This window comes from Chaetodon trifascialis, chromosome 16 (genome assembly GCF_039877785.1).
Source record: "Chaetodon trifascialis isolate fChaTrf1 chromosome 16, fChaTrf1.hap1, whole genome shotgun sequence".
NCBI classification, from domain to species: domain Eukaryota; kingdom Metazoa; phylum Chordata; class Actinopteri; order Chaetodontiformes; family Chaetodontidae; genus Chaetodon; species Chaetodon trifascialis.
The window spans coordinates 25,609,935-25,898,292 of NC_092071.1; the positions used below are offsets into that span (position 1 = coordinate 25,609,935).

Consider the following 288,358-nt stretch of genomic DNA (forward strand, 5'->3'; position numbering starts at 1 on the left):
TGCTGTTCCATAGGCATGAGCAAAATACTGAACTAAAACCAGATAAATGAGTGACAGTAAGTTTGGCAGTTAATTCTATAAAGCAACAGAACAAGACTAGAACTTTTTGGGCCTCCTGACCAGTGGTTATGTCTGGAGGATGAAGAATGAAGAATACCTTGATAGGAGGTGAAGCATGGCTATGGCCAGGTGATGCTCAAGGGCTATTTTGCTCCCTCTGGTGCTGTAAATCAGTAAAAGGCGAGATTGATTTATTGAAATATTTGGAAATTTGAGGAGAAAACATCATGCCTTCCATAGAAATCAATTGAACTGTAATGTTAGTCAACTGGAGCCTATTGTCCTTTAGAAATGGACTGATATTTGTCAGGAATGCTAGCTGATATCTGACTACCCATAATCTTAACACAAGATTCTAACAATGAGAAATGTGCTTTTATCAGTACAAAAGACACCTGTTGTGAAGGGTTGCCAATACTTTTGACCATGCAGTTTTCATTTCACGCAGCATTTTGGTGGTATTTTGTGTTGAATTTGGGGAAACCAATGGTTGTTTTAGTTGTTTTAAGGTATTGAAAAGATCCTGGTTTGGTTATTTTGTCAAAAAACCTCCAAAAGTGTGCAACTTTTGCTAGAAAATCAACACTTCCAGAGGGGTGCCAATACTTTCATCCATGACTGTATGTGTACATTTGGACAGATTATAAAAAAATGTGAATGCCAAAGAATCCTGCTGCCATAAAAAAAAAAACTACTGTCGATAGTAGTCTTATGAGAAGGCTAACTACTGACATAACATGGATTGTATTGCACTTAAGAAATGCTATTGCATCTGAGAACATACAATTGAGAAATACTAGGTTGATGTACATGCACAATATATACAGTTTATAAAAATACGGTTACCAATATGGATAATAAATTGTGTTATTCACAGCTGAGAGAAATATACAACCAGGTGAAATGGATAAATGTGAGCATACATTAGCATTGATAACAGTAGTGCAAAACAAAAAGCTGGTTTTTTATGTAGAATTGAGAAAGACAGCATCAACACAGTGCTACATTACATGATTCTGGAGTTAAACAGTCTGGCAGATCTAGGAATGAAGGACCTGTTGTTTCTTACAGACTGGATACAGCAATCTATTACTGAAGGACCTGCTTAAGCCCCCTACCGTCTCATGCAGGGGGTGGGATGGGTTGTCCATGATCAATGTAAAAAAACAAAACTACTCTGATCTCCTTCAGAAGCCTCCTCTCTCCTCGCTCCTCGTCTCCTTCAGGTGCATTTAAGCAATTGGAAGATCCTTCATCATGGCGGATGGGAAACGACGAAGGAGAGAGGAGACGAGGAGGCACAATTAAACGTAATGAAAAGCACCCGTTGAATTGTGCCTCCTCGTCTCCTCTCTCCTTCGTCGACCCGGAAGTTGTTTCCCCTCCGCCATGATGAAGGATCTTCCAATTGCTTAAATGCACCTGAAGTCTTTTATTATTTAAGGGGCGTGTCGTATGTGGCACACGTTTGAATCATGTCGGGAGCAGGTCTTCACAAATGTAATCTTGATTCTTGTTTCAACTGTGTCCTTTTAACAATTGTATCTGTCACCAAGAAATTTAATTGAAACCTCATCAATAGCAATCGGGAGTAGAACAGTCTGACTGCAGATCTGACCATAATATCACGTTTTACAGCTTTTACAGCTGTGCAAACGTCATCAGTGATTGACGTCGCTTCGGACTGACGCTGTGGAGCGAGGATTTTTCATTTCGGAGTTTCATTTCCTCCGTCCTCACGTCCCTTCCTCGCATCCCTCTTTCATGTCCTCGCTGGGCGGAGCTAAGACGCGAGGAGAGGAAGCGAGTGGAGGAGACGAGGAGACCAATTTATGGAATGAAAAGCACCCCAGAGTGAGGATACACCGGTGTAGCCTACGCGGAAGTCTTTTATTATTTAAGGGGCGTGTCGTATGTGGCACACGTTTGAATCATGGCGGGAGCAGGTCTTCACAAATGTAATCTTGATTCTTGTTTCAACTGTGTCCTTTTAACAATTGTATCTGTCACCAAGAAATTGTGGAGCGAGGATTTTTCATTTCGGAGTTTCGTTTCCTCCATCATCACGTCCCTTCCTCGCATCCCTCTTTCATGTCCTCGCTGGGCGGAGCTAAGACGCGAGGAGAGGAAGCGAGTGGAGGAGACGAGGAGTCCAATTTATGGAATGAAAAGCACCCAGTGTAATGAAAAGCACCCATAAAGAGTAGACGCCGCATTGACCACTACTGCCTATCAGCGCTGACGAGCCGTGGGGCCGCCGTCTTGGACCAGTCACCCATCAGCGCATTTAATCCATTGTAACTCTCTGAATACTAAACTGATTTTCACGTGTTTTTTTGGTTTTTTTTTGCTGCAAAGGTCATACATGTAGATATGATACAGGAGAAATGGTTCGGCGTATTTTAGTATTCATATGGGATTGGCAGTAATAGAATATTCTGATGTAGCCTAGTGTAGCAGAACCGGCCTTTAACTGACCCCTTCTTTCCCTCCTTTTCTGGTGATACTCAAGGGAAATGGAGGTGTAAACCCGCCAACTAATTGAATTGTAGACCATCTGGTTTACCTATAATGCAATCTGATTTCGAAGAGAGACAAGATGTCTGGACAAGAGACATCTCCTCCATGTTTTCTTTTCAGGGAAGCCAGGGACACAGACACCTCAACATCAAAGGTGGCCTTCTCCTCACCTTCTCCTCACTATGTTTCTCATGGCAATGCTAATTCTCTCCTGATAGCCCCAAGAGTGATCAAGACAATAAAACCGTCTGGAGAGACAAACGCCAGGCTCCAGAGGAACATCCACAAACGTCAGCAAATGCTGATGGGTCGTAAACCGGACATCCATTGAAGCAACTTGTGTATGCTTGTGTGATTTTCCTCAACACTCCAAGATAACCAGATTTTATGTTAAACTTAACTTTTCATGTTTTCAACTTGCAGGACTCGTTGTACGCATAATATTGATGTTTTCCCAGTATCTCTGACCTGAAGTATGACCAAGTTGTGATTTTAACGGTTTTATAAAAGTTTGTCTGAATTGTCACCACAAAACCATACTGCCATCCAGAGTTTCCTAACCATCAGATTGAATATGCTTGACATGGCACATTTATCGATAAGTAACCGTAATCGTGATAATCATTTTTGGCAAATATAGCCTGCCTTCTTTATTCCTGTATCTTTATTTGTGTATTAGTTATACATTGAATCATTATACATGTTGAGATGAAACTGTACCATGATTACCATTTAATGTTGCCACCCAACCATAGTAAGTGTCTAATGCATGCTGTGAACAATATTGAAATGTCATTGAAATTTTGTCATTGAAATTATATGTGATTGACCATAGTGAGAAGCAGATGAGCCCCTCGTATGAATCATTGATTAGTTCAGCTCCTTGAGGCGATCGCGCGTCACAGACCGTCTCACGTGATTCGATGGCCTGCCCTTTCGACACGCCCCGGAGCGACCTTTAAAAACTGCGTGTAGTGCGCGTTACTCAGTTTAAGTTTTTTTTTTAGTCTAAGTTTAGTTTTAGTCTTAGTTTAAGTTTTGTTTTAGTTTTAGTCTTGTCTCGTTGTAGTTGGTCTTTTTGTTAGTTGGTTTTTAGTTCTGTTCCTTTGTTTCTTTTCACGTCTAGTGACTCTCAGCTGAGTTCTTTTCCTTACTTTTGTCTTAAGTTTTGCACAGTCGTTTTGCTCCTTAAGTTTTCGTCTTTGAGCTACTCCAAGCCATTCCGAGTAGCGTAAATTATCTTCAGAAGACGTATTCTTATAATTTGCCGTAAACTTCAAAGTTAACTTTCTCTTTAGCTAAACGTTTTGTTTTTAACATCAGTAAACTTAGGCAAGTAATACTAATTTTGTCGCCTTCTTCGACCGGCCATCGAAGAGACTCTTAATTTGTACTATCAGTCTAAAATAGTCCGTCACGTACTCAACCGAACCAAACCCTGCGGCAAGCTGTTGATCCTTGGTCCGGTTCACAACCATCCGGAGCAGTCCCTCATCTGTAACCGACACCGCCGAATCAGTTCCAGAGACGCCCCGTTCAGCACCAGCTCGTCATCTTGGGGCCGTGGGCCTTCCACCAGAACGCCAAGCAGATCGAGCCACGGACGAACATCTGGAACGTCTTCGAGCCAGTTCGGAGCAGAGGAACGGGACGCCAGCAACCAAGTAGGCACGCTAAGCGGGTTTGAATAAGAGTTGGTCCGTGAGGTTAAGAGTAGGTCAATTCATCCAAATTCTCTCCATTAATCGTTAATTCCCTTAACTCTGCGTTCGCGTCCCCATTATTCCCTTTCGACTGCCTCTCACTATCGCCAATTTATTTACCATTGTTTTGCCATAAGTTTCTTGTGTGTTCTGTCATATCACCTCCCATCTTCTGTGTTATTATTCATGGTACATTACCCATTATCCACAATTCTGCTTAATAAATGATATTTTGATTTAAGTCCTGGTTAGACGGTGTCCTTTTGAACTGAATATCTACGATCCCTGTATCCAGAATTTACACTTCAGGTTATCAGACTGGTTTACTGTTAGTCCATTCGTTAGTATTTATCAGCGTTATAGCAGTTAATTTCTGCAGTCCTTCTTAGCTGAGGAAGGTGGTACCCCGACATTTTATCAACGAATGCAACATCAAATTAAGGTAGTACACACTACACTAGACTGTAAACACACACATTACACGCGCACGCGTGCGCTGATTACAAATATGTCAGCCTCCTCACTGTGCGACGGAAACTCAGCAAGTGAGCAGCCAAAAAGTAGCAGAAAAAAACTTTGCTGAATCATAAAGTATGTCTTACCTTTGCTGTTTTGTGATCAAAAGTTATATTCCAGCTAATATCTCCTATGATTCTGCGTTAGTTTGAGATCAATCACGAAGGTCCTGGTTGTTTACATAAAGAGGAGGGGGTTTCTAGAGTGGAGGGAGCGCTCTTCATGCGATATACTATCTTTGGGGTTACTTCCTTATGGATTGTCATTGGTGTTACTATGGTGAATTTGGATGCTGCCCCTCGATTCTCTTAACTCTGAAACAATGGAAAGCGTTTGTACACAATGATTAAGACTGAGCCCGTTGACATGGCACCCATAAGAATTGGAATGCTTCACTCTCTGCTACTCTCCTGACACTAATCTGCCCAACTGCTGCACTTTGTATCTGCAATTATATATTTTGTCTTTAAACAGTATCCCCATACAGCCTTCTCCATGTCCCATGTGCAGCATGAAACTTTCATTTCATGTGGTTTTGAATCATCAACTGCCAAGTGACTCTGTTGGTGTACCAAACACCGATTGCTCCATCTCCAGCTGATCTTTGACAATGCCTCTAATGTACCCTTCACTGGTGTTCTACCTCATTCCATCTGCAGCTGCCATTTGATCACACCCTGCCTTACAATGATGTTATACTCTGTGTGATTATGATTTTGTTATGTTGCTCTGTGTAGTTGTTGGTGTTTTAATTTTCTCTCTGTGTCTGCAGTGGAGGTGTGGCCTGGCGGTGCTGCGAGCAGATGGTGCACCTGATTCCACTGATTCTCCTCCTGTTTTAAGCAGCGAGTCAGCACGTTGCCACATTGTCAAAGCTTCTTGCCTAGACTTTCCAGTCACCTTTTCCTGTGATCATAGCCCTCTAGTTATCTTTGTCTCGTATTCCTTGTCGCCTGCATGCGGATCTTGTCTTTATTTGTTATTTACCATAGTGTAGCTTCCTAGTTTTGGTTTTCTTCCTTAGTAGTGGGCTTTGTTCCTTCCCGCTTGTCACAGTGCAGTTGATGCTTGATTTTTTCCTTGATTTGTTGATTTTGTGTTTTCTCATATTGTGGGTTGTTAGTCGGGTTTTTGTAAGTTGTAGTTTATTTGTTTGTTTTTGTTAAATAAACCATGTGTTAAACGGCTCCCTGTGTTCTAGTGCTGATTATCTGCCTCTGGGGTTCATCAAAAGATCCACTGATTTACAAATCATAACAAATGACTCCTTGCAGTATTAGGCAACAGTGCTACATACAGCTGCAGTCAACTTAAATACAATACATAGCCAATGAAACAGCATAGTATCACACCAAAGCCATATTAATAGATTGCATAAAGCAAAAATCAAAAAGATGCGTCAAATATTGTAAGTTTATTGTGAGATGGAAGATCAAATTGCATAGACATAAAAAATGAGGAATAAAATCATAAAATCCATGAAACCATATGCAGTGCCTCCTTACTTATGAGACATTACATAACTGGGGATTGGCCTACTTGTTTGTTGAGTGGTATTATAGAAGTTGGGTGGAAAGAAAGCTCAAAATTTGCTTGCTGTGGAAAATCTACCTGACGGTAATAATTCATATTGGAATATGTATCATAGAATGTGTGAACAGTGAACTGAGTGCATGTGTTACAGTTTATTTCGTAGTAACACAATTACACCTCGCTATTTGAAATACACAGTGTGCACCAAATGCTATATTAATCCATTGGACTGATCACCTTCCCCACGGCTCTCTCCTTGTCTCTAGTGTTGTATATGTCGCCTCCTGCAGGTAGTAAGTGGGTGCACATTTGCCAGGTTGCCTTGATAGCATCCCACTAATGAGTGTGGGGTCAAGAATGCTCCATTCTCCACCTTGGATGGCTTCCTCTTCTTTCACCAGCACTCTGCAAATCCCCGGAAACCCCTGGACACTGATATGTGCCAATAAGTTTTTTCTCTGTAATTCTTAAATAAAAGGGTTTCAGGGAATTGTAGACACAGCTGAATTTATTTATCATCTATGTTAATGGAGTGCTCAAAATATTAGGAACGCTTGTCAATGTAATGCACTCCAGTACACCAGCACCATCCATCACAACCTCAGTAATAAGAATAATTATCACCTTTCTGACAATGTCAACAACTGAAAATGTTTTTCTTTTCAAGAGCCTAGTAAAAGTAGAATGTATGACAGGGTTGTTGTATTGGATTGCATTAGACTACACAGGTGTCTAAACAGTGAATAGTGTAAGTAATTCTAAATAGTGCATGTTGGATGCAGTGTATATTGTGTAATATTGTCTATTTGTTGTTTGATAACAGTCAGACCAATGTTAAATTTATGGCTGCCCCATAAAAGATTGGGTGATTTAGTCCACAATTGTAGTGGACTTAGTAGTGAATTGGCAGTATTTGTTTGTTAAACTGTGGACTGAATGTTGTGTGTCCAAAGTTGTATGTCTTACTGAACTCTCTGAATTCTGCTGAGGTGAACTGGGTGCCATCATCAGTTACCAGCTCCAATGGGATCCCCTACCTGACGAACATGCTTTTCAGGCGAGTGATAACTTGTTGACTGCTGATGGTTGGCAGATATGCAATCTCAATATCCACAACAACAAGATATTGTTTACCATCTTGTTCACAAATGTCTGTTGCTTTTTTCTGCCATGGACCTTGTGGCAGTGGTGTGGTTATGGCTTTCTTTTCTGAGTAGGTTTGTTTCTCAGGCAAAACCCACATGTTTTAACCAGTTCATTAATGTCTCTGCCAATCCCTGGCCACCACACCATCATGTTTGCTCTCCTGCAAATGGCAGGAGACCATGTTTGCTCTCCTGCCCCGGTGACCTTCATGAATCTGAGAGAGCACTGTCTCCCACAGTGAGAGGGGAACAACAATGCTGTCATCATACAGAAGGAGTCCCTCGACTTCTGATAGATGAGCTCTGGCGATATGAAACTTCTGCAATGTGTGTGGTATTTGTGTTACCTCTGCAGGCCAGCCTATGTTGATGTAGTGAGCCACAGTTTGAAGGTCTGCATCCTGGCTTGTAGCCTCTCTGGTTGTATCCAGCCGATCAGCTGTTATTGGTCTATTTGATATCACTGCCTGTACATAAGCTTTGATGTCATGCTCTGTGTCAGACACACAATTGTCTCGCAGAGGGTTGCGTGACAAAGTGTCAGCCACGACAAGCTGTTTTCCTGGAACGTGCGCAGCTTCAGCATTGAACTTCATCAGTCTCATTAACAGTCGCTGACATCTCACAGGTGCTTTGTCGAGGTCGTATGAGTTAATCAGTGGAATGAGTGGTTTATGGTCAGTTTGCAAGCAAAACTTTTCCATGCCTTGTAGATACCTCGCAAACCGCTCACATGCCCAGACACTGGCGAGGCATTCCTTTTCGATCTGTGAGTAGCGTCGCTCAGTCTCTGTCAATGTTCGCGAGCAGAAGGCAACCGGCCGGAGCCCGTCTCCCTGTTCCTGGTACAAGGCTGCCCCCAGGCCATAACTACTGGCATCAGCATTCACCACAGTTGGTTTGTTTGTGTCATAGTATGCCAAGACTGGCGCTGTGGTCAACATAATCTTCACCTGTTTGAATGCCTCCTCTTGCACATCGCCCCAGCTCCACACAGCATCATTTCTCTGCAGACTGTTGATTGGGTGCGTGACAGATAAAAGGTCTGGGAGAAATCTTCCCAGATAGTTGATCATCCCAATCCTCTGGCATAGCTCTGCCACATTAGTGGGGCTAGGCAGCTCTGTGATGACTCTGACCTTTTCTGGGTTGGGCTTGATCCCGTCCTTTCCAATGATGTGTCCAAAATACTGAATTTCAGTTTTTCCAAACTGACACTTGTCCTTGTTCAGTTTCAGTCCCGAAGCTCTAATAGTCTGCATAACTGTGCTGAGGTTTTGGTCATGGCCCTCTTTATCCTTACCAAAGACCAGGATATCATCCATCACCACCACTGTGCCTGGATGATGTCTCAGGAGAGTGCTCATCTTTTGCTGAAATATTTCCGGGGCAGATGTAATTTCAAACGGAAGCCTCTGGAAACAGAATCGTCCCACGGGTGTGATGAAAGTTGTTAGTTTTCTGCTTTCCGTGTCAAGCGGTATTCGCCAAAACCCGCTTGAGGCATCAACAGTAGAGAAAACTGTCGTGCCCGAGAATTGTGGTGCAATGTCCTCCAGTGTGAGCAAAATAAACCTCTCATGTTTCACTGCTTTGTTGAGTTTTGTTAAGTCCACACATATTCTTGGTTTCACCATAGGCGCACACCAGTCAGTAGCCTCCTTTACCTCCTCGATGATGCCAAGTGACTGCATTTGTTTTAGTTCCTCTTCCACTTGAGGCAGGATGGGAAAAGGAATACGCCGTGGTGTAGTGATGCTGTAGGGCTGGGCATCAGGCTTGAGCACTATTTTCACAGGATCACAGTTCAAAAGTCCAATGTCTCCAAAAACATCCTCATATGTCTTAAGTCTCTCCACTCTGTGCACTCAAATGTCAGGAGAGGGACAAAAAACAGACCAGAACTTTTGGATGGATCATATCTCAAATGTTGAAGAAATGCAACTGCATAACATTGAAGTGAGTCCTGCAGTCAACTTCCCAGCAGTCCTGTTGTTGATGATGGGAAGTCCTGTAGTTGATTTAGACCTTATAGAACTTAAAAACACTGGGGAAATCAGTAGCTCTGTTGTAGAACTGTATATCAAAGATAATTATGGTGATAGGGTAATAGTGTATACGGATGCATCAACAGCAGAAAATAATGAAGTGGGTGCAGCATTTGCTATATCCAGGTATAAGATAAGCAGAAGGGAAAGGCTAAATGACAATCTAGCTGTATATACAGGAGAGTTAGTAGCAATTCTCACTGCACTTTCTTGGGTAGAGAATAATTGGCCAAAGAGGGTAGTAGTTGCATCAGATTCCTCCTCTGCATTGCTAAGAATCCAGGATGGGTCTTCAAAGTCCAGACAAGACATTATAGTGGATATTTTGCAGTTGGTGCATCGATTGCAATGCTCTGGGGTTAATGTTGCCTTTGGGTGGGTGCCAGCTCATAGGCTATTATAACATCCAAAGGTATGTGGGCAATGTTAGAAGTACATATAGGAGGATATGACACAGGAGGAGGATATGATATCTAGAATGAGATTTGGTCACACTGGTCTAAATAATACATTGGTTTTAATTAAAAAACATGGTAATGGCTACTGTAGTGAGTGTGGACGTCAGACATTAGAGACATTACAGCATGTGTTAGAGTCATGTATTCAGTATAATCAGGCAAGGCAACAATTAATACAGCAACTTCAAGGAGAGGGAGTTCCTTTAAGGACTAGAGACATACTGCAGAAGAATTCTTGTGAATTATGTTTTAAATTTTTATTTTTATTTTTTGGGAGAACTGGGTCAAGCAAGGTAGGAGTGTCCAGATCCACACTCCATTTCAGAAGGTGACGGTAATGCACCAAACGTTGCTTGCCAACCACCAAATAAATACAAGAAGAAGAAGAAGAAGGAGAAGGAGAAGAAGGACATGACAAGAGTGTTTGTTTTTGATGTGGGAAGAGAAGTGGAGAAAAGAGGCTGCTTGCTGTTGCATTGTTATGAAATTGTATTTTAAACATTTTTATGTCTTGTCGCCCCATTAGTCCACTTTTCTTCCCGCATCAAAGACAGGACTAGAGCACTTCCGTTGTGTTGCTTGGGAATGCAGCGCTTCCCTTGCATTTATTTTCGAAGTTTGAGTGCTTTGTCAAAAGCACGATAAGATTTCATTGAAAGGGAAGCCTTTTTGGAATTCATGATTCAAGAATATTAACTGGTGTAATGGTTGTCCTCTTTTCAATTCTGTATTTTGAACAAAGTCAGAGAAATTTACTTTAAAATTCCACATAACATTTAAGAATTATTTTTAGAACACAGTTGGTTATAGTTGAATTTAGTCATTGTTCATGTTTATAGTTTTTAGTTTTTTTTCTTTTTCGCTCCAACTTAATACAATGACCTATTTTCTATTTAACAAATATATTTCAATTACTTTGGGCTTGAATAATACAAGTTATATATTAAAAAAAAACTATATTTTGTTTTGTTTTGTTCTATTAAATATTGTATTAAAATATTTGTATATGTTCTATTTGTGAGTACAGGGTGCTTCAGCTTGCATTTCTTTGTGCAAGCATGTGTTGTAAAATGACAAATATATTATCTTAGTTCCTTGACTACATCTACATAAATGTTTTTGTATGCTGCTTGAAATTTTGTTTAGATAAAAACAATTCAACAAAGTGTTTATGAGACTTTTCCATTGTTTCGTTTCCTGTACTGCGTAAGGAGGCTACTGGGTCAAGCTTTGTAAATAAAGTTGTTTTTTTTTTTTTTTTTTTTTTTTTTTTTTTTTTCTTTCCCTTTCTCGATGCAGCCAGTCTGCAAAAAGAGAGCTGCAATATGGCGCGCACAGAGGCTCTCTTCTCACACAGCTGCCCAATCGGCTATCCTCATTCCTGACAGCTGGCCAATCACAGAGCTCGCATCGGGCTGACAACTATTCAACATGGAGACAACAGTTGAAAAGCTAGAGGCAATGGTAAGAACAGTGTGAAACTATTTTATTTTCTGTTACACTCGTTCTAAAATTTCTCACGTCTTTGTCGAAAGACCGCAAAGACAATCATCAGCTCAATAATGATCGATGAGTTATTTATACGGGATGCCTATTACAGTGAGAGCAGTCAGATCATGGCTTTCCCTTTATATAAATAACGTTACACAATTCAAATTCCTTTGCGCAAGAGGGCCTTTTTGCGTACCGTTAAAACATAAAATATTGCAACACTGCTTATATTTAATCCAACTATAAGTATAACAGCGACTATCGAGTTCCAGCGGAAGGCCAGTTCAGATGTATGCTTTCTAAAGCAGCATTGCACTGCTTGAAGTATTTCCGTAAAATAGCATGATAACATGCCAGCAGTCAGTCACCATAGCTGGCTACAGTTCAGCGTGTAGATAGAAGGCACTTTTGTCAGTGTGGTTAAGTTTGAGATATTAGTACAACTCAAATATCTTTCAGTGTTGTCTTCAGTGAATTGCCAACTAGGAACGTGAATTCTCAGCTGATAAAGAGAGTGCCAGATGGCTCTATAAAACTGGTAAAACATGTTTGATCATTTTATCTCGAATTCGGCTAACTAGCTTCTTTCAAAGCTTTCACCAGATTCTCACTTGCCATGGCTTAAATCCATAGTATACTGATTATGAGCTCATTTTTAGTCTGTATTGTGTTCACACCAGAAACGTGACAACAATGATTTCATGTTGTAGGTTGTCAGGCACATCATCTGGTTCCACATTAAACCTCATATGAAATATGTTCAGTTTTTTTTTTGTTTACGTTTCATGTCCTCGAACCTCTCACCAAATGCCTGAAGGAATTTCCATACTCACCAGCATATTCAGATGTCTTTGCACGCTGTTGTTCTTGCAATGTAGGAAAATGCACAGTGTTACCCCTTTCTAATTGCACTTGTCACAGCTTTAATTTCACTTCAGATTATTTCACTTTGAAAGTAGAGAGCTGAGAAACTGGTTGGAGCTTGAGGTTAAGCTCTGAGATGTACTTAGTACAGCCACTTGCTATCACTAAGTTTCAACATCAGGTTTACCCTTAATTTTTATGAAGAAATAGAAAAAAAGAGACACTTTGGAGTTGGTCCATGGCAGCAGCATGACACTTATTCATAATTTCTTGCCTGAGTAATGCTGTCTCATTCAGAATGCATGAAAGATGCTTGTCCAGCATCCAAAAACAAAAGAGCGTTAACTTTTTCCAAGTCTATTTGTCTTTGCTGTTGTCATACATTTAGAGCTGTAATGATGTTTGAGATTAATCTTGTTCATCACTGAGATGTCGCCACAAACTAACTTAGACACATTGACTTGCCTTTTATATCAATAAAGAAATTATTGTCATTATCTCTCAGAAAATGCAACATTCTGCATCTATTTACAGTTTGTTGACGCTGTGCATTTACTTGCGCATATTTAATTTTAGAGTTTTATGACAACATTAGCTAATTAGTACTAACCACAGCTGAGTCTGATGGGTATGTCATTAGTTTTGCAGTATAGGCTGCACTGAAATTTTAACCTGATGAGGGAACTAGATGAAAAGTTAATGGGTCACCAGAGTTATCAGAGTTTATCCTGAGAGAGACATGAATGTCTAAACCAAATGTCATGTCAGCAAAAATGAAACTCATGGTGTCACAAAAGTTAGTTTGTGAGAATCCATCTAGTCGATGCAGAGAAATTTGTCTGTATCACTGAAAGCCTTGACCTGCTGGTTGTGCTAAAGCAAAAGTCAGATATTAAAGAGATAGATATTAAACTTTACATATAGAATATATTTCATAACATATGACACATTCTCAACTCACTGAGCAACAAGTCCGGCCTTTGGCTAAGCTAGTCCAGTGCCCATTTTATATTGTACTTCTGGTGAAATGGCATTGGCTAGAAACAAGTGAGGAAAATGCTTCAGCTGTTGGCAGGTGCTCTGACTTCATTGCACTACTGTATCAGACAGCTAGCAGTGCAATAGTATTGTCAAAGCATCTGAAAACTGCAGAGACCAGCTACACTGACATCAACTCAAATGTGCACAATAGATGGATCAAGGCATGGTCTGATGTTCGAGGTGAGAGAGCGCACTACGCTCAGGTTGAATGTAATTGTAAATAGTGTGAAAAATAAATAGTGTAAAGTTTGAGTCATTGAAAACAGATACATACATCAGTGTGTCTCTGTATTAATTACTAACTTACTCCATCTGAGCATATCCTGTAGTCCACATGGTAATATGATCAGGCTCATTCAAAACTGCTTTAAACAATAACTGAATATAAGCCTGATTAGTGAAACAGACCTTTTTTAGCTAATCGCCTTTAACACATTAAATATCTAGTCATATTTGTAATCTTGTTAACTGATATTTTGGTCAGGGTTTAGGAATAATTTTGCTCATTTTATACAGTTTTATTTACACAAAGTTGTTATACAGCTGCTTTTGTTTAGAATATATTACTTATATTACTAGATTTTTTTTTCCATTTAACTTGTGTTAAATGGAAAAAGAAGAATTGGTACTAGTACTGAAACTTGGGATACAAGTCAACACTAGTATTGACAAATTTCAGACAAAAAACAGACCTACTGGGCAGAAAAAAACAGGGCAAATTTGTCAATGTACTATCAAAGGGTAAAGCTGTGTGTCTTTGCAGTTCCTGAAGTCAGAGGCAGACCTGGAATACATTGAGAAGCGGCTGAAGCTGGACTTCATCAACAGCACTGCCGAGAATGGATGTCCCACTGAGGTGGTAACTGAACTATGACAGCTGTTATTTCAATTCAATTTTCAATTCAATTCAGTTTTATTTGTATAGCGCCAAATCACAACAGAAGTTGTCTCAGGACACTTTCCATATAGAGCTGGTACAGACCAAGCTCTTTATCTACAGAGAACCAACAATTCCCCCATGAGCAAGCACTTGGCGACAGTGGAGAGGAAAAACTTCCTTTTAACAGGCAGAAACCTCGGGCAGAACCAGGCTCTGGGTGGGCGGACATCTGCCTCGACCGGTTGGGTGAGAGAGGGAGAGCAAGAGAGGGAGAGTGAGACAGACACAGACAGACAGACAGAGACAGAGAGAGGCAGACAGAAATGCAGTCAGAGAGAGAGAGAGAGACAGAGAGACAGACATGCAATCACAGTAACAGTGACAGTGGATGTAATAATAGCAGTAGCAGTTGCAGTGGATGTCAGGCAGGGCCGAGGCAGGAGACGCAGCTGCAATCCACAATCCAGATTCAGCCACTGTGGAACCTGCAAGAGGACCAAGCACAGAGACTCCGGGGAAGGAGCTAAGTTAGTAACACGCCGTGGTAGGACATGAAAGATTCTCCATCTGCACACGTGCAGATTTCTCCTGATATTTTCACACAGCTAAAGACAGGACCAATTCAACACCAGTTTACAGGACTTTAAATAGCTACAGTAGCAATACAAGATATCAGTTATTGGATGGGCAATATTTATTGGCCAGTATTTGACTGTTACTGCTAAATCACTGCCAATGGCCACTAACCTTCAATATACCACACAACTTGACAAGGCAGGTTTTATCGTTTGTGTTTTGAAACACATATGTTTGTGTAATTCTCCATTTCTCTCCCTAAGAAATTTTGATTCTTGTACAACCCTGTTGACAAAAAAGTTGGGAAAACATAAATAGAAACAGAATGTGATGCTTTGCAAAATATTTGAAGTCCATATTTAATGTAAAATAGCTCAAAGACAACATATTAAATGTTGAAACAGAAATGTTATTGTTTTTTGAAAATTATATCCTCATTTAGAATTTGATGCCAGCAACAGGTTTAAAAAGTCTGGACAGTGGTAACAAAATACTGGAAAGGTTGTGAAATGCAAAAAGAAAACACCTGGTGGAGCATCTTACAATTGGTTAGGTTGGGTTAGGTTAGGTTAAGTGGTAACAGGTTAGTAACATGATTGAGCAGAAAAAGAGCGTCTGAGAGAGGCTGAGTCTTTCTGAAGTAAAGATGGGGAGGAGTTCAACACCCTGTGATAGACTGTGCTGGCAAATAGTGCAACAGTTTCAAAATAATGATTTTCAATGTAAAAATTGCAAAGAATGTGCAGATTTTGTTGTCTACAGTACATAATGTCATTAAAAGATTCAGAGAATCTGATGATCTTTGCACATTCAGCTTGGACTTATTCAGCCTGGACTTATTTCTGAAAACAGACTGAACAGAAAAAAAAAAACTTGTGTATAGGGCTGGGCGATAAAACGATGATATGTCTCGCGATAGACACGTAATCAATATCAATAAAAAATTTGATCGTTTGATAAAACATTCGATAATTTATTTCTTTGTCGGAAGAAACCAGAAGTTACGAAGCAAAGTTGGTTGCATGAACAAAGGCACTCACTTTCAGGTAACCAAGCAACGTAGTGAGTAATCACTGATCAGTGGGAGTGACACGCTAACACGCCAATCATGTTACAGTATCCCGTTCGGTTGCGCCATCTCATTGTCTCGTGTTTGATTCTTCGCGAGGAGTGAGATGAGAAATACAAATACAGTGCTGCAGCGAGCAAAGAAATTGTTGATAAAACAGGGAAAGTCAGCTTGCCAGTATGGCAGTTTTTTGGATTTTATAAGTCGGACTGTAGTCAGACCAATGTGGTCTGTAACTTACAGTGGGTACGGAAAGTATTCAGACCCCCTTAAATTTTTCACTCTTTGTTATGTTGCAGCCATTTCCTAAAATCATTTAAGTTCATTTTTTTCCCCATTAATATACACACAGCACCCCATATTGACAGAAAAACACCGAATTGTTGACATTTTTGCAGATTTACTAAAAAAGAAAAACTGAAATATCACATGGTCATATGTATTCAGACCCTCCGTTGAGCTTGATCTTGAATGGCCACCAGCCAGAGCCTTGACATGAACCCACATTTGAGCACCTTCTGGAGAGACCTGAAAATGGCTGCAGTCCAACCAACGCTTCACCATCCTTGCAGATCCTCTCCAGTTCTGTCAGGTTTGATGGTGAACGTTGGTGGACAGCCATTTTCAGGTCTCTCCAGAGGTGCTCAATTGGGTTCGTGTCAGGGCTCTGGCTGGGCCATTCAAGAACAGTCACGGAGTTGTTCTGAAGCCACTCCATTATTTTAGCTGTGTGTATTTCAGTTTTTCTTTTTTAATAAATCTGCGAAAATGTCAACAATTCTGTGTTTTTCTGTCAGTATGGGGTGCTGTGTGTACATTAGGGCTGGGCAATATGGCTGAAAACTCTATTGCGATATAAGTGTTATATATTGGTCGATATCGATAATTATTGATATTTTTTATGAGCCATTTAAAATAAGGACCAGGAGAAAAATACATTAAATTTAAACATTTTTATTTTAAATTTAACCTTCCTCTGATTATAATCCCCTCAGCTATCAAGGTAGAAAGGAAATGTCAACACAACCATGGAAAACACTCAAATAATAAATGTAAAAAAAGTGTAAAAATGTAAACAGAGAGAAACCTGAGAACTTTTTTTCTACAGGTTTAGTGCAGAAAGTTCACAAGCTGATTCACCCTCTGGTGAATAAAATGTTTTCAAATATGTGCAGTGTTTTGTAAACATAGCAGAAACTGAGGTAGTCTTGACATCTGTAACATACAAACAAATAAACATGATAGACAGTACAGTAACACTGACTGAACTATAAAACCAGCCTAGACATATGAGCAACTTTTGTCACTCTTCTTACTCTAAACATACATGAACTATTCAATTATATTTTTATTGCAAGTGTGTTTAAGAAAAAAAAAAAGAACGTGTAAGAGATGTTTATAACCTGGCTTCTCCACAGTGCTCAGTGGAAGCATGTCTTTAGCTATATGATATGCCACTGCCTCTGTTACGTCTTTGTGCCTTTTAGATGATTTGTCATCAGGCACTGAAGCGGATACCTCTGCATGGTGGTCAGCTGCTTGTGCGGTGGTGCTGCGGTTGGTGGACGTTGTCTAATTCGGCTGTGCTCCAAAGAGTGAGCGCGGCTAAGGTGGTTAAATAAGTTTGTGGTATTACCAGTCTTGGTGGGGGCGAAAGTCTTGCATAAGTTACAGACCACATTGGTCTGACTACGGTCCGACTTATAAAATCCAAAAAAAGTCCATACTGGCGAGCTGACTTTCTCTCACAACTTCAGGTTTCTTCCGACGAAGAAAAAAAAAATTATCGAATGCTTTATCGAACGCATTTTATATTGATATTGATGACGTGTCTATCGCGAGACATATCGCTATCGTTTTCAAAAAAAATGAACTTAAATGATTTTAGCAAATGGCTGCAATATAACAGAGTGACAAATTTAAGGGGGTCTGAATACTTTCTGTACCCACTGTATGCAAGACTGTTCAATTTCAATTTCAATTTTATTTGTATAGCGCCAAATCACAACAGAAGTTGTCTCCATATAGAGCTGGTACAGACCAAGCTCTTTTATCTACAGAAAACCAACAATTCCCCCATGAGCAAGCACTTGGCGACAGTGGCGAGGAAAAACTTCCTTTTAACAGGCAGAAACCTCGGGCAGAACCAGACTCTGGGTGGGCGGCCATCTGCCTCGACCGGTTGGGTGAGAGAGGGAGAGTGAGACAGACAGACAGACAGACAGACAGACAGACAGTCAGAGAGAGAGAGACAGAGAGAGACAGACATGCAATCACAGTAACAGTGACAGTGGATGTAATAATAGTAGTTGCAGTTGCAGTGGATGTCAGGCAGGGCCAAGGCAGGAGACGCAGCTGCAATCCACAATCCAGATTCAGCCACTGTGGAACCTGCAAGACGACAAAACACAGAGACTCCGGGGAAGGAGCTAAGTTAGTAACACGCCGTGGTAGGACATGAAAGCATGCAGATGGAGAGGGACAGAAGGACAGAGGAGCTCGGTGTATCTTTGGAGGTCCCCCGACAGTCTAATCCTATAGCAGCATAACTAGGGGGTGGTCCAGGACAAGCCTGAGCCAGCCCTAACTATAAGCTTTATCAAAAAGGAAAGTTTTAAGCCTACTCTTAAATGTAGAGACAGTTTCTGCCTCCCGGACAAAGACTGGAAGATGGTTCCACAGGAGAGGAGCTTGATAGCTAAATGCTCTGACTCCTGTTCTGCTTTTTGAGACTTTAGGAACCATAAGTAGACCTGCATTCTGGGAACGCAGTGTTCGAGTGGGGCAATAAGGTACTATGAGCTCTTTAAGATAAGAAGGTGCCTGGCCATTTATGGCTTTGTAAGTAATAAGGAGAATTTTAAATTCTACTACTAAACTTTACAGGGAGCCAGTGCAGAGCGGCTAGTATTGGAGAAATATGATCTCTCTTCCTGGTTTTTGTCAGAACACGTGCTGCAGCGTTCTGGAGCAACTGATGAATATTCAGCAACGAATTTGGGCAGCCTGATAGTAAAGAATTGCAATAATCCAGCCTGGAACTTACGAATGCATGGAGTAGTTTTTCTGCATCATTTTGAGACAAAATATGCCTGATTTTTGCAATATTACGTAGGTGAAAAAAGGCTGTCCTTGAAATTTGTTTTACATGGGAGTGAAAGGATATGTCTTGGTCAAAGATAACTCCCAAATTCTTTACAGTGGTCCTGGAGGCCAGCGCAATGCCATCCATAACTGCTATGTCATCAGAAAGTGACTTTCTAAGATGTTTAGGGCCTACTACTATAACTTCAGTTTTGTCTGAGTTTAGCATCAAAAAATTGCAGGTCATCCAGGTCTTTATGTCATGAAGACATGCTTGTACTCTAGTTAACTGACTGGTTTCTTCCGGCTTCATTGATAAATATAGCTGGGCATCATCTGCATAGCAATGAAAATTTATTGAGTGCTTCCTGATAATCTTACCTAAAGGAAGCATATATAAGGTGAGTAGAATTGGTCCAAGCACAGAACCCTGCGGAACTCCATAGCTGACTTTAGTGAGCACAGAGGAGTCGTCATTAACGTGTACAAACTGAGAGCGATCTGACAAGAAGGATTTAAACCAGCTTAACGCGGTTCCCTTAATGCCAATGAAGTGTTCCAGTGTCTGCAATAGGATGCCATGGTCAATGGTGTCAAATGCAGCACTAAGATCTAATAAGACTAGTACAGAGACAAATCCTTTATCAGATGCAATTAGAAGGTCATTTGTAACTTAACCAGTGCTGTCTCTGTGCTATGATGTACTCTAAATCCTGACTGGAAATCCTCAAATAAACTATTATTGTTTAGAAAGTCGCACAGCTGATTGGCAACTGCTTTCTCAAGAGTTTTTGAGAGAAAGGGAAGGTTGGATATCGGTCTATAGTTGGCTAAAACCCCTGGATCAAGAGTAGGCTTTTTAAGGAGCGTTTTTATCACAGCTACTTTAAAGGACTGTGGTACGTAGCCTGTTGATAAAGACAGATTGATCATGTCTAATACTGAAGAGTCAATTAGAGGTAATACTTCTTTAAACAGCTTAGTCGGGATTGGATCTAAAATACAGGTTGATGATTTTGATGATGAAATTATTGAAATTAGTTGGTGAAGGTCGACAGGAGTAAAACAGTCTAAAACTGCGACAGACTGAGTAACAGTTTCTATGGTTTCTGTATTTGAAGACAAAACAGTACCTGTTGACGGCAGGAGCCGATGAATTCTGTCTCTGTTAGAATTTTATCATTAAAGAAGCTCATGAAGTCATTACTGCTCAGAGCTAAAGGAATACATGGTTCAACAGAATTATGGCTCTCTGTCAGCCTGGCTACAGTGCTGAAGAGAAACCTGGGATTGTTCTTATTTTCCTCTATTAGTGCAGAGTAGTAGGCTGCCCTGGCACTGCGGAGGGCTTTCCTGTATATTTTAAGACTGTCTTGCCAGGCGGACCGAAATTCTTCCAAATTGATAGAACGCCATTTCCTTTCTATTTTCCGTGAAGTTTGCTTTAATTTGCGGGTTTGAGGAGTATACCATGGAGCTAACCTCCTCTGTTTAATCATCTTCTTTTTTAGGGGAGCAACAGAGTCAAGTGTCATACGCAATGAACCTGTAGCACGATCAATCAGGTAGTCAATCTGGGAGGGACTAACGTTAGCATAGGAATCCTTTGTTGTATTGAAACATAGCATTGGATTAAATACTGATGGGATCATATCCTTAAATTTAGCTACAGCACTATCAGACAGGAGTCTGGTATAAGAATTTTTGCCTACTGGATGGTAGTCTGGTAATATGAATTCAAAAGTTATTAAATGATGGTCCGATAAAAGAGGATTCTGTGAGGAGACTGTTAAGTCTTCGATTTCAATGCCATATGTCAGAACAAGGTCGAGGGTGTGGTTAAAACAGTGAGTCGGTTCATGTACATTCTGATGGAAGCCAACCGAGTCTAATACTGAAATAAACGCAGTGCTAAGGCTGTCATTATCAAGGTCGACATGTACATTAAAGTCACCTACAATAATTACTTTATCTGCTTTAAGGACTAAGCTTGATAGAAACTCCGAGAACTCAGCTATAAATTCGGAGTAAGGACCAGGAGAGCGGTATACTATAACAAATAAAACTGGCTGCACTGTTTTCCATTTTTCATGAGAAAGAGTGAGAACACGGCTTTCAAATGAGTTATAGTCGAGTTTAGGTTTAGGGTTGATCAAAAGGCTTGAGTCAAAAATGGCTGCAACTCCACCTCCTCTGCCGCTGCCTCGAGGAATGTGAGTATTAATATGGCTCGGAGGAGTAGCTTCATTTAGGCTCACAAACTCTTCAGGACACAGCCAGGTTTCAGTCAGACAAAATAAATCAATATTATGGTCTGATATTAACTCATTTACTAGAACAGCTTTAGAGGACAGAGATCTGATGTTAAGGAGTCCACATTTAATTCTCCTATCTTGTTGTACTATTGCAGAGGTTGTTTTCATTTTAATTAGATTCTTATGTTTAACTCCTCTTCTCTGTACTTTTGGTTTACTTAGTTTACGTGGTCGGGGGGGGCAGACACAGTCTCTATGGAGTGTTGGGTGGGTAACTGCTCTAATGGAGGCGCAGAGAAGCGTGTAGGACTGCAGCTCTGCCTCCTGGTCTCAACTCTGAGTCGTCAGGGGTGAGGTTCATAAATAAAATTGGTCAGATTTCTAGAGATGAGAGCTGCTCCCTCCAAAGTGGGATGGATGCCGTCTCTCCTAATCAGACCAGGTCTTCCCCAGAAAGTCTGCCAATTATCAATTGGGGACAACAGTCAGTTTCCTTGACTGTTGTCCCCACCAAGACCGGTAATACCACAGACTTGTTTAAGCACCTTAGCCGCACTCACCCTTTGGAGCACAGCCGTATTTCGCCAATGTCCGACAACATCTGCAACCACAGCACCACAGCACCACAGCACAAGCAGAAGACTACCGTGCATAGGTGCTCTACTTCAGTGCCTTATGACAAATCCTCTAAAAGGCACAAAGACATAACGGAGGCAGTGGCATATAGCTAAAGACATGCTTCCGCTGAGCACTGTGGAGAAGCCAGGTTATTTTCAATTAAAGTTTTCAATTTCAGTGTTTTGCAATTCATCACATTCTGTTTTTATTTACATTTTACAGTGTCCCAATTTTCGAAACAGGATTGTAATAATTTTAATAGATGAAGTAACATAATGCCACACAAGAGAAAAGATTACAATAAATTACTGGATAACTGTTAATAGAACAAACAACAAAACAAAAATCAAGGCACATCAAAGGAGCTAATGCAAGTAAAATCAAGCCTCATAAAATTTCCTTGCAATTAGAGATCCTAAAGAGGCAATGCCCATCATTAATTTTAACTGTTCAGCAAAATCCTAAGAGAGACCTTCTCCCAATAAAAACACCTGGGGAGATTCTGGAAATAGTACTGATATTCAATTTTCTTCATTTATTTGGAACTTCCTTAGAAACAAAAACAACTGCCTCACATAAGACAACACTTAAGTTAAAAACAAAAGACTCAAAACAGTAAAACTAACTAACAATAGAAGTGCTTTATCACCACCAGCTATTGCTCTCACATCATGTGAGAATGTGGTAAACAGTCCTGCTGCCCGACTCGTGACTTTGCTGGATGCTATGAATGACATGCGTAAATATGACTTCCATGGTGGAAATGATATTACCACATTTCTACCGGTGGATAAATTTTTTCAGTTGCACGGTATAGACTGTCATCATGATGGACGCTGTGCCTGCAGGACAACCCGGTGGTGATGCTGGAGAAACTGAGAGCCATCAAAGCCAAACACACCGTGTTGTGCTCTCAGGTGAAGGCGATTGCAACTGTACAGAAGGAGTCAATAGACTCCATCAGAAACAACCTAAGCAATGTCATGGAACTGATCCAACACTTCCAACAGACCACTGATGTGGAGGTACCCTCACAAACACTGCACTTACTGTTTAAATACCACCTTATGTACTCATACTGTAGGCAGAGGAGAGCGTTGTGGGAAGTTTGTCATATTCTAAAGTTTTTGTGAAAGTCAGACAGTTAGATAGTCTTTCACTACAGCTACAATGCCAGTTTTGATTCCTAATGGAGTTGTGATGGTGTCAGAGTTGAATGGTCCCAGATACTAGATAGAGCTTGTCAAAATAAGTTCTGGGACATATGCCCTTTCCAGACATGCACTTCGATAGATAATGCGTTGGCAAATTGACATATCTGGATCATATCTGAATAAGCACATGAGTCACTTTTACATCAAATTTCCAACAACATTCCAACCAGGTCAGACCTAAGGCCTTTTCAGTGCTGGAATACACAACATAATCAGTCTACCTAATTTTTCAACTTCAGATTCATGTCACCTTCTTACAATGTGAATGCAAAGGCTACAGCATGTGAGCAAGTAGGGATCAAATGAGAGTCACAACCTGAGAGGAGTCCCTCTCATGCTCACAATGGTCATTAATTAAGTACTATAGGCCTTTCACATAATTATGCATGGGACATAGGTCTGGTGTTTGTTTTGGTCTTGGAAATGTGTCAAAATTAGCATGAGAGGAAATTATCTCTTTGGTGAAACAGCCCCCCCAAGTATCAGATATTGGACAACCATTGTTAAATTCATCATGGTACTGTCATGTCTGAATTAAGACATTGCGATCATTTACATAAATGAGGTCTAATGGCTTTTGGCTTTCGCTTTAAAGCCAGCAATGTTACAGATTCTGTGTGTGAAGAGAACTAAAAACCCAAATTTTACATGATCTTACTACATAAAAAATATGACATGGCATGTCATGGCATGTCATTATACACAAATATACTGTGTATTGTGCTCTGGTTGCAAACTATTGATGATGTCTTGCAGGTTCAGCCACTGACAGAGCTAGTGCAAGAGTCAGCAGAGTTCCTGGATACAGCAGCTTTCATTGATACCAAAACAGAGGTAAGACCCAGTCAGCTGCCAGAAACCTTTGTGTATTGCTAACTATTGCACCAAATGCCACATTTCCACTAGCGCGGCTCGACTCTACTCTACCCGGTTGTTTTGTGTTTCCATTAGGGATAGTACCTGGTACCCGATACTATTTTTAGTACCTGCTCTGGCGAGGTTCCAAGCGAGTAGAAGCGATACTATATGTGTGACGTCAACAGCCTGGCGGCCACTGATTGGCCAGAGAGTGTCGTCACTGGTCTGCGACGTCCAACACCCGAAAAACAATCCCGCCCCCTCCATTGTAACGCCGGGCAACAGCAACCGCTGCCTTTTCTGACCCGAAGCCTTTTCTGGGTTTCTTCTCTTGCTTTGTGTGTGACAAAAAGCCACAAACTGAGCAGCAAATACATCGCCTCAATGTCCTCAATTGTTTGTTGGCTCTGTTTTTACAAATTGTACAATTGTACAAATTGACGTCATGGCAGTTTCGCACAGCCGTGGTATGACGACCCCACCTACGTTGAGGAGGTACTATGAAGTACTCAATTGTAATGGAAACTTGACCAAACCAAGTAGAGTAGAGTAGAACCGAGTCAAGTAGAGCTGGAACTGTGTAATGGAAATGCGCCAAAAGTCAGCACTTCCTTGGCATCTTCACAGCAAAAGTTAAACTTCATGATGTGATTTATTTACAGTACATCTTCAGTATGCAACAGAACAACAACTTCACAGCTCTGATAGCATGGCAAAGCACAACAGATCAGAGATTGGCAAGGCTACTGTATTTAAGATGAAGGCCACATCAGTAATACAGGAGTGAAACCAAACATGCTTCTTCCTCACTGCATTTTCTAACCTTTATTTACTGAGGGAAGGTTCATTAAAGAGGAATGTTGTATTTCTGGAACACTCAACATGTTTATGACCATGTGTTAAGCCCATTTATGGTGATGAAGCAGGTCAGCTGAGGGTGGAGATTCATGTTAAGATATTATATTATGAAACCAGTCTGAGTATAAGTTTTCCAACAGTGAGTCGAGTGAAAAATGTGACTACCATGGCTGCTTACATAAAGTCCAAGGTTTTTTGAGCTTCTCCTGGGTTATCTCAAACTAAGGTATATTAAATTATAAAAATGACATACTGTATATTCACAAATAGTGGACCATTTCTTTTGTAGTTACCTGAACTACAGAAAAAGAGTAGTATCAAACCCTCTTTTATAGATATAGTGAGCCAAAGTCATGATGTCAGGTCCAGGGAGGCCTCTATTTCTCTAGCCTTTAGTAATCAATACAGTCTCTCATTGTGCTGTGCATCAGGGTTTCGGTGCAAGTCTACATGGCGTGGAAAATTTCAATGTTCCGAACAAATGGGTATTTTTCTTGTCTTTATGGACCATATTTTCCTATGTTTCTGAGTCTAAGTGACTAATGGGGACACCGATTTTTGAATTGTTTTAGAATAGGCTGCAGTGTAATTCCCCATGTGTTTATGCACCATACATTTACGTCCAGTAAAAGTGCTTCTTTTTGCCACCGACAGGCTCAAGTTGTTTTTCAAAGTGTATGACAACATTAAGGAAATCATTCCATTTTGTTAAACAGTCAGATCTGTTTTGTCTAATCAGAAACAGCCACTATATTGTTCTTGGCAAAACCACCAGACAAAACCATTTTAGCATTGTAAAACACACTTCATTCTAACTCAACAGAAACTAAATAATAATATTAATAAAAATAATAAAGGTCCAGTGCATAGGATTTAGGTTGGAGATTGCAACCAAGTGAATACACGTCTCCCTCCAAGATGGTGGCCACAAAAACTCGTTCTCTAGAGTCAGTGTTTGGTTTGTCTGTTCTGGGCTACTGTAGAAACATGGTGGTGCAACATGGCGGACTCTGTGGAAGAGGACCCGCTCTATCTAGGGATATAAAGAGCTCATCCTAAGGTCATAAAAATGCAATGATTCTTATTGTCATGTGATTATACATTAATGAAAACATTGTTATGAAAATTATATTCCATTTCTGCCATATTCTGCCAATAGATTTGCCTAAATCTTGCACACTGGTCCTTTAATTCACCAAATTGAGAGATGAGCGAGAGAGAGGGCAGAAATCAAAGAAGCAGTGGGAAAGCAGGGAGTAGAGCCAGAATACAAAACATCAGACTTGGCAATTATGTCACTGGACATCAACACTTCAACAGATTTCCCCAGTTAAAAAAAAAGTAATTACTGGATAACAGAAACCCTGCATTGCACTATGAACACATTATTCTCTAATTTAAATGTATACATTAATGAAATGATAATAACTTTAACAGACTAGTATTTCTGATGCCGACTAGTAGGGTAGCAACTTTTAATTAACTCGTTGACTAATCGTGCTTATCCAAAGCTAAAACATAAATATTGAACAAAAAATAATATTAGATTGTTTTTCAAAAAACATACTGCCCTTACTGAAGCAAATGAAGTGAACCACACAACACACTGTTGAGAAATGCTCTGTTCCGTGGCTAGATTTTTAGTTATTAGTGATGTAGCAGAACTAGCCTCTAACTGACCTTCTCTTACCCTCTCTGACTTCTCATGAGAAACGGAGTTGGAAACCAGTCTAACTGATTGAACTATAGACCATCTAGAATGCTCATAATGAAGTGTGATTTTGAAGAGAAACAGGATGTCCCATGTCAATGCTAATGGTCCCCCAATAGCCCTAAGGAAGTAAAGCCGGCTGGGAAGAACAAAGGCCAGGCTTCAACTGAATCCCCAAACCGAGTCTGCTGATGGGTTGCAAAGTAGCCAACCTTAAAATGAACTGTTTGTAAGCCAGAGGACTTTGTTTCTTGGTATACCTGACAATTGCATCTCTGTACAACTCAACAATGGACATATTCACATGGCTAAACCCATGATCTATATGATGCCCATGTTCTCTCATGTCCCATGACAAGCTGTGAATCTAACTTTGTTTTAAGATTTGCCTGAGGCTCTGCAATGGAGCCTTCCTATTATCTAAGGGTTCGTAGGGTTTGAAGTTGACTGTGCTTTATAAGACCTTTATTAAGGAACAATCATAAGGATGATAATCATTTTGGCAAATATCGTCTGCATTTCTTTATTTCGTAATTTCTTTATCTTTATTTCCTTCTTTATCTCTTTCTATTTCTTTTATTGTTGTATTAGTTATACATTGAATCATTATTCATGTTGGGATGAAACTGTACCAGGATGTAGTGTGTACTACCTTAATTTGATGTTGCATTCGTTGATAAAATGTCGGGGCACCACCTTCCTCAGCTAAGAAGGACTGCAGAAATTAACTGCTATAACGCTGACAAATACTAACGAATGAACTAACAGTAAACCAGTCTGATAACCTGAAGTGTAAATTCTGGATACAGGGATCGTAAATATTCAGTTCAAAAGGACACCGTCTAACCAGGACTTAAATCAAAATATCATTTATTAAGCAGAATTGTGGATAATGGGTAATGTACCATGAACAATAAGACAGAAGATGGGAGGTGATATGACAGAACACACAAGAAACTTATGGCAACACAAGGGTAAATAAATTGGCGATAGTGAGAGGCAGTCTAAAAGGAATAATGGGGACGCGAACGCAGAGTTAAGGGAAAGAACGATTAATGGAGAGAATTTGGACGAATTGACCTAATCTTAACCTCACGGACCAACTCTTATTCAAACCCACTTAGCGTGCCTACTTGGTTGCTGGCGTCCCATTGTGCTCTGCTCCGAACTGGCTCGAAGACGTTCCAGATGTTCGTCCGCGGCTCGATCTACTTGGTGGTCTAGTGGAAGGCCCAGACCTCCAAGATGACAAACTGGTGCTGAACGGGGCGTCTCTGGAACTGGTTCGGCGGTCGGTTACAGATGATGGACTGCTCCGGATGGTTGTGAATCGGACCAAGGATCAACAGCTGGCCGCAGGGTTTGGTTCGGTTGAGTCCATGACGGATTATTTTAGACTGATAGTACAAATTAAGAGTCTCTTCGATGGCCGGTTGAAGAAGGCTACAAAATTAGTATTACTTGCCTAAATTCACTAATGAAAACAAAACAAAACGTTGGGCTAAAGAGGAAGTTAACTTTGAAGTTTACGGCAAATTATAAGAATACGTCTTCTGAAGATTATTTACGCTACCCGGAATGGCTTGGAGTAGCTCGAAGACGAAAACTTAAGGAGCAAAACGACTGTGCAAAACTTAAGACAAAAGCAAAGAAAAGAACTCAGCTGAGAGTAACTAGACGTGAAAAGAAAACAAAGGAACAGGACTAAAACCAACTAACAGAAACAAAAATCTACTGAAAATCTACTAATCTACTAAAAGGCTACTACCGTATCGCGCACTACACGCAGTTTTTAAAGGTCGCTCCGGGGCGTGTCGAAAGGCAGGCCATCGAATCACGTGAGACTCTTTGTGACGCGCGGTGTAATCTTGCCTCCTGGAGCTGAACTAATCAAAGAATCATACGAGGGGCTCATCTGCTTCTCACTATGGTCAATCACATATAATTTCAATGACCAATTTTCAATGGCATTTCAACATTGTTCACAGCATGCATTAGACACTTTCTATGGTTGGGTGAAAACATTAAATGATAATCATGGTACAGTTTTATCCCAACAGGTATAATAACTCAATGAATAACTAATACAAAAATAAAGGTAGGAATAAAGAGAGGCAGATTATATTTGTCAAAAATTGATTATCACGATAACGGTTACTTATTGATAAATGTACCAAGTCAAGCATATTCGATCTGATGGTTAGGAAACTCTGGATGGCAGTATAGTTTGTGGTGACAATTCATACAACTTTTATAAAACCGTTAAAATCACAACTTGGTCATACTTCGGGTCAGAGATACGGGAAAAACATCAATATTATGCGTACCCCGAGTCCTGTAAGTTGAAAACATGAAAAGTTAAGTTTGACATAAAATCTGGTTATCTTGGAGTGTTGAGGAAAACACACAAACGTGAGTCACTAGTTGCTTCAAGGGATGTCCGGTTTACGACCATCAGCATTTGCTGATGTTCGCGGATTCCTCAGAGGCCTGCCATTTGTCTCTTCAGGCAGCCTTGTTGCATGGAGTCCTCGGGCTATTGGGGAAGTAATTAGCATAGCGTGGGACATCCTGATTTAGAGATTGGCGTTGACCTTTTGGCTTTCTTTCTTCAGTGTGTGAGTAAAGTAGTTTACTGAACCAGACTTCCTGTCTCTCTTCGAAATCAGATTGCATTATAGGTAAACCAGACGGTCTATAATTCAATCGGTTGGCGGGTTTACACCTCCATTTCCCTTGAGTATCACCAGAAAAGGAGGGAAAGAAGGGGTCAGTTAAAGGCCGGTTCTGCTACAAGGATTATCATTTAATGTTGTCACCCAACCATAGGAAGTGCCTGATGCATGCTGTGAACAATGTTGAAATGTCATTGAAAATTTGTTATTGAAATTATATGTGATTGACCATAGTGAGAAGCAGATGAGCCCCTTGTGTGACTCATGGATTAATTCAGCTCCTTGAGGCTATTGCGCGTCACAGAGCGTCTCACATGTTCGACGGCCTGCCCATTAGACACGCCTCTGGAGCGAGGTTTAAATGTCTGCAGCCGCAGCATGAATTCAGTGCGTGCGCTCGTTACTCAGTGTGCTCGTTACTCACAGTGCGCGCGTTACTCAGAGTGCGCGTTACTCCGTCTTGTCTTAGGTTATGTTTAGTTTTGTCTTTTTGTTTTGCACAGTCGTTTTTGCTCTTTAAGTTTTTCCCGTCTTCGAGCTACTCAAAAGCCATACCGAGTAGCGTGATTCATTTTTCAGAAGACGTGTTTCTATAATTTGCCGCAAGTTTTCAAGTTAACCTTTTTATTTAGCCAAACGTTTTGTTTTTAACATCAGTAAATTTAGTCAAATAATAATAATTTTGTAGCCTTTTTTGACCGACCATCGAAGAGACTCTTAATTTGTACTATCAGTCCAAAATAATCCGTCACGGACTCAACCGAACCAAACCCTGCAGCCAGTTGTTGATCCTTGGTCCAGATAACAACCGTCCGGAGCCGTCCCTCATCTGTAACCGACACTCTAGAACCAGTTCCAGAGACGTCACCGTCCAATATCAGCTCCCCACCTTGGTGCGCTTGGCCTTCACCAGACCACTGAGTAGATCGAGTTAAGGACGACCATCTGGGCATCTTCGAGTTCGTTCGGAGCAGAGCACAACGGGACGCCATCAGTCAAGTAGGCATGCTAAGCGGGTTTGAATAAGAGTTGGTCCGTGAGGTTAAGATACTGCTAATTTATACAAATTCTCTCAACTACTCGTTAATTCCCTAACTTTACGTTTGCGCCCATTATCCCCTTTCAACTACCTCTCACTATCGCCAATTTAATTACCATTATGTTGCCATAAGTTTCTTGTGTGTTTTGTCATATCATCTCCCATCTTCTGTCTTATTATTCATGATACATCACTCATTATCCATAATTCTGCTTAATAAATGATATTTTGATATAAGTCCTGGTTAGACGGTGTCCTTTTGAACTGAATATATACGATCCCTGTATCCAGAGTTTACACTTCAGATTATCAGACTGGTTTACTGTTAGTTCATTCGTTAGTATTTATCAGCGTTATAGCAGTTAAGTTCTGCAGTCCTTCTTAGCTGAGGAAGGTGGTGCCCCGTTATTTTATCAACGAATGCAACATCAAATTAAGGTAGTCCCCTAGTAACACTACAGTGATGTTACAAATGCAAATAGAATTTTGAATGAGGTTTTCGTACCTTTGGAGCAGAACTCAGTAGTTCCCATTTCACTTCAGCTCTCGATACTTTGTTGCATTCTAGTAAGATGTCTTGTTCACTTAACACAAATTCTGTTTCCATTCTCTAAATGATTCTAGCTGTTTCACTGTAATATTCTTTAGTAGTTACCTGACACAGTCAGTTAACACCTGATGTTTGCAGGCTGTTGATTATTTCTGCTGTTGTTGTAGCTGAACTTACAAAATGTTTTCTTTCAGGTGCCTCCTGCTGTAGGAGGTTCTGGCCAAGAGCAGCCATTGAATCAATCTGTTACCTTCAAGTCCTCCACTCCGGATCTGCTCTGTATTCGCCCTTAAAGCAGTATGAAGCCAAACGATTAGTACGTATGTACAATGCTAGCCTAAGAGTTTTCCAGTTGTTGTTGTTGTGGGGACATTTCTCTCAAGTTAATCCAGTCTTCACTTTTTGGTGGGAGTAGATAAGGACTTTTGTGCTGGTTCTTGTAGCCAGCAACAGTTAATGTTACCAACATTGTCGTGTTATCAGAGTGGCTGTTATAGTGAGGAAAATAGTAGGTACTTTATGTACCTCCAGCCCTATGAGTATGTGTGTAGCCCTCTACCTGCATGTAATCATAGCAACAGTGAAGCACAATTTTTTTAGAAATATAGTAAAACATTTGCCACAGTAATGACAGTACAGTGAAATCCATGGCATGGCATGGCATTTGACAGCAGTGACTCTGACAAAACCAGTATCCCACCCGATACCAGTTTTCCAGCCTGCAATATTTAAATAACTGTTGGATGGATTGCAATGAAATTTTGCTGATATGTTCATGTTCTCCTCTGGGTGAATTAATAACTGTGCTGATCATTGGGTCAAAGTTGTAATTTGTTTATGACAAATCCAAATCTTAAATCCAGGGTTTGATCAGTATTTTACAGAGGTCCATAATAATTTCCTAGAACAGGGCTTCTCAAATTTTCGAACCTGATCGTCCTCTCTCATAGTTCAACCATTCTATAGATACTCATGAAGAAACACTAACCTTTGTCTCTTAGGTGGAAGAAGCATCACTTCTGTTTATTAACTGGTGTCTCGAGCCTCAAAATTAGTAATTTGGTTTGCTTCCTCAGCTTGATTTTTTTTTTTTGTTCAGATCAGGACTCATTCATTGGGAGTTGAACTGTGGGTTTTGTATTGAGCACTGACTGCTTACTTTGTGGAGGTCTGAAAGCATTTTCTCTGTGTCTAGTTAAGTATCTATTTATTATGGATTTTCAACTCAGAAAAATAAAATCTATTTTGTAATTAAGTGAACAATTTTAAAAAAATTAATGGCTCATTAGGCCTCAATTAATGTTTATTTTTATTTTTATTTTTATTTAGAAGTCCGCCCCCCCAGTGTCAGCATAGAAAATTTCTGGCCCTTGGACATATGTAGTGGAGGACCCATGCAGTAATGAGTTATGTGTGAGTGTTGTGTTGTTGCTGCTGAGTTCTCACATTAACGTTAAACTGGAGAATTTGCTATCAGCTCTTAAACCTCAGATACAGAACATGTGTCCTTTTCTCTAGCACACACAACACACATTTCTACAATTAGTGTAAATGTAGTTGGAGGAATATGTGTGTCAGAAATACATATAGACCAACTGTCTGAGCCTTGTCAGCCTCAGATTTTGCACTTGCCCAATCACAAGAGATGTGATTGGGCAAGTTAATTAATTGCTTAAATGTTATTTTGTTGTTGCCAGTTGTTTCAGACCTCTGACCTACAGTAAATATCAGATATGGACCTTTGAGAGGTAATTTTGAGAACCCTGTAATTTGGTAGTAATTATAGGGATAATAGAAACAATGTTGAAATAGTTATTGAAGTTAATCATAGGGAAATGGACATTCTGTGCAACTTGAAATGAATTCAGATTCTAATAAACTGAAATAGTCTTTGCAACACTGTTTGAGCTGTTTATGTCCTTCACTGACAAACCAGCGAATAAAAAAAAATGACCCGCATATGACCTGAATAAGTGAAACCCATGTATTATTTGCTCTTATTTTTCTGTTTCAAAACCAAATTGGAAAAACAAAACAAAAACACGGTGGCTCCTTCATGACCAAAAATGTAGGGAAGCACAGTGAAGAATTGTTTTGTTTTCCAACCGCCTAGACCAGCACTGTGGAAAACAAGAGCTGCCTGTCACGAGGCAATGGATTGGTTCCAAACACTGAGTAGTTCACCGCTGAACCCAATTCATTTTCAGTGACTGCCAAGCACGCTTGCTCATAAGTTGATGAAATGACTACATTTTTGACATTTTATCGCATTAGCTAACCTCTCATGAGTGTAGTGAATTTTATGTTTCAGTAACAGTTAGCAACTCTTGACAGGCCACCATAACAAGATGTCAGCTTTATGACATTTACCTCACATTAATTGCAGTTATTGTCATTCTGTTGACATACCAATTTTATCTTTGGTTCATAGATTGTTGTTAAAGTGACCATATTAGCACACATTATTACAATGAATGGTACCTAGCTCAACTAGATAACATGGCTAGCTTGTATCTAGGAAGATTGTTCCTTGGTTAATTCAGTCATCATTTGTTAGACTGTGAGTTATGGGTGATAAGATTAGCAGCATAAATGTAGATGATCACAATAAAAATGTGTAAGATCAGCAGCATAAATGTGGATAATCACAGTAAAAAAAAGAGTATAACTAGACAACTAATTACTAATACATTATTCATTTGAAGAACTGACATGAAACTATGGAAGGCTGATTTTGATGATCTGGTAAGCCAGTTATCTACAAAGGATCCAAAAAGCAGCAAGGTATGTAAGTGTCACAAACACCTCTGTATCCTCCAAAATAATCATAGTGTTGAATCAAAGTCTCTAAGCAGCAAAAAACTGAATATTATAATGTGTATCAAAGGAGGATTTATTGCATGACTGTTATGCCAGGATCAGAAGACAGGGCACATACACACACCATTCACAACTAGGGGCAATTTAGAGTCAACCTAATGAGCATGTTTTTGGTCTGTGGAAGGAAGCCAGAGTGCCTGGAGAGAACCCACGCATGCACAGGAAGAACATGCAAACTTCACACCGAAAGGCCCGACCCAGGAATCGAACCTGCGACCTTCTTGCTGTGAGGCACGCGCACTACCTGCTGCGCCACCGTGCAGCCCGGAAGCACTTAATCAGCCTGGCGAGGAGTTGCCAATGCTGTTAAATCTTTAGCCCTTGTCCTAATTGCAGGAATATGCTTATCATTACTCCAGTAGCATATCATTAGCTATCTACTAATTCCAGATCTAACCTTAAAGTAGTCTGTTTAATGGAGCCAACATAGCCAAGCCTGCTCCTTGTAGATTAAATGACTATGGACTATGGAAACATTCACTATACGTGAAACTCGCTGTACCTGTCATAATTGTTTTCCGCATTCTACCCAGTAGATGTATAAATAATGACAGAATGGGCCAAAGTTTACACCACCTCATGCATTTATTGACAGTGATGGATTTAAGATGCAAGTCACAAATCTCTTGTGACTAATAACAGTGAAAATATTCATTGTATTTCACTGAAAATATGGCTTGTAGACTTGTGAGAATGTCACAGGAAGATGTCATACTGGTGATTTCAACTTTTTTCCAGCTAGAAAGAAGCACATGCACTGCTGCTTAGGGAACATTTTGAATGTTCAAATCCTGTGAAAGGTGGATCACCAGTGTGAGATTTTTCTCACATCCATCAGTCTCTTGTGTCAAAAGAAATGTATGCACCTGAAACTAGAATATCCTTTGTTAAATAGGGCAAGTGAACTGTGGAGTTGGAATTGTGGCCCGACTTAGCAGAACAGGTATTAATTCAATTATATGAATTAATACCTGTTAAATTATATGAATTAATACCTGTTCTGCTCTTCTGTTCTTCTCTACAATCCTGTTTCCAAAAAAAGTTGTGACACTATGTAAAACGTAAATAGAAACAGAATGTGAAGATTTGCAAAAAATACTGAAACCCCATATTAAATTGAAAATAGCACAAGACAACATTTTGAAACTGAGAAATTTCATCTCATTTATGAGCTCAGGACTCAGAACGCAGTGTCATTTCTTGATCTGGTTTATATACAGTTTCTTCTTTGCCTGGTAGAGTTTCATCTTGCATTTGTGGATGCGTCAAGTAAATGCCCCAACGGTGTATTAAAAGCTGTCTTCCATTCATTTCCTTTACGAAAATGCTCCAGATGGTAAGCAATTCTCAAATCAAGCTTAGAGAAGACCGTCACCCCCTGGAGGGGGTCGCACGCAGATGACAGCAGTGGCAAGGGGTTTTTGTTCTGGATGGTGATGTTGCTTAACCCACAGAAATCAATACAGACGGAGTGATTTATCTGTGTGAGACAGTGTAACCAGAGGGTCAATAATGAAGTAGGAGGCAGACTCAGAAGGCTCAGCTGAAGATCCCCATGGCTGGACATTTTATTTGCAGGTGCTTCCAGGAAAGTGCAAAATTAAAGTGCAATTAACTCTTTACAGTTAAACTCACAAAATAACAGTACAAGCCTTGGTAGCTGCTGTGCATAACCTTCTCTCTCTGGCCTCTACAGACAACTCCCTTTATCCTTCCTTCTCCCTCCATTAGAGGTAACAGGCCCCTATCAGCCTCTCTTCAGGGTGAGCAAACAAACTATCCAAGACCCAGGACATAACACACACATCAGACAATTTCTCCTTGAAACTCACATTTTCCACGAGACTCAAATACACAACCCAATGCACAATTCTCGGCCATACCCACCAGAAATCTTTAATTATCTCAATAATATCGGCAGCTTCTCTCCTCTGACATGGTAACATCCCTGACCTCGCTGATGATGTCACCAACTCTATGAAAGGCCTGGAACTGCTGGGTGGCTCCCTTTCCCACCATGGTTTGTTGCACCTGGTAAGACTCGCTTAACTGAATAATCTAATTCCCTGTTCACTGAACTTGAAAAGAAAAGAGAAGTATCAATAAATGCCCATTTGCGGCTAACTTCACTCTGCTTGTGTCCTGCTTCCAATTCCCCAACCATCTGACCATGGTTTGCCTGTTCCCCGCCTCTTTCTACACTGTCCCAGTGCCTCACCTTACCTAGAGTGTATTCCACTAACATGTACCTGAACACAATAGTTGTCAAAGTGGTAGTGTCCAGTGCAGGTAACAATTGGGTGTTGTTGTCTCGTTGTCGCACTTTGCCGCTTGAAAGCAAAACTAAAGTATGAATGGACACTTTGGTCATTATGATCATGAATCATGATTACTCAAGCAATTTGTGGGTGAACTATTTCTGCTTATATTCGTTATTTATTATAGGTGATCTGATAGAGGCACTGCAGGTCTTCTGCAAACACAATGTGAAATAAAAGCTAGATTAAAAGATGAACGGCATAGCATGTAGAAAATACATGCATATGCATTCAGGTCACTCATCTTAAATTGTTACACAGAATGAATTATTGTTTAAAACATGATTATGTCTCTCAAAAACTGAGAAATATACTCTATATATGTACAAACACACACACACAGACACACACACACACACACACACACACACACACACACACACACACACACACACATATTTTTATATATATACTACCATTTAAAAATTTGGGGTCACCCAGACAATTTCATGTTTTCCATGAAAACTCACACTTTTATCTTTTATTCATCAAGTGAATTGCAAAATGAATAGAAAGTATAGTCAAGGCATTGACAAGGTTAGGAATATTGATTTTTATTTGAAATAATAATTTTGTCCCGGCAATCGGCTGGCGACCGGTTCAGGGTGTACCCCACCTCTCGCCCATTGTAGCTGGGATAGGCTCCAGCCCCCCGCAACCCCGAAAGGGATAGGTGGTATAGATAATGGATGGATGGATGGATGGATGGATAATAATTTTGTCCTCTGTACTTGAACTTTGCTTTCATCAAAGAATTCTCCGCTCGACTCAGTAGAAATCAGAAAAATCAGAAAAAAGTTTATTGCCAAGTACGATTTTACACAAACGAGGAATTTGTTTTGGTGAAGTTAGTGCTTGACACATCAAGTAAAAATAAGCTATTAAAGAAGTAAAAAAAATAATATAACAATATAAATATATATACAAGTCTGTTTTTGTTTTTTCTGTTTTTTTCTGGAAAAACAGTCTGTTTTTTCAGAAAGAAGTCCAAGCTGAGAGTTAATGTAACGCATAGAGTTATGGCAATGTCAATGTGACAAGATGAGGCAGAGGTGTGTGTGAAGAGTGTTGGGGGGGTTCTGGGCCTTGTTGATAAGGCTGACAGCAGATGGGAAAAAACTGTTCTTGTGGCGTGAGGTTTTGGTCCTGATGGACCGCAGCCTCCTGCCAGAGGGGAGTGTCTCAAAGAGTTTGTGTCCGGGGTGAGAGGGATCAGCCACCCTCAGGGTCCTGGAGGCGTACAATCTCCCATCTCTTCCCACCCTGAAGAGATGGGAGATTGCAGTTGATCACCTTCTCTGCAGACCTAATGACACGCTGCAGTCTGCCCTTGTCCTAGGCGGTGGCAGCAGAGTGGGAGAGAGACGGAAAAAACTGCAGATTTTGTCTCTTTCCACACTCCACAGTCCACACGCATGATTTTTTCCAAGTTTGTAGACAAATTTGTTCTGTCTCTCACAATGTGCTCAAAAACTCTGAGGGGCTTACAGAATTTGAATTGGCAGCCTCCAAATGCGGCCACGTCTGTCTCTGCTCCCCATTGACTCCAATGCAAAGATTTTCTGAGAAAAGCAGAACGGACCCCCGTTTTAAACTCGCAAGCGTCTGCGAAATATCGACTTCAGAAACACCGAAATCCCACCGAACCGTTCGGGAAGTCCTGATAACGATGACGGTCTGTGTTTTGTTCTGATAGGAGCTACCGTTTTGTCAGCAAAGGCCCAAATGTCAGACCAATGCAGAGGCAGACAATCACTTTCTCTCCATCTGAATGCATAAGTGTCTGCTGCCCTGATAGCAGGTGTCTGTGGGTGCTTTTCATTACATAGGGTGCTTTTCATTCCATAAATTGGTCTCCTCATCTCTTCCACTCGCTTCCTCTCCTCGCGTCTTAGCTCCGCCCAGCGAGGACATGAAAGAGGGATGCGAGGAAGGGACGTGAGGACGGAGGAAACAAAACTCCGAAATGAAAAATCCTCGCTCCACAGCGTCAGTCCGAAGCGACGTCAATTACTGATGATGTTTGCACAGCTGTAAAAGCTGTAAAACGTGATATTATGGTCAGATCTGCAGTCAGACTGTTCTACTCCTGATTGCTATTGATGAGGTTTCAATTATATGCCATTAGAGGCATAACAGAGGACGGGTGTATGGTAGATTAAACCAACAGCCTTGTAGCCTTGCTTTAAAAAACCGTAATATACCAAGAATTTTCATTAATTTCTTGGTGACACATACAATTGTTAAATGGACACAGTTGAAACAAGAATCAAGATTACATTTGTGAAGACCTGCTCCCGCCATGATCCAAACGTGTGCCACATACGACACGCCCCTTAAATAATAAAAGACTTCCGCGTAGGCTACACCGGTGTATCCTCACTCTGATGTCCTTCAGAAGCCTCCTCTCTCCTCGTCTCCTTCAGGTGCATTTAAGCAATTGGAAGATCCTTCATCATGGCGGAGGAGAAACGACTTCCGGGTCGACGAAGGAGAGAGGAAACGAGGAGGCACAATTCAACGTAATGAAAAGCACCCAGAGTGTACACCTGTCTGAGTGGATGACATCATGGATCAGGCCACCTCAAATTGCTGTAGCAACCTCTGAGCCTCAGTACTTCTGTGAGCACTACTCTCCCACATACACACACATACATAGCTTCAGCTGCAGCTATGCAGTGGCTTGCTAACCAGCGAGAACCTAGCCTACTACTGGTGAGTTCTGTGTTAGTGAGGTAATGAGTGATGTTGGCCTGTTAGCATTAGCCATAATGCTAACATGCTAATGCTAATATGAGGTCCTATGAACTTGTTGGTGCGTGGAGGTTTGACTGTTGATGTGGGGTTGTTGTGCTAACATGCTAATGATTAGCATGCTAATGCTAATATGCTAACCTATGTTAAAATGGTTCTTGAAGGCATTCTAATGGTGGTTCAGATGTTTTTAATGTGTTATTGACATGCTAATGTTAGCATGCTAATGCTAACATGCTAACATACGTTAAAATGATTGGTAAAGGCATTCTAATGGTGTTTCAGACCTTCTCAATGTGTTTTTTGACATGCTAATGTCAGCTTAGCATTGTCGCCGATGCTGAAATTGGGTCCTATGAACGGGTTTGACTTTTGATATCGGGTTGCCGTGTTAATATGATAGCACTAGGCACGCGCACGGCCCGGCGTTTGCGCACTGTATCACTCTCCAAATTTCCCGCCGAGGGGAATTTGTCTAGTTGTTCTTGTTTTTCTTTTCCCCTCCAGTGTGTGTTATATTTATGAATATGGTTTTGGCAGGATCAGCAACATTCATAACCTCATCAAGATATCAGATGATGTTATCGATGGCAAAAAAAACTATGTCTGTGAACAATTCCGGAATTAAGATCACTAGTTGGAATGTTAGGGGGCTTAGAAAATTGATTAAACTGAAACAATTTATAAATAGGTTGAAACATCGTCTAAAATTGTTTTTTTTAGAGAAATCCATTTGATGGCCTCTGACATACCTTGTCTGAAAAAAAGATGGCCTGGCCAAGTGATTTATTCTTCTTATAATAATTATGCTCAAGGTGTTGCTATCCTTGTACACAAGTCAGTTCCATTTCAGATTATTCAAACTATTCAAGATCAAAATGGCAGATATGTGATCGCACAAGGAAGCATTATGTCACGTAAAGTTAACCTAATTAATATTTATGATCCTAACGAAGGCATGCCGTCTTTCTTTGAAAAATTACTGCTGACTGTGTCCACCTTAGAAGGTCTCCATATTTTTGGGGGGGACTTTAATTGTACGTTAGACCCAGTAATGGATCGGCTTAGTGGAACTGATACCTCGCACGTACAGACAAGGAAAAAGCTGACTGAATTCATAAAAGATCTAAGACTAGTCAACATATGGAGGAAACAAAACCCAAACAAAAAAGAATTTTCCTGTCACTCTTCTACTTATAAAACGTACTCACGTATTGATTATTTCCTAATATCTGTTGAACTGATTATTAATGTCACAAACTGCTGGTATGACAGCAGAGTGATTAGTGATCATGCAGCTGCTTCAGTGGAAATAAGCTTAGACATATTTGCTCAGCATTCTCCAAGATGGAGGTTGCAAGTATACTGGCTACAATATCCATTCTTTCATAAATTCATAGGAACCTGCATAGATAATTATCTCTACTATACACAGACGAAACGTGTGTCTGGGCACCTCTTTCGAGGTCCCCTGACAGTCTAATCCTATAGCAGCATAACTAGGGGCTGGTCCAGGACAAGCCTGAGCCAGCCCTAACTATAAGCTTTATCAAAAAGGAAAGTTTTAAGCCACTCTTAAATGTAGAGACAGTGTCTGCCTCCCGGACAAAGACTGGAAGATGGTTCCACAGGAGAGGAGCTTGATAGCTAAATGCTCTGACTCCTGTTCTGCTTTTTGAGACTTTAGGAACCAGACCTGCATTCTGGGAACGCAGTGTTCGAGTGGGGTAATAAGGTATTATGAGCTCTTTAAGATAAGAAGGGGCCTGGCCATTTATGGTTTTGTAAGTAAGGAGGAGAATTTGAAATTCTATTCTGAACTTTACAGGGAGCCAGTGCAGAGTGCCGAGTATTTGAGAAATATGATCTCTCTTCCTGGTTTTTGTCAGAACACATGCTGCAGCGTTCTGGAGCAACTGGAGAATATTCAGCAACGAATTTGGGCAGCCTGATAGTAAGGAATTGCAATGATCCAGCCTGGAAGTTACGAATGCATGGACTAGTTTTTCTGCATCATTTTGAGACAGAATATGCCTGATTTTTGCAATATTACATAGGTGAAAAAAGGCAGTCCTTGAAATTTGTTTTACATGGGAGTGAAAGGACATGTCCTGGTCAAAGATAACTCCCAGATTCTTTACAGTGGTGCTGGAGGCCAGCGCAATGCCATGCCAACTGCTACGTCATCAGAAAATTACTTTCTAAGATGTTTAGGGCCTACTACTATAACTTCAGTTTTGTCTGAGTTTAGCATCAGAAAATTGCAGGTCATCCAGGTCTTTATGTCCTGAAGACATGCTTGTAGTCTAGTTAACTGACTGGTTTCTTCTGGCTTCATTGATAAATATAGCTGGTTATCATCTGCATAGCAATGAAAATTTAAAATTGCTAGTGCTGCCTGATAATCTTACCTAAAGGAAGCATATATAAGGTGAATAGAATTGGTCCAAGCACAGAACCCTGTGGAACTCCAAAGCTGACTTTAGCGGGCACAGAGGAGTCGTCATTAATGTGTACAAACTGAGAGCGATCTGACGTAGGAAGAAGTAGGATTTAAACCAGCGCAGTTCCCTTAATGCCAATTAAGTGTTCCAGTCTCTGCAATAGGATACCATGGTCAATGGTGTCAAATGCAGCACTTAGATCCAATAAGACTAGTACGGAGACAAATTCTTTATCAGATGCAATTAGAAGGTCATTTGTAACTTTAACCAGTGCTGTCTCTGTGCTATGATGCACTCTAAATCCTAAACTTTAGCAATAGAACCCCTCGCGATCACAGTTAGGACACATAGGAATATATCTGGCATTAGGATTTGGGACATAGAGCATCATATGGCATTGTATGCTGATTAGGGCTGTCAGTTTAACGCGTTAATTAGATTAATTAATTACGCTGCAAATTAACGCGCTATAAAAATTAACGCAATCAATCATGAGTGCCAAGTCAATGCGCAAGCATTTTAAATTTGGCCCTTTGAGTGACCCGTAGGCTGCAGTGAGGTCGCATCCTACCTGCGCCACTAGTCAAAAGCAGGGTGACAACAGACATGGATGCGACACCGGAGAGCGAGGCAAGCCTACTTGGACCTTTGAATGGCAAGTTTATTTATAAAAAGAACAAAGACAGGACTATTAACAAGAACGCAGTGATTTGTACCTTGTGTATAAAAGAATTTTCCTATCACTGTAGCAGCTCCAGCCCGAATTATCATTTAAACGCTAAACATGTAGTTGCTGCTAGTGCCGCTAGTGCTACCGTGAGCTCACTCCGCCAACCCACACTTGCTGAGTTAGGAAAACGAATGAGCAAAGCCACGACAGAAAAACTGACAAACTCAATCGCAAAGTGGGTTGCTGCTGATTGCAGGCCGATTTCAATCGTGGAAGACAAAGGCCTAAAAGAGGCGTTTCAGATAGCGTCATCTGACTCTAATTTCCAGCTACCATCGAGAACTACAGTGATGAAAAGAATTCACCAGCTGTAATGTGAATGTCAGTGAATTGTAATGTCCTAGAATTCAAATTCTTTATTTGGGGACCTTTAGCAGATATGAGATTAAAATGCGATTAATTAGATTAATTAATTACAAATCCTGTAATTAATTAGATTAATTTTTTTAATCGCCTGACAGCACTAATGCTGATGATATAATTTTTTATAACAAACCTGAGGAACAGTATACCAAATTTGATTACTTGAAAACTTCGGCGAGTTCTTTGGATACAGAATAAACAGAATAAATGAAGTCGGTATTGCTATTTCTATATGAAGAAGAAAGACTCAACCCCAAAATAAATACACCATTTATGGCCACGCAAGATGGATTTAAATTTCTGGGCATTAAGATTGCCCCAAAACTTGGCGACATTGTCCCCATAAACTATAACCCCCTGGTAGAAGCAGTGGAAGAGAAGTTGGACCAATGGTCTAAATTGCCGATATCAATGATTGGTCGCATAACTCTTATTAAAATGTCTATTATACCCAAATTTATATATCTTTTTCAAGCCCTCCTGCTTCCATTACCAAATAACTTTTATAAAAAAAATTGATAGTATATTTAACCAGTTCATTTGGAACAACAGAAAAGGTAGACTCCGGCTAAAGTTATTATTTTTACCTTATGACAGGGGATGACTTCGGGTCCCGAACCTTACATGGTATTGCTGGGGTACCCAATTAAGTTCTGCAATGTACTACTTTTTTTCAATCCACACCACCTGTTTGGGTAAATATTGAACAAAAATCGGTGTCAGATTTGCCTATAAAGCAGTATTTATATTCCTCAGATATCAAGACGCTGAAACCCACAGACAAGAAACCCTTTTGTAAAAAATACAATATCAGTATGGTATGCAGCGCATAACTTTGTTGATGAAACAATAACTTTGTCACAACTTACTCCTAGGGCTGCACCACTGCGCAGCAGGTAGTGTACGTGCCTCACAGCAACAAAGTTGCCGGTTTGATTCCCGGGTTGGGCCTTTCTGTGTGAAGTTTGCATGTTCTTCCCGTGCATGCATGGGTTTTCTCCGGGTACTCCAGCTTCCTCCCACAGACCAAAAACACGTTCATCAGGTTAATTGGTGACTGTAAAATTGCCCCTAGGTGTGAGTGTGAATGGTTGTGTGTTTGTGCCCTGCGATTGACTGGTGACCGGTCCAGGGTGTACCCCGCCTCTCGCCCGTTAACGGCTGGGATAGGCTCCAGCAACCGGTATAGAAAATGGAAGGAGGGAATTTACTCCTATCTGGGACAACAGACAATCCAAACCTGGTAAATTGGATGGGGGATTCAAATTATGGGCAAAGAAAGGAATTTGGATGGTTTTGGACTCTCTCTGTCCTCTAAAGCTGTTTTATTAGACCATAATATTGATTTATTTTGTCTGACTGAAACCTGGCTGTGTCCTGAAGAGTATGTGAGCCTAAATGAAGCTACTCCTCCGAGCCATTTTAATAATCACATTCCTTGAGGCAGTGGCAGAGGAGGTGGAGTTGCAGCCATTTTTGCGTCAAGCCTTTTAATCAACCCTGAACCTAAATTGGACTATAACTCATTTGAAAGCCTTGTTCTCACTCTTTCTCATGAAAAATGGAAAACAGTGCAGCCAGTTTTATTTGTTATAGTATACCGCTTTCCTGGTCCTTACTCCGAATTTATAGCTGAGTTCTCGGAGTTTCTATCAGGTTTAGTCCTTAAAGCAGATAAAGTAATTATTGTAGGTGACTTTAATGTACATGTCGACGTTGATAATGACAGCCTTAGCACTGCGTTTATCTCAGTATTAGACTCGGTTGGCTTCCATCAGAATGTACATGAACCAACTCACTGTTTTAACCACACCCTTGACCTTGTTCTGGCATATGGCATTGTAATCGAAGACTTAATAGTCTCCTCAAAGAATCCTCTTTCATCGGACCATCGTTTAATAACTTTTGAATTCATATTACCAGACTACCAGCCAGTAGGCAAAAATTCTTATACCAGACTCCTGTCTGATAGTGCTGTAGCTAAATTTAAGGATATGATCCCATCAGCATTTAATTCAATGACATGTCTCAATACAACAGAGGATTCCTATGCTAACGTTTGTGGTGGAAATTCTTGTGAGCTGAAGGAGGGAGTTCACCAGGAGACTTCAGATGTGTTATGCAGAGGTATTTATTGCAGGTTTGATGCATCAAGGAGAAGTTGACGAGCAACACAATGTCCACAAGTGAACCAAGGTAGTGCCACACCAAATTCTGAAGATGTCCGATCTAATGGGGTGTATTAATACCCCCAATGTCAAATGTTTTTCCCTTCTATTCCTTGAAGTATTTCCCTATTATGGATATTCTGTACCCTCCTTCTACATTTTCTGGTACTCTATTGGATAGTCAAAGCCCAAACAATAGCTCATGCCATACTTACGTATGCCCTGACATCCATCCCTCTAACTGAGGACACTTTTGACCTAATTCTCTTAAAATGTCTCCTCACATTCCTCCTTGAATTGGTCTGATATCAGTCTATACAGTTTATCTGCAAGACCTTGGCTACCTCACGAGGAGAGACTTCCTATCTACTGTCTGCTAGAATGGCCTCCAAATATTATGTTAATGTGTCTCTGTCTGAGGCCTCTGTGTTGTCCAACCCTGAGACTTTTGGGCGCCTTACCACAGAAGGCCTGTGATAGAAAAATCCCTCACAACGTTAGTCCCTCCCAGATTTGACTACCTGGTGCAACAGGTTCATTGTGTATAACGCTTGACTCTGTTGCTCCCCTAAAAAAGAAGATAATTAAACAGAGGAGGTTAGCTCCATGGTATACTCCTCAAACCCGCAAATTAAAACAAACCTCCATAAGCCATAATTCTGTTGAACCATGTATTCCTTTAGCTCTGAACAGTAGTGACTTCATGAGCTTCTTTAATGATAAAAATTCTAACTATTAGAGACAGAATTCATCGGCTCCTGCCATCAACAGGTACTGTTTTGTCTTCAAACACAGAAACCGTAGAAACTGTTAATCAGCCTGTCGCAGTTTTAGACTGCTTTACTCCTGTTGACCTTCACCAACTAATTTCAATAATTTCATCATCAAAATCATCAACCTGTATTTTAGACCCCATCCCGACTAAGCTGTTTAAAGAAGTATTACCTTTAATTGACTCTTCAGTATTAGACATGATCAATCTGTCTTTATCAACAGGCTACGTACCACAGTCCTTTAAAGTAGCTGTGATAAAACCACTACTTAAAAAGCCTACTTTTGATCCAGGGGCTTTAGCTAACTATAGACCGATATCCAACCTTTCTCTCAAAAACTCTTGAGAAAGCAGTTGCCAATCAGCTGTGCGACTTTCTAAACAATAATAGTTTATTTGAGGATTTCTAGTCAGGATTTAGAGTGCATCATAGCACAGAGACAGCACTGGTTAAGTTACAAATGACCTTCTAATTGCATCTGATAAAGGATTTGTCTCTGTACTAGTCTTATTGGATCTTAGTGCTGCATTTGACACCATTGACCATGGTATCCTATTGCAGAGACTGGAACACTTCATTGGCATTAAGGGAACTGCGCTAACCTGGTTTAAATCCTATTTGTCAGATCGCTCTCAGTTTGTACACGTTAATGTGCTCGCTAAAGTCAGTTATGGAGTTCCGCAGGGTTCTGTGCTTGGACCAATTCTATTCACCTTATATATGCTTCCTTTAGGTAAGATTATCAGGAAGCACTCAATAAATTTTCATTGCTATGCAGATGATACCCAGCTATATTTATCAATGAAGCCAGAAGAAACCAGTCAGTTAACAAGACTACAAGCATGTCTTCAGGACATAAAGACCTGGATGACCTGCAATTTTCTGATGCTAAACTCAGACAAAACTGAAGTTATAGTAGTAGGCCCTAAACATCTTAGAAAGTCACTTTCTGATGACGTAGCAGTTATGGATGGCATTGCGCTGGCCTCCAGCACCACTGTAAAGAATCTGGGAGTTATCTTTGACCAGGACATGTCCTTTCACTCCCATGTAAAACAGATTTCAAGGACTGCCTTTTTTCACCTACGTAATATTGCAAAAATCAGGCATATTTTGTCTCAAAATGATGCAGAAAAACTAGTCCATGCATTCGTAACTTCCAGGCTGGATCATTGCAATTCCTTACTATCAGGCTGCCCAAATTCGTTGCTGAATATTCTCCAGTTGCTCCAGAACGCTGCAGCACGTGTTCTGACAACAACCAGGAAGAGAGATCCATCCATCCATTATCTATACCGCCTATCCCTTTCGGGGTTGCGGGGGGCTGGAGCCTATCCCAGCTACAATGGGCAAGAGGCAGGGTACACCCTGAACCGGTCGCCAGCCGATTGCAGGGCCACATGCAAGGACAAACAAACATTCACACTCACACTCACACCTACGGACAATTTAGAGTCATCAATTAACCTAATGAGCATGTTTTTGGTCTGTGGGAGGAAGCCGGAGTACCTGGAGAGAACGGAATGCATGCACGGGAAGAACATGCAAACTTCACACAGAAAGGCCCCGCCTGACCCGGGGATCGAACCGGCAACCTTCTTGCTGTGAGGCATGCGCACTACCTACTGCGCCACCGTGCAGCCCGGAAGAGAGATCATATTTCTCAAATACTCGCCACTCTGCACTGGCTCCCTGTAAAGTTTAGAATAGAATTTCAAATTCTCCTCATTACTTACAAAGCCATAAATGGCCAGGCACCTTCTTATCTTAAAGAGCTCATAGTACCTTTTTACCCCACTCGAACACTGCGTTCCCAGAATGCAGGTCTGGTTCCTAAAGTCTCAAAAAGCAGAACAGGAGTCAGAGCATTTAGCTATCAAGCTCCTCTCCTGTGGAACCATTTTCCAGTCTTTGTCCGGGAGGCAGACACTGTCTCTACATTTAAGAGTGTTAGCTTAAAACTTTCCATTTTGATAAAGCTTATAGTTAGGTCCTGGACCAGCCCCTAGTTATGCTGCTATAGGATTAGACTGACTGGGGACCTCCAAAGATACACCAAGCTCCCTCTCCATCTGCACACTTTCATGTCCTACCACGGCGTGTTACTAACTTAGCTCCTTCCCCAGAGTCTCTGTGCTTTGTCGTCTCGCAGGTTCCCATGGACAGTGGCTGAATCTGGATTGTGGATTGCAGCTGCATCTCCTGCCTTGGCCCTGCCTGACATCCACTGCAAATGCTACTACTGTTATTACATCCACTGTCACTGTTACTGTGACTGCATGTCTGTCTGTCTGTCTGTCTGTCTGTCTGTCTCTCTCTCTCTCTGACTGCATTTCTGTCTATCTCTCTCTGTCTGTCTCTCTCACTCTCTCTCTCTTGCTCTCCCTCTCTAACCCAAACGGTCGAGGCAGATGGCCGCCCACCCAGAGCCTGGTTCTGCCTGAGGTTTCTGCCTGTTAAAAGGAAGTTTTTCCTTGCCACTGTTGCCAAGTGCTTACTCATGGGGGAATTGTTGGGTCTCTGTAGATAAAAGAGCTCAGTCTGTACCAGCTTTGTATCGAAAGTGTCCTGAGACAACTTTTGTTGTGATTTGGCGCTATACAAATAAAATTGAATTAAAATTGGATCAGCATCAGATAAATTAAATGGTGGTGGTTAATGAGGGTTTTCATAACCCCTGTTAAACTTCACCATATCTCCCCTAACCTCCCTGATGTTTGTGTGAAATGCCTGACTGAAAGGGGAACTTTGATTCACTGCTTATGGAAATGCTCTAAGATTCGGGAATTTTGGGAAAATGTAGTTAAATGTTTATCATGGATGGTTAAGTGTAATGTTCCTTTGATGCCAACAATCTGTATACTTGGAATATACCCCAAAGACTTTATTAGAACAACAAAACAATCGAAGATGATTGACTTTGGACTTCTCCATGCAAGAAGAGTGATTGCACCATACTCGAAAAAACGTAGAATCACCATCACTGGCAATATGGAAGAGGGAGCTGATGACTTATTTCGGACTACAGAGATTGACATACATTGTTAAAGGTAAACAGGTGGAGCTTGCTTGTATTTGGGAATCATTTATGTCCTTCTTGACCAATGAAACGGATAACACTGACTGAAAAACAAGTTATGTAATGATTCTGCCTATTATTCAACTTTATTTAACTTAATTTTATTTTATTTTATTTTATTTTATTTTATTTTAGTTTAGTTTAGTTAAGTTTATTTTAGTTTGTTCCAGCTTATTCTTACTTATTTATTTTATTTTACCCCATTAGTTTGACGTCTGTTGTTACAGTCCATTTTATTTATTCCCCCCCCCCTTTCTTTTTGTCTGTGTGAATGTGTGGCTGTTTGAGGGGATATATATATATTAGGGCTGTCAGTTTAACGCGTTAATTAGATTAATTAATTACGCTGCAAATTAACGCGCTATAAAAATTAACGCAATTAATCATGAGTGCCAAGTCAATGCGCAAGCATTTTAAATTTGGCCCTTTGAGTGACCCGTAGGCTGCAGTGGCAGGTCGCATCCTACCTGCGCCACTAGTCAAAAGCAGGGTGACAACAGACATGGATGCGACACCGGAGAGCGAGGCAAGCCTACTTGGACCTTTGAACGGCAAGTTTATTTATAAAAAGAACAAAGACAGGACTATTAACAAGAACGCAGTGATTTGTACCTTGTGTAAAAAAGAATTTTCCTATCACTGTAGCAGCTCCAGCCTGAATTATCATTTAAACGCTAAACATGTAGTTGCTGCTAGTGCCGCTAGTGCTACCGTGAGCTCACTCCGCCAACCCACACTTGCTGAGTTAGGAAAACGAATGAGCAAAGCCACGACAGAAAAACTGACAAACTCAATCGCAAAGTGGGTTGCTGCTGATTGCAGGCCGATTTCAATCGTGGAAGACGAGGGCCTAAAAGAGGCATTTCAGATAGCGTCATCTGACTCTAATTCCCAGCAACTGTCGAGAACTACAGTGATGAAAAGAATTCACCAGCTGTAATGTGAATGTCAGTGAATTCAAATTCTTTATTTGGGGACCTTTAGCAGATATGAGATTAAAATGCGATTAATTAGATAAATTAATTAGATTAATTTTTTTAATCGCCTGACAGCACTAATATATATGAAAATGTTTGTACATTCGACATTAAGTTTAATCTGCACTTGAAACTTCAATAAATATATTGTTAAAAAAAAAAAAAAGTTTGTTCTCCTTGTGTCTCAGGATGTCTCAACCTGCCAAGTTTGCCCAGCTCCAGTCCATCACCTGAAAACGTGCTGTCTCTCCTCATCCCTTAACAGAACAAACTGGCCAATATGGACTTTGCAGACACAGATTCTGAAAATCACAAAATGCACAATGCTTTGTCACTACATGGAGCTCAAATTGGTAAACATGAGCAAATACTACAGTAGCTCTCAGAAAATAGCTGCACCATGTGAGGACAACTTGTTCAACTGACTCAACAAATATCTAATTTATTCACCCAGCCCTCTTCCCAGACTCCCTCTGCCAGCTTGGCTCCCGAGGGCTCAAAAGAGGTTGAGATCCCTATTCCCCTAACACACGTAAGAACCGTGTTTAAAAGGACTTATCACCCAGTCCAAGTATGCAATGTAATACACGTGACTTTTTGTCATATTATAACTTAAAACTATGGTTGAATCTAAGATGTTGTTACTGTAATGAAATAATATAATGAAATTATAGGAATAAAAGTGATAGAATCAAGTATAAGTTAATGAAAACAATTTATGATCTTTGGTGAGGAATCAAGGCAGTCATGTCATTTTCCACTAAGTAACACCCAAATGAGAAAGTCATGTACACACCTAAATGGGAAAGTCACATAGACTGTGACTAGTGGGCTGTATCAAACCATGCCAGGGGCCAAAAGCTTTGTGGAAGATTACCAGAAAAGGACATGCACACATAAAAGTTGCATGTGCACCAATCTAACAGTTTGGTGTGCAAAAGGACATGTGAAATAGGGAGGAGGGATTAAGAGAGAAGGGTATAACATAGCGATATAAGGAGAGAATGGGGTTCTTCTTCCTTTGTCTCTTCAACCTCAAGCCAACTCAAGAGAAGGAATATGTAAGCTTCTTCGTTTCCACGCTCTTCTGGATGATTAATGATTTAGTTACAGCTTTTTATATTGATATTCATATCATATCTATATATTTATATTGATTTTCAATTATTATTCACTGAGAAATTTAAGATTATAATAATTTAAAACAGATCTATCTATCTATCTATCTATCTATCTATCTATCTATCTATCTATCTATCTATCTATCTATCTATCTATCTATAGAACTTTTTTTAGAACTTTATTGTCATTGTAGTCACAATGAAATATCATTTCAGCAGCATCTCTCTCAGCATGAATCATAAATAAACAACATATCACATCACACGTATGCATCCAAAGCAGGACTAACAGTAACATATATATATATATATATATATATATATATACACACAGATACTAAAAACGTGCTGATGCTGAAGCTCAGATAAAGTGCATTTAAAAAAATGTGCTGATGCACGATACCCATATAGAATGCATTAAGGGGGAGGTTTCACACATTTGACAGCTTGTGGGTAAAAACTATTAAGTAGTCTGTTGGTACGTGCCCCCAGTGCTCTGTATCTCCTTCTAGAAGGGAGGGGGGCTGAACAGTTGGTGTCCAGGGTGTGTGGGGTCTTTGAAGATGGAGCTGGCTTTCCTGTGGAGCCAGCCATCATAAATCTCAGACAGAGGGGGCAATGTGGTCCCTATTATCCTCTCTGCTGTCCTCACTACCCGCTGTAGAGTTTTCCTGTCCTCTGCCGTGCAGCTAGCAAACCACACAGTGCAGCAGTAGGACAGGAGGCTTTCAACAGTGGCCCTGTAAAAGCTGACCAGCAGATTTTGAGGGAGCTGGGACTGCTTCAGCTTCGGCTGATGTGCGCTGACCAGGTGAGATCAGCTGTGATGTGTATTCCCAGGTACTTGAAACAGTCCACCCTCTCCACTCTCTCCCCATTGATGTCCAGCTCAGAGTGCTCAGTTCGTTTGGATTTTCGGAAGTCTATTATAATTTCTTTGGTTTTTGAGGTGTTCAAGTTGAAATTATTATTGTAACACCACTGCGTCAAGTGCTGGATCTCGTCTCTGTAGGCTGCCTCGTTTTTGTGGATCAGTCCTACGACGGCCGTGTCATCAGCAAATTTAACAATGGTGTTTGTGGGGTGGATGGGTTTGCAGTCGTGAGTGAAGAGAGAGTAGAGGAAGGGGCTGAGAACACACCCCTGAGGTGTTCCGGTGCTTAGGGTCAGAGTGGACGAGGTGTGGGGTCCCATCCTGACCCTCTGTGGCCTGTTCCGGAGGAAGTCCAGTACCCATGTGCACAGAGAGCTGCCGAGACCCAGATTGCTCAGTTTTGTAACCAGTTTGTGTGGAATTATGGTGTTAAATGCCGAGCTGAAGTCAACAAACAGCATTCTAACATATGCATTGCTATTGTCCAGGTGTGTAAGTGCAGTGTACAGAGCTGTTATAACTGCATCATCAGTGGATCTGTTTGACTGGTATGCAAACTGGTGCTGGTCAAAAACAGTAGGTATGGCAGTTTTAATTTGTGAGAGAACTAGTCTCTCAAAACACTTGGTGATTATTGGTGCAAGTGCAACTGGGCGGTAGTCATTCAGGCAGCTCACCATGCTTTTCTTGGGTACTGGGACGATTGTAGTGGACTTGAAGCACGTAGGGACAGCACACTGCAGCAACGAGAGGTTGAAGATGGTGGTGAACACTCCTGCCAGCTGGTCAGCACAGACCTTAAGGATGCGTCCAGAGACCCCATCTGGCCCTGCTGCCTTCCTGATGTTGAGTCCGTTCAGAGCAGCTCTGACCTGGTGTTAATGGAGCTGTATCTGGCGGTCCTCAGTTGGTAAATCTGGCTGACAGTTGGTCTCTGCATTCTGCTGATCAAATCGAGCAAAGAACTGGTTCAGGGTGTTAGGGAGGGAGCTATCCATGGGATCTGGGGCTGCTCTGCTGGTTTTACATCCAGTGAGGGTTTTTATCCCCACTTTGTGAAGTTCACCACTTTGTAGTCACAATCACACACACACACACACACACACACACACACACACACACACACACACACACATATATATATATCAAATCCTGCGTAACCCTGGTTACAAGTAGCTATAAACACAGGTGTAACACATATGTTACATTTCAGAACTTCTTCACAGAAACTGCAATCATATCATACCATGCAGCTACAATGCCAGCACAAGGCATCATCTGGGCTTTGAGTTGAAAAGGTTGATTATGTCATTATTATTTTAAGGGTCAAATGTTTTCTTTCAAAAGACAAAAGTTCTTCAGGCAGTTCCAGTCAACGTGGATGATCTCAGGCATGTCTGGAACAGGTTTGTTGCAGATGAAAAAAATGGAGCAGTTGTTGATCACTTGCTGCTATTACCAGCCTATTAAGAGGAATGAGGAGTCAGCAGTCAATGGTGGTATCTGTAAAATTGAGCAGTCAAAAAATAGCTTCAAACCTAAGTTTGTGGGGGTTCAGGGTTTTTTTTTTTTTTTGGTATTGTTCTATTGTGTTTTCTGGTGTCTCATTATCTCTTTATTTTGTGCAGGTTTGGAGGTGTGGCGGGCAGGTGTGTTTTATGGCAGCGCAGCTGATCTGCAATTAGCATGAGTTCTTAAGCTTCGCGTTTTCTTGCCTCTGCTTGTCAGGTCGTTTTGGTATTCCTGGTAATCTTGTTAACCTTGGTATCCTGTATTCTGCTCGTGATCCCTGTTTTCTGTGTCATTGCTCCTGGTGAGGTTTGTGCTGCCACGCAGCTCCTGTTTTTTCCTATGCCTTCCAAAGTTGTGTACTATTTTGTTTTTGGGGCTCTCTTTGTTTGCTTGTGATTTTTGTGTTTTTTTTTTCTCCTGTGGAGAGATTTTGGTTTATTGCTCTTTTTCTTGCTTAAAAAAAACATTTAACGGCCACCTGTGTTTTTGTCATCTGTGCCTTGGCATTAGAGTCATTTTTTGGTAAAGTGGTCTCCAGACCTAACAAAGTTACCGCAAATACAATGGGTCACATGAGCACATGGTCAGAAATATGCACAAAAACTATTAGACTGATGATTCTGGTAGTACAAGAGATCAGCTGGGGGCAGCTGCGCTGACAGATACATACACACGCACACATGACCAATCACAGGATCATCCCCAGGCTTATGTCTGGCACAAGCAAGGATATTGTGAAGTTCACCACTTTGTGAAAAACTGCATGGGCAAATAATCCAACAACATTTCTAAACACACAATCGCAAGGAATTCAGGGATTTCACCATCCTATAACCTATTTCATTAAAGATTCAGAAGATCTGTAGAAATCTCTGCACATAAGGGGCAAGGCCAAAAGCATCACTGAATGACCTTTGATCCCTCAGGCAGCACAGCATATGTTGTCCTCTGTAATTGTGTGGTGCAATCACTTAATGTCTGATGTTATTGGTATTCCTGCTGATTAAAAGTTAATTTATATTTCTTCTTCTTTTTCAACCACAGTGCCCTCCTTGTGGCTTGTATATATCATTCTCTGGTACTGTTACACTTACTCTTTTGTAAGAGATATGTGATATATGTCTGAGGAAGAATACATCATATTTGCACCTAAAAAAATTGCAGAAATCTGCGCAACAATGACCTCTCGTGTCATTTCCTTTTAGTATTTTGATAAATTAATTCAGTCTTGGATTTCTCCAACTGGAATAATCTTGTACTCAGTACATCTAGTCTGAGATCAGCTGTGTAGTGTGTGCAATGACAGCAATCTCTATAGTCTGGGCAGTCTTGTAGACTGCACCTGGTTAGGACTGGATATGACTTGCTGAGAAGCCACTCATTCGCCTAATGCAAGTCATATGTGTTTATGAAAGGGATCAGGGCTTGTGGTACATTTGTTATATTGCTGTAGACCTGGAGTAGACCTGCACCCAGTCCGATGCTGCTGGCTACTGTGAAGACACTGGTGGTCTTACTGACATGGTAGTAATTGGCAAAAGATTTTCTTTTACAGGTTCAATTGATTTGCATGAAAGCTGTACCATCTACTAACAAGACAAACATACAGCTTTAGGTTGTCAAGAACAAGAAAAGGATGCAGGCCTTATCCGATACCCAATACCCAAACGAACTTGACCAACTTTCTGCCATTGCTCAAGTTGTTCCTTGCATTATTGCTGGCTTGACTGTGTGGCTGGGCTGGTCAGGTCTGCTCGGTTCCTCTTCTTCTTCATACATGGAGCTTGCTTCAGTTCATTTTGGTTAACAAATGGGCAGAGACAGAAATGAAATAAAATACTTCAGTGATAACGATTGTTGTTCATTGCCCATCATGGTCTCAACAAAAGGTTGCTTTATGCATTCATCTGCTTGACTGACAACCAATCAAAAATGCCCAATGAAAACTTATGACTATGACATGAACACAACCATAAAAACAACCATGAGGCCAGATTCATGCAGTCTCTTCTGAACATTTGATGCTGAGATGTGTCTGCTCTTTGAACTCTGTAAAGCATTTATGTGGACTCTAATCTCAGGTCCCCTTAATTGGTGATTTCTGAGGCTGGTAAATGTAAGGAATGGACAAGGCTCTGAACACTTGAGAGCACCCAAGATTTTGGTACACCATGGGTGAGCTAAAATCTGGAGGTTTCACTCCTGGGGTGCAAGACAAAATGTCTTTGATCTGAACTACAGTAAGGCCTCCTGACACATATCAGGCCATACCCATTTAACACTGTGCAGTGTCCAATTACAGGGAACATGAGAGGACACAGGATTCTTCTCAATCAGTTGCCTGCATGCTAATTTAACAGTTGCTGATGCACAAACACTGAAATAGCCATGCTTTTAAATGCTCCCCAGAAATTACTATCAGAATTGAAATGCAACCATGCAACAAAGGCACACTGCACAAACTAACCTTGATCACGGTACAAATAACCAGGGATCTAAATTTTACTCTTGGCTAACATACATATAAACACTGAAATAAAAGCCTGATGTCGTGGTATATCCCATGCATGCTCTGTCTTTTCTGAGCAGGCTAATGAGAGGTGGATTTCTGTGTAATGGCAAAGGCAGTCTTCTGTCAACTCATATAATCCTCTCACAAAAGCCTCCGCAGACTCACTTGTCCACTGTGAGTGCTGATGAAAATGTGCCTGTTAGTGAGTAACATTTCTGTGTGGTACCAAGTTTTCATTAACCTTACCAACCAAATGGTGCCATTAACATAAACTGGGTTCAACACTTTCACTGACTGGGGTTCTTGGTTACTGGGTCTTTTGACATGATATCATGAGAAAAGACTGCACACTGACATGAATGTCTTAACACTACATTAGTCTTAAGTAACTCTACGGTAAAATGGCAGTGCCTCTTGCTCAATCAGACATCTCAATTATAGTCAAAACAACTTCCTCTTTATGTGTTGTTCCAGAGATTATGCAGTTCTATATTTCAGACACCAAGCTGTCCAGGAATGGCACTAGCAGTAGCATTAACATACCTCTTAACTCAAGATCAACTGCCAAGTGTCCAAATACATATAGTGCACAGAAATTGAAAGTCAATCATATGGCATGTGCACCGTTGCTCGAAATAGCGACATTTCCGACAGCCCTTAAAGGCAGCAGTTAGACCGAAAGTCTGCTCAATTTCACAAAAGCGCCTTTGTCATTTTTATGTTTTACTGCTCCTTCTTATTCGTTTATCATTCTATACTTTTTCTGAGTTTATGAGATGGACCACAAAACCGACATTATTTCCTAATAAATGGGATAAACGGACCCATGTCACATGTGTCAGATCTCTTTCAGTCTTACAAAGACCTCTTTAAAATCTGTTTAAAGCTAGCATCCAAAATGAGAGTTTTTGAGGTGTGAATATGGTGAAAATTGACCATAGAAGACATTATTTTAGTTTGAATTTAGGCTATTATTTTGTGCTTAACTTAGTGCTCGTACTTAAAGTATAATTTAGTCTTGTGTTTGTTGCTTTTGTTGGCCGATCTGTTATGCATATGTTTTAGTTGGATCTACTCGATTAAAAACAGACAAGGGAGGAGTAAGGATTTTTTTTTTTTTAAAGAAAAGGGGGAAAAAAAAAACCCTTTCCCTGTTGTTTCCATTAGTTGGAGGAGGCCGAGCAGCGGAGCGGAGCGGGGAGGCTGGACATTTCTCCCAGACTGCAAACTGGGTAGGAACTTCCTTCCACTTATCCTGATCCGCTTCTTTTTCGGTTAAACGTGAAATTTACGGGGCAGGACGAAAATTTTTACTTGCGATCGAGCTCCAATTCCTGGAGAGAGGATCAAATCGTGCGATGAGACTCACGATTGACCGGCGGTAGCGAGTATCATTATTGAAGAGTGATATTTTGCATCCAGAAGAGCCGCTTCAGTCCCGGGGGAAAGTAGAAAAAATGAAGACACTGACATTTCACTGAGTTGAAGGACTGGGGAAGTATACGGAAGAAGCTCGACTGAAAGGTAAAAATACGTTTATTGTTCGGAAACTAAAGTTTCGCCACTTTTGCTTATTTCTATAGTGAACACTTTGGAGATTAATAACCGGATGCCCAAGAGAAAACTCTTTGTTCTGGTGGTAATGCTCTAGTCTGAAGGCAACCAGAACACGAAAGTTGTTACAGAAGATGTTTTGTTTGTTTGTTTGTTTTTTCAGTGTGTTTTATACAGTTCTCAGGTCACTCTGGTTTCATTCAGTTTCATTTCGTGATGTGTGCTGTGAATTAATGGCCCCAAGTGACTTAAATATTTTCTGCAAATACTGAAGCTTAAATAATGTGACTTGTTGGTCGGTGTATCCTTCACTGCATGCCTGTTTTATCAGAAGGGCTTCTGTTGGCTGCTTTTTCAGCTTTGGATTTTGGATTTTGTGAGGCCATACTAGGGGTCCTTTAAGTGGTTGCAAGGGTTCCTCAGGCACATGGAAAAACATTTAAATTGTTCTCTTGCTAGAGTTGCAGACACAAGGTTTTAGTTTGACTGTTCACATACTTGTTTATTATGCTAGAGATTTCTATCACAGTGTTTACAGGGTTCACAGTCACATGATTTTATTCAACAGGCCGATTAACAGTGATTTGGTCTATAAGCACTGCAACATGTTGCAACATTTTTTTTGAATTATAAGTGGTATTTTTCTGTCAGTGCTCTGTAAGACAGCAAACTGACTGGAGTTTATTTACTGCTCTGGTCAGGTTATAATGTTAATAACAGAAGTTATGCTATATAACAGTGTCATAATATGCGGAGTTTTCTCTTTTGCACTTTGTCTTATTTCTTGGAAACAGAGAGACACATCAGACTATGAATGTGTGACAGGCAGTGTGTGTTAATAGCAGTACAGTATATTTTTCTAATAAGCACAGTATATTCATCCTTTAGCCAGCTGTAACATCAAGGATGTTTCTCCATGTTGATCCAGCCTGTGTGTGGCATCTGGTGATGTAACTTCTTCTGAATTTTAAATTAAAAACCATGGCACATGACCTTCACACATCATTGATTGCTGTTTATGGAAAGACATTCTCTATTCAGCTTTTCAAAATTCAGATTTAAGGAGCTGGCCCTTTTCATCTTGATGCTGCCAAAGTAAAGAGTTGCTCTCTTTCCCAATCGCTTCCACTTTGTTATAATACCACTGACATTGACTGTGGAATATTTAGGAGCAAGGAAATTTCATGACTGGACTTGTTTCATAGGTGGCATCCTATCACAGTACCACGCTGGAATTCACTGAGCTCCTGAGAGTGACCCATTCTTTCACAAATGTTTGCAGAAACAGTCTGCATGCCTTGGTACTTGATTTTATAAACCTGTGGCCATGGAAGTGACTGGAATACCTGATTTCAATTATTTGGATGGGTGAGTGAATACTTTTGGCAACATAGTGTAGTTTCGAAGAACTATACCAGGGATTTTGCATGTGCCATCTTACCAACTACAATCAGCATACATGTTCCATTGCTGGGGACCATTTTCCGAAGTTTAAGTTTTTACCAATGGGTAGCTGAACTAGTATGAGTGCTTGAGAGCTTTTCTGCAAGGGTTACTACTAATGGCTGACCGCTATTGGCTTGTTGATTAACATTCTGTTGGTCAACTGATTGATTCATCAGCTCCTGAGCAGCATCTGTAGGATTCATATATATGTCCTCTGCTGTGTTTGTTTCATGCAAACTGAAGAAGACGTTCATCTCTGTAAGTGTCCGCTTGGCGAGCGGAATGAGGCACCACGCAGTGCCCTGTCCCTCTCAGAGCTTCTACAGCCCCAGCAGACCACTGCATAGAAAACTGCAGATGCCACCACAGAGTCATAAAACATACATACTCCAAAGGACCTCAGTCTTCTTAGTAGATGCAGACAACTTTGGCCCCTCCTGTACAGGGCATCTGTGTTATTTGTCCAGTCCAGTTTGTTGCTGAGGTGAACACTTAGGTATTTGTAATCCCCCATGATCTCAATGTCCAAGATGGATGTTCACCGGTGTAGTCTGTGGTACCTTCCTTTGGAAATCAATCACCATCTCCTTCGTCTTGCTGGCATTTATGTACAGGTGGTTCAGTCTACACCAGTCGACGAAGTTGGTTACAACCTCCCTGTATTGCAGTTTGGGCAGCTGTCGCTATTGTGTCTGGAGTCTGATGTGTAGATGGTGAAAAGGAAAGCGGAGAGCACTGTCCCCTGTGGAGCCCTCATTCTGCAAACTACCACATTGGACAGTTGTGAAGCCTCACATACTGTGGTCTGTTGGTGAGGTAATCGATGGCCCACGCAGTCAAGTGGAGCAGTATTATGCTGCAGAACCACACCTTCAAGGATTTAATAAAATTATGATACAGGAGTTGAAAAGTAACTAAATTGATAATTTTTTGTGAAGGGTTTCACAACCATATGGTTGGTTGCTACAAGTCTTTATAATCTTATTGCATTTATTCCTTTGTTGTAGATGACTGTGACAATTTAGAATGAAAACCCCCTACAGTTTTAGAGACAGAGGGGCCCACTGGGTTTGATTCAGAGCCTAGAAATTCCTCTCACTGCCCAGCTTCTCTGTGATATAAACAGTTCTGACTCTACTTTCACCACTTTCTTCCAGCTTATGCCTCTCTCCTTCTTGTATTCCTGTTCCTCTGCTTCTCCATTTCTCTGACTTCCTGTCATCTGCTCTGGCCACATTCAGACTTGAATTATCCTGACAAACATCCAGTGAAGGCTGGTATGGTAATATACACTTCCCATCATGTATGTACTCAACAGTAGCATCCCCTAAAATCAAGAATCACTGAAACCATTCAATTCAGTTTTATTTATATTGTGCCAAATCACAACAAACGTTGTATCCCAGGACACTTTCCACATAGAGCCGGTTTTGACCAGACTCTTAAATGTACAGAGACCCAACAACTCCCCCATTAGCAAGCACTTGGTGATTGGTGGTTGGAAAAAACATCCTTTTAACAGGAAGAAACCTCATGGAGAACTAGACTGTGGGTGGGCAGCCATCTGTCTTGACTGGTGGAGGGAGGGGAGAGAGAAAGAGGTATATCTATATCTATATCTGTATAGATCAGAATCTGAATCAGATATACTTTATTGATCCCCTGGGGAAATTGTTTTTTTTTTTACAGGTGCTTCTTAAAAGAATAGAAGAAATAGAAGAGATGAAGAAGAGATAGAAGAGATATAGAGGAGAAAGAAGAGATAAACATGTAGTGCAATTAAAAGAAAAAAAAAGTTTGAGTCTGTTGGCGTTCGCCATACTCAGCCTGCTGCCCCAGCATGCAACAGCATCGAGAATAGCACTAGCCACCATAACCTCATAGAAAATTCTGAGCATAGTCCGGCAGATGTTGGATGGATACAGGGGTCACCGGTGCCTTGGTTCTCCTCAGGTCCACTCCCAGTTCCTTAGCCTTTGTCACGTTTAGTTGCAGATGGTTCTACTCACACCATGTGACAAAGTTCTCCACAGCAGCCCTGTACTCATCCTCATCACCCTTACTGATAGAGGAGGAAGGGAGAGAGAACAGTCTCCTGCGGGGCCCCAGTGTTGCTGACCACCCTGTCTGACACACAGTGTTGCAGGTGCACGTACTGTGGTCTGCCACGGTCAGGTAGTCCACAATCCAGAACACTAGGGGGCGTCCACCTGCATTGCTGTCAGCTTGTCACCCAGTAGAGTCCAGGTGAGCGTAGACATGGTTGAGCAGGTAGATTATGGCGTCCTCATCTCCACTCCTCAACCCCAACTCTACTATATATATATATATATATATATATATATATATATATATATATATATACAGACACACACACACAGGAAAAGACAATTCAAGCCCAAATGCAGACTAAACAAAAGGTGGAGCAGTTCAATATATTTCATAACAAAAGGCAAACCAATCAAAGACTTAAAGGTAGCTGTGCGGCTGGTGCGCGTCAAAATCAAAAACAGAGAGTCCATAAGGCAATCAAAATTCACAAAAACTGGAGCAGAGTCCAAATATCAAAAACAAAAGCAAGGTCTAGAGGAAAAATCAGGCAGAGGTCCAACAAACCGGTAATCCAGGAAAACACTCACATACTGACAGGAACTTGAACCACGTACAAGGGATGAACTGACAAAGACAAAGGGGAACACACAGGCTTAAATAGACAGGGGAACTAATGAGCACTGGTGAAACAAATCAAACAATCACAAGGATAGAAAAACACGCAAAGTAAAGCAAAATGTGACACATGAGGAAAACCTTAAAAATAAAACCTGAAATAACAAAACTAGACTGTATCATATCATACCCCCGACTGAGACTGGAAGATGGTTCCACCGGAGGAACTTGATAACTGAAGGCTCTGGCTCCCATTCAGCTTTTGGAGAGTTTTGGAGTATTCTAGTGGTGTAATAAGGTACATTGAGCTCTTTAAGAGTGTTACACCCAGGTAGTGCTTGACCATTTAGGGCTTTGTAGATAAGGAGAAGAATTTTGAATTCTGTTCTGGATTCTAGAGGGAGCCAATGCAGAGTGGCTAATATGGGAGGCGCTAATATGATTGCCATAAGTCTGATATGCTGTGTAGGGACTGGGTGGGGCATGTGTTCTTCAGTGCTGCTTCTAGTCAAAGCAAAGCGAAGCAAAGCAAAGCAAAAGCAGTTCAGACGGTCAAAGGGGTTGGTCCAGAATTTTAATCATTGTGGACCCAGGATAGCAAAAAACTTGCTGACCAGTTATGCTGCTGCATTCAGGATGAGTTGCAGTGGTCAGATGGCACATGCAGGCACACCAGCCAGGAGCAACTTTCAGTAGGTTGCGTACAAGATGACAAGACCTTGAACCAGAACTTGGATGAGAATGGACATATCCTGATGTTCTGGAGGATGAATCTGCTGGAGTGGGTTGACATAGCAATGTTGGCAGTGAAAGACAGCTGGTCATTCAGTGTTACACCCAGGTTCCTTGCAGGTTGAGCTGGGAATACTGCAGAGTTCTCAATGTTAATGGAGAGGTCATGGAAGGAAAATGCCTTCCCTGAAAGGAAGAGCGCCTTTTTCTTGTCAAGATTGAGTTTCATGTGGTTTACAGAAGTGTCAAACACGCATGCAGACATTTGTGCTTCCAATTTAAACGTAGTAAAGAAAAATGATGTGTTGGCAGAAACTCAGGGACAGTCAGTGATACTGGCTAATATATGCCCTCTAAATGCACTGGCAGGTGGTGATAAAATGTTTTGGGAGGGCGCAGGTGGGCCTGATGGAGGTCAACAAAGGTCAAACAATCTAAGGTACCTCACAAGTCAGATAAAACACACAAATCAGTCATAGCATAGTTTATACTTAATCATTGAATAATGTTGCTCAAACTGGCAAGAACACATAAATCTTAAACATGACTAACTATACAAATCTTTAAGAAACATGAACACTTATTAACATGAAATGGGCATTGAGACAATGCTTGCCTGAACATTGTAGCACCAGCAGCACAAACAGCCAAAAACTTTGCCCGTCTTTCCTTCAAGTTGGCAAATTTCTCTATTACTCTCTGATTGGAGCTTTTTCTCCATGGACAGTGTGGCCAATGCATTTAACCTCTCCCGGGTCATTTCTGAGAAATGACGTCTGAATCCGGGACGTCTGAATGCAACCACGACTCTGTGAAAGTCATTGGGCTGAATAGTCAGTATTCCCATTGAGTCCTGACCAGTGCGACAAGCTTGTCTGTCTTATTTGCCTAGGACCTCACATTCCCCGTGATGATCACCAGAATGGACGGTCTGTATCTCAGTGCCTTCACCCTCCGTTTGGCTCTGGCTCTGCAGCCCAGACGTCGTCTTGTCAGCTCGTCTGGCACGACAGTCCTCTCTCCGGACAGCACCGTGGGTTCACACAGCGCGATCAGCTACTCACGTGTGTAGACAATGCCCCCACTCCCCTCTGTATGGCCTTCCGTGACAAAGAGTGTAAAAAGTAACAAGGCCACCAAAAATGTTGTAAAACTGCACACAAACATCGCAACACAGTTTCCAAAAATGCAGTAAGAAAACAGAAAATAAAAGAAACATAGAAAAACACACTAAATGAACAAAAGTTGAACGAAAACGACGGAGCTACTCCAACAGGCTGTCACCTCACACAGTGCCATCTTGCGCCATCAGAGGGAATAGGAAAGTTGAAATAAGGGTGCAAGAGAAAAGGGATATTGATCAGAAAAATGCAATTATTTACATTCCTTAAAACATTCAGCCCAACTAAATGGTTTGATTTTAAGGGCAGATGTAGCCTGCAGGTGAGGCAAAAATTGTTGCTGGGTGTAGCTGAAGATGAACGTGTTCAGTAAAATAGTAGAAAAGTACAACATGGCAATACCCAAGTGCTGAATGTGAGGCATGACATTTCCTGAGAAAGAGAAAGTAGAAAGTAACTGAACTTTTCCCAGACAATGATTTTTTATTGTCTGGGCTGCATCATTAATTACATATGTGGCAAAACAGGATCTTCATTCGTCAGATTATGTAAAATTTCAGGAGCTTTCTTGTTGAACCTGATTTATGTCTCTTCTTTTGGTCAGTTCAATAACTGAGGTTGGATTCCTGTCAGTGTCTACTTGCTCGTTCCACCACTTTATATGTCAAAAAAGCAGTCTCTCTTGATTGCAGGATTCATCCTGCATCATCCTGAAAGTCCTGAAAAACACATTTTATTTAAATCTATTGCTGATACAGTCACTGCTGCACATGACAATATTGTTTACAATGTCAGTGTGATGAGCTAATCTTTACAAAAATTTACTGAATTAAGTTGAACTATGAATAGATTTTAAAATTTTGTCCATTGTGGCCCATCTGATGCTGGAGTTGTGAGGCAGATACAGGAGGACGCCTGTTTTTTTTTTTTTTTTTTTTTTTTTATGAAACAAGGTGTTCAGTTAAGAGCTTGGTCTTTAGTCTTTTTCTAAAGATCGAGAGGGACTCTGCAGAACGAATAGAGTTTGGTAACTCGTTCCACCACTTGGGAACCACAGAAGAAACAAGTCTAGCTAGAGACTTGGGGCCTTTTGGAGGTGGCAGCACCAGGCACCGTTCCTGGGCAGAGCGTAGTGAGCGGGAGGGAGCATAAACCTAAATGAGGGAGTTCAGGTAGGTCAGAGCGGTTTTGGTGGCAATTTTGTTGGCAAGCATCAAGAATTTATACATGATGCGGGCAGAAACTGGGAGCCAGTGGAGGGATATGAACAGCTGAGTCACATGTGCTCATTTGGGCTGGTTAGGGTAGCACGGTGGCACAAGTGGTAACACTGTCGCCTCACAGCTAGAAGGTCCCCGGTTCGAATCCCGCTGTGGCGTGTCCTCCACCATGCCTTGGTGCCTACTGCTCGAGGAAAAAGGGGCCTTTCTGTGTGGAGTTTGCATGTTCTCCCCGTGTTCACCCGGGGTTTCCTCCGTAATAACCCCCACTAAAAACATGCAAGAAGATCACCACCTGACCGATGGTGACGGAGAAGTACTGGTCTGGGCTGCAGCTGACAGCCCACCGCTCCTGGTCTGCCGCGGAGGATCGACAGATCGAGGATGGGTCAAATGTGGAAAAAACTAATTTCACGGAAAGCATGGCATGTAGTACAACTAACACCTTGTGTGATGTGATTAATAAAGTACGTTTCTTCTTCTTCTTCTTTTTAAATACCAGGCGAGCTGCCGCATTCTATATCATCTGCAAGGGTTTTAATGAGCATGTTGCCAATAGTCGAGGCGTGATGGGTTAGGTTTAGGTTAGATTTAGGGTTAGTTTACTTACTTTTCATTTAAGTTGTTGTCAGATGTGTCCTTTTGAGCTGAAAATAGACGATCACTGTGTCGAGAGCTTACGTTTCATTCAGATGATGAGACTGATCTATCATTAATTCATTAATTATTACTAAATCAACATTAAAAAAAGAATAAATAAAATCCTACAGAGCTGAGGAAGGAGTGAACATTAAATGCAAAAGTTTAATGACCTAATTCCCCTACACCTGCCAGTAAGGAATTACAATAGTCGGGGTGTGATAGTACCAGCGCTTACACTAGGAGTTGTGTTGAATGCTCAGACAGGTAGGATCTGATCTTCCTGATCTTGTACAGGGCAAATTGGCATGATTTGCCACATGCTCTTTAAAAGTTAGTTGGTCATCAATCATGACACCCAAGCTTCTGGCAGATTTTGCGGAAGTGAGCAGAGCTGAGTCAAGCTGTTGTTGTATAGAGGGACTGACTTGGATGCTCGGTCTTTGACAGGTTAAGTTGAAGGTGTTGCTCCTTCATCCATGCCGAGATATTGGTGAGGCATGCCAATATCCGTGCCGAGACAGTGGGGTCGTCTGGCGAGAATGAAAGTAGGAGCTGGGTATCGTCAGCATATGAATGGTATGAGAAGCCATGTGAGTGATAACCATGATTGCATGACATTCGAATGAGGAGCAGGTGCTTAGTGGAGTAAAATTGGTGCGCCCGTGTCATCTCCACGTCCATCAGGACAAGGTGTATGGGAGAAAGTGGAATCAGTTGACTCCGCAGCTGGTGTGGCTGTCTTTTCTGGACTGATCCAGTGTTCAGGGCTAGCACCTGAATTTGATATAGATTTGCAAATGTTTGGATAAATTCCGTTTTGTTTACAGCAGAGTGGCAATTCCATAGGCCAAAAGAAAAAGCAGAGGGAGTAGCTGAGGTGTCTCTGAGCGAGTAGTGGTTCTCCGGATTGCGCTGCCCAATAGAGTTGGGCGGTATCCAAATTTTGATACCGTCAAACTTTCCCCACATTTTCCCTGGGTCTACGGTATTACCGTGACTAATTAAAAATCACTTTGCAGGGCAGCGTGACATGCGCGCAGTTCAAACTGTCAATGCTCATGCGAAGAAGCACCAGTCCTAACTTGTAGCATACCAGAATGAGGGGGAGAAACTCAGTTAAAAGCTTCTACCAAGCATTGTCACCCAAACAAGACATAATTCATACCCCAAGAAATTATATGCACATTTAACGACAAACACGGAAACTGCATATGAGCGCCTGGACATATCTGTGTTAAAACATCTGTAAAACTGCTCAGGTTAATTTTTTTAGTACGTAATTTTGCACAGTCACCTTTTTCTCGAGTAAAAATTCAACCAGATACATTGAACGGAGTGGACTTAATTTTTGTTATGACAATGCTACAATTATGTTAGACCCTGATAGACCTATATGCGCAGCATTTTTTTAATGACGGAAATGAAACCGTTGCTATTTTTAGATACCGCGGGATACCTTATTAACGGATTACCACCCAACCCTATTGCCCAATGCATTTTTTTTGCATGCCCTGGAGGACTGGAATACATTGGTAGCACATGGTGTGTGTGCAGGAAGGCAGCGGGAGTAGTGTAAGAGTAGTGGTGGTCACCTGTGTCCTTGCAAGTAGACTCAAAGGTCTTTCACCCTAGAAAGGCCGATTTACAAGGGCTGATGCTACAGCACAGCCTATGTGGAGAGAAGAGCAAGCACAGAAGTGTCTTGGACCCCTTCTCTTTTCAGTATACACCACCGCACTTGGTGCGGTCATCTGCTTACATGGCGTCTCATACCAGTAATGTGTGGATGATACCCAGCTCCTACTTTAGTTGCAGTCTCGGCACGGATATTGGCATACCTCGCCAATATCTCAGCATATATGAAGGAATGCCACCTTCAGCCTAACCTGTCAAAGGCTGATCTCCTTGCCATCCCAGCTGGTCCCTCTATAAAACAGTATCTGGCTTGACCCAGCTCTGCTCATTCCCACGAAATCTGCCAGAAACTTGGATATCATGATTGATTACCAACTAACTTTTAAAGAGCATGTGGCCTCTGTTGCTCTGTCATGCCGATTTGCCCTGTAGAAGATCTGGAAGATCAAACCCTACCATTCAACACAACTCCTGGTGTAAGCGCTGCTACTATCACACCCTGATTATTGTAATTCCTTACTGGCAGGTGTAGGGGAATTAAGTCATTAAACTTTTGTGTTTAATGTTTTCACTCCTTCCTCAGCTCATTAGGATTTTATTTATTCTTTTTTTAATGTTTGATTTAGTAATTTACTTTAGCTCAAAAGGACACATCTGACAACAACTTAAATGAAAAGTATTATTTATTTGGCACAATAAATGAGAATGGATAATGAATGATCTGACAAATAATATGGTTTACATGATGCCACACAAACAACTGGATGAAGAAGCTATAGCAAAATAATAAAAGGAATGATTTAGGCAATAGTGAGAAGTAGTTTTGAGGAAAAATTAGGACGCAAATGTAGTGTTAATTTTTTGAATGAGTGACTCGCCGAGTCTAATGACAATTGAGATTGTTATAGCCTACGACACCAACTCTTGATTCAAAGCAGCATGGAAAATGCCCACTTCTGCCAGCAGTGCTCTGACGATGGCTTGTCCCGAAAGCGAGTGCCTTTGTTGATGCAACCAACCTCGCTTCGCACCTTCTGGTTTCTTCCGACGAAGAAAAAAAAATTAGCGAATGTTTTATTGAACGCAGTTTTTATTGATATTGATTACTTGTCTATCGCGAGACATATCGTTATCGTTTTAGCGCCCAGCCGTAGTGGGAACATCCAAAGTTGCATGAAACATATTGTTTGCATTATCCTGATGTGGTCGAAAAGAAAGCACACAGACACAAAAAAACAGTTTGTTACAGGAATGCCTGATTTGCAACTTGCCAGTGTTATCTGAGTCTGGGGACCTCTCAAGACCAGTTGATTGTCCATTCAGATGGTTTTAACGCCTTCATCTGGTGTGGAGCTGGAAGAAAGAACTAGCATCTCCATGAAAACAGTTAAACTGATAGGGAACCCTTTGTAGCTGAAATTTCTGTCCACCCCGGCCCTCCTGAAGGAATGCAGGTGGGAAAGGTGAGATAAAGCTTAGATAGAGGTCTCTTGTTCTCCTACACAGGGCTCCCATCATGCTTGCTAAAACCCTTGCAGATGATCCAGAATGCAGCAGCGCATCTGGTCTTCAACAAGCCCAAAAGAGCATGTGACGCTGTTCATATCCCTCCACTGGCTCCCAATTGCTGCCCGCACCCAGTATAAGTCCTTGATGTTTGCCTACAAAACCGCCACCAAAGCCGCACCAACCTACCTGAACTCCCTCATTCAGGTTTATGCTCCCTCCCGCTCACTACACTCTGCCTGGGAACGGCGCCTGGTTTCCAACTCAAAAAGGCCGTAAGTCTCTATTTAGACCTTTTCCTTCTTTGGTTCCCCATTAGTGTTAGAGTTACCAAACTCCATTTGTTCTGCAGAGTCTCTCTCAATCTTTAGGAAAAGGCTAAATACCAAACTTTTTACTGAACACCTTCTTTGATAAAAAAAAAAAAAGCTCTCTATTCACTGTATGCACTCTAAGCATTACCGCATAGCACCTTAGTGCACCTTAGCACCTATGTCCAATTGGACCAGAAATTAGCTTTATGGCACTTACTCTTGTTGTTCTCTCCTGTCCAGAACCTCGCTTGTGATGTATGAAAATCTCATATGTATCGCTTTGGATAAAAGTGTCTGCCAAATGACAAATTGTAATTGTAACATGGCCATGTTGGTGTGCCTGACCTCAAAAAAGGCATAGTGAAGATTTTAAGAAGAGTATGAAACAAGTCACTTTCTCCCAATTAATAACAACATTTAAAAGGGGATGTCACTTCCTTGTCCATTATTGAATTACTTATTACTTATAACAGATCTTTTGAAAATCTATCACCAAGCCTGAAGCAAATTCCTTACATTAGTACAGCAGTGCAACCTCGGCATCTTTGACTACTTTATGTTTACAGATGATAGTGTATATGTAGGAGCTGCAGGTCATATGTCTGTTACATTTTTTCCTGTGATGTCTGAATCAGCTGTCTGTGTCATCATGCAAAGATATAGTCTCAAGCACGTGTCTAGGCACTACAGTTGACTCACATCTTTTTGATTCCTTCATGTCTCCTGTATGTTTTTTACTGCAGAGTTTTGATACCTGCACTATTTTTCTGTATTTTTTGGCACAGGATGTCTTCCCTCTGAAATTAAGCGATTGCAAAGAGAGTATCTCCTTAAGGAAGTCCTCCACAGTGTAAAATAGCTGAGAGGATGGTTATATTTTGCCTTCATTTTATCTTTTCATAATTATAGAAAAGAAGAAGAAAAACATTCCCCAGCAGTCCACCCTGCTATTGTTAAAGTCACAAGCTGGGAAAGCTGTTACACAAGCATGCAGGTATGAAGGAGTGGCTCAGTGCTGCATTGTTGCCAGATCAACAGATCCACCTGTTTCTACCTTCCAGCCCCACCTGTTGGAGTGAGGGAAAGGGGGGGGGGGGAGTTAAGAGAGGTGCACCACCACAAACAGGCACAAAGCAGGTAGATATTTGTAAAACAGACAAATGTTGGATTGCCTCCAGGCTTTCCACTCATTTTGAGGAAACCACACAGGTAGGTACATTTTAAAAACCATTAAGAGCCTGTTTTCCCTAGTGATTCTAAAAGGGAGCAACAGGATAGAAGCTGAATTCATGTTTATGCTCTGAAGAAAAAAAACAGGGTGGAAGATGTCATTTAGTTTTGCGGTTATCTAAGGTGTTCGTGGGAAAACAGTGAAAAAGCACAATTCAGTGGTTTGGGAAAATTGTTTCCATACAGCCACAGAATACACAGATACATTTAACTGGACAGAATACATCAAACTCAACTAATACATACATGAATCTAACAACAGTCACTACCAGCACATTTTCAAACTTAACGTATGCACACATGCAAACTCAGGCACATTACAGTCTTGACATTCTATTCAGTTTTATGATGGCAGACGGGACAAATCTCCTGCTGAACTTTCTTCCATGCCAGTGACCTGTAATGGCTTCCAGATGTGGGTTGAGGTGGTGACTGGGGTCAAGTGCTATGGTGTGTGCTCTGCTGCTTGATTTCAGTATACTCACTTTGTCTTGTGTATCTTGTATCTTGTATATCTTGTATATTTCCCCTTTCTGTTGAAAAATGACTACAATGAATATCTAAAACTCTGAGAAGTGTAGGTTGTGAAAAAAAGCCCTATGTTAAATGTTCGTTTCAAGGTATCCTCCCAGGTAAACTTCCATTCATATCATATCAATAATTAAAGATAATCAACTTCATAGTTTTATTGTCCTTGTTGGCTGCTTAGAACTCCTGTACCATAACTGCATCAATAGACATATTGTGCTTGACTGCACCTCTAGTACTGGCTTTCATGAGTTTACCTGAAATGACAGCTGACATCATCTAACATTTGTGCTGTCCTTGTCCCCTCCCCTCAAACCCCTCCTTTCCATCCCTAAAACCCAACCGGTCAAGGCAGATGACCGCCCACCCAGAGCCTGGTTCTGCCTGAGGTTTCTGCCTGTTAAAAGGAAGTTTTTCCTCACCACTGTCGCCAAGTGCTTGCTCATGAGGGAATTGTTGGGTCTCTGTAGATAAAAGAGCTCGGTCTGTACCAGCTCTGTATGGAAAGCATCCTGAGACAACTTTTGTTGTGATTTGGCACTATACAAATAAAATTGAATTGAATTGAACTGAATTAAAATGGTGAAAGAAAGTAAAAAACAAAACAAAACCTGACAGCATTAAAACGAACAAACAAACAAACAAAAAACTGCCACTGAAAAATGACAAAAATCATTTCAAGACACATCAGAATACCAATACCGCATGCACATACCATCAAATAGTTTTTAATGTCTGGGTTTTATTTTTCAGTTGAACTTATGTAATGCTTCGGCTACTGGATGTCCTGGTTAATTACACTCAAGCATTCGGGTTAATGCTTGCAGAAATTTTGCCTAACCCAGATTTGATTTAGTAGACGCAGTGCACAAGTTCACACTAGATAAGGCCCAATCTGCCACAGATATAGACATGTCCACAGGTGGCCATACTCCAGTTTACTGCCCCATAAGTTGATATCATAACTTTATGGATAGAGTGTGGTGTCAAAAAAGAGTCAAGAAATATATAGTAAGGGATAGAGGGGAAATTGGGATAATAGGAGTGAGTAAAGCTCCTGATTTGTAAATTTAAAAGTGATTATGTTGGAGAGAGAATGTATACAACAATTGTTGAAATGACAGAAATGTATTGTTGATGTGTAAATGTTAATTGCCATATGAGGAAAGTTTTTGTTCCCTATGTTGTTCTGTTGCCAGTATTGTAGTAAATAGCACAATTTAGAGAAATATACAACTTCGAAACTGCACCAGATGAAAAGGATAATGTGAGCCTTGAAAACAGTAGTGCACAACAAAGTGGGCTTATGATGTAGAATTGAGAAAGACAGCATCAACACAGTGCTACATTACATGATGCTGGAGTTAAACAATCTGACAGATGTTGTATTGAAGGACCTGCAGAAGCATTCTTTCTTATAGACTGGATGCAGGAGTCTGTTACTGAAGGAGCTGCTTAAGCCCTCTGCTGTATGCAGGGGGTGGCATGGGTTGTCCATGATTGATGTCAGCCTGGCTAACATCCTCCTCTCACCCACCTCCTTGATGGTGTCCAGAGGGCAGTGAAGGACAGAGCCTTCTGACCAGTTTAAGTCTTCTCCTGTCCCTCTCAGAGCTTCCACAGCTCCAGTAGACCACTGCATAGAAAACTGCTGATGTCATAAAAAGTTTTTAACAGTTTCTCCAAAGGACCTCAGTCTTCTGAGCAGGTGGAGATGACTTTCGCCCTTCCTGTATGGGACATCTCTGTTGTTAGTCCAGTCTAGTTTGTTGTTGAGGTGAACACCCACGTATTTGTAATCCCCCATGATCTCAATGTCCGCGCCCTGGATGTCCACTGGAAGCTGTCCCTATTACCACCAACAAAGGGGTCTTGGCTTGATAATCTGTGCTGAGTGGGCTCATGAGGTGTTTCAGTCACTGTTCTCCTTGTTTCAGCTTGCTCTTCACAGAGAATGTGGTTAAAATGTTCTTATCTTTGTTTTTACACTCACACAGTTCTTTTTTTTTTTTTTTACACTTCCATTTACTGAAGTTATCATTGTAATTGGTTGGCTGAAGGGGTTTGGCTAGTGGCCACCTTTTTAGTTTAGCTTCTAGACTGTGGTCAGGAAGCATTTTGGAAAGAGATATTTTGTTTTAGTCTGGGCCAATGTCAATACCTTTTAACAGGCAGAACCAGGCTCTGGGCCGGCGGCTATCTGCCTCGATCAGTTGGGTGAGAGAGAGAGTGAGAGACAGGCAGAGAGAGACAAACATAAATGCAATCACACTAACAGTGACAATGGATGTAGTAATAATAGAAGTATGGCTAATACTAGCTAAAGAGTGCAATTAGAGAAGGAGAGAAGAACATAGGAGCTCAGTGGATCTTTGGAGGTCCACCGATGTCTATTCCTATAGCAGCATAACTATTGGCTGGTCCAAGGCAAGGTTGAGCCACCTAACTGTAAGATTTATCAGATTTATCATGTAGACTTCTAGACCTATAGCTTATATAGTATATATTAGGGCTGGGCGATATGGCTGAAAACTCTATTGCGATATAAGTGTTATATATTGGTCAATATCGAAAATTATTGATATTTTTTAAGGCCTATTTAAAATAAGGACCAGGAAAAAAATACATTCATTTAAACATTTTTATTTTAAATTGAACCTTCCTCTGATTATAATCCCCTAAGAATGTAAATGTAAACCTAAGAACTTGTTTTCTGCAGGTTTAGTGCAGGAAGTTCACAAGCTGATTCACCTTCTGGTGAATAAAATGTTTTCAAATATGTGCAGTGTTTTGTAAACATAGCAGAAACTGAGGTAGACTTGACATCTGTAACATACAAACAAACAAACATGATAGACAGTACAGTAAGACTGACTGAACTATAAAACAGGCTTAGAAATATGAACAACTTTAGTCACTCTTCTTACTCTAAACATACATGAACTATTCAATTATATTTTTATTGCAAGTGTGTTTTTGTTTTTTTTTTAAAAAAAGCATGTGTAAAAGATGTTTATAACCTGGCTTCTCTACAGTGCTCAGTGAAGCATGTCTTTAGCTATATGATATGCTGCTGCCTCTGTTATGTCTTCGTGCCTTTTAGATGATTTGTCATCAGGCACTGAAGCAGATACCTCTGCATGGTGGTCTGCTGCTTGTGCGGTGGTGCTGTGGTTGGCGGACGTTGGCGAATACGGCTGCGCTCCAAAGAGTGAGCGCGGCTAAGGTGGTTGAACAAGTTTGTGGTGCTACCGGTCTTGGTGGGGACGACAGTCTTTCGTAAGTTACAGACCACATTGGTCTGACTACGGTCCGACTTATAAAATCCAAAAAACTCCATACTGGCGAGCTGACTTTCCCTGTTTTATCAACAATTTCTTGGCTCGCTGCAGCGCTTTCTGTTTCTCATCTCACTCCTCGCGAAGCATCAAACGCGAGACAACGAGATGGCGCAACCGAACTTGATAATGTTACGTGATTGGTGTGTTAGCGTGTCTCTCTCACTGATTAGCGATTACTCCCTACGTTGCTCGGTTACCTGAGAGCGAGTGGCTTTGTTCATGCAACCAACCTCGCTTCGCAACTTCAGGTTTCTTCCGACGAAGAAAAAAAATTATCGAATGTTTTATCGAACGCATTTTTTATTGATATTGATATCGCCCAGCCGTAGTATATATTATATTATTATCTTAGGCACTAGGAATATTTCAGCCTAGCCTTGTGGAAGACTCTCGCCATGTGCAATTGGTGCATGGGCAGAGTGCATGCAGGTAGGTCGGTAAATAGGTAGTACCTGCCTACAGACAGTTAAGAACTCTAGTTATTTTATTCAGGCCAAATGAAATGATTGGAGGGGTGCATTACAGCCATAGTAACTGGCTGTTGTTACCATGACAGCAACAGATTTTTCCTTATTTTTGTCAGCATTTCGCTGCTGCCCGATGACAAACATGTATATCCAAAAAGTATATTTTTCAGGAGAATGAAAAAACACTTTTTCTCAGAAAGCAAATTTCAAAATATCCTTCGAACTCTATAAATACACGCATTTAATGCCATAAATGAAAAATCTGTCTTTACACAGTCATCAGTGAACAGTTTACTACTTTCAGAAATGGGACAAATCCAATTTATTGTTTTTCATACTATTTATATTTTATTTTGCACTTGATTTATGTGTGAATGAGCTTGGTATGCATCTATAGCCTACATATAATGCATCTTATAGACCAATATTGAAAGATATATTTTTCTATTATTTTCTAAAGTATGATTGAGAGTGAATAATAGGGAAATGATGTTGTGCAGAAATAAAATGGCACTGGCTTGATGAAGATGTTAACCCGTCGTCTGTCTCTCTACTGATCCACAGTGATCCACAGATTCATAGTGCTGTTTAGCCTGTGTATCAGCTGGAGCTTGTTACATATGGTAAAATACCTGATTGCTCTGAGGTTGTGCACTGTTGGTTGTCCAGCCTTTCTTCCTGGCCAGACGGACTTGCAGATGTTCACTTGGCTGAAGTCTGTGAAAAAGCTGTGGTCCACATACTTCACCTGGTACAGCCTGGGATTGGAGCGAGCTCCACAGATCACTGCCACACACTCAGAATACAGACGTCTCTAATCTGCAGTCTTCTCTCTATCACTAAGCGCAGAATCGCACTCCATTTGCGTGTGACCCTTTTGAGACACTTTTGTGTCACTGGCTTCAGTTTTTCAGGAGCAAACTTCAGGAGAGCATTGCATGAGAGCAGGTTTCAGTTCTGGTAACCACATCCATCACTCCAAAGAATTTACTCTTCATAATAGGGGTTGGCTAAGAGAGAGTGAGTGCATAAGAGTGCATGAAGCAAACTCATTGGCAGAGAGACCAGCTTCACCCTCATGCCACAGGTAATTTGCTACATCATGTGTTGCCATGTTAAAGATTATAAAGTTATGGACATAGAGCTTGGTCTTATAAAAGAAGGCAGAGGCTTGCAGCTTGGGGCGGAGCAGGAGCCCCTATAGATCCATGTATGCCATCACAGTCTTCTCACCTGCCTCATCTTTTTCCTTTTGCTTCATAGCTTGTGCATTGTCTTTTTTCATGCAGTGCTTCTCCTATGTGGCAACTTTGATGTTCCTAGCCTTGAATGCACAGCAGGTATCACACTGGTCTCCCTTTGGGTGAAAAAGAGACAGATTTAAGTTGTTGAAAATATTCGAAATCAGCATGTCTATACTGTGTGTGAAGGTGAATGATGGACTTGAACATGCGCTCTCGGTACATCTTCGATGAAGAGGACCTGCAATAGTGTGATGGAACTTTTGGAATGTCCAGAAGGAAGGCCTCCAAGAAGTCCTGTTCCTCTGCCGTCACCCTCACTCTCTTCTCTTCTCAGGACTTTCCCCTCTTCTTCCTACCCACTTCAAAAAACACCACTGCTTTATACAAAGTGTTAACAGCAGCATGCCTTGGCACACTTGGATTCTTCTACCATCTGCAACAAGGTGACAAAATATGGAAGCTGACTTCCTGGATACATCTGCTTCTGTCTGCCAACACTTTACACTGCTCACCTCAACCAAACACTTAACAAAATAATTGACTGCAGACTGGCACGGCATCCCCATTTGTCTTGCCTCTTTCAACACTGGCTTCTTCCTCCCAAGGTAAAACGGACCCCTCATTCTTCTCCTCTTCTGGATGTTCCCCTTCCAGGTTTCTGGATTTGCACTCCTCAGACAAGCCTCGCCACATGAGTCATCTTCAACTCCTTCTCCCTCTGATGAAAGAAAAACAAAAATATTCTATCAGCAGATGTTCTCACACTCTCAGTGTCTCAGTGTACACATACATCTGTGTGTGCATGCGTGTGTGAGAGAGTGAGAGTGTGTCAGTGTGCTTGTGCCAGGGAGAAAGTACGTGTGCAAAAATGCAGCAGTCACTCACAACACAGCACAACACAACACAACACAGCACAACACAACACAACACAACACAACCCAACACAACACAACACAACACAACACAACACAACACAACACAACACAACACAACACAACACAACAATACAACATCAAATGCATCATACATACTTTTTGTGTGCGTCAGAGTGTCTACGTTGATTAGTGCTGTTTCACCATTACTTACTAAAATGCTTTTGACTGCATTAATGAAAATTTCATAAAATAAAGCTTTAATAATACTACTCCTACGCACAGAAAAATAAAGGTTCCAACTGGAACTGAAAATGGTTCTTCAGAGTGATTCCATAGAAGAACCTTATTTGGATCCAGAAAGAACCTTTTACACTAAGGTTCTTTAAAGAACCATTTATTCTAATGGTTCAATAAAGAGGGCTGCACGGTGGCGCAGCAGGTAGTGCGCGTGCCTCACAGCAAGAAGGTTGCCGGTTCGATCCCCGGGCCAGGCGGGGCCTTTCTGTGTGAAGTTTGCATGTTCTTCCATTGCATGCGTGGGTTCTCTCCAGGTACTCCGGCTTCCTCCCACAGACCAAAAACACGCTCATTAGGTTAATTGATGACTCTAAATTGTCCGTAGGTGTGAGTGTGAGTGTGAATGTTTGTTTGTCCTTACATGTGGCCCTGCAATCGGCTGGCGACCGGTTCAGGGTGTACCCCGCCTCTCGCCCATTGTAGCTGGGATAGGCTCCAGCCCCCTGCAACCCCGAAAGGGATAGGCGGTATAGATAATGGATGGATGGATGGGTTCAATAAAGAACCATTAAAGGTGCCTCAAAGAACCATCACAGAATGGTGATGATCGGTATACAACCAGAAACGTTTCTGGTTGTATGCCGATCTTTAAATGCCGATCTTTAAAAGAACACAAAATAAAAATGTTTTCTGCTTTTCTATTAGCCAGAAATGGATTAATTGACATTACTTTAAAAACAACACTGAGCTGTAAATGGTTTTCTTACTGCATTTAAAGTTTTGATATATGTATATTTACCTCAACACGATGTCAATATATTATGTGAGGATCGACATGATATCAGTATGTGAGGATCTTGTTTGCCACTCTCTCTCAATCCTCCTTTAAGCCAATTTCAATATAATTGTTTTAGAAATCTTTCCACCTTGACACCACAACTATAATGAAGACAGTGCTGAATAGCCTAATTTAGATTGTTAGATTGTTTCTATAGTGCTTTTATGTAGGCTTTTATGTAGGCTATAATGTACAGTTGCACAACATATACTGTACCCCCCCCCAAAAAAAACAGACAGTATGGTTTCTATTAAGTCAACTCATTACCCATCATTAAATAATTCAAATAGGAATCAAGAACCTTTTAAAATTCCAAAGAACCATATGAGGAATCTGAAGAACCATTCACCAAATAAAATGGTTCTTTAGTAGGTGATGGTTCTTCGAAGAACCATAGACCATTTTAAAGAACCATTCAAGAACCATTATTTTTCTGTGTGTAATAATAATAATGATAACAATATCTACCTTTATTTTCAGATTCATCTTGGGACAACAGCATCAGGAGAGTGGTCACTCTCAAGAGAATCTTGAAAAGATAAAGAAGAACACTTTTAGTTTAGAAGCTGCATCCATTGCTCTAGCTGACTTAATAAGTAAGTTAAGTATCACCTTTGTGTTTTCTTAAACTCTTAAACTCACTTTTTCAAAGACACCCACAAAATCGAATGGCATAACACTTATCATGTTCTGTACAAACATGGTAAAAATAATGATATTAATACCTACCTTCATTTTCAGATTCATGAGGGACATAAGCAAGACAGTCTGCCTGCTCACTTTCAAGTGAAAGTTGAAAAGATCTTCCTCACTGCTGACCCTTTCCTCTGCCTCAAGTGTCTTATCATATTTCACATTCACAAAACACATAGCTCTTCTATAGAGAGAGACATATCTATCCTGGAACAGAGAAAACAGCGCAAAGAGTCAATACAACTTAAGGTACTCGACAATTATCTCATGTTTATACTTTACTTCAAGTCGTATCTTACACACAAAGCTGTCGATGAGAAACTTACTTCAAACTTTCAGCAAACAGGAAGAGGGAGAAAGGGTGGAGCCTTGAGTGTTTTGTTATACACGACTGACAGCCAATAGAGATATTTGTTATATTGACGATGTAATAAGACATCTTCTCATGGTCAAGTAGATGCCTAGAATTGACAGTAGATGGAAGAGAATGTGTGCAATCACCAAAAGTGGAGATACATTTTTTTTATCAAGCACGGTTTTATTTATTTATTGCTGTTAGGATTCAATGAGAATTACATCAAATATAACATAAAATGCTTTTTAAATTCATGACTCTGTCTAGCTTTAAGTAGTCATACAACAAAATCAGTCAGTTTTGCACCCTCTGCTCCCTTTGGCATACCCACTGTTTGAAAGTCATTCCTTCAAGATTTGCCATCCATGCCTTCACATGTAGTGTGCTGATTCTAACCTCCAGTGCAGTTATACAATAGCTGTGATCATGCTCCAGCCCCAATCTTATTGTTCCTGACACCTCAAATTTGTGCTGTAGCAATTCAACTGATTTTCTCATCTCTTCTTAAACAGATGAAATTTCAGAGCGTAGGAAAGAGAGATCATCATGGACTGCAGCATCCTGACAATAATTATGTCACTACTGTTGTGTATAGTACTGTTGTCACTGATTTTCTTATACATACTGTTTTGTTTTTTTTTTGACAAAATGACAAAACGTTTATGTTACCCATAGTTCCATATACAGTGTGTGTGTGTGCTCCAGGAAATGAATGTAAGTCTATGTAATGTCCCCACAAGTGATAAAAACACAACGTGTGTGTGTGTGGGGGGGGGGGGGGGGGGGGGGGATATGTGTGTGTGTATTTGCTCTGCTATGAGGTCTTGTGTTTTATGTGTGTTTCAATTCCTATAAATGGACTAAACGGTTCCACTTACCTGTTCTAGGCACTTCCTGTATATTAAAAGAAGGGTGGCTGTGGATCAGGGGGTAGAGTGGTCATCCACTTATCAGAAGGTCAGTGGATTGGTCCCTGAAGTCGTAGATTGACTTCCCAGTCAAAAAATTGAGTGGGGAATTTAGAGTAGGCAAAAAGTGCCTCCTGGAACGGCTCCTCCAACTTCTCAGATTTATTTTAAAGCCTGACATTACATCAGTTCCAAATCAATGCTTGCTTAGCTTCTTCCTTTCTTTTGTTGTGTGTTCAGTGCTGGAAACAAACTTTACGTTTGTTCTAATACTAATCGAACTAATAGAACTTTATTATAGAACGTTATTATTTAAAATTTGAGAATGCATTGCAACTTGTAATGATCTCTCCTTTCATCCTGCTGCTCTGTAGTTACTTTAGTTAAGTTCTCAGTAATTTTCCCATATTGAATTTCTTCTATTTTGTTCTATTTGGCAGTAAAAATTGATTATCCAGCACCTCTATATCTTGGATCACTTTTAGGACCTGCTGAGCCTGCAGCAAGACAAGAACCAGGAGTTGAACCACCTGCCACCATCAGGCTATCACTACCTCACATGGGACCACCTCCACCGAAAACAGTATCATCAGCCCCTTTTCCTGCTCACCCTCACCAAACCCTGCGTGTATCTCAGTGTGCCAGCCTCAGCATCACAACATGAGCAGTTGTTGCCACTAAAGCCCCCAGGAGAGCGCATTGAGAACAGCCACACAGGTAGGTGAGAAAACTGCTGCTGCTGGTTTGATTGACAGATGGTCATTCTGTTTTGTGCAGCACACAGGAGAGGACAGATGCTGTTATTCGAGTTGTCTAACATCAATGATTAATTTATGCTTTCATTCAGTGAGTATAGATGACAAATGACATCACTAACACAACAGTATCTAACCTCCATGAATGAACTGGTGTCAGTCTTCTAACTCATACAAATTAATTTATTATTTAATTTACGTTTAATAATATTTTAATGACAATTCCAAATTTTACCAGTTGTTGATGTCAAGGGAATTATTCATGATACGGTTACATAAAAACTAGTGCTGTCAATTGATTAAAATATTTAATCGCAATTAATCTCATGAATGTCATAGTTAACTCGTGATTTATCGCAAATTAATCGCACATTAATTATCATTTTAATACTCTTATCAACATCGAAAGGTGGATAGCCTTGCTTTGTGCAAATGTTTTTTATTGAAAACAACAACATGTAATTCACACTAACATTCTCACTTTGAGCAGTCATTCACATTTGAAGCAAAATCTCACACAATTTAACACTGTCAATAAACAGATGACAAAAAAAAAAATACTTTGTTACAAAAAAGCCCCTTCAACAGCCCTTTCTGCTACGGTGATAATTCAGTTCACACCAACAATACACACAGATAAATTTGGTCTTGTCAGTTGAGCCATCTGGCAACTTTTTGAAACTAAACTGGCAGCTTACTCTTTTACAGCTAGCAAGCAGGTAAGACCAAACACGTGTGTGGGGCATGCCTATTGTTTTGTTTCCAGTTTACAATCAGATCCTGTAGTTTTTCTAACATTACTAGTAGTGCTGTCAGGCGATTAAAAAAATTAATCTAATTAATTACAGGATTTGTAATTAATTAATCTAATTAATCGCATTTTAATCTCATATCTGCTAAAGGTCCCCAAATAAAGAATTTGAATTCTAGGACATTACAATTCACTGACATTCACATTACAGCTGGTGAATTCTTTTCATCACTGTAGTTCTCGACGGTAGCTGGAAATTAGAGTCAGATGACGCTATCTGAAACGCCTCTTTTAGGCCCTCGTCTTCCACGATTGAAATCGGCCTGCAATCAGCAGCAACCCACTTTGCGATTGAGTTTGTCAGTTTTTCTGTCGTGGCTCTGCTCATTCGTTTTCCTAACTCAGCAAGTGTGGGTTGGCGGAGTGAGCTCACGGTAGCACTAGCGGCACTAGCAGCAACTACATGTTTACATGTAGCGTTTAAATGATAATTCAGGCTGGAGCTGCTACAGTGATAGGAAAATTCTTTTTTACACAAGGTACAAATCACTGCGTTCTTGTTAATAGTCCCGTCTTTGTTCTTTTTATAAATAAACTTGCCGTTCAAAGGTCCAAGTAGGCTTGCCTCGCTCTCCGGTGTCGCATCCACGTCTGTTGTCACCCGGCTTTTGACTAGTAGCGCAGGTAGGATGCAGCCTACGGGTCACTCAAAGGGCCAAATTTAAAATGCTTGCGCAGTGACTTGCCATAGCGCGTTAATTTGCAGCGTAATTAATTAATCTAATTAACGCGTTAAACTGACAGCCCTAATTACTAGCAGTGGCCACAGCTTATAAAAAACGACAAGTTCACTCGGTCACAAAGAACGTTAATCTCGCGATAAAAAAAAATGACGCTGTTAAAATTGATTTGCGTTTGACAGCAATAATAAATACACTTGTCAGCGTAATAAAACTTTTAATTTTAATGACCTGTCCAAATTGTGCCCTGTAATTGAGATCAAGAAAAATCGTCTAATGACAGACTATGTCAAAACCAACTTCATATCACAGATTTATGTAATGTTAACACATAAAGCTAAATATTTCTGTCTGATAACATAATAAGTCTGATAATCAGGCCAACTATGGCATGTTTATGACAGGATATGCTGTCTTGGTTAATGTCGTTAAGATTCCAGGTCACCCCTGTATAAGAAGTAATGGACCAGCTCTCCATCTAAAGGGTCCAGTTCTCAGTCCTACAGAGTTTTACCCTAGCAGTTTTACCCTAGTAAGTTAATACTTAACTTGGTCGTGAGGAGACACGCCTAACTTCAAAGTACCTACATCTGGGTGCCTACACTACGTCCTCTGATACTGTACCTGACTGAATAGCCCTTGAGTCAGGAATAATGTATGTATGTGTGTGTGTGTGTGTGTGTGTGTGTGTGTGTGCGCGTGCATGCACTATAACCTTTACAGTTGAACTTTTGAACATTTGACCTTCTCTAAACTTTTGAATGCACATGTCCAACTGTTCAGTGTTTCAGTACATTTTCCACAACTTGCTGTTCTCTAACAAGGAGCTGAACAGCAAAATTCACAATAGGTGTTTGATCCATGAATCGACCAATAAATTTCCTGGTTCAATTAGAATTGGTATTTAAACAGTCGTCTTTATCGTGCTGTTCACATTTTGACATCAGGGAAGTGGCCACTGAGCTTAGAGTGTCACAGAGTGTCATCAGCAGCTTGCAACCCATATACAGAGAGACTGGAAGAGTCACAGAAGGGCATAGAAGTGGATGTCCTTTGGCCACATACCACACTGATGACTGTTATGACCCATAAAAATGGATAAACATATTTATAAAGGACACAAGAAAAGAAGTTAAGGGTTTAAACTTTCAATTTATTTTTTTGTTGTTTTCATTAAGTTGGTTGGACGCAACTCTTGTCTGAAAGAGGAGGAGCCAAAAAAACCCTTAACAACTCTGTGCCCAAAAACTAATAAAAGTAATAAACTGATAGGTGGACCTGGTAGATCGGCCAAAACCAAAGGGTGCCGGCACCGGGCCAACCCTATACAGGGCCGTCGAAGCCGGTGCCGACACCCGAGCTAAAAGAAAACCCCAAACTAAACCCGAACCAAAGAAAAGAGCGAAAACAGGACGGCCGATCCCACCAGGTCAAACGGGAAAAGAAGACTATATGAACAAAAGAAAAAACGGCGACCTGACCGGCATGGTCGAAGCCGGCAGCGTGGCACAGCTGATGCCCAGAGCGCGCACCGAACCAAGGCGCGCCGCAGGTAGTGAGGTGGAGCCAGTGAGGTGGGAGAGGCAGGGCGAAGCCAGAGAGAGCGGGCGCTCTGGAGCCAGCCTATTTATAGGAGGGGCAGGAGCGCGATAAATTAAATTCCCAAATCCTACTAATGAAATAAATCTATAAGTAAAAACTTAAATAATCAAAGACAAACGTAACTTAAAAAAGGAATATACCAAACGAGGAAAAAGGTGAAAAATGTGCCCCCAGCACATAACAATGACCGCTTCATTGTGAACAGTGCCCTGCGGAACTGGATGATGAATGCCACTCAACTCCAGGCACATTTAAGGGAGGTGAGAGGCACCCAAGTGTCACGTCAGACCATTCGAAGCCATTTACATCAGCGTGGTATGCATGCTAGACGACCTGCAAGGGTACATGACCACATCACCAGGCATAGACGTCATTGTCTTGCATGGGCCAGGGAGGATTTATGCTGGACAAGGGACCAGTGGGCCTCAGTGCTGTTCTCTGATGAAAGTTGATTCACGTTGAGCAGAAATGATGGCCGCCAGCATCAATTAATCCAGTCATTTTGCCCCTGCATGAAAAACACAGGCCTAATTTCATCTTCATGGATGACAATGCTCCAGCTCACCGAGGTCGCATCATTAGGGAACAGCTGCTGGAGACTGGGGTACTTCAAATGGAGTGGTCTGCACTTTCTCCAGACCTGAATCCCATACAAAACCTATGGGATCAGCTGAGTTGCTCTGTAGAGGCTTGTAACCCTGTACCCCAGAACCTCAATGACCAGAGGGTCACCCATCAAGAAGAGTGGGATGCCATGCCTCGGCAGACAATAAGTCGACTGAACAGCATCAGACGTCGTTGTCAAGCTGTCATTGATGCTCAGTTGCACATGACAAGTTATTGAGACATTGATATTTTTGTTACGGTATACCCACCACTGTTGCTGGCATTTGTTTCAATAAATTGAGATGAGGAAATCACCATTGCATGCTTCTTCTTAAATGCCCTACTTTCATGATATAATATCACTGTAGTGTGAACTTTTTACATTTTCCAAAAATTTCATCCGAAAGCCGAATATCCGTAACTTTTGTGAGTAGTTTATATATACGTATTTGTTTTAAGTGAAGGCATGCATCCGCATAATCTGATTTAAATCTCTTAGTGAATAATAATTAAAAATCAATTAGTAAATAAATCAATTTGTAGAAAAATCAATTAGTAGAGAAATCAGAAATTAGAATTGTAGTGTGTACTACCTTAATTTGATGTTGCATTCGTTGATAAAATGTCAGGGCACCACCTTCCTCAGCTAAGAAGGACTGCAGAAATTAACTGCTATAACGCTGATAAATACTAACGAATGGACTAACAGTAAACCAGTCTGATAACCTGAAGTGTAAATTCTGGATACAGGGATCATAGATATTCAGTTCAAAAGGACACCGTCTAACCAGGACTTAAATCAAAATATCATTTATTAAGCAGAATTGTGGATAATGGGTAATGTGCCATGAATAATAAGACAGAAGATGGGAGGTGATATGACAGAACACACAAGAAACTTATGGCAACACAATAGTAAATAGATTGGCGATAGTGGGAGGCAGTTGAAAGGGAATAATGGGGACGCGAACGCAGAGTTAAGGGAATGAACGATTAATGGAGAGAATTTGGACGAATTGACCTACTCTTAACCTCACGGACCAACTCTTACTCAAACCCGCTTAGCGTGCCTACTTGGTTGCTGGCGTCCCGTTGTGCTCTGCTCCGAACTGACTCGAAGACGTTCCAGATGTTCGTCCGTGGCTCGATCTGCTTGGTGGTCTAGTGGAAGGCCCAGGCACCAAAGTGACGAGCTGATGCTGAACGGGGCGTCTCTGGAACTGGTTCTGCGGTGTCGGTTACAGATGATGGACTGCTCCGGATGGTTGTTAACCGGACCAAGGATCAACGGCTGGCTGCAGGGTTTGGTTCGGTTGAGTCCGTGACGGATTATTTTAGACTGATAGTACAAATTAAGAGTCTCTTCGATGGCCGGTCGAAGAAGGCTACAAAATTAGTATTACTTGCCTAAATTTACTGGTGTTAAAAACAAAGCGTTTGGTTAAATAGAAAGTTAACTTTAAAGCTTACGGCAAATTATAAGAATACGTCTTCTTAAGATAATTTACGCTCCTCGGAATGGCTTTGAGTAGCTCGAAGACGTAAAACTTTAAGAGCAAAACGACTGTGCAAAACTTAAGACAAAGGGTAAGAAAAAGAACTCAGCTGAGAGTAACTAGACGTACATAGAAGAAAAAAAAAAGAACAAAAACTAACTAACTAACTCAAAAAAACTAACTGAGTAACGCGCACTACACGCAATTTTTAAAGGTCGCTCCAGGGCGTGTCGAAAGGGCAGGCCATCGAATCACGTGAGACGCGCGATGTAATCTCGCCTCATGGAGCTGAACTAATCAATGATTCGTAAGAGGGGCTCATCTGCTTCTCACTATGGTCAATCACATATAATTTCAATGACAAATTTTCAATGACATTTCAACATTGTTCACAGCATGCATTAGACACTTTCTATGGTTGGTTGACAACATTAAATGATAATCATGGTACAGTTTCATCCCAACATGTATAATGATTCAATGTATAACTAATACAAAAATAAAGATACAGGAATAAGGAAGGCAGACTATATTTGCCAAAAATTATTATCACGATTACGGTTACTTATCGATAAATGTGCCAAGTCAAGCATATTCAATCTGACGGTTAGGAACCTCTAGATGGCAGTATGGTTTTGTGGTGACAATTCAGACAAACTTCTATAAAACCGTTAAAATCACAACTTTGTCATACTTCAGGTTAGAGATACTGGGAAGACATCAATATTATGCGTACAACGAGTCCTGTAAGTTGAAAATATCAAAAGTTAAGTTTAACATAAAATCTGGTTATCTTGGAGTGTTGAGGAAAAGCACACAAGCATACACAAGTTGCTTCAATGGATGTCCGGTTTACGACCCATCAGCATTTGCTGATGTTTGTGGATGTTCCTCTGGAGCCTGGCATTTGTTTCTCCAGACGGTTTTATTGTCTTGATCTCCCATGGGCTATCAGGAGAGAATTAGCATTGCCATGAGAAACATAGTGAGGAGAAGGTGAGGAGAAGGCCACCTTTGATGTTGAGGTGTCTGTGTCCCTGGCTTCTCTGAAAAGAAAACATGGAGGAGATGTCTCTTGTCCAGACATCTTGTCTCTGAAATTAACACCTTCCCTGTAAACAGTTCAAATGGTCAATAGCTCTTGTAAGTTGGGATGCTTTACAACTCCATTTCTCCTGAAGGAATGCAGAGAGGGTAGGAGAAGGTCAGTTAGAGGCCAGTTCTGCTACAGAATATATAATATAATAAAAAGCAGTAGCTAAATTGTTAATCATCTAACTTGAGAGATGGAGAGAGATTGCTTATCTCTTCCTGCTGTGTGGAAACTAGATGAAACCCATGACTCCGTCCAAGGTCCCTAAGTTCCTTCAAAGTTCTATCCTTATTGTAGCAGACTGGGGGGGGGGGGGGACTTAACTCCATTTTTATAATCCACAGTCTGATGGAAAATGGTTATTCCTCCTGTGCTTTGTCCTCTTGAGTTGCATGCAGATTTTCCTAAGTCCTCGTTTACAATGTCAGGCCCCTCACATACTGGCTTGAGGTTGTAGAGACGTAGGAAGAAGAACCCCATTTTCTCCTTTTTTGGATATTTTACACCCTTTTTTCTTAATCCTTTCTCTCTATTACACATGCCCTTTTTCTGTAATTTTAAACCCCTCTCTCTTAATCCCTCCTCTCTACTGCACATGTCCTTTTCTTGGTAATTTCCCACTAAGCTTCAAGGCTCATCATGGTTTGGTACAGTCCACTAGTCACAGCCTATGTGACTTCCTCTTTCTGATGCATACGTAACTTCCTCTTTGGGATGCTGCTTGGTGGAAAATTACTTGGTACCACACCCAAGTTCATAAATTTTTTTCATTAATTTAGCTCATCTTACAAAACATTGTACTGGATTCTATCACTCATTCCTATGATTTCATTACATTATTTACTTACAGTAATAGCAGCTTAAATTCAATTATTGTTATAACATAATATGACAAAAGCTCATGTGTATTACATTACCATACCAGGACTAGGTGATAAAAGTCTTTGCGACGCAAAGTCAGGTCCGCTTCGCCGATGGAGCGTGGCGGCACAGACTTTGGTATTATCGTGCACTGCGGTGTCTACTCCCCCTTCTCATCTCAGTCCCACCCAGCGGTGCAACTCGGAGGGAGGGAGGGGAGAAGGCATGGAGTCAGTTTCACACAGCCCAGTCAAATCTTCACCAATCACACCAGCTCCTCGCCTCACCTTTAAAAACACCGCTGGCGAGGCGCATGGCAAGTTTCAAGGATGACTGAGCCCGTGCAGGAAAGTGTCCGATGCCCAAACTTCTCCCAGGAGGAGACTGACGTCACTCATGTCTAAATATCAGGTCCTTAGATGGTAAATCCTTGGCCCACTCCTCCTCCTCATCATCCTCCTCAAAGCAATGATGTACTCCATCTTTGTAGATAATGTTAAGCATTACAATGGTAACATTTGTATTTGGAATGAAATGACATGGGTAGTAGCGGACAACGATCATCACTTACGGTTTTTCCATGTGTCTGTCTCTCTCTGTCTCTCGAGTGCTCTGAGATAGATGAAGTATATATGCTCTGTAGGATGCCACGGCTGTTTCTGGTTGGCACAGCGACGTTAATTGATTAGTTTGCATCCCTGTTTCACCTATGTACATTCGGTCAGATTGAATGACCATTACGCGTGCCGAACGCGCTTGCAATGTGGTCAGATGAAATACTTATCAAAATATATAAATTTAGGTCTGACTGTATGTGCTGACTAGTTGCATTGTATCGTGGCTGTTGCTAATTACTGATCACAGTGAAATGCCAGACACTGAGGAAACCTGCCTGTGAGGTATTGGTGACGTGAGCACACGACTCTGCCGCTTTACGAAAATTCACTTGACCAGCAGTGCACCGCTGGCGAACAGAGTTGACCAGGTCTGGGGTGGCGAGCTTTCAGCGCACTTTTACACCGCCGGCGTGGACCGAAATGGAACGAAAATCCAAATCCACAATTATGGTGACATCTCTCCCTACTGCGCCACAACGCCCATCCTGGTGCACCTCTGTGTGACTCGGTTTACCAAAATACCAAGTGCGCTGTGCACCTGCCTGCACTGCACGAAAATACCACTGCATCGAGTGCGCACCCTGCGGTGTGCCGGCGGCGGAATCGAAAATAGAGCCCATTGTGGTCAAGTTGTCATGACCAAAACAGCTTAACCTGCTGCTGCAACAATAGAATTTCCCAAATTGGGATCAATAAAGTAAAGCCTAAGTCTAAGTCTAAATAATGTCAAACTAGCATTAAAAATTACATAATTGACCGAATGAAACTTAATGACAACAGTCCTGGTTTTGACAGTCTCATGTTAGTCTTATGCATAATCCATCCATCCATTTTCTATGCCGCTTATCCCTTTCGGGGTTGCGGGGGGGCCGCAGCCTATCTCGGGTGTCAACGGGCGACAGGCGGGGTACACCCTGGACCGGTCGCCAGCCGATCGCAGGGCACATACGCACAACCATTCACGCTCACACTCACACCTAGGGGCAATTTAGAGTCACCAATCAACCTAATGAGCATGTTTTTGGTCTGTGGGAGGAAGCCGGAGTGCCCGGAGAGAACCCACGCATGCACGGGAAGTTTTTCCTCGCCACTGTCGCCAAGTGCTTGCTCATGGGGGAATTGTTGGTTTCTTTGTAGATAAAAGAGCTTGGTCTGTACCAGCTCTATATGGAAAGTGTCCTGAGACAACTTCTGTTGTGATTTGGCGCTATACAAATAAAATTGAATTGAATTGACATGCAAGCTTCACACAGAAAGGCCCGACCCGGGAATCGAACCTGCGACCTTCTTGCTGTGAGGCACGCGCACTACCTGCTGCGCAACTGTGCAGCCCCCTATGCATAATCCTTTAATTAAAATGTTAGCAATAAATAGAAATGGTTTTCTGAAGTTGTTAATATTTCAGTAATTCAATCATTTAGCAATTGCAGTCATTCAGTCTGCTCTGTCACATCATAAAGTGACCACATCATATTGTAATTGATGTGACAAAGCAGTGTTTGTATCATAATGTAGTGGCATGTGCTCTGATGTCTCCCGCATGAATCAGACACGTTATCAGCAATGGATACAAAAAGAAATAGAGATTTGATAAATAGGAAGTAATCCATTCAGATAAACCAGATATTGAGACATTTATGTGTGGCATCAATGAAGCTTTCACCATGATCAAACAGCAACAAGTTGTTACATGTGACTAAAGCTGTTGCTGCTCTGTACCTCTGATGGAAACCAGACTGGTTTGTTTTGTTGTTTTCCTTCACAGTGCCCAAAAGTTGGATTCTGACAACTTATTCGATAGAAAACTTTAGGTTTATGTTGAGCCATTGAGTTACATAAGTGATTAAAAAAATCTGATGTCTATTATTGAAATATATTTATGAAACAACAAATACTTGATTTCTATTTGTGACAGTATGCATAAAAATATAGAGCTACCTGTGGAAATGTTTGAGCCACTAAGTCTGACGAACTGAACAGATATAGTTGGGTGGATGAAAGTTTCTTGAAACCTCAAGATGAAAAGTTGCATATTATGTCTCCGAAAAGGTGAAATCGGTGTTTAAAGTTCATAATCTTGTGATATTAATTTTGGATCATTATATTTGTAATGATTTTTGTGTTTTTTAATTAGATGTTGTGCATCTGAATTTCTACTCGTTTTAACCATTATTGTATTCATCATACATCATTCATTGTATTCCCTGAATACTTCTATCACTCTTTCTTTCTTTTCTGTCTCTCTCTCTCTCTCTCTCTCTCTGTTCAACCTAAAGAGCAATTACCATCTGCTGACATACTGCCAAAGCTAACATTTTTCCTTTTGTCTCATATGATTTTATTTACCTACAGATGTTTCGAAAAAAAGCATCTTCCTCCTTGAGAATGCGAAGAATAACTGAAAGCACAAGATGTAATAATTTCTTTCTTTACTCTGTAGAAAAGGGTGTAAAACTATGGAGTTGTTAACATTCAGTGTTGTCAGAAGAAACCCCAATGATATAAATGCTGCACATTGCCCCCCAAAACCAACCAATGGTTTACTTGTGGGATATTTATTGGTTCAGGGAGGAGATGACTTGAGAGGAAATTATCGTCTTTAATTTGGACAACACACAACAACACAAAAAATACATCTCAGGTGGTTTCAACTTTGACAACATTGCATGTTCAACTGAAAACACATTGCATCTGACTTTAACACAGAAAATTTCTAACCAAATATCTTGGGAGGCAGCTGTGAGTATTTCCAAATCACTGGATTTGTTTTTGTTGCAAATTTGTTTTACCCTCTTTTGTGCTATTGCTCAAAGGTTACAATATCTTACATTACTGTTTATGAGACCTTGTGGAGGAGTAAAATGGAGTCACTGTAATCCTGCATGCTTCTCATTCACATTCTTGAATCACGCTTTGATTCTGGGGTTCAAAAGCATGTTCGTCAAAGTTAGTCCATTTAACCTCACTCAGACCAGTGTGTCTGGGACTGATGTGGTTTCATATATATTTTGGCTGAAAAAAACCCCCATCAAGCTTGAACACTGAAATGATATATCTATAGCCTTGTTTCCTTTGCATGATACGGCTCGACTCCATTCTATATTTCTTGATGTTGTTTTCCACTGTAGTACCCTCTCAATGTAGGCAGCTTCTTAGCTGATCATCATAGCAATGCTCTATGAAACCACAGTGATATCATTTTGCGTGAGACAAAAATACACAAACACAGGAACAATAGAGGGTATCAAAGAGATGGTATTATTGAGTCTTGGTATTTAACAGCGAGGAGACAAACTGTGTTTCAGAAAAGGCTGAATACAGCAAAACAAAAGACTGCTGAAAAAAACAGGACAGAATGGAAAATCTAAGTGGAGATGACAAGATATCTCGTTGCTCTGTATTTTCTCTGACCAGTCTGTGGTCTGCGCTGTTTTCACTGTTTTCACCTTTTAGTATCAGCTGGGCTGGAACTCCAACAGAGGTGATATCAAAAAAACTACCAGGCACTACTTACAGCGTTTGCTGGTGGAAAACCAATAAAAAAGAACAGTTCTGAGCAAGATAAGTTGAACAGAGTCATGCCATGCATTGCAAATGAGGCATAAGCCTAGAAAAACTAAGATCAGATGCAAAGTTTACTGTCCCACTCTCCTGTTTTCCGGACTGACTTTTCACATCAGTTCTTGTCATGATGGTACATTTGAATATTTAAATGGAATTTATGCTTAATCAGCAACAGTTTTGATAAATTAATTTTCTTTCATTTTAAGAAAAAAGGCAATTGCTCAAATATTGCCTTTAATCCAAGTAAACACTACTTAACTTAAAAATGTCAGTTGATCTCTTCAGGATCCATGTTTAGTCATCACGCAGCTGTCACAATCTTGATTCTTTGATATAAATTCTTAGCCTTGATATTTGTGTTTGTTTGTGATTTGGGTTTGAGCCATCAAGATTTGAGCAATCAAGACAGGTGGTTTGGCTCCTCTGGTTTCTAGCTCTTCCTCCTGGCTTTCTACTGTCCCATCATCAATGGGTCTGGGAGGGATGGTGGTGGATGTAGTTCTGGAATAACTTCATTCTGTCTTTTCCGTCACTTTCCTGGATTGTTTCGCTTTCCGCTTCTTCACACTCTTGACCCTTATAAATCTCACTCTCATCCCTTTGCCACACTGATTCCTTTTCTGCTTTCTCTCTCTCCACTTTCTCCACCTCATCCTCTTAGGGAGTATTGACCGTGGGCGGAGCTCGTCCTTCCATGAGGTGCGTGGCCAGTATGACACAGAGATGAGGGCCGCAGTCGAGGAGTCGTCCAACAGCAGTAACAGTGTAGGAGGTGGCGGCAGCACCGTCCTGCAGCGCCTTCTGCAGGAGCAGATGAACCGGAATTACGTGCTGCAACAGCAGCATCAACAACAAGGGGGAGGAGCAGGAGGGGGAGGTGGTGGAGGTTACTCAGGACAGGGACAAGGACAAGTTGGCCCCTCTGATGATCACTCCATGACCCCCCACAATGCTCGTCAGGAGCCCCAGGGACAGGAGCTGCAAACAGACAATGGCCTGGAGAAGCTGGGTTCCCCCAGAGTAGGGGGAGGGGGTGGGAGTAGTGGAGGGGGAGGAGGTTTAGGGACTGGGGGAGGGGCAGGAAGCAGCAGTGGAGGAGGGAGCAGCCAAGTGCAGTGTCTGAACCCAGAGGACCTCCCTACATATGAGGAGGCCAAAGTGCAGTCACAGTACTTTCGTGGCCATGGCCCTCCTCCTCAACCTCAGCACCAGAACAACCAGCCCCAGCAGTCTTCTCTCCCCGCCTCAGTGGGCGCTGCGTTCTATGTCACTGGGGTGACTAATGCCAAGATGCGCACTGAGGGTCGCCCCACAGTGCAGCGGGTGAGTGGCACGGGAAAAGTGCACCAGGATGATGGGCTGAAGGATCTGAAGCAAGGACATGTGCGGTCTCTCAGCGAACGACTTATGCAGCTCTCCCTGGCCACTAGCGGTGTGAAGGCCCATGCTCCTGTCACTAGTGCCCCACTGTCTCCCTTGCTGCCCCCACCAGGGCCACCGGGTGACTACTACAAGCCACAGCATCGTGGGCCCCCTCCAGACTACCCCTTTAAAGGAATGGGCTCGCCTACAAAGCAACAGGAGACTGGAGGCCATTTTTACCAAGAGCATAGAGGAAGGGAGCATTCGAGGGAGGTGCCCCACGTCCGATACCAGCCCCCACCTGAGTATGGCTCGTTCAGGTAAGGAACTTACGCGTACACACAGCCCTTCATCAATACACTCACACACAAAAGCTGCTCCAGTCATACATATTATAAAATATATGAAAAGATAATTTAATATTTAATAAGTGGTCTACATGTAATGTGAAAGGCATTCACACAAAGTGACAAACCCAGAGTTTAATAATCAAACTCTGCAGTTCTATTTACAGAGCTTCTCAGAGTCTTTTAGCTCTAGTTTTAGCTCTACAGCACATTTGTTGTTTCTTTCAGTCTGACCCAGAGCTGTGGACTTATAATATGCAGTTAGTCTAATTAGGCAAATCCTACTGGGTTTAAATACTGATGGGTCATCAAGTAATGAATAGGTAGGAAATAAGCGCTCTTCTACCGTAGATTCTTGCTAGTGGACCTGATGACATTTGTTGCCACAGTGGGTGTTACTGTCTAAACTAAACCCAAAATATTCAAACTAACAGGGGCATTTGACATTTTTCTTGTATACTAGCTTCTCAGCTCAGCTGCCTCTTCCACAAGTAGAGACAGACCTCTGGTGACAGGTGCTGTGCATTACAATACATCGCCTCAGTACAGCATCCTGAAATCAGTTTAAAGATGGGTGTTTGTATTTTTGATAGTATTGAAACCATACTTAATATAAACTTAATATATAGAAACACTACAATGTTGCACACAGACAGAAATAATGATAATGAGGATTTTTGCACAGTTGCACTTTCATTCATTCTCATTAAACTATATCACATATACAGATATGTTCATTTATTACTTGGAACTGGATGATAAACACTCTCTTTCCATTACAAGAAAAGGATTTGTGTGGCAATTGTGCTATTGTTATTTACACACTAGCATTCATAGATCGGGCTTGCTATTTTGACTTGCAGGTCACATCTTAAAGATGTGAGTTGTGAGTAGGACTCAAACAAAAGTTCTGGTCTCCCAGCTCTCATCAACCCTTTTGTACATCCATCAGGTGGTTACAAACACCACTCCAAATGAATGCTCTGTGTCTGCTAAATAATAATAATAAGGAGCAGTTCGGATTCAGATGTTTAAAGAAATCTTACTGGCAGAAATTCATTCTACTTTTGGTAACATGAAAGTGGATTATGTATTATTTCAGAGTAAACCTTCCTGGGAAACTACCAGAAAATTTATTTTGTTATTTTCATTTCATCACTTATTTTGTCACACATTTGTTTGGAGGGTTACTTATAGTAAGTGCAACTGTCAGATAGTTTTACATTGGAATGAAGCCACACAAGCAACACAAAAGAGCATGAACTGTGCTTAAGCTAGACTTTGAATCCTTGTTCTGACTTCTGACCTTCATACATGGAGATTTCTCAGTAACAATCATTAATCAACGATCATTTAACACAGCTTATGAAGTAATTTATAATGTTTAAGGCACTTTATTAGTGCCATAAAAAATTAATCTTGAGGTCTTTTGTTATTTAGTTTTTGTCTCCATCAGAAATCACCTGAGTGGTTTCCACACCAACAATCACATCAAATTAAGTGGAAATAAGAGAAAAATGCTGAATTTGAGATTATCTACAGAAACACACATTCATTATTGCTTTCCCATGATTATCATGCAGCTCTATTTTGACTTCTGAATTGACATTCAGTAATTAATTAATCAATCATTTTTGCTGCTTGTCTGGCACCAGTAAGCTCACTGATGCTAGCTGTTCTTCCTGTGGCCCTTTCCACACACAAATACCCACAGTGCCATAGACAGATGGATACACACATATGTTTATGAGTTTTATTGTTAAATAATAACTTACATACTGCAAAAATGAAAAAAAAAACACTGAATGCCTTTAGTTTTGTTTTACAAGCAAGTTGAAGATAAGAAAAAACAAAACAAAAAATAAGTTGAGAAAAGAGAAGAACTTTTCATCATCTACCAATACTGTTTTTCGAAATGTTGAGGGGGATGATCCTGTTGGACTTGTTGCACTACAGTGTCTTTCGTCCGGTTCCTCCGAGGAAAACAGCCATGAATACCACAGAATTTTAATCATCAGGGCAGGACGAGTTGGGACATGATCTGCTTGGCTTTGATGATGTTCCTTTCAGGGCTAAAAGGTTTGCACAAAAGCAGTTAACAGCTGGTATCTCACTAACTCAAAAACAGGAATCGCTTAGTGAGTAAACAAACAGCAGGTGAATCAGACTGGGCTGAAGCACATTTAATTTTAAATTAGTGATGAAATCGATTCACGTGTTTCAAAATTATGTTACCTTTGTCTAATCTAACTTTCTTAAGTAAAAATTTCTTATTATCAGATGACATATACACTACTGTGATACATCTGTGACAAGTTAAATGGGCCAATACTATATTGGCCTAAACTGCTAAACAGTTAAATGTTTAATACTCTGCCTGATTCGCGGAGCCACTCTGCTTTTCAGTTGGTGGGTTTCCTGTTTGTAGCGCATTTTAGATTTGCGGGTCGCTATTTGATGCGGTGACCAGCAATACGCAGAGTCCTGTATGTGTGTGTACTGTATATTACTGGACAGAAATCATTTACAGTGCGCTGAAGAGGGAGGGACGGGAGGATGAAATGCCAATTTCAGCCTGTGATCTGTTAATGTCTGACCGAGCAGCCTCATGGAAGTGATATTTTACAGTTCTACATATTTTAATCTAATGAAATTCATTAAAACAAGTCACTTGGTGCTTTCAAAGTCATGTCATTGAGCTGAAAGGTTCCAGATTTTGTTCGCCTTCACAGGAGGCTGCGGAGCGCAGCAGACGGCTCGCACTGCGCACTGCGATGTTCAACATCATAGACTTAATATACTGTAGATAATTATCACTGATCTTTTTCATCACTCTGTCTGTGTGACTGTCTGTGTCCTCCTCTCTGTGTCTCTGTCTCTTTTTTCAGACTGTTCAAGCAATGAATATAAACAGTAACTATTAAAAAAAAAAATTATAGTCGCGGGTAAACATAGTACTCAGAAGCACACCAAGAATGCATTTTTTTTACGTCAGGCGTTGAAACACGCGTGTTTGATATTAATATTGTGCCGCTGCACCTCAAATAAATGTTTTTTTGGGAAACGGAAATGTTCAACATGACTTCATCATGTTAGACCAGGCAGACAGGTTCTTACTACAACATCAACTCTCCCTCCGCAGCCAGCGAGCCTCATCCCCCGCGCGACACCTACATTCAATCATGAATAATCCTAATGGGCCAATCAGACCAATGAAAAAAAACAATGTTGTGGGGCATACAGGGCCAATGGGCCGATGTAGATGGGCCAATCTACTTGTTTTTATTGGCCAATCAGTTAACACACACACATGAAAACGGCCAATAAACAGTGAAATCAGTATCATGAGTATTTCTCAGATGATGATTTCTGTATCTATCTTATCCGTGGCATGCAATATTTCCCCCCGATTTTGGATAAAGTATAAATCCAATTGTTTCATTGTTTCAGCTGTCGTGGCCAAATCTCTTGTTAACTTATTAAGCTCTTCTGCACAGTGTGACATCTATTTGAATTATTAGAGAGCTGCTCTAATGGCCACTGATAGACAGTCCATCCTATTCTATAAACTGTTGGTGGTTTGTGAACTTCACTGCATTTGTGCATTTGAAGCGATTAACTCCCGGCACATTTCAGAGCTGAGTAAACCTGTAGTTTCACTGACACATCGCGCATCATCACCACGGGCGTCATGATGTTCTCCTGTCTGTCACTCTGTCAGGCATGTGTAGTGTCGAGCCGGCCGCGTTGTTGGCTGAAAAGTCATTATTTGCATTACAGTGTATCCTTTGTTCTAACTCAATGGATGGTCGCCAGCCAAACAGGTTCCCAGCCCCCACTGTCCCACAGACTAGCTATGGCCGGTAAAATAGGTGGAGGGCTGAGGGGAGCGCATACCTCCAGTAATTAAAAATCAATTTGTGCCACAGATATTAATATTGTGTCGCTGGCTACTTTAGAGACTTCACTAAATGTTTCCATTACACTTAATTACATTTATGGATAAGCCAACTTTCCCACCTCCCTCATGCATCAAAATGTATATTATCAGTCCAACCAGGAAATCTTGCGATCGCAAAAATTAGCGCATATTCAACCAATACTAATATGACTGTCTACTGGCCGCTTCCTGGTCTATTTTTGCAGAGAGCCGCGTGCCTGTTGCGGAAAACATAGGCGAGCCCTGGACTCTCCAGATGACGCGCTCTGCTCCTGCAGCTCTGTCTCTGTTCCAGCGCATGTAAAGTAAAATTAGGTCATCATTTTTGTTGATAATTATCAAAAGCAAACTCTATGTAAACAGATGGAGCCTGTTTATTCTTGGAGTCACAGGCTGTTTTGTAAAGCTACATCACTTTTATGACTCAGGAATGATTTTGTAACTTTTTTTTTTCGAAGTTATGTTTTGGGCTTTTTGGCCTTTAGTGTATAGGACAGCTGAGGAGCAGCCATAAAAGTGATTCAGGAGAGGGAAGATGACATGCAGCAAAGGGCTGAAAGAGGGAATCGAACCCGTAGCCGCTGCAGAGAACTTCATTCATGGGGCAGACGCTCTACCAACTGCGCCAAATCTCCGCCACATGATTTTGGAACTTTGAGCTGATGCTTCTCATTCTCTAGTTAAAACTGTTTTTTTTTCAAGATGGGAACTGAATCTTTTCGACTGGTTCTGTAATGTGAAGTATGGTTATTATCGTATAGGAAGTGATTATATACAACTTTTTTACATGAGTTTGTTTTTTTTGACTGCAACAATCACAAAAAAATTCATACAGTATATTGTAAGAGAAAAACTTAGGAATTTCCTGTTTGCAAATCGAAAATATGCATTAAAACAGGCTGATGGAAACACACATTTATGACTTTTTTAAGACTTTGTGCGAGAAATATTTTTCTAAGTTGATTTAAATGATCAACGTAAAATAGTTGAGTAACTGTGACTGCCTAACTACAAATAAGCCTACTAAAGCAGATGAATGTAGTGGAGTAAAAATCTTTGCCCTTGAGATGTGTTCCTGTGAGGGACACGCCATCTCCTGGTGACACCCTGCAATTGAATGAAGAAGCGTGTTTATAGTGGATTCTGGGCACACCCCCAAGAGGAGGGGGGGACTGGTAGCTGGCTGGCAGCCGGCTGGGAGCTGGCTGGCAGCCGGCTGGGAGCTGGATGGCCTCTGGCTTGGAGGGGAATTTCGAGGCTGCTGCATCTGTATAGTGCTGGGTTCTGTGTGGTAAGTGTGTCGTTTAGGAGGTGTTAGTGACCTTTATTTATCCAGTATGTGTGTTTGTGTGGTTTGTAAAGGAGCCAATTAAGGGTAATAATCATAAACATGTCTGTATTAATGCAGCCACAGCCATCATAGTGCTCAGGGCTGGTTTTTGCCATGGGCAATGTGGGCGACCACCCAGGGCGCAATCTACCCAGTCAACATTTCCATATGGGCCCCATATGGGTTTTGACGTGGGCATGTGGGCATGGGTTCCATCTGCTTTTGCTCCTGGGTTCCAACCGGGGCCCACCCGTATTAGCCCATATGGGCTTATAGGGGTTTTGACTGGGTCTTTGGTGGGTTCCAAATGGGCAATATCCTGTGGGGTAGAGATCGACTGATATGGATTTTTCAGGGCCGATACCGATTATTAATAATCAAGTGAAACCGATAGCTGATATTTAAAACCGATATTTGTTTGCAGCAAAAATTAAAATTTTGCTCTCAAAATTTAGAGTAACACACCTGGGATTAGAATGACTACAGTATACTGTTTGTTTGTTTGTTTGTTTGTTTGTTTGTTTGTTTGTGTACACTGAACACAAATAATAACACAAACACAAAATCTTCATTGAAATGCATTTAAGTATTTTTAAAACAAAAAGTGCAGGGGCCTTCCAGCAACATTTCTTAAAACTCACACAAATGAATAAATGAATAAATAAATAAATAAATAAATAAATAAATAAATAAATAAATAAAATAGCTCCCTGAATTTTTGAAACGTCAACAAAATAAACTGAACTGAACTGTTCTGAAATGTGGGTCTGAGTTAGTACTCCCAATTCAGTAGCAGGAGACATGCCAGCACCACAGTTTTCATATCTTCGAGCTTGGAAAAGAGTTTCACTACACACGTGAGTTGTAGATGCGATGGTAAATTTATTGATTGAAAATAAAACACACTGAGAATAATCTGCTCGACGTGTGTGCTCTGCCTGACTCATATCCCTGGACTTTATGAGGGACAGGCAAAAAGACGATCATTTAACGCCAGTAGTTACGTTGCTGCATCATAGTGTAGTGAGAGCAAGAGCGCTTAGGGAGAGGCAACTGTAAACAAACAAAGACACGTTAGCGTGCAGTACTGTTAAATTTAAAGGCTAGAATCCCCTCCGGTGTTGTTTACTGATAAACCAGGAGCCGCCCCAGGGGCTGAGACACATTAGGAGATTTATTATTCCCCCAAAGTAACGGTAACCGAAAGGGCCTATATTATTATTGCGTGTCTGGCCACAGCTATAAAGTGGTTGCGGCAGGTATAACATAGCAGTGGGTCATCATGAAATACGTAAGGGATAATGCCCGACGAAGTGGACTTTGTGGAAGCAAGCAAGAAAGCAGAGCCAAACAGCGGAATTCAGCAGGTTTTCCTCCCTTGTACTTGCTATAGTCTACCTACCATTATGTCGTTATGTCCATTTTTTTTTATTAAGTAAGGAATTTCAGGTCATGTTCACTTTTACATCTTTTTTTTTTTTTCGTCGTATGCTTGATGTGATTAGACAAGTAGGTCGGTGAAATGTCAACTCTGGGCTTGCATGTTATCACTGATATTGATCATAAAGTTGTAGTATTTTTAAAACTTCATCATAGAGGGTTTTTATTGCAACTTCGACTGACTCTGTTGCTTTGCCTCCGCCGAATTACCGGAGCAGTCATCTGCTTCTCCTTGTCTGTGGCACTGCATGTAGAGGCTTCAGTGTTGATTGGCTGTCACTGTGGGCTGTGGGCGGGACATTGTTACACAGCCAAGAATGGTGACTTCAAGCGGAGAGACGGCTGCATCGGAGCCAAAGGAGCGCGTTTTAAAATACATTAATTAATTTTATCAGTTATCGGTGGAAAAAACGGCCGATGCCGATGATCGAAAAAATGCCGAATATTCAATTCAGTTCAATTCAGTATTCCTTTATTCGTCCCTCGAGGGGAAATTCCAAATTTCACAGCAGCATCAATAAGTGAATAGAATATTCAAAGACAACAAGTGCGTGCAATTAACACAAAGGGGCATAATAGAAAGAGAAAGAGAAACAACATCATCCTAAGAAAGTGTAACGAAAATATTGCACAGGTTATTGCCCAAGTGCACAGATTGTCTCACATGTTCATGTTCAGTTAAGTTATTGCACAGATTGTAATACAAATTATTGTACCCTCTACTTGGAGCAGTTTCTGTTGTAAAGTCTGACAGCTGCAGGAAGGAATGACCTGCGATACCACTCCTTCACACACTTTGGATGTAGCATCCTATCACTGATGGAGCTCCTCAGTGCAGTGAGTGTGTGTTGGAGGGGGTGGGAGTCATTGTCTGTCATGGAGGACAGCTTAGCTGTCATCCTCCTCTCCCCCACCTCCTACACCTGTTCCAGAGGGCATCCCAGGACAGAGCTGGCCTTCCTGATGAGTTTGTCCAGCCCCTTCCTGTCAGCTGCTGTGATGCTGCTCCCCCAGCAGACTACTCCATAGAACAAGGCAGAGGCCACAACAGAGTCATAGAAGGTCTTCAGGAGTGCCCCCCCGCACCCCAAAAGACCTCAGCCTCCTGAGCAGATAGAGTCTGCTCTGTCCTTTTTTATAAAGTGCAGTGGTGTTATGAGTCCAGTCTAGTTTGTTGTTCAGATGAACACCCAGGTACTTATAAGATGTCACCATCTCAATGTCCCTTCCCTGGATGTTCACTGGTGATGGGGGAGAGTGCGGGCGGCGGTGGCGGAAGTCCACAACCAGCTCCTTGGTTTTATCCGCATTAATCAGCAGGTGGTTCTGCTGACACCAGTCCACAAAATCCTGAATGAGTCCTCTGTATGACCTATCGTCCCCATCTGTGATGAGGCCGACAATGGCAGAGTCATCAGAGAACTTCTGCAGGTGGCAGGTGGGTGACAGGTGGGAAAAGTCAGCTGTGTAGAGGGTGAAGAGGAATGGTGCCAGCACCATTCCCTGGGGGGCCCCCACACTGCAGAGGACAGTCCCTGACACACAGTCCCATGTCCTCAAATACTGTGGGCGGTTGGAAAGGTAGTCCACTATCCAGCATGTGAGGTGTTGGTCCACTCCTGAAAGCTCCAGCTTGTTCATCAGGATGGCTGGCTTGATGGTGTTGAAAGCACTGCTGAGATCCAGGAAAAGGACCCGAACAGAGCTTCCCAGCAACTCTAGGTGAGACAGGGCTCGATGGAGGAGGAAGATGAGGGCATTGTCCACTCCGATGCCAGGCTGGTACGAGAATTGCAGCGGGTCCATGAACTAGCTCACCAGGAGACGCAGGTGGGCAAGGACCAGCTGCTCCAGTGCCTTCATGAGGTGCAATGTTAATGCCACCGGCCTGTAGCAGCAAGGGTCCTTGGGATGTGGGGTCTTTGGCACAGGTACCACGGAGGACGTCTTCCAGAGGAACACCTTTCCCAGCCTCAGACTCAGGTTGAGCAGATGTCCAATGATCCCGCTCAGCTGATCAGAGCAGGATCTGAGGAGTCTGGGACTGAGGCCGTCTGGTCCTGCAGCCTTCCTGGTCTTTAACCTCCTCAGCTGATTTCTCACCTGGAGAGGTGTGAGAGACAAGTTGGAGCATGGGGGCTGAGTGTCTCCTTGGTGTTGGCATAGAATAAGTCCAGTGTTTTATTGTCTCTGGTGGCACATGTGACATACTGGATGAATTTCGGCAGAGTGGAGGACAGAGAAGCATGATTAAAATCCCCAGAGATCAGTAAGATGGCCTATGGTTTCTGAGTCTGCAGCCTGCTGATCACGGAGTTGATGACGTCACAGGCGTGTGAGAACTCCCGCGGCAAATAATATGGCCTCAGACTAACAGCCAACAGCTCAATGTCCAGGCAGCAGTGTTGCTCTTTGATAGTGATGTGCCTGGAGTTACACCATCTATCATTCACAAACACTGCCAGCCCTCCTCCTTTCCTCTCACCGCTCTTCTCTGTCCGGTCCGCCCGTACGAGTGAAAATCCATCTAGCGCTATAGTCGCGTCTGTGTGCTGCGTTCCCAGCCAAGTCTCTGTGAACAGTAGCAAACTGCACCGTCGGTAATCCTGTTCATGTCGGGTCAGCGTTGCCAGCTCATCCATCTTGTTGGGGAGAGATCTTACATTCCCCATGATGATGGATGGGAGAGTTGGTCTGTAAGCTCTTCTCCTGTCGTGACGTTTAATCCCTGCACGGCACCCCCGCATTCTCCTCCTTATCTCACGGGGGACATCAGGTCGCTCCTCCGGCTGCACAGCTGTGTTACGCAGGGCCAGCAGCTGATCCCTACTGTAAACAATGGGAGCCATTGTCTCTCACGGACCCACAGATGCGGCAAAAGTTGCTTGGGTTGCAAAAGTGGTCACCAAGTAGCGCCAGAGTTGCCGTGTTTAGCGTCTCTGATGGGCCACATATTTACAAACACGTTGAACTAAAGAATTAAAAAAAAGGACGAACAAGAAAAACAGAAAGATAAGAAAAACTCCTAAGAGTCTAGCGAGCTGCTGTAAAAGGCTGCCGCTCGTACGGCACCGGAAGTTAGATTCATCGGTATCATCGGCCAGGCCGATAATTGGTCAATCCCTACTGTGGGGACCATGTGTGTCCCACCTGTATTTGACTATATGGGCTTGAACTGGGATCTAAATGGGCACTAAGTGGGTTCCAGCTGGGCAACCTATATGCAACCCGTGTAGGCTACACCTGTGTCTGCCCATTAAGGTTCCATCTGGTTTTGCTCCTAGGTTCCAACAGGGGCCCACCTGTGTTAGCCCATATGGGCTTTTGTGGGTTTCTGACTGGGTCTTAAGTGGGTTCCAAATGGGCAATTTTATATTTGAACTACCTTTGCGCCACCTGTGTTTGCCTATATGGGCTTCAACTGAAATCTGTATGGTCCATATGTGTGTATCAGCTGGGCAACCTATATGCAACCCGTGTAGGCTACACCTGTGTCTGCCCATTAAGGTTCCATCTGGTTTTGCTCCTAGGTTCCAACAGGAGCCCACCTGTGTTAGCCCATATGGGCTTTTGTGGGTTTCTGACTGGGTCTTAAGTGGGTTCCAAATGGGCAATTTTATATTTGAACTACCTTTGCGCCACCTGTGTTTGCCTATATGGGCTTCAACTGAAATCTGTATGGTCCATATGTGTGTATCAGCTGGGCAACCTATATGCAACCCGTGTAGGCTACACCTGTGTCTGCCCATTAAGGTTCCATCTGGTTTTGCTCCTAGGTTCCAACAGGAGCCCACCTGTGTTAGCCCATATGGGCTTTTGTGGGTTTCTGACTGGGTCTTAAGTGGGTTCCAAATGGGCAATTTTATATTTGAACTACCTTTGCGCCACCTGTGTTTGCCTATATGGGCTTCAACTGAAATCTGTATGGTCCATATGTGTGTATCAGCTGGGCAACCTATATGCGATCCATATAGGCCACACTTGTGTTAGCATAGAGTTTGCCCAGCTTTAACCCACTTAAGGCCCATGCAGATCCCAGTTCAAGCCCGTATAGGCAAAAACAGGTGGTGCAAAGGTAGTTCAGATTTAAAATTTCCCATGTGGACCACATGTAAGACCCAGTCAGAAACCCCAAGATGTAAAAAGTGCCTAAAATTTAGCAAATTTAAATTTAGCCAGGATGAAAGAACAAAACAAAAAACAATATCAAACAATATTAACAAACTGTATTGCACATCGGTTTTATATTACTGTCAATGTGTAAAAAAAAAAAATCAATCTCTCGTAAAAAAAAAACTGAAATATTAACCAGTAAAGCCAGACTGTGCAAATATTCTAAATATTCGAACATTAAACGTTTAACTCTTGTAAAACACAATGCAAATAAGTATATACACTCACAAGAACATAAAAGATTCAGTTGAACGATTGAACTAATAAAAAGGGTTCTCAGGAGGTAGGTTAAACTTACTAAAAAACAAAATGAGTAACCCTGGAACTACATCAGCAGAAACATAGCTGAAAACTCCACTCACAAGTGTCATTATTGCACATGATGGATAGCTAAAGTGTGTGCGTGTGAGAGAGATACCAAGGTAGGTAGGTGCGTGCGTGCGTGTGTGTGTGTGTGTGCATGTGTGTGTGTGAGAGAGCCCAAGATGGTGGCAGATGACATTCTGCCTATTGGGGCTGTGCCCCATTGTCCTTGAGTTGCCAGGTGTGTTGCCATTGTCCTGTGTGTTGCCAATGCCAATGATCTCCGAGCTCTTACAGCCCTATTCCCACCTCGATCCTGGGCTCCCGTAAACCACTTTGACAGAGCCACCTCTGCTTCCTTCTAGTTTATGTCCTCATGATGCCTGGCAGACAGAATCAGGGCTGCAGTTGATATCTGTCTGTCCAGACTGGGGAATCCAATGGGACTGGGGGTGCTCCTCAGACTCGGGGTTCCTGCACATAATTTTACATTTAAAGAAGTTAACTTCTCTCTATATTACTGAATAAATAATAAATCAAAATTCCATGGCTTACATACCTCCAGGAGACTCAGGTGGGCTGCTGGATAAACTGGAGTTCCGACGGCTCCGCTGTCTCTTTGTGGGGTGGCTTTTTTTCGTTGACAGTTCACAGGGAGGTGTCAGTGGTTCCGTTCTCCTCGGAACAGACTTCAGATTGGTCAATCGGGAGAGCCTCGCATTTTCAGGTTCCGTTTGGACGTCAGACGTAGCTTCTGCCTGTTTCAGCTTTTTACGAGCCACGGCCAATGTCACTACAAAAGAAAAAAACACAAAAACAGGGGAAGGGGAAATTAAAGCAATATACTTTGCACAAATCTTCAGACTCCCCCCCCCCCCCAAAAAAAAATTTTTTTTCCACCCCCCAAAAACAGAAAATGTACACGCACTTGGCATGTTGCCCATGTTGAAGGATCTGGCAGAACCATCCTTTTCACTGCCTTTTGATCGAGACATTGAGACCCACAGGCCAGTAGCATTCCACCTGTTCATTATTCTTGAACCAACATGTTGGTATAATGTCCACCATAGGCCTTACCATAACATACCTTTCCATCACCTGTAACCTCATCCGGGAATTCGACAATGTAGAACATGCTGCAAAGTTCATAGATTACTGGTCATGTAACAGAAAGAAAGCCACATTCCCTTCTTCCATTGGAAGCAGTATCATTTTTTCTGTCAATTCAGTCACAGCCACTCCATCCAGTTCTTCAGAGAGTTTTGACACCATTTTGATCCCCACAACAGATGAATCTATAGGGTAATCGTAGAAGCACCCTTGTCTCTCGTAAAACTGGCACACAGCGTATAAAGCTCCTGGTAACAACTCCACAATGTTCTTCACAACAGCAACTCTTCCCTCAACATTATAACAGTTGTTACCATGAGAGCAGGAAATCATTTGTCCCCCTTGCCTGTACTTCTTGTACTGCATATGAGCCGATACTGGCTCAACCACATAAATGTCGTTGTTGCGGGCCATTCCTCCTTTCCTCTCGAGAGATAGGCCTGAGTTTTTCACCTACACGCCTTATGAGTTGTTTAACAGCGCTGTGTGGCCTTCTCACTAACTTACTTAATGTCCAGAGATTATTTTCAAATGGGAAACAGGAAACACTGTCTAGGGCACCAAACTTCCGAGCGTCATCAGCCAGATGTATAAGAGAATGTGTGTTGCAAACTACCTGGTCAGGTCCATATATCTTTGCAAAGTTCTGGACATAACATTTTAATAGTTTGTCAGCATAGTCACAATACTCTGAACACAAAGCTGGACTGAGAAGAATTCTCATCACTATAGACAAAAGCATGAAGTTTTTGTACATCTGTGTAGATAGGTGTCCTTTCAGGACCACAGGTCCAGTGTACAACAAAAAAATGCCGAAATTCAGTTGCCTTCCATTGTTTGAATTCACTAAGAGACGATGGTTTTCTTGAAAAATTCCTTGGGATATACTCCAATATATATTCCAAGTTGCTCGAGATAGTTGTGATGGTGGACAATGAATGCCAACACTTTAATGGCCCATGGATCCACAGGCTTATAAGTCTGCTAACATTTCCCAAGCAAACTAAATGCATGTAGTCAAGTACAAAACCTGAAACCATCCCCTTTCCTAGCTCTAGTAAAGGTGAGTCACAATGGTGATGTCCCTCATCACACCTTTTTTCAAATGTTATATCAGTTCTGAGTGGTCCATTCAAGTCAGGAAAAACAACCTTGCCATTTTGATAAACCCCATGCTGTACACAGCGCTCACAGCCACTGTAGCCTATATGGCCCTTGATACCTTTTAAGAAGACACGGGGAGGTGCATCACAGATGAAGGCATCTGGAAGAGCGACATTATAATGTTTCCCATTATAATCTAAACCCTTGGAAGTTGCTAGCTTGAGGTCCTGAATAAAATCCTTCAAGTATTCACCAACAGAAGGGGGCTTTGAGGGGCCTGCATAAAGACCAATGATAAATACATCAGATGTCGGAATTTCTTTAATCTTGGCCGAAATAGGCCACAACTCCTTTTTCGAGCTTTTGGAGAGGGATAAGCCATCAATGTTGACCCGGAGGGTTAGAGTGTTTACTACAGAAGGTGATTCACGAGATAGCTGTGAACTAATAGCATTTACAACTCCAAAATAGTAGTAGCTTCCATTTCCCATTTCTTTGACCTCACAGTTTTTTAAGGTTGACATAAGGGGTCTTGGATCTTTTGGAAAGTCAAGGCCACAATGCCTTAAAATAGTTAATAGTTCTGACAAGGCACTATGTGAAATATTGCCGCCCAATCAGACAACATATCTTTAAGCTCACTACACGGATCAGATCCTTCAACAATGTCTGAATTATTCTGACAATGTTTTGCTTCACTGCAATAATCATAAACTATCTCGATATCTGATTCTTTGTCTCTTTCGTCTGAATCTGATATTTGGTGCCTTTCCTCAGAATCTGATTCTTGGTCCCTTTCCGCACGACAGTCCAACTCTTCATTCAGATTCCCAAAGACCTGACTCTCCTTTGTATCGCAAACTGTACGAGACGTCAACTGTTCATTTTGATTCTCGGAACTTCTGCTGCTATGTCCTTATTTGAGGAAAAGTCGTTTTTGAAGGTTTCCACCACCCGCAAGTGCTCCTGAACTTTGGCATTAATGCGCTGTCGCTTGGTCCAAGAGCTATCAATATATTCCATAATTGTAATTCTCCCAATCTGTAACAGATAAAGATTTGACACTTGAGTGAAATTTCAGTACATACTACTTGTTTAAGGACAATTGGACAGACTCAATCTGTTGGACAGACTCAACAGATTGAAAGTTTACATATGAAGCAATGTCTATGCGATGGGTTATTTTGGGTGTCACGGCCTAAAAAAGTTTGGGAGCCATTGCTCTACAGTATTTCTGTGGAAGACCGCTGCTGTAACAAGTGAAGATAAATGCTAAAGTGTGTGTATTTTTTGTGCACTTAATTAGTTCTCCTCAAATGCAGGTAACTGCTCTCTGGGTCTGGATGTGCCTGTTAATCCACACACACACACACACACACACACACACACACACACACACAGAGAGAGAGAGAGAGAGAGAGAGAGAGAGAGACAGAGAGAGAGAGAGAGAGAGAGAGAGACAGAGAGACCACATCTGAGCTTCATTGCTTGATTATGAATGAGCACATTTAAATTTTCACAGGGTCCATTTGGTTTAATGTATAATATGTTGTGAGGCAGAGCAGAAAATGCTATTTACTGCTATGCAATCCTATGTAGAACCCGCTGACTGAATCCGGAAAATTAGCAGACACAAATAGGCACGTACAAAGGCCGTTTACGTATGTCTGAACTGGATCTGCAACCTGCGAAGTGAACTGATCCCAGGCTGTTTAGCAGTGATTCACGCCCCGTGAATCAACTTAACAGAACCCCTCCACGGAAGAAATAAAGATTATAATATACAATACGTTGCCAAACGTTATAAATGGGCTTCCCAATAAATACGGAACACTGCACCGACCACACCCTATTAGGCTTGCTAGCTAGTACAAATGCTCCCCTGGTCCGAGTGTTAGCAAGTTTGTTAATGCTTGGACTGTGGCGAGCATTAGTGCTATCTAGTTTTTATTATTATTTATTAGGGTGATCGAACTAATGCTCACTAAGAACACAATTTTGCAAGGTGGGGGAGACATCTCGCCATGCATTTAATGCGTAGATGAAACAAGTAATAATATTAAATTACGCATAGAAAATAAATGCAAAATGTTAGCTTATAGGCTAGTGCTAGCAAGCAATGCTTTTTTTGCGCGCAAAGTGGGGGACTATCCTGTCCAAAACACGCACATATTAATAAACTCTTCCTGTGGACATGATCCTGCATTTAAAACATCAAGCATTGGTTTTTTTGCCCTTATGTGAACACTTTTATATATTTTTACTTACTCCTCTGGATATGCCGCGACTAGTGCTGTGATAACCGGGAACACAAGAGAATGGCTGCCTGAAGGACTCGTCACTAGATTTAGCTGACCTGGGAAGTGCCTGACCAAATTCACTCAAGTGCAGTGGTGTAAAGCAGTTAACATTTGATAACTTGAGCTACACACTTCAGCCATTTGAAAATAGCCAATCTACAAGCTCACTGCTCAAGAGGCTGACGACCCTTCACTCCACCTCTACTACAGACATGGTCCCGTTTTTTCCTTTGATACACTTAAAACACTTTGTCAAAATGCCCCCCTCCCCCCTATAATTTATGTTTTTGTCAAAAATACACTTTGTTTTTACAATATCCAAATATTGATTTGTTATTTTTTTATATAGGCTACTAGAATTTGCCTAATGCGCAATTAATATATGTATTTCGCAGTCACAATAATGAGTAGCTGGAAGCAAAAAATTGTTTAACAAATTTTAATAATAACTAGTAAACGCACACTACACAACACACAATAACAATAATACGCAATAACAATAACACACAGGAACATAACAATAACACACAATAACAATAACACGCAGGAACAAAACAGAGGGTTCATGATGGCTCAGTCTCTACTCAGGTAGGCTAGATAAGCAAATGAAACCCGTGAATGCTCCTTGGTGCAGACTCGAAAAAAACTAGGCCTCAATAAAAAGAAAAAAAAAACTTGGGAATTAAATAGATCTGGCTGAGAAGCTCGCGACCATGTGGTTTGGGTTGCCACAATACAGGCAAAACTTCTCAGTCGTCCTCCTGTTCCTCTCCACCGGGTCCAACTTCACTTGGGGCCCAGGGGACCAGGGGCCTGGCACCATGCAGCCGCGAGCTGTGGCACAGGTGACATCCACTGTTGCGGGTCTAGCTGTACCACAGCTGACATCCATTGTTCCTGGTATCTCAGTCCCACCACAGCCAACATCTTTGGTGTCTGCAGAATCTCCAGACAGGATGCTTTTGAGGTCACCCATAGTGCGAACTGTGCGACTCATGTTGACCATGATGAGGGACATAGTGGACATGGCTCGGTACATCTTGAAAATATTCTGTTCTTGGGCTTGCAGCGTGACCCGTATCGCTCCCAGCTCAGACTGCTGGCCGGCACACAGTTCTTTGACCTCCTCGAGACACTTCTCCACCTCCGGCTCCAGCTGATCCTGGTTTTTGGACATCTCGGAAAGTTAATTTAAAAGTTGAAGTTAAAGTTAGTTAAAGTTACTTCGACCTGCGAGTGCGACCTGTTTGCTGCACTGCGCTAAAGAGGCAGTGATGTGAGCTTTGATCAGTGCTATATAGACCCTGCAGGATGTCATTAGTTGCAGCTGGTTCCACAAAAATATGATAATAAAATATGGGACTTCCAATGGGTTGTTTCTGAAGACAAATGAATGATAAAACAAATATCAAACAAGTAATTTGTGCTTCACAGTAGTAACAATAATTGTTATAAAAGATATAAAAGCTAAAATAGCCTAGTAATACAGATGACGACAATAACAATAGCAAGTTAACAAGTAACAGGGTGCTTCACAACAGCAAGTAATGACAACAGCTGGGAACAAAAATAAGCCAGGGGCAGAGGCGGTCCGTACTATGAGACAAACCAGGCATTTGCCTGGAGCCTTGGGCCCCATATAAGGCCCTTTGGGGCCCCAAAATACCCTCTTCATATTTTGTCTTATTGTTTTTATAAAACAATACATAAAACAATACAATACACATCTAATTACTTAAACATCACAAATAATAAAGTCAAAAGTGCATTAGGGATGTACATGATTGCGGATAATGATAACATTTTTTTTCTTTCAAATTAGCTCTTTTTGTCATCACCTCAATGGGAATGTGTCCACACGTGTAGACTTCCACTTACAGTAAAAAGTTACACCGGAGGATTTACATGTGCCAGTTATGCTGCACAGCCCCTGCTGAGGAAGGTCAGACGACAATGTACACAAACATCTGCATGTGCATCACCTGACGGTGATGAAGGACGGTGCTGTGCTCAACTGACTCACCTGCAGCTCACCTGTCAGAGAAGTCTCTGTCTGCCGTTCCTCTCTCTTTAGCAGTGTTGGGGAGTAACATGTAATGAAGTTACGTAATTTAATTACAAAATTTATGTACTTGTAATCCGTTACATTACTGGGAGAAAATGTGTAATTAAATATACAGTTGCTTTTGGAAATTTCCATGATTACAATTTTAGTTACATTTGAAAAATCGCCACAAAAGCTCGTATTTATCAATAGTGTCTTTAAATCTCTCTTTCCTTTTTTTAAATAAATCTTTATTTAACCCTGAATAAACAAATGTCAAGTCCTGACTAATATTGTATAACCAAGGTTTTATGAATCTTTGAGAATCACTGAGAACATGCTTTAGTCCAGGGGTGAAGCTCAGGAAAACCAAAGTTGAAACAAATTCAGATCTATTTGCACACATCCATGCTTTAGCACAATATTAGAGTTTGCAATATCCATAGCAAAGGATGTTGAATCCAATATGGCCACTGAGCCCACACATAACCCATACGGCACCCAGATATGGTTGACCAGTTCAAACCCATGCCCACTTCACCCATACATAACCCTAATGGGACCCAACTGTGGGTGCCCAGTTCCAGCCCATGCCCACTTGGCCCATATAAACCTCTTACCGGACCCAGAATTGGTTGACCAGTTCTAACCCATGCCCACTGAGCCCACACATAACCCATACGGCACCCAGATATGGTTGACCAGTTCAAACCCATGCCCACTTCACCCATACATAACCCTAATGGGACCCAACCATGGTTGCCCAGTTCCAACCCATGCCCACTTGGCCCATATGTAACCCATATAGAACCCAGAACAATGGCCCACTTCTAGCCCATGCCCACTTGGTACCCAGGTAACACACATTGAGTCCATACTGTACCCAGGTGGACATGTTGTCTGGGTATGCGAGGGCACAATCTATGCGCCCTCAAAAAAAAAACAAAAAAAACTTGCCAGTTATCTAGACCAGTGTTTCCCAACCAGGGGTACGCATACCCCTAGGGGTACGTGAGCACATTGCAGGGGATACGTGGAAAAATTAAGAATTTATTTCCAAGGTAATAAAAAATATTCTCAGTCATTTCATAAGTCAGTCAATAAAATGATACGTGTGCACTATGACTTGTTTCCCTGCGGAGACAATAACCTGTGGCACAGCCATACTAAAATCAAAACAGCGGGAACCTGTGTACCTGCAGGTATAGTTGCTTTCGTCAACGAAAATTATGTCTAAATATCGTCGTCAACTAACCTTTATCACGTGATGAAAACGAGATGAGACCGCAATGTAAATGCTGGTCATGTGACGATAACTACAATTAAATATATAATGCAATATCGTTGACGAATTAAAACAAGATTAAATGTGGTTTACAAAATAAAAACTCACGGCAAACTGCCGACATCACGGCATTAGTTCCCACTCGCAGCATTATTTAGAAGATGCAGCTGCGGTAGGTTAGCGTTAACGACAGACACCCGACGCAGAGAACGGGATCAATTCAATTCAAATTCAAATTCAATATTCCTTTATTCGTCCCTCAAGAGGAAATTCCAAATTTCACAGCAGCATCAATAAGTGAATAGAACATACAAAAAGACAACAAGTGCATGCAATTAACACAGTATATACAAAGTTGTAATAGAAAGAGAAAGAGAAACAACATCATCCTATGAAAATGTACCGAAAATATTGCACAGGTTATTGCCCAGGTGCACAGATTGTCTCACATGTTCATATTCAGTTTGATGGCAGGCCGGCCGGCTTTGGTTGGTAAAATAAATATGTTGTGAATTCAAATCAGAGCATCTTCGTGTCTGGAATGGATGTATTCTTGAGTCTATATCAAGAACAATATAATAATAAGACAACCTTGTTTGAATTGTGAAATGGGTTTGACTAAAAGAAAATTTAGTCAAAAATTTATATGGATTCACTTCTACGTCTGTGGACCCACCGCAGCCTCACTACTTTGGTGGTGAAGTCCTGGCAAATAACTCCATGAAGCCAGCCCATTTACAGCGACACCAGAACACCAAACACTCAGAAAGTGTCAGTAAAACTGAGGAATTTTACAAACGTAAGCTGTTGGAATTGCCATGAGTGTGTCAAGCAAAGCACTGGAGGCATCTTACGCCATGTCTCAGCAGTTATGGCTGAAATTATGATTGACAAGAAAGCAGCCGATACACTCAAGAAAGCCCCCTGTTGAACAACACCGTGTCCCATTGGATGGATGATATGTCGGTTAATATTATTGAACCCGGATTTAATTGCTGTTATGGATGATGCTGTGAAGGTGATAAATTTCATCCAATCCCGGCCACTGAATCACAGACTGTTTGAAACTCTTTGTCATGAGAGCGGCACAGAGCACGAACAGCTATTGCTTCACACGGATGTCCGCTTTATGAACTGCGCAGTGAAGTTTCTGTGTTTCTGACACAGCATCTGCATCCTCTTGCTGTGGTGTTTGGGGATGCTGAGTGGGTGGCACACCTGGTGTATCTCGCTGATGTGTTCACCAAACTTAACGAGCTCAACCTCGTCAATATCATAATCATTGTCGTCATAATCATAGTCATAATATATTAGTATTAATAATACAATATTAATAATACAAACGTTTACTATAATATTCTTATATTTATCATTTTCATTGCCTTGAAGGCAACATAATTTTATGTTTAATTTGAGTTAAATAAGAAGATAATGCCTGAATATTAATTGTTCAATTTAAGGAGAAGGAAATAAAATGACTTGTGTTGAATATTCAGTCGTGTTATATTCTACTTTTGGAGAATCATGAACACGTATGAGTGGGGGGGTACTTATGATATGACAAAAAGGCTCAAGGGGTACACAAGACAAAAAGGTTGGGAACCACTGTTCTAGACTACTGCTCATTTCCACGTCAAGTTAGTGGAGTGGGCGCTGGGGTGCCCTTATTGTCACGTCAATTTGCTGCTGAGAGTCATATAGGTTGTGTGTGTCAGAAGAGGCAAGGGGGAGGAGGGCAGGGGATCAACTTGCGACTGCAGAGGTTGGATCAAAGCAAGGGGGAGGGGGGCAAGGGATAGACTGATGATCCCAGGCTACACAACACAAACTGCTTCCAAATAAATTGTATTTCATTCATAAAATTAATATAGACCCATATACCTACATGTAATTGGGTTATGCGAAAAATGAAAAAAAAAAAAAAATCTGTGCATGCAACTACGTGAATGTGTTTACATCACGTGACTCCGGTTGTTTGACAGGCGGACGGACAGTGTTGGCAAATGCAAAATGGCAATGCAAAAGGTAATGATGTCGAGTCTTCATCTTCACCATGGGATGGTTCGCCCAGGGCGTAAAACTAGCCAAGACTGCCTCTGATACTGCTTGATACGCAACAGTACAGTGTGTTTAGCTTGTAAATTAACTGATTACAGTGATGTTACACCAAACAACTGGTCTTAACACCCATATTACATAAAACACTTAAAATGATGACGGTGCCTCTGTCATCATTTTAACCAAAACAGCAATCCAGTTCCATACCATTCCGTATATGGCTAGTACTGTACATTTACATTACATTTACATTTAGCTAGTGTGCTAAACACTAGCATGCTAATCATTAGCACACCAAACTCAGACTTTACATCTTCCGAACAGTAAACTTGACTTAGATTAACTATTACTGATGGACACAGTTGAGCACAGAACATGGACCACTGGCAATTCAGAAAAGGCACTTAAATACATGCTAAGGTTTTGAACCCCACTTAACACTATTGAAATGGAACTGAATGTAGTGCAGATGCACTGAAATGACAAGACTTAGCTGTTACACCATCAGGCAGAGAGCGAATTGAAGAGGCAATTGGCTCAGTAAAAGGATCATTAGCAGGAATCTTCTGTGCATGGTGATCTGTATCCTCATCTGAGTAAGTTGCTGGAAGGCTGGCTGGAAGACTGATAGTCGAACCACCTACCTTTTGTAGATCCGGAAAGGGCCTCTGTTGTTAAATGTTGTTTAAACAAAATCAGTCAAGACCTACTCTACTGCTAATTTATTGAAACATGCTCAATTTAACTCAAAAATAAAATGAAATATAGACGCCCCCCTAGTGTTTTACATACACTTTTTACTTTCTTTTTTTTTACACTTCATAGATAAGGACTATAAGATTATTTATATTATCAGTATGACTATTATTAATATGGGGCAGGTGATGGCCAAAGACACGCCAAATGCTATCATTAACAACAGAGAAAAAATAAACACTCTACTTTAGCCAGATTTTCTCTTTGAGTCAAATTTGAGTGAAATGAATAAATAACAACCAGTCAGCTTGGAACAATGTTAGTGAAAACATTTCCAGAATTCTGTACATAAACATAAGGCACCAGCTGAGGTTGAGAACCATGTAGTCACACCGCTGATCTCTTCCCAGGACCATTAAGGAGGGTTCAGTTCACTCCCAGAGGCCCCTTCACCAGCACAGTCCCACTTCCTCCGTCACCTCCGTGGGCTCCTTGTCCCGCACCCAGTCCTCCATTCTCAGTAGCATGGTCAGCGCCTCCCATTCCTCCCATCCCTCCTTCCCTCACCAGCACCCCCAGAGCCAGGGAGAGCCCTTCCCCAGCATGGGGCCCCGCAATCCACAAGGTCCCAGCTCCCACCAAGCAAGTGAGCCCTTCACCCCAGGGTCCATTCACCTGCAAAGAGGTCATGGTTTCCTTCATGACTCCTACGGCTCCACCCCAAGGATGCACCATCAGCAGCAGCAGCACCATCAGTATCAACAACAACAGCAGCAACATCAAACCCTAGGACCTCCACCTCCCCAGCCCCAGCCACCAGCCCAGGCTGGACATTTCCCCCATCCGCATTCCTACTCCCATCTGCAGGGTGAGCCCTTTGCTATGATGGCGTGTGCCCACCAGAGGGTAGATGTTCTGACGGAGGAGAACAGGATGCTGAGGCAGGAGATGGAGGCCTGTCGCGAGAAAGTCAGCAAGTTGCACAAGGTAGGATATTGATTCCTGTAATTGCTCCTTCATCGTCCACACTGACCACAATAGTGACCCCTTCTAAATGCAGGCTAAATTCCACAGTCCTTGGTCTTTGTCAAAGTGCATGCTAAAGACCAGCTGAAGTGGATATCTTCAGACACGGTCTCCTTGCTCAGCAGTGGCAAAGGGATATTAACACAAAAGCAGGAATGTTGTCCTAAAAAGACTGTAGACAATTGTACGGAAACAAAACAATAATTAGTTCATCATATGCTATACAAAGGCAAGAACTCTAAGTTACTTTGAACATTTTTTTACAAACTCTGACTCATTCGCTCTAAATTTGAAGTGACACTGTGGAAACTTTTTGGATTTTACAAAGTAGAGTGAAAAAGAGAGCTTGGATAAGAGTCATGGGATCTGTGTCCTGGAAAGAAATCTTTCAGCGCTATGGCTATCATGCAAATTCACGTAGTAGCACAGGGTTTCATCGTGCTCATCATGATGCTGATGAAATACTTTGCAGTGCAAAGCAGAATTCAAGAAAAAGTGACCAAAACACACGCTGTCTTGGCAGAGTGAAACCAATTCCGTGTGAATAGTGAGGACTTCATATTTGGTGAGGCTTGGGCTGTAGTAGACAGTTTTCAGGAGAGGCACCAAGCTTTATCTGTTAATAGATGACAAACACATGACTTTCTGGGAGACTAGTTTTGACCCATGTCAATAATTTAATATGAATGTGGACATTCAGCAGAGAAATTAATTTTAACATTTGGACAAAGGTTTGAGGCATCTTTCACTCTCCCTGTCTTCATTCTGTCTCCCTTCATGGCTTCTGTGCCTGTGGACAGTTGGAAGCAGAGATCCAGCTGGTGTCAGAGGCCTATGAAAACCTTGCCAAGTCCTCCTCAAAGAGGGAGGCCCTCGAGAAAACCATGAGGAACAAGCTGGAGCTGGAGGTGCGCCGGCTGCATGACTTTAACAGGGACCTCCGAGGTGAGAGAAAGTAGGGAGATGCAATGAATCACATACCAAAAATTGATTAGGTAAGAGGGGTTGAATGTGCCCATATATGACAGACATTTTGCACCATAAGTGTATTGGAAAGCTTGTTTGCCCATTACATTACGTTACACACACACACACACACATACACACACACACACACACACTGGAGAGAAGAAAGCTCCATTCATGGATCGGAGCCCAGCTCCACTGAGAGTGCCTTGCAACAAATCACCACAGAGCTTGTTTTTCTTTCCTGCCATCTCTCTTTCCTGCTTCCCTTCTTTCTTCTCCCTTCATAGCTTGCATAGTAAGATATACCTTGCTTTAGCTTTTTTGGTTAAAGGTCAACATAATCATTGTGGATCTTGTTGAAAACATATCTTCATGTCAAAGTGTCCTTGGGTAAAATACCAAACACAGAATTGCTCCCGTAGCTTTGCCATCAGCGTGAGTATGCATGAATGACTATCGTTCCTGATGAGCAGGTGGCACTTTGCATGGTAGCCTCTGCCACCAATGTGTTAATATGAATATGAATGGGTGAATGCTGACTTGTGTTAAGTGCTTTGAATGGTCAGTAAGGCCATTACAGTCCATTTCCCATTGTTTTATTTCTTGAATGAAGATAAGAGCGTTAAAGAGAGTTTGTGCTCTGATACCAGCACTTCAGTAGGTGTATAAAAAGGTGGATAAAACAAAAGTGTTTTCATGTGTATTTTTACTGCAGCTGTGATGCCTTTTCAATGAACCAAACATTGTCAGGAATCAGTTTCACATAAATTCAATTTCAATTTCACTTTTATTTGTATAGCACCAAATCACAACAAATGTTGTCAGAGCTGGTACAGGCCAAGCTCTTTTATCTACAGAGACCCAATAGTTCCCTCATGAGCAAGCACTTGGCGACAGTGGTGAGGAAAAACTTCCTTTTAACAGGCAGAAACCTCAGGCAGAACCAGGCTCTGGGTGGGCGGCCATTTGCCTCAACTGGTTGGGTTAGAGAGGGAGAGCAAGAGAGAGAGAGAGTGAGACAGACAGAGAGAGACAGACAGAAATGCAGTCAGAGAGAGAGAGACAGAGACAGAGATGGCGCATTTCAGTCTCTGTCATTTGCAGTCTCTGCAATAGGATACCATGGTCAATGGTGTCAAATGCAGCACTAAGATCCAATAAGACTAGTACAGAGACAAATCCTTTATCAGATGCAATTAGAAGGTCATTTGTAACTTTAACCAGTGCTGTCTCTGTGCTATGATGCACTCTAAATCCTGACTGGAAATCCTCAAATAAACTATTATTGTTTAGAAAGTCGCACAGCTGATTGGCAACTGCTTTCTCAAGAGTTTTTGAGTAAAACAGTCTAAAACTGCGACAGACTGAGTAACAGTTTCTACTGTTTCTGTGTTTGAAGACTTAATGATGGTCCGACAAAAGAGGATTCTGTGAGAAGACTATAAAGTCTTCAATTTCAGTGTCATATGTCAGAACATGGTCGAGGGTGTGATTAAAACAGTGAGTCGGTTCATATACATTCTGATGGAAGCCAACTGAGTCTAATACTGAGGTAAACGCAGTGCTAAGGCTGTCATTATCAACGTCAACATGAACATTTAAGTCACCTACAATAATTACTTTATCTGCTTTAAGGACTAAAACTGATAGAAACTCAGAGAACTCAGCTATAAATTCGGAGTGGGGACCAGGAGAGCGGTATACTATAACAAATAAAACTGGCTGCACTGTTTTCCATTTTTCATGAGAAAGAGTGAGAACAAGGCTGTCAAATGAGTTATAGTCAAGTTTAGGTTTAGGGTTGATTAATAGGCTTGAGTCAAAAATGGCTGCAGTGATGCTGAATTGTTTTTAATAGACTAATCAGGAAGTTTTTTGTATTTTTATTTATTTATTTAACAAATTGCAATAGATGAATCATCTTTTGCTGGTTCAGTCAGATTTAACTTCAAACCAAGTATTCTTGCTGATAGCTAAACTCATCCCACATTTCAATTCTTGAGTGATGACTTGATACTCCTTGGAGTTTCAAAACAATGATTTGATGAGCAACCAGCTCCCAGAGCTGCTGGGAAGAAAAGCGTGTGTGTCTGTGTGTGTTCTTAGTCAAAATTAAGAGTTTATTAAATTAAGAGATTAAAAGCCTATGAGAGAACAATACACTTGCATTCCCTGTATTCCCGGAATGTTTAGTCACCTGTTTTTGCCTGTAAAAAGTGACAGAATTTGGTACTAAAGTCAACAGCAGACTGAGTTGGCAACAGCAAGTACTGAACCATGAGTCTGTCATGGTCATCTTCGTGAAAAGCTGTAGAGTAAAAGTACTAAAATCTTTTTTGTGTGTGTCTGTGTTTGTCCCAACACTGAGCATGTGTGCTATTGTTTTAAAGAGCGCATGGAGACGGCCAATAAGCAGCTTGCTGCGAAAGAGTGTGACGGCTTAGATGACAACCGCAAAACCATCTCCCAGCTGCTTGCACAGAGTGAGTACCACACACACAGAGCCAAGGACATTCAACATGCCACTCCTGGCATTCTTCAGGGTCTTGACAACTTTATCGTCTATCTCATTGGATGTGTCTGAAGTAAGACAAAACATATATTTCTCAAATTTATTTGTGTTACATTTTAATCCATGGATAGATTACAGCTTTATGGTAACAAGGGATGAGTCCAAAAAATTATATGCTGTGTATTTTCCTCAACAGTCTTCCTTGACTTGATGAAAAACATTATGAGGTGAAGAAAAGATGTGAGGGACCACTGTGCTTACAGAATCCAGCTGCACTAGCTTACACTAGGCTACATAATCATGTGACGGCTGAGGTTATCATCATGGGTCTGCTGTAGGCCTATTCTGTCCTGTGCTTTCTTGCCATGTTGTTTCATGCATGCTATATAAATGTGAACTACCCAGTGAAAAATATTACTTTATTACCAAGGTTGGAATTAAAATTTTAAAATAAATAGTGATATGGATGTAGGAATTAGGGATGTTGTACCAGAGAGAGAGAGAGAGAGATAGAGAGAGAGAGAGAGAGAGAGAGAGAGAGAGAGAGAGAGAGCGTGGATGAGCAAGAGGGGAGTATCATGAAACCTAATGTTACTCTACAATTCTGTGGTTTATCAGGGAAATGTATGAACTACAATGCAGACTGGATCTCTGTTAACAGTGACAGACAGACATCTGGCTAAAAACATCTCATATTGCTTTTTCATGAGAGACTTCTTTTTTATGGCCCTAGATTAGTAGACTGCATTTCGTATGAATCCACAGAACCAATTATGATATGTGAACCTTTTGCATTTGTGGCATCCCATAGAGGTGAAGTGCAATGTGCTTCCATTCATAAGCTTTGTCAAAACTGAAAATGTCTCAAATTCTAGGTTGATATCTGAACTCACTGATTTTTGAAGTCATTGAGTTATTGCACATTTTCAGAAATAACCTATTTTGATAAAAACTGACTAGCTGATATAATTGAAGTGTACTGATATATTCAAATTTCTTTAAAAACCTAAGATTAGCAAAGCGCATAGCTGATCCTGACTTAGTTTTGGGACATTGTCCCTGCAGTTTCTATGAGATGTAGAAAATAAGATTTTGAGAAAACTGAGAAAAATATTTAAAATTTGACATTTTTAGAGCAGAAAACCTGTGGTGCAAAGATTAAGATGACTTGAGAGATTGATGTTTTGAAAGAATTTTGATTAGGCAAATTTGTTTTTAAGATAATTGTGAAAACGTAAATGTGATTATTACAGCACCACCTTGAGGTCAGTGAGTTACATTTCATGTGGTGGAGCAGTGGGTGGAAATTTGCAACCCACCTGCCCATTTTTGCATTTCTTGAACTTTAAGTCCAAGGTTCAAACAGATGAGTGTTGCTGCATGGACAACTAATAACAATAAGATTAATGAGAACAAACAGTTGGGTTCCAGCACCAGAGCTTTGCTGCTTTGTTCATAAAAATAAGGAAGAAAGACATTTTCTTTGCATATTCTTGTGTTTGTTCAGACAAAGAGACAATGCGTGAGAAGGAGAAGCTGGAGATGGAGTTAAGCGCACTGCGTTCTACCACAGAAGACCAGAGGAGACACATCGAGATCCGAGACCAAGCACTCAATAATGCCCAGGCCAAAGTGGTCAAGCTGGAAGAGGAGGTAAGTGTGTCACCTGCCACTCATGCTGGATGTTATCCTGGTTGGTGGATTGTTGTCATGTTTATCAGAGCCAGAAAATCCCAATTTAGATAAATGAGATGGATAAAGAAGCCAAGGTGGAGCTGAGGTTGGTCAATCATATTGCAACCACGTTCTCTGAATGTGATGAGACAATACATAATCTGTAGAGCTGTAGAGAAACTACAACATTTTACATTTCATGCATAGTGGAAGTTTCAAATTCTTTATTTGTGTTATGCACAACTGTTACAGAAGAGCAATCCGTTTGCAATGAAATTCTTCTTCTCAGACACAATGCTCATACAAAAAGAAAATCATCAATCAAGAAAAAATGATAATGTAAGACGCAAGATATAAAACAGTATATAATACTACTAACAATAATGCTTACAAGGGCACATATATATATTAGTGCTGTCAAAAATATCGTGTTAATGCAAATCAGTTTTAACGGCGTCATTTTTTTATCTCAAGTTTAACGCTCTTTGTGACCTAGTGAACTTGTAGTTTTTATAAGCTGTGGCCACTGCTAGTCATGTAAGAAAAACTACAGGATCCAATTGTAAACTGGAAACAAAACAATCGGCACGCCCCACGCACTTGTTTGGTCTTGACTGCTTGTAAAAGAGTAGGCTACCGGTTTGTGTGGATGTCAAGCGCGAAACGCCAAAATGGATACGAACAAGATAGAAAGTTTAGTTTCAAAAAGATGCCAGATGGGTCAACTGACAAGACCAAAGTTATCTGTGTGTATTGTCGGTGTGAACTGAATTATCAACGTAGCACATCCAGTCTGAAATACCACTTGATGGCCAAACATGCAGCGAATGCGAATTCTCTGCCACCCCCTTGTCAAAACCAGGCGACAATGGATGGCTTTCATCAGAGGCATATGGATGCTATTATGTTCAAATGAAATTTAAGAAAGGAAAGTTTAAGCCATGGTTTAACCGCACTATAGGCTAAGTCATAGTTTACAATGATGTGCACTTTGGAACTTTATCTTGTATCACCCTGTTTTGATCCCTTAGAAAGGGTTGTTGAAGGGGCTTTTTTGTAACCAAGTATTTATTTTTTGTCATCTGTTTATTGACAGTGTTAAATTGTGTGAGATTTGATTCATTCAAATGTGAATGACTGCTCAAAGTGAGAATGTTAGTGTGAAATATAACACTACACGTTGTTCTTTTCAATTCAAAAACATTTGCACAAAGCAAGCCTATCCACTTTTCCATGTTGATAACAGTATTAAAATGATAATTCAAGGGACATTTAGAATAGATGAAAATCCATCCATCCATCGTCTATGCCCGACTATCCCTTTCTGGGTTGCAGGGGGGCTGGAGCCTATCCCAGCTGTCCTTGGGCGAGAGACGGGGTACACCCTGGACCAGTCGCCAGCTGATAGCAGGGCAAAATATATATAGACACACAATCATACAAACATTTGCAATGCGACTGCATAAAATTGTAGAGACAGAGAACATAATTCGGAGTAAGGATTGCTTATTATAAATAAAATGTAATGTTCTGTCTATACATACTGAATTATGTCTTTTTTAAAAAATAGGATTTATTGGTTTGCTCAGTAAAAACAAACCAACTATTACATGCATCTCTCAAATTGATAGAGGGGAAAGCAGAGTTGTGCTATAAGAAATCTCATATGGGCACACTCTCGTACCACAACTAACTGTATCGAACTGGATCACATCATATCGAACCAAATCTCTTTGTAAGCAAGTCATATCGTTATCAAATCATTTTTGAATCGCATCATATCGTGAACAGGAGCAAATCGCAACGCATGTTGCGTATCGAGATGCGTATCGAATAGGCCTCAGTGGTGGAGATATATATCCCTAATATATATACAATGCTGTGAAAAAGTATTTGCCCCCTACTGTATTTCTACTGTTTTTGCTTTTTTGTCACACTTAAAAGCTTTAGACCATTGAAGAAACTTTAATTTAAGAAAAAGACACTGAGAGTGAACATAAATAGCAGCTTTTAAATGATAATTCAATTTATTGAAAGTGAAAAATAATTCAAAACCAAAATTACCAATGTCAAAATGTAATTGCCCCCTTAACTAAATAACTGGTTGTGCCACCCTTTGCTGCAACAACTGCAATCAAGCGTTTGCGATAACTTGCAATGAGTCTTTCACATTGCTCTGGAGGAATTTTGGCCCACTCTTCTTTGCAGTACTGTTTTAATTCAGCCACATTGGATGATTTTCGAGCATGAACAGCCCGCTTAAGGTCATGCCACAGCATCTCGATCGGATTCAGGTCCGGACTTTGACTAGGCCACTCCAAAACCTTAATTTTGTTTCTTTTGAGCCATTCAGAGGTGGACTTGCTGGTGTGCTTCGGATCATTGTCCTGTTGCATAACCCAAGTGCGCTTGAGCTTAAGGTCACGAACTGATGGCCGAACATTCTCCTTCAAGATTTTTTTGGTAGAGAGATGAATTCATGGTTCCTTCAACCACAGCAAGTCATCCAGGCCCTGAAGCAGCAAAGCAGCCCTAGACCATCACACTACCACCACCATGTTTGACCGTTGGTATGATGTTCTTTTTATCAAATGCTTTGTTAGTTTTGCGCCAGATGTAACAAGACACACACCTTCCAAAAAGTTCCACTTTTGTCTCATCAGTCCACCGAATATTTTCCCAGAAGTCTTGGGGATCATCCAGGTGTCTTTTGGAAAATGTGAGATGAGCCTTTATGTTCTTTTTGGTCAGTAGTGGTTTTCGCCTGGGAACTCTACTGTGGATGCCATTTTTGCCCAGTGTCTTTCTTATGGTTGAGTCATGAACACTGACCTTAACTGAGGCAAGTAAGGCCTGCAGTTCTTTTGATGTTCTTCTGGGTTCTTTTGTGACTTCCTGGATGAGATGTCGACATGCTCTTTGAGTAATTTTGGTTGGTCGTCCACTCCTGGGAAGGTTCGTCACTGTTCCATGTTTTCTCCACTTGTGTATAATGGCTCTCACAGTGGTTCGCTGGAGTCCCAAAGCCTTAGAAATGGCTTTGTAACCCTTTCCAGACTGATGGATGTCTATTACTTTCTTTCTCAGCTGTTCTTGGATTTCTTTAGATCGTGGCATGATATTTGGCCTTTTGAGATCTTTCAGCGTACTCCATATTGTCAGACAGGTTCTATTTAAGTGGTTTCTTCATTGTAAAGTCTGGAAGTAATCAGGCCTGGGTGTGGCCAGTGAAATTGAACTCAGCTTTCCAAAAGATGTTGCTAATCACAGTTAATTCATGATTTGACAAGGGGGGCAATTACTTTTTCACATAGGGCCAGGCTGATTTGGATAACCTTTTCCTTTAATAATTGAAACCATCATATAAAAACTGCATTTTGTGTTTACTAAGGTTATCTTTGATTTACATTAGACATTGTTTGATGATCTGGAACATTTTAGAGTGCCAAATGTGCAAAAAACAAGAAAATCTGTAAGGGGGCAAACACTTTTTTACAGCACTGTATACACACACACAGAACCAGTCAAAAGTTTGGACACACTTTCTCATTCAATGGTTTTTCTTTTTTTTTTTCCTTTTTTTTGTAGATTAATACCAAAGACATCCAAATTATGAAGGAACACATATAACACCATCCTTGTTATCAACTTGATGTATACAGTGTTATTACTATTGATTGGATTGATGCAGAAAATGAAAATTCCTTTTCAGATGACATTTTTATAAACCACTCTGATAACTTTCATCGCTTGCAGCAGCTACTTATAATAGGGTATGCCCAAGAAATAGGCTAAACAAGACTAAGAGTCTACTGCCATGATAGCAGCTCTGTGAGGCTATACTTAGACACAATGGTGCAACAAGATGTTAATGTTAAGCAGATATAATGTTTACCATATTCAACATCATCTGTCATGAATATCTGTACCAAATTTTATGGCAATTCATTCAGTAGTTGTTGAAATATTTGTCAGGACCAAAGTGCTGGACCAAACCACATTGCCATCCCTAGAATCATGCATCTAACTAAAATTGAAGGAATCACTGTCTCTGTCTGACAAGTTGTCTGGACAACTGTTCATCCGATCAAATCCGACTTCACACTTATTACTGGATTATTGCTGATGCCCTGGAAGTGCAATGCTGAGTATGAAGTTGTTCTGATGAGTTGTTCTCAAGAAAGCTGAGAAACATTGCCCTGCAGAGCTAGAGAGTCCCCGCTGTTCCAGACGCTCCTGTTCCAGACACGAAGTTTGAGTGCAATTTAAACAACAGTTAGTGACTATAACATGAGCCATGTATACCTCATTAGGCGTGAGCTAAATTGAGATTTGATCTTAACATTTTGATAACCACAGTAGTTATCTTAATGTTATTAAAGGTCCCATATTATGAAAAACCCACTTTTTCTGGCATTTGGGGTGTGATTTTGTGTCTTTGGTGTTACCACAGGCATACAAAGTGTGAAATAAGACTGTCCGTGCTTTCTTGAGTGAGATACAGATTTCTGAAAGCACCCTTCCAAACAAGCCGATCGAATTCGGGGAATACTATTACACAACAAGCCTGGACCTTTGCATGCTCTCACCCCCTACTTCTCTCCCCTGTGTCTCTCCACCCACCAGATATAGCGCCACCCTCTCACAGATCTGCCACTTCACTATCAAAAGCACAATGCAAGCAGCAATGTGAATACAATCTGTATTCACATTTTTCTAATATGGATTCAGTGAATCCTTCACTTGTGCTGTATTTCCATCTACAAATATTCATGACTGCAGTCAATAAATATTTATTGTATATCTGTAAAATGTTTCATGTGAATAAATGTGTAATATACAGTATTTGCCAGGGAAAAACTTTGCTACATGTTCAAGAAAAAATATGACTGACTTTATTTAGTTAATTATAGTGTAGGAACAGTGAAGTTGATTATTATAAATGAAACTCACTGCTCTGCCCCCCATAGCTGTAAAGGACCGTAGTCAACCCTGTAAGTGTTGTATGCACATTTAGGCAAACAGGTTCCAAACCTGGATGGTCAACCATGCATGGAGGCCTTTTATCCAGCTGCTTCAGCTGTCTCGTAACCTGTTACGCATAACATAAGGTGAAGGTAAAAACATAACATCCTATTGGATGTTACGATGGGCACTGGCGCAAGGGAGGAGAAGAACAGTCTTGTAAAAAAAAGCCGTTTAAAATGGAGTCCACAGATGGGTCCTCCCAGAAAAAAAACCTTAAAAAACAATAAGAAGTTAAAAGAATAAGATAAAAAGTATAAATAAGGCAATAAGACATAGGGTGGGACCGTTATGTGAATTTTAAGAGAGGTCCACAGCATAGGTAGGGCAGTAAAGATGTAGTGTGACTGAATGAAAAGAATGTTTTTCCTCTGGATTCCTGGTTCGCTTCAAAATGTTTTATTCCCAGAAGTTTAAGCAAGAGGATGTCAAAATGACTGCTTATTATTAGCGAGATATAAATATAAATAATTTAATAAATTGTAGCCAAAATCATAAAATACTGGATTGCTTGAAGAAATAGGCGCAATAAAAAGACACATTTATATAAAATTATACACATACACACACACACATATATATGTGTGTATGTGTATACACATTCTTATATATTATGAATAATCAAAAATCATGCATTGTCATAAATATTAGAATGTAAAATATAAGATGTAAAGGAAGTGTTAGAAATACTATAAAAGAGAGTGATAAGTGCTAAAAATAAGTGCAATGTTAAAAAAACACAGTTGTGAGTTATAAAGCACTCCAAGATTCGAACAATCCAGTAATGAGTTCAAAATAAAACATGTAAGATTATCATAAACCATGTGACATAAATATATAAATAAAAATAATTATAAATAATATAAAATTCATATTACACAGCAGTCATAAAATCTCTCCATTTCCTTAAAAAAAAACAAGAGAATGGGGGACAAGAAAAGAAGAGAGGTTAACATTCAGTTAAAAGGCAGAGATAGATCGGTCATTTTCAGAATTTTCATTTAATCCTGTTGGTTGAATGGTACTTAATTGGTAGATCCATCTTCTCTCCGCTGCCCGTTGCTGTGCCGTAGACCACCTCTGATTGCTCTCCAGGCCCATGCTTTGAAGATTGTGGGGTCCATGGAGTTTAAAATGGTTGTATAAGGTGTTTGTGCTGTTCCCACTGTTCATCTTAAAAATGTGTTGTTTAATTAGTAAAATTAATTGATTGCCCATCTCAAGGCCTGCCACAAATTAAAATCAATTTTCGAATAGGGATTAAAAATGTGTGGGAGACGGACAAATGCAAGGTGAGTATCTGCAGTGGCATGTTATCTGCAATCATACACTGCGATCATACTGTAAGTGTAAGTGTAAGTGCAGGTAAATATGCTGTGACCTATGGCACCTCCTGGCAGCATATGTTGTCAGGCTCTTACTGCACTGTTGCACAATTTCCACATGTGCACTGATACAATCAAATAAAAAAATGACAAATAAGAAACATTGCATACCAGCATTTTCAACCAATAACAGCACCCCTTTTTTACATTTGAATGTGTGTGCTCTAGCTAGCTACATTTCCTCAGCCTGAGGTGAATGGTCAGTAGTGCTGGTCAGCAGTGTCGTCTGCCTGCTCCGCCCATTCATGTGTAAATGAGACGGAGCGCTGAAACGAACAGTGCAGTTAGACCGGTCAATGTCTCGGCAGCACAGTGTATAGTGGCCCTTTGCCACTATCCACGCACGCTGATGGTTTAAAGGGCTTGTACACGTGCCAGTAGGTGCATAACACAGCAAATGTCCACTCATTACTTTTCTTATGTTGCGGATTTATTTTGTTACACACAGCCGACTCAATGAATACTCACTATCACAAAATACATCATAGTCCAACCTGCGGCGTTACACGCCACGGCACGGTCAAAAACGGTATGGCTTCCTCAGCGTTCGCACCTGGGCTGATTAACCCACCCACCTATATAGGTTCAAGACAATTGACTCAAACAGATACTGCCACCTACTGGCATAAATGTGTACAACACTCAGGAATAAAAGAAAATGACAAATCTGGCTCCTACACACCGGCCCCTAATTGTTAATGGTGTGCAAACATAACAATTCAATCAAACAAACAAATAAACAAATGGAGCCAAATGTTGTTGAGTGGCAGATGTACACGTAATATCCTATTGGTGCATAAACACCAATTAAACATCACAGGCTGCCATCAGCAGGCAAAGTTAAGTTACAGGCCTTTCCATAATACTAGATTTTGTCTTAAGACGGACAGATCGCACAAACCCATTCTTGTCAGGAAAGGTTTCCAGCACTTTACCGAGCAGCCAAGAGCCCCGAGGAGCTGTTGAGTCCACCACTAAGACGACGTCCCCAACAACAAGACTTCTTTTCCCTTGGTTCCATTTCTGCCTCTCCTGAAGCAACAGAAGATACTCTTGCACCCATCGCTTCCAGAACAAATCTGAGAGGTATTGGACCTGTCTCCACCTTCGCTTGACATACAGATCTTGCTTCACAAACAGTCCAGGTGGTACAGCAGGTTTACCTTTTAGGAGGAGAATGTGATTGGGTGTAAGAGGTTCAAGATCGTTCGGATCCTCTGATAACTTGGTGATGGGCCGATCATTTAGTATGGCCTCAACTTCACAAAGCACTGTATGCAGTCCATCATCATCCAGTGTTTGTAGACGCAGAACTGAATTGAGCACTTTTCTAATCATCCGAATAACACGCTCCCAAACACCACCATGATGGGATGCTGCAGGTGTATTGAAACTCCACTTGAATCCATGTTGAAGCAGTACTCCCTGTATCTTGCTGTGATTCAACTTTGCAAGAGCCTCACGCAATTCTCTCTCGGATCCAACGAAATTAGTACCATTATCAGACAACATGTGAGTAACTTGACCTCTTCTGCTCATAAATCGCCTCACAGCATTAATGCATGCATCAGTGTCTAACGAGGTCGCCATCTCCAGGTGAACTGCTCTGCTCGACAAACAGGTAAAAATCACTCCATAGCGTTTACACATGCTTCTCCCTCTTTTCACCTCAATTGGTCCGAAGTAGTCGACTCCCACGCTTGTAAATGGAGGGAGATCAGGCAGAGTCCTCTCCAGTGGCAAGTCCGCCATCTTTTGTTCACCTGGTCATATAGTGAAGCGTCTGCAAGTGCAACAGTCAGATATCATTTTCCTTATTGCTGAATTGGCCCCTGTGATCCAATAATTTTTCCTCAGTGTGGACAATGTGTGGTTTCTTCCACTGTGGCCCAGCTGATGGTGGATGTGTCTTAAGATGAGAGTTGCAACATGTTAATCTTTAGAAAGGATGAGTGGATGCTTACTCTCCTCTGGCAGCGCTGCTTTACTCAGCCGCCCTCCAACTCTCAACAGGCCATCTTCCAGGCGTGGATCCAGTTTGTACAAAGAACTTCTCTTTCTGACTGATGACTTTCCAGACAAGAGTGTGTCAATTTCCTCCTTAAACCGCTGCTGTTGAGCATACTTAATGATGGAAACCTCTGCCTCCAATAGGTCATCTGAAGAAACACTCTGCCCCCCCAAGTGTCTTTCTGACCCTCTTCATCTCCAACTGCACGTGTGGATTGATTGTTTGGGTCAGACGCCAGCTCCTTTCTCACTTGGCGTAACTTCAACAGAGCTCTTTTCACCTTGAAGAACCATGCGACTGAGACCTTCAGCCTCTGCCAGTTTGAAAAATAAGTGAGCAGTTGGTCAGTAGCACGGGGTGAGTCCTTCACAATTGCTGCACTCACAATGAAGTCTCTTTTTACTTCTGGGTCATCCAATGAGATGGCCGTCTCCACAACACACTCTGGCCAATGCCCCTCTGACTTCCATTGGAAGCTGGGCCCTTCCACCCAACTGCTGCCAGTCAGCAGTGCATCCACCTTCATACCTCTGGATGCATAATCAGCTGGATTCATCCTAGAACTGACATATCTCCACTGTGACACATTGGCAGCATCCCTGATGGTTGAAACTCTGTTTCCCACGAAGGTATGAAATCGTTTATCTTCATTTTTTATATATTTCAGGACGGAGGTGCTGTCTGTCCAGATGACTGAATCTTCCAACTGTAACTGCAGCTCTGCTCTCAACATCCTGTCCACTCGAACAGCAAGAACCGCCGCTGTGAGCTCCAGACGTGGGATAGTGACCTGTTTTAATGGTGTCACTCTTGCTTTTCCAAGCAGGAAAGCGACGTGAACATCATGCTGACAGTTCTCCATCCTCACATAACTGACGACACCATACCCACATTCACTTGTGTAGTGTGTGCTACCTTAATTTGATGTTGCATTCGTTGATAAAATGTCGGGGCACCACCTTCCTCAGCTAAGAAGGACTGCAGAAATTAACTGCTATAACGCTGATAAATACTAACGAATGGACTAACAGTAAACCAGTCTGATAACCTGAAGCGTAAATTCTGGATACAGGGATCGTAGATATTCAGTTCAAATGGACACCGTCTAACCAGGACTTAAATCAAAATATCATTCATTAAGCAGAATTGTGGATAATGGGTAATGTACCATGAATAATAAGACAGAAGATGGGAGGTGATATGACAGAACACACAAGAAACATATGGCAAAACAATGGTAAATAAATTGGCGATAGTGAGAGGCAGTCGAAAGGGAATAATGGGGACGCGAACGCAGAGTTAAGGGAATGAACGATTCATGGAGAGAATTTGGACGAATTGACCAACTCTTAACCTCACGGACCAACTCTTATTCAAACCCGCTTAGTGTGCCTACTTGGTTGCTGGCGTCCCGTTGTGCTCTGCTCTGAACTGACTCGAAGACGTTCCAGATGTTCGTCCGTGGCTCGATCTGCTTGGTGGTCTAGTGGAAGGCCCAGGCACACCAAGGTGACGAGCTGAGGCTGAACGGGGCGTCTCTGGAACTGGTTCTGCGGTGTCGGTTACAGATGAGGGACTGCTCCGGATGGTTGTGAACCGGACCAAGGATCAACAGCTGGCCGCAGGGTTTGGTTCGGTTGAGTCCGTGACGGACTATTTTAGACTGATAGTACAAATTAAGAGTCTCTTCGATGGCCGATCGAAGAAGGCTACAAAATTAGTATTACTTGCCTAAATTTACTGAGGTTAAAAACAAAACGTTTGGCTAAAGAGAAAGTTAACTTTAAAGCTTACGGCAAATTATAAGAATACGTCTTCTGAGGATAATTTACGCTACTCGGAATGGCTTGGAGTAGCTCGAAGACGAAAAACTTAAAGAGCAAAACGACTGTGCAAAACTTAAGACAAAAAGTACGGAAAAGAACTCAGCTGAGAGTAACTAGACGTGAAAAGAAAACAAAGGAACAGAACTAAAAAAAACAACTTAAGACAAGACTAAAAAAAAACTAAAACTAAACTAAACTGAGTAACGCGCACTACACGCAGTTTTTTAAAGGTCGCTCCGGGGCGTGTCGAAAGGGCAGGCCATCGAATCACGTGAGACGGTCTGTGAGGCGCGATCGCCTCAAGGAGCTGAACGAATCAATGATTCATACGAGGGGCTCATCTGCTTCTCACTATAGTCAATCACATATAATTTCAATGACAAAATTTCAGTGACATTTCAATATTGTTCACAGCATGCATTAGACACTTACTGTGGTTGGGTGACAACATTAAATGGTAATCATGGTACAGTTTCATCCCAACATGTATAATGATTCAATGTATAACTAATACACAAATAAAGATACAGGAATAAAGAAGGCAGGCTATATTTGCCAAAAATGATTATCACGATTACGGTTACTTATCGATAAATGTACCAAGTCAAGCATATTCAATCTGATGGTTAGGAAACTCTGGGTGGCAGTATGGTTTTGTGGTGACAATTCAGACAAACTTTTATAAAACCATTAAAATCACAACTTGGTCATACTTCAGGTCAGAGATACTGGGAAAACATCAATATTATGCGTACAACGAGTCCTGCAAGTTGAAAACGTGAAAAGTTAAGTTTAACATAAAAGTCTGGTTATCCTGGGGTATTGAGAAAAGCACACAAACATGAGTCACTAGTTGCTTCAAGGGATGTCCGGTTTACGACCCATCAGCATTTGCTGATGTTTGTGGATTCCTCTGAGGCCTGCCATTTGTCTCTTTAGGCAGCCTTGCTGTATGGAGTCCTCGGGCTATTGGGGGAGTAATTAGCATAGAGTGGGACATCCTGATTTAGAGATGGGCGTTGACCTTTTGGCTCTCTTTCTTCAGTGTGTTAGTAAAGTAGTTTACTGAGCCAGACTTCCTGTCTCTCTTCGAAATCAGATTGCATTATAGGTAAACCAGATGGTCTATAATTCAATCAGTTGGCGGGTTTACACCTCCATTTCCCTTGAGTATCACCAGAAAAGGAGGGAAAGAAGGGGTCAGTTAAAGGCCGGTTCTGCTACTCTTGTGTCGGAAAAGTGATGCACATGAGTATGTACAAGTGGTCCAAAATCCTTTGGCTTAATGCACCTCTCGATCTTAAACTCTGCAAGCTTGACAAGCTCCTCCAGCCACTTTGTCCAGTGTTGCTGTATGTCCCTTGGTAAGTTGTCATCCCACTCAAACTTTCTCCTGCATAGCTCCTGCAACAACACTTTGCCCGGTAGAGTGATTGGTGCAATGAACCCCAAAGGATCATACACTGAACTGAGCAGAGAAAGCATGCCACGTTGAGTGTAAGGTTTTTCTTTTGCCACCATCTTAAATTGAAAGGTGTCACTCTCGATGCACCACTGCAAACCAAGGGCTCTTTCCAAGGGAAGACTGTCTCTGTCTAGATCCAGTTCCTTTAAGTCCTTGGCTCGATGCTCCTCTGCGACAGCCTGCAGCACCACACGGCTATTGCTGACCCACTTTGTCAGGTAAAAGCCTCCCCGCAAGCAAAGAGCTGTGAGATCTTTAATCAGCTGAACAGCTTCCTTTTCAGATGATGTGCTCTTTAAACAATCATCCACATAAAAGCTTTGCTTCACTGTGCTGGTTACATCAGTAGAGAAGAAGGCCTGTCCATCCTCAGCTGTTTTCCTGAGTGTGTAGCAAGCGCAGCTCGGGGATGAAACAGCTCCGAACAAATGAACAGTCATCCTGTACTCTGCCACCTCTTGATTTATGTCACCCTCAGGCCACCACAGGAAACGAAGAAAGTCTTTGTCAGTCTCTGCCACTTTGACCTGGTAAAACATCTTCTGTATGTCTCCCATAACCGCTACCGGCTCCTGCCTAAACCTGATGAGCACTCCCAGAAGACTACTGGTAAGGTTGGGCCCCTGCAGCAGCTGACTGTTTAATGATGATTCTTTAAATGTTGCTGCACAGTCAAACACCACACGCAGAGTGTTCTTCCTTGGATGGTAAACTCCGTGGTGCGGGATATACCAGACCTTTCCTTCAGCACCATCCAACTGGTGCTGAGGTACCTTCTCTGCATAGCCATTAGAGATTACATCAGTGAAGAAGTTTGCATATTCCTGATGGAACTGTTCATCTCTTTGAAATCTCCTCTTGAGTCCTAATAACCTCTGCTTGGCCATAGACAGATTGTTTGGGAGTGTGGGATGTGCTTTCCTGAAAGGCATTTTTAGACTGTAATGTCCATCCTGAAGCTTTGCGGAATGACTTACGATTTCCAGAAACCTCTCGTCTTTTCTTGACATTTCCTCTTTATCATAAGTCTTTTCTTTGAAATCATGCATGTATTGACTGCTGAGCATTTCCTCCAACTTCCTCACAGAGATCCTGTTCACTGTGGCAGAGGGAAACTCTGTCTCCAAGGCACCACTGCTTCCACTCAGTGGACCATTAATGATCCATCCCAACACAGTTCTAACAGCTTACGGGCCATTCCCGTGGCTGTTGGTGACCTCCCATGGTTCCAGCAATTTGGGAGCGTTTGTTCCTATTAACAAATCAACGTTTGCCTTTATGTGTGGGATGTGAACGTCTGACAGGTAAGACCATTTAGCCAGTTCCTCAGTTGTTATTATGTTATTAGTGGTGACTGGCATTTTCCTTTGGCTCAGGACCTCTGGGAGACTATAAAAGTCATTACCATCCAATTCAGCCACCTCCAAACCAGTGATGGAATAAGCTGGAACAACAGTCTCCTGGCCCATTGTGCTCAACAAAAAGCTAATTCTTTTGCCTGTAACATTCAGCCTCTGCATAAGATCTTCGGAGCAGAACGTGGCTGAGCTACCAGGGTCCAGAAATGCATAAGTTTGTATAATGTCATTTCCCTTTGCAGACTTCACGCTTACAGGAAGAATTGAAAGAGCACAGCCATCCTTACCGGCCCCTGTATGACCACATGTTTGGACAGAAGCTGGTTGTTCACTGAGTGGTCCCTTTAACTGTTGTGAAGCAGGTTGCTTCTTTTGCTCTGGAGCTGGTGGTTGCCTTTTGATGTGCAGCACAGTGGGATGAGTTTGACCACAGACTATGCATGTTAAGCGCCTCTCGCATTCACGACTCATGTGACCATCACATAAGCATGCAAAGCAAACTCCTTTTTCCCTCAGCAATTTAATTTTCTCCTTGTGCCTTTTCTCATTAAACTGTTTACACTCCTCCAACGTGTGAGTGTATGAACAGCAAAGACATCCAGCTTTGGCTGACCTTCCAAGCTCTGCTGGTGGCTCCTCCCCTCCTTTTGACGAGGTCATAGATGTTACAGTGGTGGCAACAATGTTTCCTTTCACTCTGTTTCCAGGATAAGATTTACACCGGGTGAGAGTCTTTGTGCCGGCCGCACCAGATACTGGATCTTGGATGTCACCGAACAGAGGATCAGAAAGAATTTTAACATGACGCTCCACAAATGCAACCAAATCAATAAAGTGAGCTCTCTGTTGTGTTTGTTCAATGATTCCATAAGTGATGGATCTCCATTGCTCCCTCAACCTGTATGGCAGCTTTGCAAGAATGGCTCTCATATTTGCAGACGTATCCAACTCTTGCATATACTCCAATTCCCCCATTACATTACAACAGCCACGCAAAAACAAGGAATACGCTTGGAGTGCTTTAACATCTTCACCCTTTATGGACTGCCAGGCTAGAACCTTTTCCATGTAAGCATTAGCAATTTTATATTGATTTCCAAAGTGCTCTTGCAGCAGGTCCTTAGCCACTACATAGCCACGCTCAGGAGCCAGTTGTTGTGGCTGTCCTCTGGTAAATTGCTCCAGATAGAAAAGACAATCTGCTGCTCCTGCTTTATTCTCCACTCCTTGCTCTAATGCCTTCATGAATGCCCTGTACTGCAGAGGGTTCACTTCAAATATCGGAATGTCTCTTGGTGGCAGAGATTTTGTGATTTGCTGTTGTACCAAAGCAGCTGTTATTTCGTTTTGCCTGTGCATGATGGTAAGTATGTCCTCAGATGCAATTTGATTTATGCGAGTTTGGGTGAATTGCTGGGTGATTTGAGGTTGACTGATTTCTTTGTTCAATTGAAGAGTTGTCATTTGACCTTTAAGTTGGTGTGAATTATGGGCGCCATGTGGTGATCAGCTGATCCGATGCTCCGCTGCCTCGCCTGGCTCCGGTCTCCGCCGAATCGCTGTGGCCGTTCCTCCAGCTGTTGCCAAACTCCACCCGAATCGTGGCGGTCGTTCCTCCAGCTGTTGCCGAACTCCGGTTGAATCGCTGCAGCAGCCGTCCGTAGCCGGACTCCACCTCAAGCCAAGACCCAGCAGCAACAGCAGCTCCTGCGCTCGTCCTCCCATGTGGCTTCTCCAGGCTTTCCAAACACAGCGAAGGCCCACAGGAACCACAACGCCAACTGTTGCTTTCCCAACGAGCCCAATGGGAACCTGGTTTTTGACTAATATAGTGGCCCTTTGCCACTATCTGTACACGCTGATGGTTTAAAGGGCTTGTACGCGTGCCAGTAGGTGCATAACACAGCAAATGTCCACTCATTACTTTTCTTATGTTGCGGATTTATTTTGTTACACACAGCCGACTCAATGAATACTCACTATCACAAAATACATCGTAGTACAACCTGCGGCGTTACACGCCATGGCACGGTCAAAAACCGTATGGCGTTCGCACCTGCGCTGATTAACCCACCCACCTACAGATGCTGCAGCCTCGAAATTCCCCTCCAAGCCAGATGCCACCCAGCTCCCAGCCGGCTCCCAGCCGGCTCCCAGCCGGCTCCCAGCCAGCTGCCAGCCAGCTACCAGTCCCCCCCTCCTCTTGGGGGTGTGCCCAGAATCCACTATAAACACGCCTCTTCATTCAATTGCAGGGTGTCACCAGGAGATGGCGTGTCCCTCACAGGAACACATCTCAAGGGCAAAGATTTTTACTCCACTACATTCATCTGCTTTAGTAGGCTTATTTGTAGTTAGGCAGTCACAGTTACTCAACTATTTCACACTGATTATTTAAATCAACTTAGAAAAATATTTCTCGCACAAAGTCTTAAAAAAGTCATAAATGTGTGTTTCCATCAGCCTGTTTTAATGCATATTTTCGATTTGCAAACAGGAAATTCCTAAGTTTTTCTCTTACAATAAACTGTATGAATTTTTTTGTGATTGTTGCGATCAAAAAAAACAAACTCGTGTAAAAAAGTTGTATATAATCACTTCCTATATGATAATAACCATACTTCACATTACAGAACCAGTCGAAAAGATTCAGTTCCCATCTTAAAAAAAAAAACAAAACAGTTTTAACTTGAGAATGAGAAGCATCAGCTCAAAGTTCCGAAATCATGTGGCGGAGATTTGGCGCAGTTGGTAGAGTGTCCGCCCAATGTATGAAGTTCTCTGCAGCGGCTACGGGTTCGATTCCGTCTTTCAGCCCTTTGCTGCCCGTCATCTTCCCTCTCCTGAACCACTTTTATGGCTGCTCCTCAGCTGTCCGATATACCAAAGGCCAAAAATCCCAAAACATAACTTCGAAAAAAAAAAGCTACAAAATCATTCCTGAGTCATAAAAGTGATGTAGCTTTACAAAACAGCCCGTGACTCCAAGAATAAACAGGCTCCATCTGTTTACATAGAGTTTGCTTTTGATAATTATCTACAAAAATGATGACCTAATTTTACTTTACATGCGTTGGAACAGAGACAGAGCTGCAGGAGCAGAGCGCGTCATCTGGAGATTCCAGGGCTCGCCTATGTTTTCCACAACAGGCGCGCGGCTCTCGGCAAAAATATACCAGGAAGCGGCCAGTAGACAGTCATATTAGTATTGGTTGAATATGCGCTCATTTTTGCGATCGCAAGACTTCCTGGTCGGACTGATAATATACATTTTGATGCATGAGGGAGGTGGGAAAGTTGGCTTATCCATAAATGTAATTAAGTGTAATGGAAACATTTAGTGAAGTCTCTAAAGTAGCCAGCGACACAATATTAATATCTGTGGCACAAATTGATTTTTAATTACTGGAGGTACGCTCTCCCCTCAGCCCTCCACCTATTTTACTGGCCATAGCTAGCTCTGTGGGACAGTGGGGGCTGGGAGCCTGTTTGGCTGGCGACCATCCATTGAGTTAGAACAAAGGATACACTGTAATGCAAATAATGACTTTTCAGCCAACAACTCGGCCGGCTCTACATTACACATGCCTGACAGAGTGACAGACAGGAGAACATCATGACGCCCGTGGTGATGATGCGCGATGTGTCAGTGAAACTACAGGTTTACTCAGCTCTGAAATGTGCCGGGAGTTAATCGCTTCAAATGCACAAATGCAGTGAAGTTCACAAACCACCAACAGTTTATAGAATAGGATGGTCTGTCTTATCAGTGGCCATTAGAGCAGCTCTCTAATAATTAAAATAGATGTCACACTGTGCGGAAGAGCTTAATAAGTTAACAAGAGATTTGGCCACGACAGCTGAAACAATGAAACAATTGGATTTATACTTTATCCAAAATCGGGGTGAAATATTGCATGCCACGGATTAGATAGATACAGAAATCATCATCTGAGAAATACTCATGATACTGATTTCACTGTTTATTGGCCGTTTTCATGTGTGTGTGTTAACTGATTGGCCAATAAAAACAAGTAGATTGGCCCATCTACATCGGCCCATTGGCCCTGTGTGCCCCACAACATTGTTTTTTTTCATTGGTCTGATTGGCCCATTAGGATTATTCATGATTGAATGTAGGTGTCGTGCGGGGGATGAGGCTCGCTGGCTGCGGAGGGAGAGTTGATGTTGTAGTAAGAACCTGTCTGCCTGGTCTAACATGATGAAGTCATGTTGAACATTTCCGTTTCCCAAAAAAACATTTATTTGAGGTGCAGCGGCACAATATTAATATCAAACACGCGTGCACAACGCCTGACGTAAAAAAATGCATTCTTGGTGTGCTTCTGAGTACTATGTTTACCCGTGACTATAACTTTTTTTTTAATAGTTACTGTTTATATTCATTGCTTGAACAGTCTGAGGACACAGACAGTCACACAGACAGAGTGATGAAAAAGATGATAATTGATAATTAACTACAGTATATTAAGCCTATGATGTTGAACATCGCAGTGCGAGCCGTCTGCTGAGCTCCGCAGCCTCCTGTGAAGGCGAACGAAATCTGGAACCTTTCAGCTCAATGACATGACTTTGAAAGCACCAAGTGACTTGTTTTAACGAATTTCGTTAGATTAAAATATGTAGAACTGTAAAATATCACTTCCATGAGGCTGCTCAGTCAGACATTAACAGATCACAGGCTGAAATTGGCATTTCATCCTCCCGTCCCTCCCTCTTCAGCGCACTGTAAATGATTTCTGTCCAGTAATATACAGTACACACACATACAGGACTCTGCGTATTGCTGGTCGCTGCATCAAATAGCGACCCGCAAATCTAAAATGCGCTACAAACAGGAAACCCACCAACTGAAAAGCAGAGTGGCTCTGCGAATCAGGCAGAGTATTAAACATTTAACTGTTTAGCAGTTCAGAATGCTAGAAAAACGCGACGCACAACTTCTGTTATTCATGATTAATTTTCTGGGCACAAATCACTCGGCACGCAGAGATGCGCTGGGAGCCTCTCCAAAGGTGGAGAGAGATGTGGAGGAAAAGGCAGGATGGGCAGATGAGCAGATCCAAGAAGTTTGTGAACGAGCACTACAATAATGTGGATGATTAAGCATAATAATACTTAAAAAACTGCACAGGGTGCTCTACTAGACAAGCAGTTTTTCTTACAGCAGTGGAGGCTATGTGCAGATCTAATGAACGACTCAGCAAAGCTGACACGGTAACCAATTATAATGACTGCTCCTCCTGGTGGACTGATCGAGCGAGTGCAGGTAGTTTCCGCAAATGGAGCTTAGGGGCGTTACGAGTTGGCCCTGCGCCGATGACGTCATCGCGGGGGATCCCATTACAGTCACGAACCCGCCTACTGCAGAGCGCTACAAAAATTAACGCAATTAATCATGAGTGGCAAGTCAATGCGCAAGCATTTTAAATTTGGCCCTTTGAGTGACCCGTAGGCTGCAGCGGCAGGTCGCATCCTACCTGCGCCACTAGTCAAAAGCAGGGTGACAACAGACGTGGATGCGACACCGGAGAGCGAGGCAAGCTTACTTGGACCCTTGAACGGCAAGTTTATTTATAAAAATAACAAAGACAGGACTATTAACAAGAACGCAGTGATTTGTACCTTGTGTAAAAAAGAATTTTCCTATCACCGTAGCAGCTCCAGCCTGAATTATCATTTAAACGCTAAACATGTAGTTGCTGCTAGTGCCGCTAGTGCTACCGTGAGCTCACTCCGCCAACCCACACTTGCTGAGTTAGGAAAACGAATGAGCAAAGCCACGACAGAAAAACTGACAAACTCAATCGCAAAGTGGGTTGCTGCTGATTGCAGGCCGATTTCAATCGTGGAAGACGAGGGCCTAAAAGAGGCGTTTCAGATAGCGTCATCTGACTCTAATTTCCAGCTACCGTCGAGAACTACAGTGATGAAAAGAATTCACCAGCTGTAATGTGAATGTCAGTGAATTGTAATGTCCTAGAATTCAAATTCTTTATTTGGGGACCTTTAGCAGATATGAGATTGAAATGCGATTAATTAGATTAATTAATTACAAATCCTGTAATTAATTAGATTAATTTTTTTAATCGCCTGACAGCACTAAAAAAAATAGAAAGACGTTTTTAGTCAAAGTCAAAGTCAGCTTTATTGTCAATTCTGCAGTATGCACAAGACAAACAGAGAATTGAAATTAGGTTACTCTCAACCTCTGTGACAAGACATCAATATATATATATATATTTAAAAAGAAAATAAATAAAAACTGTACAATCTAAACAATGACACAAGAATAGACAAGGCAGTTATAGTAGTGCAAATGTATATGATAGTGCAAAAAGAAAGAAGTTAGCTTATCGTCTGGTGGTCCGTGTATTGTTTTCCTGAGGGGGGGGAGTTCACTTTAGTGAGAGTTTTTAGAGTCCAGGGTAAGTACGTGTGTGTGTGTGTGTGTGTGTGTGTGTGTGTGTGTGTGTGTGTGTGTGTGTGTGTGTGTGTGCGCGTGTGTGTGTGTGTGGGAGGGGCAGCGGGGGGAGCATTTCAGAGTCCAGGGTGTGTGTTTGTGTGAGTGTGTGTGTGTGCGCGCACGCTTGCGTGTGAGTGTGTGAGAGTAAGGGGGGGGGGGCAGCAGGGAGTTATAGTCCAGGTTGTGTGTTTGTGTGGAGGGGGGGGCAGAGCAGGGAGAGAGTTCAGCATCCTGACAGCCTGTTGGACGAAGCTGGCACGCAGTCTACTGGTCCTGGCCCGCAGGCTCTGCAGTCTCCTCCTTGATGGCAGCAGGCTGAAGAGGCTGTGTGATGGGTGGGTGGGGTCTCTCGCAATGCGAAGGGCTTTGCGGGTGAGGCGAGAGGTGTACAGGTCTTGGAGGGAGGGGAGAGAAGCACCGACGATCTTCTCAGCTGCTCTCACGATGCGCTGGAGGTTCTTCCTGCAGGACGTGGAGCAGACGGCGTACCACACGGTGGTGCTGCTGGTCAGGACGCTCTTGATGGTGCCTCTGTAGAAGGTGTGCATGATGGGGGCCGGGGCTCTAGCTTTCCTCAGTTTGCGGAGGAAGTAGAGGCGCTGGTTCGCTTTCTTGGCCAGCGATGTGGTGTTGGTGGACCAGGAGAGGTCCTCAGTGACGTGCACACACAGGAATTTGGTGCTGCTCACCCTCTTAACCTCTCTTAACCTTATAACCTTTCAGAAGCATCCTGCTGAATTCTCTGATGTTCTGTAGGAGCCTCCCCTCCTTCGGGATCCGCTTCAGGTTCGAACATGTACGGTTGAACTACTGAAGAACTCGATCTGTTTACTGCCGCCATGTCCGCTACTTTCACACACATAGTGTTACATGAGTCTATGCTCTCCCCGTTACTACGGTAACATGGGTGGGACAGCAGAAGCTCATTTGCATTTAAAGCTACAGAAACAGCACATTCTGAAAGGGACTGAAACAGAGGGAAATCGAGGGGGCGAGAATCTTTTCCTGAAAGTTATTTCTAGCAAACAGCTTCAGAAACATGTTTTATGTAACTTATTGAAAAAGCTTCATAATATGTCACCTTTAAGCTGATGTTAGCTAGCTAGCTGAATAATGTCAGCCTACTCGTAATCAGCGTTTGGAGTAACATATACAAAAGCAATGCATTTTCGTGGTAGCAAACGTAATACAACAATTACATACAATTAATGTATTGCATAACACATTTGTGCATTATGTTCAGCCACTAGCAATTATGACTAACCCGTTAATAACATTCAACAGAGGAAATTCAATTCAAACAGAAACAGAATTCAAAAGCAGTGTGGTTCAATACAGCTGGTGTCAAGAAACGTACTAGCCACTTTACTAATGATTAAAAGTATAAACCAGCACAAAAATGGTTTATACTTGTGGGCCATCACCATAGTTCGGGCTTTCAGAAAAGGAAGTGTGTTAATGTGTGTGTCTGTTCAGAGAGCATAACACTCTGCGTTGCCTATGTTACAAGATGTAGATAAATATACTTATTCTGTGCACTTCAGTACATCAACCAGTCGAAAAATGTTAGCTAACATTGCCATACAGACCAGGTTATGCTGAGGCTATAGTAGATAATAGATTATTATTACAAACTGTAATATAGTTACAGTAATATGTAACACTAGTCATACTTCTGCAGTTATTTTGGTGAAAGTAATGCAAAGGTAGTATAATCAGTAACGCATTACTTACTTGCATATTTTTATTTCCATCCATCCATCCATCCATCCATCCATCCATCCATCCATCCATCCATCCATCCATCCATCCATTTTCTATGCCGCTTATCCCTTTCGGGGTCGCGGGGGGGCCGGAGCCTATCTTGGCTGTCAACGGGCGGGAGGCGGGGTACACCCTGGACCGGTCGCCAGCCGATCACAGGGCTATTTTTATTTCTTTAATACATAAAACAATTGTGCATTTTGCTCTTGGGGGGCAATGTGTCTTTGGCCTACATTCAGTCAATTAAATATTTAACAATGAAACATAATCAGTTATTATTAATGTAACTTTCTGGTGGTATATGGTAATATTGCTCTGTATAAGATTTAAAAGAGAAGAAAACTGGGGCCACTATAGCGGTGGGTCTTCTGGGGCTCTCCGGCTCTCCAGTTGATGAAATTGAGAAAGCTGCATGCAGAGATACTGAAGGCCAAGCAATCGGTCCATTCGGAACAGGCACGTTTTGAATGAGTCCTGCACTAATGGCAAAAAATAAGCCAACAGCAAAACTGCCCTCTAGAAGTACATATGTGTAATAGTGAAATCCAAAATAAATGAAGACCTGCTGATACTATGGTGGATGGAACAGTTCCACTAGAAAAATCTGCTCCCTCGCAGATGAATCTCTTCCTATTTTCTTTTTCACATGCTTGTAGTTATGGATATCAGCAGTATAACCTTAGCTCTACAAGCTGCTTGTTTCCAAAGCAGTGGCATCAGTGTGTATGTGTCACTCTTGAGTCCTCCAGTCTTCCTCTTCTGCTTTTTCTCTGTCCCTCAACCTTTTGATCCTGTCTCCATCTGTTTCCTTCTCTTCCCATCCCCCCAGTTTTGTCTAGATCCAGGAGGCTGGTGGTGGGGTGGCAGGGGGCGTAAAGGACTGGAAATGGGCCAGAGCTGGCTGCTGATACACAACGCCTGCTTGTTGTCAGGACAAAAGAGCTACAAGCTTTTCTCTTGCTCTGTCCTGAAGTCTAGAAAAATGAAAGTGTCTTCAGATTCTGGCCATCAGCCTGCCATCTCTCAGCTCCTCTGATACGGTGCCAATGCAGCTTCAGAAATGTCATGTCATTAAGGCAGATCCTTCCAACTCAGAGGATCAGAAAATGTAGCAGACGTCTCGAATAACTATTTCAAAACATTTGGTGATAAAAGAGTTCAGTTAATGATACTGTATGTAATGAGGCAGAATATTTTACAGTTGAGTGTCAAACGAAAAAAAAAAAGAACCCTGAAAGCAGAACTAAAAGTTCATTCACTGATTAACACCATAACTCCGATTTCTCTCATCTTGGTGCTCCTGAAGCAGAATTTCTGTGAGTATTTGAAAGAGTTTGCAATTATTGTGATGAGAAATCTGTCCCTGAATTGCTAAACCTGGGTCCACAACAGCCAGAGAAACCATTCTGTAACAAACATATTGGTTTTGGGCAAGATGTGGTGGCTAAAAACATACTTTCACAGAACAGGAACTGTGCTTCATGCAGGAAAAAAATAGTAAATAAGAAGGTAAAGAAGATAAATGGTATAGAAGAAGTGACTTAAGGTTGGCCAGGGGTTATCCACATAAATAAAGTTCACCATCTCCAGTCAGCAATATTCAAGCGTCAGCACAAGATTGCCTTGAGGCAAATGGTCATACCATACCGTAGTGACAGCCAGTGGGGCTCCAATCCAGGATGGATGTGGAACATATGACTGGAAGTGAGTTGGACCTGCTGTATCTGTAGCTGACAACACAGGTTAATTCTCCAGCTGGACCTACCAGCTTACTCAGGTTGGCTGACATTTGATAGGAACCCATGCCCAAAACCAGCTGAAAGGTGACTACAATACAGAAAGGATGCCTTTACAAAGGACATCAGTTACCTTGACAACATATTTTTGGATGGATTTGCGTGTCCGTGAGGGCCAACACTGAATTAGCTGACATTTACAATGAAGAATTAGAAACTGGTTGAGTAGAATTTTCCTGAGCAAACCAATACTGGTCAGTTAATCACAGGCCTCCGGACCAAAATGATTTCCATGAACTGCTTGAGGACATCTGTGCCAACACAAACTCAGAGGCTGTTATCTTAGATGACTTGAAAATGGACATTTTACAAAAATGAGGTGCTTACTATATAAAGCATATGATAATTTCTGACATGTATCTGGGCTAACTTAGCTGATACATGAACCAACACACTAGTTATTAAGAGTTGAAAAACAACAGAGACCAATCAGCTTTTCAAATAGGTTTGAGAAAAGAGGTAAACAGAATGGTCACTAAGGCTTAGAGAGTCAAAAAAAAAAACTTAAGACTTAAACTTAAAAACTACTTAAGGAATAGGGGTAATTTTAAAATCTAAAACAAGTAAAATCAGTTTGGATATAGAAAGAAATAGCACATCAGACAAGAAGTAGCCAAACACTTGAATTCACATTTTTCTACAATTAACTAAAAAAACTTTACAGGTGTGTTTAGAAAAATAAACAAAACAAAACAAAACAAAAAAACATATATTTGATTTTTATATGTGAATCAAGCCTTTGTTTTCACTATTTCTCACATAATATTTCTATTCAGTCATGTAGAGTTCCAGATAAGCTAAAAATTGCAAGAGTATTACCACTACATAAGGGAAGCACGTTACCCAACCAACCTGTATCCATTTTAAGTGCTCTCTGAAAGGTAGTTCAGTAACCTTTTATATGATGTGCAATCAGATGTTTGCTGTCTTGAACAGACCTCATTTGAAGAGAAGTGGATGAAGTGAAGTTTTGTGGTATGGTCATGCTGCATTTACAGAAAGCATTTATAGTCGATAACAGCATTTTATTGATGAAATTAAGTCACATCTGTCAAACTGTACTCAAATGGTTGACATTGGCAATGGCAGAAGCTTTCAGAGTCAAGAATGGGATGTGGGATGCCACAAGATAGTATAATGGGTCCTCTCTTTTTTATGATATATAAATTGCTTAAAAGTAGTGCATAATCCAGTCTTTTTTGTGGGTGATTCTGTTTTCTTAGGTGTGCATAAAAATACTTGTAACATAATAAACAATTAATTACAGACGCTGTAAATTATCTAGGCTGCATTTTAGACATTTTTATAAGGTGAAAGGACTAAGTTTCTAGCCAGAGAAGCTACCTTTCTAGACGGCACCACTTGTAAAAACTTAGCTGGAGCTCTACAGCAAAGTCATTTTGAGTACGCTGCTATCTTCTGGTACACAGGATTTTCACAACATTTTTAAAAATAACTACTAACTGGCTCAAAATGAAGTGATAAGGGTTATGTGTTTTCCCATGTATATCTAGATTATGCGTATTTTAAAGATTAACTGGTTAAAATCGTTAGAAATGTGGTACCTAAGTTCTTTATTATTTCTGACAAGTAGCAGACATTCCTAGGTAAAAACACATACACAACACATCTACAGTGTAGCTGTACAGTGGAATAGTTTTTCCACAAATGTGAAAATTAGTGTTTCAATGAGCACATTTAAAGTGGCCTTAAAGATATGGTTACAAAGTACCATGTAATTTTAAACTTTTATTTTAACTTTTCGTGACTAAGAAAACATGAGTACATTAACATCGCTACCTTGCTGGCCGCTATTTCTATTTATATGTTAACTATATTGTCTTCGCTGGTCTTTGGTGTTTTGCTTTGATCTCATGGTGTGTTAGAGTCTTATACTGGACATCATTTGCGATTTTTAATGTATGTAATGACTGACAGTGGTATATGTGTGTTTAATCAGATAAATTCATTTATTCATTTGCTGCAATGCTTTTGGCCAGATTTGGTCAACAAAGAAACAGATCAAAGTTGACAGTAAGCATTCTAGTTGTGTAAAAGCAATTCCTACTGAAACGCATTGACTAAGGAAGTTTTTGAGGCTTCTCATAACTTGGTGTAGCAAATTTTCCATCCTGAACCATCAAATAATCTCACAGACAGAGGGTCCTGTGTGAAGGTGAATTAGCACAGCAGAATTACCAATATGTAAGTGTTGCCTTCTGTATTGTTGTTTGTGTGTGTGTGTGTGTGTGTGTGTGTGTGTGTGTGTGTGTGTGTGTGTGTGTGTGTGTGTGTGTGTGTGTGTGTGTGTGTCTGGGTGCATAGCTGAAAAAGAAGCAGGTTTATGTGGAAAAGGTGGAAAGAATGCAGCAGGCTCTAGCTCAACTCCAGGCAGCTTGTGAGAAAAGAGAACAACTTGAGCATCGACTCCGTACAAGACTGGAGAGAGAGCTGGAGTCACTACGCATGCAGCAGGTAACACGCTCTGCATAAATAACAAAATAATTTAATTATACACTAAAAAGCATGTGAACAACATTTCAAAATCTTGATTTTATTCAATTTATTTTCTTTGGAGTCTTTTTGAGGTCAGTTATCTTTTACTATTTAATGTTAGCACAACATTAAATGATTGTACATTATAAGAGTTATAATGTTGCCACGACATTAAATTAATGCATTTAGAAAGTAATAGTGGTTGTAAGTCAGCAACATATTTCATTTTGAATCCAAAAATGACAGAGTCCTCTTCCTATGTTCTGTCTCCCTTGTTCTTTCTGCCTCCTCTGTTCTTGTCTCCTTTGTCCCTCCCAGCGTCAGGGAGGCTCTCAAAGCAGTAGTGCAGTCCCTTCAGAGTACAGCGCCACAGCACTCATGGAGCATCTTAGGGAGAAGGAGGAGCGGATCCTTGCTCTGGAGGCCGACATGACCAAGTGGGAACAGAAGTACCTAGAGGAGAGCGTGATGAGGCAGTTTGCCCTGGATGCCGCCGCCTCTGTTGCCACTCAAAGGTACATCTGTATGAGATTTTATTTCTCTGAGCCATTGTTGCATACACTCATGTCTCTCAATATAAAATTACAGCAGTGGCAAATTCTCTCTCTCTTCTTGTTCGCAATGAATGGAGCACACATCCAGCAAACACCTCCCTCCGCTCATGCTGCCGGCTGCCGCTAAGTCGAACAGCTCTGTGGCGTCAGGAGGCTAATGAAAGCTGTGGCGGAGCAACAGCCACCCGCGAAGAAGAAACTGCCCATACCGCCGCTGCCAACAACAGCATACGCAGCTAGAACAACAAATAACCATAAAGCTAATATGGTGATTGTTACAGTAACACTCCGCAGCGCGTACAGTATGTTTGTGACTGTGATGTATCGACTGGGCAGAGTTAACTTGTTTCTGATGCTGTAAAGTTTTTGATAGGACCCAAGGATGCAGACCAGAGAGAGGTTAAGTAAAAGAACAAAATTTATTTGATAACAAAAAGCGCACTCAAAAGGAGTGGAAAAATAACTGATAACAAAAAACGCACTCTAACAGAGTGGAGAAAACTAAGGGAGCTCCGTAGTGACGGGTCTGAGGCAAGGCACACTCGGACGCAGCAGGCAGGCAAGTGAAACAGAGAGACACACCTTAAGTGGTGGTACATAAGAGGAACATTAGCACACACGTGTGAAGGAGAAAGAGAGAAAGTACTCACAATACTGAACACACGATCACGCCAGGAAACAATCTGGCAACAGGTAGGAGAGAGCTCTCTCCTTTTAACCTGTGCCTAATCAGTGTCATGAGTCTCCGGTGTGCTCTGGGGAAGGCGGAGCTGGCCAGGTGCAGAGACACACCGAACTGCACAGACAGGGGGAAGACAAACAGACACAATCTACACTGGGGAAAGGGAAAAAGGAAACACAAGGAAAAGACAGACTGCCAGCCCTAACAGATGCTTAGAGAAGTGTCCATGGGCTGACCGTGCATGCAGACTGTTGCAGTTGCTCCTGTTTGTTTTCTTGGATTTTCTATGAGTCTGTGGTGGCTAGTGCTATTCTCTATGCTGTTGTGTGCTGGGGCAGCAGGCTAAGGATGGCGGATGGAGTGTGACTCTCTGATGGTGGTGTCAGAGAGGAGGATGCTGACTAAGCTACGGACTATCTTGGATGCCTCACACCCACTTCATGATTTGCTACAAGAGTAATTTCAGTGAAAGACTCATCCCACCAAAAAGCAAGACTGAACGCCACAGGAATTCATTCCTGCCTGTGGCCATTGAACTGTACAACTCCTCCCTCTGAATGGCCCTTGGACTTTTTCATTCCCTGTTAGATCAAACATATTTATACTGCAGTTCACTGTTGACCTAATTCAATATACAAGCACATTCTTCTGTATATACTCTTTCCTAATGTAAATACTCTTATTATTTTCTTTTTGCTTTGTTTTGTGTATGCTTATAGTTTCTCAGTACACACACACACACACACACACACACATATATATAGTTTTTTATATTTTGTCTTCTATATTTTGCTTTATATAGATAGATAGATAGATAGATAGATAGATAGATAGATAGATAGATAGATAGATAGATAGATAGATAGATAGATTATTGTTATTTTACTTGTGCCCCTGCTTATTCGTGTCCGGGTCGTGGGGACAGGAAGCCCAGATAGCCCTCTCCTCAGCCACTTCCACCAGCTCCTGCTGAGGAAAGCCAGGTGGCCTGGTCACCAGGTACTAGCTGGTGGGTCCCCTCAACAGGCCTGGCTCCAGGGTAGGGCCCCTGTATCCCTCTGGGCAGGGTTCACTGGTCCTTGCTGGTTGTCTTTGTAACTTTAGAAGGGTCTTTTGACCCGCTCTTCATCTGGCCCGTCACCTAGGACCAATTTGCCTTGGGAGACTCTACCAGCAACCAGCAACATAGTTCCAAGGGTCATTAGGGCTTTCAAACTCCTCCACCACAATAAGGTGGTTGATGGTTATTGTATTTTATTTTTAGATAAGATACAATAAGATTAAAGATTTTTTTTTTTTGCTTGCACTGTAAATGGCCTAATGAGACAATCAGAACAGATCAGGAGTTGAGTGTGGATGAGTTACATTTGAACACTATTGTAATCAATTGGAGGATCCACCCTGTCTTGTAGGGATACGTCTGCAGCAGTGATCAGCCACTCTCCCAGTAGCAGCTATGACACGTCAGTTGAGGCTCGAATCCAAAAGGAAGAAGAGGAGATTCTTATGGCCAATCGACGTTGTCTGGACATGGAAAGCAGGTAAAGCATTCTACACACACATAAATGCAGCCTCCCTGAGACTTGGACATGTAAATATGATCTCAAGATGAGATTTTGTTTTCATGTCATGGCATTAGGTTCTTCAGTGCGTCTTGAAAGCAATTTCTGTATTTTAGCTCTCTCCTTGTGCAAATCAAACACACAAATCCTCGCAATAATCAACTTATCACTTGGGCTATAAGATGGATGGCAGCAGCAAACTCTTTTTTATAAATTCAACAAAAGGCTCAAAATACACTAAACTGTCACAAAACAAGACATGAAAGAAATGTTGGAGTTGTTGTCATCCATAATTCATTGTAGACCAGTGGCGAACCAGATACCTCCGAGCTTTCCCCGCTGCTGCCTCCTCTCGCACCACCTGCAGCACTTCCTCTGCGGGTGTGGTAGTGGGGGTTGGTGTCGAAACGGGCCGCCGGAGTAGGCCAAGGTCAAGTAACTCAGCTTAACTTAGCGTGTGCCAGGTTTAATTTGCAGATTGCTGTCTTGCCGATGTCAAAAACTGTCTCACGGCTGTATGTGCGCGTTGGCACAAACAAACATGACGAAAACATAATGTAGACAACACATTATCGGAACAGAGAGGAGCTGCTGCGTCTGCACGCGCCACCATCACTATGACTACTCTTTGTCGTGTTCTTCATCGTCTTCATCTTCAGCTAAGGTCAACTGTAGATTAGGGATGTTCTCCAGTGTAATGCAGTGGCTCTCATCAATTTCATTAGTTTCATCTTCTAGTTCAGGTTCAGAATCAGAAGTGAGATCCGCGTCAGCATAACCAGAAGCTGCATAAGTAGCCATGTGGTTCCCTTTTAACATGCAGCTGATTGGCCGAAAAAGGAACAGAAGCACATGAATAGCTGTGAAAAGCCAAAGAAAGCCAGTATGCTAATTTACTGTTGAATTGCCACACCTCCAACTAGGACGGAGAATTTCCTCTAAAACAGCCCAAATTCAAATACAAAGTTTATTTTAAGGCCCCCAATACTGTTATTTGAAACATGGAGTGGCTTCTTCATGATTTGAACTTACATATTCTGCGAAAAAACAAAAATCACTATTTAAAAAAAAAAAATAAATCGAAAATAATAAATAATAATAATAATAAATCGATTGATTATTTTAATCAATTATAAAATCGGGCGACTTCAATTCAATACTCAATTCAATATTCCTTTATTCGTCCCTCGAGGGGAAATTCCAAATTTCACAGCAGCATCAATAAGTGAATAGAATATTCAAAAAGACAACAAGTGCATGCAATTAACACAGTATATACAAAGGGGTGTAATAGAAAGAGAAAGAGAAACAACATCATCCTAAGAAAATGTACCAAAAATATTGCACAGGTGCACAGATTGTTGCTTGACTTGTTGCTGGTTTTCTCATGGTGGGTAATGAAATCAAAGCAAACCTGCAGTGGATTGTATTTGTTGTCACTTTTTTCATGTTTTATTACGTAGATTTTATTTTATTGTTATTGTACTCCTGCCCCCACTTATCTGGGTCTGTGTCGGTTAGAAAGAGGAGGAGAAAAATCAACACATGAGGTAATGTAAAGTGCTGCAAAACCTGGTGTTGGTGTCAAGACTTTGATCTCTCCATTTCTGTCCATTTAATTATGATGCAGTATGACTTCACCAAAACTATTCAATGAATGAGTTGCCTGTCAGTCCACATGACTTCATGTTAGCTTGTCTTGGTTTGTTTGTAAAAAGTCAGCATGAACATGAACTGGACCAGAACTAACAAGCAATAATTTAATTTATAATTTGGACCAAATTAAATGAACTTGGGGTGTAGTATCATTGGTGTGGTTATCAGGATATCACTGTCCTGCAGTGGGTCCATTTTGGTCTTCCCTCTTGTTCTGCCAAATCCAGGATAAAAAATCTCCATGCCCAGATCATAGAGAAAGATGCTATGATCAAGGTACTTCACCAGCGCTCCAGGAAGGAGCCTATCAAGTTGGACACACCGTCTGCCATGAGACCCTCAAAGTCCTTGATGTCCATCTCCAACACTGGCTCCGGTAGTTCAGGACTGCTCTCTCACAGCCTGGGACTCAGTAGCTCACCCATAACTGAAGAACGCAAGGACACGAGCTGGAAGGGCAGCCTGGGTAAGAAAAGTACTTACAATGTGTGACACTTTGTAAGCAACTGCTTTGAACAGCAGCTTATGCCATAGGTGAAAACTGGAGTTAGACAGTCACTTGCAGTTGCTGTGCTACTGTCAATGTTTCTGAGTAGCAACTGTTCTCCTTTCATGTTCGTCTAGGGGTTCTACTGGGTCCTGAGATTCGTACAGACTCCCTCAGGACGGAGTCAATCTCATCATCCCCCTCCCCGGTGCTTCCTTCCACCCCGATGACTACAAGCCACTCAAAGACAGGCAGCAGGGACAGCTGCACGCAGACTGAGAAGGGCCCGAATCAGGATACCAGCAAGCCCAGCACTCCAGCACTGCAGAGCATGACGCTGCCCGCTCGCTTGTCTAGCCCTAGCCCTGTCTACATCCCTGACCGGTTAGCAGGTTAGCTCACACTGTCCGTCCCACATATCAGTATAAGATGGGCTCTGTGTAAGGCTCTGGTCACATCCACAGTATGCCTCATTTGGAGCTTGGTGTCTCAGCATAGTGGAGCAATAACTAGCAATGGCAATGGCAGCAACAACTAATTTTTACTTATTAATCAATTTGTTGAATATTTTCTCAATTAATTGTGTAGTCTATAAAACCTCAAGGAAAATGTCCATTAACATTTTCATCAAAGAGTTCAAGTCTTCAAATGTCTTCAAATCAAAATACAAAACTTACCTATCAAACGAAAACATATTTTGAATACATAATTCTTCAGAAACAAATACAGCATGTCTTGGAAATACAAAAAAATCCATATTCTGCAAAGACGCACACAAAAAAAATCATGCCATTGGCCCAGTCCTTCCGCCATGATTGTCTGGCAGAAAGTCCTGAATAGTTCCCTCAACAGCAGGTGTCCATATGAGTCAATTTAAACACGCTTGAAGGCAGTAGGTAGGGGATTGAAGTAAAAATTGTTTTTGCAATGAGCTGTTTTGTTTGTTTAAGCCACCTTTGCTTGATTGTGGCCTGAAAGTTAAGTAAGTGCAATGTGCATGGCTGTTGATCTACTCTTGTAAAGTAAAGAAGCCTATTTGTGTGTGTACTCACCCACTTTTGAATTTACAGTGATTTACAATCCTTCATGATCTTTGGGCTTTTGGTTTGACTCAGGACCATCTCTCGCACAGTTACGAAGGGATCAAGGATACAGTTTGACTTTTTTCAACACATGAAAATAAACATCTGAATGATGACAACTTGAGAACTGATATTATACTGACAACTGACAAAATGATACTGCAGCAAAGATGCTGCTCTGTTATTCCTTTGTTTGTCAGTCTGCATGCAGTTGATGTAAGTCCTCTGCACTTCAGTTCTTTTCAGTTCCCCTCTTTTCATGCATTTGGTGTGTGAATATTTTTGTTTCTTGGGTAATGTGTTTTTTGAGATCTCATGTACTTCCAGAAGTAACATTATTGTCACTCCAGAGTAGGTTGAATAATTTCTGCCTGCACCCATGGTGTGGATCCTGGCTCAGCCAAGCAATAGATTTCATAATCATAATATTAATGATCATAATCACCGCTCCCTCCATCCAGAGAGAAGGCAAAGAACTGATTCCAATTTCAGTATTAACTGACGAGTGTATTCTTAGGAACATCACGTTCAATATCTCAACTCACTTTAAAACTGTTCATGCTTGTCAGAGGTCCCCATGTCATTTCCTGCTCTACTGCAGCAATACAAGGTTCACAGCATGTGGTTTCAGTCTTCCTCAGTGTTTCTGACTGTTTTCAAATGTACATATCCCCTCACCACTAATACTTGCACTGATTTGTCTCTTTTCTTTGCTCATATCTAACATGAAACCTATTTTCATTTTCTCCTGTTTGCCTTGGTGAGTTCTATTATTCTTACTGAATTAGTACTATAGGATTTAGATGAGCAATCCAGTCCCATGAAGTTTCAGCATATAAAAAATAGCATGTATCATATTATTAGAATTTGTTGTTTAAGCATGGAAGTCGTTTTTGACTTGAAACAGTTGGTTTTTGACTTGCAAGGTATTCCCCTTCTTTCCCAACCTGGCCTGAATTTGGAATCCAGATTATACTTAACAACCATCCTGAGTCATAGAGTCATAGAGCCAGAGGGATTCATGTTTGAGGCCTTCCATTAAAGGGTTTCACCCACCTATCTGTGTCCTAAGTACTCCCTGCTGCTGGAAACATGAAAATCAGTCACAGTGTGGTTATGTGTGCAGCTTATAGTTACTGAAGGGCATGTTGGTTGTGTTACCATGTGTATGTAGCTTATAAAGAGATGAGAGTCAATATGTATGTTTTTGCAATGTTTGCTTTAATTTACAGGCACATTACCATGGAGCTAACTTTGTTTGTTTTATTATCTTCTTTTAAATGGTAAATGGACTGTATTTATATAGTGCTTTTCTAGTCTGATGACTACTCAATCACTTGTACAAGTCTGCATTCACCCATTCAAACACATTTGTACAGCAGGAGTGTTATCATACACACTCACACATCGGGGGCATGGTGATGTTCAGTATCTTGCCCAAGGATATTTCGACATGTAGGCTGTCAAGGCCAGGGATTGAACAACCAACCTTCTGATGGTGGAGGATTGCTCTACCTCTTGAGCCACAGCCGCAATAGGAGCAATAGTTGTCATAGGCAGGAAGCCTATAGCACTATCAAGATTGTCTGCAGGCATCTGTTTGCAAATAACATATTCAGCCAGAAATAAAAGCCTGTCACATTGGTTCAAACCATTGAAATATGTATTTTTGTACATTACGTCCACAAGACGAAAAAAACAATACAATAAGAGACATACTGTTTGTACATTACTTGAATATAATGTATATGCTGTATTATTGAATTGTTCACATGTTTCAGCTTGACTTACATTTACATTTTTAATGAAAAATCACATGCACTGTGCTAGTGGTTTCAATGTCCCACATGACATGGGAAGAATTCCAGTCAAATATTATCAGATTGTGGACCCTATTTTCCACCAACAATTTTTGGTCTAGTATAGGGAAAGAGTGCTGCAGCTGCTGATCCCTCCAGGTGTTTGTGCACCGTCAATGTACGTCCACTGAAAGTGTTTGTTTGAGCCACTGACAGGCTCAAAGTGATATAATAAGTGACTGACAACATTATTGAAAGAATCCCTACAGAGATATACCTTTTGTTTTAAGATAAGATTGATAAAACTTTATTGATCCCACCCCAGGGAAGTTGTTGCAGCCAGCAAAGTATTAAAAGATAGACAAAAACAGTGGAATAGAAGGGTCAAGATAAAGAAGATACAGGATAAAGAATAAAAAATCAACTGTGTATACATACATATATGTTAACCCTTCTGTTGTCTTTGTTTTCTGTTAACTACCTGTGTCTTCCCAGTCAAAATTGACTGTTCCCTTCTAGCTGATTATAAATCCCTGAATACTTATATATTATCACATAATGTTGTGTTTCATCTTTTCATCAACTCAAATTCTTGTGAACAATACCAGTTTTGAACTTCCATTTGCTCTTTATGGCCTGACATTGACCCACCACGCCCACCCACCCATGCCAATTTGTTGTCAATGAGCATTATATTGTATATATATTAGATTAGACATATTGTGCTATTTTTTCACAGATTACCTAGTTTCAATGTCTAACAAGGACTTTTGTTTTGAAACCACTTAAAATGATTAGATAGTGACACAGAATACTATGTTCCCAATCAAAATTGACTCGTATGATTTATATAGTAGAGAACAAAGCATATGAACAAAATCAAGCCCAAGCAAAAAAAAACAAAAAACAAATCTTATTCTCTGTTTCTCTGGGTCCTTTTGATAAAATGAAAAACAAATAAAGAGAAGTAGAAAAAAAAAAAATTCACAATCTATCACGTCACGTGTTTTCATGCACATGTTGGGCAGTGTGTTGTTATTTTGGCATGTGCCTTGCAAATAGATGCTCTGCATTTGTGGCACACAAGACTGGTTCTGGCATCTCTTGGTGCACACAGTTTGCACCTCTTCCTCTTCCTGGTGGCTCTTGCTTCTTATGCTTGAACATCTCTCATATTTTGTGTCCTGGTTGTCGAAATTCAACACCCAGGACAGTGAAAAGTCTTCGGGGGCATTGTGGCTCAAAAGATTGCAGACTACTACTTACTTACAGAATCTTTATGCCATAGGCTGACGATGGATTCATTTTTGGATCTGTAGACACCGGACAGAATTGAGATACCCACGTAGGGTTGAATGTCTACCTCCTCCTAGGCGTCTTTGTACACCCATCCCCCCTCCAAGTTGGTCATGTTCATGACTATTGTTTGGATTTCCTCTGTCAGTAACAGTTCAAGCAGGATTTTACGTCATCCACCTAGGATATGGTATACCTTGACCATTGAGTCTTCTTGATGACATTTTCTGCTGACAGTCGACCTCTCCTCTCAGGTGGGGAACACCAGGACAAAGTCCCATTCTTGACTGAAATGTAACCACAGCACGATCATCCTCTTCACACTAGATTGTTCCCCATCAGTAGTCTCTTCATCTTGATCATATTCTGTGTCGTCCTAATCGCCTGACACCTCTTCTTCAAAGGCATCTTCAATCTCATTTTCCTCCCCTCTCCCCTCCTCATCAGTGTCATTGTCAAAGAAATAATCTGAAGCCTCAGCCATTGTGCTGCCACATAAGTTAATTTAGAGACACACACACAAATATCTCTATTTTATACACTAATTGTAATCTTACCCATTTGTTTTTAATGATCAGTCATTTGTGACCGGGAAGACCAAGGGTGTACACAAGTTCAATAAAACATCAAAAATTGAAAAGAAAATCTCAAAATTCATTTTGTGTGTTGAGATGCCACGTGTGAACAAAGTCAAGGAATCTTATGTCAGACAGATGAAATTAAGTACATAATTTAGAGAGAGAAACTGTCATTCGGTCAGATTTGACCATGAAGACAACAGGAGGGTTAAAGCAGAAACCATCTCTATATTGTTCTTGCCAAGCCACAAACAGTAATGTTAGTATTGTAAAATACACTTAGGTGGACATCAGAGAAACAGTGTGGGATAAACAGCATGTTGAGCCACAATATTTTCACATCTCACTAAATTATATTCACTGGACATTATGACAGGTCAGACTCCTATAAAAACTATTAAAAACTACAACTGAAACTAAAGTCAACAAATTGACATTGGGTAGCTAGCCAACAAGGCAAACAACGATGTTGTTCTACTAGCAGCTATTGGTGTGTATTAGTGATGACGACAAGAGAAATGTTAATTTGAAAACAATAATGGTGGCTTCTAAAGAGGTTAGTGTGGATGCTTCTATAGCATAAATTCAATCAGAACTGAAGAGTATCTCTTCATTGAAAAAGAACAAAGAACAGCACTGAATGCTTTTCTCAACTGAAAAGATTCACTCTTCTCCCCTTTGGCAAGAGTGCTACCATGACATCATATGGTTTGTTGATCTGAATGGTCGGAGTGACATTGATAGAACGATGGTTCATCCAGTCACCTGCCAAATATAAGTGCCTGCCCTTCTCCAAGCAGTTTCCAAGGGTGACTTCCCAGATGGTCCAGTGTAAACCATCTGGCACATCAGGTTAAAATAACTAATATTCATGTGTACTCATTTTGAAAGAGAAATGGCCAATGGGCAAACGCCAGCACTTGACCGACCAATGGTGTAACTCTATCACTCACCCAGAAAGTCACAGAAGTTCATTTGTAGAACTGCCTCCTCCTTTGCTCCTTTCCCACCAAAAAGTGTAATTAATATATTGTTGAGTATTGTGGTATATTGTACTGAGAATATATTGTATTAAGTTTGGAAGAGCAACAATGGAATAAATAAATACACATGTTTAAAGTTTAATGCCACTGTCTTAAGGTTGACTACTGTGAGTGCCTGATTTAGATACATTTTGTAGGACTTCTCCAGATGGTTCTCACTTCAGTTATTATATCCTCTTCTATTTTTTTTTATTAATATCATAGCTAGGGATGGGAATTGATAAGATTTTAATGATTCTGATTCCGTTTTCAATTCTGCTTAACGATTCGGTTCTTTATCGAATCTCATTTGGAAAAAAGGAAAACAAAGAGGTCGATTAGCATCAACTTTGTTTAGTTTAGAAGTAACATGACCTTACAAACCCATCAGTGAGGTCTTAAGAGGCCCACAGCCTAGGGCTCCTCGATGGGGTGCCAGGGGGTCCCCAGAAAAATTAATTTGTTTTGAAAATAAATATAAAATAAGAAAAATAAAATAGATATTCTTCTGTAGAAATTATCAAAATACAACATAAATTATTCTGTGGCAGTTACACAAGAATGTCCAGTGGTATGTTCATCATTTTAGATAGAAATTAAATATTGTCCTTTTTAAAAGGATATATGAGCTGAGCACTCAAAAATAAAACTATGTCAGCCAGTGACAAATAGTCGGGCCCAATGGAACTGTGCATTGTGCAATTCTGCAAACATTACCTATGAAGAATTAACAATTCTTTTGCAGAAAAATAAGCATATCTGCTTTTCAGGAAGGATAAACGATGCTTCTGGACTTATGGTGTCTCCATGTGGAGAACACCCTCTCAGACGGGGTGGAGGACACTTGCACACACAGAAAGCTTTCAGCCATTATCCCTATCCTTGCAGGGGATGGGGGGCAGGTTTCTGTACAGCTGGATCTCCTGATCCACTCGGTGAAAGGAGAAGCTTAGACTTGGACTTAAACTGCTTTTTTATTGATCCCAATTTGGGAAACTATTTAAGCTAGAGGTGGACATGAACTGTCAATAACGTGACATTCATTCAAAGTTATCACATGCTGTGTGTGCAAATGTTTCTGCATATTAGTAGTATTTCCTCCCTTTGATAAAATATCCACTTTGCAAGTATTGCAAGTTGCCCTGTTGTCATCCTTTCTCATGAAATGTAACCAAACTTTCGAGCATTTGTTTTCGAGCAACGCATTTTGCGTTGCTTGTGCAAGATACACAACGTGCGTGGAGACGTCTTTCGCGCACACTGGAATCGATAAGAAAATCGTTTGCAAAATTGCCAAATGATTCCAATGAGTTGAAACACTGGGACCAGTTCTCAACAAGAGCCGGTTTTCGATTCCCATCCCTAATCATAGCATAGCATATTTTGCCTTAAAGAACATTAAATTGGTGAAGCAAATAGCGTTATTTGCGAAGGAATTAGCAGATCTATAGTCAAAGTTCTACTATCAGAAGTAGAAAACTACATGTCAGAAAAAATACAAAAATACTCACAGAATTAATTATACAATAATGATACAAAGAAACAAATGTGACCAATAATGGGCAAAATAATGACAATAGAAAGATTGCAGCAATGAACAATCAACCAAGAGATGATTGAACAACCTGAGGTAGTGAATACAGCAATATACCACATTCTTGTCTTCAGCACGCCTTGTGTGGCTCAAGATTTAGTTGATCTCTTGCTGTGGAAGCAAGTTGGTCTGACCAGGGAAAAGGCTGAGGAGCTCTGAAGTCAATAGCTTGAGCAGTTGAGGCACAAACTGAAGACACAAACTTGTCACTATAGAGGGAGGTAGTGTCATTCTTGCCCCTAGAACTGTCTCATTCTAATTCTTTTCTTTTGTTCCAATTTGGCTGCACGGTAGCGCAGCAGGTAGTGCGTGTGCCTCACAGCAAGAAGGTCGCCGGTTCGATTCCCGGGTTGGGCCTTTCTGTGTGAAGTTTGCTTGTTCTTCCCGTGCATGCGTGGGTTCTCCCCGGGTACTCCGGCTTCCTCGCACAAAACATGAACATGCTCATTAGGTTGATTGGTGACTCTAAATTGCCCCTAGGAGTGAGTGTGAGTGTGAATGGTTGTGTGTTTGTGCCCTGCGATCGGCTGGCGACTGGTCCGGGGTGTACCCCGCCTCCCGCCCGTTGACAGCCGAGATGGGCTCCGGCCCCCCCGCAACCCCGAAAGGGATAAGCGGCATAGAAAATGGATGGATATTCCAATTTCTTTTCTAGAGAATTAATAGAGTTTATACAAGTTAAAATTTTCATTGTTTAAAGGTTAGCCTTTTCAGCTGCCAAAGGATAGCAAAACACCAGTATGAATAACAAGCCAATCTTTAAACTAAATGAATTGTAGACAGCGTATACGGTGTATACTTTATGCATGTAAAGGTACACCTACAGTATATGCAAAGCAAATTAAATGAGTAAAATAGCATCAGTACATACATCCTTGTAGGGATGTTTATCATCCATCCATCCATTTTCTATGCCGCTTATCCCTTTCCGGGTCACGGGGGGGCCGGAGCCTATCTCGGCTGTCAACGGGCGAGAGGCGGGGTACACCCTGGACCGGTCGCCAGCCGATCGCAGGGCAGGGATGTTTATCATCTCTGAGGAATATAGAGGAGGGTCCCACCTACTCAAATACACACATGCCCTCTGAGGGTAGCCTGTGTGAGTTTTGGCATCTCAATCCTACCTTTCCTTTTACTACAAGCTGTGATCAATTTTATGGAGAAACATATACACATTAACAATTTGAACAAACCACCTAAGCTTCAATAATTGGTGTGAGGACATGATGAAACTACCATACACATCATATTAATGTCAAGTAACTTTTATACATATGGTTGAGGTTAAGAACAAACAGACATCAATTCAAAACATTTTTTTTAAATATGTCATTAAGCTTGAAACAAGAGCCTACACTCATGAAACATTTTACAAATCATCAACAATATGTCAAATGCAACAGAAAGGTGATCCACACTTATAAGAATATCCATCCATCCATCCATTTTCTATACTGCCTATCCCTTTAGGGGTTGCGGGGGGGCTGGAGCCTATCCCAGCTTCAATGGGCGAGAGGCAGGGTACACCCTGAACCGGTCGCCAGCCGATTGCAGGGCGCTTATAAGAATATCATATACTTAATTTCTTCATATTCATTTTCCTCAAACCTAATCCTGCCCATTGATAATTGGTAGCAGGGGGTGGACAGAAATGCAATAACATCAATAGTGACAGCTCTAAAATAGACTCTTAACTATATTTATCATATACACCATAGTATATACATATCTATTTATGTATGAGATATATGTACATTATTAGTAAACAAATAGCATTTGTATGTAATACAGCACTATGGATCTAATAATAATGGAAGTATGTAGGAGCAGTTGCAGTGGCTGTCAGACAGGGCCATGGCAGGGGACATAGCTATAATCCACAATCCAGGTTCAACCACTATCCATACCTGCAAGATGAAAAAGCACAAATACTCCAGTGAAGAAGCTAAATTAGTAACATGCCTGGAAGTCCCCTGACAGTCTAATCCTATAGCAGCATAACTAAGGCCTGGTCCAAGGCAAGCCTGATCTAGCCCTAACTATAAGCTTTATCAAAAAGTTTTCAGCCTACCCTTAAATGTAGAGACAGTGTGCGTGCCTGACAAAGACTGGAAGATCGTTCCACAGGAAAGGAGCTTGATAACCAAAGGCTCTGGCTCCCATTCTGCTTTTGGAGACTTTAGAAACCATAAGTAAGTCTGCCTTCTGGAAACGCAGTGTTCTAGTGGGGTAATAGCTATGATATCTTTATGATAAGATGGTGTCTGACCATTTAGGGCTTTGTTAGTCAGGAGACTGGCTAATATTGGAGAAATATGATCTCTTTTTCTTGTTTTTGTCATGCTGTGTGCTGCAGCATTCTGGATCAGCTGGAGAGTATATAGCAACGAATTTGGGCAGTCTGATAGTAAGGAATTGAATACTCCAGCCTGGAAATAACAAATGCATGGACTAGTTTGTCTGCATCGTGTTAGCGGACAGTAAATGCAGTGCACTTCATAATAAATAGCAAATGATTTTGGATATGAATGTTTTCTACTATTCTGTATAGCAGATACAACTTATGAAGCAGGGAGACTGGATCGGCCGAAATCCTGATTGATCTTTTTTTTGTCTTCTCTGTGTAGATGTACCAGTGTTTCACAGCAGCACCTTGGAGCGGAGGCTCCCCATCCAGTCCAATCCACAGCAACTGGCCCCTCTTTCAGCATCACTCACCCAACAGGAAGTGGACAGCGACATGGTGGAGATCCTCATCTGACCCATTACTGCCACCACCACCAACCCCATCCACACTGGATGGCAGCTTCATCAAACAAGCTCAACAACAGACATGTAAATCGTCCCAGGTCGTCTTCAAAACCTGTAGCTGTCTATTTTTTACTGATGTACACCAAGAGACATATTCGTACTCTTATGTTTACATATGCATTCATTTAAACACTTCAGCTCGACTGAAGTTTTTAGACTTTTCCTTCATTAATTCACCGAATCACTGTTTGCTGTCATCTTAGGAAAACCCAGAAATAAGAAGCAGAAAGCAGTAGTTTGGTGCCCCTTTTTGTCTCATCTCAGCTTTTTGCAGTTTTCCTAAATGCGTGCATTAATATGCAGTATTGACTGGAACTTAAAAATATCAAGGTTCATAGCCTCATTTATTTTTCTGATGCAACTTTGTAGTATGGCTTTGGCTTTGGTTTTGTAGGATGCCTTTGGCATCCTACAAAGGATGTTGATGGATGTTAGAAGTTGACTGGAAGTTAACAAGCTGGATAGGTCAGACAAAACATTAAAATTAAACATTTAACTTTTTCATTTAAGGTGAAGGATTTTTCTTCTTGTCACTGTTGTATAACTGGCAGGGGCAGTGCCTAAAGCTTTGTTTAAATGCACTACTTTTTATTGGGGGGGGGGCATTCTTACAGTGACCACATTATTAACTGCAGCACCAATGACATTTTAGTACATTTGGCTACATTCACGAAGCTTTGCACATAGCATTTGTTTACTTTCCAACATGATTTTTTTCCCAACATGATAATGATTAATGATGAAAAAACTGCCCTTGCTACAATGATTTAGCAGTTAGAGGAAGCAGCGTGTTACTTAGACAGGTGATAGATATCTGTAAGCTCTCCTGTACAGCGTTTCCCGAAGCTGGTTAGTTCCATTGGACCAAATATATTGGCTACCTTTTTTGTTGCATTTATTGCACTACTTATTCTTTTCATTATTTCTACTTACTACTTCAAGATGTCTGACATTAGATATTATATTTATGTGTCATGTATTTGTTTGTTTACTGTTGTTAGACATGGCACCTGGATAATCAGAAATGATAGGGTAGTTACAATGGATATGTACTGTAATGGCCTGTCTAACTGTGTGCTGTTGAAAGATTTGCAAAGTAACAGGCATCTCAGTAGCCCTTTTTAGTACTGGCACACTTGTCATGGGTTAGAGATAACTTAGCATTGGGGACCTTTGTGACACATTGACTTCAGGTAGACAAATCTTCCTGAGTAAAACTGCTTGACCTGATGAGCTTTCTCTTTTCTGTCATCCACTGGACATAGCCCTAACCAGTTTTGCAATCATTGACTCCCTCTTCTGTTGTCCTCCTTGAGTACGACAGAAACTGACAGCAGATTTAACAGTGTACCCATGTGCTCTCAATGGCAACAAATGTTCATTTTCCTGTCAGATATGCATTTGAAAATATACTTGTATGAACTACACAGACATTGTGTGCCATTTTGAAAACTTTTTCAGAAAAATATATTTCATTTGGGCAGCAAAAAAGTTCCAACAATTTCAAAATTATTATCAAATTTCCTCTTGAGACTTTGTCCACTTGAAGTCAGAGTGCTGCTTGGGTCCGTAACCATGCATAATCTTTACAAGTTCTTAATGAAACTTCTGTGGATTAGTGCACTTGTGCAGGTTGTGTTAGATCCAACAGGCTAGTGGTTGACCATGCCTGTGCCATGAAGGGCATTCTTTTGCATTTTGGGAACATGGTGCCAACTGTAAGACTTTTTGTTAGACCTTGGCGAAAAGAGGGGAGAGAGATTCTGACAGTTTTGCCAGCTGTCTGCATGACCCCAGTGGTTTGGGTCACTCTCAAATAACAGACACTCTCATTCAGCATTTTACCGTGATCAAAGAACTAGATGGAAGGGATTATCTTTGTCACATAATTGACATACACACACTTTGAGGCAGTTATCACTGTACCTTCGATCCATGTGACTTGTATGTTATACAAACCATGGAGAATATTTGCAGACACCATGTGACTGGCTTGATGTTTAATTTTACATAACACCAGCTTCAAAGGTGTGGACACGATCATGAAATTTAGGCAACAATCAACTAAGTCGGCTCTGCCATCATTCTATTAACCATCATTTTGGCTATAAGGCTAAGACAATTTGGCAATACTTTACACTATGCATTGTGGAGTGTTTTGTATTGACTGTGGATTTCAATTTGATCATACAGTAGCCTCTAAGCTTGATATCTCTTGGCTTTTGACCAAAGGTAACAGAATGGATTGGTACTGACACCTATAAACAAAATCCCTGTGAAAAGTTCCATCTTAAAAAGACATCATATCATCAGTTATGAAATCAGGTGAAATAATCTTCAAGTGGGGTGAGGTCAGTCTGCTGGTTTCAAGAATCTTGTTGAAATACGTGATGATATTTTCAGATTCTTTACAGAGACTAGAGTCTCCAATCATTTCAAGATCTCGACATGTAATGTGCTTCTTTTTTTTTTTGCACAGCTCAGTACAGGGTACATAAACTAGCTATGAGTAATTTTATGGTGGTGACAGGTGTTGCTGGTTCAACCTGTTTACACAGTTCACAATTCCACAATTAAATCAAGCCACAAAGTCAAAATAAATGATTTTTTAATGACATATATAGTTAAATTAGATTCCCTGCATGGTTGTTGTAAAGATGTCCGCTGAAAACCAAAAATGTTGGACCAAAGAACAGTTAGCTAAACAATGTCATTTGACAGGATCTGTAGGATTATGCCACGAAAGGAGTGTGTTTCATCAGAAAAACTTTATTAGGAATGCACTAATATGCTATAACTACCATTTTAGCAAGGAATAATGAAATAGACAACTACTTAACTTCATTGGCCAAAATGAGTGGTGTTATTTGTATGCAGTCTTTGTGTGTGAAATCCTTTAAAAGTCAAGTTGCTTTGCTTCCTGGCACAGAACATGCAGAAACACAGACAGACAGACATAACAGAAAGAAAGAAAGAAAGAAAGAAAGAAAGAAAGAAAGAAAGAAAGAAAGAAAGAAAGAAAGAAAGAAAGAAAGAAAATTCCTGTTGAGTGTAAAAATTTGCTGTTGTTTCTGAAGTGTTATTCATAGTTGTGTGGAAGTGGTGTCGAACTGAATCCAAAAAGCCAATACCAGTGTTAATAAATATGTTCACTAATTTTTGATATCACCAGCACATTATTAAGTGCCTTTTATGCTGGTACTAAAATAACTAGCCCAGTATCTGTGGTATTGCTGCTGGTTTGTATGGTGGACTGCAAGCATCACAAAGTCAACATTTCATTTTTTTGTGATTTTTTTTGAGTGAATTATGGCTAGCTGTCAATGGTTTTTGAAACCCATTCCCTTCAAGTAAAAACAAATACAAAAACAAAAAAACAAACACTAAAATGTAGCTGCAAAAACAACTGAAACAAATTTACATTTCTATTTCAGCCATTGCCAGCTTTGAAACACAGAATGGTCTCATGTGACTTGATATTTGGAGGAAGCATTATTAGTCAGACCAGATTTCTTCTCTTGGTTGTAGAAGATAAAATGCCTAATACTGAAAATATATACACTTTGGATCAGTTGTGTTCTGTGTCATTTTATCATAACACAGTGTTGTGTAATGTTGAGAATTTAAAATCTTGTCTTGCACCTGTAGTGCAGGGCATGAGAAACATCACAGAATGAGCTGTGAAATATCCATGGCTCTGACCAGACCTACAGCAGATTTCACAACACACTGTATATTCACATTTGAAAAGTTGGAATTAATTGATATTGGATATTTATGCTGAGAAGAATAATCAATTAATCCAATATCAAAATAGTTGCCCAATATTTTTTTTTCCTCAGTCAATAAGTTTCAGCTATACTACAATGCGCTCCAACAAGGTACTAATGAAAATTCTCGTTAGTAAAAATGTTTTCATACTGGCACTAAAATGACCTGCTCTATGACATACTCTGTGTGCCTGTTTTTTTGAATGAGGACTGTTTATTTATTGTGCAGTGTTGATAGCAATCTGAAAACTTTTTGTAAGTGACAGATACAGTATATACCTTCATCATCCCATCTGAGAGGTCTTGGTCCTGATTTTTGTGTAAAGAAAAAAAAAACAAAAAACATTTTCTTCACACCTACAACTTATTGGTCAAAAAGTCAAATCACGTTACAAGTGCTTTCACACCTGCCAAGATATAGATGACAATTTGAAGTTGAGTCTTGTCTTTACCAGGGACTTGTCATAAAGTGTTTCTGTGCTGACACTTAAGTCATTAAATGCAATGTTGTCTGTCAGCATGTGGCGCTAATCATCATCATTCACTGCACTTTCTGAATGTACAAACAGTCAAAGACAAGTTAAATTCAAACTGTTGTGAAGTTTCTTCAAGTGCATTGATTGCTCCCACCACCTCATGCTAAAAATATAAAGTTGTAGCAATTTGGAATGTTTACCAACTGCCTGTCTTGTATTTGTATTGCATAGTACGTATTTTTTCATTGCTTTATAATCACAATTCACGTAAAATCAATTTTCTAATTAATGATTGGTTCTTTTACGCCACTCATCTCACACAGTTTATTATGGTATTTGAGGGCCAATTTGTAGGATTTGTGGTATCTAATGGTGAGGTTACACATTGCAACCACCTGAATATCAGTCTCACTCTGTCCTTCCAAGTGTATAGGAGAATCGATGGTGGCAGCTAAAAAAGACCCTCTTTATAGCCAGTCCATTCTGGGATACTGTAGAAACATTGCAATGCAACATAGTGGACTCTGTGGAAGAGGACGTGCTCAGTTGATATAAAGGGGTCATTCTAAGGTAATTAAAACACAATGATTCTTATTTTCAGATGATTCTACACTAATAAAAATTTAATTATGATTATTATATTCTTTCCATCCCCGGGTCGGACGGGGGCCTTTCTGTGTGAAGTTTGCATGTTCTTCCCGTGCATGCTCCGGGCACTCTGGCTTCCTCCCACAGACCAAAACATGCTCATTAGGTTAATTGGTGACTCTTAATTGTCCTTAGGTGTGAGTGTGAGCGTAAATGGTTGTATGTTGCCCTGCAGTTGACAGGCGACCGGTTCATTGTGTACACCACCTTCCACCCAGTGACAGCTGGGATAGGCTCCAGCCCCCCCGCAACCCCAAAAGGGATGGTCAGGTATAGACAATGGATGGATGGATTATTATATTCTGCCAATAGATTCCCCAAAATCCTACACACTGGACCTTTAAGTCAGTAAGGTTTCTGAATACTTTTTCCTGAAAAAAACTCCCAAGAAAAACCAAGAAAGTCTTTCAAACCTCTTTAATAAATGAGTTAAGTTTGTATTAATTCAATTATTTTGGTAAATAAATTAATGGTGACACTTAAGGGTTGTTTCTGGTGTTTTGTCTACATGGACATGGAGTTGCTCAGTGCACATTAGTCAATATATTACACACACTGCGGGGATAAAGTCTTTGGAAAATAAAGGGAAGACATTTGTGCCAACAAAAACATTGTGCAACTCTGTGACAGTGTTTCAATTCTGTAACCCTAACTGGAGGAAGGGCTGAAGGGCTTGCTCAAGGGCACATCAGAAGCTAACAGGCAACATACTGGTCAAAGTTGGTCACACCCCTGATTTCCTGTGTTCCACTTTGAATGATCAGACTGCCTTGTCAACCATCACAGCTTTATTTCTACTCTCTTTTATCAAACCAAATGAAACATTAAGTCCTGTATATGCTGAAATCCCTATTTTTTAAGGGTCATGCACGCATCAAAAACCACAACACAGAGAACTAAATTTAAAACAGCAACAAAACCCTCACACAAGAGCCAATCAAATGTGCAGACAGAAAAATAGCCTTCAGATATTATCACCAGGTACTCATGTATCTACTGGTATTTATGTATCTTTAAATTTGGACAATTAATGTCGTGAAATTCAAGGACACTTTCCATATAGAGCTGGTACAGACCAAGCTCTTTTATCTACAAAGAAACCAACAATTCCCCCATGAGCAAGCACTTGGCGACAGTGGCGAGGAAAAACTTCCTTTTAACAGGCAGAAACCTCGAGCAGAACCAGACTCTGGGTGGGCGGCCATCTGCCTCGACCGGTTGGGTGAGAGAGGAAGAGCAAGAGAGGGAGAGTGAGACAGATGACAGACAGACACAGACAGACAGACAGAAATGCAGTCAGAGAGAGAGCGAGAGAGAGAGACAGAGAGACAGACATGCAATCACAGTAACAGTGACAGTGGATGTAATAATAGCAGTAACAGTTGCAGTGGATGTCAGGCAGGGCCAAGGCAGGAGACGCAGCTGAAATCCAAAATCCAGATTCAGCCACTGTCCATGGGAACCTGCAAGACGACAAAGCACAGAGACTCCGGGGAAGGAGCTAAGTTAGTAACACGCCGTGGTAGGACATGAAAGCGTGCAGACGGAGAGGGACAGAAGGACAGAGGAGCTCGGTGTATCTTTGGATGTCCCCCGACAGTCTAATCCTATAGCAGCATAACTAGGGGCTGGTCCAGGACAAGCCTGAGCCAGCCCTAACTATAAGCTTTATCAAAAAGGAAAGTTTTAAGCCTACTCTTAAATGTAGAGACAGTGTCTGCCTCCCGGACAAAGACTGGAAGATGGTTCCACAGGAGAGGAGCTTGACAGCTAAATGCTCTGACTCTGTTCTGCTTTTTGAGACTTTAGGAACCATAAGTAGACCTGCATTCTGGGAATGCAGTGTTCGAGTAGGGCAATAAGGTACTATGAGCTCTTTAAGATAAGAAGGTGCCTGGCCATTTATGGCTTTGTAAGTAAGGAGGAGAATTTTAAACTCTATTCTAAACTTTACAGGGAGCCAGTGCAAAGTGGCGAGTATTGGAGAAATATGATCTCGCTTCCTGGTTTTTGTCAGAACATGTGCTGCAGCGTTCTGGAGCAACTGGAGAATATTCAGCAACGAATTTGGGCAGCCTGATAGTAAGGAATTGCAATAATCCAGCCTGGAAGATACGAATGCATGGACTAGTTTTTCTGCATCATTTTGAGACAAAATATGCCTGATTTTTGCGATATTACGTAGGTGAAAAAAGGCAGTCCTTGAAATTTGTTTTACATGGGAGTGAAAGTACATGTCTTGGTCAAAGATGACTCCCAGATTCTTTACAGTGGTGCTGGAGGCCAGCGCAATGCCATCCATAGCTGCTATGTCATCAGAAAGTGACTTTCTAAGATGTTTAGGGCCTACTACTATAACTTCAGTTTTGTCCGAGTTTAGCAGGGACAAAACTGCAGAAAATTGCAGGTCATCCAGGTCTTTATGTCATGAAGACATGCTTGTAGTCTAGTTAACCGACTGGTTTCTTCCGGCTTCATTGATAAATAAAACTGGGTATCATCTGCATAGCAATGAAAATTTATTGAGTGCTTCCTGATAATCTTACCTAAAGGAAGCATATATAAGGTGAATAGAATTGGTATGGAATCAAGCTCTTTTGATCACATTTTTCCTTTTGACATATACTGTTCTCACAACTGTAAATTTTAATGCCTAATTAGCCCTTACATTATACATCATATAAACACATTATTGTGATTAAGTTAAGCGTGAGTCTGTTATAGGGTTAACTGATGAGCACAGCACTGAGGGATTGCTTTGACACCACTGACTGGGAATTGTTGTCAATCCACACAGAGAGGACATTGACAGTTCAACAACCTGCATCATGGATTTCTGTGTGGAAAACACTGTGCCTACCAGGAAGGTAAAGTGTTTCACAAATAACAAACCCTGACTGTCTCAGGAACTGAAAGCCCTACTGAATGTGAAGAAGATGGTTTTTAGATCTGGGGACAAAAATTCGCTGAGGAGGGTGCAGAGAGAGCTGGAAAGAGAGACAAGGAAAGGCACTGACAGATCAAGAAGGAAGTGGGATTGCTTTCAGGGGAACAATGCCAGATCTGGAGGAGCCTAAAACAATCTCTGGACAGTGGGAGGGGCCCAGAATCTGGACAGGGAATAAGCAAATAAGGTAAGACTTATCGATCCTACACTGGGGAAATTAAGCAGTTACAGCCAGCAAGTATTACAAAAAGCAAAAACAGTGACACAGAAGGGTCAAGATAAAAAAAAAAAGTATACAGGATATAGAATAGGAAATCGACTATGTATATGTACATTATGTACAGATTATAAGAATGCTAAATGCCATAAAAATACTACTTCCCATAAAATGCTATTGCCAATATTCTTATGATAAAAAACTACCAATGTCATATGTTGTATTGCACTTGAGAAATACTGTTGCATTGAAAGGACATTGAATTTCACAAGTCTATGTATATGCACAATATGTACAGTGTAGCAGAACTGGCCTCTAACTGACCTTCTCTTACCCTCTCCGCAATACTCCAGAGAAATGGAGTTGTAAACCAGTCTAACTGGTTGAGTTATAGACCACCTGGTTTGCTTACAAGGAAGGTGTTAAATTCAGAGACAAGATGTCTGGCCAAGAGGAATCTCCTCCATGTTTTCTTTTCTCAAGCCAGAGACACAGACACCTCAACATCAAAGGTTGCCTTCTCCTCACCTTCTCCTTACTATGTTTCTCATGGCAACGCTAATTCTCTCCCCATGAGAGATCGGGCCAATAAAATTGTTGGAATGAATGGTGCCAGGCTCCAGAGGAACCTCCAAAAATCAGATAATGTTGATGGGTTGTAAATTGGACATTCCTGAAGCAACTTGTGGTGTATGCTTGTGTGCTTTTTCCTAATACTCTAGGATAAACAAACTTCTATGTTTAACTTAACTTTTGATGTTTTCACCTTACAGGACTCCCAATATGTATAATATTGATGTTTTTCCAGTTTCTCTAATTCAAAGAATGACAAAGTTGTGATTTTAACTGTTTTATAAAGTCTGTCTGAATTTTTATCATGGAACCGTACTGCCATCTAGAGGTTCGTAACGGTCAGGTTGAATACGTTTGACGTGATGCGTTTAATAAGTAACCGTAATAGTGATAATCATTTTGGGCAAATATAGTCTGCCTTTCTTTATTTTGTGTTAGTTATACCTTGAGTAATCATTCATATTAGGACAAGTATTATAAATTGTTACCATGATTATCTTTAATGTTGTCATACAATCATAGGAATTGCCTAATGCATGTTGTGAACAATGTTGAAATGTCGAAAATCGTCCATTCAACATATATATGATTGACCATAGTGAGAAGCAGATGAGCCCCTTGTATGAATCATTAATTAATTCCAGCTCCATGAGGCGAGATTACATTGCGTGTCACAAACCGTCTCACGTGTGTGACGGCCTGCCCATTAGACACGCCCTGGAGCGAGATTTAAATGTGTGCAGCCGCAGCATGAATTCAGTGCGCGTTACTCAGTCTTGTCTTAAGTTATGTTGCGTTATGTTTTAGTTTTGTTTGTTACTTCTTAGTTGTCTTAGTCTTGGACAGTCGTTTTGCTCTTTAAGTTTTTCCCGTCTTCGAGCTACTCAAAAACCATACTGAGCGTGATTTACTTTTCAGAAGACGTGTTTCTATAGTTTTGCTGTAAACTTTCATTTTTCTAAGTCACACGTTTTTGTTTTAGTATCTGTAAATTTTAGTCAAATAATAATAATTTTGTAGACCCTTTTCGACCGGCCATCGAAGAGACTATCAATTTTGTTGCTATCCGTCTAAAATAATCCCTCACGGACTCAACCAAACCAAAACCCTGCAGCCAGCTGTTGATCCTAGCTCTGGGTTAACAACCATCCGGAGCCGTCCCTTATCTGTAACCGACACCGTAGAACCCAGCTTGAGAGACATCACCGTCCAACATCAGCTCTTCACCTTGGTGTGCCTGGGCCTTCCACCGGACCACCGAGCAGATCGAGCCACGGACGAGCACCTGGGCATCTTCGAGTTAGTTCGGACCAGAATTTACCGGGACGTCATCAACCAAGTAGGCATGCTAAGCAGGTTTGAATAAGAGTTGGTCCGTGAGGTTAAGATACTGCTAATTTATTCAAATTCTCTCAACTGCTCGTTTAATCCCTTAACTTTACGTTTGCGTCCCTATTATCCCCTTACAACTACTTCTTACTATCGCCAAACTTGTTTGTCATCGCGTTGCCATAAGTTTCTTTTGTGTTCTGTCATATCACCTCATATCTTCTGTCGTACCATTCATGATATATCATTCATTATCCATAAATGTGCTTAATAAATGAAATTTTGATTTAAGTCCTGGTTAGATGGTGTCCTTTTGAGCAGAATATATACGATCCCTGTATCCAGAGTTTACACTTCAGATTATCAGACTGGTTTACTGTTAGTTCATTCGTTAGTATTTTATCAGAGTTATAGCAGTTAATTTCTGCAGTCCTTCTTAGCTGGGAAAGGTGGTGCCCCGTCATTTTATCAACGAATGCAACATCAAATTAAGGTAGTTCCCCTACATACAGTTCATAAAATAAACTGATGCTGATAATGAATAGTGCTATAGCACAGTTGAGAAGAAAATATATAACAACTTTAAAAATGCACAAGATGTAATTGCATGGCACCAGTCTGACAGCTGTTTGGATCTGGACCTGTGGTAGCCTTCTTTCTTATGGACTGGATGCAGCAATCTGCTGCTGAAGGAGCTGCTTAAGCCCCTACTGTCTCATGCAGGGGATGGGATGAGTTGTCCATGATCAATGTTGATGATCAACTCTCAGGACAACTCTCCTGACCAGTTTGTTCAGTCTTTTTCTGTCCCTCTCAAAGCAACACCCAGCAGACCACTGCATAGAAAACTGCAGATGCCACCACGGAGTCATAAAATATTGGAATTTCCCCTTGCGGGATGAATAAAGGCATATTGAATGTTTTTTTGTCCTACATACTCCAAAGGACCTCAGTCTTCTCAGCGGGTGCAGATGACTTTGATGACCTCAGTTACAGGGCATCTGTTTTTTTTGTCCAGTCTAATTTATTGTTGAGGTGAACACCCAGGTATTTGTCTCTCAAGATCTCAATGTCTAAGCCCTGATAAACGTCCAATAATGGCTGTATCATCAGAGAACTTCTGGATGTGACAGCTGTCTGTATTGTGTTTTGAAGTCCAATGTGTACAGGGTGAAGAGGAATGGGGAGAACGCTGTCCCCTGTGGAACCCCCATGCTGCAAACTACTCCATAGGACATGCAGTCACGAAGCCTCACATACTGTGGTCTGTTGGTGAGGTAGTTGATGGTCCACACAGCCAGGTGGCAGTCTACGACAGCTCCTTCTAGCTTCCCCCTGTGCAGTGATGGATGGATTGTCTTGAAAGCACTAGAGAAGTCAACAAACATGACCCTCACTGTGCTTCCAGTGTGCTCCAGATGAGAAAGAGATTGATGGACCAGGTATATGACTGCATCCTCCACACCAATGCCTGGTTGCTGGACGCTGTTCACCAGGTGACAGAGGTGGTTCAGTATGATCCTCTCCAGCTGGTGTGAAGTGGGTGCTGCTGGTGTCAGGGGTGCTACGAGAGGGAGAGAGGGGTGGGTTTGGAGAGGTAACAGCATCAGGTCTGGGCTCTGGTGGGTGGGAGAAGAAATGGGGTTAGAATCAAATCTGTTGAAAACAGGTTCAGTTCATTTGTCCAGCTTTCTCCTGTAGCTGTCTTTGCCTCTCCCTATCTCCCATTTCAGCTCCCTCTGCACCCTCTTCCAGCTCCTCTTTGTCCCCTGATCTAAAGACCCTCTCCTTTTCATTCTGTAGGGCTTTCAGTTCAAATGAACTGAATCGGTTTGTCAACGGATTTGATTCGATGCCTGTTCCCTCCCCCATCCACCAGAGCCAAGAGCTGACAGCATTACTATTCCTCACCCCCATCATTCCCCCTGGAGCATCCTCACACCCTCCTCACACCACTTAACCCTCCACTCCACATCACATCTGAAACTACACACCCCTCCCCCCACCTCACTCAGCAGGAGCCATCAACTACCTTACCAACACACCACAGTGTGTGAGGTTTCTCAACTGTATGTCTGATGTGTTACTTTGCAGCACCAGGGCTATGCAGAGTACAGTGCTCTCTCCTTTCTTCTTCACCCTCTACACGTCATACTTCAGAAACATGACACTTACAGCTGTCACCTTATAGGGAGGTCATTTGTGAAATAGTGTGAACCGAACCACCTGCACATAAACGCCAGCAAAACAAAGTAGATGGTGATGGACTTCTGCAGGAAGGTGCCTCAGATTACAACAGTGAACATCCAGGGTTTGGACATCGAGACTGTGGGAGAAATGCCTGGGTTGCAATGATTTGGTCTTTTTAAGTGATTTTATGTGTTCTCATCCTGTGATCTTTCATTACATTTGTGTAACCCAGAATTGTCCTTGTACCATCCAGAGTTGTATGATAACATGACTGGTAAGAGCCTGTTTTTGATAACAGGGGCCAGATGACACTTTTCTCTTCTCTTGTCTGTTAGTGATGTCTGTTGCATTTAGATACATTCTTAAATGACACACACACACAGATTGTTTGTTACATGTCAAGGATAAGGCATGAACAAAGCATGGTATGTCCACTTCTTGGAAACTGGCCAATTACGCTCTGTAACGTATGTCTGTTTATTGTACGGGGTTTGGTCAAACCCAACAAGATAAATGTGAATTTTTGTCTGAAATCTGTACTCATTCTGATGGAACTCCTGCGGAAGCTCTGTCATTTCGAGACCAGCTCTGCATTGCTTTATATGTGACCTCAATAAATACTTTGACTGTGAACTGAAGATTGCTCCGGACTCTTCTTGGGCATCCAACAAAAGAATCGGGCTAACAGGGTGTTCACCTCAATCACAAACTGGACTGGACTAACACAGTATTTTATTATCGATATCTTACTCATGTGCATTCTAGATTTTCCGTTGAAAAGAAACGAAAAGAAATATATAGTTGACTTTATTTTGTATCCTTTTTTTATTGTCAATTTTTTTCTTTTTCTATTTTTCCTCCTTATTCTTGCTGTCTGTAACAATAACAACTTAAATTCCCTGGTGTGGGCTCAATAAAGATTTATTTTATCTTTATTATAAAGGGTTAGGTTTAGATAAAAGCGCAGTGCTCTTGAGGGAGCACTCCGAGGGGCACGGGCTCTCGGGGGCTTAAAGGATCTTTGATCCTTGGGAATACTTAAAAGACTGGCCCAGTGTGATGTTAAATAAAATGTGCTTGGTGGATTGGGCCACGGTGCAGGCCGGCCACGGGAACTTGTATGTTTATCAAAGTCCCCCCTCTCTCTCCAGGGCCTCTGCTGTAACATTTCAGGCTGTCATTACTTAAAAAAGAGCAAGCTTTGTACAATATAATAAAAGAATAAATAATAATAAGTGCTAAGATGTGAATGTAAGGAGTCAGACACAAAACAAGAGGATTAGTAAAACATAAGTGCTAAAAACATAAAATAAGTGCCTTCAAAGAAGTGCTGTTAAAAATCACAAAATATATACAAGTGATAAAAAATAACTGTTAAATAAGAAAAAACACACATATATATACACAGGGTTAGAATAAGATCATGCATAATACTATTGTTCTTTGTCTAAAAATTTACATTTGTAAAAAAAAAAAAAAAAAAAAAAATCTAAAATAAAAGAGCTTGCTCTTTGCTAAAAATTGACAGCAATTGTAATGATGACACCAAATTTCCCCAGGTTTTGTAAAATACATTTTATTAACAGCAAGAATAAAATAGGGCTCAGGCTGTGGCGAGAGGCCTCTTTATGAGGAAGTAGTCCTTTTATAAATTTTAATAAGAACTGATAAGAGTAATATATATACATATATACACATACACATATGTATGTATACATATATACATACATACACACATGTACACATATAAAAAAGGAAACTTAAAACTATGAATAAGGATATGTACCCATATACGTATATATGTAGACAGACACACGCACACACCCACATATACATACATAAACACACACCCCCACCCCCCATATATACACACACATATATGTATACACATACATACATACACACACCCATCAACATGCCTACACTCACATCTATGTCTATACACATATATAACCATACATATAAGTAGAATAAATATATCAATAATAGGTAATAGATAATTTAAGAAAAGAAGTTAAAAAGTTTGTTATGGCTGTGCTTTTTGGTCTGTTTGTGTTTGTGTTTGTGTTTGTGTTTGTGTTTGTGTTTGTGCTTTTTGCTTGTTTCCTCTCTCACTTCTCCTCTCAGCAGTTAGAGCGAGGCGTGAGCTGGGTCGAGTGCTCTCCGGCTGCGCTGCTGAGACGCACCTGAGCCGCATCAGCACTCATCAGCGTGCGGCTTCTTAAGCTGGCCTTGCTCTCTCCTCATCGCCAGATGATTTTCGTCCAGTCCTTTGTGTCTCACCGCGCATGGTCTTAGTAGTTAGAATCTCGAGTTTTCTAAATCGCTGTCTTCTCCAGTGTTGTCCCTGTTTGCAGGTGATTTTTGATTTAACTTACTCTAGCTGAGTTTTTCTCCCTTACAAGGTGATTTTTTGTTGTAACTTTGTTTAGTGCCTTTTTCCCCTAGTGGAGATTTCTGTTCAGTCGCCTTTTGCCTTAGTTTAGGAGTTTTTTCCCCTTGTGGAGATTTTGGTTGTATCATTTGTTACTTTATATTCGGACTATAAAAACCGGAGTTTTTTGTCTCTGCATTCTGGGTCCTGGCCTTCTGTGTGATTCGAGTCCATAACAAAGTTAGTGAAGGTAAAATGACAATAAAGGTTGGTGGAAAGCAGAGGACCATTAAAAGAAGGAAGAATGTTTCATTTGTGGATCGCCGCAGCCGGAGCCCTGTCAGCAACCTGTGGGAGAAGAGGCCCTTGAAAGTAAGGAGGTGAGCACTTCTAGTAAATGCTGTAAAAAAGGTTTGTTATCAAGTGGAAATGGACTCATCAGCCATACTTTTCATTCAACCCAGTGGGATCTATGGTCTTTAGTAGATGAATCCATTTCCTCTCCGCTGCCTGTCTCTGGCCCGTGGTCCAATCCCTTCTGCTCCCTAGGCCCATGCTCTGGACATTGTGTTGGCCATGGAGTTTAAAGTGTGCATACAGGACACTGGTGCCACTCCCGTTGTTCATGATGTAAAAATGTTGTTTTATTCTAGTTACAATTGAGTGTCTAGTCTGCTCCACATACAATTTGTGGCAGGCCTTGCACCTAATTGCATATATAACATTGGTTGTTGAGGGTTTGAAGGCCTGCCACGGGTTGATGCCTACTCTGGTGTGAGGGTTAAAAATGTGGGGCAGAGAAATAAAACCAACCGCCGAGCCTCGGCGCACTTCCCCAGTTTGTGTCGGTTTGTTTAAATTTGAATGAACCAATATATCTTTAAGGTTTTTGTTTCTTCGGTGGGCAGAGATCACCCGGCAGTCCCTCAGCGCATCACAGTTCGGTTTCGCCCCCTCGAAATTAGTTTTAATGGTGGAGAGGAGGCCCCTGGTGGTCTCCGAGTAGGTGACCACCAGGGGGACGAGGGTGGGGCCCGGCTGGCTGGGGGACAATATGGTGATACTTGTCTTTAAAAGTTCGGCTGACCTCTGCCTTGACACTCCTGAGGAAGCGCCTCCAGTAACCCCTAGGCCTCAGCGCACTAAAGAGGGTGCTAACGGCTTCCTCCACATGCTCCGGGAAGGTGTAGATCCTGTGGAAGTGTATCAGCTGGGACTTTATCAGACCTCTGTACGTGTGCCTTGGGTGATAGCTGGATTTGTGAAGGAGTGCGTGGCGGTCTGTGTCTTTGAAGTGGACTTTGGTGGCCAGTACCTTGTTTTGGTCGCTGGAATCGCGGAAGAAGACACTTGTGTCCAGAAATTTTATTGAGTGAGGTTGCAAATTGTGTTTCAGTTTTATTTTGGGGTGGTGCGAGTTGAGGGTGTCGATGAAGGTGGTGAATTGTTCCGGTGTGCTGTCCCAGAGGCCGAAGATGTCATCCAGGTACCGGAAATACAGTGTGGGTTTGATGGGGATGGTGGCAAATGCTGTTTCCTCCTAGTGGGCCAGATATATGTCGGCGTAGGCTGGTGCATACTTCCAGCCCATTGCACAGCCGCACAGCTGGAGATAGTGCCGGTTGTTGAACATGAAGTCATTACGGGTGAGTGTTAATTCTAAAAGTTGTAGGATGTGATTATCGGGTCGGGTGGGGTCTGGATATTTACTGAAAATGGACTGTACTGCAGCTAAGCCAAGTGGGGTTTCAATGTTGGTGTATAAAGAATCTATGTCTATGGTGAATAGGAGAGTATGACCGGGTACCTGCTGGTTCTTTATGGACTGTACAAAATGGTATGTATCCTGAATGTAACTGGGGTGGAGTTTAGCAAGGGGGTTGATAAAATGGTCTGTATATTCGGTGATGGGGTATGTTTCTGAGCCGCAATCGCTGACGATGGGCCGGCCGACCGGAACAACAGAAGGGACCGTCCACGTTCCAGGGAGCTTGTGGATCTTGGGTAGAAGGTAAAAGAGGCGGGGCCTGGGCTCCTCGGGACCGTCCAGGTACTTTTTCTGTTTAGTTGTAATGTATTTCTGTTTGTGTAGTGTGTCTGTAATGGCCCTAACTAGTGTTTGTGTTTCTTGTTGTAGTGGAGTCTGGAGTGGTTTATAGTATGTGTTGTTATTTAGCTGTCTGTGTGCCTCTAATATGTAATTATCCCTATCCTGAATGACAATTTGGCCCCCCTTGTCTGCTGGTTTGATAACTATGTGTTTGCATGTACCTAGTGTGCTGAGGGTGCATTTGTGTTCCTGACTAACGTTGGGTGCTCTATGTGGACGGGGGTGCCAATGTGTGAGTGCCCGGTTGTTTTCAGTAATAAGTTGTGTTATGGCTGGTGAGATGGTGTCCGGGTGTGGTTGCCATGTGGATGGTCCCGTGAAGGGTACAGGCTCCCGCCCCTGGGCCCCCTGGAAGTAGTCCATTAATTTTAGCCTTCTGTGGAAGGCGTGGAGGTCCCTTCTGAGTTCCGGCCGGGTGGGAGGGTTGGGAGTCGGGATGAAGGTGAGTCCTTTTTCTAATATCTCCAGCTGCGCAGCCGTGGGGGAGAAAACAGCAGAAAGATTAGTTATGTTAGAGGGGTGTTGGGGAGGTGAACAGTTTTCTCCCTTTAGAAGTTTAAGTGTTCTTTCCAGTACCTGAATATCTTCAATATCTTCGTTGTTTTTCACTCACCACTTAGAAGTTCATTTTTCCATGTGTCCGTCTGCTTTTCTGGGGTCTGTTAAAAGCTAGGCCATGAGGGTAGTAAAAAAAATTAAAAGAAACTAAAAGTATAAAAAAGTCCAATAAATAAAAATAATAAAATCACTGCTCTACAAACAAAACAAAACCAAAAGATGGGGAGTAAAAGGAATAAAATGAATTAAAAGTCATTAAAAGGAGGTCCTCGACGTTTCGCCACGTATAGGCTTCTTCAGGAGTATATCATTGATAGGACACAAAATCTAGGATTTGTGTCTACACAAATCCACTGGATAATACATAAGTGTCTCTTTTTTTTTGTCATTGTCTTGCCATTGCTCAGCACAGAAACACTGTTGAAGCAAAATGAGAGAATTTCATTGAAAGACTAACTTTGGAAGACACCCAACAATCTTTCCTGAGGCTTCATATTTGCTACAACAGAACTCCATTACTATTTTTACACAGAACAAGGACTGGATTTTGTCCCCCATCACTTACATTGGAGTCACTTTAAGAAGGGGTTCTCTTTGTGACCAGTATGGACAGGAGGAACAATTATAGAGGCAGATAAACTGTTTCAGTGCACATATGGCCAATTAGTACTGCATCAAAATAGACTTATCAAAATGATTCAAACATACAGTACTCCATGTAATGACAGCTCCTACCATTAGCTATCATTAGACCAGGGGCCTCATTTATCAAGTGTGTGTCTGTGGATTCGTGCTTTAAACCATCTGTATACTCATTTATGTGGATATAATCCAATTCATCAATTTCTTCCAGTGCTTGAAAATGTGTGCGCATACCAAGAAACTCCTTATGGTTGACTGGTAAAAAAAAAAAAAAAAAAAGCCCTCCAACCCCAACTCTACTGACTTGGATAAATGCAAAATCACCATTACTGAAGGCATGTATTTACGATTGTATTTGAAAAACAAGGTAATCATTTCTTTCAGAGTGAAATGTCATTAATGCTTCTATTTTGTTGTCCCAAAAACAGAACTCCATTAAAATCAATGCAAGAACCTGTACTGGTGGGTAAGTGTTGTTTCAAATGCGGATCAGATAATGAAGTACAAACCAGGAAGGTCATCCATCCATCCATCCATCCATCCATCCATCCATCCATCCATCCATCCATCCATCCATCCATCCAATGTCTATACCCGACTATCCCTTTCGGGGTTGCGGGGGGCTGGAGCCTATCCCAGCTGTCATTGGGCGAAAGGTGGGGTACAACCTGAACCATTCGCCAGCCGATCGCAGGGCAACATATATAGACAAACAATCATTCACGCTCACACTCACACCTAAGGGCAATTTAGAGTCACCAATTAACCTAATGAGCATGTTTTTGGTCTGTGGGAGGAAGCCGGAGTGCCCGGAGAGAACCCACGCATGCACGGGAAGAACATGCAAACTTCACACAGAAAGGCCCCCCAGATTTGCTTCCAATTGTTCAAAGTCTGTCAGTGATTTTGTACACCAAAGCAATCTCATCAGAATCAGAATCAGAAAAAGTTTTATTGCCAAGTACAATTTTACACATGCAAGGAATTTGTTTTGGTGATGTTGGTGCATGACAAATCTTCTAAAAATAAACTATTAAAAAGTAAAAAATCTAACAATATAAATATATATGCACAGTCTGTTTTTGCAGACTGGAGAAAGAACACAGCCCTGGGGGGGGGATCCATCCCCAATACAGCAAATCAATCTGAGCTTGCTCTCTGCTTAGTATGGTACACTGTCAGCTTGGTTTCCGCATTGTTAATCCTGTATGGAAAGTGGCTAATACTGCACCTGGGTCCAAAACACACCCATACAGGAATCTACCAGGAATGTGCATTTACACATTCAATTAAATTCAATATACCTTTATTTATTTTATACAGATATGTGACCAGCCACAAGAAAACCTGCAACAAGTCTCCTGGGGGGCATTTTGAGTTATTTACAGATTCTGAAAATTTAGTTTCTAAGAAAATGAAAATGTTTGAGGAAGATGTGGCCATTTGAATGTAGGCACTCCTCAAACTAGTTTTTTTCAGAAATCCAGCCTGAAAGATTCTCACCTATACCAGGCGAGCCAGGTAACACAGTGCTGCTCATTGCATCTCATTTACATAAGTCCAACCCCCAAATAGAAATGGAAATTCTTTTAGAACAAAAAGCCCCTGAATAAAAATGAAATACAAGAAAGGTAATATACTTAAGAGTTAGAAGGAGTAAATGTAGATACTTATTTCTAATATTAAATAAAATAAAACAAATTCTGTCACACTCTGGTGCAGTGGGATGGATCAGTCTGTTGCTGAATGAGCTGAATGAGTCAAGTCGAGTCAACTTTATTGTCAATGCTGCTATATGTACAGGACATTAACAGAGGCCGGCACTTGATGATCATAAACTCCAGGAGGGGTGAACAGTGTCTACAAATCACCACAGCGTCTTGACACCAAGCATCCCTGATGTAAACACAGAACCCGCCGCCGCGGTGTTAGCCATAGCATATTAGCCGGTCCGGCTGGATGGCGGAGTCCGGTATGCTGTTATTGAGCCATGTTTCTGTAAAAACGAAAACACAGCACTCTCTCACGGTCTGCTGGGTCGATCTCAGAAAGTGTGTATAGTCCAATTTGTTGTCCAGGGAGCGTACATTGGTGAGTACAATAAATGGTATAGCTGGCTTGTGTGGATTCACCGCTAGCCTAGCCCGCGCTTTCTCTGCCTGCGCCGCTTCCTCTGCGGGTGCGGTGCAGTAGTAGGAGTCGGTGTCAAAACAGGTCGTCTCAAACAATATTACAGGTAACCTACCTGTACAATGAAAGATTTTAGTGGCTAGTAAGGGGTGATGTTAGCGTATAATGAGGCATATGATCAGAACAAGATGTAAAAGCTCCCAGCATCAAATAAAGATGCATCAGTCCTGAAAGCAGATATTGATTAAAATAGGACAATTCTTTCTGATGACACCTCTGATCGGCAGAGTCAAAGGAAATTGCTAACAATTTAAAGCAAAATGGGTGCATATTGTCTTATGAACAGATTATTTACAAACTTTAGTATGTACAACTTAAAACATGAACAAAGATACAAGCAGGAGAGGAGCAGTCAATGACAAAAGAGAGTGAGCATTAAATGTACTGTTTTTTTTTTTTTTTTTGCTTCTTTTGGGAACCAATGTTTAATGTTACCATCAACGGAGACCTAACTTCAGTGATTTTCTCATCTCATCTTAAAATGTCCGAAATACACGCTACTGGGATATTAACAGCTCATTTCAGTTTGTGATCGTTCTGCACCACATGAAGGTTGAAAACTGTTAACACAGTGAGCTGTGTGTTTATAAGCCATCTTCCAGAGAGCATAATAAAATAGAGGCCCATGTAGTTTTAGGTAATGAGGATTCTATTAAATACCTGGAACTGTTAAGATGTTGCATTTCCTAGACCCATAAATATGAGAGGCTGAGCAGGCTCTTGACTGTGACACGTACAAAAAAATACACGCTGAGGTCCAGATGCTTCTAATTGGCTATTTATTTGAACAAATGATGATAAACAAAAGCATCTGAATAACTATCAACAAAATGAATCGTGATGGTCAACAGAAAATATCAGAGCCACACTCACCCTCTTTGTCTCAAAAAAAAAAACGCCATGCAAGTGAGCAGGTAAATTTATGAATGAAAACCACACCCCTCACCATCAGCGGAAATGACAACAATCACAAGAATGTGCCCAACCAAAACAACAAATAAATGTGCAGTCAAATACTCACTTCGGCTCCTACAATACCAGCCCCTAATTATTATGACTCAAATAATAATTACACAATAATATTACAACTATGTTAGACAAACAAACACAGCATCCACCATTGTAGATCTTCTCCTCATTTATGACAAGTCCAAAGTTCATTATTATATTCTCAGAAAAGTGATCTTTATCACCATTCTGAATCAGTTTAGTCTGTGGGTCTGTGTAGTGTTGAGTGTGTGTGTTCATGAGAAAAACAAAAATCAAAAATGCCAAAACAAACAAACAAAAAAAAAACCCAGCTTGGACCAATTAGGGTCCCTCTGCCTCCACCAGAAGACAGACTTTAGTAAGAGGTCTGTTTAGAAAACCGATCTTGGTCTTGATCCAAACATGATGCACAAGCCCCCTTTTGTCCAGAATAGTCTCAACAATCTTTCCAGTCAACCAGGAGTTTTGAGGTGCCAAATCATCCACAATGATCACAGTGTCTCCTGGTGTGAAGTTGCGTCGAACATTAGACCATTTTCTGCTTTTCCTGTAGCTGGGGAACCCATTGTTTCCAGAAGACATCGGACATGTACTGGACTTGCCTCCACCTGCGATGAGCATAGATGTCTTCCTTTTGAAACTGTCCTGGTGGTAAAGATGCTGTAGTCTTAAGGAGCAGAAGGTGGTTTGGGGAAAGTGTTTCCAGGTCATGTGGGTCTGTAGAAGCCTTGGTGATAGGATGACTGTTGAGAATAGCTTCAACCTCACACAAGACTGTATGGAGGCCTTCTTCATCAAGGCTTTGAATGTTGAGGGTGGAACTGAGGACCTTTCACACTGATCTAATAAGTCTTTCCCATACACCTCCATGGTGTGAGCCAGCAGGGGGATTGAAGGTCCATTGGATTCCATTTTTGAGCAATGTGTTATGGATCTGACTTTGATTCCAACTTTCAATCGCCTCCTTCAATTCGCGCTGTGCTCCCACAAAATTGTTGCCATTGTCAGATTGTAGTTCTTTCACTTGACCACGTCTGGCAACAAAGCACTGTAGGGCATTGATGAAGAAGTCTGTGTCAAGAGTAGGGATGCAACGATTATAGATTTTGATTGTACGATTATAGTCTGAGAAATAATCACGGTTTCACGATTATCACGATTATTATACATTAATTAATTTCACAACACTACTAATGAACTAATGTATAAAATAACATGAACATTCTTGAGAGATTTTAATGTGCTATTTATTGCTGTCAGAAATGCCAGAGTAATGAAATAACACAGTACAGAATAATAAATAATGATAAACAAAAATTCTGACTCTCCCTTTGGAATTAAATAAAATGACCTCTGCTCTGTAAACATCCATATGAGTATTTCCCTTTTGAAAAAAATAAAGTGCCTGTTTGTAATTAAATAGAAGCCACATATTAGCTATGTATTTCCCTTTAAAACAAAAGTGCTTTGTAAACATCCATGTTTTCCCTTTTGAAAAATACAAATGGAGTGAAAGGCCTGTGGACTGTGTCTGCATGGCTATTTTACAAAATTATTTAGTATTTTCAGTTTGTGTATTTTTTCTACATTTCTTTTGGACCAGAGTAGAGAACTTGCAAACATGGTGAAAAAAATATTGAGCTGGCTTTTGACTTAAACAATATAGCTGCTTTTTGAAACATTAATAATACTCAGCAGTGAACAGTGAAAATAAAAAGAAACAAGGTCCATATCTCTGTAATTAAATACAAGCTAGCTATGTATTTCCCTTTTTAACAAAACAAGGAGTCAAAGGCTGCAGAATCCATCTACATCAGGGCCCTTTTCACGAACAGCACATTAATTTCAAGTCCTTTTAGTTCATATTATAGTGCAGAAATGTGAGCATGTTCACATTTTCAGTGCTCAGTCTTGACCGCTGAGGAGACAGGATATGGTCACTTGTACTGAACACCCTTTCTGAAGGCACACTTGTCGCAGGGATACACAGATACTTTTTGGCCACTTTCGAAAGCAGTGACATTTCTTCCACATGTGCTTTCCACCAATCCAGTGGGTCAGCATCTGCACTGATTGCAGGAATGGACAAGTACAGTTTCACCTCAGAATCAAGTTTTTCTGGGGTGAATGGCATTGCACTTCCTGATGCTGCTGACCTGTTCTTCTTTGTGGTGGTGATTTGCTGTAACAACCCAGACAGGCTCTTCTCTTTCCTTTTGTTTGTGGTGTTGGTGGAAGAGGTGCTCTGTGTGGTCGCTGCTGGAGGCTGTTCTGTGTCTGGAGGTTCCTGTGCTGCAAGTGTTATTGCTTCATCACTGCATGCCTTGACTGTGTCATCCAGATTCTCAGCAAAGTTTCCCTTGAACCTGGGAACCCACAAACCTTGATATGTTCAGCACATTCTTGATTTCCTCTGTATATCTTAGCTGCATTAGCAGGTCTTCTCTCATTACGCGTTTCATTTGTTTAGTGAGTGCTGTCTTTCTCTTGATCTTCAAGTATCTCACTGGTGATGTGCTCCAAGATTGGCTTCAGGGAGGAAAGTGTGACATGTCTGAGGCCAGGACATCAGTGAAGTCATGGAGAGGGCAAAGGTGCTGGCTTACTTCCTCCAGGACAGTGATGTCATTGTCTTTAGGCATAAGATGCCAGGTGCTTCTGTCTCCTGCTAACACCCCACAGATGGCCTGCTGCTGCTCCAAGAACCTGGAAATCATTTCAAATGTGGATCCCCACCTGGTGACCACATCATGTATCAGTGAAGGTGCAGGGATGTTCAATTCTGCCTGCCTCTTTTGAAGCTCACGTTTCCGTTTCCAGCTTCGAGAAAACCCTTGTACCAAATGTCGGTAGCGGATTCCACCCTGGGGATCTTGAGGACTTTGAAAATGGCCAAATATAATTATGACCAAAACAAGAAAACCAAACACAGGGAAATGTTTCAAAGGCTTTCCTCATGTTACTAGCGTTATCTGTTGTAATTCCAGACAGACTTTCTTTCTTTATCTTCCATTCCAGGAGCATGTTTTCCATCATTTCTGTGATATGCTCTGCTGTGTGATCTTCTGGAAAATAAAGGTTGACAAGACAGTGGGACTTAAGTTTCCAGTTGGAAGAGATGTAGTGGACTGTAAAGCTCATAAAGGGTTCTCCTCCACCACCACTGCTGGTCCACAGGTCTGTGGTTGCACCAAACCACACACCCTCTGCCAGCTGTTCCACCACACTCGCTTGTACCTCCTTGTACATGGCTGGGATTTTGTTTGAGGAGAAGTAGCTTCTTGAAGGAACTTTGTATTGTGGCACTGCCTTTTTCATCAGATGAAGAAATCCAGGTTTTTCCACAGTCTGAAATGGCATCATATCTTTGGAGATGAAATAGGCCACAGCTTTATTCAAATCCTGGGCTTGTTTTGAAGAGGGAGCATAGGTCACACACTTTGCAAAGGATTCTGCCACAGTAGGTTGTTGAAGTGCAATACCAGAGGTAGTCTTAGGCTAAAAGTGAATAAGAAAAATGAAAATAAATAATCCATGCCAAGATGAACTTTGATTGGATTTGCAGTAATGATTTAAGTTGTTATTTTTTTTAAATATTTGAAATAAAGTATTTGAAGTATTATTATTAATATAAGACTAAGATTAACTTCATTGATTCCCCAGGGGAAAATGTTATTCATGTGTGTGAGTAACTTAAGTGTTATTGTCATCCATGCTGATTTTTAAATTAATTTTTAATAATCTAATCTAATCTACTCTTTTAATAATCTTCAGTAATTAATTTTACATGTGGTCTCATTAAATCATGTCTATTATGATTATTATTTGTTTGTTTGAAGTTTTATAATGATAATAATAATGGATTACATTTATATAGTGCTTTATCATTGACTGAAGTGCTTCACAAATTTTAGTAAAAATAATAGAAATAAGTTAATAATAACTGAAATGCAATTAATTAGATCCCATGGTATAGCGCTGGAAGTCTACAAGCTCCTGATGTTATGCTAAGGTTTTACACCTGGTATATCAACCTACAATGCCCAGAGTTTACTCAACACAGACGGGGAGAAGCAAACTGTAATGTTAAACGTCACTGACTGAAGCCTCGAGAGGAGCAATTTTGTCTTCCATAGCAAACATGCAGCTTTGCTGCTGTTTGTTTACATTGAACTGAAAGCTCACTCTCACTGCTACGCCACTGATTGTAAGTGATACGTTTATATTTAACTCCTTACCAACTCAATGTTTCATTAAGTAACTTGCCGTAAACGTAATTTAACGCAGTCATTGTGTGTTACCTTTACTTCGGCATGTAGAGCTGGGTGGTGATCCCGCAAATGCTGCAGTAAATTCGATGTGTTCGAGCCTTTAGCCGCAACTTTTTTCCAGCAGGTTTTGCATATAGGTGATCGGTCGTCCTGAATATTTCCCTGGTCATTCTTTGTGTATCCGAAATGCTCCCACACTGCCGACTTCACTTTTTTGTTTGGTGGAAACAAAAAAGTTCATCAGGAGAGACTCTATCCAATAGCAAATCTGCCATCTGTTGTTGTCCAGGGGTAGCATTTATGTGCCAACAAACAACACATTTGGACACAATTCTTCTGATCAACACAGTGGCACCAGGAATCCAAAACTTCTGTCGCAATCTGGATAACATATGGTTGTGACCTCCATGACCCACCTCTTCATGAACATGATGAAGGAGAAGCTCAGAAATGTGAGAATCCTTGGGCAGTATGACGGGATGCTTCATCTCATCAGGTACAGCTGCTCTGCAGAGTTGGCCCCCAACTCTTAGAACATCTTTTGCTAAGCAGGGGTTAAGTTTATGAATGTGGCTAGCTCTTCACAGACATCCCTTTTTTTAGACTTGAGATTTCTTCTGCAAATCTTTTCCTCTGGCAGAAGCAGATTATCTCCATCTCAGCTTTGTTAAGTTCCTCAACTGTGAGAAGATTTTCTGTTCTATTCTGTCGCGTACCTCGTTGATAGATGTTGTCCGGATGAAGCCGAGTAAGAGTGTCATTTGTATGTTTCCTCTTCCTGCAACGATCCAAAAGTAGTCCCTTGAGTCTAAGCATCCAGGCCACTGCTCTTTTTAAAGCAGTCCAGGATGAGAAGTAGTGGATCATGCAGGTTGTTGGATCCAATTCTTCACACCTTATCTGAGCAGCAGTTACAGGTATGCCTTTGATTTCTGAATCCTTTGGTGATTTTTCACTCAATCCATCGGGGTTACAAGGCCACTCCTCTTGAGGCTTCAGAAGAAACTGAGGCCCGGACTTCCATATTGTTTTCTTTAGGAGGGATTTGACAGTTGACCCTCGGGAAGCCATGTCTGCTGGATTATCAGCTATGTTAACGTATCTCCATTGATGTGAATGTGAGACCTTGGCAATTTCAGTCACTCTGTTGGCAACAAACGTGCAGAACCTTGTGGTCTTGTTGATGTATTTGAGCACAGAGGTGCTATCCATCCAAAATATGGAATCTCCTAGTTTGATCTGCAGCTCCTTTCTCCACATTGTGTCCATTCTGCTGGCCATAGTAGCGGCAGTCAGCTCCATTTGTGGAATCGTGACTGGTTTTATTGGAACCACTCTCGCTTTTCCCATCAACAAATCCTCGATGCACATGTCCATGGCTGTTGTGCAGCAAAAGGCAACTAACAGTGCCATAACAGAGCAGATGTCACTGCTCCAAAGTTGGTGGGCTTAAAACATCTGTCAATCTTGAAGTCTTCCGAATTATGTAGATCGTGGATCCAACTCATCCATTTCTGCACAATGGAATCTGGCACTGTATCATCCCAACCAATCTTGTTTCTACACAAATATTGCAGAATCGTCTTTGCAGACAAGACAACTGGTGCCAGCATTCCTAAGGGATCATACACAGAACTGACTATTGAAAGAATCCCTCGTCTTGTGAGAGGCCTGTCTTTCAAGATGATTTTGAACTTAAAGGCGTCTGACTGAACACACCATTGCACCCCTAACACTCTCTCAATGGGAAGAGCATCATGTCCAAATCCAAATTCTTCATTTCTTTGGCTCTCTCAGTCTCTGGTATGGCAGACAACACATGACGACTGTTGCTTGTCCACTTGGAAAGTAAGAAGCCACCCTTGAAACAAATCACTCTTAGTTCTTGATAAAGAGCTGTAGCCTCTTCCTCCGAAGCTGCTGATGTGAGGCAGTCGTCGACATAAAAGTTGTTCATTATAGTATTCACAATTTGAGGGCTGAACAGTTTTCTATTGTCCTCAGCGCATTTCCTCAGAGCAAAGTTTGCACAGCTTGGGGATGAAGCTGCTCCAAATAGATGCACTGTCATTCTGTATTCCATCATGTTCTGACTGCAGTCTCCATCAGGCCACCAAAGGAACCGTAACAAGTCACAGTCTTCGATTGGGACTTTGACCTGATGAAACATTGCTTCAATGTCAGCAGTAATGACAATAGGTTCTTTGCAGAATCTAGCCAAAGCTCCTATCAACGTACTGGTCAGATCTGGGGTCTCATTTATAAAACATTGCGTGGAATCCATACTAAAAGTGTGCGTACGCCCAAAAGCTGGAAATGGCATGCGCCAAAAAAATATTCCGATTTATAAAACCGTGCGTACTCACACCTGCATGCAATTTTCCCTTTAGAAATCACACTCCACCTGGAAGATTGCACAGGTGGATTCACCTCACATCCCGCCCCCGACAGATCCACATTTTTACCATGAATGGTCAATGCAAAGTACCTCATGAATGTCTTTGCATATAAATATGCCTGCTGATCAATGGCATTTTACGTATACGATCATGGCAGAAAAAAGAAAAAGAAATTTTAGGGAGGGTGAAATCGAGGTGCTTGTGGGTGAGATGGAGGCCAGAAAAGATATTTTGTTTGGTGGTCACAGTAGTGGCGTCACGAATAAAATAAAAAGAAATGAGTGGCAGCAAGTCGTCACCGCAGTGAACAGTTACAGTGCCACAGAGCGTTCTGTGGCAGAAATTAAAAAGAAGTGGTCAGATTTGAAGGTGGAGGCCAAGAAGAAAGTGGCATGGCACCGTCGAAGCGCATCTGCTACTGGTGGGGGCAAGAGCGCACCCGAGCCCACACTGCTGGACACCAAGATAGCCTCGATCCTTGGTACGGCCAGCGTGTATGGCATAGTGTCAGAGAAGGAAGGAGACACCGATTTGGCAGAGACCACAGAGGAGACTGGTAAAGTACAGTTTTATCTGTTTATTAAAGTAAATATTTTAAGACTTGTGAAAAGGTAGTTGACTTCTTTGTGTCCCCAGTTATTGTGGAGTTGGAAGCGGTGGGTGACGAGGAGGTTCCGGGCACGGCGTGTCCTGGCACCGTGGCTGAAGGCCTGGCTGTCCCCAGCACCAGTGGGTCCCGACCGCATGGCGCACCTAGAAGTGGTCGGATCCTGACAGACGCTGTCCTTCAAACACAAAGGGACACCATCAGTGCCATTAATGAAGTCCGTGACGAGCTCCAGCAAATACGCACAGTGATGGGCAACATGTGTGAGGTCATGTCTGACATTGCCAGCTCCATTAAAGATCTTGTTAAAAAATGAAACATACTTGCCGTCTTATTTAAAACGCTGCATGACACCTTCACGGAGCCTTGCTCCCTGCTGAAATTCCTCATGTCGGGGAGGTGGTTGTGGATCCGGGTCCTCGTGGTGTGGGGGAGGGAGGCCATGCGGGAGGGGAACAGCATTCCCCAGTGCCACATTGTGCAGAACTCCACAAGCCATTATTATTTTACACACCTTTGTAGGGTGATAAAGCAGTCTGCCCCCCGAGGCATCCAAACACCTCCACCGAGCTTTGAGGAGACCGATGGCTCTCTCCACGACGGAGCGCGCGAGAGTGTGCCACATTGAAGCGCACCTCCTCTGCGCTCTGCGGGTTGGTGAAGGGGGTGAGGAGCCAGCGCTTTAGGGGGTAGCCACTGTCACCTGCAAGGTATAACAGAAGAGTAATTATACATCAGGCTTTAATGGGTAGAATCTATACAATGGTGTTTATGTACTGTGCATCAGGATGAATGAGTCATGTGTTGAACCAGGCCACCGTGCCACTACATTCGTCAAGATCATGTCCGAGGTACAAATAATTTGTACATTGAGTGAATGCACATTTTTTCGGTTCACATAAGCAAATTCATTTTCACTCTGAGCCCTTATAGCAATGTGAGTACAGTCAATTGTGCCGATTACATTTGGGAAACCGGACATTGCTGCAAATTGCCTTTTAATGTCGGCCTGTTCACCCAAAGTGTAAGGAAACCTGATGTATCGACTGGTCATTTTTATAATGCCATCCAAAACGGCTGCCATTATGGCGCTGAGGGATGGCTGCAATATCCCAGACCTAAGGACATAATTTAACTGAATTATATCATACCCAAAAGGGGCTTTAGACAGACAATGTAACATTATATAATATTAATCATATCAAACACTTACCTGTCGGCTAATTCCCGCTGAAAGGGGCCAGTTGCCAGGAACCCCAGAGTGGTCAGCACCTGGATATGCACCGGGATGGCGCGGTTCCGGCGGGTGGGTCTATCTAACACTGGGCCCAGTTCAGCACATAGATCCAAGAGCACCGCTCTAGGGAATCTAAATCGGCTTATTAGCCAGTCATCATCACTGGCCAGGAAATCTCTCTCTCTAAAACTTCTCTCCATCCTGATCCTACCATTTGCGTGATCTTCCAGCAGTGCCAGCGCATCCATTGTGCGGCATTACGCACGAGTGTCACCGCACTATTTATATGCTTACTCAGCAAATTGAATGATTGTTACACACCTTGTCACAATTACTAATCAATCAGTGCCATTCACTGTTCTGTATCATTTGAAGATGGAAGTATGATATATGAACATTGTGCATAGAGTAGTAGGGTCACTAAAGGAACACATGTATAACACTACAGACTTGGGTGTTTATGATTACGCGGGTCTATAAGTCTATGTTGCTCCTTAATCTGAGTACTACTCTGAATCACGTGCTGACGTGCTGACGTGCTGAGGTAAGCGTATCGTCTCACTTCCTGTATCTGGTTGCTGCCTTACGAGTAGTGTGCGTTTGTCGCTCTTGTTCCTCTGAGTGTAATTTGCTCTGTGTTTTGTTACAGCGGCCTTTTATCCGCACTCTAGAGTAACATTAGTTCTGCTCAAGCACCCATAAGTCTGTTTATTTAGCGACCGTCAATTTTATTTGTCTACGCGCTTGTCTGCTCTGCTAGCTATACCAACTTAGCCTAGCAGCTAGCGATGGCTTCTCTCTGTCCCTCTCCAGCTCTCTCCTGCTTGGTGTGTCACATGTTTAGCTACTCCTCTGCCTCCTTTAGTGATACTGGTACGTGTAATAAATGTAGTTTATTTGGTGAGTTGGAGGCGAGGCTTAGTGAATTGGAAGCTCGGCTCCGCACCATGGAAACAAAACCATTAGCTATAGTTAGCCAGGCCCCCGTAGTCGGTGCGGACCGACCAAGTGCAGCTCCGGCTAGCCGTCCCTCGACAGCTCCCGAGCAGCCGGGAAACCAGGGAGGCTGGGTGACTATTCGAAGGAAGCATAGTCCCAAGCTGAAGCCCACGGGTCACTACCAACCGCTTCATGTTTCTAACAGGTTCTCCCCACTCGGCGACACACCCGCTGAGAAACCAACTCTGATTATTGGCAGCTCCATTTTGAGAAATGTGAAGTTAGCGACACCAGCGACCATAGTCAAATGCCTGCCGGGGGCCAGAGCGGGCGACGTCGAATCAAATTTGAAACTGCTGGCTAAGGATAAGCGTAAATACCGTAAGATTGTTATTCACGTCGGCAGTAATGACACCCGGTTACGCCAATCGGAGGTCACTAAAATTAATGTGGAATCGGTGTGTACATATGCTAAAACGATGTCGGACTCCGTAGTTTTCTCTGGACCCCTGCCAAATCTGACCAGTGATGATATGTTTAGCCGCATGTCATCGTTCAATCGCTGGCTGTCGAGGTGGTGTCCAGCAAACGGTGTGGGCTTCATTGATAATTGGCAGACTTTCTGGGGAAGACCTGGTCTGATTAGGAGAGACGGCATCCATCCCACTTTGGAGGGAGCAGCTCTCATCTCTGGAAATCTGACCGATTTTATTTATGAACCTAACCCCTGACAACTCAGAGTTGAGACCAGGAGGCAGAGCTGCAGTCCTACACGCTTCTCTGCGCCTCCATTAGAGCAGTTACCCACCCAACACTCCATAGAGACTGTGTCTGCCCCCCGACCACGTAAACTAAGTAAACCAAAAGTACAGAGAAGAGGAGTTAAACATAAGAATCTAATTAAAATTAGAACAACCTCTGCAATAGTACAACAAGATAGGAGAATTAAATGTGGACTCCTTAACATCAGATCTCTGTCCTCTAAAGCTGTTCTAGTAAATGAGTTAATATCAGACCATAATGTTGATTTATTTTGTCTGACTGAAACCTGGCTGTGTCCTGAAGAGTATGTGAGCCTAAATGAAGCTACTCCTCCGAGCCATATTAATACTCACATTCCTCGAGGCAGCGGCAGAGGAGGTGGAGTTGCAGCCATTTTTGACTCAAGCCTTTTGATCAACCCTAAACCTAAACTCGACTACAACTCATTTGAAAGCCTTGTTCTCACTCTTTCTCATGAGAAATGGAAAACAGTGCAGCCACTTTTATTTGTTGTAGTATACCGCTCTCCTGGTCCTTACTCCGAATTTATAGCTGAGTTCTCGGAGTTTCTATCAAGCTTAGTTCTTGAAGCAGATAAAGTAATTATTGTAGGTGACTTTAATGTACATGTCGACGTTGATAATGACAGCCTTAGCACTGCGTTTATCTCAGTATTCGACTCAGTTGGCTTCCGCCAGAATGTACATGAACAGACTCACTGTTTTAACCACACCCTCGACCTTGTTCTGACATATGGCATTGAAATCGAAGACTTAATAGTCTCCTCACAGAATCCTCTTTTATCAGACCATCATTTAATAACTTTCGAATTCATATTACCAGACTACCAGCCAGTAGGCAAAAATTCTTATACCAGACTCCTGTCTGATAGTGCTGTAGCTAAATTTAAGGATATGATCCCATCAGTATTTAATTCAATGCCATGTCTCAATACAACAGAGGAGTCTTATGCTAACGTTAGTCCCTCCCAGATTGACTTCCTGGTTGATAGTGCTACAGGATCGTTGCGTATGACACTTGACTCTGTTGCTCCCCTAAAAAAGAAGAAAATTAAACATAGGAGGTTAGCTCCATGGTATACTCCTCAAACCCGCAAATTAAAGCAAACTTCACGGAAAATAGAAAGGAAATGGCGTTCTACCAAATTGGAAGAATTTCGGTCCGCCTGGCAAGACAGTCTTAAAATATACAGGAAAGCCCTCCGCAGTGCCAGGGCAGCCTATTACTCTGCACTAATAGAGGAAAATAAGAACAATCCCAGGTTTCTCTTCAGCACTGTAGCCAGGCTGACAGAGAGCCATAATTCTTGTGAACCATGTATTCCTTTAGCTCTGAACAGTAATGACTTCATGAGCTTCTTTAATGATAAAATTCTAACTATTAGAGACAGAATTCATCGACTCCTGCCGTTAACAGGTACTGTTTTGTCTTCAAACGCAGAAATCGTAGAAACTGTTACTCAGTCTGTCGCAGTTTTAGACTGTTTTACTCCTGTTGACCTTCACCAACTAATTTCAATAATTTCATCATCAAAATCATCTACCTGTATTTTAGATCCTATCCCGACTAAGCTGTTTAAAGAAGTATTACCTCTAATTGACTCTTCAGTTTTAGACATGATCAATCTCTCTTTATCAACAGGCTACGTACCACAGTCCTTTAAAGTAGCTGTGATAAAACCGCTACTGAAAAAGCCTACTCTTGATCCAGGGGTTTTAGCCAACTATAGACCGATATCCAACCTTCCCTTTCTCTCAAAAACTCTTGAGAAAGCAGTTGCCAATCAGCTGTGCGACTTTCTAAACAATAATAGTTTATTCGAGGATTTCCAGTCAGGATTTAGAGTGCATCATAGCACAGAGACAGCACTGGTTAAAGTTACAAATGACCTTCTAATTGCATCTGATAAAGGATTTGTCTCTGTACTAGTCTTACTGGATCTTAGTGCTGCATTTGACACCATTGACCATGGCATCCTATTGCAGACACTGGAACATTTCATTGGCATTAAGGGAACTGCGCTAAGCTGGTTTAAATCCTACTTGTCAGATCGCTCTCAGTTTGTACGCGTTAATGACGACTCCTCTGTGCTCACTAAAGTCAGCTATGGAGTTCCGCAGGGTTCTGTGCTTGGACCAATTCTATTCACCTTATATATGCTTCCTTTAGGTAAGATTATCAGGAAGCACTCAATAAATTTTCATTGCTATACAGATGATACCCAGCTATATTTATCAATGAAGCCGGAAGAAACCAGTCAGTTAACTAGACTACAAGCATGTCTTCATGACATTAAGACCTGGATGACCTGCAATTTTCTGATGCTAAACTCAGACAAAACTGAAGTTATAGTAGTAGGCACTAATCGTCTTAGAAAGTCACTTTTTGATGACATAGCAGCTATGGATGGCATTGTGCTGGCCTCCAGCACCACTGTAAAGAATCTGGGAGTCATCTTTGACTAAGACATGTCCTTTCACTCCCATGTAAAACAAATTTCAAGGACTGCCTTTTTTCACCTATGTAATATTGCAAAAATCAGGCATATTTTGTCTCAAAATGATGCAGAAAAACTAGTCCATGCATTTGTAACTTCCAGGCTGGATTATTGCAATTCCTTACTATCAAGCTGCCCAAATTCATTGCTGAATATTCTCCAGTTGCTCCAGAGCGCTGCAGCACGTGTTCTGACAAAAACCAGGAAGAGAGATCATATTTCTCCAATACTAGCCACTGCACTGCACTGGCTCCCTGTAAAGTTTAGAATAGAGTTTAAAATTCTCCTCCTTATTTACAAAGCCATAAATGGCCAGGCACCTTCTTATCTTAAAGAGCTCATAGTACCTTATTGCCCCACTCGAACACTGCGTTCCCAGAATGCATGTGGAACCATCTTCCAGTCTTTGTCCGGGAGGCAGACACTGTCTCTACATTTAAGAGTAGGCTTAAAACTTTCCTTTTTGATAAAGCTTATAGTTAGGGCTGGCTCAGGCTTGTCCTGGACCAGCCCCGAGTTACGCTGCTATAGGATTAGACTGTCGGGGGACCTCCAAAGATACACCAAGCTCCTCTGTCCTTCTGTCCCTCTCCATCTGCACGCTTTCATGTCCTACCACGGCGTGTTACTAACTTAGCTCCTTCCCCAGAGTCTCTGTGCTTGGTCGTCTTGCAGGTTCCACAGTGGCTGAATCTGGATTGTGGATTGCAGCTGCGTCTCCTGCCTTGGCCCTGCCTGACATCCACTGCAACTGCTACTGCTATTATTACATCCACTGTCACTATTACTGTGATTGCATGTGTCTGTCTGTCTGTCTGTCTGTCATCATCGGGGGAACCTCTTTTCAAATTGAGCTTTCCAAAGTTCATGAAGAGAGAGTGCAGAGCCAAACCAGTGAAGACTGAGGCTACATTCGTGTTAACTTTTTTTTACTCAAAAATCAAACATTTATATTGTACATGTCACACAATAAATAAACCAAAAACTACACACTTAAACACATAATTCAAAGTGCAAAATGTCACTATATTAACAGTTGTTGAATAATCCAATAAATGATACTAATGATTCATGTTTCCTGTGTGTCTGTGTATTGCACAGGGTATATTGATGATTTGATGGACATGCATGTGATGGGATGACTACACAAATCTTCTGGCCAAGGAAGCTCCAGCACCAGCTCACAAAACTCATATAGGCTAGACACCTGTAACAACTGAGAAAATTGAACATTATGTTAGTCAAAAGGTTCTATAATGTCAACATCTGTATTCACATTTTTCTAATATGGATTCAGTGATTCCTTTACTTGTACTGTATTTCCATGTACAAATATTCATGAGTGCGGTCAATAAATATTTATTGTATATCTATAAAATGTTTCATGTGAATAAATGTGTAATATACAGTATTGCTAAGGAAAAACTTGGCTATATGTTCAAGAAAAAATATGACTGACTTATTTAGTTTATTATGGCATATGAACAATGAAGTTGGTTAAGATGAAATTCACTGCTCTGTCCCCCATAGCTGTAAAGGACCGTAGTCAACCCTGTAAGTGTTGTATGCACATTTAACAGGTTCTAAACCTGAATCCTCAATCATGCCTGGAGGCATTTCATCCAGCTGCTGCAGCCGTCTTGTAACCTGTTATGCATAACATAAGGTCAGTATCTGCAGTGGCATGTTATCTGCAATCATACACTGCGATCATACTGTAAGTACAGGTAAAGATACTGTGACCTGTGGCACCTCCTGGCAGCGTATGTTCTCAGGCTCTGACTGCATTGTTGCACAATTTCCACATGTGCACTGATACAATCAAATAAAAAAAAAAAAGACAATTCATGCATGTATAAAGCTAAAGAAGTAAGAAATGTTGCATACCAGCATTTTCAGTAACAGCACCCCCCCCTTTTTTTTTTTTTACATTTATTTGAATGTGTGTGTGGTCTAGCTAGCTACTTTTCCTCATCCTGAGCTGAATGGTCAGTAGTGCTGCTCAGCAGTGTCGTCTGTGTGCTCTGCCCCTGCATGTGTAAATGAGACGTAGCGCTGAAACTAACAGCGCAGTTAGACTGGTCAAGGTCTCAGCAACCCAGTGACTACTAGAACCCCCTCCTCTTTATGTAAACAACCAGGACCTTCGGACTCTCTGCTTTCATATGACACCAGGCTTGTGTGGTTTGTGTGACGTGGTGAAATCAGCAAACGCGATGCCCATATGATTTATTGCTGCATGAATTATGTTTCCTTCGGGTGCAAATGCTTGGTAGAGGCTTTTAGCTGAGTTTCTCCCCATCATTCTGGTAAGCTACAAGTTAGGATTGGTGCTTCTTAGCATGAGCATTGACCGTCTGAACTGCGGGCCTCTCACGCTGCCTCCTGTACAGGCGGTGCTCATACTGAAGAGAAAAAAAATAGAAAGACGTTTTTAGACTAACCTTTCAGAAGCGTCATGCTGAATTCTCTGAGGTTCTGTAGGAGCCTCCCCTCCTTCAGGATCCGATTCAGGTTCGAACACATACAGTTCAACTACTGACGAACTCGGTCTGTTTACTGCTGCCAAGCCTACACTCTCCCCGTTACCACAGTAACATGGGTGTGACAGCAGAAGCTCATTTGCATTTAAAGCTACAGACACCAGAAACAGCACATTCTGAAAGGGACTGAAACAGAGGGAAATAGAGGGAGGCAAGAATCTTTTCCTGAAAGCTATTTCCAGCAAACAGCTTCAGAAACATGTTTTATGGAAATCATAGACCTATGTAACTTATTGAAAAAGCTTCATAATATGTCACCTTTAAACCAGTCAGACTGAGTTTCCTTTTCCTTTTCAGGAAGCAATGTCATAACTGACTCATGTGCTGCCTTTGCATTTCCATATAGTTGAATCAGTTTCTCCAGTTTGAGTAGCACATCCTTTGCATTTTCATCCTTTTTTATCAGTTCTTTAATTTTGTTTATGAACCCTTTAATTTTTCTCACATTAGATTGAAGTTCCCTCTGAAGAGTTTCAATTTTGCAACCTGTTGCCTTGGCTTGACTGACCCCCTCTCCTCCATATCATAATTCTTTCCATTTGTTTCAATCATTGTTCCAATTTTCCAACACTCAAAATTACACAGCAGCAGATAAACGCCACACAGTGAAACGTCACGTAATCACAATAGCGAATCTTGTCGGCAATCCGATCTCCCACTTAAAGCACAGCAGCCACAGCATAAAAAGCCTTCAAGCATCCCAAAATCTCTCCTGACATCAGCAAAATCAACAGTCCCCAATGGACAAGCGGCAGCTCTCCCAAACTGTGTTCAAACAAGCAACAAATACACAGAAGCAATAAACACTAGCCTACCGCATCTGCTGACTGTGATGCGCTGCGATCAACAAGTGGGCTTTCACCGCAGCTGCAGTATTGTGTGGTTTCTCAATGAGCTGAAGTGAGGAGATAGTCCTCAATTGTCCTTCATTGTCCTGAAGCGCTGGAAATTAAGGTGTTCATGCCCTCGATCCAAGCCGACAGGGGAAAGAATCAACGAAACAAACCAACAAACCAAAGTGGTATGAGCCCAATTCACAAAACTGCACCATTTCGTGCCTCACATGGTGATGGACATTAAAGGGTTTAAAAGCCAGTATTTTGAGATTAACAATGGTGTGGTTTAGCAAGGTGCTTCATCACGCGAAGCCAGGACAAAAAGGTCTTCATGACTAAATGGTGGCAGATGAGCAAATAAAAAAGATGAGCCAGGGAAGGACAAGTGTGTTGTCCATTGCAAGAAAGACCCACACATCTGGGTGCAGTTGGGACTGCTTGTTCACGCCTATTGTCCAGCCCCTAAACATTGTATAAGTCTTGACGTAATACACCATTAGGTAATTTCCCAACATATATTTAGCAGGTGACTTTTCTTATCTCTTGTTACATTTCCTTTTTTAGATGCTTCCTAATTACTGGGTCATCCTTGGGGCATGTCCTCTTTTTTATTTAATAATCTCCTATAGACAAATTACGCTAGTATTTTCTTTCTTTGGTCTTCCAGTTTTGCCTAAGTTATTACCAGTTACCAGTTATTACCAGTTGTTACGCCCCACCAGGAACGGTGGTAACACTGTCACCTCACAGCTAGAAGGTCCCGGGTTCAATTTCTGCTTGGGGCACTGTGGGCATCGGGGGCGTGTCCTCCACCATGCCTTTGGTGCCTGCTGCTCGAGGAAAGGGGCCTTTCTGTGTGGAGTTTGCATGTTCTCCCCGTGTTCACCTGGGGTATACTCCATAAAAAAAACACTAAAAACATGCAAGAAAAAGATCACCACCTGACCAATGGTGACAAAAGGAACTGGGTCCCCGGGCGCCAGTTGGATGGCAGCCCACCGCCCTGGTCTGCCGCGGAGGAAGGACTACCAGGATGAGTCAAAAGCGGCGGACAAATTTCACCAATGCATGGCGTGCAACAAATACCTAGAGAAGATCAAAAACCACCACCAAAAACCACACTACTTACTCTAACACTACCACAAAAATATACAGAAGATCTGGGGACAAAGTTCTTAAATTAAACGCCAGAAAACACACGAGCCACTGCTGTCAAGCCGAGTCCCCCGGTGAAGGAAAAATCTCTGGTTTAAGACACGATGGATGCGGCGGGACCAATGGGACAGAGACACCACTTGCTGTATGGAGGAGGGCAGGACCAGCACAGCTGCTACAAAAAGAGAAGAGCGCACACTCACACACAGAAACATGGACCAGACAAAACGACACCACAGGACCTTCAAACAGAACGGAAGCAATATGGCCAGTTCCAGATACCATTATTTCTTGGCTGTTACTTATGGTATGGTAGAAACAGTAAAGATAAAATGCAAAATACAATTTAAATTAGGCAATGCAGCTGTGATCAGAGGGAGTAAGCTAGTTTAAACAGATGAGTTTTGAGTTTGGATTTGAAATGTGGCAGTGAGTCTGTGTTACGGAGGTCAGGTGGGAGTGAGTTCCAGAGCTGGGGAGCAGAGCAGCTGAATGCTCTGCTCCCCATGGTAACAAGACGGGCAGGGGGGGACAGTGAGATGGATGGAGGAAGAGGATCTGAGAGTGCGGGCAGATGTAGCAATGTGGAGGAGGTCAGAAAGATATGGACGGGCGAGATTGTGGACAGCTTTGAAGGTAAGAAGCAGTATTTTGTAGTTGATGCGATATGTGATGGGGAGCCAATGGAGCTGTTGTAAAATAGGTGTGATGTGATGGATTGAAGGGGTGCGTGTGATGATACGGGCGGCTGAGTTTTGGACCAGTTGTAATTTATGGAGGGTTTTATGTGGAAGGCCAAAGAGAAGAGAATTACAATAATCTAAACGGGAGGTGACCAGACTGTGAACAAGAACAACAGTGGAGTGACGAGTGAGAGAAGGACGGAGCTGGTTGATGTTGCGAAGATGGAAGTAGGCAGACCGAGTAATGTTATTGACATGGGAGGCGAAGGAGAGGGTGCTGTCGAGGATGACGCCCAGACTCTTGACCTGAGGGGAGGGAAAGATGGAGGAATTATCGATGGGAATAGAGAAATTATGGAGTTTGTTTAATGCAGATTTTGTACCTATTAAAAGAAGCTCTGTTTTACTGCAATTTAATTTAAGGAAGTTTGAGGTGAACCTGGATTTTATTTCAAGGAGGCAGTTGGTGAGGGACAGGGGTGGGAGTGTGGAGTTGGGTTTGGTTGAAAGGTAGAGCTGGGTGTCATCCGCGTAGCAATGAAAGTAAATATGATGTTTGCGGAAAATGTGACCGAGGGGGAGAAGGTAAATAATGAACAGCAGGGGCCCCAGGACAGAGCCCTGGGGGACACCTGAGGTGACGGGGACTGGATGCGAGGTGAATGATTTTAGCTGAATGAACTGAGTGCGGCCTGAAAGATATGAATGAAACCAGTTTAGAGGTGTATTTGTAATGCCAAGAGAGGAAAGTCTGTCCAGAAGGATGGTATGTGAAATTGTATCAAAGGCCGCAGTCAGATCAAGCAGAAGGAGACTGGATAGTGAACCGGAGTCAGCAGCAAGGAGGAGGTCATTAGTGACTTTAAGGAGTGCTGTTTCAGTGCTATGGAGGGGACGGAAACCAGATTGGAATTGTTCATATAAATTATTGCAGGACAAGTGGGTATGGAGTTGAGCAGCAACTGTTTTTTCAAGAATTTTGGAAATGAATGGAAGATTTGAAATTGGACAAAAATTATTGAGGTTATTGGGATCTGAACCAGGTTTCTTGAGTATTGGGGTCACAGCAGCTGTGTTAAGGGCAGAAGAAACAATACCAGTGGTAAGGGAAGAGTGTATAAAGTCTGTGATAAGAGGGGACAGAGAGGGGAGGGTGGCTTTAACAAGAATAGTGGGAAGCGGGTCTAATTGGCAGGTTGAAGATTTGGATTTTTGAATGAATTTGGAGACTTCATTGACTGAGGGCAAGGTGAATACTGAGAGTGTATGGGTGGGGGCAATTGAAACAGAGGCAGATGAAGTTGAAACGGAGGTGGGTATAAGCTGTTGGTGAATGTGTTCAATTTTCGAAGAAAAAAATGATACCAAAGTGTTACAGAAATCAGAGGAGTACAGGTGGGGAGGGAGTGAATCTGGCGGTTTTGTAATATTTGTAAGTAGGGAGAAAAGGGCCTTAGAATTACCCTCATTTGAGACCAGTTTTCCTGTAGAATCTTTCAAGTTGACGTCTGACTGTCTAAGAGTGGGAGTGAACCAAGGTGCAGTATGAGTGAATGTGACAGATCTGGTTTTAAGTGGAGCGAGATTGTTTAGAAGGTTATGAAGGCTGTTGTTATAGTGTGAGAGTAGTTCATCTGGTGTGGAAAACCTGTCAACACTGGGAAGGCTGTTGATACAAGAAGATAAATTGTCCAAGTCAATGTCCTTAATTTTACGAAAAGTTATATTGCGTGGGGGGTTAGCTTTGGAGAGTGAAAGATTAACACTGAATGATAAAAACATATGGTCTGAGACAGGGAGGGAATCTGCTTTGCAGGTATAACACCTGAGCAGCAGACTAAGTCCAGGATATGTCCTTGTGCATGTGTAGGAAAATTGATATATTGCTGCAGTCCAAAGCTGTCCAAGCAGGACGTAAAGTCTTTTGTGAGTGTATTATTGGCATTGTCCATATGAATGTTAAAATCCCCCAGAAGTATTATGTTTGGTGAGAGTGTGGAAAGATGCATCAGGAAGGCTGCAAAATCAGTAATAAAATCCTTGTTGGGCTTCGGTGGCTGGTACAGAGTGGCAACAATAGTGGGAGTAGGTCCAGAGAGCTGGCATACAGTTGCCTCAAATGAATGACAGACAGGAACATTCACAGGCACTATCTTCCACTTCTTGCGGTAGATTATCGCGAGACCTCCCCCTCGACCAGTATCACGAGGTTGAGCGATGTAAACAAACCCTGGAGGAGTAGCATCGTTAAGTGGAATAAAGTCATTCGGCTGCTGCCACGTTTCAGTTAAACATAGAAAGTCTAACTTACAGACAGCGAGGAGATCCTGCACAAGGTACCCCTTACTCGTGAGTGAGCGGATGTTGAAAAGACCGAAGTTGACAGTAGTCCTGCTGTTGGTGGGAGCCGTGTTAGCTGACCTAGCCAGGCGGGCCAGCACACTGTGATCAGCGCGGTGACCGGTGTTCCTCAGTGGATGCCGAGCAGTAGACCAGAAGGACTTTATGGAGTTGGATCCGTCCCACCGGAGGTTCCAGCGGGAGCCGCGGTGAATGTATTTCCGACCGGGTGCTGGAACAGAGCTGGTGGTGGTGGCACATGCAGATGTAAGCGGATCTTAAGAAGCTCAGCAGCAGAGTACTGGAGCAGTGCTGTCGTTGGATGATGGACGATCCAGGCCAGCACAAGCCACACATAACAAGCCCACATAGTTGCCAGAGCCATGGCAGTGGCGGAGACAGCAGGTAGGCTAATATTAGTCCAAACACGCACAGATACGGATTGCAGCTAATTTACGAGTAGGAAGACTGGATTTACGAATGTTCAACACATAGATAACAGCTGCAGAGTCCACATGTGATAAAATTACTTAAAAGCCATAAAAGCCGAGGGGGCAGCGGCAGCTAAAACGTGGCAGCGTTCACTCTTGCGGTAAGACAGACTGACAGACAGACTAGTTCATAGCACAGGGTCACTGCAAGGCTACACTTAGTTCATGACATCTTCCTTAACTCATCCTTCTATGTCGTGCTAATGTACTTTCTCAATCTAAAATAGAACACATGATTATGGTAAAGCATTACCATATGACACTAATGTGCTCCCTTAACACACAACACATGGCTATCATTAAGCATTGCCACATGACATTGAGTTTCCTTAATTTAGCACACAACACAGCACATAACTATTATCGAACATTGCCACATGACATTTCTTCAGCACATCACATCTCTTTGCCAGAAAATTATACTACATTGAGAGGGGTGCCCCTCACCCCAATGGTTAGGTATCCACTGCCTACAATATGACATCATTCCCCAAAAATGCATTATTTGTTTCTTTGTAACAGGTCATGGAAGGTTCCGGATGGCTACAATTTGTTTGGGAGATAGGGATTTGCCCTCTGCTGTGGATAATTTGTAATTTTGGCAAGCTAGCTTTGTGACCATTGTTAGCCAAAAAAGTTAATAATGCAGCTGTGTCAGTTTTGCCCCTTGTGAGGGGCTGCAGACCATGAGGTCATCAACATACCAGTAGGATGGTATGGTGGTGGCTTGGCGATGGTGGTGAGGAAAAACTTCCTTTTAACAATCAATCAATCAATCAATCAATCAATCAATCAATCAATCAATCAATCAATCAATCAATCAATCAAACTTTATTTCTATAGCACCTTTCATACATAAAAATGCAGCACAAGGTGCTTGACAAAAGATAAAAACATAACATACAGTAGCAATATAAAAGCAACTACCCCTCCCAACACACCCGCAGACATACATCATGGACACACCTACCCGCACACAACCACACACACACACACACATACCCACACACATCCACCCCAACGAAAACGGCAGGGCACTGAGGCATCATGAGGAGAAAAAGGAAAAGAAAACCACCTACGGGGAGCTCATCCGCACTGCGAAGGATCACCGGCCATGGCCACAGGGAGCATCACCGCAACAGAGACCCCCAACCCAGACAAACCGGGGTGGACTCCACACGCAGGGCAGAGCCCCCCAGTCCTCTGGGCCCGAGGGGTCCCCAGGACGACACCCCGGCGGGCAGACCAGACACCCCTACCAGCGCGGAGGCCCCCCATTTTTTAGTTTAGTTTAGTTTAGTTTATTCACATCATCCAGGAGATACAATTCATGATATATACAACAAGCATTTTTACACGGTCGGATGTGTGAAAAGGGTCACCCCAAGTAAGCTATTTAAAGCTTTTAATAGGGGGCCTGGTTTTCCATGAATATAGGATATTGGCCAGATATCCTTATAATATGGACAACATACAGATAGACACACAACAAACAATAGAAAATCTCAGCATTAAGGTTACATTGGATTTGATGCGAAGTACAGTAGCAATGTTAACCAAAAGTAATTAATAGATGCAATAAGATACAGTTATTCATATAAATTATTAATCAGCACATTGAACATACTTTGCTAGGAGTTGAATTTTTAATTTTTTCTTGAAGATGGAGATGGAATGTGACATTTTTATTATTTCATCAAGCTCATTCCAAATCTGTGGTCCTCTGCACACAATGCTAAAATTTGTACATTTTAGTCTTCGTTTTTTCCCAGTGATTAGATTTTTATTCCTGGTGGTATAGGTGTGCCTAGGAACACAGATTGGGATGAGGTCACATAGTTTATTATTTAGTTTGTGGACAGTCTGGTACATTACACAAGCATTCTGAAAATAGTTGTACTCACTGAGCCTCAGAAGGTTATAGTGGTGGAAAATCTTTTTAGTGGGAGCGTTAAACTCAGACCATGTTAAGGCGCGTATGACTTTTTTTTTGAGTATCTCAAGCTTTTTTAAATGAGTTGGAAATGTGTTACACCATATGATATTGCAGTATTGTAAATGAGGTTCAAACAAAGATTTGTACAAAATAAGAAGTGCAGAGAGTGGCAGATAGTGTCTCAACTTAAAGAACAGAGCAGCATATTTAGACAGTTTAGTTGTGAGATCATCAATATGTTTTTTAAAATTAAGGAAGTCATCAATGTGGATCCCCAGGAATTTTGTAGAGCCGACTCTTTCAATGTTTTGTCTGTTTATTTTTGGGCAAATTTGTTTAATGTCATTTTTTTATGGGAGCGGAACAAAATGTAGTTTGTTTTATTGTTATTTAGAGAGTTTGTTGCATTTAAACCATGTGTCTATTTTCACTAACTCACTGTTTATGATTTGTTCAAGTATGTTTGGATTTTTATGGGAAAAAAACAAGTTTGTGTCATCAGCAAATAATATTTTATAATATTTTATGTAGTATGGACGAGGAATTAACAAAATCATTAATGTATAAGATGAAGAGGAGCGGCCCTAAGATGGAACCCTGGGGAACTCCATGATTGATGGGTTTGTCTGATGATTTGTGGTTGTTCATAAAAACATATTGATGTCTTCCAAACAGGTAGCTGCAGAACCAGTCTAGCGCCAGGCCTCTAATACCGTAGTGTTGTAGTTTATTGATTAGGATGTTAGTGTCAATGGTATCAAAAGCTTTAGACAAGTCTAAAAAAATGCCAATGCCATAGTGGCCTTGGTCAATTGCATCATGGATTTTATCAGTTAAATCAAGTATTGCCACATATGTAGTATTTTTCCCATCCATACTGGGATGGGACAATGATGTTTAACTTGTCAAGATAGCTGCTGAGTTTGTTGTAAACTACTCTTTCCAGAACCTTGGAGAGAGTAGGCAAAATTGATATTGGTCGGTAGATCGTTCTTATCCCCAGATTTAAAGACTGGTGTGATTTGTGCAGTTTTTGCCATTTGTGGTACTACTCCAGAGAGTAGAGATAGATTGATACAGTACGTAAGAGGTGCAGTAATTATGTTGGAGATGCCTTTCAGAATTTAACTAGAGATTCCATCTATTCCAGCTGAGTTTGAACTCTTCATATTCATGATTATTTTATAGACTTCATCACAGTTAGTTGGATTCAGGAAGAAGGAGCCCAGATAGTTACCTGATAGGTAATCTTTAAAAGAGGCGTCCTGGGGCTGGCTGATTTTACTGGATATGTTGCTACCAATGGAGACAAAGTAGTCATTGAATTTGTCGGCAAGACTGTTATTTCTGGTGACATTGCTTGTATTGTTATCATGGTCAGGGAACACAGGAGTTTTTTGGCCTCTGTTCAAGACCTTGTTTAGTACTCTCCAAGATTTCTTGGAATCACCCTGTGATGCGTTTATCAATTCTGCATAATGATTACTCTTCCTCTTTATAATGATATGAGTAAGTTTATTTCTATAATTAATGTATTCATTTTTATTATTATAATTAGGTTCATTTATGTATCTTTTGTATAATTTATTTTTATGCTTAATAGATTTTAATATATCCTTTGTGATCCATGGATTTTGATTAGTTGTGCTGCATATGATAGTTTTCTCAGGAATGGTCCTTTGAATAGAGTCAGTTATTTCTTTGGTTAGAGTTTCAAATGCAGCATCAGCATCACTACAATTGTATACTCTATACCATGCCTTGGTCTGCAGGTCCTCACCCAGACGTCGTATGGTTTCTTCAATGAGTATTTTTATTTTTAGTTTATGGCGAGTGGGTGAAGGCCTAGTAGGAAGGTTAAGAAATAATACAATAGGGAAATGATCAGAAATGTCAGAGAGTACAGTTCCAGATACAAATGTAGAGTTTTGGATATTTGTGATGAAATTATCAATAATCGACTTAGTTGATTGAGTGACTCTAGTATAAGTATTAATCGTGGGGAAGAAGGATGAAGAGTGTAATGTATTCATAAAGTCATTCTTAGCTGCATTGTCCCTGGAGAGATCAACATTGAAGTCACCAAGGAGGATACAACTTTTGTTTTTATTGTTTATAGAAAATAATGCTTCCTCCAGTTTGGCCCTAAAGATTTCGAGATCAGCGTCGATAGATCACGCCGATGATAAGATTTTTCCTGCTTTTACCACTTATTTCAACAAAAAGGGAGTCACTATGATTGTCTGCTATGACAATGTCATCGCAAATGTTCGCATTGTATGTGGAGGAGATATATAGGCACACACCACCACCAGATCTGCCACATCTGTTCTTGGTAAACAACTTATAGCCATTAAGATTTAAGATGTCAGTGTAGTTTCACTACAACCAATTACATCAAAGTTGCAACCTGTGTTTGTAAGGAAATTAACTAGATCATCATGGTGCTTATTCAGGCTCCTGATGTTTAAATGCAAGAAAGAACAATTATTTATATTTATTAAATGTTTTAGTTGCTCTGGAATATACTGATTACAACTTATATTTCTATGATAGTCAATGCACTGTGTCACCTCGTCTCCTTCGCTGTCTAATTCATTAAATGCCATGTACAAGGTAACTGGTGTGATTTACTGAGATCCTGCAACAAAGACACACACTTAAGAACACGGGCATATACATAGACTCATCCATTCTGAAAGCGGCCCGACAGACATACACACATATACCCACACATTCAGACACACAAAAATACTCTGTGGACATTACAAACTGTATTGTCCCAGAGCAGACAAAGGCCCATTCCCAAGCCAAAATGAGAAAAAAGATGGCGAGGAGAAAAGAAAGAGGGGGAGTGATGAAATAGGGAAAGAAAGAGAGAAACCGTCTTCCAGGTTCAGCGGTTGTCATGACGACAGGGACGCGGTTTTCTGTGACGTCATCATCACGCGTCTGTGTTTACAGTTGTGGGGAGGCAGCATGCTGCAGCGTTGACAGACAGTTCCTCCTGGAGTTCAGGAATAATGTTTACATCTCCTCCACTCAGCCAGTAAGTTGTTCGGGGGTTCCTGTACAGTTTACCGTCGATGTAGAGCTTGTCAATGAACAGACGAGTGTTCTTTTTGGCTTTCGTCGCCTCGGCCATGATCGGGTGAAGTAGCCTCCGTCTGTTCATGATCTCCGGCGGGAACTGATCGCTGATGGAGTAGTTGCAGCCTTTTAGCTCTTTGCCCCTCGACATGACGGCAGACTTCATTTTTGAGTCAACGACTTTTGCCACAATGGGACGGGGCCTCCTCTGTTGGTCAGTTTTGGTTCTCCTGAGGCGATGCACCCTGGAGAAGCGAACAGCTCCGGCGTCCTCAGGCTTCATTTTCAACTCGTTGACAAGGAATGTCTTAAGAAGTTCTTCTGATTTCTGGTGAGTTTCGTTTTTTGTTTCTGCAAGTCCGTGTATAATGATGTTATCCCTCATACTACGGCACTGCAGATCAAGAATGGAATTTGCCATGTTGATTTTGTCTTTTTGTAGTTCGGCTGTCAAATGTTTGAGATTGTTTACTTTGGCCCGAAGTGACGCATTGTCGGCCTTTAGCACCTCGATGAGTGAGTTGTTAAACTCCACAGAGTGCTTCAGTTCTTTGACATCTGTTGTCAGTTGCTCGAGTAAATCGAGCTTCTTGAGTTGTAGTTTTATGGATGATATAGACTCACTGATGTCACAGGATTCCATTTCGCTTGAGCTCGGCTTAGCTCGGGTGTTTTTGGCCTCAGATTTGTTGTTGGGCATCACGCTTTTGTAATAAAATGTGTCAATGTAGGCTTCCAAATCGGCTCATCAACAGGCAAATCCAGTTTGAATCAGGTTTTGATCACTGCTCAGACTAGATGTGATGCCATAATTGGGAGGTTTTTTGGCACGGAGTACAGCTCAGCACTTCGTGCAGTCGGCCATGTTACAGTTAGGTTCCCATGAGGAAGCACTTGTCATGGTCTCAGGGTTTTTCGTTATGTCTGATTATTTACATCTGTTCTTTTTCCGTTTCACCACAGCTGATCTCGGTGCGGAGAGGCGGAGCCGCTGGCACGAGGGCGAGGCACACGAGTCGCACCTGCAGCGCATCGGCAATCAGCCGTCTTTCATATGCTCCAAGCACGCTCGTTTCTGTGCCAGACTATTCTCATGTCCAGCCGTGATTCCCTCGTGTCTCTTGCTCTTGTGCCAGTAGCTAGTTACCTACGTGCTTTGTCTACAGTGTGTTTTTCTCCGCCAGTTTTTTAGAGCGTGAGTTTTTTGTTACAAGCATTAATAAGACTTGTTTCTCCCTTTGGGAGTTTTTCGGTTTGTTTGTCCACTTTTAGTTCTTAACTGTTTGAGAGGGTTTTTTCCACCAGTTTTTGTGTTGGGCGAGTTTTCAGTTCTAGCAATAGTAAGTCTAGTCTCTCCCTTTTGGAGCTCTTTTGGTTTTGTGTTGTACTTTGATTTTTTCCCGTTCCCAGTGATTTTCAGTTGTACTTTGTTTATTAATAAAGACTCTGTTTTGTGACTCTGCCATTTGGGGTTCTGGCCTTGTTTTCTCGTACACAACAGCACTGGAGCTAAAACCTAAAAGACAATAGAATAAAAAGACCTAGAACCTAAAAGACAATAGAATAAAGGACCTAAAACCTAAATTTGAATAAAATAAAAGGACCTAAGAGCTAAAAGACAATGTGCTCAGATAAAACATGTCTGAGTTAAAAGAGTATAAGAAATCAATTGGAAAGCCAAACTAAAAAGGTGAGTCTTGAGCTTTCTTTTAAAAACACCAACAGTCTCTGCGGTCCTGATGCACTCCGGCAGGCTGTTCCAAAGCTTCGGACCATAGTGGCTGAATGCCGCCTCTCCATGTGCTTTGGTCCAAACCTTTGTAACAATCAAAAGGCCTGTGCCAAAGGACCTCAGGATCCGCGAGGGCTGATATGACAGAAACAGGTCAGATAGATAACATAGCCCGTGACCGTTAAGACACTTAAAAACTAATAAAAGCACCTTAAAGTCGATCCTGAAACACACGGGGAGCCAATGCAGTGATTCTAAAACCGGTGTAATGTGCTCCCACCCTCTGGTCCTCGTCAGCACACGTGCGGCTGAGTTTTGGAGTAATTGTAAGTTATAGATAATCTTTTTGGGAAGACCAGAGAGCAGGGCATTACAATAATCTAGACGGCAGGAGATAAAAGCATGCATCAGCACCTCCGTGTTAGCCTGAGAGAGAAACGAGTGGACTCTGGCTATATTTTTAAGATGGTAAAAACCAATCTTTGTTATATTTTTAATATGAGGAACAAAACTAAGCTCAGAGTCAAAAATGACGCCCAGGTTCTTAACAGATGGTGAGGGTGTAAAACCTTGTAGTTTTGGTAAAAGTGTCTCTTTTGCCTTCAGGACCAATAACTAAAACCTCTGTTTTATCCTGGTTGAGCAGTAGGAAGTTTGCTGGCATCCATGACTTAATGTCTAAAATACAGTTTAAAAGGGTATCAATAGGCCCCATGTCATCAGGAGACACGGCAATGTAAAGCTGTGTATCATCAGCATAGCTATGGAAGCTGATGCCGTGTCTCCTGATGACATCCCCAAGGGGAAGCATGTAAAGATTAAAAAGTACTGGACCTAAAATTGACCCTTGGAGTACCCCACATTTCATTTCACGGGTTCCAGAGGAACATGTATCCAAACTTACATAGAAACAACGGTCTGTGAGATAGGAGTAAACCAATTAAAAACAGTACCAGAGAGGCCCACCAGGTTTCTGAGTCTATTTAATAAAATGTGGTGGTGGTCTACTGTATCAAAGGCAGCACTTAGATCCCGTAGCACCAGGACTGTGAGTTTTTGTGAGTCCGCATTACACCTGATATCATTTAAAATCTTTAAGAGGACTGTCTCTGTACTGTGGTTCACTCTAAAACCAGACTGACATTTCTCTAAAATGTTGTTAGTATTTAAAAAATAATTTAGTTGGTTAAAAACCAGCTTTCCTAAAATCTTACTTTAAAAGGGTAAGTTGGATACGGGTCTGTATTAAGAATGCTGGGGTGGAGGGGCTGGAGGGAGGGAGGCATTGCTGGTTGGTGGGGCTGTTTTTTTTGGCTGATTCTTTTTTGTCTATGATGGCATGGATGCCCTGCCTCATGTGGCAGGGGTCTGCATTGTTGTGGAAGTGCTTCTCAATGTGTAGCTTGTGAGCATGTTTAGCTTCCCTGATGCCCCTCTTCAGGTTAGCTCTGGATGAGCTGTAGGCCGCTGCATCATGTTCCTTTAGTAGGATGTGGACCTCACTGTTCATCCAAGGCTTCTGCTTGGGGAAAGTTCTGTTGGTGTCAATGTCAAAGGATCCTGAGTCCAGTGTGGCCCAGGTGGCGAATAAACTCCAGTCTGTGTGTAGGAACTGGTGCTGAAGTATGGTGTCCGCTCCCTCTGGCCATACTTTAGCAGTCCTCACTGACAGCTTCACACGTCTAATGATTGGTGTGTACTTGTTGAACAGGAACAATGAGAACAGTCCTCAGGTTGGAGTGGTTGAAGTCTCCAGCAACAATAAAGGCTTCATTAGGGTGTGCAGTTTGTTGTTTGTGGATAGCAGCATTCAGTTCTTTTTTTGTTTGTTTGTTTGTTTTTTTTGTATAATTTAAATTTTATTGGATTTTAACACATTATCCAGAAATAAGACAAACAAACAACACAGAACAGTAATAACAAAATAAATCAATAAACAGGCAGGTTATAACAGACACTGACACATTAAATTAAAAGAGGGCGATTATTGAGTCATAGTCCTGAGTATTATTTCAAAGTACTACTAGTGTAATATAATGCATCATCAGTCTCTTTGCCTGGTGAGGTTGTTTCCTCCAGACATATATTGGCTAAAATAATTCCACTGCTCATCAATCATGTCTCATTCAGTCTCACCAGCATCCTATCACATGCAGCTATTTCCATCATTTGGAAGCATCTCCGTAGTTTTGCTCCAAGAAGACATAATCTCGATGATATGGGAAGTTCACATCCTAACCATTTACCAATATAATTCAGAACATTTTCCCACAGAGCAAAGAGCCTGGGACATTCCCATTGTGCATGCATGTATGTGCCACGTTTTTTTCTACATTTCCAACATAGGTCATCTTTGATTGGACCCATTTTATTAAGTCTGGTTGGTGTACTGTGTATTCACAGTACTGTGTACTGTGAATTATTTTATACTGAATAAATTTGCCTCTAGCTTCTCTAATGTACTCCTCGGTGTTGGAAAGAATCCCTCCCCAAAAGTGGCCTTGTCCATCTAAATTAGATTTTGCCCTTAATCTATTATAAGAAAGGAAATTGCCTTCTTCAAAAAGATTATCTAATATTCTAATACCCTTCCTTAACCATTGAGCCCAATAAATCGTTTACCTATTTTTATTTTTGGATTGTGCCATATGGATGCATATTTTTGAGTATTATGGGAAATCTTAAATTTTTAATGTATTTCTTGCGACACTGTTTTTGAATGTATTAGAATAGGATTCATCATATTATTTTTCTTCTGTTTTATTGTTTGAGCAAGGGTTTCAATAGGTTTAAAAGGAGAGGTAAGCTCTTGTTCGATCAAGATCCAATCCAGATCAGTATTTGTATTTGCTCCATCCCAGTGTTTTGCCAGCTTTGCAATTTCAAAAGAAATGTTATAATACTGTATGTTGGCAAAGATAGGCCCCCTTCCCTCTTTGGCTGATATAGTTTGTCTGTATGAATTCCTATACTGTATGAAGGCCTTCTTCCATACTAAAGAAAATGATTTATCATCTTGCTATATCGGGCTGCATGGTGGCGCAGTTGTTTCCCGTTTGTTTAATAAACTGCGTTTTTGATTTACATAAATCCTGTCTCCGGGTTTGCATCTCTGGGTCCTAATACTTTGCGGCTAACACTTTCCAGTTGCACTTACCACAGCATTAATTTAAGTTTTTAAAAGTTATTTTTAATGTGAAGGACATTGAATGAAATTCTTTCTAGAGGGGACTGAGAAGGATGTGTTGCAGTAAACTGTAATAATGTAAATATTTCTGACCAGCTTAAGATCCAAATGACAACTTGCACTCGAAAGCGTTGGATGCTTCACTTCAGTTCTATTTATACTGTGCCAAATCACAACAGAAATTAACTCAGGACACTTTCCATACACAACTGGAACAGACCATACTCTTTATCTACAGAGACCCAACAATTCCCTCATGAGCAAGCACTTGGCGACAGTGGCGAACCTTTTAACAGGCAGAATCAGGCTCTGGGTGGGCAGCCATCTGCCCCGGCCAGCTTCAAATGGTGTCACATGTCCTTTCACTCCCATGTAAAACAAATTTCAAGGAATGCCTTCTTTCACCTATGTAATATTGCAAAATTCAGGCATATTTTGTCTCAAAATGATGCAGAAAAACTAGTCCATGCATTCGTAACTTCCAGGCTGGATTATTGCAATTCCTTACTATCAGGCTGCCCAAATTCGTTGCTGAATATTCTCCAGTTGGGGCTGCACGGTGGCGCAGCAGGTAGTGCGCGTGCCTCACAGCAAGAAGGTCGCAGGTTCAATTCCCGGGTCGGGCCTTTCTGTGTGAAGTTTACATGTTCTTTCCGTGCATGCGTGGGTTCTCTCGGGTTCTCTTCCTCCCACATACCAAAAACATGCTCATTAGGTTGATTGGTGACTCTAAATTGATTAAATTGCCCCTAGGTGTGAGTGTGAGTGTGAATGGTGTGTGTATGTGCCCTGTGATCGGCTGGTGACCGGTCCAGGGTGTACCCCGCCTCTCGCCCGTTGACAGCTGAGATAGGCTCCGGCCCCCGCACGACCCCGAAAGGGATAAGCGGCATAGAAAATGGATGGATATTCTCCAGTTGCTCCAGAACGCTGCAGCACGTGTTCTGACAAAAAACAGGAAGAGAGATCATATTTCTCCAATACTCGCCACTCTGCACTGTAAAGTTTAGAATAGAATTTAAAATTCTCCTCCTTACTTACAAAGCCATAAATGGCCAGGCACCTTCTTATCTTAAAGAGGTCATAGTACCTTATTACCTCACTTGAACACTGCGTTCTCCGAATGCAGCTCTACTTATGGTTCCTAAAGTCTCAAAAAGCAGAACAGGAGTCAGAGCATTTAGCTATCAAGCTCCTCTCCTGTGGAACCATTTTCCAGTCTTTGTCCGGGAGGCAGACACTGTCTCTACATTTAAGAGTAGGCTTAAAACTTTCCTTTTTGATAAAGCTTATAGTTAGGGCTCGCTCAGGCTTGTCCTGGACCAGCGCCTAGTTATGCTGCTATAGGATTAGACTGTCGGGGGACCTCCAAAGATACACCGAGCTCCTCTGTCTTTCTCTCCCTCTCCATCTGCACGCTTTCATGGCCTACCACGGTGTGTTACTAACTTATCTTCTCCCCCGGAGTCTCTGTGCTTTGTCGTCTCGCAGGTTCCCATGGATAGTGGCTGAATCTTGATTGTGGATTACAGCTACATCTCCTGCCATGGCCCTGCCTGACATCCACTGCAACTGCTACTACTGTTATTATATCCACTGTCACTGTTACTGTGACTGCATGTCTGTCTCTCTGTCTCTGTCTCTGTCTCTGTCTCTGTGTCTGTCTCTGTCTCTGTCTCTGTCTCTCTCTCTCTGACTGCATTTCTGTCTGTCTTTCTCTGTCTGTCTCACTCTCTCGCTCTCCCTCTCTAACCCAACTGGTCGAGGCAGATGGCCGCCCACCCAGAGCCTGATTCTGCCTGAGGTTTCTGCCTGTTAAAAGGAAGTTTTTCCTTGCCACTGTCGCCAAGTGCTTGCTCATGAGGGAATTGTTGGGTTTCTGTAGATAAAAGAGCTCGGCTTGTACCAGCTCTGTATGGAAAGTGTCCTGAGACAACTTTTGTTGTGTTTTGGCGCTATACAAATAAAACTGAATTGAAAATTGAATTTGACAGAGCTGAGAAGCTGACTGGAGCTTGATATTTAGCTATGAGAGGTACTTGATAATTTTCATGATGAAGGCCAAATCACACAGCTACTTGCTATCACTGAGTTTCCACGACAGGTTTCCCCTTCATCTCTATGAATCATTTGAGACAGGTGGACAGTTTGGAACAATTTTGGTTTGTCTGGTTCTGGCAGCTCCAAAGCAGCAAAAAAGTACTCTATCATAAATTTTCCTTCTGAATGAGGTTTCAGTTTCATAGCTTTTAGCTCACTCACCACAAAACCTGTTTCTGTCAGAATGCAGTTTAGTGAAAGCTACTTATTAAGCACTCAAACTCCAAAGAGTGTTGTCTTTATCCAAGTGCATTTATCCTTTAAGCTTATCCAGTTTACATGTTTCAAGCTGTAATCATGTTCGGATTGGCCTCAAAAGCAAGTGCCCTGGGAGTTGAAGAACTGAGCATTGGACAGGGGCTGAGCCGGATACCTCAGGCAGGTGGCCTGAGGGCTGGACATGGGGCATGGATAGAGACCTCAGTTATGTAGCTTGGGGGCAGAACCAAAGGGTTGAGCAGGTCTGGAGGGTGTAGAGGGGCTAGGGCTGAAGGGCAGAACCACTCTGGAGGGATGGCAGGGGGACAACCAGGAGGTCTGAGAGTGGTTTCATGCTAGCTAACTGATTAATGGGCTGGAAACTAGCAGCCTGGGTGTGGTCAGGCTCTAGAGCAAGGATGAGCTGAAAAGAGACCAGGGAGCTGGATGACAGGGAGCCAAATGACAGGAAGGTTCAACCTTATTGGGAGCCTTGCTTTCTTACAGGTTAAATAGCCAGGTCCCCTGGAAAGGAGACTCGGGGAATTGTTGCAGGTGGAATCCGGCAGGAAGCTGGCCAACTCAACAGTAACTGGCTGGACGCTAGCAGGCCAGTGGTTTTTCAATGGTGGGATTGATACGTGGCTAACCAACTTAGGAACTGGAGCTGGCCAGAGAGCATCTGGCTGGCTGTTGTTTGGGAGTTTGGCTAAGGACAGGAAGGCTGCAAGACCTGACAAATAAAAGAAGGAATACAGGGACAAGAGGGGCTAAATGCACAAGAGTCTAATTAACTATTGAAACATAGGTGATACAGAAAACAGGTGAGGATATACACAAAGTCAGGATGTAAGACAAAAAATGGCCTGATGAGAGTAACCTTCAAAATTAAACAAGAAACAGACTTAGCAAAATCCCGGCGTAAAAGTGCGCTGAAAGCTTGCCACCTCAGACCTGGGGTGCTTTTCATTACGTTGAATTGTGCCTCCTCATCTCCTCTCTCCTTCGTCGACCCGGAAGTCGTTTCCCCTCCGCCATGATGAAGGATCTTCCAATTGCTTAAATGCAAATGCAATTTTACGCGCGTTGTGATGCACAAAACGACGTATTTTACGGCCGTTCTCGGAGGACTTCATTACGGCGTAAAAAGCGGCGTTCTTTTTGCACATTATGGAGTAAAGTCTGAAAAAACAGCGTTTTTTTACGCCGTAATGCAGTTGAAACGCGACTGAATGTGGCGTATTTCTGACAGGAACGGCTTGCCATACCAGTGCGCCGGCCCGTTTTCCTCTCCTCCGTAGTTTCACTGCGTGAGCAAAGGTGAGCGCACCTTTGACCAGAATGTCCAAAATTTCCACTGTTGGGAGCAAAAAAAATAGGAAATAAATCCACTGGTGTTGTAGCCCTGATGTTCATGAGCTCATCTCTGGTGAAAGAGCTCCGGGTACCGTCGCAAAAAACAGAATTACCACACAAAACATAACAAAACAAAACAGCGGCACCAACACACCGAGGCAGCCGTACGCGGCGCCATCTTGAGCCAAGTAAGCTGAGCAGTGTAGATCACACCCTCCTCAGATGAAAGGGATCCTGGATCGCTGTGTTTTGTTCCATATGAGGACACTAATGAAAAAAGCAATACAGAAATAAATAATTTCCTTATTATCAAAAATAATAATCAAAATAATAGCTAGAACTTATACAGCGCTTTTCAGGGTACAACAGTGCAAGTAATGAAATAAATGAAATACATACATACATACACATTCAATTCAATTCAATTCAATTCAATATTTCTTTATTAGTCCCACGTGGGAAAAATTCCAATATACAGCAGCATCAATAAAGTGTATAAAGTATTAGAACAAGTGCAATGCAAATTCAAAACAAGTATATATACATACAAGAGTGGGCTAAAAGAATAACGTCATCCTAAGAAATTGTAAATAGTATTACAGATTGTTATGCACTGATTATTGCACATTATTGCATTATTGCACAGGTTATTGCACAGATTGTATACATACAATTGTACTGATTGCTTGGAGCAGTTTCTGTTGTACAGTCTGACGGCTGCAGGAAGGAATGACCTGCGATACCTCTCCTTCACACACTTTGGATGTAGCATCCTGTCACTGATGGAGCTCCTCAGTGCAGTGAGTGTGTGTTGGAGGGGGTGGGAGTCATTGTCTGTCATGGAGGACAGCTTGGCTGTCATCTTCCTCTCCCCCACCTCCTCCACCTGTTCCAGAGGGCATCCCAGGACAGAGCTGGCCTTTCTGATGAGTTTGTCCAGCCTCTTCCTGTCAGCTGCTGTGATGCTGCTCCCCCAGCAGACTACTCAGGCGTAGATGACGTAGGGTTGGTGGGTTTTGTAAACCCATGGGCCCTCTTGTGGTCAACCTTTTTTTTTTTTTTTTTCCTTTTTTTTAAATGTAATGTCGCCGCGGTTGACCCACGCAGCAGGTAGCTCGGAGTGTAACGTCAGACTGGGTCCCTGCATTGTGTTGCATATAAGGGGGGATATGAGCGCCCCCTCCCAATTTGAACTGATCCATGCGTCTATTGATTGTGATTGGCTCAGCCGCTCAGACAGCAACTGTTATTTTTCTGGAAAAAAAGAAAGAAAGAAAAACAAAAAGCAAGGTAGAGGCAAAGATGCTTAAAAGAAAGAAGCCACCAGAAAAAGAGATGTGTGGTGCAGATAAGCAGAGGGCAAAAAAGAAGAAGAAGTTAATTGAGGATGCGGCCAAATGCACAAAGCTGACAGATCTCTTCTGTCGTGGCAGGAGCAGCCAGGCCAGTGACGACATGGGTCCGAGCAGCAGCACGGCCACAGCAGGTAAACAAGCACTGTCTGCTGTAACACTGCGCTATCATGACCTCAGACTTGAGACTAGGGTTGTCACAAGAACCGACACTACCGGTAATCTGAACGTGACTGAACCTGGATCCGCTCCAGCTGCTTGGTGTGGCCACAGCTACAGGTGAAGCCCATAAGCATGACGCGCCATGTGTCTTTCTCCGGTCAGTTGTCATGGGAACAAGACGGTGGTGCGCATTTAGACCATAATACATCCATGGTTTGGAGCAGAGGCAAACAAATGTGTGTGAATATATAAAACGGAGCTGAAGAATGAAACAATAAGTTGCAGTTCAAGTTAAGTTCATTGCAAATGACCGGCGCCGGGCCTATCCAAACCTTAAAAAATTATATAGGATCTATCTGACTGTTCCAATAAGCAGTGCACAGGCAGAGCTTTCAGGCACTTTCAGTTGCCTTAAACTAATTAAATCATACCTGCGCTCAACAATGAGTGAGTCTCGTCTCTCAAACCTGGCATTACTTTTCATTGAGAGAGACCTTACTGAGAGGGCTAACTTTAACGATGTTGTTGAGACATTTGCTACGATGAAGAAAAGAAAAACAAAGTTCTAGGCAAAGTCAAATCGTGGCAGAAATGCAAAGTTCTCAACTCATTTATTTTGTATTTTTTCAATAGCCCTTTTTGCTGTCATGCAGCTGCACTTTTATGTTAACCAACATTTACTGAAGTTATTCTTAGATTTCTATGCCTGGTGGTGCAATGGCACCTTGAGTTGTTTATTGGAGCCAAGTTTTATTTTGTGCATTGTATTGGGAAAGTGTTGATATGCCCGTCACGGGAGTGTAATGGCACCTTAAGTTATTTTATTGTAATTTTATTTTGCGTGTTTATTTGTATCGGGATTGTGTTGGGAAAATGTTATTTATGTGTTGTTATTTATGTTATGGTGGTCATGTATGTCATTTATTTATTTATTTATTATTTTGCCTGTTTGTATAGGGTCTGGGGAATGGGTGGGAATGGATAGCAATAAAACAAGGCAGCTATTTCAATTCTAATCACTGTCATGGTGTATTCCTGGCTTACTTATTCCTTACTTTTTTGGCTTTTTTCTGTCCTCTATTCGCGTGTGCAATGTCGGGCCCCTTTGACCTCAAAACCCATGTGAAATACAGCCTAGCTACGCCACTGGCGCAGTGATGTTATGAGTCCAGTCTAGTTTGTTGTTCAGATGAACACCCAGATACTTATAAGATGTGACCATCTCAATGTCCCTTCCCTGGATGTTCACTGGTGATGGGGAAGAGTGAGGAGAGGAGGGGGACAGTGTCACTTGGCAGTTGACATGCTCACAATCTTTGGCTCCTTTCTTCTCTGTCTCTCTGACTTTCCTCAGCCAAGGTCTAAGGTAATGTGCTCTTCTCAAAGGTTCTTAGTGTTTTCAATAACAGACAAAGAGGGTGTTCATGCTCTCTCTGGTGAGCTCATATTGTAACTATACTTGTTCAAATTTACTAGCTGGTCATTGTATGTGGGCCACACTGATACCCTTCAAAAATATCCACAGTTGAATGTCTCTGAGCTGGAAGTTTGATACTCAGACCTAATGGCACTTCATAAGAGCTTCATCCAAAATAGTTATGCTCATTTGATTTCAGTGTCAACATCACATGGCCTCAGTGTCAGAGGCACCAAATACACATTTGCTTTATGTGGGGAACATTTCCAATTTAAGCAAAACAAAACCAAGCCATACTTCATTGATACCCATATTTGAGTGTGTCTGAGATGGAAAGAAAAAAAGAGAATTTAAAATGAGAATAAGGGAGTAGTCCTGGGACAGTACTGGGATGTTCCTCAGTAAATTAATAAATCACCTCAGGGATGTGCCATATCATAACCTATCATATCATATCATATCATATCATATCATATCATATCATATATTCACAATAATGCCAGTATAATTTCTGTGATTACAAAATTCATATTGTCTTGTCTCTCATCTCGTCATCTTCTACTTATCGGGGTCACGGGGGTAGCAGTCTCAGCAACGACACCCAGACAGCCCTCTCCGCAGCCAGTTCCACCAGCTCATGCTGAGGGATCCCAAGGTGTTCCCAGGCCAGCCGAGAGACATAATCCCTCCAGCGTGTCCTGGGTCCTCCCTGACGGTCCAATCCACAGAAGCTGTCTGAAATTTATATTGTGATAATAGTAACATTTTGACAAGTTGAAAAGAATCTGCTTGTGTGGAAGTACAGTTTATCTTGTTGGATTGTTTTGATGCCAAATTGACAAGAAGACTGCCAACATATAATGCCTTTTATCTTGTGTTTCTGGAGTAATGTGTTTTTGCGGACACATAAGGAATTGTTAATACATCAAATTTCTTGAAGGGAGATTGGTATAATGTTTTCCCCAGAGACCACAGGGAATTAAAATACTCTCTCTCTCTCTCTCTCTCTCTCTCTCTCTCTCTCTCTCTCTCTCTCTCTCTATATATATATATATATATATGTATATATACGTGTGTGTGTGTGTGTGTGTGTGTGTGTGTGTGTGTGTGTAGATGCCAGCTAATACCATTTGTAGTTTTTGTGGGTGTACGTTTTTATGAATTTATTCTTAGTCATATACGGGGATATGCATCACGTGGTGGGGTGGTACATCAGCAGTGATATCAGCTGTTCTTCACCTGGCGGGTTTTTTGAATGAACTGAGAGGGTGAGAGGGGAAGGTCTTACTTTGCTGACCGCTTTGCTATGCTTTGCTTTTGATACTCACACAAGATGCATGGAAATGTTTCAGATCATGAAATCATCCCATTGTTTGTTTGATCTGCAATAAATATATAAAAGTAACACGTTCTTTGCAGCCATGACTTATCGTCAACCAGCGCGTCCGGCAGGTAAAAGTTTTTTTTCTCTTTTCTTAGCCTCTCTGTGACTATATATTTTTTGATCCTTTGGATAGTCGCTCAACAAAACAGCAAAACAAGACAAAGTAGAGGAGCCACGGCTTTGAACGCGGAGCAAATGAATGGAAACTGATTTTGGATCTCATACAAGGACGCCTCACAGCACAGCCGGGCAACATCGCATAAGGGCCTTCACCAGCGGTATGTAAACTGATTTCGTTCTGCTGTTACGTTGGTATGTTGGAAACAGTTTGGATATTTGCGTGTTGTCTCAGAGTCATGCTCGTTGCTGTGTATGGCGGTTTGGACTGCTGTGTCAGCGTCTGATAACTGTTTGATTCATTGCAGCGCTGGATTTCATGAATTATGACGTTGCGCGATTCTTGTGGCTCTTGATATTGTTGGCTTTGTATTGGATTCTCATTGTGAATTTTCGTGTACGTGCAAAATGAGTGCTACACATACTGGTACAACTGTTGGCAAATCTGAGGAGAAAAGAAAAATAACTCTCATGGAAAAGACCATGGTGAATAAAACTGAATCAATTCAAAAGGAGCGTAAAAGGAAAGTGGATGAAATAAAACGCCTGATTTCATCTCTCAAAGAGCTCATGGGGGATGAGAAAAATGTTTTACTGGTCAAATCACAGCTGGATGATTTAATGCAACAATCTGAAAGTGCTATCGCTTTACATGAATCTCTGATGCCATTCATTTCTACTGAGGAACAACAAAGACAAAATCAATGGTTTGCAAAGGTTAATAAACATACAGAAGGATGCATTAAGGATGTTGAAGCATGGTTTAAAATAACCAACATACCTGTATTGGAAACTCACCTGCCTGGAAGGCCCCAGCAGGAGGATGTGGAAAAGGAAACACAGGAGGATGTGGGAAAAGAAAAAGAACTTCACTTTCATTTCAATTCCTCAAAATGATGATCAGGATGAAATAGCACCATTTGACAGTATTTCAAATCAAGGCAGTGTTAAATATGGCACAAAGTATAATGTGTCATCCACTTCATCTGCGCGTCTTAGGGCTGAGGCTGATGTGGCTGCTTTGCAGGCTTGCCAAAGGTTTCTCAAGGAAAAACATGCTCTTGAAGAGCAGGAAGAGCGCATAAGAAAACGAAAGGAACAGCTCCAACTTGAAGCAGAGATAGATGCATCTGTGGCAAAAGTAAATGTTTTGAGAAAGTCTGGATCGAATGTGATGAGTGCTGCTTCTAAGAAACTGGATGACATGGAGTCCTATTTTGAAAAGGGGCTTAATATTCATGCAGAGCATTTTTTACCACATAAAGGTGGAAAGGATGGAGGAGGACCACTGGAAGCAGAGACTTATAATCCAGACTTTGGTGGTGCCAGGTCAAAGCAACAGGCTGGGGTTAAATATCTCCAGCAGAGGTCCTTGGTGCCACAGAGCGCAACTCCAAATGATGCAGCACCACCAGTGTCTCGTCTCAAAGATGAAAATGTACCCTCCTTTAGGAACATCAGCAGTGAAAATTACATGATGTCTGTGATGGAAAAACAAAATGAAATAACATCAATGCTGGTGCATCAACAATGTCTAGCATCACTGCCAAAAAGAGACATTCATTCATGCCTTCATTACCTGGAGCAATACACCAGAGGGCAGCCTCAACAACTAGTTAGAAGCTGTCAACACATGACTGATGGAAAGGGATATGCTACAGCAAAGACTTTGCTCCATGAACATTTTGGAAATGATCATGTAATCTGCTTACATGGATAAAATATTTTCATGGTCATCAATTAAATCAAAAGATGCAAAGGCTTTACAAGCATACAGTTTGTTCTTACGTGGATGCTGTAATGCCATGAAGGATGTATATAATCTATGTGATTTGAATACATTGGCAAACATGCTTAATGTGATCAAGAAGTTACCATATAAGCTAAGGGACAAGTGGCGTACAGCAGCTTGTGACATACAAGAAAGGTGTGGGTGTAGAGCTATGTTTCCTGATATTGTAAACTTCATTGAACGGCAAGTAAAAATTGCGATGGACCCTGTATTTGGAGACATACAAGATGCTCCAACACTGATGACAATTAAGGAAAGTGGCGGAACAAAATCCATGCCTCGTGCAAAAGTTAGGGGGAGCGGTTTCACCACAAATGTTACAACGTTTAAAAGAAGGACTCAACCAGACAAGGAAAGGGATGAATCTGAGAAGTCTTGCCTGTACTGTAAAAACTATGGGCACAGGATGGAGTCGTGTACTCTATTGGAGAGGAAAGCCCAAAGTGAAAAGATGAATTTCCTGAAAACTAATGGAGTTTGTTTTGGCTGCTTGTGCACTGGGCACATCAGCAAAGAGTGCAGGAAACGTCTTTCTTATAAAATACGTGGCTCACGACACCCCAGCATGCTGCACATACATCAAAAGGAAAATAAAGTGGAAATGGAGAAGGACAGGAGCATTTCAGAAAATCCAGCAGACGGTGGTATGGTTGAAGTGCAAACTAGTGGTCTCACTGAGGCAAGACTGTAAACTTGCCATCGTACCAGTCAGGGTCAAGCCAAGTAAGGGGCAAATGTCAGTGGAAACATATACCTTTTTGGATCCAGGGAGTACTGCATCTTTCTGCACAGTGGGTCTGATGGACAAGCTGGGTCTCCCTGGCAGGAAAACAAGAATTCTTTTGCGCATGGGACAAGAGAAAGTTGTTGACAGCTGTGTTACATCTCATTTGGCAGTTGCTGGATTGGACATTGATGTGTATTGTGAAATACCAAAGCTCTTTGTACAACAAAAGGTGCCTGTTGACAGAAGTAATATCCCACGGCAGCAAGACTTGGGAAAATGGCCTCACTTGAAACATGTTTGTTTGCAGAAATTGATGCAAATGTGGAGATTCTGATAGGCACAAATGTTCCTAGTGCTTTGGAGCCTCTGGAAGTTATTAGGAGCATGGATGGAGGGCCATATGCTGTCAAGACAGTGTTGGGTTGGACAGTAAATGGACCACTTGGTGGATGTGATGATAGTCCTGGGTGTCAGTCAACAGTTTCTGTCAACAGAATTTTGGCCGTCACTCTTGATGAACTCTGGAATAAGCAGTTTAAGACAGACTTCCTGGAGAACAACCAAGATGAATTGGTGGGGATGTCAAGGGAGGACTGCAAGTTTCTGGAAATGGCTGATAGATCTGTAAAACTGGTTGATGGACATTACAGCATTGCTCTGCCTCTTAAAGACAGAAACTTCAGCATGCCTAACAAACGCATAATTGCTGAGCAACGTGTTCTTAACTTGAAGAGGAGGTTTGTTAAGGAGCCATCATTCCACAAAGATTATGCTGAATTTATGAATAACATCATAGACAGTGGATTTGCAGAGAGAGTGCCAGACACAGATTTAGAGCGTAGTGATGGCAAGGTTTGGTTTATCCCACATCATGTAGTGTACCATCCTCAAAAAAGGAAGATGCGTGTCGTTTTCGATTGTGGAGCATCATTCAAAGAGGCCTCACTCAATGCACATCTCCTGCAAGGACCGGACCTCACAAGCATGTTAATTGGGGTTTTAACTAGGTTCAGAAAAAAGCCTATTGTTCTGATGTCTGATATTGAGGCAATGTTTCATCAGGTTCGTGTGCCTGAGGAAGATGTGGACCTGTTACGATTCCCGTGGTGGCCAAATGGAGACCTTAGCCAGCTTTTGGTGGAGTATAGGATGGTTGTCCTTCTGTTTGGGGCTACATCTTCCCCAAGCTGTGCTAATTTTGCCCTCTGGAGGTGTGCTGAAGATAACAAAGAGTTCTTTAGCCAGAATGTGTTTGAAATCATCATCTGTGCTAAGGGAGGCTTCAATTTAACCAAGTGGATAAGTAATAGCTGCAGTGTGCTGGCCAGAGGAGGAAACAGCAATGGAAGTTAAGGATCTGGATTTGGATCAGGATATCCTTCCAGTGGAGAGAGCACTGGGAGTGTGGTGGTGTGCGCAGTCTGATACCTTTGGGTTCAGTATAACCCTTCCAGACAGGCCGTTGACCCGTAGAGGAATCCTCTCAACTGTTGGCTCATTTTATGATCCTCTTGTTCACAGCTAAAAGGATCCTTCAAGACCTCTGCCGCAAAGGGTTGGGATGGGATGACACTATACCTGCATCTGCAACCCAGGAATGGAGAGACTGGGTTGAAGAGCTACAAACATTGGATGGCTTCAGGACCAGCAGATGTTTAAAACCTCCAAATTTTGGAGAAATAACCTCTGCCCAATTACATCACTTTGCAGATGCAAGCGAAGAGGGATATGGGACTGTCACCTACCTGCTGTTACGGAATCACCAAGGTCTTGCACATAGAGCCTTCATAATGGGAAAATCCAGGGTGTAAAGCCTGTGACAATCTCACGTAAGGAGCTGACAGCAGCTGTTGTGGCAGCTCGAATGGACAAGCTGTGGAGAAGGGAGTTGAGGATGGAGCTACAAGACTCTGTTTTCTGGTCAGATAGTACCTCCGCTCTGAAATACATAAAAAATGAAACTTCAAGATTTCGAGTCTTTGTAGCTAACAGAGTCTCAGAAATTCTTAGGATGTCTAATCCATCTCAATGGAAGTATGTGTCTACTATACACAATCCTGCAGACCTTGCCTCCACCTTGCCTTCACTCAGTGATTCTCAACTTGTGGGTCACGGTCCAAAAGTGGGTCGCAGACGGACATCTGGGCGGAACTCCGCCATGCGCGTTACAGAGAGCAGAGGAGAACTGTAAACGCACAACCATGACAGACAGAAATGACATGCCTTCCTGTAAATGAGATAAATAAGATAGGACTATTGAATTTGTTTAAAAAAGGGACAAAGTATAGACCTGTTCTATAGGAAAGGTATTCTCAAATGACTTATGTTGTGATCTGGCGCTATATATAAAATAAAATAAAATAAAATAAAATTAACTCGGCCTTCAAGGGTATGGACCACATGTACTCATTGAAAAAGCGCTCTCTGCCCGCTAGTGTGTGTGTGTGTGTGTGTGTGTGTGTGTGTGTGTGTGTGTGTGTGTGTGTGTGTGTGTGTGTGTGCGTGCACCGATCCAGAGAGCAAAGGAGAATTGTAAACGTGCAACCATGTAGAGACAGACATGACATGCTGTCCTGTAAATAAGATAAAGAACGTAAGGATATTTAGTTTGTTTAATAAAAGGATAAGATATAGACCTGGGCCCGTATTCACAAAGCATCCTAAGGCTAAAAGTAGCTCTGAGTGACGTCATTCCTAGAAAATCTCCGAATTCCTCGAATTCTAAGATTTTTCTTAGAATTTTCCCTTGGTAAGATAAAAGTTATTCAAAAAGCGTCTTAGGTCTTAAGAGAGCTCCTAAAGTGAAAAACTGTTAGGAGGAGGAAGGAGGATGTTTTTGCTGTTTTGCTCATTCTGCCAAATCAAACCGCCTTTTACAAGGATGCCAGCAAACACAGGAATTGCTGACAGCTGAGTCTGCGTCCACCATTCATATCAAATACATTAAGTCGTAAAAATAACAGCATGGACAGTAAACGTTACAATAAGCAAATCAATATAATCGGTATGTGAATGAGGTACGTTCAAACATTTTGAAGCTGTATCACAAGTCGGTTGATTTTACTGTCCATTCATTACTAGGAGCACGGAGCGTTTTTTTTAATTTTTATTTTATTATTATTATTTGTCTTTTTCCCTTTTTGGAACAACGAAAAGCTTTTAGACAGCTTTTAGAAGAGTGCGTCATACCTAGCAATGGGATCAACCACACCTCCTCACTAAGATAAAAGTTATACCCTTCCCGCTCAGAGTTGCTCTCAGATACTTCCTGAATCACTCTGAAGCTAAGATTCCTTGCTTGGAATTTGAAGGCTAAGTTAAGAGCTCTCTTGGAGGACTCTAAGAAGCTTTGTGAATACGAACCCTGTTCTATAGGAGAGATATTCTACTACTTAATAGTTTTTACCCACAAGCTGTCAAATGTGTGAAACCTCCCCCTTAATGCACTCTATATGGGTATCGTGCATCAGCACGTTTTTTTAAATGCACTTTATCTGAGCTTCAGCATCAGCACGTTTTTAGTATCTGTGTGTATGTATATATGTTACTGTTAGTCCTGCTTTGGATGCATACGTGTGATGTGATATGTTGTTTATTTATGATTCATGCTGAGAGAGATGCTGCTGAAATGATATTTCATTGTGACCACAGTGACAATAAAGTTCTGATTCTGATTCTGATTCTGATATTCTCAAATGGCTTATGTTGTGAGCTGGTGCTATATAGAAAATAAAATGAGATAAAATTCACTTGACCTTCAAACTGCAACCTGAATGTTCAACCTTTCCACAGAATTCTGTCTTGGCTGATATTTAAAAATGCAAATCATTATATTAATTGTTATTGTTATATTTCAACAATAAAATTAACAATAGATTAAGATGGGCTACGTGTCAAAGTCAAAAATCAACTTTGTGTCGATAACACCACATGTACAGGACATAAAGAGGGGTCCAAGTAGGTCCCCCGAGTGTGAAAACCCAAAAAAAATGCTGTATATAAAGGTAAAAACAATAACAATACAAGAATAAAAACAAAAACAGCACGTGTTTAAAATAAATACACGGGTACACAAAACTACTGAATAGTACCAAGACATAAAAAGTGATCACAAAAAACTGTGAATTATGAAAATCTCATTTGTATGGTGCTTTGGTATAAAAGTGTCTGCCAAATAACAAATTAATTGTAACTGTAAAAAGTGTGAGGATGAATAGTTTAATAGAGTTTCAGCACCCATGTAACTATTAGCAGTTGAGTCTGAGCTCATAAGAGCAGTCACAAAAATGAATTAAATCACACATGCTAAACATGAAACACACTGATGGGAAACTTGTTTTTCTCTTCTTGGCACTAGATACACTGCAGACACACAGCAGTTGACAAAAAGAGACATAGACAAACTTTATTGTCATTCAGTAAACAGCAGGTATATACTGAATGAAATTTCTATATACAGCAGGCTCAGCACAGGGTAGAAAATAGTTAAAAAGTATATGTGTGTGTGTGTGTGTGTGTGTGTGTATATATGTACAGTATATGTATATGTATAAATGAACAACAGGTGGTGAAAATATTTTAAATCATTGTAAAGAATGTGAAAATAAATGGCAGAATAATTTTGCATATAGCCCTGCGATCGGCAGGCGACCAGTCCAGGGTGTACCCCGCCTCTCGCCCGTTGACAGCCGAAATAGGCTACGGCCCCCCCGCAACCCCGAAAGGGATAAGTGGCATAGAAAATGGATGGATGGATGGAGTGTGTGTGTGTGTGTGTGTGTGTGTGTGTGTGTATATATGTACAGTATATGTATATGTATAAATGAACAACAGGTGGTGAAAATATTTTAAATCATTGTAAAGAATGTGAAAACAAATGGCAGAATAATTTTGCATATAGCCCTGCGATCGGCAGGCGACCGGTCCAGGGTGTACCCTGCCTCTCGCCCGTTGACAGCCGAAATAGGCTACGGCCCCCCCGCAACCCCGAAAGGGATAAGTGGCATAGAAAATGGATGGATGGATGGAATTTTGCATATACAGTGTATAAATAAACAGTATGCAAAATCAACATTGTGTACAATAAACAGTAGAATATAGGTTAAGTTAAGGAATAACAGCAGGGATATGCGGTAAGTGAAAAACAGTGAAAAACAAGCAGCACAAATATATAATTAAGTAATTTTAAAGTGTATAAGAGAAGAATGACCTGAGGTGACATCAGTGGTGCAAAGATGCTCATTTAGAGTTCAGCAGTCTGATGGCCTGAGGGAAAAATCTGTTGCAGAACCTGGTGGTCCTGCAGCGAATGCTGCAGAACCTCTTTCCAGAGGCCAGCAGGGAGAACAGACCATGTTGGGGATGTGAAGAGTCCCTGATAATGTTAACGGCACGGGAGATGCAGCATTTAGGCAGCGTTCGGCAGCGCAAAAAGAGGAGATAAATAGAGAGAAATATTAGCTTTTGTAGCTGGTAATTAGCCTATTCAGCCACCGTCAGTATTCAATACAAACAAATTATTAGACTGTAAATCATTAATCAAATCAATAACTAAGCTGTCAGACAACTCTGCCATACTTAAGCAGTTACCTAGTGTTTCTGTGGTTGTGACAAAACCTTAAAATTATATATATTTCATGATCTTAAACATTTCCATGCATCTTGTGTGAGAATCAAAAGCAAAGCGTAGCAAAGCATAGCAAAGCGGTCAGCAAAGTAAGACCTTCCCCTCTCACCCTCTCAGTTCATTCAAAAAACCCGCCAGGTGAAGAACAGCTGATATCACTGCTGATGCACCACCCACACCACGTGATGCATATCCCCGTATATGACTAATAATAAATTCATAAAAACATACGCCCACAAAAACTACAAATGGTATTAGCCGTCACCTACATACGGGCCCCATAATTATTACAATTACCACAGTAATAATTTACAAATACACAACACATAAAAAATCATACAATTTCTTGGGTCCATTACACCCTTGTGTTTTTGTTGTTGTTGTTTTTTTTTTTTAAATAGAAAGGAGTCCATAGTCCATCATATATAAAGTTCATTATAGATCTTGATTTCAGTCCTTCTCGAATGAAGTCAAGTCATGTCTAGACAGAGGTTACTAACAATTGTCCTAAGTGAATCACCACTGATGTCAAGTCTGAGTCAAAAACAAGTCAAAACAGTCTTCAAGACTGTGCAGATTCCTGAAGAAAGCAGATCTTGGTCAGGGGTTTGCAGAGAGTACTGGTCTGGGTCTTAATCTGGACCTGTCGCACTAGTCCTTTTCTGTCTGGAAGTGTCTCAGTGATCCTTCCTATGATCCAGGAATTCCTAGGGGCGGAATTGTCCACTATTAACACAATGTCCCCAGGAACAAAGTTCCTCTTGACCTTAGTCCACTTCTGGCGTTCTTGCAGTTGTGGCAAATACTCCTTAGTCTACCTTTTCCAAAACAAATCAGAAATGTATTGGATTTGTCTCTATCTGCAACATGTATAACTGTCCTCCTTCTGAAACAGACCAGGTGGTAAACAGGGTTTGGCTTTGAGAAGCAACAAATGGTTGGGTGTAAGTGCCCCCAAGTCATTTAGGTCTGTGGATTCCTCAACTGTCTGGAGTCTACTGTCTGGAGTCCCTCCTCATCCAAACTTTACGCTCTCAAAGTAGAATTAAGAACCCCTCTGATGGAACAAATTAACCTCTCCCATGCTCCGCCATGATGTGATCCAGTAGGAGGATTAAAGGTCCACTTAATTCCTTTCTGTGAGAGTGTGTCATTGATCTGTTCCAGGTTCCATCCTTCAATGGCTTGTTTCAACTCACGCTCTGCACCAATAAAATTAGTGCCATTGTCTGAGCGAAGCTCCTTAACTTGTCCTCTTCTTGCAATGAAGCGTCACAAGGCATTAATGAAGGAACTTGTATCTAAAGAAGATGCAACTTCAATGTGCACTGCTCTTATCACCAAACAGGTGAAGATGACTCCATATCTTTTGACAAGACTCCTTCAACACTTGATGTCAAAAGGCCCGTAGCTGAAAGGAGGTGCATCAGGTGAAACTCTATCAGCAGGCAAGTCTGCCATCTGCAGTTGACCGATGGTTCCATGTAGCCTGCGACAAACAGCACATTTGAACAAGATTTTCCTTATGGCAACACTGGCAGAAGGGATCCAATAGTGTTGACGTAGCTTCGACAACACATGGTTCCTACCACCATGGCCAACAACTTGATGAATGTGGCGTATGATGAGGTCTGAGATATGAAGATCTTTAGCTATTATAACTGGGTGTTTAGACTCTTCAGGCATAGCCGCCTTACTAAATCGACCTCCAACTCTCAAAACACCACCATCCAGTACTGGGTCAAGCTTGTATATGTGACTGTTTCCCTTCACACTCTTTACTCTTTGGAGGCAAGAAAATTCTTCTGAGTACCTTTGCATTTGACAGAACCTGATTATTTCCAATTCACTGTTTTTGTTCTCTTCCAATGAGAGATAACCACGACACATCTTGACGTCCTTGTGTTCCCTTTCACTTGACGCAGACTGAGGAAACTGGGCATTAACTTCCTTCCTCTTCCTAATACTCAAAAGAAAAGCCTTAAGCCTTAGTATCCAGGCCATCACCCTCAAGAGACGTGTCCATGATGAGCTGCGGTTGTTCAAACATATAACAGCGTTGTCTTTCTCTTGCTCCACAGAAACAATAGCAGAGACTTTGACTTCTGGATCTCCAGCTGTGAGCCTTCCCAAATCATCTGGATCCACAGGCCAAGCTTCCTTCGGTTGCAGGAGGAATGGGGGACCACATATCCAGATTTCATCCTTCAGAAAAAATTTCATTTAGAGGATAGTTGAGAAAAAAATCACCACATAGATATGGCCTTGCAGATACAGAGAGCATTATAACATGCATGATAACTTTACCTGGTGAAGGATCAATAGTCTTGTCTTGTCAATCATCTTCCATTGCAATGAGGACGAGTTCATTAAATTCATCATACCTAGTGACAACAAATCAGCCCTTCTTGTGTGTTATCCTTCCTCTGTTATGAAACATTGCACATTTACACAAAAATTTGTAAATTTGTAAAAATGTATTACGTATCTCAGTGAAGCCAAACTGTGAGACCCCACCTTCAACATGTTCACGGCGAATTTGTGAGGCAGGAGATCGAAGCTGATAAATAGGCCTCGAAATGTCTTTCTGAAAGAGTGAAACACATTTTTACAATTCTTCAAATGATGTACTGATAACTCTTTCACAAGCAAATTTAATCTATTCAAGGTACATGTCTGTCCTCACTCATGTACATTCTGAATCTCACCAGTATTCTGATAAGATAAGATAAGATAAGATAAGATAAGATAAGATAAGATAAGATATACCTTTATTAGTCCCACAGTGGGGAAATTTCAGGTATTACAGCAGCAAAAGTGGATAGCAAACATAGAGGGCTGTTAGGCAGAGTGCCACTTGGTTATAGGACCCAGTAATGCAGACCAGGAGACAGGCGTTATGAAAGAAAACACAATTTATTAACAAAACCAAAACCAAAAGTGCACTCGAACGAGTGGGTGAATAAACAACAAAAAGCGCACTCAAAAGGAGTGGAGAAACGAAAAGAGCACCGACGAGGCGGCTGTAAACACAACTGGCACGCGTGGAAGCAGCTGGCAGGCACTGAAACAAACAAAAGACAAAGCACACAATAAGTGGCTGGAACAAACAATGGAGCAATAGCAATTTCTCAGATTGAGAGGAAGACGAAGAACTAGAACTTACGACCTGTAGACCAAACACCGACATGGAAGGGCAAAGGAATAATCCGGTAAGGAGGTAAGGTCTGCATGCCTCTTAAATACCCTTCAGACAATCAGGAAGGGTGCTCCAGGTGAGCACCTGGAGGCAGAGCCGGCAGCAGGTAAGGGGATGCCTAGCCGTGGAAACAGGGGTGAATAGACAGACACACACACAGGGAAAAAGGGGAGGAGACACAAAAGGAGAGACAGAAAGGCAGGATCCTGACAAGGGCATCAGTAAAAGGACATTAAATATCAAACCAAACAATATAAACAAGGAATAATGAAATATGAGCAAACAATACTCATATTGCACATTGATATGATTGATATGATTACACATTGATATGAATATGAACCATCATACTGACATTTTACATTGAATGATAGTACTCCTGACTGGAGTATTGATAGTGAATAGTTTCCTATTGCACATAGGAATTGATATATTGCACCTTCAGTTGAAATACACCTGAGCAAATATTTTCACAGTATCAATGAACACAGTTAATGTGTACTATAGTGCAGTCATATTGAAAGTCTTGTGAGTGTGTGGTCTGCTGGGAGCACTGCTGGTTGTAGAGTCTGACTGCTGCAGGAAGAAAGGACCTGCCATAGTGTTCATTCACACACTTTGGGTGAAGCAGTTTCTCGCTGAAGGAGCTCTCCAGTGCTGTTAAAGTGTCCTGCAGGGGGTGGGAGTCGTTCTCGATCATGGATGACAGCTTAGCCATCATCCTCCTCTCTCTTACCACCTCCAATGAGTCGAGGGGGCATACCAGGACAGAGCTGGACTTCTTGATCAGTTTGTCAAGTCTCTTCCTGTCAGCTGTCAAGATGCTGCTCCCCCAGCAGGCCACTCCATAAAAGATGGCTGATGCCACCGCAGTGTCATAAAAGGTTTTCAGGAGTGCCCCCTGCACTCCAAATGACCTCAGTCTCCTGAGCAGATAAAGTCTGCTCTGGCCTTTCTTGTAAAGTGCAATTGTGTTGTGAGTCCAGTCCAGTTTATTGTTCAGGTGAACACCCAGGTCCTTACAAGATGTCACCATCTCAATGTCCGTTCCCTGGATGTTCACCGGTGTCAGGGGGCAGAGTGTTCGTCTGCGTTGATCTGGAGGCAGTTCCACTGGCACCAGTCCACGAAGTCCTGCGTTAGTTCTCTGTACTCTCGGTCATCCCCATCTGTGATGAGACCGACAATTGCAGAGTCGTCAGAGAACTTCTGCAGGTGACAGGTGGGTGTGTTGTATGAGAAGTCTGCAGTGTAGAGGAATGGAGCCAGGACTGTTCCCTGCAGGGCCCCCGTGCTACAGACGACCGTGTCGGACACACAGTCCCGGGTCCTCACATATTGTGGACGGTTGGTGAGATAGTCCAGAATCCAGTGTGTGAGGTGATGGTTCACCCCAGTGTGCTTCAGCTTGTCCCTCAGAAGTGCAGGCTGAATGGTATTGAAAGCTCTGGAGAAATCAAAAAACATGATTCTCACAGTACTCCCAGGTTTCTCCAGGTGAGAGAGAGCTTGGTGTTGGAGGAAGATGACGGCGTCGTCCACCCCAATGCCAGGCTGATAGGCAAACTGAAGTGGATCTAGTGATGGGCTCACCAAGGGGCGGAGATGAACAAGGACCAGCCGCTTTAGGGTCTTCATTAGGTGGGATGTTAGTGCCACCGGCCTGTAGCTGCTGAGGTCCTTGGGGTGCAGAGTCTTTGGCACCAGTACCACGCAGGATGATTTCCATACCTGTGACTCCCCAGCTTCAGGCTCAGATTGAACATGCGTTCAACAATCCCACACAACTGATCTGCGCAGGACCTGAGGAGCCTGGAGCTGATGCCGTCTGGGCCTGTAGCCTTCCTCGCCTTGATCCTCCGGAGCTGGTTTCTCCCCTGGGTTGTTGTGAGGGACAGGTTGGTGCAGGGGGGCTGTGTGCTGGAGGGTGTGGGTGGGGGGTTGAGTTGATGAGGTGAGCAGTGGGGGGTGGCTGTGAGCTGAGTGTTGCAGAGGGGGAAAGGGGGGGGAGCTGCAGCATCGAGGACTGGGCTGGGGGAGAGGCAGATGACTGATCAAATCTGTTGAAGAATAAGTTCAGGTCATTCGCCCACTTTTGGTCCCGTGCAGTTTGAGAGTCAGGTTCCTTGTGGCCAGAGATGGTTTTTAGGCCTCTCCAGACTCCACTGACATTTTTCTCCTGCAGCTGAACCTCCATCTTCTCTCTGTAGTTGTTTTTCCCCTCACGGATCTTCCTTCTCAGCTTCTTTTGCACAGCATTCAGCTCATCCTTATTTCCTGACTTAAAGGCCCTCTTCTTCTCCTTAAGGAGAGCCTTTATGTCAGGGTTAATCCACGGTTTGTTGTAGGAAAAACACCGTACAGTCGTGGTGGGTACGGTGTTTTCCACACAGAAGTTAATATAGTCCATTATGCAGTGTGTGAGACCCTCAATGTCCTCTCCGTGAGAATCACAGAATTCCTCCCACACAGTTGTCTCGAAACAGTCCCTCAGAGCCTCGTCAGCGTCATCAGACCATCTCTTCACCGTGTGGGACCAGGTTGTGGTTGGATCTTCCCAGGGGAGGGAGGAATGATGAAGTGTATGCTTCCTTGGTGTTGGCATAAAACAAGTCCAGTATCTTATTGTCTCTAGTAAAACATGTAACGTTCTGGGTGAAGGTGGGCAGAGTGGAGGATGGAGAGGCATGATTTAAGTCCCCAGAGATAAGAAGGAGGGCCTGTGGGTGCTCTGTCTGCAGCCTGCTTGTGACAGAGTGGAGAACATCACAGGCTGCCTCAGCGTTAGCAGAGGGGGAATATACGCAGCTATCGCGATAACATGCAAGAATTCCCGCGGCAGGTAATATGGCCTCATGCTAATGGCTAACAGTTCAATGTCCTTGCAGCAGAGTTGTTCTTTAATAGTGATGTGTCCAGAGTTACACCATCTGTCATTCACAAACACTGCCAGCCCTCCTCCTTTCCTCTTACTGCTCTCTCCCGTCCTGTCCGCCCGCAGCAGCTTAAAGCCGTCCAGCTTCGCGTCCGTGTCTGGAATCAGCAGAGTCAGCCACGTTTCCGAGAACGCATGAGGCTGCACTCCCGATAGTCCCTCTGGTGCCGGGTCAGCGCTGCAAATTCTCCCAACTTATTGAGAAGAGATCTCACATTCCCCATGATAATCGACGGGAGGATGGGTCTGTATCTCCTTCTGGTGTCGAATGGCTCCGGCACGGCTCCCCCGTCTCCTCCTCTTTAGCTTGCGGGGAAGTCCGGTCTCTCATGGGGCAGCACCGTGGTGTTATGGAGCATCAACAGCTGATCCCTACTGTAAACAATAGGGCCCTGGCTGCGTATGGGGTCCCCAGGCACAGTTGTAACCAATGAAAAAAACAAGAGAAAGACCAGAGCAAACACGGCGACTTTGGTCTCCGTAGTGCTCAATTCAATTCAATTCAATTCAATTCAATTCAATTTTATTTGTATAGCGCCAAATCACAACAGAAGTTGTCTCAGGACACTTTCCATATAGAGCTGGTACAGACCAAGCTCTTTTATCTACAAAGAAACCAACAATTCCCCCATGAGCAAGCACTTGGCGACAGTGGCGAGGAAAAACTTCCTTTTAACAGGCAGAAACCTCGAGCAGAACCAGACTCTGGGTGGGCGGCCATCTGCCTCGACCGGTTGGGTGAGAGAGGAAGAGCAAGAGAGAGAGAGTGAGACAGACAGACAGACAGACAGACAGACAGACAGACAGACAGACAGACAGACAGACAGACAGAAAGAAAAGCAGTCAGAGAGAGAGAGAGAGACAGAGACAGAGAGACAGACATGCAGTCACAGTAACAGTGACAGTGGATGTAATAACAGCAGTAGCAGTTGCAGTGGATGTCAGGCAGGGCCAAGGCAGGAGACGCAGCTGAAATCCACAATCCAGATTCAGCCACTGTCCATGGGAACCTGCAAGACGACAAAGCACAGAGACTCCGGGGAAGGAGCTAAGTTAGTAAGACGCCGTGGTAGGACATGAGAGCGTGCGGATGGAGAGGGACAGAAGGACGGAGGAGCTCGGTGTATCTTTGGATGTCCCCCAACAGTCTAATCCTATAGCAGCATAACTAGGGGCTGGTCCAGGACCAGCCTGAGCCAGCCCTAACTATAAGCTTTATCAAAAAGGAAAGTTTTAAGCCTACTCTTAAATGTAGAGACAGTGTCTGCCTCCCGGACAAAGACTGGAAGATGGTTCCACAGGAGAGGAGCTTGATAGCTAAATGCTCTGACTCCTGTTCTGCTTTTTGAGACTTTAGGAACCATAAGTAGACCGGCATTCTGGGAACGCAGTGTTCGAGTAGGGCAATAAGGTACTATGAGCTCTTTAAGATAAGAAGGTGCCTGGCCACTTATGGCTTTGTAAGTAAGGAGGAGAATTTTAAACTCTATTCTAAACTTTACAGGGAGCCAGTGCAAAGTGGCGAGTATTGGAGAAATATGATCTCGCTTCCTGGTTTTTGTCAGAACACGTGCTGCAGCGTTCTGGAGCAACTGGAGAATATTCAGCAGCGAATTTGGGCAGCCTGATAGTAAAGAATTGCAATAATCCAGCCTGGAAGTTACGAATGCATGGACTAGTTTTTCTGCATCATTTTGAGACAAAATATGCCTGATTTTTGCGATATTACGTAGGTGAAAAAAGGCAGTCCTTGAAATTTGTTTTACATGGGAGTGAAAGGACATGTCTTGGTCAAAGATAACTCCCAGATTCTTTACAGTGGTGCTGGAGGCCAGCGCAATGCCATCCATAACTGCTATGTCATCAGAAAGTGACCTTCTAAGATGTTTAGGGCCTACTACTATAACTTCAGTTTTGTCCGAGTTTAGCATCAGAAAATTGCAGGTCATCCAGGTCTTTATGTCATGAAGACATGCTTGTAGTCTAGTTAACTGACTGGTTTCTTCCGGTTTCATTGATAAATATAGCTGGGTATCATCTGCATAGCAATGAAAATTTATTGAGTGCTTCCTGATAATCTTACCTAAAGGAAGCATATATAAGGTGAATAGAATTGGTCCAAGCACAGAACCCTGCGGAACTCCATAGCTGACTTTAGTGAGCACAGAGGAGTCGTCATTAACGCGTACAAACTGAGAGCGATCTGACAAGTAGGATTTAAACCAGCTTAGCGCAGTCCCCTTAATGCCAATGAAATGTTCCAGTGTCTGCAATAGGATGCCATGGTCAATGGTGTCAAATGCAGCACTAAGATCCAGTAAGACTAGTACAGAGACAAATCCTTTATCAGATGCAATTAGAAGGTCATTTGTAACTTTAACCAGTGCTGTCTCTGTGCTATGATGCACTCTAAATCCTGACTGGAAATCCTCGAATAAACTATTATTGTTTAGAAAGTCGCACAGCTGATTGGCAACTGCTTTCTCAAGAGTTTTTGAGAGAAAGGGAAGGTTGGATATCGGTCTATAGTTGGCTAAAACCCCTGGATCAAGAGTAGGCTTTTTCAGTAGCGGTTTTATCACAGCTACTTTAAAGGACTGTGGTACGTAGCCTGTTGATAAAGAGAGATTGATCATGTCTAAAACTGAAGAGTCAATTAGAGGTAATACTTCTTTAAACAGCTTAGTCGGGATAGGATCTAAAATACAGGTAGATGATTTTGATGATGAAATTATTGAAATTAGTTGGTGAAGGTCAACAGGAGTAAAACAGTCTAAAACTGCGACAGACTGAGTAACAGTTTCTACAATTTCTGCGTTTGAAGACAAAACAGTACCTGTTAACGGCAGGAGTCGATGAATTCTGTCTCTAATAGTTAGAATTTTGTCATTAAAGAAGCTCATGAAGTCATTACTGTTCAGAGCTAAAGGAATACATGGTTCACAAGAATTATGGCTCTCTGTCAGCCTGGCTACAGTGCTGAAGAGAAACCTGGGATTGTTCTTATTTTCCTCTATTAGTGCAGAGTAATAGGCTGCCCTGGCACTGCGGAGGGCTTTCCTGTATATTTTAAGACTGTCTTGCCAGGCGGACCGAAATTCTTCCAATTTGGTAGAACGCCATTTCCTTTCTATTTTCCGTGAAGTTTGCTTTAATTTGCGGGTTTGAGGAGTATACCATGGAGCTAACCTCCTATGTTTAATTTTCTTCTTTTTTAGGGGAGCAACAGAGTCAAGTGTCATACGCAACGATCCTGTAGCACTATCAACCAGGAAGTCAATCTGGGAGGGACTAACGTTAGCATAAGACTCCTCAGTTGTATTGAGACATGGCATTGAATTAAATACTGATGGGATCATATCCTTAAATTTAGCTACAGCACTATCAGACAGGAGTCTGGTATAAGAATTTTTGCCTACTGGCTGGTAGTCTGGTAATATGAATTCGAAAGTTATTAAATGATGGTCTGATAAAAGAGGATTCTGTGAGGAGACTATTAAGTCTTCGATTTCAATGCCATATGTCAGAACAAGGTCGAGGGTGTGGTTAAAACAGTGAGTCGGTTCATGTACATTCTGGCGGAAGCCAACTGAGTCTAATACTGAGATAAACGCAGTGCTAAGGCTGTCATTATCAACGTCGACATGTACATTAAAGTCACCTACAATAATTACTTTATCTGCTTCAAGAACTAAGCTTGATAGAAACTCCGAGAACTCAGCTATAAATTCGGAGTAAGGACCAGGAGAGCGGTATACTACAACAAATAAAAGTGGCTGCACTGTTTTCCATTTCTCATGAGAAAGAGTGAGAACAAGGCTTTCAAATGAGTTGTAGTCGAGTTTAGGTTTAGGGTTGATCAAAAGGCTTGAGTCAAAAATGGCTGCAACTCCACCTCCTCTGCCGCTGCCTCGAGGAATGTGAGTATTAATATGGCTCGGAGGAGTAGCTTCATTTAGGCTCACATACTCTTCAGGACACAGCCAGGTTTCAGTCAGACAAAATAAATCAATATTATGGTCTGATATTAACTCATTTACTAGAACAGCTTTAGAGGACAAAGATCTGATGTTAAGGAGTCCACATTTAATTCTCCTATCTTGTTGTACTATTGCAGAGGTTGTTCTAATTTTAATTAGATTCTTATGTTTAACTCCTCTTCTCTGTACTTTTGGTTTACTTAGTTTACGTGGTCGGGGAGCAGACACAGTCTCTATGGAGTGTTGGGTGGGTAACTGCTCTAATGGAGGCGCAGAGAAGCGTGTAGGACTGCAGCTCTGCCTCCTGGTCTCAACTCTGAGTTGTCAGGGGTTAGGTTCATAAATAAAATCGGTCAGATTTCTAGAGATGAGAGCTGCTCCCTCCAAAGTGGGATGGATGCCATCTCTCCTAATCAGACCAGGTCTTCCCCAGAAAGTCTGCCAATTATCAATGAAGCCCACACCGTTTGCTGGACACCACCTCGACAGCCAGCGATTAAACGATGACATGCGGCTAAACATATCATCACTGGTCAGATTTGGCAGGGGTCCAGAGAAAACTACGGAGTCCGACATCGTTTTAGCATATGTACACACCGATTCCACATTAATTTTAGTGACCTCCGATTGGCGTAACCGGGTGTCATTACCGCCGACGTGAATAACAATCTTACGGTATTTACGCTTATCCTTAGCCAGCAGTTTCAAATTTGATTCGACGTCGCCCGCTCTGGCCCCCGGCAGGCATTTGACTATGGTCGCTGGTGTCGCTAACTTCACATTTCTCAAAATGGAGCTGCCAATAATCAGAGTTGGTTTCTCAGCGGGTGTGTCGCCGAGTGGGGAGAACCTGTTAGAGACATGAAGCGGTTGGTAGTGACCCGTGGGCTTCAGCTTGGGACTATGCTTCCTTCGAATAGTCACCCAGCCTCCCTGGTTTCCCGGCTGCTCGGGAGCTGTCGAGGGACGGCTAGCCAGAGCTGCACTTGGTCGGTCCGCACCGACTACGGGGGCCTGGCTAACTATAGCTAATGGTTTTGTTTCCATGGTGCGGAGCCGAGCTTCCAATTCACTAAGCCTCGCCTCCAACTCACCAAATAAACTACATTTATTACACGTACCAGTATCACTAAAGGAGGCAGAGGAGTAGCTAAACATGTGACACACCAAGCAGGAGAGAGCTGGAGAGGGACAGAGAGAAGCCATCGCTAGCTGCTAGGCTAAGTTGGTATAGCTAGCAGAGCAGACAAGCGCGTAGACAAATAAAATTGACGGTCGCTAAATAAACAGACTTATGGGTGCTTGAGCAGAACTAATGTTACTCTAGAGTGCGGATAAAAGGCCGCTGTAACAAAACACAGAGCAAATTACACTCAGAGGAACAAGAGCGACAAACGCACACTACTCGTAAGGCAGCAACCAGAAACAGGAAGTGAGACGATACGCTTACCTCAGCACCAATTGCTCCAATCAATTGCAAACATGCACGTGATAATATATTAAAGAATAATAAAAGAAAGATGAAACTAAAACAGGAAAAAGCTCACAGTGAGCGGGAGGTGCTGTAACAGGCTGCCACTCGTGCGGCGCCGGAAGGTAAGGATAAGATAAGATAGACTTTATTTATCCCACAATGGGAGAAATTCATGTGTTACAGCAGCAACAAGACAGAGTGCAAGAAGTCAGAGGACAAGCAGACAAAAAAAAGTGTTATATACCCTATGGTATTTTACAATATATACAATACACACACACTTAGGTAGTTTAAAAATAATGGTTGCACATGAAAAACAGAGGGAAAATGTGAGATGTGATCAGGTTATCAGTACAACTTGCATTTGAGTGGATGTTATTGTGCACTGTTATACAGTCTGATGGCTGTGGGCAGGAATGACCTGCGGTAGCACTCCTTCCTGCACTGGGGATGTAAAAGTCTTGTGCTGAAGGAGCTGCTCAGGGTCCTCACAGTGTGGTGCAGGGGGTGGGAGGAGTTGTCCTTGAAGGATGTCAGCTTGGCTAGCATCCTTTTGTCCGCCACCTCCTCGTTGGAGTCCAGTGGGCAGCCCAGGACAGAGCTAGCTCTCTTAACTAGTTTGTTCATTCTCTTCCTGTCTCTGTCCATGCTGTCCCCTCCCCAGCACACTATGGCATAAAACACTGCAGAGGCCACCACAGTGTCATAGAAAGTCCGGAGCAGAGCCCTGCACACACCAAAGGACCTCAGTCTCCTCAGCGGGTGTAGGCGATTCTGACCTTTCCTGTACAGGGCATTAGTATTGTCTGTCCTAGGGCTGGGCGATAAAACGATAGTGATATGTCTCGCGATAGACACGTCATCAATATCAATAAAAAATGCGTTCAATAAAACATTCGATAATTTTTTTTTCTTCGTCAGAAGCGAGGTTGGTTGCATGAACAAAGGCACTTGCTCTCAGGTAACCGAGCAACGTAGGGAGTAATCGCTGATCAGTGGGAGTGACACGCTAACACGCCAATCATGTAACAGTATCAAGTTCGGTTGCGCCATCGTTGTCTTGTGTTTGATGTTCCGTGAGGAGTTAGATGAGAAATAGAAAGCGCTGCAGCGAGCGAAGAAATTGTCAATAAAACAGGGAAAGACAGCTCGCCAGTATGGCAGTTTTTTGGATTTTATAAGTCAGACCGTAGTGAGACGAATGTGGTCTGTAACTTATGCAAGACTGTCCACCTAACTTAACCACCTTAGCCGCGCTCACTCTTTGTAGAGCAGCCGTATTCGCCAACGTCCAACAACATCTGCAACCGCAGCACCTCACACAAGCAGCAGACCACCATGCAGAGGTGCTCTGCTTCAGTGCCTGATGACAAATCATCTAAAAGGCACGAAGACATAACGGAGGCAGCAGCATATCATATAGCTGAAGACATGCTTCCGATGAGCACTGTGGAGAAGCCAGGTTATAAAAATCTCTTACACACGCATTTTTTTAAAAAACACACTTGCAATAAAAACATAATTGAATAGTTCATGTATGTTTAGAGTAAGAAGAGTGACTAAAGTTGTTCATATGTCTAGGCTGGTTTTGTAGTTCAGTCAATCTTACTGTACTGTGTATCATGTTTGTTTGTTTGTATGTTTTAGATATCAAGTCCACCTCAGTTTCTGCTATATTTCCAAAACACTGCACATATCTGAAAACATTTTATTCACCAGAAGGTGAATCAGCTTGTGAACTTCCTGCACTAAACCTGCAGAAAAAAGTTCCCAGGTTTCTCTCTGTTTACATTTTTACACTTTTTTTTTAATATTTATTATTTGAGTGTTTTCCCTGGTTGTGTTGACATTTCCTTTCCTTTCTGCCTTGATAGCTGAGGGGATTATAATCAGAGGACCATTAAATTTAAAATGAAAATGTTTAAATTGAATGTGTTTTTCTCCTGGTCCTTATTTTAAATAGGTAATAAAAAATATCAATAATTATCGATATCGACCGATATAAAACACTTATATCGTGATCGAGTTTTCAGCCATATCGCCCAGCCCTATGTCTATGTGAGTCTGTCTGAAAGAGTGACAGAGAGTAGTAGGTGTTGTAAGGGCACAGGGGAGTGACAAGAAGTTTGAATACAACCAGCTTGCAGCTGTTTGAAGCATAGCTAGCACTACTACTAGCTAGCTAGCACTTATTACTCACAACACTGGGCACAGGCAGGGGTTTGGTCTCCTGGACAAGCTGGGAACAGAGGTCTGAGACGTCCTGGTAGCCAAGGGCTAAAGTGAAGGATGAAATATAGAAATGGTCTCACAGTGTAAAACTAAATACATCACTGACTTTCACATTCAGAAGGGGGAAAACATTGTTAGCATAGTGTAGCACTGAATGATCTAATCCTTACAGCCATACACCTACCCTGTGGAGATGAGCTGGGAAACTAAAGACAGAAGGAAAAGCTCCGTCTCTGATCCTGACTGTCTGACCTGTCCTGTCAAAACCCTCTGGTCTGAAGTGTTCACTGCAGAGCACGGATGACTGACTAGCAGAAAACCTGTCCCGCCTGACAGCTGTTTTCCACTTCTTTCTGAGCTCTTTATTTTTGGGAAACCTACAGAGTATATGAAAAGTTAACCAACTAACAACAATCAGCGTACTTACTTCGGGCCACTTTATTCAGGAAAGACTCCGTTGTTCGGAGGCTGGTTTCGCGCTGGAATGCACAGTGTTTATATACAGGACTTCATGTTATAGACACAAAGTCAGCATATTCTGTACATAAAGTTGATATAATGATGTTGTTATTGTTAAGATGTTATAATGGCCACATACAATCAAACGTTTTCACAAAACAAAAGACAAGCATGTGCAATGCAAGAAATCTGCAAGGCAGAACTTGCCTCCCATGGCAGTATGATGGCGATGCACGAGCATCTGAAAAGGAAGCACGTCGTTGTGGCTGGTTCAACTTTTGATGATGAAGAGTCATCTCTGGTTAGTTAGCTGCTAACATTAATGTAAACATTGAGCTACTTACTTATATTGACAGCTGTAAATGTTAACATTAACGTTGACGATTTCATTAGCCTTACCACACGTGTTTGCTGTAACATTATAACGGTGATGTCGTATTTGAATAGGAAATGTGGTAACGCTAATGTTTTCTAATGCTACGTTACAGTGCTAAAAAAAAATACGTTCCTCTTCAATGGGTGACTTTGTTACCAAGCCAGTAACATGCACACCTCGGCAAGCACATGTACTGTCCGTTTTACATGTACACATAGCCGTGATGCACTCTGTGAGCCCGTCAGTGTCCTCCCCATGCGACTCACAGAGTGCCTGCCAGTCTGTCACCTCAAAGTAGCCCTGGAGTGTCTCATAAGACTCCTCTGACCATCTCCTCACTGTCCTTGTGGTCGTAGGCTGACTATTCACCAGAGGCACATAACAGGGAGTGAGGTGCGCAAGATTGTGATCTGATCTGGGGGGAGGTGGGAGCAGCTGTATGCATCCTTGACGTTAGCATACAGCAAGTCCAGGGTTCTCTCCGCTCTTGTGGGACAGCTCACATACTGTGTGAAATTGGGCAGTGTTGTTGCCATGGTGATGTGGTTGAAGTCACCCGAGATAGCGATGAATGGGTGTTGACGTCACATGCCGCCGTCGGGTTGGCAGAGGGGGGGATGTAAATAGCAACGATGATGGCATGTGAAAACTCCCTGGACAAATTATATGGCCTGAGTCCAACAGCCAACAGTTCAATGTCTGGGCAACAAATACGTTCCTTGATTCGATTCGATTCGATTCGATTCGATTCAATTCAATTCAATTCAATTCAATTCAATTCACCTTTATTAGTCCCACAAGGGGAAATTCCAAATTACAGCAGCATCAGTAAAAAATAGACTAGGTAGACAATCATTAAGTATGTACAAAAAAAGTATAAACAAAAAAAGTGTGATAGAAATAAGTGTCTCTAAATTATAAATTGTGTTTGCAGACTGTTATGTACAGGATGGATTGCACAGATTATTGCACCAGTTTTTGCCCAGATTATTGTACAGATAATTTACAGATAAATTACAGATAAATGCACAGATTACTACCAGTTATTGCCCAGTTGATGTTAATGTGACCAGGATTACACCAACGGTTGTTAACTAGAACAGCGAGCTCCCCTCCTTTACGCTTACTGGTCTGGGTGCTGCAGCACTCGTGCAGCAATTTTTTTGGTAATTCAATGCAAAATTGAGAGAATTACATGTTCTGACATAATGAACAGTGAATGATAAAGGGTGCATATAATGTTTTACCAGATGACTTAATGAAGGATAGTTCAGTGAAGATTTTTTGTTTGTTTCTTTGATTGTGTTTTGCAGCTCCATTCTTCACTGAAAGGCTCCACAGACTCCACAACATCATCAGGAGATGATCGTGAGGAGTACTTTACTCATTCATTGCCGGACCAGCCTTGTTTCTTTTTCATCCAAGAAAATGACTGGAAAAAACTTCATACGTTTTCAAACTTCAACATCATATCCAGCGGCATTCGCAGTGTTCATCCATTCTGCAGTTTTGCATTCAAGGGCCACAGTGTGAAAATGATTGGCTCAACTAGGAGTGTACCACTATTTTCTTGCTCTGGTTACTGTCTTTTTGATGATTGCCCTGTAGAGGTTGACGTGAAAGTTCATGATGAGTCATCACTTGTGGTGACCTTCAAAGGAGATAGGGTGCAGCACCATTGTGATCAGCTAAAAAGATGGCCGGTGTGTGGTGATGAAAGGGATTTTTTGGCTGATGTCCTAACCACCAAAATGCCTAGAACACTGTATATTGAGAACATTGACAAACTAGATGACAGTGTTTTTGAATCTGGATGCAGAGACCAGGTCCCAACAACTGGTGTATTGAAAACACTATCTTGGAGCAGCTGGAAGAAACACAGACGGCACAAAAAGGACATGATGAGCTTAGAATTAATGATGGAAGAGGAGCACGAGTCTGAGGATGCAGTTAACCAGAAAACAATCCTGCGCCCCAGAGGTGTGATGCTGTGGTCAAAAGAAACCTTGAACCTATTCAACAAGAATTGTAAAGAAGACATCATCTATTTGGATGCAACAGGAAGCATTGTGAAGAAAGGCAAGGGACAATCCTCACCTTTCTATGTCTACGAAATTGTTGCGAGGATAAAAGATCATCCCCGTTCCCTGTGGCAACATACCTAACGAGTGACCATACCACTGCATCTGTTTCATATTTCCTTGGATCATTTGTGACAGACCTGACGAGAATTTATGGACCAAAAGCAAAGACGAGGCCAGTTATGTTGATTTGCGATGGCTCTGTAGTCCTTTTGCAGTCACTGTCCTACGTACAACTTCTGTGGACTGAGCCTTCCAGAACTGCTGGCCGGATATTATGCAGTTGTGACTGCTCAGGGACAGGAGGATTCCATCAGGCTAATGATTCTGCATCGCTGCTTGAGCCATGTTATGAAAAATGAAAAGGACCTATGCCGAAAACAGTAAGTAACTACTGTACATTAATATGGTAATGATTTTGGACATCGCAACATTGTGAAATCTTTGTAATACTAATGTAATAAACTTTCCCTTGCAGTGCCTCGAAACATTACCACCTGGCCATGCATGTGTTTGGACTAATGTCACAGGCATCAACAATAAGAAAGCTTGATGAAATTGTCCTCAGTGCCAATATGGTTTTCTCAAGTCCCCACACTGGAAGAAATGTTGAGAAGCATTTCAAAAATCTACAGACGTTGATGACAGGGTCTCCACCACAGGATGACACACACATCGAGGAGCAAGATTTTGTGGTGGTAATCACTCTGAGAATTGTACTTGTCATATTCTCTCTTCTTGGTCTTCTTCTCCTCTGTATTTATGTACTAGATAAAGAAAGCTCTGATCTTAGATATGACTTTATAAACATACATTTTCAATACAAAAGTGCCATGTAAAAGAAATCCTTGAGCAGTGCCAAGCTTCTTTCATGAACAAAGAATCAATAAATACCATCTTTTTTCTATTTTGTGCTAGAACGATGTGGGACCAACACCATTCCTACATCATTTTGAGAGTTATTCAGAGAGAAGAACTGCAAAATGATGGGGATCCCAATGTGTATTTCAGCCCAACCTTCATCCCAACATTGCTGAAATACTTTCTACCGCAGGCTGCGCTGTGGACTGGCCTGCTCCTGGGTCAGTCTTCTTATTTTGCCTGTCTTTTGATATATGCTTATTTTAATAGCTGTTTATTGAAAATTACTGAAAAGACGTAATGTTTTTTCAGGTGACCTTGGACGCCAAGGAACAGGTCCTGTGTATGAAAAGCTTACACAGAGGTACAACAGAGCTACCCGTAAATAGTCACAGGTACAATAAAACAGTATTTCATTTGGATATTATAGATAACATTATAAATTAATGTTCTAACTGGAGCTGTTAAATACCAGGGGGTTTTGATCCGAATTGTTTATTCAGAGAATTATTTGAATGTTGAACTGACATGATGATTGCAGTGGTTCTAAACAAAAATTCAATTCACAAATTCAAATATCTTGTGAAAACAAGTTATATTCCAGGCTTTACCAATGAAAGTAGCACAAATATTTATAATAATACTTACACAAACATGTATTTGATCTTAATATTTTTCACAAGTAAATCATGATTATTCACCACATACCTTAATATTAAATCATACTGTAATCGCAACACATAGAAAAAAACTACTGCTAACATTGATGGTCCCTCAAAAGCAACATAGCAAACAAATAATCTTGCAAAGGTATGTGGACAGGAAGAGGAGGAAGTCATCATTCAAGGCCTCTATTTATAAAGTTGTAGGTATTAAGGCATACTTGACCATCACTTGTTGGATAAACTTATTGTTTCTAAGAGTAAATGAAGACATTTTCCTCTCACATATTGTATATGTTCACTTACAGAATTACACCCAAGACAATAAAACACAAGGAAAAATGGAGAAAAGTCAGTGGGATCTGAAAAAGATCCTTTTCCAGCGGAGACGACTGACCAGATTGGATGATTTTGTTCACACATACAAGATCACCCTGAATGCTCTTCCAAGGGAGAATGGAGACACTCTGAAGAGGAAGCACAAGGTCAATAATTTGAAAGTATCCATCCATATATAACTGATATGGTTGTTACTTTAACACCAGATGATGTGGGTGGTGTCATAAACACAGCACACACAGGTAGTTGAAGTCCTGTGCTGAGAAACAAAATCATGACAGAAGTAACTCTACAATGACTTTGATAGACTACAGAAATGTAATGATAAAAACTTCACATTAAAGAACAACCGCGTTCAACATAGTGAAGTTATATGATAATAAAATCCCTTCTAATGACGTAAAACACTACAACAGGGAATAAAGGGCTCTTGAGGAGTGCAGTTGAACACTTACTGTAACTGTAATGTACAATGTTGGAACTCTTATTTGATTACAGACATATCGGGTGGATGTGGAGCGATGGAAAGAAAGAAAGCAGAGGAGACGTGGCTTTTATGTGTCACCCCTAACCAAGCCCTTTCTCTTCAAAGAGAACAAGAAAAAGGTAATTGTTTTCAGTATCCATCTAGCTTTGCCATTCCAGATGTGGAAATATAGCATGAAAATGTATGAAATGTGTATATCAAATACAATATTAAGCATCACTCAAACAGAGGGCGCTCCATCACTGGTGATCTTATGTACATTTTAGTATTATAAAGAGAGTAGTTGATTTATTCTCCAATTTCTGCACTGCAAAATAAGATATGTTTAGTTTAGTTGATGATTCAGTACCAGCTAAGTGTTTCTATGTACAAATACAAATGTGTCAGCAAAATAATGATGGTGTACAATAAAGGAGGTAGTTCTCACAGCTTGACAAGGTACCCAAATACAGTAAGAATACCATCAAGAAACAAGCATTCACATGGTTAAGTGTGATTTACACTAGACAAAATACACAATTATTCGAAATGGAATAGAGAGAAATAAGGAAAGAAATGTACAGTAGAAAGTATTGAACGAAGAAGCAGAAGTATTAAATTAAGGCAATAAATTGTAGTAAAATAGTAGTAAGTAAAATAGTGAAACAAAGAGCAAATGACATGAAAAGTAAAACAGGAAGATATTTAAATAGGAAGGGGTGATAGAATCATAATTGAAGTGATTTCAAAGTGAAATTTTCAACGTTTAACTTAACTAACTGCATAACATTGTGTTGCAATAATCCCCAGCTAACTGCATTGTGGGGGAAAAAGGACACAGAGGTTGTGGTTTCTGTAGTCACAACTCAAATGAGAGGGAACAACATCATCATCCACCACACTGAGCTACGATCACTTAGACCCCACGAGTGGCTTACAGGCGAGGTAAGTCACAGCAAAAATGGAAAAGAAGCCTGCACTATGAAGCAAATTCAACGTAACCAGATTACTTTTTACTCATAACCATGAAGGAATTTCTTAATATGATATAAGAACAAACAATTCAGGTATTCAGCATGGTGCTATGTAAACACAACTGAAGTAGAGAAGAAAAACAGGAAATAATTTCAAATAATGTCTGTCTTTGTCACAAATCTTTGAAGATCATCGAGTGCCTGCTTCATGACACAGCCAATAATCTAAATTTGGGGAGTACAGTGTACATCCTCAGACATTACATGGCTGGTGTGATCCTCTTCGGAGACAGAGAAGCAGTGAGGAGGCAAAGTTTGTCAAAGGTAAAATATCTTTCAAGTACAGACCTTTATGTTTAGATAATTTTTTTCATGTTTTCATACCTGATAAAACATTTGTGTTTCTGTGTGTACAGTATATACAATATGAGTACAGTATGGAACCCCCTCTCCCCCCAAAAAAGCTAAAGACAGGTGTATTTAAGAGTAGAGTATGAAGAAAGCTTGTACATTAAAAATGTTTTTGCACAGATTTGATTGTGCTGATGCTCCTTTGACAACTACAAAGCTGTTGTGTCCTTTGTCAACATTGCAGATGTACACTGGCAATTTCTGGTTAGTAGTGAATATTACATGTATCATCCATCCATCCATCCATTGTCTTCTGCTTATCCAGGGCCGGGTTGCGGGGGGAGCAGTCTGAGCAGGGACGCCCAGACTTCCCTCTCCCCGGACACTTCCTCCAGCTCTTCCGGGGGGATCCCGAGGCGTTCCCAGGCCAGCCGAGTGACATAGTCACCCCAGCGTGTCCTGGGTCTTCCCCGGGGCCTCCTCACGGTGGGACATGCCTGGAACACCTTCCTAGGGAGGCGTCCAGGGGGCATCCGATAGAGATGCCTGAGCCACCTCGGCTGACTCCTCTCGATGCGGAGGAGCAGCGACTCTACTCTGAGCTCCTCCCGGGTGACAGAGCTCCTCACCCTATCTCTAAGGGAGCGCCCCGCCACCCTGCGGAGGAAACTCATTTCAGCCGCTTGTATCCGGGACCTCGTTCTTTTGGTCATGACCCAAAGTTCATGACCATAGGTGAGGGTAGGAACGTAGATTGACCGGTAAATCGAGAGCTTCGCCTTTCGGCTCAGCTCCTTCTTTACCACGACAGACCGATACAGCGACCGCATTACTGCAGCCGCTGCACCGATCTGCCTGTCAATCTCACGTTCCATCCTTCCCTCACTCGAGAACAGGATCCCAAGATACTTAAACTCCTCCACTTGAGGCAGGAACTCTCCCCCAACCTGAAGGGAGCAAGCCACCTTTTTCCGGTCGAGAACCATGGCCTCGGACTTGGAGGTGCTGACTCTCATCCCAGCTGCTTCACACTCGGCTGCGAACCGCCCCAGTGCATGCTGAAGGTCCTGGCTCGAGGTAGCCAACAAGACAACATCATCCGCGAAAAGCAGAGACGAAATCTGCCGGCCCCCAAACCGAACCCCCTCCGGCCCCTGGCTGCGCCTAGAAATCCTGTCCATAAAAATGATGAACAGAACCAGTGACAAAGGGAAGCCCTGCCGGAGTCCAACATGCACCGGGAACAGGTCCGACTTACTGCCGGCAATGCGGACCAAGCTCCTGCTCCGGTTGTACAGGGACTGTACAGCCCTCAACAGAGGGCCTCCAACCCCATACTCCTGGAGCACCTCCCACAGAATGACGCGAGGGACACGGTCGAATGCCTTCTCCAAGTCCACGAAGCACATGTGGACTGGTTGGGCAAACTCCCATGAACCCTCAAGCACCCTGTGGAGGGTATAGAGCTGGTCCAGTGTTCCACGGCCAGGACGAAAACCGCATTGTTCCTCTTGAATCCGGGGTTCGACTATCGGCCGGATTCTCCTCTCCAGTACCCTGGAATAGACTTTACCAGGGAGGCTGAGGAGTGTGATCCCCCGATAGTTGGAACACACCCTCCGGTCCCCCTTTTTAAAAAGAGGGACCACCACCCCAGTCTGCCAGTCCAGAGGCACTGTCCCCGTCTGCCACGCGATGCTGCAGAGGCGTGTCAACCAAGACAGTCCGACAACATCCAGAGACTTGAGGTACTCAGGGCGGATCTCATCCACCCCCGGCACTTTGCCACCGAGGAGCTTGCGAACTGCCTCAGTGACTTCAGCCCCGGTGATGAATGAATCGACCTCCAAGTCCCCAGTCTCTGCTTCCTCTACGGAAGACATGACAGAGGGATTGAGGAGATCCTCAAAGTATTCCTTCCACCGCCCGACAATATCCCCAGTCGAGGTCAACAGCTCCCCACCTCCACTGTAAACAGTGTTGACAGAAAGCTGCTTCCCCCTCCTGAGGCGCCGAACGGTTTGCCAGAATTTCCTCAAGGCCGACCGGTAGTCCTCCTCCATGGCCTCCCTGAACTCCTCCCAGACCCGAGTTTTTGCTTCTACAACCGCCCGAGCTGCCGCATGCTTGGCCTGCCGGTACCCATCAGCTGCCTCAGGAGTCCTATGAGCCAACCAGGCCCGATAGGACTCCTTTTTCAGCTTGACGGCATCCCTTACTTACGGTGTCCACCACTGGGTTCGGGGTTGCCGCCACGACAGGCACCGCCGACTTTACGGCCACAGCTACGGACGACTGCATCAACAATGGAAGTGGAGAACATGGTCCATTCGGACTCAATGTCTCCAACCTCCCTCGGGATCTGGTTGAAGCTCTCCCGGAGGTGGGAGTTGAAAACTTCCCTGACAGCGGGTTCCGCCAGACGTTCCCAACAGACCCTCACGGTACGTTTGGGTCTGCCAAGTCTGTCCCGCTTCTTCCCCTGCCAGCGAATCCAACTCGCCACCAGGTGGTGATCAGTTGACAGCTCAGCCCCTCTCTTTACCCGAGTGTCCAAGACATACCGCCGAAGGTCAGATGATACGACTACAAAGTCGATCATTGACCTCCGGCCTAGGGTGTCCTGGTGCCACGTGCACTGATGGACACCCTTATGCTTGAACATGGTGTTCGTTATGGACAAACTGTGACTAAAACAGAAATCCAATAACAGAACACCACTCGGGTTCAGATCGGGGAGGCCAATCACACCCCTCCAGGTGTCACTGTCGCTGCCCACGTGAGCATTGAAGTCTCCCAGCAGAACAATGGGGTCCCCGGTTGGAGCACTTTCCAGTACCCCTCCCAGGGACTCCAAGAAGGCCGGGTACTCTGCGCTACTGTTCGGCCCGTAGGCCGAAACAATAGTGAGAGACCTATCCCCAACCCGAAGGCGCAGGGAAGCGACCCTCTCGCTCAGCGGGGAGAACTCCAACACATGGCGGCTGAGCTGGGGGGCTATAAGCAAGCCCACACCAGCTCGCCGCCTCTCACCGCGGGCAACTCCAGAGTAGAAGAGAGTCCAGCCTCTCTCAAGGAGTTGGGTTCCAGAGCCCAGACTGTGCGTGGAGGTGAGCCCGACTATCTCTAGCCGGTACCGCTCAACCTCCCGCACTAGCTCAGGCTCTTTCCCCCACAGTGAGGTGACATTCCATGTCCCCATAGGCAGAGTCGTTGTCCAGGGTTTGGGTCGTCGGGGCCCCCGCCCACGACTGCTACGAGAAGGCGGGCCCACGTCGCTCCTCCGGGCTGTGCCCGGCCGGGTCCCGTGGGCAAAGACCCGGCCATCAGGCGCTCGCCTGCGAGCCCCAACCCCAGGCCTGGCTCCAGGGCGGGGCCCCGGTGACGCCAATCCGGGCGACATACATTTCCTTGATTTGATGTCTTTCATAGGGGCTTTTTGAACTGCTCTTAGTCTGACCAGTCACCTAGAACCTGTTTGCCTTGGGAGACCCTACCAGGGGCATTAAGCCCCGGACAACATAGCCTCTAGGATCATTCGGGTACTCAAACTCCTCCACCACGATAAGGTGGCAGTTCAAGGAGGAGCCGACGGTATTATGACTGTTAATTTGTTATGACTAATAGGTGTTGAAAACCCTATATACAGACGAGAGTGTCACTGTCACTGTGTTCAATTAATGTTAGGGGTATCAGAGATGTATTGAAAAGGAAAGCTATATTTTTGTTTTGCAAAAAGTATAAGGCTGATTTTTATTTTCTGCAGGAGACACATGCCTTAGTGTCAGATTATAAGTTTTGGAAAAACCAGTGGGGAGATGACATTTGGATGTCCTATGGTAGTAACAGATCGTTGGGCGTTGCTAAGGGAACTTTAAAGGAAAGATTTTGAAAAGTAAAACACATATTTTTGGAAGGTGGGTTGTTTTAGTTGTTGAATTAATGGACAATGTCTTTGTGCTGGGGAATATATATGGAACAAATAATAGTGTAAAAAATAAAACGTTATTTCAAGAATATGAGGAGGATATTTCACAAATTATGGTTTCATTTCCTCAAGCCAAATTAATTTTAGTTGGTGACTGGAATTCAGTCCAAAACCCATCACTAGACTATATACCACACCGTTCTGTACGAGCGGACAAAAATGCAGAATTTGAAAATATATGTGTTAATTTAAATTGTTGTGATGTTTGGAGGCATATAAAGTAAGTATATGGTAAGTCCTTTTTTACATGGAATACTAAAGATCTGAGTAAACAGTCCAGAATAGATTTTTGGTTAATATCTAGAGAATTAGAAAAACAAGTTATAGAGACATATATTGAGCCCTCTGTGCTCACAGATCACAAACTTATTTACCTGTCAGTAAGTTCAAATAAAATACTACAAGGTAAAAGACCTAATACAGGTTACTGGAAATTCAATGGCACCTTATTAAAGGATAAACAATTTTTAGATACTGCAAAATCAATTATTAAAGAAAGTTGGATAACAGGTAAGACCTTGAACTCATATTGTGGACAGTGGGAGTTAATGAAATATAAAATTAGAAGATTGGCAATTCAGAGAGGTAAGGAAATAGCAAAAAATAAACGTATTAAAGAAGATGGTATAGTTAAAGAGATAATCATTATACATGAAAAGAATCAACTGTCTCAAGACGATAAAACAAATCTAACTAAATTTCAGTTAGAACTAGATCAGTTATATGAAGAAAAGGCCAAAGGAGCTTTTCTAAGATCCAGAAGGAGATGGATGGAGGAGGGAGAGAAGAATAAGAGATACTTTTTTAATTTGGAAAAGAGAAATGCTGAACTCTCCTCCATTCATAAACTTAACATTAATGGTCAGACTTCAGTAAATATGAAGGAAATCTCTAATTGAGAGCTTTATGCTGAGAAGCATCATAATACTGATGATTTTTTTCCTCAATAAAGAATGTAGTAAAATGTATTGATGAAGACTCCAAGAAAGTATGTGATGAAAAAGTAACTGCTGCTGAGATCAAAATTTGTATATCCAAATTGAAAGATAATAAATCTCCTGGCAATGACGGATTGACCAGTGAACTCTACAAAGAGTTCAAAGATGACATCGCAGACTTTCTGTTATGTGTATTTGAAGAAGCTCTTGAGGGTGGTAAACTACCACCTACTATGTCTCAAGGACTTATTGCAGAAGTGTCAGCAGTCCAGTAGGAATTGCGTCAAAAACTATTGCATATTCTTTAGGAGTGACAGGGATTTTATATTTCGTTAGGAATTCTGTATAGCTGTACAGATGTCTGTTTCTATTTAATAATTGTGTGACAAATATAATGTTGTTTCCCACCCAACCATCAAGAAACAATGTTTTATTTTTATATTTGATGTCTTTATTGTTCCAGATTAAAGATCTGTGTGGAGAGAAACTGTGCTTGTATATCATTAACCATGACATTAAGGCTTGTTTATGGAAATTAGACAGATTGACAGGAATCTTATTCACATCAAAATTACAATGCAGCAAAAATTCAATACCACCTACCTTCCTAAATAACAGTTCTGGGATAATAAACCATAATTTGTCTTTTTCTTTTATATATCGTTTAAACCAATTGATCTTAAAGACTGTGTTAGATGTGCCAAAGTCCAACACATTTAAACCTCCTTCAGAGTATGAATTACGTAGTACATTCTTTTTTAAATAATGTGGTTTGTTTTTCCATATAAAGTCAAACATTTTCCTGTCAATCTGTCCAATAAATTGTTGCGAAACATCCATGACCATTGCTGGGTAAACTAGTCGTGAAAGACCTTCACTTTTAGCAAGTAAAACACGTCCATTCAGAGATAGATCTCTTAGCAACCAAAAATCAAATTTCTTTTCCACTTTTTTTACCAGAGGATCCAGGTTCATATTAGCCCGTTCCTTTTGATTTTTACATATTTTGATACCCAGATATGAAACCACATCTTTAATAGGAATCCCACAGATTTCAAAAAGGTCATTAGGCTTCTCTTTTAAAGCAAACAGATCACACTTTCCAATATTTACAGTTAACCCTGATAACTCTGAAAACTTGTTCAGGCATTCAATGGCTTTTTTAACCTCCTTTCCATTTTTTAGAAAAATTGTGGTGTCGTCTGCTAGTTGGCAACACTTAGGAGTAGAATAGTCTGACTGCAGATCTGACCATAATATCACGTTTTACAGCTTTTACAGCTGTGCAAACGTCATCAGTAATTGACGTCGCTTCAGACTGACGCTGTGGAGCGAGGATTTTTCGGGTGCTTTTCATTCCATAAATTGGTCTCCTCGGGTGCTTTTCATTCCATAAATTGGTCTCCTCGGGTGCTTTTCATTCCATAAATTGGTCTCCTCGGGGGCTTTTCATTCCATAAATTGGTCTCCTCGTCTCCTCCACTCGCTTCCTCTCCTCGCGTCTTAGCTCCGCCCAGCGAGGACATGAAAGAGGGATGCGAGGAAGGGACGTGAGGACGGAGGAGACGAAACTCCGAAATGAAGGGTGCTTTTCATTCCATAAATTGGTCTCCTCGTCTCCTCCACTCGCTTCCTCTCCTCGCATCTTAGCTCCGCCCAGCGAGGACATGAAAGAGGGATGCGAGGAAGGGACGTGAGGACGGGGGAAACGAAACTCCGAAATGAAAAATCCTCGCTCCATAGCGTCAGTCCGAAGCGACGTCAATTACTGATGACGTTTGCACAGCTGTAAAAGCTAGAAAACGTGATATTATGGTCAGATCTGCAGTCAGACTGTTCTACTCCTGATTGCTATTGATGAGGTTTCAATTATATGCCATTAGAGGCATCACAGAGGACGGGTGTGTGGTAGTTTAAACCAACAGCCTTGTAGCCTTGCTTTAAAAAAACGTAATATACCAAGAATTTTCATTAATTTCTTGGTGACAGATACAATTGTTAAAAGGACACAGTTGAAACAAGAATTAAGATTACATTTGTGAAGACCTGCTCCCGCCATGATTCAAATGTGTGCCACATACGACACGCCCCTTAAATAATGAAAAACTTCCGCGTAGGCTACACCGGTGTATCCTCACTCTGATCTCCTTCAGAAGCCTCCTCTCTCCTCGCTCCTCATCTCCTTCAGGTGCATTTAAGCAATTGGAAGATCCTTCATCATGGCGGAGGGGAAACGACTTCCAGGTCCACGAAGGAGAGAGGAGACGAGGAGGCACAATTCAACGTAATGAAAAGCACCCCTGGAATCTCTAGATGACGCGCCGCAGCAGCCATGCAGGACTCGCGCGACTGTCGCGCTGCTCATGCCGGCTATGTGGACACTCTAACCTGTTAGTATGGACGCCGAAATGAAAACCATGCCGTAACGCCACGCTCACGCTCTGCTCAGGCGTGCTGTGTGGCCCGGGCCTAACATCGTTATACTGATCCGGTACAAAGCAAAGGCATGACCGGCACCCATAAAGCTTGTTTCAATGTATTTCACTGGGGTTAGGTATCTTTGGATTTTGTCAGATCATTCATTAACATGTTCCTTTTTTTCCCCAGGATGTAATGCCTGTGGTGTTTTGAGTGACTGTAAGTACACACACACTGCAGTTCAGTGTTGTCCAATCTTATGTAAATGTCCTGTGATGTTGGTCAAGTTTTTATCCTCTGTGTTTGTGTTTTCCCACAGAGCCTAGTGGATCCTGTGTGAGCAGCTATCCAAGACACTTCAAACAGAGAGTGCAAGTTCACCAACATCCCATCAGTTTCAGTGTGTCAGACTCTACTTTAGAGGCAGAGTGAGTACACATGGTACTGACATTGTGGTCATCACTCACTCACAATGACAAGTGCACTGTGTAGTGCACTTTTTCTGTGATAAGGAACCAAGCTCCTGTATTGGTTTTTCTTGAGTGCTTAAACATCTTGATTTATTGACAAGATTAAACATCTTACCAACATGTTCCACTGCCAGTTTTGTGCACATGTAAGCAATGATATTCCAGGATTTTTAAGGCACATAAAAGTCCACAGAAACATTGCAAACTCTCTTTACAAATGTGGTTTTCCTGATTGTAAGAGTGCTTTCAAACAGGTTACGGTTTTGAAGTCCCATGTTTATAGACATCACAGACAGAAAGAAAAAGGACAAAGTGTGTGTTCTGACATAAGTTTAATATGTCATGTTGATTTTTGTGATGTCCAGTGTGATGGTTTGAGTAGTTTTTTCAGGCATTTGAAGACTCATATCACAGAGGGTGCAATGGTTACTTGCCCATTTAGATTGTGTAAGACATTTACAGTAAAATCCACTTTTACATCACATTTGTCAAGAAATCATAAAAGCTGCACTGAGGGGAATCTACTTGGTTCCATAATAGAGGCACTTGTTGTGAATCCAGGCAGCTCCCAACAGATGAATGAAAAGGACCAGCCCTCTGGTGGCTTATCTGAGTCTTTTCTTGATGATGCTGAAGAAATAGAGGTTTGCCCAGAGATTGCAGATGAAACCCTTTTCTTGCAAAATCTGTCACTGTTTTACCTGAAGTTGCAGGCAAAGTTTCTTCTGCCAGCCTCTGTCATTCAAATGATAATAGAAGATATTCAGGACATACATGATGTCAATCAGTCTCACTTGCTTTACAAACTCAATGAAAAGTTAGTGACTCTTGGCTTACCAGAAGCTGATGTTAAGAAAGTGATTGATGTGCTAAAAAATGAAGATCTATTTCGGGAAACCAATACTAATGCTTTGAAAACCGACCAGAGATGAAAAACTCTATTTAAGAAGAGCTTTAACTATGTAAAGCCAGTGCCCATATGTCTGGGACAAAATGAGTCTGGTAAAGAATGCTTTGCTCAATATGTTCCCATCAGTCAGTGAGGCAACAGCACGCACAAGTCCATGCCCGCGTCCAAAACAAAGACATCATTCAGGATGTTTGGGATGGTCGGGCTGTTTCAGACAATCCATTGTTCAAAGCGGAGACCTCGTCATTAGGCTTAATCCTCTATCAGGATGCATTTGAAGTGGTGAATCCACTAGGATCTGGAAAGAGAAAACACAAAGTCCTTGGAGTCTATCTTAGCCTTGCAGATGTGTTGCCTTATAATCGCTCCAGGATTGATCAAATGCAACTTGTGCTCCTTTGTAGAGAGCAGGATTTCAAGTACTTTGGTCAAGAATTGGTCTTTGGCAGGCTGGTCAATGACTTGAAGGACCTTGAGATCAACGGTGTTACAATGCCTGATGGTCAGGTGTGTAAAGGAACATTGTGTGCCATTTGCGGTGACAATCTTGGATCACACAACATTGGGGGATTTGTGGAAAATTTCAGCAGAAGTGTGAACTTTCGCAGATTCTGTGAAATTGTTAGACAGACTTTTCAGTCAGAACTTCTTTCCAAAGCGCCGACCAGGACACCACAGTCTTACAATGAACATTTACAGAACAAAGATGATGAATCAAATGTACAATTTGGAATCAAATTTGACTCTCTCTTTAATGACCTTACTTACTTTCATGTTGCTCAGCCAGGCTTACCACCATGCCTCAGTCATGACCTTTTTAAGGGTGTTGTTTCTTATGACCTGGCGCTATACGTAAAACATGTCATCACCAAGGAGAAGCACTTCAGCTATTTAGAGTTGAATAGAAGGATAAATAAATTCTAATACCTTGGTAATGATGCAAATGACAAACCTTGTGAGGTTAACCCTGGTAGTGAAAAGCTTAGTGGTCATGCTATACAGAACTGGTGTTTCCTTCGAGTTTTGCCTCTTTTAGTGGGAGACAGAATTGATTGCCCAGCTGAGAATGAGGCATGGCAACTGGTATTACAACTCTGCCAGATTGTTGAGCTCATTTGCGCTCCAGCCATAACCACAGGTCAGATAGCCTACTTGATGGTCCTGATTGAGGAATATTTACATATTAGAATGTTGACCTTTCCTGACCAGCCACTAAAACCCAAGCATCACTATATCATGCACTATCCAGAACTCATAGTCTGCTGTGGGCCCCTCATCCGTCTCTGGACGCTCAGGTTTGAGAGCAAGCACACATATTTCAAACAGTGTGCAAGAAAGTTACATAACTTTAAAAACTTGTGCTTAATTCTTGCAGAAAGACATCAGCTCCTCCAAGCTTTCTTGGGTGCGGGGAGCCTCTTCCCACCAGACGTGGTAGTGGAAAGGGGGACTGTGTTTTATTCAGTTGATTACAATGATGAAATCAGAGAGTCAGTTGCCCATTTTGACTTTCATTCTGAGAACACAGTCATGGAACATAGCGTCACCGTGAAGGGTATATGTTACAAGAAAAACATGGTTGTCGCTATAGAAAGAGTAGATGAGGGTATTGTGTTTGGTAGAATCAAGATGATTCTTATTCATCAGGAATCCGCAGTGCATTTTATCACAGAGCGATGTCTATCAGTGTGCTTGCCTGATCAAGGTGTTTATTGTCTGGAATCCACAAAAAAATACCTCTGCATTAGTCAGGACAAGCTATTAGACTATTACTCTTTACCAGAGTATTGCATGTGTGACTTACCTGTCGTGGTTCTTCACCACTCTTTCGCCTCACTAGAGTAATGTCCAGCGTAGAGGAGCAGATCAGGGGAGATGTTCTACAGATTTTGCCAAATCTTCCCAGGGAGACAGTGGACCAGTTATTGAAGAGGCTAATAGAACACTGTGGTGTGGAAAGTAAAGAGGATCTACAATATGTAAGAGAGGAGGACATCTCAGAATTGCTCAGGCCAATTCATTGCAGGAAAATCCTCAGTGCTTGGAAATTAGGTAATGTGTCTAAGTACATGGACTCTTTGGAAGATGTTCATTAATGTCTCAGATCACTGATAGATCACTAAGGGCTAGTTGCCATTAATTGAAGTGGACTTATCCTTGATAGAAAGCTTAATTGTTATGTGGCAGATAAAAACAAGTGGAAACAACAAATCATAGTGTATACGAAAATAAGTAGTCCAAAATATGATACTGTGTGTGCAAAAAGATAATAGTCTACACTGTAAAAAAAATATGTAATTTAACAGGAAATATTCTGTATTTTTTACAGATTTTTCCTGTTTTCCAATAAAACAATGAAATGCCAGTAGATTTACAGATATTTTCAGTAATTTTAGGTTTTATGTTTAAAATTACAGTTAATTAACCATAATGTAAGATTACGTTATTATTATGTTTTTTAATGACAATTTATTGTATTTGTACACCTTTAACTCTAATTTTACATACAATTTTCTGTATGTTTTTACAGGTTTACCACCTTTTTCCATAAGACAATGTAATAACTGTAAATTAACAGATACTAGCCATAATTTAAATATTTACCTTTAGAATAACATTTAATTACTAATAATTTATTATTACAGTATTACTATGTTTTTTAAGGGTAATTTAACATATTTCTTTTATATTCAAATGTAATTTTACACAAAATGCAATGTAATTTTACTGATCTTTCCTGATAATGATAATGAAGAAATGTACGTAAAATTACAGAAATCTGTAGTGTTGACATTAAAAATTGCAGTTCATTAAGGATGTGTGGTTAAGGTGATTTTATGATTTTTTTTAGAGGTAATAAGTAGTATTTGTAAAGTAATTTACTGTACATTACTGTATAAAGACAATTTAAAATACATTGTTTTACAAAAAGTGCACTTTAAATAATGTCATTTTACAGAGAGTATTCTGTATTCTTACAGATTTTTGCTTTTTTAAACTATAAAGTGCCTGTACATTTAGATATTGGAAGTAATTTAAATTTTTACCATTTATATGGTATTGTATTAGTACACATTCCACTGTAATTTTGAATATATTTTTTTGTTTTTTACAGGTTTATCACCATTTTCAAAAAGACAATAACTGTATATTAATGTATATTAGCAGTAATTTAAACATTTACCCCTAAAATTAGACATAATTAACCATAGTAACATTACATTATTAGGCAGCTTGTCTTTTTTATATTCAAATGTAATTTTACATCATATATGATGTCATTTTACAGATCTTTCCCAATAATTGTAATGAAGAAATGTATATAAAATTACATAAATCCATAGTTATTGCCACAAAATTGTAGGTTATTTAGCACGTGCGGTTAAGTTGATTTTATGTTTTTTAACCCCGGGTCGGGCCTTTCTGTGTGAAGTTTGCATGTTCTTCCCATGCATGTGTGGGTTCTCTCTGGGTACTCCGGCTTCCTCCCACAGACCAAAAACATGCTCATTAGGTTAATTGGTGACTCTGAAATTGCCCCTAGGTGTGTGTGTGTGTGTGTGTGTGTGTGTGTGTGTGTGTGTGTGTGTGTGTGTGTGTGTGTGTGTGTGTGTGTGTGAATGGTTGTTTGTTTGTGCCCTGCAATCGGCTGGCAACCAGTCCAGGGTGTACCCTGCCTCTTGCCCGTTGACAGCCGAGATAGGCTCCGGCCCCCCCGCGACCCCGAAAGGGATAAGCGGCATAGAAAATGGATGGATGGATTAAAAAAAGAAAAACTGAAATATCACATGGTCATAAGTATTCAGACCCTTTGCTCAGTATTTAGTAGAAGCACCCTTTTGAGCTAATACAGCCATGAGTCTTTTTGGGAATGATGCAACAAGTTTTTCACACCTGGATTTGGGGATCCTTTGCCATTCCTCCCTGCAGATCCTCTCCAGTTCTGTCAGTTTGGATGGTGAACGTTGGTGGACAGCCATTTTAGGTCTCTCCAGAGATGCTCTATTGAGTTTAAGTCAGGGCTCTGGCTGGGCCATTCAAGAACAGTCACGGAGTTGTTCTGAAGCGACTCTGTTATTTTAGCTGTGTGCTTAGGGTCATTGTTTTGTTGGAAGGTGAACCTTGCAGTCTGAGGTCCTGAGCACTCTGGAGAAGATTTTTGTCCAGAATATCCCTTTACTTGGCTGCATTCATCTTTTCTTCGATTGCAACCAGTCCTCCTGTCCATGCAACTGAAAAACACCCCCACAGCATGATGCTGCCACCACCGTGCTTCACTGTTGGGACTGTATTGGACAGGTGATGAGCAGTGCCTGGTTTTCTCCACACATACTTGTAGCAGAACCGGCCTTTAACTGACCCCTTCTTTCCCTCCTTTTCTGGTGATACTCAAGGGAGATGGAGGTGTAAACCCGCCAACTGATTGAATTGTAGACCGCCTGGTTTACCTATAATGCAATCTGATTTCGAAGAGAGACAGGAAGTCTGGTTCAGTAAACTACTTTACTCACACACTGAAGAAAGAAAGCCAAAAGGTCAACGCCTATCTCTAAATCAGGATGTCCCACGCTATGCTAATTACTTCCCCAATAGCCCGAGGACTCCATACAACAAGACTGCCTGAAGAGACAAATAGCAGGCCTCAGAGGAATCCACAGACATCAGCAAATGCTGATGGTCGTAAACCGGACATCCCTTGAAGCAACTAGTGACTCACGTTTGTGTGTTTTCCTCAACACTCCAAGATAACCAGATTTTATGTCAAACTTAACTTTTCATGTTTTCAACCTACAGGACTCGGGGTACGCATAACATTGATGTTTTTCCCGTATCTCTGACCCAAAGTATGACTAAGTTGTGATTTTAACGGTTTTATAAAAGTTGTATGAACTGTCACCACAAACTATACTACCATCCAGAGTTTCCTAACCGTCAGATTGAATATGCTTGACTTGGTACATTTATCGATAAGTAACCGTAATCGTGATAATCATTTTTTTGACAAATATAATCTGCCTCTCTTTATTATTACCTTTATTTTTGTATTAGTTATTCATTGAGTTATTATGCCTGTTGGGATAAAATTGTACCATGGTTGTCATTTAATGTTGTCACCCAACCATAGAAAGTATCTAATGCCTGCTGTGAACAATATTGAAATACCATCGAAATTTGTCATTGAAATTATATGTGATTGACCATAGTGAGAAGCAGATGAGCCCCTCGTATGATTCTTTGATTAGTTCAGCTCCATGAGGCGAGATTACACCGCGCGTCACAAAGAGTCTCACGTGATTCGATGGCCTGCCTTTCGACACGCCCCGGAGCGACCTTTAAAAACTGCATGTAGTGCGCGTTTCAGTAGATTTATAGTAGATTTATAGTAGATTAGTAGATTAGTAGATTAGTAGCCTTTTAGTAGAGTTTTAGTTTTTGTTTTTGTTCCGTCTAAGTTTTGTTAGTTAAGTTTTCTTCCACGTCTAGTTACTCTCAGCTGAGTTCTTTTCTTTGCTTTTGTCTTAAGTTTTGCACAGCTGTTTTGCTCCTTAAGTTTTCGTCTTCGAGCTACTCCAAGCCATTCCGAGTAGCGTAAATAATTTTCAGAAGACGTATTCTTATAATTTGCCGTAAACTGCAAAGTTAACTTCCTCTTTAGCCCAACGTTTTGTTTTGTTTTCATTAGTGAATTTAGGCAAGTAATACTAATTTTGTAGCCTTCTTCGACCGGCCATCGAAGAGACTCTTAGTTTGTACTATCAGTCTAAAATAATCCGTCACGGACTCAACCGAACCAAACCCTGCGGCCAGCTGTTGATCCTTGGTCCGGTTCATAACCATCCGGAGCAGTCCATCATCTGTAACCGACCGCCGAACCAGTTCCAGAGACGCCCCGTTCCGCATCAGTTTGTCATCTTGGAGGTCTGGGCCTTCCACTAGACCACCAAGTAGATCGAGCCGCGGACGAACATCTGGAACGTCTTCGAGCCAGTTCGGAGCAGAGCACAACGGGACGCCAGCAACCAAGTAGGCACGCTAAGTGGGTTTGAATAAGAGTTGGTCCGTGAGGTTAAGATTAGGTCAATTCGTCCAAATTCTCTCCATTAATCGTTCTTTCCCTTAACTCCGCGTTCGCGTCCCCATTACTCCTTTTAGACTGCCTCTCACTATCGCCAATTTATTTACCCTTGTGTTGCCATAAGTTTCTTGTTTGTTCTGTCATATCACCTCCCATCTTCTGTCTTATTGTTCATGGTACATTACCCATTATCCACAATTCTGCTTAATAAATGATATCTTGATTTAAGTCCTGGTTAGACGGTGTCCTTTTGAACTGAATATTTACGATCCCTGTATCCAGAATTTACACTTCAGGTTATCAGACTGGTTTACGGTTAGTTCATTCGTTAGTATTTATCAGCGTTATAGCAGTTAATTTCTGCAGTCCTTCTTAGCTGAGGAAGGTGGTGCCCCGACATTTTATCAACGAATGCAACATCAAATTAAGGTAGTACACACTACATACTGCTTAGAATTAAGGCCAAAAAGTTCTATCTTGGTCTCATCAGACCAGAGAATCTTATTTCTCACCATCTTGGAGTCCTTCAGGTGTTTTTGTTTTTTTTTAGCAAACTCCATGCAGGCTTTCATGTGTCTTGTACTGAGGAGAGGCTTCTGTCGGGCCACTCTGCCATAAAGCCCCGACTGGTGGAGGGCTGCAGTGATGGTTGACTTTCTAGAACTTTCTCTCATCTCCCGACTGCATCTCTGGAGCTCAGCCACAGTGATCTTTGGGTTCTTCTTTACCTCTCTCACCAAGGCTCTTCTCCCCCAATTGCTCAGTTTGGCCAGACGGCCAGCTCTAGGAAGGGTTCTGGTCGTCCCAAACGTCTTCCATTTAAGGATTATGGAGACCACTGTGCTCTTAGGAACCCTAAGTGCAGCAGAATTTTTTTGTAACCTTGGCCAGATCTGTGCCTTGCCACAATTCTGTCTCTGAGCTCTTCAGGCAGTTCCTTTGACCTCATGATTCTCATTTTGCTCTGACATGCACTGTGAGCTGTAAGGTCTTATATAGACAGATGTGTGGCTTTCCTAATCAAGTCAAATCAGTATAATCAAACACAGCTGGACTCCAATGAAGGTAGAACCATCTCAAGGATGATCAGAAGAAATGTGTCACAGCAAAGAGTCTGACTACTTATGACCATGTGATATTTCAGTTTTTTCTTTTTTAATAATCTGCAAAAATGTCAACAGTTCTGTGTTTTTCTGTCAATATGGGGTGCTGTATGTACATTAATGAGGAAAAAAATGAACTTAAATGATTTTAGCAAATGGCTGCAATATAACAAAGAGTGAAACATTTAAGGGGGTCTGAATACTTTCCGTACCCACTGTACATGCAGTGTCTTATTCATGTACAGATATTAGTGCTCATTTTCAGGTTGTGGTAAGTGATAAATTGATGAAGTGCACATTAGGAACTGACCAGACTCTGTGTATCCAAAAACCCTTAACTTAGACTAAACTATGTAACATCAGTGGGGCTATTCTTGTAAATTCTGGAAAGTTTACCACTTTCTACAACTTTTTCATAAAATATTGCAACAACTTTTCCTCAGAATTGTTTTCATGCAAATTTAAAACTGTTGTGTGAAGTATTGCAACACACACACACACACACACACACACACACACACACACACACACACACACACACACACACACACACACAACGCCCCTTTGAGGTAAGTGTCCCAGATAACGCATGTGAACGATATCGTAATTCATTTTCATACCTGGAGTGGACAGCCTTGAAGCTAACGTTAGCGTCCCTCTGATAAATTGCTACCATCCCATAAGCTATTATTAACGGATAGCTATGGTTTTGTGACTAAGTGACTGATGACAGCCGGGTCATTTATTTTACAGCTAAAGTATTAATTGTTAACGCTTTCGGGCAAAGCCTTTTCTGACATGGCCAGAGGTTAGTCCTAATTGTGTTCTCTGCTGATGTATATTCATAAAAGTTGTTATTTGTGATTTGAATGTGGTCCAACTGCCTATCGGATACTGCTTTATCCTCTTGTATCGGACTTTCGACGCAAAGGTAATTGTTTTCTCTGCTGTCTGTAGTTTCATTGTTTTCTGTTGGAAATGTCCTGTTCAAATGTTCAGAAGCAGCTGTAAGGTCATCGTAATAATGCTGTGTGAGCGGCGTTTTTAGTCATTTTCATGCATAAATCTATTACTTTGAAAAGAAATGCATCTAGACTTGTAGAGGCGCATGGTTGTGGTATAGCATGTTATGCAAATGTGTATTGTTAGCACTGGTTGCTAGTATAGTGCATTTACACACGTTATCCATGTCACACAGGAGCTGAAAGCAGCCAGGCAAGAGAGACTGAGACATGTATATGTTTCTGTGTTTCTCAAACACAAGTATGTGGGTTTCTGCATTTTTATTTATTTATTTATTTATTTTTTGTGTGTGTGTGTGTGTGTGTGGGGGGGGGGGGGGGGGGGGGGGGGGGGGGATTTCTTTTGTTAATTTAACAATGTAAGTGGTATTTAATTTTATTTTATTAGATTTCTTATGTGATTGTAGATATTTTCACTTCCTCTTGTATCGGACTTTCGGCATGAAGCTGAAAGCTTGACTACGATATAGGGTAACAATTACTCGTGGGCCGGTTAAAAATTAGAATATGTCACGAGTTAAATTTGTGGTGGTGGTGGGGGGGGTCTCTGTGATGAAACAGCTGATAGGCAAATTAGTTTATCTGCGTGTGCGTTGCGTGTGCGTGCGCCTCGCATGTCTGTTGAGTCTAAAGGGCTGCAGCTGCGTTTGCACAGGCTGCGTGTCTCCTGCTGTCAGCTGTATCGCTTTACACTGAGTTTTCCGTTGATAATGACCGTCAAAATAAAAGCCTTGTTTTAAAAAATGAAGGGATTCTTTGCACAGAGACGCTAGAGGTAGTGTTTTTAATTTGAAAACGCTTCCGGTGTGGTCCCAAAAGTGAAACTTAACCTACTGTACCTACCTCAGAAATGGAGAATTGCCTTAGTTTGTGCCTTACAGTCAGTTACTGTGTCTACCTCCTCAGGAATAGAAATTGTTTAATTTGATACAGTATTGATCAATTAATTTGTGAGCTTTTATTAGCTTTGCACAGAGCCAGGCTGACTTTTTTCTCCTGTTTCCCCATATGTGTCTGAGAACTGCTTGTATTGATGTCATGCCTGTAAATAAGGAGACTTCGACATGGAGAAGGTAAGACCATATTTGCTGCTCTGTTAAACTTTTCGTTTTCACTTGAGCAAATATTACTTTTAAGAATATAATGTTGATGGGAGTAATGTGCTGAGTGTAATCTCAAAAGAGAATATTTATCACTCTTTATATCTGCTCTTTTGTGTCTCTCTTAGTTGGCTTTGATAGAAAACAGATACTCCTCGATGCTTCACCTTGCACAGCCAAAGTAAGTGTAACACACACACACACACACACACACACACACACACACACACACACACACACACACACAAGAGAACACAAGAGAAAACAAATTATAGTCCCTCTCCAGTAGCATCGGTTTGTTTTAGGGTTGCTTGGTGCGTGGTATTAGCGTAATATTCCTCCATGTGCCCCTTTTTAACGCATTCCCTCGAGGTCTCTGCATGGCCCTGGTTAGCTTGTAAAATACAATGGGTTCAGAAAATTTTCATTTTTAATATCAATCTAGACTCCATATCCCTTAATGACAAAGTGAAAACAGAATTTTAGAAATGTTTGCAAGCTTATTAAAAATGTAAAATATCACATTGTACTTTTTAGACCCTTTACTATAACACTTGAAATGAAGCTCAGGTTGCTTCCATTCTCTCAGTCATCTTTGAGTTGTTTCTACACCTTGATTGGAGCCCAGGTGTGGTAAATTCAATTGATTGGACATAATTTGGAAAGGCAGACACCTGTCTATATAAGGTCTCAGAGCTGACAATGCATATCAGAGCAAAAACCAAGCCATGAGGTGGAAGGAAATGCCTGCAGGGCTCAGAGACAGGATTGTGTCAAGGCACAGATCTGGGGAAGGCTATAAACAAATCTGCTACATTGAAGGTTCCCAAGAGCACAGTGGTCCCATAATTCTTAAATCGAAGAAGTTTGGAACAACTAGGGCTCCTCCTGGAGCTGGCCCCCCAGCACAACTGAGCAATTAGGGGTGAGGAGCCTTGGTAAGAGAGGTGTCCAAGAACCTGATGGTCACTGTGTGGAGATGGGAGAAACTTCCAGAAGGTCAGCCATCACAGTAACAGTCCACCGATATGGGCTTTATGGCAGAATGGCCAGATAGAAGCCTCTCCTCAGTGATACACAGGAAAGATGGCTTAGAGTTTTTCTCACAGTCAGAGTCCTTGCCAGATCAGCTTGTTATGCATAATCAAGTTCAAGTTAACTTTATTGATACCCATAGGTAGATTTGTTCCGCAGCAAAACAGGAGAAGGCATCCCACACACCATACCTGTGACATTCGACATCTGGAACAATCCTTATTACTCAACGTGTAAATTTGACGTGAAAATTTTTGGAAATTTCTCTCTCCATATATCAGTTCTTCCTCAGTCCAATCCTTGCCTTTGGTTTGTTTTTTTCTTTTGAACTTTGTTCCTTCCCAGCTTATCTGAGTTCTGTTGTATTGTTGTGCTTTAACTGCTTAGCAAGTTAAAGATGTGTTGCTGATTACAGCTTGAAGTGGTGATGAGGTCTTAAAATATTTTTAGAAGGTCTTTTGAAAAGGCATTGAAATTAACTTCAGGATTCCTGTAAATACTTTGGTAATGTATGATAAGAAAAAAACAACTCAAATTAGAAATGCTAATTTCAGTTCTCATCTTTGTCTGTAAAACGCCAATAGGTTCACATGGAATGTCTAAACAAATGTCTGTTTTTTCCTTAGATGGACAATCAGAGATATTTAAGGAGGCCCCAGCAGCCAAGCAAGTGAACAGACAGTTTGAAATGATCTGACAACAGTTTCTCACACACAGTATGTATTGCCCAAATTAAATGTGTCTTAAAATGATTTTTACATTTGTTTCTTTTGCAAGAAATAGTTACAAAGTTTAATGGCCATGACCTAAGTCCAAATATTACTGTGCATCTTAATAAGCTGCTCCTGTGCTTGGCAATTGTGGAACAGAGTCCAGCTCCTACTACACATTCATTGCATTGAGAAAAAGGCCTCAAAATTACTCTAATTGCAAATAACATGCAATAAGTAGATTCTGCTATTATATTTTACAAAAACCTATGTAATTATGTCAAATTTTAATCGCCATCCCATGGGGATAGGTTTCTTTTTCACTGCAGTGAAAAAAGAATTCATACCATACATATGCAATGTTGACTTACCTTATGACTTTACACAGCTTTACATGATCAGGATTTTTGGGCCGATAGCTGATCAGTGAGTTTAAATAAACTGATAATGGATCATGATCTCATCGCGTGAGGTAGCAATATGTCTATATCAAAGTATGCCAGCAAACATTGAAAGGCAGGTCGGCCAGCACCATAAATTCCATAAGCTTCCTTGTACCACCCCTTGCCTTCTCACTGTCACGCCTACACAGACGCCATTGAACAGCGCATGCGCGGAACACGGCACAATGCAGCAGTTTGTTTTGAAGCTGAGGTGCGTGATATGCTGCTTATGTCTGCTGTGTGGAAATATTTCAAAGTAAACAACGATTGCGCTGGCTCAAATGCTAGTTGGTAACTGTGGCAACAGAAACTCAGAACATACGTTAACATACGTTGTTTCACAGTTTATTAATCACAATAGCAAGGCAGTAGAGGACACACACAAGCGGTAAGAGGTGCACTTGCCCTCTGAAATGATACTTTGTATCACATAACATAACGTTAAGCAATCATCTCACTTCCCTCCACTGATTAGGCCTAATGTAACAGCTGCGGCCAGAGCCGGTTACCATGGCAACACGTCACAAGAAGAGATATTAAATAGTCCACTCAGGCGCTTCTTGTGAAAAACTTACGATTTTAAAGGAAGAAAACAAACATTAACTTATTAATAATTGATTTAACATTTATTTCTTTAGTAAGTGACCATGGTATAAGCGGGATGCCCTTCGAGGTGTCCATTATCAGAAATGAAAGCGAAGTCCATTCATTCATTCGGTTCACGGTTATTTTATTTCTGTGTTCTGTTCTGACTTGAGACTGTAATTCAAGCTACTTCATAGAAGTACAACACACTGCACTGCATTGTGCATAAGTGTTACATGTTAATATAAGAGTCATTGGTTAAAAAAATAAAAAATAAAAAGGACATCCTGGATCTTATTCTCTGCTCTTAGTTCGTTTCATAATGTTTTATAGAAGTATCGGATCGGGACTCAGTATCTGCAGATACTCAAAATCAGTTTCTGTGTTTTGTTTTTTTTTTCTTTTTCCGTGCTCCGTTTCTGGAACTCGGCATGCTCCTCCTTGTGTTTCTTATCCAGGTGCCTGATTAAATTTGTCACGTTGAATCCTTTTACAGATGCTCCCCCACGAGGTACTGTAGCATTTCATAGATTGCAGATAGCTTGTGTTTTATCTGTCTCACTCACTTTGAAGAAGTTCCACACCACTGACATGTTTGTTTGTATCTGACAGCATGGATGTTGCGTCCAACAGCTAATGATTCTAGATTCAAAAAACTTTATTGTCCGTCACATAGTGACAGGAGTCCAAACCAAAAGCCACAAAGATGGATAATAAAGTTTTTTCAATTTTAAATCATTAGCTCTCAGATACAAACAAACATGTCTGTGCCATGAAACTTCTTTGGAGTAAATGAGACAGATAAAACACAAGCCATCTGTAATCTATGCAACAGGAGCATCTGCAAAAAGTTTCAACACAACGTCATTGATCGAATCGGTGAATTGAGACATTACGGCCGATCACAGAAATTGCATAAAATGCCAAATATCAGATCGGCGTAAACCCTACTTATAAAAAATGTAGACATCCTTATTTATCTTCTTTACGTTGAGTTGACTGCGGTCTACCACACAGCTTAATCCACCAGAGACATTTAGCTCTGTTTAGATGTGGTTTAGGAAATGGGATGTCGGGGATGAAATATACCCCATCGCACCTCATATCAGAGTTGTATTACCCCTGCACATCCCTTGTGATGGCCTCTGGGCGAGGTCCATCTGTCTCCAAAAGTTGTGTATGGCAACTTGTATCTTGAGAAATTGCTTTTACACTTAGCTTCTATGCTAACGACTGCTATGAGAGCAGTCAGACTGGATAATGCAGTAAAACAAAATGGCAATTTGGTCTGATTATCAGGCTAGCAATGCATTAAGTTGAGTATGTGCAGTCAACTCACACTGCATACTCAAAAATTCTTGATAGTTTAGTATACATACGGGCGTTTCCTGCTTACATAATCCACATACTATGCAGCTGGATCACTACATAATTAATCTAACATGCTTTGTATGAGGGCTGCACGGTGGCGCAGCAGGTAGTGCGCGTGCCTCACAGCAAGGAGGTTGCCGGTTCGATCCCCGGGTCAGGCGGGGCCTTTCTGTGTGAAGTTTGCATGTTCTTCCCGTGCATGCGTGGGTTCTCTCCGGGTACTCCGGCTTCCTCCCACAGACCAAAAACATGCTCATTAGGTTAATTGATGACTCTAAATTGTCCGTAGGTGTGAGTGTGAGTGTGAATGTTTGTCTGTCTTTGCATGTGGCCCTGCAATCGGCTGGCGACCGGTTCAGGGTGTACCCCGCCTCTCGCCCATTGTAGCTGGGATAGGCTCCAGCCCCCCGCAACCCCGAAAGGGATAGGCGGTATAGATAATGGATGGATGGATGCTTTGTATGAATAGTACATGGTAGTACATGGTAATAGTACACACAATAGTAATACAGTATGATGGACAGCATGACAGCTCCTCAAGTGAAGCCAAAACATCTCAATCACCCCCCTGGTGGCTGGCTGTAGTATAGGACTTAAAGTCCACCCTCTCGATGTTGTCAAGTGGAACATGGGCCAAACTCAAAAAAACTCCAGAGTACGTGTTTATTATTTTAATTAAATTGTTTTGTAGGTAGGTAGGTAGTTCCTATGCTGATGTTACCTATAGATGAAGGGTGTTTCCAGTTTTGCCCTGTATATGGAGGTCTAGTCAATGTAACTTACTTGTTGAGCACAGGAGCAGCTGCTGAAAGCTGATCGGGTTGTGACTGAAAACATGTCATTTGGGCCCAGGGTTAAAAATACTAAAGTGAAGTTTTTACAGATATTATCCTTAAATGTACATATTGATGTATTTTGATGTACAGTGTTTAATTTTCCATTGTCCAATTGTTTAAAATAACTAATACTGTAAATGTGCAGAAATTCCTATTTGATTAAAGGTGCATATTTTGTTTATACATTGTGTCATTGTTTTTGTACTCGGGGAAACCACAATAATGCAGCAAATCAGTGTAGATGGACAAAACAGTTTCATGAAATGACTACTAAATACTCTTAATTTACAGGGATTTGCCTTAAATATAGCTATTTTTGATGTGTTTTTAATATATTCTGCTTTTTTTCTACTGTCCAATAAACATATTTAAATCTCGTAATTCTTTAAAATGACAAATTAATACTGTGAATGGGCAGACATTCATCGTTCGTTTAATGCATTTTTAGCATTTTTATACATTATTTCTTAGAGATTGTACATGAAAGAACAATAAATAAACAGGAAATTACTCTAGGTAGACGAGACCACTCCATTAAATAAATACTAAATACCCTTAATTTAAAGAGAGAGGCATTAAATGTAGCTATTTTCGATGTATTTGTAATGTATTTAGCTTGTTTTTCCACTGTCCAATGGTTGTTTTTTAATATACAAATTCTATAAAATGACAGATTAATACTGTTAATTTGCAGACAGTTATCCTAAATTTTATGAACCTAGTTCTTTTTTATGCATTCTAACTTTGTTATTGTACATGGAAAAAATTGTATTTTAACATGAAGTTACTGTAGATAGACTTGGCTATTTCCTAAAATAAATAATGTATACTGTGAAATTACAGAGATTAATCTGAAAGGTATCTGATTTTAATGTTTTTTACTGTAATATGTATGTTGTTTTACAGTATAATGGGCATTTATCACTGTAATACACTGCATTTTAATTAAATTTGACTGTAAAAATCAACTTTTTTTTGCAGTTATTGTATGTAGTTCTGTGATATGGTTATTTACTGTAATTTTACGGTATCTGTCTGGAAACTTTGCTGCCAGTGCTCTTACCGTTTTTTTTACAGTTTTTAATAATACTGTAAAATTACAGAGATTAACCTGAAGGTTATCTGTTTTTTAATGTTTTTTGACATATTATGTATGATATTTTACAGTATAATGGGCATTTATCAACTATTATATGCTGTATTTTAATTATATTTGACTGTAAAAATCTGCTCTGTTTTTTTAAAGTTATTGTACGTACTTCTGTGATATTGTTATTTACTGTAATTTTACGGTATCCGTTTGGAAACTTTGCTGCCAGTGCTTTTACCGTTTTTTTACCGTTTTTTTTTTTTAACAGTGTAGCTAAAATAATGAAAATATAAGAAAAAAAAACTGAGCATTAAGTAGGGAGGCCATGGTGTGGAATTTTCCCCACAGAGTAATAAACTTTTGACAACACCGGTAGAGAGTATACTGACTAAACATATTAAATACATTTTTAAACAGTCACTGCAAGTCGTAACCCATTGGTGCACTGCAGCTTTTTTAGTGTACTCGCTTTTGTTGCCAGTGGCTTTTCCAGGACAGCAAATTTGCCCTGTTACACTGTACACTGACCACTTCACATTGTTCCAAAGTGTCATATCTTGTGTTTTCCCATGAAAGGACATACTAAAATATTAACAAATGTGACTGGTGTTGGACCGTGTACTTCAGGTGTGCCACTGTAGCTTAAAAAACATAGGCCAATTTCAATCAAGTTTTTTTTATTATTTTTTTTTTTTTTAAGTCATTTGGGATCACTTTTCTGACCACCCTTAATGGACATATGTAACAAATTTGGTTCTTTTATCTGCTATGTAACAATTTTGCACAAAATCCACCTACTATTATACAGTTGGTTAAGGTTTGAACAAGAACTACTTGGACTAGTACTAGTATATATCCTTAGATATGTTTTGGAGAGCCCGTTTGCCTCGTGATATTTTTGTTCTATTAATATTTTGTGTACTTTTCTGTACTTAGTGCCTTGTATTTCAGAGCCAGAGGGCCACACTCCAAACCGTTCAGTCCTGTCATCGAGCCCCGCCAATGACTCCGGCTCACTATCAAGCTCCTCAGCCTCAACCACATATCAACCACACATCAAGTTCCACCACATCAAGTTCCACCACGAGATCTCTCGCATCCATCACCTGGTCAGAGACATTTGAGGTTCAGTGGGGCAATATGCCAGAAGCACTTCAATTGGCCCTTGAAAAGGAACAGAGACCACTCCCTGCTTGTCGCCGGCAAATGATTAGATTTCTTGCTGATGAAATACGCAAGATTGAGGCCAACCCCACCAGAGCAGTGTCAATTAATCTGTCGTAATATAGTCAGGCAGTATCCAAAGAGCTTTGAAGATATAGATACAGAAGGATCAGGCGTTAAGTACGCATCACTTCTGGCGCAGCTGAAAAGCCGCATAGAGCACCTGAATAGGGGCAACTACTTGGCACACCGCCGTTATTCTAGAGCAGAAAGTAGCACACGAAAGAGAGGGTACACTGACATGTACGGCTGTACAAGTTGGCAACCAGATATAGTGCCTGGTGATACCCGTGAGCATCTTGAAGAAGAAAGGAACAGGATGGTGGAGCTCTTCTTGCAAGAGGGTGTAGCCGGTGGAGAAAGAGGAGAAGTGAATCAACTGATGAAGTCAACGTACAGTCTGCAACGTCACATGATAAATGCCACCCCAGCCCCTACCATTGGGGATTTGAAAAAAGCTTGGCCTTTTCTTTTCATTCCAAGCGGCATGCTGACACATTTCAAACTTCTGACGGAGAAAGATGCCCGCAGACAGCTGGAGCAGTCACTCGCTGAGTGGGGTGCACCACTTGTTGAGTTGTTGAAGCGGAAGGCAAGCAACAAAGATGTCCAGTCTGCCCTGCCAGGAGAGGGAGTTGATGTAGCCTCCTCCACTGTGCCACTTCTCTTGGCCCACTTCAAGGAGGACAAGGAAGGACTTCTCCTTCAAGCTGATGTAAGTTCCTTTCTCTTAAGTGCACTTGTCTTTTATTAATGCTTGTTGTGTGACATTGCTTGCATTGCCTGTGTGTATTTTCCCTGCCTGCCAGTCCTCGGTTGATACTGGTTGGTATGTGCTCTAAGTATATTGTATCAAATGCTACCAGTCATAACCATTAATCTTTCATTGTTCTTTATTGGAAATATATGAAATCCTAAATTATTTGTTTCAGGTGATACTCGGCACTGGATGCTGAGCATTGAGGGCCAGGTGGTGTGTGAGGGGACCACCTTCGTGGCTGGCCTTGCAGTGCTTTTTGCGTAATATTACAACTTAGAACTTAGTAGATGGTACTACTTTCATGTTGCCTGTTTCATGCATGACTCTCAGGAGATTCACCTGTGAATCCCGTGCCTTTTTAGTGGAGGCTCAATTGCATTTTCCTGAGAAGCCGCAATGTGCTCAAACAGCCACCAGGTGGCATCTGTGAGCAGGAGGACATAGAATATACAGTACTGTAGTAAACTCTAGGCTATTTAACTGCTGTTCTTAAATCACATAACATAAACTGATTTGATGCACCCTGATGCAGTGGCGTAGCTAGGCTGTATTCCACATGGGTTTTGAGGTCAAAGGGGCCCGACATTGCACACGTGAATAGAGGACAGAAAAAAGCCAAAAAAGTAAGGAATAAGTAAGCCACTGTCACACCATGACAGTGATTAGAATTGAAATAGCTGCCTTGTTTTATTGCTATCCATTCCCACCCTTTCCCCAGACCCTATACAAGCAGGCAAAATAATAAATATATAAATAAATAAATGACATACATGACCACCATAACATAAATAACAACACATAAATAACATTTTCCCAACACAATCCCGATACAAATAAACACACAAAATAAAATGACAATAAAATAACTTAAAGTGCCATTACACTCCCGTGACGGGCATATCAACACTTTCCCAATACAATACACAAAATAAAACTTGGCTCCAACAAACAACTCAAGGTGCCATTGCACCACCAGGCATAGAAATCTAAGAAAAACTTCAGTAAACACTGGTTCACATAAAAGTGCAGCTGCATGACAGCAAAAAGGGCTATTGAAAAAATACAAAATAAATGAGTTGAGAACTTTGCATTTCTGCCACGATTTGACTTAGCCTAGAACTTTGTTTTTCTTTTCTTCATCGTAGCAAATGTCTCAACAACATCGTTAAAGTTAGCCCTCTCAGTAAGGTCTCTCTCAATGAAAAGTAATGCCAGGTTTGAGAGACAAGACTCACTCATCGTTGAGCGCAGGTATGATTTAATTAGTTTAAGGCGACTGAAAGTGCCTGAAAGCTCTGCCTGCGCACTGCTTATTGGAACAGTCAGATAAATCCTATATAATTTTTCAAGGTTTGGATAGGCCCGGTGCAGGTCATTTGCAATGAACTTAACTTGAACTGCAACTTATTGTTTCATTCTTCAGCTCCGTTTTATATATTCACACACGTTTGTTTGTCTCTGCTCCAAACCATGGATGTATTATGGTCTAAATGCGCACCACCGTCAGAGTGTCTTGTTCCCATGACAACTGACCGGAGAAAGACACATGGCGCGTCATGTTTATGGGCTTCACCTGTGGCTGTGGCCACACCAAGCAGCTGGAGCAGATCCAGGTTCGGTCACGTTCAGATTACCGGTAGTGTCGGTTCTTGTGACAACCCTAGTCTCAAGTCTGAGGTCATGATAGCACCGTGTTACCGCAGACAATGCTTGTTTACGTGCTGCTGCTCGGACCCATGTCGTCACTGGCCTGGCTGCTAACACCACGACAGAACAGATCTGTCAGCTTTGTGCATTTGGCCGCATCCTCAATTCACTTCTTTTTCTTTCTTGCCCTCCGCTTATCTGCACCACACATCTCTTTTTCTGATGGCTTCTTTCTTTTAAGCATCTTTGACTCTACCTTGCTTTTTTTTTTCTTTCTTTCTTTTTTTCTAGAAAAATAACGGTCGCCGTCTGAGCGGCTGAGCCAATCACAATCAATAGATGCATGGATCAGTTCAAATTGGGAGGGGGCGCTCATATCCCCCCTTATATACAACACAATGCAGTGACCCAGTCTGTTACACTCCATGCTACCTGCAGCTGCGAGGGTCAACCGCGGCGACATTAATTCAATTCAATTCAATTTTTATTTGTATAGTGCCAAATCACAACAGAATTTGTCTCAGGACACTTTCCATATAGAGCTGGTACAGACCAAGCTCTTTTATTTACAAAGAAATCAACAATTCCCCCATGAGCAAGCACTTGGCGACAGTGGCAAGGAAAAACTTCCTTTTAACAGGCAGAAACCTCGAACAGAACCAGACTCTGGGTGGGCGGCCATCTGCCTCGACCGGTTGGGTGAGAGAGGAAGAGCAAGAGAGGGAGAGTGAGACAGACAGAAATGTAGTCAGAGAGAGAGAGAGAGAGAGAGACAAAGAGAGACAGACATGCAATCACAGTAACAGTGACAGTGGATGTAATAATAGCAGTAGCAGTTGCAGTGGATGTCAGGCAGGGCCAAGGCAGGAGACGCAGCTGCAATCCACAATCCAGATTCAGCCACTGTCCATGGGAACCTGCAAGACGACAAAGCACAGAGACTCCGGGGAAGGAGCTAAGTTAGTAACACACCGTGGTAGGACATGAAAGCGTGCGGATGGAGAGGGACAGAAGGACAGAGGAGCTCGGTGTATCTTTGGATGTCCCCCGACAGTCTAATCCTATAGCAGCATAACTAGGGGCTGGTCCAGGACAAGCCTGAGCCAGCCCTAACTATAAGCTTTATCAGAAAGGAAAGTTTTAAGCCTACTCTTAAATGTAGAGACAGTGTCTGCCTCCCGGACAAAGACTGGAAGATGGTTCCACAGGAGAGGAGCTTGACAGCTAAATGCTCTGACTCCTGTTCTGCTTTTTGAGACTTTAGGAACCATAAGTAGACCTGCATTCTGGGAACGCAGTGTTCGAGTAGGGCAATAAGGTACTATGAGCTCTTTAAGATAAGAAGGTGCCTGGCTATTTATGGCTTTGTAAGTAAGGAGGAGAATTTCAAACTCTATTCTAAACTTTACAGGGAGCCAGTGCAAAGTGGCGAGTATTGGAGAAATATGATCTCGCTTCCTGGTTTTTGTCAGAACACGTGCTGCAGCGTTCTGGAGCAACTGGAGAATATTCAGCAACGAATTTGGGCAGCCTGATAGTAAGGAATTGCAATAATCCAGCCTGGAAGATACGAATGCATGGACTAGTTTTTCTGCATCATTTTGAGACAAAATATGCCTGATTTTTGCGATATTACGTAGGTGAAAAAAGGCAGTCCTTGAAATTTGTTTTACATGGGAGTGAAAGTACATGTCTTGGTCAAAGATGACTCCCAGATTCTTTACAGTGGTGCTGGAGGCCAGCGCAATGCCATCCATAGCTGCTATGTCATCAGAAAGTGACTTTCTAAGATGTTTAGGGCCTACTACTATAACTTCAGTTTTGTCCGAGTTTAGCATCAGAAAATTGCAGGTCATCCAGGTCTTTATGTCATGAAGACATGCTTGTAGTCTAGTTAACTGACTGGTTTCTTCCGGCTTCATTGATAAATATAGCTGGGTATCATCTGCATAGCAATGAAAATTTATTGAGTGCTTCCTGATAATCTTACCTGAAGGAAGCATATATAAGGTGAATAGAATTGGTCCAAGCACAGAACCCTGCGGAACTCCATAGCTGACTTTAGTGAGCACAGAGGAGTCATCATTAACGCGTACAAACTGAGAGCGATCTGACAAGTAGGATTTAAACCAGTGTAGCAGAACTAGCCTCGAACTGACCTTCTCTTACCCTCTCTGACTTCTCATGAGAAACGGAGTTGTAAACCAGTCTAACTGATTGAACTATAGACCATCTAGAATGCTCATAATGAAGTGTGATTTCGAAGAGAAACAGGATGTCCCATGTCAATGCTAATGGTCCCCCAATAGCCCTAAGGAAGTAAAGCCGGCTGGGAAGAACAAAGGCCAGGCTTCAACTGAATCCACAAACAGAGTCTGCTGATGGGTTGCAAAGTAGCCAACCTTAAAATGAACTGTTTGTAAGCTGGAGGACTTTGTTTCTTGGTATACCTGACAATTGCATCTCTGTATGAATCAACACTGGACATATTCACATGGCTAAACTCATGATCTATATGATGCCCATGCTCTCTCATGTCCCATGACAAGCTGTGAATCTAACTTTGTTTTAAGATTTGCCTGAGGCTCTGCAATGGAGCCTTCCTATTATCTAAGGGTTCGTAGGGTTTGAAGTTGACTGTGCTTTATAAGACCTTTATTAAGGAACAATCATAAGGATGATAATGGTTTTTTTTGCAATTATAGTCTGCCTTTCTTTATTTCATTATTTCTTTTATTCTTATTTCTTTCTTTATCTCTTTCTATTTCTTTTATTTTTGTATTAGTTATACATTGAGTAATTATTCATGTTGGGATGAAACTGTATCAAGATTATCATTTAATGTTGTCACCCAACCATAGGAAGTGCCTGATGCATGCTGTGAACAAAGTTGAAATATTGAAAATTTGTTATTGAAATTATATGTGATTGACCATAGTGAGAAGCAGATGAGCCCCTCGTGTGAGTCATGGATTAATTCAGCTCCTTGAGGCGATTGCACGTCACAAAGCGTCTCACATGTTCGACGGCCTGCCCATTAGACACGCCTCTGGAGCGAGATTTAAATGTCTGCAGCCGCAGCATGAATTCAGTGCGTGCGCTCATTACTCACAGTGCGTGCGTTACTCAGAGTGCGCGCGTTACTCCGTCTTGTCTTAGGTTATGTTTAGTTTTGTCTTTTAGTTTTGCACAGTCGTTTTTGCTCTTTAAGTTTTTCCCGTCTTCGAGCTACTCAAAAGCCATACCGAGTAGCGATTCATTTTTCAGAAGACGTGTTTCTATAATTTGCCGCAAGTTTTCAAGTTAACCTTTTTGTTCAGCCAAACGTTTTGTTTTAACATCAGAAAATTTAGGCAAGTAATACTAATTTTGTAACCTTTTCGACCGACATCGAAGAGACTCTTAATTTGTACTATCAGTCCAAAATAATCCGTCACGGACCCAACCGAACCAAACCCTGCAGCCAGCTGTTGATCCTTGGTCCGACTAACGACCATCCGGAGCCGTCCCTCATCTGTAACCGACACCGAACCAGTTCCAGAGACGTCACCGTCCAACATCAGCTCTCCACCTTGGTGCGCTTGGCTTCCACCAGACCACTGAGTTGATCAAGCCAAGGACGACCATCTGGGCATCTTCGAGTTAGTTCGGAGCAGAGCACAACGGGACGCCATCAGTCAAGTAGGCATGCTAAGCGGGTTTGAATAAGAGTTGGTCCGTGAGGTTAAGATACTGCTAATTTATCCAAGTTCTCTCAACTACTCGTTAATTCCCTAACTTTACGTTCGCGTCCTTATTATCCCCTTTCAACTACTTCTCACTATCGCCAAACTTGTTTTACCATTGTGTTGCCATAAGTTTCTTTTGTGTTTTGTCATATCATCTCCCATCTTCTGTCTTATTATTCATGATACATCACTCATTATCCATAATTCTGCTTAATAAATGATATTTTGATATAAGTCCTGGTTAGACGGTGTCCTTTTGAACTGAATATATACGATCCCTGTATCCAGAGTTTACACTTCAGATTATCAGACTGGTTTACTGTTAGTTCATTCGTTAGTATTTATCAGCGTTATAGCAGATAATTTCTGCAGTCCTTCTGAGCTGAGGAAGGTGTTCCAGTGTCGGCAATAGGATACCATGGTCAATGGTGTCAAATGCAGCACTAAGATCCAATAAGACTAGTACAGAGACAAATCCTTTATCAGATGCAATTAGAAGGTCATTTGTAACTTTAACCAGTGCTGTCTCTGTGCTATGATGCACTCTAAATCCTGACTGGAAATCCTCGAATAAACTATTATTGTTTAGAAAGTCGCACAGCTGATTGGCAACTGCTTTCTCAAGAGTTTTTGAGAGAAAGGGAAGGTTGGATATCGGTCTATAGTTGGCTAAAACCCCTGGATCAAGAGTAGGCTTTTTCAGTAGCGGCTTTATCACAGCTACTTTAAAGGACTGTGGTACGTAGCCTGTTGATAAAGAGAGATTGATCATGTCTAATACTGAAGAGTCAATTAGAGGTAATACTTCTTTAAACAGCTTAGTCGGGATAGGATCTAAAATACAGGTAGATGATTTTGATGATGAAATTATTTAAATTAGTTGGTGAAGGTCAACAGGAGTAAAACAGTCTAAAACTGCGACAGACTGAGTAACAGTTTCTACGGTTTCTGCGTTTGAAGACAAAACAGTACCTGTTGACGGCAGGAGCCGATGAATTCTGTCTCTAATAGTTAGAATTTTATCATTAAAGAAGCTCATGAAGTCATTACTGTTCAGAACTAAAGGAATACATGGTTCAGTAGAATTATGGCTCTCTGTCAGCCTGGCTACAGTGCTGAAGAGAAACCTGGGATTGTTCTCATTTTCCTCTATTAGTGCAGAGTAATAGGCTGCCCTGGCACTGCGGAGGGCTTTCCTGTATATTTTAAGACTGTCTTGCCAGGCGGACCGAAATTCTTCCAAATTGGTAGAACGCCATTTCCTTTCTATTTTCCGTGAAGTTTGCTTTAATTTGTGGGTTTGAGGAGTATACCATGGAGCTAACCTCCTCTGTTTAATTTTCTTCTTTTTTAGGGGAGCAACAGAGTCAAGTGTCATACGCAACGATCCTGTAGCACTATCAACCAGGTAGTCAGTCTGGGAGGGACTAAGGTTAGCATAAGACTCCTCTGTTGTATTGAGACATGGCATTGAATTAAATGCTGATGGGATCATATCCTTAAATTTAGCTACAGCACTATCAGACAGGAGTGTGGTATAAGAATTTTTGCCAACTGGCTGGTAAGTCTGGTAATATGAATTCGAAAGTTATTAAATGATGGTCTGATAAAAGAGGATTCTGTGAGGAGACTTTTAAGTCTTCGATTTCAATGCCATATGTCAGAATAAGGTCAAGGGTGTGGTTAAAGCAGTGAGTCGGTTCATGTACATTCTGGCGGAAGCCAACTGAGTCTAATACTGAGATAAACGCAGTGCTAAGGCTGTCATTATCAACGTCGACATTTACATTAAAGTCACCTACAATAATTACTTTATCTGCTTCAAGGACTAAACTTGATAGAAACTCCGAGAACTCAGCTATAAATTCGGAGTAAGGACCAGGAGAGCGGTATACTACAACAAATAAAAGTGGCTGCACTGTTTTCCATTTTTCATGAGAAAGAGTGAGAACAAGGCTTTCAAATGAGTTATAGTTGAGTTTAGGTTTAGGGTTGATCAAAAGGCTTGAGTCAAAAATGGCTGCAACTCCACCTCCTCTGCCGCTGCCTCGAGGAATGTGGGTATTAATATGGCTTGGAGGAGTAGCTTCATTTAGGCTCACATACTCTTCAGGACACAGCCAGGTTTCAGTCAGACAAAATAAATCAACAGTATGGTCTGATATTAACTCATTTACTAGAACAGCTTTAGAGGACAGAGATCTGATGTTAAGGAGTCCACATTTAATTCTCCTATATTGTACTATTGCAGAGGTTGTTCTAATTTTAATTAGATTCTTATGTTTAACTCCTCTTCTCTGTACTTTTGGTTTACTTAGTTTACGTGGTCGGGGGGGCAGACACAGTCTCTATGGAGTGTTGGGTGGGTAACTGCTCTAATGGAGGCGCAGAGAAGCGTGTAGGACTGCAGCTCTGCCTCCTGGTCTCAACTCTGAGTTGTCAGGTGTTAGGTTCATAAATAAAATCGGTCAGATTTCTAGAGATGAGAGCTGCTCCCTCCAAAGTGGGATGGATGCCGTCTCTCCTAATCAGACCAGGTCTTCCCCAGAAAGTCTTCCAATTATCAATGAAGCCCACACCGTTTGCTGGACACCACCTCGACAGCCAGCGATTGAACGATGACATGCGGCTAAACATGTCATCACTGGTCAGATTTGGCAGGGGTCCAGAGAAAACTACGGAGTCCGACATCGTTTTAGCATATGTACACACCGATTCCACATTAATTTTAGTGACCTCCGATTGGCGTAACCGGGTGTCATTACCGCCGACGTGAATAACAATCTTACGGTATTTACGCTTATCCTTAGCCAGCAGTTTCAAATTTGATTCGACGTCGCCCGCTCTGGCCCCCGGCAGGCATTTGACTATGGTCGCTGGTGTCGCTAACTTCACATTTCTCAAAATGGAGCTGCCAATAATCAGAGTTGGTTTCTCAGCGGGTGTGTCGCCGAGTGGGGAGAACCTGTTAGAAACATGAAGCGGTTGGTGGTGACCTGTGGGCTTCAGCTTGGGACTATGCTTCCTTCGAACAGTCACCCAGCCTCCCTGGTTTCCCGGCTGCTCGGGAGCTGTCGAGAGACGGCTAGCCGGAGCTGCACTTGGTCGGTCCGCACCGGCTATGGGGGCCTGGCAAACTATAGCTAATGGTTTTGTTTCCATGGTGCGGAGCCGAGCTTCCAATTCACTAAGCCTCGCCTCCAACTCACCAAATAAACTACATTTATTACACGTACCAGTATCACTAAAGGAGGCAGAGGAGTAGCTAAACATGTGACACACCAAGCAGGAGAGAGCTGGAGAGGGACAGAGAGAAGCCATTGCTAGCTGCTAGGCTAAGCTGGTATAGCTAGCAGAGCAGACAAGCGCATAGACAAATAAAATTGACGGTCGCTAAATAAACAGACTTATGGGTGCTTGAGCAGAACTAATGTTACTCTAGAGCGCGGATAAAAGGCCGCAGTAACAAAACACAGAGCAAATTACACTCAGAGGAACAAGAGCGACAAACGCACACTACTCATAAGGCAGCAACCAGAAACAGGAAGTGAGACGATACGCTTACCTCAGCACGTCAGCACGTCCGCACCATTACATTTAAAAAAAAAAAAGTTTGACCACAAGAGGGCCCATGGGTTTACAAAACCCACCAACCCTACGTCATCTACGCCACTGCCCTGATGTAATCATCCTGATTAATAAAACTCAGTAACCAATGACACAAGCAGCTCCATGTCCCTGTGTGATGTGGACGGACAGGTCAGGACAGTCTGAGGACAGACAGCTTTAGGTTGAAGTGTATAATAATGAAATGCACCATGAGAAGGTGGCAAGTTTACAGTTGGCTATGTACAGTACGTCTTGACCACAGGAGGAAACTCCGCTGTTCTCAACTGCACGGCGACGAACACCGTTTTTTCACACCGGGTCATCCCTGACTCGTTACGCATCGGTCAGCACCCGTCCCTTGTCTTTGATCGGAATCATGTAACACTGTGTCACTGTGACGATTTTTAATTGTTTTATTTTCAAGGTATTATTTTTCTCTGGCTCCACCGGGTCAGTGCTCGGAGCTGTCGTTTTACAGTATTATGAAATTTGACCGGATTCTCACGTTGTTTCTTTGTTTGATTTCCGCTCCGGTTTGATGCAATCGCTCGCGGCAAGGCCGGCTCTACGTTGGGGCAGCGCCCCACAAATAAATGTCTTGTCCCCTGAAATCAAAATTTTACAGATTCTACAAGTTGACAAAATTATCTGCCGTAGCGGAAAAATCCACCGAAAAGCATACACAAAGAATCAGCCCTCTCATTTCTCTGCTCCTCTGCTCTGTGTATTCACCTAAGTCTATGTTATTCACAGGCTGCGCAGCACGCACGCACACACCCCTCCCCCACCAGCATGCAAATGAGCCAAGACGCAGCCTGAGCTGGAAGCTGCATCGCTTTCTCTGTCACAACCACAAGCCGCGTTTCGCAGATTGGTTAAGAAGCTCTCAGTGCTAAGATCTTCTTAGGAGCCGCTTAAGAGCGATGTGAAAGAAGAATGTGTTTCCAAGAGTAACTCTTAGCTGAAGAAGATCTTTCACTAGCCGTGTGAAAATTTATATAGGTACTACACTTATCAAAAATAATAAAATTATGTAAAGATCAATTATGAATATGCGCTTGTGGAACACAGGCAGCCTAAGAAAAATAATAGTATGAAGAAAAATAACTTAAAAGAATGATACGATCGCCACATTCGCTGTGAGGCCAAACCCACAAGCAGAGATGAACTGATCTCTGCAATAAAATCATCAGCACTAAGGGATCTCCTCCTGCGGGGAGACTGGGGGTGGGGGTAGCCTAATCACTCCGCTACTGTAATGTGAAGCTGCTGATGGTTTATACAGAAAACCATCAGCAAATCCACCTCTCCCAACTCAAACAACCAATCAGAGCCAGAGGAGAATCAACGTCAACTGTCAATCATTGCCCGTGCAGACGCTTCGCAGCTCCGCTCCCCCGCAAATGCTCTGTCACTGGCAGCGGAGGGGGAGGGACCTGGCAGTTGTGCTCATTCAAATTTTCTGGCGAAGTCCGCTCTCCACTCCATTTTACTGACTCCAGCTTTAATTGGGAAAACAAACCCTGGCATTCTGCGCAGGCATCAAAGCATGCACTTGTGAGATGCTCAGTTGATAGTTGTACACGCATTTTGATATGTATGGAACTTCATAACACACACAATGTCAGAGGCAGTAGAGGATATCGGATTGCTAAGTGCATGTATTTATTTTGTGCATTTTTTTTTTTTGTGTTTTCCATCTAAAAATTTCAGACGGTTCATCGATATAAATCCTGAGAGGGGTACGAGAGACAAACAAGGAAAAGTGGTGTCAAAGAAGACTGGAGGAGAAGTGCAAAAGAAGCCACACAATGTCAATCCACACGTTGCCACACCTCCTCCTTGAACTGCCACCTTATCGTGGTGGAGGAGTTTGAGTACCCGAATGATCCTAGAGGCTATGTTGTCCGGGGCTTAATGCCCCTGGTAGGGTCTCCCAAGGCAAACAGGTTCTAGGTGACGGGTCAGACTAAGAGCAGTTCAAGAAGCCCCTATGAAAGAAATTTAAGCAAGGAAGCGTACGTCGCCCGGATTGGCGTCACCGGGGCCCCGCCCTGGAGTCAGGCCTGGGGTTGGGGCACGCAGGCAAGCGCCTGGTGGCCGGGTCACAGCACAGCCCGAAGGAGCGACGTGGGCCCGCCTTCCCGTAGGCCCACCACCCGCAGGAAGGATCAGAAGGGGCCGGTGCTATGTGGAATGGGTAGCAGTCGTGGGCGGGGGCCCCGACGACCCAAACCCTGGACAACGACTCTGGCTATGGGGACATGGAATGTCACCTCACTGTGGGGGAAAGAGCCTGAGCTAGTGCGGGAGGTTGAGCGGTACCAGCTAGAGATAGTCGGGCTCACCTCCACGCACAGTCTGGGCTCTGGAACCCAACTCCTTGAGAGAGGCTGGACTCTCTTCTACTCTTCTACTCTTCTACTCTACTGCTTATAGCCCCCCAGCTCAGCCGCCATGTGTTGGAGTTCTCCCCGCTGAGCGAGAGGGTCGCTTCCCTGCGCCTTCGGGTTGGGGATAGGTCTCTCACTATTGTTTCGGCCTACGGGCCGAACAGTAGCGTAGAGTACCCGGCCTTCTTGGAGTCCCTGGGAGGGGTACTGGAAAGTACTCCAACCGGGGACTCCATTGTTCTGCTGGGAGACTTCAATGCTCACGTGGGCAGCGACAGTGACACCTGGAGGGGAGTGATTGGGAGGAACGGCCTCCCCGATCTGAACCTGAGTGGTGTTCTGTTATTGGATTTCTGTGCTAGTCACAGTTTGTCCATAACGAACACCATGTTCAAGCATAAGGGTGTCCATCAGTGCACGTGGCACCAGGACACCCTAGGCCGGAGGTCAATGATCGACTTTGTAGTCGTATCATCTGACCTTCGGCGGTATGTCTTGGACACTCGGGTAAAGAGAGGGGCTGAGCTGTCAACTGATCACCACCTGGTGGTGAGTTGGATTCGCTGGCAGGGGAAGCGGGACAGACTTGGCAGACCCAAACGTACCGTGAGGGTCTGTTAGGAACGTCTGGCGGAACCCGCTGTCAGGGAAGTTTTCAACTCCCACCTCCGGGAGAGCTTCAACCAGATCCCGAGGGAGGTTGGAGACATTGAGTCCGAATGGACCATGTTCTCCACTTCCATTGTTGATGCAGCCGTCCATAGCTGTGGCCATAAAGTCGGCGGTGCCTGTCGTGGCGGCAACCCCCGAACCCGGTGGTGGACACCGGAAGTAAGGGATGCCGTCAAGCTGAAGAAGGAGTCCTATTGGGCCTGGTTGGCTCATAGGACTCCTGAGGCAGCTGATGGGTACCGGCGGACCAAGCGTGCGGCAGCTCGGGCGGTTGTAGAAGCAAAAACTCGGGTCTGGGAGGAGTTCGGGGAGGCCATGGAGGAGGACTACTGGTCGGCCTCGAGGAAATTCTGGCAAACCGTTCGGCGCCTCAGGAGGGGGAAGCAGCTTTCTGTCAACACTGTTTACAGTGGAGGTGGGGAGCTGTTGACCTCGACTGGGGATATTGTCGGGCGGTGGAAGGAATACTTCGAGGATCTCCTCAATCCCTCTGTCATGTCTTCCGTAGAGGAAGCAGAGACTGGGGACTTGGAGGTCGATTCATTCATCACC

General features: G+C 41.8%; 2 protein-coding genes and 3 pseudogenes across 5 annotated transcripts; 4 read left to right on the plus strand and 1 right to left on the minus strand.

Annotated features, from left to right (window-relative positions):
* Nucleotides 1-11,283: 11,283 nt before the first annotated feature.
* On the plus strand, nucleotides 11,284-83,955 carry ska2 (spindle and kinetochore associated complex subunit 2). 2 transcript variants are annotated; one of them, XR_011603184.1, is made up of 6 exons: nucleotides 11,285-11,447; nucleotides 14,143-14,235; nucleotides 22,710-22,886; nucleotides 23,832-23,909; nucleotides 30,961-32,183; nucleotides 83,941-83,955. XR_011603184.1 is itself a non-coding variant. In XM_070983503.1 (5 exons), the coding sequence occupies exons 1-5, from the start codon at nucleotides 11,415-11,417 to the stop codon at nucleotides 31,057-31,059; spliced, it is 480 nt and encodes a 159-aa protein (XP_070839604.1). In that variant the 5' UTR covers nucleotides 11,284-11,414; the 3' UTR covers nucleotides 31,060-32,734. The 2 variants fall into 2 exon arrangements, 1 of the variants encoding a protein (XP_070839604.1); XM_070983503.1 differs by lacking the exon at nucleotides 83,941-83,955 and having other exon boundaries at nucleotides 11,284-11,447; nucleotides 30,961-32,734.
* Nucleotides 18,488-19,385, minus strand: LOC139345047 (uncharacterized; annotated as a pseudogene).
* LOC139344456 (uncharacterized) lies at nucleotides 45,914-47,186 on the plus strand (annotated as a pseudogene).
* On the plus strand, nucleotides 56,700-163,748 carry amot (angiomotin). 3 transcript variants are annotated; one of them, XM_070983494.1, is made up of 13 exons: nucleotides 79,453-79,541; nucleotides 89,698-89,758; nucleotides 91,571-92,591; nucleotides 114,812-115,388; nucleotides 116,228-116,372; nucleotides 118,787-118,879; nucleotides 120,416-120,561; nucleotides 146,025-146,174; nucleotides 146,514-146,710; nucleotides 148,844-148,972; nucleotides 150,877-151,115; nucleotides 151,274-151,528; nucleotides 161,135-163,748. In XM_070983494.1, exons 2-13 carry the CDS (start codon nucleotides 89,698-89,700, stop codon nucleotides 161,266-161,268), a joined length of 3,147 nt encoding a protein of 1,048 aa, XP_070839595.1. In that variant the 5' UTR covers nucleotides 79,453-79,541; the 3' UTR covers nucleotides 161,269-163,748. The 3 variants fall into 3 exon arrangements, with proteins under 3 accessions (XP_070839597.1, XP_070839596.1, XP_070839595.1); XM_070983496.1 differs by lacking the exons at nucleotides 79,453-79,541; nucleotides 89,698-89,758 and adding an exon at nucleotides 56,700-56,795; XM_070983495.1 differs by lacking the exon at nucleotides 89,698-89,758 and having other exon boundaries at nucleotides 79,216-79,541.
* Nucleotides 163,749-194,721: 30,973 nt separating this feature from the next.
* Nucleotides 194,722-195,548, plus strand: LOC139344483 (uncharacterized; annotated as a pseudogene).
* The last annotated feature ends 92,810 nt before the right edge of the window (nucleotides 195,549-288,358 follow it).

Bases quoted from the DNA above. Each gene is read 5' to 3' on its own strand.
- ska2 (XM_070983503.1), top strand. From the start codon at position 11,415: ATGGAGACAACAGTTGAAAAGCTAGAGGCAATG. The intron at 22,887-23,831 runs GTACCCTCACAA...GATGTCTTGCAG, and splicing joins AACAGACCACTGATGTGGAG to GTTCAGCCACTGACAGAGCT. The intron at 23,910-30,960 runs GTAAGACCCAGT...GTTTTCTTTCAG, and splicing joins TCATTGATACCAAAACAGAG to GTGCCTCCTGCTGTAGGAGG.
- amot (XM_070983494.1), top strand. From the start codon at position 89,698: ATGTTTCGAAAAAAAGCATCTTCCTCCTTGAGAATGCGAAGAATAACT. The intron at 116,373-118,786 runs GTGAGAGAAAGT...ATTGTTTTAAAG, and splicing joins CTTTAACAGGGACCTCCGAG to AGCGCATGGAGACGGCCAAT. The intron at 146,175-146,513 runs GTAACACGCTCT...TGTCCCTCCCAG, and splicing joins AGTCACTACGCATGCAGCAG to CGTCAGGGAGGCTCTCAAAG.